The 288,358-nt window shown below is 38.3% G+C and overlaps 4 protein-coding genes across 10 annotated transcripts; 3 read left to right on the forward strand and 1 right to left on the reverse strand.

The window, feature by feature from the left end:
- Positions 1-78,989: 78,989 nt before the first annotated feature.
- Positions 78,990-136,465, forward strand: KIF2A (kinesin family member 2A). Of its 5 annotated transcripts, none has more exons than XM_066339908.1 (21): positions 78,990-79,222; positions 102,392-102,486; positions 103,736-103,855; positions 104,291-104,345; positions 106,382-106,504; positions 107,064-107,164; positions 109,556-109,651; positions 110,411-110,465; positions 113,426-113,588; positions 116,659-116,749; positions 116,890-116,953; positions 117,352-117,443; positions 117,682-117,824; positions 118,518-118,722; positions 121,653-121,763; positions 125,904-125,971; positions 127,643-127,756; positions 128,922-129,072; positions 130,658-130,759; positions 132,788-132,923; positions 134,713-136,465. In XM_066339908.1, exons 1-21 carry the CDS (start codon positions 79,159-79,161, stop codon positions 134,796-134,798), a joined length of 2,235 nt encoding a protein of 744 aa, XP_066196005.1. In that variant the 5' UTR covers positions 78,990-79,158; the 3' UTR covers positions 134,799-136,465. The 5 variants fall into 5 exon arrangements, with proteins under 5 accessions (XP_066196005.1, XP_066196006.1, XP_066196008.1 ...); XM_066339909.1 differs by having other exon boundaries at positions 106,382-106,447; XM_066339910.1 differs by lacking the exon at positions 78,990-79,222 and adding an exon at positions 79,773-79,834.
- On the reverse strand, positions 136,422-143,979 carry DIMT1 (DIM1 rRNA methyltransferase and ribosome maturation factor). 2 transcript variants are annotated; one of them, XM_066339915.1, is made up of 12 exons: positions 143,788-143,979; positions 143,583-143,656; positions 142,686-142,772; positions 142,243-142,304; positions 142,040-142,133; positions 141,895-141,944; positions 140,974-141,097; positions 140,764-140,856; positions 140,001-140,065; positions 139,729-139,792; positions 139,129-139,235; positions 136,422-138,397 (listed from the first exon to the last, which is right to left on the reverse strand). In XM_066339915.1, the coding sequence occupies exons 1-12, from the start codon at positions 143,840-143,842 to the stop codon at positions 138,355-138,357; spliced, it is 918 nt and encodes a 305-aa protein (XP_066196012.1). In that variant the 5' UTR covers positions 143,843-143,979; the 3' UTR covers positions 136,422-138,354. The 2 variants fall into 2 exon arrangements, with proteins under 2 accessions (XP_066196012.1, XP_066196013.1); XM_066339916.1 differs by lacking the exon at positions 143,583-143,656 and having other exon boundaries at positions 143,788-143,909.
- Positions 143,980-145,338: 1,359 nt separating this feature from the next.
- On the forward strand, positions 145,339-228,074 carry IPO11 (importin 11). 2 transcript variants are annotated; one of them, XM_066339603.1, is made up of 32 exons: positions 145,339-145,450; positions 145,938-146,007; positions 153,709-153,793; positions 154,078-154,221; positions 157,549-157,649; positions 162,391-162,463; positions 165,775-165,978; positions 167,635-167,767; positions 168,567-168,625; positions 169,353-169,401; positions 170,695-170,765; positions 172,125-172,317; positions 173,118-173,270; positions 173,536-173,579; positions 174,466-174,556; positions 176,010-176,057; positions 176,687-176,792; positions 180,395-180,521; positions 182,601-182,634; positions 183,408-183,448; positions 184,485-184,601; positions 185,938-186,051; positions 187,300-187,415; positions 188,953-189,029; positions 194,022-194,101; positions 194,680-194,760; positions 197,090-197,185; positions 198,727-198,840; positions 199,843-199,964; positions 219,197-219,292; positions 222,766-222,850; positions 227,760-228,074. In XM_066339603.1, exons 4-32 carry the CDS (start codon positions 154,084-154,086, stop codon positions 227,922-227,924), a joined length of 2,928 nt encoding a protein of 975 aa, XP_066195700.1. In that variant the 5' UTR covers positions 145,339-145,450; positions 145,938-146,007; positions 153,709-153,793; positions 154,078-154,083; the 3' UTR covers positions 227,925-228,074. The 2 variants fall into 2 exon arrangements, with proteins under 2 accessions (XP_066195700.1, XP_066195701.1); XM_066339604.1 differs by lacking the exon at positions 153,709-153,793.
- Positions 209,456-212,845, forward strand: LRRC70 (leucine rich repeat containing 70). The gene is made up of 2 exons (XM_066339605.1): positions 209,456-209,799; positions 210,295-212,845. Exon 2 carries the CDS (start codon positions 210,306-210,308, stop codon positions 212,229-212,231), a length of 1,926 nt encoding a protein of 641 aa, XP_066195702.1. The 5' UTR covers positions 209,456-209,799; positions 210,295-210,305; the 3' UTR covers positions 212,232-212,845.
- Positions 228,075-288,358: the final 60,284 nt, after the last annotated feature.

Consider the following 288,358-nt stretch of genomic DNA (forward strand, 5'->3'; position numbering starts at 1 on the left):
AAACCAGTTAGCAAGCTTTGAAATTACATTCAGAGCCAATTGCATTGGCAATAGCATTCCTGGACTCAAGTCAGTATCTAGTTCCTGAATTGTGTGTAGTGCCACATGTATCAGGAATTCAAACATGGATTAAAAAGCTTGGGGTATTATGTTACCCAGGAGCACACTCTGTACATGGCAAGGTGAACCTCACCTATGTCCCAAGGAAACTCTTCATCCTTGCATTTTCTTCCCACAGATCATGGGGAAGGGGAGGTAGTGGGCTCAGAATCAGAATACATATTTTGTGAAATATTGTGGATGTCCCTTCAAGGACCAGGGGTAAGGGCAATAATCCTTTGATTAGTCTCTCCCAAATACCCAACATAAAAACAAAAAAAAAAAAAAACAAAAAACAACAAGCAAAAAACCCAAAACCAAAAAAAAAAACAAACAAACAAAAAACCCCAAACTAACAAAACAAAACAAAAAAAAAAACCACAAACACTACTCTCTGGGATTTATTTCAGTTTCTGCATTCTGAAGGTTATTTTACCTTTTCTACCTGACCTTTTCATCTACTGTGAGCAGTCAAAATTTTAGCAAACATTTCAGACATCCTGTGACAAGTGATAAACTTCAGACCAGTTGCCATTAATGCTTCCAACAGCACTACTTCCAAGACAAGCTTTGCCAGGCTCTGGGCCAGGAGTGGAGTCAGATCAAGAAACCACACAGCCACAGACTGCATGCAGCACAATGTTCTTCCAGGACAATCCTTGTCATCTATCCTAATCTTCCTGCTAGAGACCCATGGAGTTTGTTGATGCTCTCCATGATGTCTAAAATAAAATGGCCTAAGACAACTAAGGCTAGAGGATCTCTGTGCTGTGCCCACTTCACTGGGAAACTTGTTCCAGTGCCTAACCACCCTCTGGGAGAAGAACCTTTTCCTCATATCCAAGTTGAACCTCTCCTGATTCAGTTTCATGCCATTTTTTTGGGGTCCTGTCACTGATCATAAGAGTGATCAGTGCCTGCCCCTCCTCTTCCTCTCATGAGGAAGTTATCATTTGCAATAATGTCTCCCCTCAGTCTGCTCTTCTCCAGGCTGAAGTGACCTCAGCCACTCCTCATACATCTTCATCTCTTCACCATATTTTTGGGCCCTCTTTGGACAATTTCTAACAGTTTTATATCCTTTTTACTTTGAGGTCTCCGAAATCCCACACAGGACTTGAGGTGAGGCCCTACTAGATGCACTCTGACCACATCCACAGCTTTGGTAAGGTCTGTAGATTTTTCCGGGGAAGGTATGGTCTCCATTATCAAATGAAATTTATATGATCCATCCATTCTGTTCAAAGGATTGTCTCTGTCTTTCCCTCACTGTGCATATAATGTGGAAAGAGTGACCATGGATTCACCCTTCAGATCTTCTTTCCTGAATGAAGTTATTATATTGTAATGAGAGGTCTCAAAGTCCCCTGAAGGAAAGAAAATGTAGCATAAAAAAGTATAAATCGAGTCCATCCTCAAGAATCTGAGTCCTACACGTGCAATGCTAGCAAATTTTCCACTGGAAGCAGTCAGACCTCTAGCTCTGTTCTGAACAAGGGAAATCCTACTGCAGTGGCTGAGGAGGGACCACCTGGCACCTCCTGGGGACACTTGTCTTTGTCTTGTAGGGATAAGTGGCCAGGCACCTCCTTAATTGTCTTACACTTCCCCATTATCTCTTCCAGCCTTTCAGGGCTAATATGCACTTACAAATGTGAATCACTCCTTCCTGCTGCAGGTCATCAGCCTTTTTTCACTATGTTTATTTTCTTTCAAATGAGCAAGTTTCTTCCTCACCGAAAGGGCAATGGTTATTCTTTGCTCCAGAAACAATTATATGTTTTGTTTCTTTCATGTGGTTATTAAAACCTCAGATTATTTCCATGCCATTAATTCAGCAAGATTTAACACATGTCCTTCCTAGTGAGAGCATACTCAACTTTGCTTTTACTAGTTAATTTTCTAGAGTAACTGGCCAACTCACTTCAGACACTGGTATTTCCTCTTTCTTTTCCCCTCTCTCCTCTACCTCCAGGTTTCTAGGCACCAACTTTTACACTTTCCCCTTCTCTGCAAAAGGGCAAGATACCAAATTCATTGACATCAGTAGGTGCAGCTTCTAATTTAGTCAATGAGGTTACACCTGCCTATGTCAGCAGTGAGTTTGGCTCAACATCCCTAGTGAGCAAAATGTCACATTACCTTTGCTGAGCATGACATTTCAAATAAAACATTAGCAAAAACAATTAACTTTAAGCCATTAATCACACCAAAGCTACATTCAACTTCCTAAGGATTGAAGTCAATTCTCAATAAATGTCTTTGGCTTAATTGATTGTGAAGCTTTGGCATGAAATATATTGTTAAATTACACTAAATTTCGCATAATCATATTGTATTTCTCCCTATAAATTATATTCTAGAACACGTCTGACACCTTTTAACTATAATACTTAAGGAACTATTAGCAATGGACAGATAATGCAGATCTTTCATTTGCAAAAATCCATGAATTTTTACAGAAATATATAAGACATTTATAAATGTATATGTATAGTTCTCACATATAGCACACTTTTGTATTACATTAGCATCTCATTTTACATCAACAGAGATGGAAGATTTATAATAATACTGTTTCGTAAATAGTTTTATTTTGCACGGAACAGGTAGTAACAAATTTGCATGAGTGAGAGGTAAGAGTGAAGTCTTGCTGCCAACACCTTCATTGCAGCTACAGAAGAGGTCAGCATGTTATCTACAGAGATTTAAAGCCCAAGTTCAGCTCTGTGCTAGATTTCCCTGAACAGCTCATGGCAGCTCACAGCCAGGTACATATGGACCAGCGTCTCCACTCTTTGTACTCTTGGATGCCTTTTTGCTTTGCATAAAACCCAGTGCTCATAAAACCCAGATAGGGAACACTGCCTCCCACTTCAGAAAAAGGATAGGATTACCAATTCTTGCAGGCCTAAGACACTACAGGCAGACAGAAGGAAAAGCTGGAGACAGAGATGGCAGTCCCTGGGTATGAGGACAAAAAAATTTTTGCAGGAACACAGTGTTTACAACAAGACTTCCAAAAATACAAGGTACCAGTTATATTTGGCCATCAGGTGAAAATATTGATCCAAACTTGAAGCATAAAAACTGTCGCGGTCGGCTGGAGAAATTGCCACAATCGATACAATTGAATCAGCAAGACTCAGTTTATTAGAAGTGTTTAGAGAATTTATAGCACACCTAATAAGCTCATGCATAAAACTAAAAGTAAGCATACTACTGGTTAAATGAAGAAGTGCGAATCTGACTCCCACCTCTGCATTCCTATGGCTCCTGCTACACATTTGATATTGTCCAGAAGCACCCTCAAGGACACAGTCTCTATCTAAGGATAAGGGCTGTTTGTAAAGATAAGAGCTGCTAGCATCCTGTTGCTATCCAGCTGCAGATTGTTTATGTGACCTCTCCCAGCCAGCCATCTCCTACAAAGAGCAATGACATTGAATGTTTGCCTCATTCATTTTTAGTCAAAATTTTCCCAAGGAGAGAAGACGTTGGTTGCATTGATGTCCTTTTCCATGTACTCAGAGAAGTCTATGGACAAAGGAGGCTTGTACACACCAGACAGAAAGCCAGGCAGGAGAACAGTCTGACTAACTTCTGTGTTACAGGACACAATTATCTTTCTCCCTTAAATATAACTGAATATGATAATACCTGATCTTGAATATTGACCTATAGATTCCTCAGCCATGACCTGAGTTTGGCTTTATATCAGATCAGCTGAAGTCAAAGTCAGGTTTATCATCAAAACCTAAATCCCATAGCACAATAGCACAAAATATATGTTTCAGCAACTCTTCCCAGCTGAGAAACAGCTGTCATTGCTGATTCTTGCAATGACAGTTCAACACACCAAGTGTGAGTGCAGGTGAGTGATTTGACCTCACAGTACACCTTCTACTGAAACACACTACTCAGCTCTCCTGCTAGAAATCCAGGACTATTACAATTTTCAACAGCTCTGTGTGTTCTGCAGGGATACAAACAAGTTTTGTTTTAATAATTATTTCCGACATGTTACTTAAAAGATTTCATACTTACTTAGAGTATAGATTAAAAAATCAATCTCTGCTAGAATTACAGTAGGGCAATGAAAACCTTCAAACCCTGAGCACTGCTCTGGGCTCACCCCAAGATGTTTTCACAGCTGAAAATTCATTATGATTTTAGAGAAGTCTTGCTGGCATAAAGGATTTGGGGCCAGATACAGAAGCTGACTCTTAAGTTCAGGGCCAGCATGCTTCATCTGAGCTCCTGAGTCCCTGAAGTGGCTGGGGTGAGCCCCCAGGAACCTGTGCAGCACCACTGCCCAGGTGCCAGGGTGAGAAGGTAACAGAAGAGAGAGAGGAGGGTGTGCTCTCAGTTTGATCCAGGGGGGCATGGCCAGAGAGACACTCCAGGATGCTGTGATTTCAGTGCAGACTGGCAGCACAGCTCTGCCTGGTTAAATCAGTGAACATTTTGTAACTGGTTTCTGGGGTAGCTGCGATAGGTTGTATGGTTTCATCCCTCAAGTGCTTTAGCACTCACCTCATTTTAAGCACATTAGCTGCTTGATTGAAGTCAATGGTACAGTTCAGATATTTAAAATGAGTTATGTTCCTGAGAATTTTGTGGAACTGAGGCCCTAATGAAGGTAATGAAGGAATAGGTAATGAAGGTGGGACCCTCTGAGATTTGGACCATCTTTAATCTCACAGTTCACAGTACAGATTCAGTTGAATTCAGCAGAAGTCCTTGTTGTCACCAGAAGAAATGTCACTTCCCTCTTTCCTGGAAGATGGTCTTCACAACATTCCTGGTACTGGGATCTGCAATCATATGGTTGTGCAGTGTGCCAGTTTGGATCTGTTCCCTGCACATGGCTGGGTGGGCAGCAGGCAGAAACAGGGTGCTAAGGGTGGAGATAGAGGTGGCAGGTGGTACCACCCCATCAGGCAGCAGAACTGGAATCCTCTAGTTTGAAAGGATCATACTACCCCAGCACCACCAAGTAAAGGAAAAAAACTCTTGTCAAACCACTGGAGTGATTATCTGATAACTAAGAATTCCACAATTCAACTTCTTTTGTAGGAATAAAGAGTCTGGTTTGATTAGCAGTGTATTAAGAAAACATGAGTTTTGCCTGAGACTTGGAATTACTGAAAACTGCCAAGTTTCATAAAATTCAGCGGGTAAGGCTGCCTTTCAACCATATGATTAGAGGCATTTCTGCATTGTTTTTGTCCAAGTTGATTTTCCTAAGCTGGATCACTGTACAAAGATTTCTGTCTTGTTTCTATCTTATAGGAAGAACCTCTTCTTGCTTAGCCCTGCCACCTCCCATCAAGGGACAGTGGATTGAGTTTGCTCTGAAAAAGGGCTTGGTTAACACTTGCACAAGCCCACAAAAGTGATCCCACTGCCGACTTCTATGTCACATGCACATTCCTCCACATCCTGAAATAAACTGCAGTCAGGTCTCTGTCCTTTTCTACACATTCACTTTGGTGTCTCCCTTTTCTGGTATTAGAAATATGGTGAGTTCAGGCCAAATGGCATAAAACACCTTAATGTCAGACTGAAAAACAGCACCAATTATGCTATTCATGTAAAGAGGCACAACCAAAGTATGTATTCATTTGAAAATATAACCACAAAACAGCCATGCAGACTATAGTGTTTTTCTGAGTAAAAAAATACTATATGAATGTACTTTACTTCAGCTGCCCCTGCAAGTCTCAGTAATGATAGGAAATAGCTGGGTTGATAAGTGTGATATCTGAACTGCTCCCTTCAAGTACAGGAAAAAATTTCCATAGGAATTCCACCACCCACCTCATATTCCTGTCCTGGAAAATAAAATTCTTCCAGCAGAAAATGATTGCCTGTTTTGTCTGAACAAGCACCCTGAAGTGCCAGACCATAAGGTGTCTTCCTACAAGTTACCTCCAGCTCATAGAAGCTTAGAAGCATTTCTCAAGTCAAATGTCAATACTGTCACTTGGCTCTGTCAGTTCAGCAACATGTGCCTTTCCAAATATAAATAAGCATTTTATAAAGTTTTGCATTTCTCAATTACATTAGTACATTTATTTTGTTTATAACTGATAGATTGCTAATACTCTTGTCTTGCATGAAGAGCTTGCTCTAGCTGGTTAGATTTTCACACAAAGATGTGAATCGAAAACTCAGACAAAACAAGAACTGTCTGTCATACCTTTTACTGATTAACAAATAGTTCTTGACCTGCTAATGCCATTCTTAATTGGACTACACTGTGAGTAGCAATTAAGACTAAATGGCCACTTGCTGAGAGCTGGTGAAAAAGAAACTGCAGCTTTAGGCATTCATGTTCTCCAGATAAAGTGCCTTACTTTGCTGTTAAAGAAAGAAGTTTAGTTTTTTAAATGGCTTAGTATATTTTAAAAAGAATTATTCCATTCACAGCAGAGAAATAGATTTTGGGTGGAAATGATATTTTTTAAAGTCTCTCTTTTCTAGGACCACTTTGTATATTTAAAGGCTCCTGACTGGCAGCACTGGAGGTGGGACTTTCCAGTCCTAGAGCAAAGCAGTGACAGCTATAGCAATAGCCTTGCCACACTGACTCACCTGTAGCTTGACAAAATCATCCCAGGACTAGAAAGAGATTTTCTGATGCAGTCCATGCACTGCTAGTCTGTCAGATAAATACTGGATGCATGACTTAGCAGTGTAAATGAAGTCTATGTAACTATCCAGATCTCTAAATAATCCTGAAGCCCCTAACAGCCTATGTAAGATTTTCCCTCTTCAGAAACAGACCAGTGTAAGCCTCATGCCCACCTCTATAGTGGTTTAAATAAATGCTTGCAGTGAACTGAAATTGTCTTTGGAGGATCACAGGTCCTTACCTGAGAGAAATGTCACATTCACTCCCTTAAGGCACCAAAGGAAAGAATTTGCTGCAGCTAAAAGACAATATTATATTCCTGAATGGCTAAGCCTGAGGAGGACCACTGACTCTCACAGGTGCCAGTCTGCTGCCTTTCACTCAAGCTAAAGTTGGGATCCTGACAGAGTTTTGCAGACTGTTTCCTCTTCTAACCTCAGCCCCACCCTGCCAGCATGAATCCTTCCAAGTCTGATGCTAAGCCAGCTGCCTCTCACTCAGCTGCTCCCATTCCCAGGGCAGTGCTGGAAAGCTGGTGCCTGGACACCTTCTCTGTGGTTCAGCCACAACAGCACTTAGCAGAGCCTTCAGCCGCCGAGTTCTCAGCCTGCCTGAAGGGATTTTGTCACTGGAAGCCTTCTGCAGAACTATCCCACTGGGAATAAATCCCCTTGTGGGAGACAGACTCAGTGCAAACTGCCTCGATGGAAACTGTGAAAAAGGCAGCTGTGGTCTCAGCAGCTTGGTCTAACCCCAGACAGAAAATCTGTCTGAAGAATCAATCAGGAAGACATCAAGTTTTATGGGAGGGAAGCCTATATTTTATAGTGGTGGATCAAGAGTTCAATCAAGGTATTAACTATAACCTCTAAATGTGTTTCTGAGCTCTGAATGACAAGATTTGCACATTGGCTTGAACATAAGGAGATCTGATAGGTTTTCTAGTAAAGAAAATTGTTTCTCTGACACATCCTTACTGAAAAAAGATCTTTGTGAGTCCCAGTGCTCACATCATGTCCACATGGACTTTAAAAGCCTGAATGCCTAAGGATTTGCCTTAACCATACCACATGTCAGGAATTTCAGCATGAGTTTTTCTTTGTATAAAACATTTAGAAATGGGCAACATATCAGTTCACAATGTTACCTCTATATACATTTACATAGTTTTAACTTTCTAAATCCATTCTCTTCCTCCACTGAAACCAAGACCTGGAAGTGCCTTATCCACCATAGCAGGAAGTCTCAGTATCATTAGCAGCATTTAATCACAGAGTATTATCTAGCACCATCATTAGAATGACTTAGCCTAAAGAGATATTACTAGCAACAATGTTATTTCATTATTCCATTCCCCAGAAGGTATTTCTTTACAATTTAGCTACTACTTGGCAAAAATACTGCTGAACACCTGCAGGAAATAAAATAAACTTAATCAGTTTTATTTTGCAGATGCTGAGTGCCAAGGTCCTCTGCTACTCATGCAGTTTAGAGATCAGACTTCCACATATTTTAAATAAGAAGCAAGCTGTTTGCCTTGGTTGTGGTAGTGGTACAAACAAACATAGTCTGCCTTTCAATGATGCTGTGTGCCTGGGACAGATCAGAGCCTGTGTGAGGGAGGTGGAAACACAAATGTCTTGAAGAAGCCAGCCATAAATCGGTTACAATGGAAAAAGAAGTTGCTTCACTGTCTGTTCCTCTGTCCATGTGTGCACCTGAGGCCAGTCAAGGTGAAACAGAAGACATCAAACAGAAAGCCACTTCTTACACCACATGATGCACACTGGGAACTAGGCTCTGAAACACACTCTATAATCTACTCTGACTCAGAGACCAGATGCAGCTAATTGGCACAGTTCCTTAATTAGCACAGAGCTGCCATCTCTGCAGACCATGCAGGAATGTGTGCAGTGTGCTGCAGTGGAGTACAACATCTGTATCAATTGGGAGCCCTATCCTCCCATAATGATGCCCTGGCTGGGAAGGTTGCCCTTGGATAAAGTCTTGGAGGCCAGCAGGGAAACTATGAAATGGTTCTTCCATGAGTGCAGGGGCTCACGCAGCTGAGCAGCTGTCATGGTTCTCTCCATGCTATTACGATAAGGAGGCTGTCCTTAGCAAAATGTGCAAATGTGCAGATGGTTTCTTATACTTGCTAACTCCTCACTACAAAGGAAAAAAGTTAGTGCTTCCTTTGACATGTTTTCACATACATTCTCTAAATGCATTCAGCAGTGCAAACCTTTCATGTCTTGGAGTGGGTTGCTGTTTTCACCTCTAACCCACAAATTTGATTGTCACTTCAGTACTGCCATATGCAAACAGTTACTCTGACCACAGATCAAGCATATTTGACTAAAAGTTTTTACTAAACAATACATAAAGTAGTGAGCTACTTGTATCTTGGGTTGCAATTCAAGATGCAACCAAAAGTGTGTATTCCATTACCATCTGTTGAAATGGTTGAGGAGGTGTTTTTCTTTTCTATGACCCATTCCTTGTGACTCTGGGGGGAAGAGGGTGCAGATGCCTTCTGTTAATGGCCAGCTGTTAAAACCTGCTGGGGCAGTGTTCTTATCTCTTCCATGGCCCATCCTCCCTCCAGGGGATATCTGCTGTTAATGGGCCATCAAGGCTCACTGCATGGCTGATACAATTACATCATCCCATTGTGAGATGTCACACCCAGTGGGAGGAGCTAACTGTTCCTACCTGGTTAAAACCTGAGATTCAGGACACCAGGACAGCCAGTTTCCACTGGATTCTCAGAGGAAGACTGGACCCATCCCACCACCACTGGACTTTCAAAGGAAGACTACACTCTTCTACAGGATCATCTCTGCTCCAAGAGAACCACATCTGTCACTTCAGGAGGACTTAATTGGACTGCTGCCAACACCATGACCAACAAGGTGTCAGGTTATGTTCCGACTCTGTCCATGTTTTCTTTTTTCTTTCTTTTTTTCACTACATTTTTATTTTTAATATTCTTGCTGATGAACTGTTATTCTTATTCACAAATCTTCACCTGAAAGCCCCTTAATTTCAAAATTTAAATAATTTGGAGGGAGGGAGTTTACATTTTCCATTCCAAGGAAGGCTCTGGATTTTCCCTGGCAGACACCTGTCTTTTTCAAATGAAGACTGATTTTGGGCCCGAAAAAACACTTCCCCACCTCATTTCAACAGATAGTAATAGAATACATACTTTTGGCTAAATCTTGCATTGCAACCCAAGACATCTACCTCTTCTAAGAATAGCATAATATAAATAAGGCAGCATTTTTTTTTCTTAGCTACCAAAACAGCCTTAACAGGCAAAACAGCATTTTTTTTGATTTTTTGGTTTCTTGGGAATAGGAGACATTTTGCATTCTGAGATTACATTTGCAGGAGCAGTTATATGTTCTCTTGTCCAAAGGGTCCATCCAAAGTGTCCTCTGCCACCCATCCTTTTCACACTTACTACTCATGCTACTACTTCAGCTACTGAAGTAAGAGAATCTCCTGACATTTATGGGAATGGGTAGGGATGCAGAACAGTGATGCTTCCAGGGCCTTAATCAGAGCCCTGTTGCACTGTGGGAAGGCTATGGGGATAACTCAAGTCCAGTTAGGTTATCCCAGGCATCTCTCCCTCCCCAGAAACAAGGCAAAGAGATGCAGAGGCATAACATATATCTTGCCGGCCAAATTCTTTACACTGATACCACTTTTCATATCTGCAACAAGGCCAGTAGAGCCAACTTGCAACATCAAATCACATTTCTCTGCTGGATTATTCTGGGTTGATGTTGCTGCACAAAACCAGAATTTGACCCTGATTTTAAGCATATTTTTATATAGAGGATGAGATGTATCAAAAAAAATGGAAATGGCTATATTGTCCTTGAAGATGCTAGGAAGACCTCAGGAATGCTTCATGCTAAAATAAAATTTAAAATTGTATGAAACCTTCTCCTGGGGAGAAACTGGGAAGAGTCACTACATATACTTACAGTTCCACATTTTTGGCCCAAATAGCTTCCCTTATTTACAAATTTATGTGCCATCATTGTAGAAAGTTTTTATGCATAAAGTGCCAGGGTTTTTAGCTTGTGCTTGTCTTTCTAAACCGAGGCATAGAGCTATGCTTTACTAGCTTTTATCCAGAAGAGATAATGCTGCCAAGTAAACAATGTGGCTTTAAACTTTTCATTAATTTTACAGTGCTCTTTGTCTTAGTGGGTAATGTAAATCTGAAGTTCAAATTTTCATGGAAAGAAAAAGCCTATTAGGAAGTCAGCAACTAATGACATAGAACAACACAGTTAGCTCCAAATTTTACAGTAATCACATGAGCTGTGTGCAAATATATGTGCACAATAAATCCCAATGAATGGAGATGAGGTAAATTGTGTTTTGGGTATTTCAAAAATTTGGAACATCCTTGGTGGAAAAAAATTCCTCTCCCTCTCTTGCTGCAGTCCTTTACACACATACAACTCCCAGACCTTATGTGCTTCATCCCATTTAGGCCACTGAAGTTGCCTACACTCCTCGGAATGGAAGGGCATTTGTGCAAGAATCTCTGCAAATGTAACCTGAGCAAGCAGGTTTGGTTTGGTTTCCAGCTCCTCCTACTTGTGGGCTGGAATGGTAGGTACTGAGAAAATGACCTGAGGCTGCATGAGGGTGTGCACAAGAAAATTCAACAGGAATTTTCCATAATTCAAACAGCTTCGGATGCTTTCCCTCATCTTGAAAGGTTGGTGTGATTCTGATGATATCCAGGGAAGGAAAACAAGGCTTTAGGAATAAGAAGAGCCTGGCTTGTGATGAGATCCAGCAGCAGGCTGGTTGTTTCAACATCTCCTGAGTACCCAATTGCAAGCTGTGAGCCAGTTTTTAGACATGTTTTTTCGTAGTCTCCTGAAAAGTTCACTGTACTTATACACCCTGGACTGTATGGGATTTATTAAACTCTGTAATAAGTATACGAAGTTCTGAGTTATGTCACTCAAAAAGCAGTGTCTCTCAATTCTGACATCAGTCACCTTGTGACAAAAACAACCTGATGAAAGTGAGAATAATATATTCTTCACTGGTATGTTGTTGAGGATTGTGAAGATTGTTTCAGCGTGATGATAATATGGCAAAACTAGAGATGCTATTTTCTGCTTGTTTGAGAAAAAAAAAAAAACATGGCACAGTTATGGTAATTGCTTGAGTATGACAACAAACCTTTTTTTTTTTTTTTTTTTTTTTTTTTTTTTTTTTTTATTTCTCCAAGGAATGACACTCAAGGACTCCTTAATTTATGGTGAAGCAAAGAAAAAAGGCATCTATTGATAAATCAGTTTGTATCTTTCATACACTGTTTGAGAACAGTGGAAAATTTAGATTGCCCAGGGAAAAGATGAAGTTTCTCATATAGATTAAGTGGAATCACCTCTTTGGGGTCCATTATATCTTCCTTCTTAATGTTTTGTGGTTTTCATTCTGCATTTAAAAAAAATTAATGTCCTGGGGTGGACTAACTTCCTGGGTGGACTTGTCCTTATGCAATTAAAAATAAAGTACAGAACATCCATAACAGGAGGAACTTCAACACAGAACAAAATCTCCTTTAATCTTACTTTATCCCCCCAAATTCTGTTTCCCACAGAAGAGATTTATGTATGGAATCAAATCAGAACTAATTAATCATAGCATTTTGTAATTAATAAGAAGGCCAGATCCCATATGGAATGATGGAGTTTGACAACCTAGTGCCAATCTTGTAGCTTTTTCACATTTTTCTGGGTCAAACTCTGTTTTCCATGGAAGAAGGATAAGTGATGAGTAACTCCACTGAAAGGCATGGGGTTACTCCATATTTATATAATACAGAAATGAGTCCAGAGTCATTGTTTTGAGGACAGATGCAGATTGAAGACAATTCAGTACCGTGACAGCCCATTACAATGGACTGTTGGAGGGGCTTTACACTGAGCTTCAGGCTGTGCCTCCTCTGAGTGCTCCCACTGATGTCACTACATCATTCCAGCATCATTACTCCTGCTGGCCTTGGTCTATGCAGGAACAGAAGAGTTGAGGTTGTGGTAACTCCCTTTGCAAAAGCAAGATCTCTCTGAAACTCTAGGAAGAAGCATAAAAAACACAGGAGCTCCCCTTACTCCATGTGAGAAGTACTCAGTCTCACTTCCCTCCCAGCATCTACAGAGAATTCTGCTGCAGCCCTGAGGCAGGGTTGTTTGTCCCAAAACAACACCAGCTGTACCCTGCATCAAGAAACAACACTACCTGTACCCTGCATCAAGGCCTCCTTTGTTAAAAATAAAAGAAGGATAGTCGTAATAGGAATCTCTTCTAAGGGGAATGGAGACCCAACTCACAAGAAAGTCTTCTGTCCCCCAGGAGCTGGGGCAAGGGATATTACTGACAAGCCTTCCAGTCTAGTAGGGCCTTCTGATTACTGTCTGTTATTGTTTAAACTGGCAGCAATGAAATAACAAAGAGAAGTCGAAGGGCAATCAGAAGAGACCTCAGGGCCCTGGGATGATTGCTAGAGGAATCAAGAGCACCATTATTGATTTCAGAGATGGCCGTGAAAAGTATCTGAGAAGAGATTAAAAAACCTTTGAGAAATATTAAGGCAGAATCCATCTGATAAATCTCCAGACAGCTGAGTATTCAAGTAGCTTCCACTTTGTTAATCTTTTTACCTTGCATTGTCCAGACCACCATTTTCTGGATGCATACCATGCCACTGTATTGCAGTGATTTTATTCTGATGCTTTACTGGATTTTGACGGTCTTCTAAACAGAAGCAGATTAGTGGAGATATCACAATGTTTATTTTAAAGCAATTTGTTCTTTTATGTAAAACACTTGGGAATTTCATAAATTTGCATTACTTACGTGCTATCTTAATATTTCCCCCAAGGCTGATCACTCTAAAATGTTCTACCTGAGTTGTTTCATGGCACAGTTATGGTAATTGCTTGAGTATGACAACAAACCTTTTTTTTTTTTTTTTTTTTTTTAATTTCTCCAAGGAATGGCACTCAAGGACTCCTTGATTTATGGTGAAGCAAAGAAAAAAGGCATCTATTGATAAATCAGTTTGTATCTTTCATACAGGATGCACAAACGGCTTCATTAGTGATGGAATTATTGAACAGTTAAACCAAATAGTGAATGAGACCAGTGCTGCAGAAGGTTTTGTCCCTCACTTATTTCTAAGTCTTTAGCTTACTTAAAGAATTACTCTCTCTAATGAACATGATTTCTAATAGCAAGCTGGTGTGTGTTCTGTTAGCTCAAAGCAAACAATTAAAAAAAAAGCCCTATCACACTGGTTTATATTTAAAATGCAACACACAATAAATAAATATGTACAGAGTCAACAAAGCAGTTGCTTTTTGTGCAAAAGACATGAGAGATGTTCCTTGAGAATTATTGTTCTGAGGTACTAAATTTCTCGATAGCTTCAGAGTACTTTTGAAATGGATAGAGATATTCCCTTTAATTACTAAAATACTGTAAAAATCTATTTAGTGTCCATAATTTTCAGGAATTGTCTTACTGAATTAAATGTGAATGTTAATGGAAGCACAAGTCTTAAAATACTTCTAGGGTATCTTTGTTTTTAAAAGACAACATGATTTTTAAACCAAATTTGTTGTTTCTCCTGACGTGTTATGCAGATTTCAGCTGTGTCTACCACCCAGCCGCTGTGAAAAGCCCTGTCACTCTCAAGGATGTGCCTGGAATCCCAATGCAGAAGGTAAATGCAACCCAACTGTCAGTTGTATTCATTTTTGCAAAGCCCTTGCCAGAATACAAATCTGTTTATTTGGAGTGAAACACACTACTGTGCTCCTTAAATTCTAGGGTGGGTCATTTTTCTGACTGTAATTCTACAGTTTTTATACTGCGGTAACTGTTGCTCCTTGTGTGGGTGGTTTTCAGCCATTTCAGAAAGGTCAGAGGAACCAAGTAATGTCCAGCTATTCCTCCAGTGAGGCTCTCCTGCACAGGCACCCCCACCCCCCTTCAGTATCTCCATCACCGAGCAAGAAGTCAGAAACTGAAAGGGAGGTTTAATCACAGAATATCCTGAGGTGAAAAGGACCCACAAGGATCATTAAGTCCAGCTCCTGGCACTACACAGCACAATCCCAGAAATCACACCATGCTCCTGAGAGCATTGTTCAAACTCTCCCTGAACTTTGTCAGGCTGCTGCTGAGACCTCTTCCCTGGGGAGGCTGTTACAGTGCTCAGCCACTCTCTGGAAGAAGAACCTTTTCCTAACAGCCAACACACACCTACCCTGACACAGCTTCATGCTGTTTCCCTGGGTTCTGTCTCTGGTCATGACAGAGAAGAGAGCCTCTTTCCCTCTCAAGGAAGTTGTCCACTGCAATGAGGTCTTCCCTGAATCTCCTCTCCCCTAGGCTGCACATACTGGGTGTTCCTTGAAAGGCTTCACCTCAGGGTCCTTCTCCATCTTCCTGCCCTCCTTTGGACACTTTCTAACAGATTTTTTGTCCTTCTTATATTGCACTGCTCAGACCTGTCTCCAGCCCCGGAGGTGAGGCTGCCCCAGCTCAGAGCAGAGGGGACAATCCCCTCCCTTGCCCAGCTGGCCGTGCTGTCCCTGATGTCCCCAGGACACGCCTGGCCCTCCTGGCTGCCAGGGCACTGCTGGCTCATGTTCAACTTGCCCTGGACCAGGCTTCAGGAGAGATTTTAACATAAAACTGAATATCCCTGGTTTAGACAAATAAAACTGGAGATAAGGTGGGCTGTTAAAACATATCAGTATTAACTCTAGGGAAAACACAGCTGAACCAGAATAAAACTTAGAGATCAAGAAGTTCTGGGCTTTATGTGGATATTTTAGTGCTTTCTCTAAGATGATTTGTTTTAGCTAGGAAAGGTTAGACTTTGGTCCTCTGAGAGACATTGACCCTTGTCTCCTGCTCCAATGACCAGAATTTTGTTATTTCCCCCAAGTAGACATTGCATAAAAAATAACATGAAGAAAGACAAAACATAGACAGAAACTGTTTCTAGATCGAGTAAAGAGCTTTTCTTTTGAGAAAAGGGAAAGTCTTAGAAACAGTTATCTTTATTTTTGTCAGTACGACTCATGGGTCAGTAACTATCACCAAAACCACAAAGTGGTATTCCCGGAACTTTGTGTTTAATTTGGGTCTCTTAGGGATTGGAGATAAGTTCCTACTCTTCCCATTCAAGACCAGCTCTGCTGAAGACTACAGTCATTATTTCTAACTGAACCTTCATAGTTTTTTACAGCACTGACACACAGCTGAATTTTTGTTACAGCTTGTGACTGCAAGGGAGGCAGCTGCCATGAAGAAGGAATTCAGCTTATAAGAACACCACTAGTGGTCTTGCACAGGCATCCAGCATTCAGGCAGAGTCCTGTGACACAGTTTAACATGTGGACAGAGTGTTAGGAGCCCCGTGTGGATGTATCAATCTCTAAGGGTCCAGCCCTTGCAGATTGGCTTAAAATAATTTTGGCGAGACTGCTCTTCAGAGGTGTTTTGTAAAGTAAAAGCTTTAATAAATGATACATAAATGTCACAGAAAACAAAAGAAAAGCCACACACAGGTGTCTGAGAAACCTCTGTCACCCAGCTAGAAACACTCTAAAAAGCCCCTTAATTCCTTTGTGCTTCTTCCTAAATACAGAATGTTTTAGGAGGGACAATTTGGTTTGCTGCCAACAGGGAGAGGTACAGGATTTGAAGAACAGTGAAAAGGTTCAACAGGTGCTTCTCTCTTGACACTGAGCCAATTACTGTCAGGACAGCTGAGACATTTCCGGGTCTTCTACCTTCTAAGAAATGCAAAGGGTGAGTATCAAATCTTTCTCTATATGGAAAACACTTGCTCAGGTGTGGAGCAATTTACTACAGTCCTGCAGCTATTTGCACACTTAAACAAATTTTCCATGGAAATTTAACTCAGAAAACACTCAACAGCAGAACTGAGGTAAGTGTAAAGATAATGGCAATTATCCAAATATAAACAGAAACTGTTAAAGAAATATCCAGTATTATAGCTGTTTAGTGACAAGTAAAGTCCAGTTTTTCAAATTTTATGCTAGCATTATTCCAGAAAAAAATTACACAAATTAGAGTAATTTTTCCAACCTATTATTCCGAAAGGGTGAAGTAACTACACAACAATCTAAGCTAAATTTCTCCTCTTCAAAAACTGAAAACATGTGTAAGACATGGGTTTTCTATAGTGTGCAGGGAAATGAGAGAGAATGAAATGAAGAAAGGGTCTGACTAAATTAAAAGAAGGGAAAGGAATGATATGGAGAGAAGGGGCTGAGACCAGAAGGGAAGACCACAGAAAAACAGAAAGGGCACTAAGAGGGAAGAGGTGAAGATAAGCAAGGGGTAAAGCATATCCTTGATCTCTAAAAATTCTGATGAAGATATTTCCTTGGAAAGAATATGATCTTAGCATGGGACATCAAGAACTATGTCGAATCAGGATAGTTGTAGATTCGCAGGAAGAAATTAATACCTGGTGTGTTTCCCTGAAATCTCTACACCTCATAAACTCAAGGTGTCTCAGACTGGTCATTTTTGTGGTGCTCATGGAGGATAAACAAGCTCTTTCAAAACAGACTACCTCACTAGCATCTCATATCATCAGGCATTTATACCATTGACACTTATAAACCTTCTGTTATACAGAATATCCCCAAATCCTATTTGACAGAAACTATTTCTAAACTGAAATGGAGTTGAGGAAGGAGTACAAATGGGAATGTGAAGGTAGTGTTCTTGACTTTCAGTCAAGAAACTGAAAGTCTTCAATTAACGTCATTGAAGAAAACAAAATTTCTCCAGATCTCTACTGGTGTAATTGAGGGCAGCACCTGAGCCTGTGCTGTACTCACCTAATATTTAAGAGGGCAGCATGCTCTTCTCCAGCTATAACTTGCATGATCTTCAAGTCTAACAGAAGTGGCTCAATAACTTTGAAGGATATTTTCTGGTCCAGATGAAATTGAAGCAAAGAGAAGGGAGGCAGCCTTGCATTGGAGGTTAAGGTCACCCAATTAATTAGCTCAGTTCCACTAAACTTCTGAAGCTGGCTTAAAAGTTCATACGTAACCTGAAAGAAAGTTAAAATAGCTACTCATTATTACAGAGAGGAAAAAAATATTTCTGTATTATGCTGACTAGCTGCAGCTGGCAGAGGTCAAAGACAGCAAAACCATGATACTATTGCTCTCTTCTGAATCTGGAATGAAATCTGTTGTATACACTGCAATGCAGTCAACAGTAAAATTACTTCCATTTGGGTTGTTGCTATTTTTGCCAATCTCAGCTAGAGTTTAGCTGGCTGTTTTCTCCTGAAGAATCAGTGTAAACAGGGGGAAGATAATACACTGATGAAAATTACTGTATCTGTTCATCATCCTATACTCAATCATATTTGCTGGGCTCCTCTAAATATAGCATTACATGTCTGGTGGTAGATCCTGCATACAGTTCAGATTCACAGTGCTGTGTGGGAGCAGTGACCTTCCCAAATGCCTTGTGTGCGAACCTCTCCCACAGTCTTCCTCATCATCAGCTGCATCAGTTACTTCTTCAACAGTGAAACAAAATTGCAACAGGAAATTAATTTCCACTGGCTATGTTCTTCTTCACTGAAGTATTTTTCAATTTCAAGCGCACAAGTAAATTAGGACTCAGACAGACTTTTAGTTAAGATGACTGAAGATCCAAGGAGTAATCAGATGTGTACTGATGAACACAATTTCCACCAAAAATGCCAGTTAACTAAACCTAGATAGCTTCCCTCAAAACATCCCAGCTTGATACTTTTGCTGAAACAGACTTGTTCCTAACAGCTCCTGTGAGGATACCTGGAGCAGTGTAGGTGTCCCCATGCAAGAGCCAGGCTCCAAATCCTGCAGCAGGTGCTGCTGGTCTGCTCATCCCCTCCATTGGCTGCTGGATATCTCCAATGCCTCCCAGCAACAATTCCCAGCTTTGCTCCATAGCCACAGGTGATTTTCAGAGCCCCTGTCCACGGCAAAGCTGACAGTGACAGTCATTCCAGTGGCAGGCTGATGGGTTGAAGAAGCCTCTGCCTCGTGTGAAATTTGGGCCAGAGAAAGATTTCCTTTCAAAATACCTAAAACAGTTACAAATCCATAAAACTGCACACCTGGTTGCAGGGCAGTTCTAGTATTCTTCCAAGGTATGAAAATCACTGTCTCTATCAGCCACAAGCTTTGATTAAGAGACTAAGGGGAATCTTATATGCACATGCAAATCCTCACAGCCCCACTCCTGCAGTTTATAGTGCTCAGGCAGACCACTCATATTCCAGCTGGTGGATGGGGTCTGCCGCTTGGGACCCAGAGAGCCACAGACACCTCAAAGGATGTCTCGCTAGAAACTGCTCCTTGGGGGGTCAGGGTGCTCCTCAGCTGGCAGAGGGGCTTCTCAGCAGGAAGGCAGAGCAGTGATTTTTCAGCTCAGTAATTTCAGCCCAGTGCTCTTAGCTCATGCCCTTGTGAGTTAGCCCCTCTTTTAGCCGGCCGTGGTGAGAGAGAGAGAGGTCTCGTATGGAATTTCCGCAGGTGGTACTTTATTGAGAGGGTACCAGCGAAAGGCTCCAGGGACAAGGAACCTCTCCCGACCAGAGGAAACCCAGGGGTTTTTATAGGACACCAGGGTGGGAGAAAAAGGGTACAGAACCAATCAATTGTAACAGATCTACATAAAATCCCGAGGGGTCTTGTGGGTCTCCGGACAGGTCGCCGTGACTAGAAAGTTTGTCTTTGTCTTAGGGGCTCTGGATGAAGTTGCGGAATTCTTCCTTAACTCCTCAGCTTGGCTCCCTCCAGGGCAAAGCAGCTGGGGCTCCACCCACCCCCACACACTCAGGTGGAGTACTAACAACTTTAATGTGGATTCCAGCTGTGCATTTTAAATTCAGCCAGATCAGAGGCTGAAATTATATGCACACAGGAGCAGATATTGTCTACTGTGTCTTCTACAGTGTGGAGCACATTGTAATCATTTCACAAACGATAATAAAAGTATCATAATAGTAACAATACCAGTAGTAATAATAACAAAAAATAGATAATACTGCCTATAATATTCAGCTTTTATTTTCTTTGAGTAAAACAAATACCAGTTTTTATTGGAAGAAACTAAGATTTGTGACTGATTATGCAGCAAGATGAGCCTAGTTTGAGAAAATTCATCCGGGAATATTGAATTATTTTGCTGAATAGGAAACATCTTCATACAGAGTTGTTTAAATAAGAAAATTTTTATATCTTGTGCAGCTTTCAAATTTCAGATCATAGCCTAGTGATGGACTTTTTCAGGATTGGAGGGACTCAGGTCAGATTCAGCAGACTCCTCAGCACCTAGGCCTGGTCCATTCACCCTCCCCAAGACCTCTGGATCACCTTTCCCTAAACTCTAGAGGTATGTGGGCAGCCCTTGGTCAAATCTCTCCTCTGAACCTCCTGGTTTGCTCAGCCTGGAGAAGAGGAGACTGAGGGGAGACCTCCTTGCTGTCATAGCTTCCTTGCGAGGGTGACACAGTTTAACATGTGGACAGAGTGTTAGGAGCCCCGTGTGGATGTATCAATCTCTAAGGGTCCAGCCCTTGCAGATTGGCTTAAAATAATTTTGGCGAGACTGCTCTTCAGAGGTGTTTTGTAAAGTAAAAGCTTTAATAAATCACAAGTAACAAACATTACAGAAAACAAAAGAAAAGCCACACACAGGTGTCTGAGAAACCTCTGACACCCAGCTAGTAACACTCTAAAAAGCCCCTTAATTCCTTTGTGCTTCTTCCTAAATACAGAATGTTTTAGGAGGGACAATTTGGTTCGCTGCCAACAGGGAGAGGTATAGGATTTGAAGAACAGCGAAAAGGTTCAACAGGTGCTTCTCTCTTGACACTGAGACAATTGCAATGAGACAGGCACAGAACTTTCCAGTTAGACTTCCTAAAATGTCTAAAGGTAAACTGAAATTTCTTCCTTGCACAGAGATGTCAGCTCAGGGGTAGGGGATGCTTTACTATGAGGGGAAGAGGAGGGGCAGACACTGATCTTTTATCTCTGGTGAGCAGTGACAGAACATGAAAAAACAGTCTGAAGTTGTATCAAGAGAGGTTTAGGTTGGAAATCAGAAAAAGGTTTTTAACCCAGAGTGAGGCTGGGCACTGGCACAGGCTCCCCAGGAAAGTGGTCACAGCACCCAGCCTGACAGAACTCAAGAAGTGTCTTGACAACACTCTTGGTTAAAAGGTGTAATTTATGGGGCTGTCCTGTGCAGGGTCAGCAGCTGGACTTTGGTGATCCTCAAGGGTCTCTTCCAACCCACAATATTCTGTGATTCTAGAAAATGTAGAGAAGCAACAGTTTGCAGCTATCCCACTCCGTTGTTAATTATTAAAATCTGAAAGTAATTCAAAAATAGAAAGTAATTCAGTTGTTTTCAAGATAACTATATCTTTTAACTGGCTCTGTCTCTGGGAAAGGGGCCTATCATGTTTTATATTTTCTCCCCTGTAGGCACCTATATGTCAAATAATGTTTATTATTAATTTTGATAAGACAAATAGCTCAAGCTCCTGAAATTTTCTCTTTTACAGCATTTTCTCTGTGCATTTGTTGGACCTGTTTCTGAATCCAGACTGCTAATGGTTTTCACAGAGGAATGCAACCAGCCCCGGCAGTGCAACACTGCCAGTTTGGTCAATCCTCTTGCTCTTATCTGATACTTCTATGCTTGCATATAAGGACAGGTCAGGATGACACCTCCTTTTGTGTCTGTCATGGACACAGTTTTATCATTTCTTATTTTGCCTTTCACAGATTTTAGATTGTTGTAATGCTAGACTTATCTACAGCTGGCCGAGAAAAACATTCAATAAATCAAGCATAATCCTGATTCCTGCATAGTTACCCCAGGAAATTCCATGATGTAAAGATACAAAAACTTGTTAAAATCTGCTTGTTTCTGAAATGGCCATGTCCTTAAGAAAAGAACAGTTTTTCTAAGTTGATGTTAAACTAAAAATCTTAGAAATTACTTGTGTTTTCGACCTCGGTTCTGGATAGATTCAATTTGGGCATTTTTGGGCTTCAGGAGAATATTGTTTAGAAATACAAAGTGAGATAAAATGGAGAAATTCCCTTTGGTGTGATTTAGACTTCAAATCTAGTGAAATCTTCTCTATCTACACATTTTAGTTTACATATTTACTGGAATTCCTAAAAGAGATTATATCTAGCCTTGTAGACCAATAAAAATTTGAAATCCTGGAAGAATCCTAACTACATCCTATCACAGCACATTGTGACACATTACAAGAGAGTCTATATATTAATTCATCATGTCTTTCTCAAACATGAGATATAAAAGCCTTCATAAATCAGTATTAAATACTATAAGTTACTTATATCTTTGTCACTAGATTATTCATATTACTTCATATTGGACCTGGATTTTCTACTTCCCACCTGAGCCCTTGGGGGTGGTCATAAGGTCTTGCATGGAAATGAATAAAGAAATTGAACAGTGATATAATTAAAAATAAACAAACAAAAAAACCCAAATAACCAATCAACCAAAGTAAAGTAAAATCAGATAAACCAGCAGCCCAAAACTAAACAAATAGGAAATGCTCTTAAGCCTTTACACTCTTGGCAAAGGCAATGACTGAAAAGGCCATTCCCCTCGAATGTGAGTAATGTTGGTACTGCTGGCTCCTGAGCAGTCCTCTCCATACACTCAAATTTTGCTTTAGACAGCTCTAGATTTGTTTTATTCTTGCTGAAGGCTTTAATCTCAGTTTGCCCACCAGTGTCTGTTTTTGTAGCTTTCAGAAAAGCCAGGTATATTCTGTGAAGCTGTTAATTGCTGACTCATTAGTATCATCAACGTGTTCACTACAAATCGCTTGTTATAAATGTGAGAAAGAGCAAAATTTTTTTTCTAACCTATCTCTAACCAGAGAAAGATTGTTCTTCATAAACTATCTATAAAATTGAATTTCTTGCAGACTATTACTTCTTTAGGAACATGTTGCCCATTACAAGTCTTTCTTAAAAGGCAATAATGTAACTAAGTGAAGAATACCAGCCTAATTTCAGCATATGTCCTAACCTTTGAGAAGAGCAGCATGACCTTAGAGGATTGAAATAATCTGTCTTCCATTAAAGAGACTTCCATTAAGAAAGCACATTTGATAATGGCAAGCCACAAAGAAGAGTTCATTTCTGTAAACACAAAAGCAGCACAATACATAAAAGAATTTCCAAAACAGTGAGGGAGTTGAAGGAGAAGAGAGTAAGCCATTCAGTCCATCTGGTAAGTACTATAGATTTATATTCATCCCAGTGTTTACTGCATAACTTCAATATGAGTATAGTTAGCTCTAAGTTTTCCCCCTTTACTTAATAGTAGCACTCATATACAGAATGCAGGTCTGTAATAGGATTACTCCTTCAAACTTTTAGAATGTCTTATTCTTTGAAATAGACTCTTCCTTTCTCTCTACAGGCTACATGTTCTTTCCTCTCCATTAGTAATGTAAAAGAAAACAGAATACATACTCTCATAGTGATGTAATAGTTGTTCACTAGTAGCATCCAACCACATTATCATTTTCTTACTATTTAAAATATTTTTACATTTTCTGTCTTAAATAACTGTTTGTTCTGGTTTGTAGCCATACTCCCCTGCAATGTGTTGACCTGACGAAGTAATATATGTTTCATATTGGGAAAGAGATATCAGTTGCTTCCTCTTAAATGGCTGGCAAATATCTAGTGAAGGCTCCTGCTCTGTTCAGATTTTTATCCTCAATACAGTGCCAGTGCACCATCTAGGAACTGATGATGGAATGGAGCTAACTGTCCAATGTCCGAGGGTTCTTCTTGCATTCTTGACTGGGTTGATGTTAATTAGCAAAACCATGAGTTGTTTGATCTACTGCTGTGATTGTCTGGATTGACTCTAATGTTCTGGCTCCCTGACTATATTATTCAATTTATCTATTCATTACCTTCAATAATTTCCTGTTTCTGAGCCATTTACACTGTTACAGGCATCATATTATTGACTGGGGAGAAAGCCCTGGGTTACACAGACCATCTACTTCACCCCAGGAGATCTGTTTAGGTTTTGATACAATACAGACTGTCAGAAGTCACAATTTCCCTCTTCTCAATCATTTGGCTCAGGAAAGCCTCGACAGCCTGCTGAGCTGAAGTGGAAGCAGAAACACAGTAAAATAGAAGGAAATGAGACTGAGCTACCATGATCAGCTCATGGAGCAAGCACATGTTCCCAGCAGCCAGTAATCTCCTTAAGGTAACAGCCATCAGCTGGAAACAAAATCTGTTTGTTCTCTAGAGGGCCAGGAACTCTCTGCTAAAAGCTTGTGGTCCAAGACACAGTGAAAGTGAGTGTCAGTGTCAGTGTCAGTATACATAATAGAATTTTTTCCCAACCTCTTAAATAAAAAGGAATCATAGACAAAGGGAGTATTATTTAAACTTGTGAAGTCAAGAGGTTTTTAACATCACGAAACACCTGATTGAAGGTACTCATGCAGTGCTATCCTTTGAGACAGATGTCACAGGGAGGGCAGACAGCATGGCAAAAACGTGCTGGGAGCAGCATGTGGTGTGTTCAGCACAGGTGTGCACTGTGTGGTGCATGGTATGTGCTTTCCAGTGTGCAATGCCCTTTCCAGTAAACTAATTTTATACCAACCCATGATTTTTATTTTTTGTGCCTCCAATTCTAATCTCCAGCCCTCCACAGAGAGGGGAGAGGAGGAGAAGGGGGAAGCAAATGGCACATGGTTTGGAGAGTCTCAGTAGGAGCACTAAACTGGGAGTACCGTTCCTCAAACACAACAGGGTGCAGTGGTGCCAATATGAAGGTTTAGATGCATGACCTATAAGGTCAATATACAAGTATTAAATCTGTCTGAGTTACTAAAGAACCTTTGTCTTGTTCATCTTTTATGTCCAGATACAACATTTCTGTCAGTTTCTTCCCCACTCATCATGCATGAGGGATATACAGACAGGAGTTGAATGTTTTTATTTCTTCTTAAACTTTGTGAGCAAAACAAAGGACACAGAAATGCAGAATAGGTGTGATGGTGGTTTTCCTAGTAACCATGGGATGTACCTTACTTAGGCCTCCCTTGTTTTAAGGACTGTGCAGACATGAGGAGAGATGCAGCCTCTGCTTATGAGAAATTCATAATATAACAATCTCAGAGGAAAGAGGATATGTGAATGTGATAAAAGGTATGTGAGGAGAAAGGGTCTGAGATAGCATTTCAAAAAGCAGTTTTACCCAAATCCGTGGTGATATTCCTTCAAATCTCCTATGATTCATATAGCATGATGACCTTTAAACACAGCTTCCTTATTCTGAATTGGGCAGTGATAAAGTGAAATAGCTATGTTTAGCATCTTCCTTTTTTCCTGCTAACAACATCATAAAAGCCCTTTAATAATACCCATCTGGTATAATCATCAGCCTTTTCAAAAACTGGCTGTGTGACTACTGAAGACCTCTGGCTATCCCTTACCTCCTGAGCCTCTTTTTGTTTGTTTGAACTGCCATATCTTTTCTTACCTTAAGGGTATAAACCCTTTAAAGAAGGGATCATATTTCCCTTTTTTTTTCCTGCTTGTTGCTTCAGTCTATTAGAAACCAGAAGAGACTGTATTAGAGACTAGAAGAGACTGTATTAATGAGAATGAGAATCCTTATTTATGTGAATGTATTTATTCAGAAAACACTCCAAATACTCTTGACATATTTTAACTGTACAGCAACAGCAGGGATACAACCTAAAACTTTAATAAAGCAGCATTATTTCATCCTCAGCCCCTATCACTTTCTTATTATCACAGTTTTAACAGTAAGAGACAAATTATGCCACCCCGTTTTAACTCAAAACCCACTTTCAGTAAAATTAACTTTATCAATAGGCAGTGACTCAGCTGGGTGTGTTATGAAATGTTTGGAAGTCAACCATGTGAGGGCACATCAGAGAGTGGGAGAATACATGGCCTTTGAAAGGAAGTAATAAAACCTTGACTACAAACTCATCACTCTGAAAATTTGAAACCTCTAAAATAAATAAACCTTATATCCCTTGGTAAATAAAATAAATAATCCTTATAACCCATGCAGCCATTACAGGTGACTTTGTTATTTTGTTCTTTTTCCTGGATTTTTTTATTTGACTGAACTAGATCTTGATCCATGTATCTGCTATGCTTTCCTCTTTAATTTAAGGCAGCAGTTTGAGTGCAAGGAGCAGTAGGGGACAAGAAAGTAAAGGTATTAGTGTATTATTGGGAAATGGGATTTCCAAAGAAATCACCAATAACATAATGAATATAAGGCAGATGTAAAAAAGAAACTTTAAATAAGAACTTCCATATGATGGTGAACAAGAGGATAATAAAAAGATTTACTGCAGCTGCTGAAAATGATTTTGTCTGTTCTTTGAGTGCTGAAGCATTATGCCACAAGTTTGGGAAAGGCCAGAAGAAGAGTAATATATGATGCATGCAGCTAATGATCTGACTGAAAATGTTGAATAAGACGAGCAGACAGGCAGGACTAGAGTCTAGAAAGGGCTGGCAGGATAAACATGCCTGAAGGTAGTATGCAGAGAAAGTGAGAAAGATGTGTTAAAATTGCAGTTCAGCTGTAAACCAGTGTAGCAGAAAACAATAATATTGATGTGACTGGTGCTAAAGAAAAGCATGGAAGTTGGTAAAAGATTAAAAATAACTCTATTTTGGCCAAGTTAATTTTAAGCTAATCATCAGATATCTGAAGAAAAAAGAGAGAGATATTTTATTTGATCAAAGGATCACTTATGGGTGACAGAATAGTTTAAAATAGTCACTTGTTTTTTAAGGTTAAATATAGTAGTTCAAGCATGTTAGGCAGAGGATATAATCAAAGGAAAGGTCATAGAGTAGACAGGAACCAAGAAATGTTCTTCAAAGGAGAAAAAGGAGGGAATTACCTAAGAGAAATTTTGAACTGGTGTTAGGGAGGATGAATAGACACAAGAGAAGACAGCAGCACAGCAAGGAAGGTCAGCAAGAGCTTCAGGTGCAGAGTGTACTCAGAAACATTAGAAAGAATAGAAAGATAAAGGTAGTGTATAAGCTGTTTCTCTGTGAGGTGATTGGTACAGGCCTTAGTCAGAGGCAGGAAGGACAGAATGAGGGCTAAAGCTGAACATAAGAGCAGAATCTTCACAATGCTAGGCAGGGTACACTCTTTCACTAAGGTGTCAGCTAGTGGCAGGGAGACTGTGAAGCACTGAACAGGCACTTTGTAAAGCTTGCTTTCTGCTGACATTGTACACTTTATGCTTGTCCATTTTTAAGCACAAAGTGCTGCACTCATACTTTCAAAAAGCCTTTATAAAAGCATTTGTTGCATCACTACCTGTACACTTCATGTTTTTGTTTCTGCTGGCAGAACAGTAGACTGGACCTGCCAGGGCCAGCACCTTCATGTCCTGATGGATCCCCCATTGTTCCCCATGGTAGTGTAGCAGTTTTGCTTTCTGTTAAAGTCATTTGGGGACTGACATGTTTCACTGGTAGCCTGGCCATATTTTGAAGCTTTTTGTGACTCTCACATAATGACATAATTTAGTTACTGTACATAATTTGACAACTTCAATAAGAAATACTATAGTCTACATTGTTTGAATTCACTCTTTGCAGAAAGTGCTCATATACTTCCAGCTTCTGCAATATTTTTTCAACAGTATGGATGTCCTGGGTTGTAGTTTAGGGTGTATTCTATCACCATCTTCAGTTAATGACCCATCAATGCCTTTTGCATGACTCAGAGATAACTCCCTCCGGGCGTTATCTCTCTCTTTAATGGGCCATTAAGGCTCTCTTCCATGACTCATCATCCCATTGAGAGATGCTCCGCCCATGGGGAAGAGCCAAGCATTCTCACCTGGATATAAGCTGGGATTTGGGACAGTAGAAGCAGCCCTCACCCACTGGATTCCCAGAGAACCGGAGCTACCAGACCTTTCTACAAGATTTCTGTTTCAAGAAAACCACCTCGTCTGGACTGTTTCCATCACCCTGATCAGGTTGTATTCTGACTCTGCCAGTGGTTTTTCTTTTTGTATTTATTTTATTTTATTCTATTTTATTTTCCTTTTCTTCTCATTAAATTTTATTTCTGACTTAGAGCCTCTTACTTGGTTTGTTTTTAAACCACAACATATTTTTGGCGCCCAACGTGGGGCACTATCTGCCGGCCTTAATACTCCTGCGTAGACCAGGATATGGTACTAAAATTGCTTTACTGGTCTATTATGTCCATTGCTTGATAAAATCTGAGGCAATGAACATTATTCAGAATATATACCCAGTTTTGTATTCTTGTTCTAGTCTAGGATGCTACGTCTGGAGCCTCAACAATCTCACCCAGCCCCTGTGGGGAGGAGTAAAGAATGATTTTTTCCAGCTTTTCAGGAAGGACACAGCAGTTTTTGAAAACATTGAGTACCCTCTGGATGCCAAGGACAACATAATGTTCTTGTTAGTCCTGCTTTGTTTTCTCTGCACCATGCTTAGAATCAAAACACTACATGGTGTGTTAGAGCATGTTCTTAAAGAAGTAGAAGAGGTAAAAAGAAGCAAAGCAATAGCATCGACGACTACACAGACTGTTACAGAAGAGAAAGGAACCAAAAGTGCTGTCAGCATCTCCACACAAACTGTCACTGAACCGGAACAGCCTAAACCAGTAGCAGTTGCCACCACTCAGAAGAAGAAATCAAGGAGCAAATCAATCCGCATAGCGACTGACGAGAATGGAGCAGGACCTTCGCACTCAGCTGAAGAGACAAAGACAGAGATCATCACCCGCTCTCTATCTCTGGGTGAGCTGCGTGACCTGCGAAGAGAATTCACCCGTCAGACCAACGAGTCCATCCTCACCTGGCTGCTCCGCATCTGGGATGCTGCAGCCAATGACACCATTCTGGATGGAACTGAGGCCAGGCAACTGGGATCACTGTCCCGGGATGTGGTCATTGACCAGAGAATTGGAAAAACCCAAGAAACTCTCAGCCTCTGGCAGCGACTGCTAACAAGTGTGAAAGACAGATACCTTTGTAAAGAAAACCTCCTAGTGCACCAAGAAAAATGGAACACAATAGAACAAAGTATCCGATGCCTAAGGGAATTGGCTGTGCTGGAGATCATTTTTGCAGAAGATGAGAGATTTCCTAAGAGCCCAGATGATGTCCAGTGCACATCACGGATGTGGTTGAGATTTGCACGGCTTGGACCAGAGATGTACTCACGTTACCTGGCAACACTGCAATGGAGAGAAGGTGAGGACAAGGTGGGTATCCTGGCTAATAAACTAAGGATTTACGAGGACACTGTCACCACCCCAGTTCGTGCCCATGTCTCATCTGTGGAAACAAGACTGGCTGAGCAAGTCAGGAACTTAATTGAAGAAGGCCATCAAAAACTGAAAAAAGAACTTAAGGAAGAAATTGATGATATTTCACCAGAGCCGACGAGAGTCTCTGCGATTAAGAGCAGGCGTCCCCCAGCCAAGGAGAGAGGATACACACCCCGAGGCAACCTTTGGTCTTTTCTTCGGGAGCATGGAGAAGATATGAAGAAGTGGGATGGAAAACCTACCTCCTCCTTAGCAGCCCGGGTACGTGAACTGAAAAGAGAAATGCCTACCATAAAAAGCTCATCTAAAATCAGTGTTGCTCCGGTCTCTCGTGCACAGAACTCCAGACGTTACAAGAATGATGATATGACTGATCCTCTTGAAGGAACCTCAGCAACTCATTTACAGGAAGAGAACAACATATGCGATAACCAGGAATAGGGGGGCCCTGCCTCTAGCCAGAAAGAGAAAAGGGACAATCGGATCTACTGGACTGTGTGGATCCGATGGCCTGGCACATCTGACCCACAAAAATATACGGCATTGGTTGACACTGGGGCCCAATGTACCATGATGCCATCAAGGTATGTAGGAACAGAATCCATTTCTATTACAGGAGTAACAGGAGGATCCCAGGAACTGTCTGTATTAGAGGCCGAAGTGAGTTTAACTGGGAACGAGTGGCAGAAACACCCTATCGCAACTGGCCCAGAGGCCCCATGCATCCTCGGCATAGACTATCTCAGGAATGAATATTTCAAAGATCCAAAAGGATATCGTTGGGCTTTTGGGATAGCCGCAGTGATGAAAGAAGACATCAGACAATTGAATACCTTGCCTGGTCTCTCAGATAACCCCTCTGCTGTGGGACTACTGAAAGTAGAAGAACAACAAGTACCAATTGCCACAGCAACAGTACACCGTCGGCAATACCGCACAGACAGAGACTCTGTGATCCCCATACATGAGATGATCCGTAAACTGGAAAGCCAAGAGGTGGTCAATAAAACCCGTTCACCTTTCAACAGCCCGATTTGGCCGGTGCGTAAGTCCAGTAGAGAATGGAGGCTGACGGTGGATTATCGTAGTCTGAATGAAGTCACGCCACCACTGAGCGCTGCTGTGCCAGACATGTTAAAGCTTCAGTACGAGCTGGAGTCCAAAGCAGCAAAGTGGTATGCAACCATTGATATCGCCAATGCCTTCTTCTCCATTCCTTTGGCAGCGGAGTGCAGACCTCAGTTTGCCTTCACCTGGAGGGGCGTGCAGTACACCTGAAACCGACTGCCCCAGAGGTGGAAACACAACCCCACCATCTGCCATGGACTGATCCAGGCTGCACTGGAAAAGGGTGAGGCTCCAGAGCATCTGCAGTACATTGACGACATCATCATATGGGAGAATACACCAGAGGAGGTCTTCAAGAAAAGAAAAGAAATCATCCAAATTCTGCTGAAAGCTGGTTTTGCCATTAAAAGAAGCAAGGTTAAGGAACCAGCTCAAAAAATCCAGTTCTTGGGGGTCAAATGGCAAGATGGTCGTCGCCAAATCCCCACAGAGATAATCAACAAGATCACAGCCATGTCCGCACCTACCAACAAAAAGAAAACACAAGCTTTCCTAGGTGCCATAGGCTTTTGGAGGATGCACATTCCTGAGTACAGTCAGATCGTGAGCCCTCTCTACTTAGTGACCCGCAAGAAGAACGATTTCCACTGGGGGCCTGAACAGCAACAAGCTTTTGTTCAGATCAAGCAAGAGATTGCTCATGCAGTAGCCCTGGGCCCAGTCAGGACAGGACCAGATGTGAGGAATGTGCTTTACTCCGCAGCTGGAAACAATGGTTTGTCTTGGAGCCTTTGGCAAAAGGTGCCTGGGAAGACTCGAGGCCGACCATTGGGATTCTGGAGCAGAAGTTACAGAGGCTCCGAGGCCAACTACACTCCCACAGAGAAGGAGATCTTGGCCGCCTATGAAGGAGTTCAAGCCGCCTCAGAAGTGATTGGCACTGAAACACAGCTGCTTTTGGCACCCCGACTGCCAGTGCTGGGGTGGATGTTTAAGGGAAAGGTTCCTTCCACACATCATGCCACCGATACCACATGGAGCAAATGGATTGCCCTCATTACACAGCGCGCCCGCATTGGAAACCCAAATCGCCCTGGGATTCTAGAAGTTATAACAAACTGGCCGGAAAGTGAAACTTTTGGATTATCGTCTGAAGAAGAAAAAAAGCAAGTAACACGCGCTGAGGAGGCCCCACCATATAATGAGCTACCGGAGACTGAAAGACAATATGCTCTGTTCACTGATGGCTCCTGCCGAATTGTAGGAGCTAACCGGAAATGAAAAGCTGCAGCATAAAGCCCCACACAACAAGTTGCACAAGCTACCGAGAGACAAGGTGGATCGAGTCAAGTTGCAGAGCTTAAAGCTGTCCAGCTAGCTTTGGAAATTGCTGAACGAGAAAAGTGGCCGAGGCTTTATCTCTACACTGACTCATGAATGGTAGCTAATGCTCTGTGGGGATGGCTGAATCGCTAGAAAAAAGCCAATTGGCAGCGCAGAGAAAAACCCATCTGGGCCGCTGACATTTGGCAAGACATCGCCGCCCGAGTAGAGAGGCTGACCGTGAAGGTTCGACATGTAAATGCGCATATACCCAAAAGCCGAGCTAATGAAGAGCATCGCAACAACGAGCAGGTAGACAAAGCTGCCAAGGTGAAAGTATCACAAGTGGATCTAGATTGGCAGCACAAGGGAGAATTATTCCTAGCTCGTTGGGCCCACGATGCCTCTGGTCATCAGGGAAGAGATGCAACATATCGATGGGCCCGTGACCGAGGGGTGAACCTCACTATGAACAGCATCTCACAGGTCATCCACAACTGTGAAACCTGCGCTGCAATCAAACAGGCCAAGCAAATGAAACCTCTGTGGTATGGTGGACGATGGCTGAAGTACAGGTACGGGGAAACCTGGCAAATTGACTATATCACCCTTCCCCAAACACGCCAAGGAAAGCGGTACGTGCTGACCATGGTGGAAGTCACCACTGGATGGCTGGAAACCCATCCTGTGCCTCATGCCACTGCCCGGAACACCATCCTGGGCCTTGAAAAACAAATCCTGTGAAGACACGGCACCCCTGAAAAAATTGAGTCGGACAATGGGACCCATTTCAAAAACAACCTTATAAACACCTGGGCTAGAGAACATGGTATTGAATGGATATACCACATTCCTTATCATGCACCAGCTGCTGGGAAAGTTGAACAGTGCAACGGACTATTAAAGACTGCCCTGAAGGCACTTGGTGGGGGAACCCTCAAGAATTAAGAACTAAACTTAGCCAAAGCCACATGGATAGTTAACACCCGAGGGTCTATCAATCGAGGTGGTCCTACCCAGTCTGAACCCTTACACACAGTGGATGGAGACAAAGTACCTGTGGTACACATGAAGGGCATTTTAGGAAAGAGTGTTTGGATTAATCCCACTTCAGGCAAAGGCAAACCCGTCCATGGGATTGTCTTTGCTCAAGGACCTGGCTACACTTGGTAGGTAATGCAAAAAGATAGAGAAACCCATTGTGTACCACAGGGAGACTTAATTTTAAGTGAGAGCAGTGTGTAAGGTTTCATTCTGTATATATATATACATTCATCTGTAAGAATGTATTGATTTAGGCATGTTGTAAATGGTAATAGAATAAGGGGTGGATTGTCCTGGGTTGTAGTTTAGGGTGTATTCTATCACCATCTTCAGTTAATGACCCATCAATGCCTTTTGCATGACTCAGAGATAACTCCCTCCGGGAGTTATCTCTCTCTTTAATGGGCCATCAAGGCCCTCTTCCATGACTCATCATCCCATTGTGAGATGCTCCGCCCATGGGGAAGAGCCAAGCATTCTCACCTGGATATAAGCTGGGATTTGGGACAGTAGAAGCAGCCCTCACCCACTGGATTCCCAGAGAACCGGAGCTACCAGACCTTTCTACAAGATTTCTGTTTCAAGAAAACCACCTCGTCTGGACTGTTTCCATCACCCTAATCAGGTTGTATTCTGACTCTGCCAGTGGTTTTTCTTTTTGTATTTATTTTATTTTATTCTATTTTATTTTCCTTTTCTTCTCATTAAATTTTATTTCTGACTTAGAGCCTCTTACTTGGTTTGTTTTTAAACCACAACAATGGAACAATTTTGGGTACCATATTTATGTATTAAAGAGTGTTCACAGATAGTCGACTTGAAGATGTCAACACATTGAGCATTTGGAGGGTGTTCTACTGAGCTGTAGGATTGTAAATTAATGGTTAATTTGCTTAATACTTAAACTCCTGTTGTCTTACAGTACCCTTTTTGTCCTTACTGCCTTTGTAATTGTGTTTGTGTTCTTGTGTTCTTCCTTACATTCCCCAAAATTTGCCCGGTTGTAAAAGGAACTGTCAAGTGAATCAGATGTGTCACCTTGTAACCCAACATCTTTGAGAAGAGATTAATGATGCAAAGAGCACCTAATATGCAAGATGCTGTGTTTACCCATGGCTACAGAATCAGTGTGTGAAGAGCTAAAGCTGATAATGAAGAGATCCAGCCCTGCCACGAAAGGGACTAAGACTAAGCTCAGACCAAAAAGTGTTCCTGAAACTGACACTGGGAGGCTTGAACTTTGATATTTCATAAAGAGCTTTATTAGAGAAGGAGGTTCCCTAGTCATGTACACATGGTTCTGCTGTTTTAGTAATCCACTGTTCAGAGTAATAATTTGGAATATGAGACATGGAAAAGACAGAGCTGGGCAATGGATATTGCTGAACTCAACAGCAAATCACCTGTTTGTTTATAGAGAAAAAAAGCTTCATTTCCAGGCAAATTTATTGCTGACAGTGTCAGTGGCATAAGGGAGAAAATATGGGTCTTGGAAACTTTTTTCCACTAATTTGCTGTTCTATGCATGGGAGGACTTGTGTGTTGTTTTACAGGAAAAAAAACAACAAACAAAACAAAACCAAAAAAGAGGTAGTAACCTAGAAAGAAATTAGCAGGAAAAAGTAGGATGTAGGAGAGTTTGTTTTACTCTTAATTACTACTTTCCTGTATTTTCTCGTGTTCAGTCAACAAAGAAATTGCAAAATGACAATAGTGTATTTGAGATAAAAATTAACCTGAAGAAGCATTATATGATAGGAGAAAGGCAAATGTGCCTCACAGCGGAATAAGATTGGAAAAACTGGAAAAAAATCAGAAAAGACAAATATTTCAAAGCCTAAATTTTGCCAACAGACATTATAATAATAAATACATCATACAAATATTTTCTAAAAAAAGTAATTTACTAACATATTGTTCCAAATTTAATTCTTGAATGTTTATAATGTTTCTATGGAAACACATTGAAAGGACATATATGGATTGAGCCTATATCTGAGCATTCACATGCATAAAAAATTTATTACTTCAAAATTGCTTCCTCTGTTACATAAAAGCCATTACTATTGGCCAATTAACAGAATAATAATCAGGGAGATGGTATCTAATTGGTTTAATTAGATGCATTTCAATACGTATATTTATCTGAATTCAAGCTCTGAGTTTTATAGAACAGAGACTATGACAAGTTACTACAATGATTCTCTCATTCATTTCAAAACATGAACATTCTAAAATAATGTTGTGCAAGCTTTCATGAAGCATCAAAATCACACAAAATCATACTCATAAATAAGCACTGATTTTTCTACTACCAAGATGCTTAGTCATGCAAGGGCATGATTCTAAGGGCAAAATTCTTATTCCTTAGAAGACATTGAAAAATTCAAATGGATTGGCAAAACACTCTACTTTAACTCTGCTGTTTCCTTCACTACAGACATTTAGTTACCTGAAGGATTTACATTGTCACTCACCACCTTTGTTTCTCCGTGCCTTCCAAATTAAATTTTGAACAACAGTGAAATACCTAAAGGAACCTCCGTTTCAGTAAGACAAGAAAAAATCAAGTGTCTGTCTCCAAATGACTCATCTTGTGGCAGAACTGCTGTGACACAGGAATACTTTTGTCCATGACTGTTACTCTGCTGTGAGGCCCCTGGTAAAGTTTAGTAGAATGGCTTCCTGTTCTCAGTTCCACATGAGGAAGAAAATAAGCTTGCTCTCTCATTTTCTTCTCTGTTGAGCTCTCTGGCCTTTGAAAAAGAAACATACGGAATTAAATTCTCATTGGGTAAAATATGGTGCATCCAAATAGCGTTATTTCTGGTTGCTGTATTAGGCAGAGACAGCTGGATGAGATGTCTGTGTCCCTCATCTGGAATTCAGCAACAGCATTTCAATCAGTGCAACCAGCTTCCTTCCAACCTCTGCCTTGGAGGTCACTGCAGATGCCTTAAAAATAAAGCTGGTCATTACTATCCAACATAAAATATTTATAGCAAGAAATTCCTTGACCAAAGGTATTTCGTATAGCACAGGGCATTTAATCTTAGTTCAGACACCAGCCTGTGAAGTTACTGAGGCCTTCAGTGGTTTTTGTCTCTTACATTTATCTCCTATTATACTCCTTGATAATATTTTTTGCTTATATTCTGAAAAATATTCTGTTGACACAACTGTGCACTAGAATCCACAAAACTACAAATACTGTAATTTTGTATCTCACTGCTGATCTTTATTACTTAATCTTACAGGAATACCATGGTTTTATAGCTTATATTTTTGCTGAATCAAATTAATGAAATATTGCACTGCAGAATATCTGGAAACAGCACTGGAGAAATTTCATTTTCTCAGCATTTCATTTCTAGTAAAACTGGTGTGGTTGCACAATTCTGCAGCAGTGATTTGTGAAGGAAATGATGAGACTAAATGCACTGAAAATCTGACATGTTCCCTGAGCAACAAAGGAACTCAAGGCAAATGTTAGAGTATTATTGACAACACCAGCAGTGCTTGTTTAAGCATTTGCTTCATAAACATTAAAATGGAGTATTAAAAAAGAAGAAAAATCACACAGGCCTCTCTGCCTGGGTCAGCTTTCTTATGCTGTTTCTCTTTATTCCCTTTTAAAATAAAAGCCTGTCTGCAATAGCTGCTTATCAACCCTGGTGTTCTCTTCAGTATTCTCTCCTGCCAGAAGCCCTTGTCCTTGAAGGCTTTCTCCTTGACATGAGGGAGATTTCTGTTATTATTTGCCCTCCAATATCACCTCCTGCCCTCAGTAACTGCTCAATGGACCATAGGGAAGTTTCTTACCTGAAGACAGTATATTCTGTCCTGTAGCACTGCAGAAAAGGCACATTACCAGCAGGTGAGAGTGTTGGGTTTGTTCATTCATGGGGGTTTTGCATTTTATGCATTTCACTGGCAAACTCAAGCTAAGGGATTTGAAGTTCCATGGCCAGAGACTGGATATACTGTTTGCCTGGTGTCAGAAAGTCTGTGAGGGAGCTCAGACACTGTAAGAGGCTGGACTGCTGGTGGTTGATGACTCAAGTATCTGATCACTCATAGTAATCACACAGGTGCTGCAAGAGATTGGACTGCTGGTGCTAATGGTTCAAACAGCTGGCTGGGTGCTTTACCAGAGACTCACAGAGTGGCCTCCCAGGTGCAGAAAGGCCTGAGGCTACAAACTGGGTTTCCAGATAAGGGGAAAAGCTGATAAGAGGCAAATGCTTCCAGGCGAGATAAATCCTTCCTATCATGCCAATGTCCTCTCTCACACGATGTCTCAGCTGTGAAAACTCCCCTCCCAAGTACTGGGACATACCGGTAGAATGAATGATTCACCTTGACTGATGAGCCATAATTGACTCAACTACACTAACTTCAGAGACAGCAACAGCATCTAGGAAGATACAAAAGACGTGGGAAGTGTCCAGTGATCCGGTATTACCTCATCCACGGGAGGCACCGGGGGCATTCCCACCTAGCCTCAACATAATAAACCCCATGGACAAGGTGTTTTTGCAGACTTTTTCCCTCACGACTTGATAGATACAGTCTACAACCATCTCGACATGACTGCGATCACTGAGAAGACTGGAAGACAACTAACAAGATGTTGGAATCTACAGTCATGATATTTTTTTCTACTTCCTGTGTTTCTCTGTCACTCTTTTTCTTTCCCCCTCACCATTTACTCTCCATCTTTCTACCTCTTGTCTGCTGTCTTGCCTGCAATCCTTAATGGCAGCTGAATCAACAAAAGCTATAATTATAACTTGGATCCAGCATAAAAAATACCTTCATATTTGTCTGTTGTTCTGGTTACGTCTGCTTGCAGAGGCCAGGTGAAATCCTCAGGTTTCATGCTGTGATTTTGTAACCGTTTCACACCAAGTGTTGTGTTACAAGATTACACTAAAGTGAGAGACAGAGCTGTCTAAAGCATCCTTTCTCAGAATCTGATTTTGCTTTTATTTCCCATCAGTCGTGTCAATATTCTGTCTTCAGTAACCTCATAGATTTTATCCAGCTGGGATTCATGGAAAAAACGTGGAGGAAAGCCTGCTCTCTCTTAAAGAGATGTCAGCTTGGAAAAATCTGGGGAGTTTTCCAAAGAAAACTGGCAGGAGAATTTAGGTCACTATTTGAAGTGACAGGAGGTAGACATACTCATTACAAAGTAGCTGCAGTGGCTAAAGCTCTGACTGTCAACACTTTCAAAAGAAAGAATGACTACTTTTCCTCATGTGAGTTTTTGAATTTAATAACCAAGAAAAAGCAATGGCAGCCAAGCACCATTGGTGGCAACTGTGTAGCTGCCTATTGATACCCACAGGAATAATTAGAGTAAACTGGAATGCTAAACGTCAAGACTAGGGAGACATGTACAGAGTTTTAGCTGAAAAGCTTCAGAAAAAATTGTGTTACCATGAAATATATTTTTAGTGCTCTGAAAGGTTCATAATCACAATGCACATTTGAGCACATTAAAAGTGGCTGAAATAAAAAAGAAATGAAACCTTATGTTCTCAAGTGCCCAGAAAATAAGCTGAAGGATAAGATATATAAGCCTTGAGGTGCACTGAGTCTCCAGGCTGTAAAGCTGCACAAAGAAATAGCAACTCTGGTTGTGGTTGGAGCTATAGTTTCACAGAGGAACCATCCAGGGGACACCCAGTGTCAGCACAGCTCAACCCAGACCACACTCAGTGCCAGAGAAACCTGCAACAGCTCACAGCTGGCAGGAAGTCAATTTTTGTTCTTTTTATAATTTTTTTTAAGGATGAAAGTGAGGGCTTCTTTTCTGGACACCGAGAGCATGTTTGAAGAAAAGGTTTGAAGAGCCGTATTAAAAAAGATAAGAGGAAGAAAAAGGCAAAATACTGACTTCTCCAACACTGGAATGCCCTTTCAAAACATCTTTCTTATATCTCTCTGGCACTGAAGAAGTGGCTAGGCACTAAGGCCAACAGTAATTGGAGTTATAAAGAGAGCATAAGTCAGACTAAACTATGTATTATCCTCAAAAGTTAAACCCTTGAAAATAAGATATCCCACATCTATAAAAGGGTTAAATCTCAACAGCAAATGACTACCAAGCATGTTCTGTACAGAGGGTGTTAGCAAGTAGCAAAGGATGGAATAGCTTCCGGCACTCCCAACTGCAGAACTGAAGAGCAAAATCAGGAAGAAGAGGGAGAAAACAGATGGAAAAGCATCAGTGTACCTCTAGGCACGCAGTGCAAGACCTCCCTGGCCTATCTCAGTTGTTTGACAAAATTAGGGTTCAGACACACCAAAGCTATTCTGCTTTTGATAGAAGTGACCCTGTCTTCACCTCCAAAGAGGTGTCTGGAATGATGTTCTGAATGACACACTGTCGACTCAGCAACCACAGCACTACCTCTGGTGTGAGAGGAACTGTTGAATACTGATAGCAGTAACATGTCCCATCAGCTTCTACATCCTATGGGCACAGCTTGCCTTCTGACCTGTGATGTTTGTGTGCACGGTCTCCTCCCTTCAAAAAGCAGCCCTACATTCTTTTTCAACAATGAACTAGAAATGCCAGAAATCATGAGAAAGGAGTGGGGACTAAATCAGAGAAATTAGGTCGTTTGTATCTATTTAAAGATGCATGTATCAATTCAGGCTAACAAGTAAAAAACCTAGTGGGTATTACAGAGTTTTTAAACAATGTGATTACAAAAGAAACAAACAGGTTTGTGTTAGGGCTTTTTCTGTTTATTTTCGATTTTTTTTTCATAATATTCTTAAACTAGAGAAAGATAGACATAAGTATTATCTTTCTCGCCGACCATGAAAACAAGATTGTTCCCTTCTGAGACACTGAAGGGTGGCAGTAACAGACTTGTGTACATTGGACATCTAGTACATCATGGTGGACACTGCTGAATAATATTGCATATTCACGAGTGCAGGAGTCTTTCTACTATTACCTTGGCTTCCAGTTCTGATTGTCACCACCACTTTCCTATTTACATAAGTGTGACATTTCCAAAAGACCATACGTTTCACAGGTTTTTAATCATTTCACAGGTTTGTAATCACTGAATAAACAAACTAAACACGTTTACCTCCACTAATCTTGCTGGAAAATCTCTAACACTTTTGTCTCCATTTCTTCTCAAGTCAGCCCTATTGATTTTCAACTATTCTAAAGCATGCAGTAATATTCTACAACACATTTCTGACTGTGGGAGTCCTACTAATGTAAAATCTCTGTCCTGCTTCTGTTTTTGCATTTGGTTTTGCAGATTGAGAAATACTTGTCACAATCTATATATTTATGTGAATCTTGTAGAAGTTGCTCCAGCTGCTTGGCAGAGAGCAAGGATTCAAGTGCTCTACAGCATGACATGCTTAATTTGTGTTTGTTTTTTTCACCTGTTAAAAGCTGATGATTCTTATCTGTGCTACTGCTGCTTGTTTCACTGCCCAGCCCCCTCACAACACTGCAGTTCATTTTTTCAGTCAATGGGCACAGATTTTAATTTATCCTCATTGAATCATAGCATATTTATTTCAGTTCATTTAAACTCATTTAGTTCTCATTTTCATTGAGATCCTTTCGGATGCCACCCCTGCTATCTAAAACATTTTTAATCTTTCCCAGCTTAGACTTATAAGAAAATATGTTAGGCATCCTCTTTCATTTTTCAGCCAAGTCTTTATCCAATGGTAGGCAACACAAGACTGAAGGCCATAACATGCCACTCAATATATGTGACCAAGCTGGAGGTAAATCAGTGATAGGTGTTCCCTGTGGTTGCTTTTTTCAAGATCTGTGTCATGGGTTTTGGTAATTTTCCCTGGACAGCATTGCACCAGTTTGCCTATAGCATGCCACAGGGACAATGCAAATAAAACCACCAAAGCTAAATATTACATCTCTACTTTACCCCTGTACCACTAAAGCTATTTACACTGTCATTGAAGGAAATTAGACTGGTCCAATATGATCTATTCTTGGCCAGTCCATGTTGCCAGTTACTTACCATTTTATGAACTTCTTGGCATTGTTCCAGAATGTGTACATTGTCAAAATGCTGATAGCACAATTTGGTTGTATCTCAATGGCAGCAAGTCAAGAGAGGACCTCCAGCACCCTTTTGTTTTTCTGTATTTGTCATCTTTATCCATATCATCACTCAAAAAAACCCGTGACTGCACTCCCTCCCCTCCGTTTGAAGAAGAGCAGAAAAAGAGACATGGCCAAAAGTTTTAGTGTTATTCCTCGCTTCTCTTGGCTGAATGTGCTCACCCACACATGGGTCACTTGTGCCACTAAGGACATTGCTGCTAAGAGAGACCTTTGTGTGTCACTGCTTCAGAAAAATTGCAGCTATGCTCTGATGTTTTATAAAGGTTAATGGTTTGACTGGAAACCTAATTTCACTTCGTGTTGGTTGAACCAGCTGTGCAAACTCTTTTCTGATGGTCTGGGGATAAAGATGGGAGAGAGGGAGCATGAGGAGAAAGGACAGGATAATAAAATGTTTAGGCACAGGAATGTGCAAAACACATGAGTAATGTGTCATTAACAGGGATATAACAAATGCTTATGGAGGGCACATGAGAAGACAAAAATCTCTGTGTGAATCACAGAAGTGCAGTGAACACCATCATAATTCATACTGATGTTCATTTCTTTGTTAATTTAAAAAATATTGAACCTTTTATCTTTGTTGTACCTTTTACCTTTGCTGGCTTTTACCTTTCTGAAGAGAGGAGAAAATATTCTACCTGAATCCATGTGGCCTTGTTGTTTAACAGTAATGGCAGACAAACCAAAGTGGGTCTGGAAATGCTTGATCTGTCTTCTCCATCAAAGAGAGCTAATCCCACCAGCATAAATGCCAACATGGGAACAGTGAGTTCCATTTATGCTCCTTCTAGTCAGTGAAAAGCCATGGGCACAGCTTGTGGGGTTCTGAACTTCTCAGGTACCTGAGCCACTGTGGTTACCAGCACACCAACAAGAATAAAATCAGTACTGCATTCTCCTCACTGTTATTCCCCTCTGTAAAAATTTTGAAAGGGAAAGTTGAAACATGATCCTACTCTCTTACGTGAACATTCTGCCTCTTCTCTTCATTTTTTTTTTCATACTACAGTGTTTTGCATTTCTTCCCATCATTAAGCCATTTGCGTGAAATACTGAACTAATTAATATGGCATTTTCCACTAAACTGTTTTAGGAAATCCTGCACCTTACCAGTGGGATGCTTTTGAATAATTTAATCTCCTTAGTATAATTAAAATTACATTCTGAAGTTAGTACTTATTTTCCCTGGAGACACTCATCAAAATGTCAAGTATTTCTTCTAGTGGAACAGCAGTCCTACACTACAAATAAATATATTTATCCCCTGTTGCTTTCAAGTAGGAGACCTTTGCCTCTATTCTTTGTCACTTCATTTTTTAACATGAGCAAATACTGCATGAAATGCTAAACAGTCTTAATGCATTGAATGACAGAATACTTAAAAAAAGCTTGAAGAAAAGAAATTAAGCACCATAGTTAACAATGATTAGAAGTATTTTTTTGTATTTTAATAACGGTTTAAGTGTGGCTCTTAAAAACAAGATTAAAATTCTGCTTATTTAAAAACAGAACAAACATTATTAGTTTTTGCTAATTTGCTTCCCACTATTTTGCCTTAGAGAAAAGCGGGGTTGTGGTGCCACCACCTGGAGAACTGCAGCAATTTTGTCCATAGATCAAGTTTCTGACAGTTGTAGGGAATGAATCCACAAATTTACAGCTGAGTCTTGGGCAAAACTCTATTTAAAATGACAAGGACTGGCCTTTTCCTGCAACCTTCAGCTCTGGGCCACATGACAACAATTACCTATTCTGAAATCCAAAAGTACCAGTTAGAATGTATGTTCACAACCATATTACTTTTTACCATTTTATAGAAGTGTGTATAATTTATACACAGAATTTATAGAATGTATTTGAGCTTCTTTTATTTTCTTTTATTAATTTAATGGAAAACCCAGCTAGAAATTATGGTATGCATTTAGGGAACTGAAAAAATTTCAGCTAGAACCCACAATATATGTGAAGGACTTACATCTGTTCAGCATGTTATTATTATATATAATTGTTCTTCTTGTTCAATTTGGATGTAAAGTACAGTACAGTGGACTTTGATATTTAAGTGTCTTATCTGGAGATAAAGATAAGACAGTTAAATATCTGTTGATCATTAGCTTTCTCCTCCTAAACCATTGAAGTTATTATAGGAAACAGTGTATGTTTGTGCAGTAAGCAACACAAGATCAAAGTTTAATATTGTCCTATCTAACCAAGGCTACTGAGAAGCATGCATCTAGTCTAAGTTCATCAGGTAAGATCCTCCCTAAACACTTGGGACAGAGACACTGCTTGAATTCTTTCTCCTGCAACATTTTACTAAATCTCATGCAACAAACCACCATGTAGAAAAGCCCACCTGCCCTCACCAACCCAAGACACATCCTGCATACCCCTCACACAGTAGATAACTCGACTTGCAGATGGCCAGATGCCTGGTGTTTGTAACTCATCCTCTTTCTAACAACACAGAAGGATCATATAAGCCTATTGGAAGCAATTTCTCTATGTTGTACAACAGAATTTGAGTGAATGTGAGCTTTCAGGTACATCTTTGGAGGAAAACAGTTCTCTAACCAAACCTGTAAAGATGTTGCCTTTATTCCCAGGGGTGGCATTTACATACATAGGTATTAGTCATAACTACTCCACACTTTCCACAGCTAATCCTCCTGTTTATTGCTTTGCTTGCAATGCTCCTATTATAAGATCACAGACATGGGGGGAATGACTCTGTGACAACACTGATTAGTTTAATGCATAACATAATTTCATTAGTATCTTGTAAGTACACTTGACGTTAAAACAGTCCCATTTCATAGTTTGCAAACATCTCAACCCTGGCACATCAATGCCATGCAAGGTTAGTCACCCTTACTAATCCACTAAAGGAAGCCTATTGCATTTGTATGTAACGGAAAAACACAACAAATTTCTTTCATTTATTAGTCTACTGTATCAAGCATGTATAGTCTTTAATCTGTTAACAAAATTTTAAGCTGAGCCTCCTAAAACCATACATGGTTTTGTTTTTTATGCGTCTCTTTTCTATTAACTCTAAACCCCACAGCACTCAACAGTTGCCTATGCACAAGCAAACAGCAATGCAGCCACCCAATCACCCCAAGAATGCCTTTGGGAGATTATGCCACCAACATCCATGAGCTTTCTATTTTCTGATAAACCAAAATTGTCAAAGATCAGTTTGGTGGGTCTTTTTAACCCTTTATCAAGAAAATAACCCCCTAAGGTTTTAGTCATTTAAATAATCTTGAGAGTATCATGTACAATTATGGTGTCCAAATGCCTGTGTATGGGGTGATTTTAAAGGATGAGTTACATGGTATGGTTTTGGATTCAGAAGCACCACAAAACATGTTTATCACAGCAGTTATTAGCTGTTACAGGAGCCCCAGCAGTGCTTCTGACATGGACCAGCCTAGACTCTCCTAAAAGGTTCCTGGAGCAGGTTCAGCCATCCCTACTGCCACCCTGCTGAGTATCTCAATTGGTCCCTCCCACCTGCACCTGGTCTGGGCATTGCTGTCTCACTTCTCTTCCAACCCAGAGTGTAAGAGGTGTCTTGACTGGCACAGCCCAGAACCAGGCAGGCCAGCCTGCCTTCATGGGCAGATCATAAGAGAACAGCCCAAAGTCCACTGAGAACAGGCTCTTAATAGTGATTTTTTTCATTCCTCAGCTTCATCAGAGAGGTAATTTATTTATTTGCTAGCATTTTTTTATCTGTAGAATGAGGATTACAGTATGTCCTACTTGTACAGCTCATGTGGAAAGCCAAGATGATTAAATAGTGGATATTTGTAAAGGGATGTGTTGTGATTTAACCCCAGCCAGCAACTAAAACACTACATTTAGACCCCCTGATGGGAAGGAGAAGGGAATCAGAAGAGTAAAAAGCATGAACTTGTGTATTGAGATAAAGACTGTTTATATAAAGCAAAAGCCATGCATGTCAGCAAAGTAAAACAGGACATTAATTCAGCATTTTGCTTGGGCAGGCAGGTGTTCAGCCTTCACTGGGAAGGCAGGGCCCCATTGCATATACTGATGACTAGGGAAGACAAACAGCACCCCTCTGAATGTCTGCTTATTCTTGCCCCAGCTTTGTATGCTGAGAATGATACAAATTGGTAAGGGATATCCTTGTGGTCAACTGTCCCTGCTGTGTCACCTCCCAGCTTCCCATGCATCCCCAGGAAATGATGGGGGAAAGTGTTTTTAAGATTTATTACACTTCACATTATCCTACTTTGATTTAATTGGTAATAAATTCAACTAATTTTGTCAAGTTAATTTTGCCAAACATCTCTGTTTTCCACATGAGAGTGATCACTGAGTGACCTCTCCCTGTCCTTCCTCAACTCATGAGACATTTATTATAGTTTCTCTGCCCTGTCCACTAGAGGAAGGCAGTGACAGAGTGTCTTTGGTGGACACACCAGCCAGGGTCAAATCACCACAAGCACAAACCCAGAACATAGTCATATGCTACCCATTGTGAAGAAAATTAACTCTAGCACAGCTAAAACCAGCACAGTATGGTATGGAGATGATGGATTTGGACTCTGGTGCAGGGAACTAGCTATGAAGTGGAATATTTTCCTCTTTTCATCTTTTAGAATACCACGTCCTCCCTTAATATGAAATAAATCTTAAATATATAAAAGCCCAAATAGCATCACTATTGTCCAAATTCATAAGGATGTCACTGAATGTGGTATTTCAACAGTGATGGAAAATTATCTTTCTCAGAAGGTACAAATGGAAGCATCAATAGTTACAACATAGTAACAATATAGTTACTGAAACAGTTGCACTAGCAGAAGAAACTTGGTCATTTTAGATACACCTACCATACTAATGTGATTTTATTTTGTCCTTGTGTTTCTGGTGGAGTATGTAACACTTAATTCTGTCTAGTTTGTTTTACACAAGCTGTTAGACTTCTCAGTGTCAGACATACAGGATCATAGTATGAAGGCAAATGGCTTAAAATTGCTAAATATAACACGAAAAGGTCTAGAGAGAGACAACATACCAGAATAAACTCTCATTGATTTAATAAATGGACTACATATAAAGTACTCTTGGATATTCTTAGAACTACTACTAATACATATTCATAATCTCTCAATTTACAATATGGAACTAAGATTAATGTAGAAATAGAAGAAATTGTATTCTAATGAAAAAAAATATTCTAGGTAAAAATTGTTGAAGGCACTGTAACCAATATACTTTTAGTTATTGTGTTTTCATCAAGAAATACAATATGATAATGTTCCTCAAAAAGGACACAGAGAAAGAGCTAGTCTTGACCATTTAATTTGAGAGAAAGAATAAAAGAAGTATCAATATTTTTTATTTGGAATACTGATACGTATTTCCTCTAGAATGAGGTGAATGCATTCTCAGCTTGATGAAAAATTAAATTTCAACATTTTAAAAGATGTTATAGCTTAGCTTGCGTCAGGGTAACAGCCTGGTGATGGCAGTGCTCTTGCAGCTCAGAAAGAAGAATGTCAGGATGGACATAATCTCACCCATTTCCAGAGAGAGAATCTGGATTATAACAAAATGTCTACTGGCCAGTTAATGAGTCACTTTTTATAGGTCCTTCTTCACCACTTTGGCACTCTGCAGCTGGTGTGTGGTTTGGAGAATGAGTATTTATATCTCATCCAGATCTGAGACCTGCCTAATGGAGCAAAAGAGGTTCCCATCTCAGGAAAGACTGAATGCTTCTTAACTATCATATTACTTTCATCAGTGCAGTGGATGTCTGTTTTAAATTGAGATCTTTTAAGCTGGAGAGAGGGAAGTAAAGACTTTTACCTCAAAAAAGTTCGTACATTTAATCTGAAATAGCATTTTACTTTTTCAGCACTTTTTTTTCCCTGGTTCCTATCCTGACTGCTTTGTAAAGATGTTTCACATCACATCAGTGTCTGCCACACTGTTTTTATAACCCCAAAACATGTGCCTTGGCTTACTGCTGAGCATGGACAAAAGGTTCAGTGTCCCCTGTGCAGAGGATGCCAATCCAGCCTGGCTGGACCCCTCTCCACACTCACAGGTTGCTCAGTGTGCCCAGACCTCTTCACACTCTCCCCAGCCTTGGCTGCTTCCACCTGCTCTGAGTCACCCACACAATCAGACACCCACACAATTAGACTTCTACCTTTGTTGAATCATTACTCAGAGTCCTTTAATTTAAACTGTCTGCACTTTGCACTGCCAGGCACAGATTTATGTGGGCACAGCACACAGTCACTGCCAAGCAGCTGAGCTCCTGCACTGCACACGGGCAGGATTGCTTGCCAGTCTCTCTTTCAGTCAGTATTGTATGTTCATTATGTACATGTAAATAACAGTTTTCCTGTACTGTCTTGCTCCCCAGGGAGGACCACAGCCTTCCTATGATATTAGCTTCTGCCCAAGGTTGGTGGTAAAGCTTTGGTTTGTGCAGAAAAACAAAAATCTTGTGAAGTTTCATGTGGTATAAATAATGGGCTTAGATACTGCAAGGGTGAATGCCATGAAAACATACCCAAATCAGCATTTAATTTGACCATTATTTTTTTTCTTCCACATGGTCTGTTGGAGACTCAAAGCTTAAATCTATTCCTTCACTAAAGTAAGCATCTGCAGCCTGTTAAAGGGATGATTTATTATAATAATGCTCATGAACATTTTAATTATTAACATCTAAATATATTTTAAATTTATTTTAGGAAAAATTACTAAATTTGAGAAATGAACCTCTGAAAATGAGAATGATTTCGCATAAATATATTTACATAAATGATGTTTCTGACTTCAATAAATAAGGACATTTATGAATTTGTCATATATCAACAAAAGAAATCCAAATTACTTAACTGGGCTCTAAAACTCAGCAAATTGTATGATCTTGAAATATTTGAGTTCCCACTCAAATCTTTTCAAACATTGAATTCAACTGTGAAAAATGCCTTATCCAAAAAAAATATGGAACAGTTTTTGAGAGCTGAAATCAGTACTTCTCTCAGCTCCAGTGTAGTATATCACAAGCAAGCACACGCTTAACAACAGCCACCTCTTTCCAAATATAAAACTGAAGCAAGAGAGGTCTGACATCTACTTTGACACCAGTCTGTACAAAGCAATTGAAATGGCTCTGAAACACACCCATTTCCACTCACAGTTTTCAGTGTTTTGCCATGGCTGTGCACCAACATAGCAAAAAATAGATCTTACCTCCTAAACTCAGTTTTGATTGCAAGTACCTGCCTGTAAGAGGAAACAATTTAGAGAACCTTTGAACCAAAACTTTTACTCTACTTTTGAAAAGGTTGTCACATCTAGAGTTTAACTGGTATCATTCTGTGTCACTTCGGCCCTATAACGCTTTGGCTTGGAATAAATTCACTTGGGGGAAAATGACCAAAAGGTTTATGCAACTACTTCCTGAAGAATTTATTTTAAAAAAACACAAAAATACTTACCAAGCTTGAACTTGCAGGATGGGTTTGAACTGGGAAGTAATATGTGATCATAGAAATAGAAAGGTTTATCTGAGTGTATTTTCTTCCTAAGGATAAATAGTGATTACACTAATAAAGACTAAAGACTAAAATAAGGTTAAAAATAAGATGTACAGGTGAATTCTGACATAGTGTCTAATTTTAGTCTGGGGCAGATATTTTCTTCCTCACAGAGTCATACATGGTGGGTGACACTACAAACCCAGTGTCAGTCCATCCTTGTGCTCCTGCTCACCTGCCACCAGCCCTCATCCAGAACCCACCCAGCTGCTGCAGGGTGTGTATGGAGCATATCTCCAGGCACACACCAGAGCCAGAGGGTGTCTGCCTGCTGTCACCATCCCCTAAGAACTGTGGCATTACAACAGCCTGTCATGTGCTGCATGATTTATCTGAGGCTGGTGAGAACCCCTGTCACCAGGACAGAATACTCGGGTTCTCATGAATCCAACTTGAAACCGTCAGAGTTTCTATGAAGATGAGAGAAGACTATACCTGGAACTAGCTGCATTTCCAGAGCACAGCAGCACAGTGCATGATTTCTGAGTCTACCTGGCATTAATGTTGTTCCTCCGAATGGGTCTGCTCAAGGCCCTGTATGAATCCTTTTTCAAAATCCATCCTTCTCCCTGACCTATGAGGTGGTGTGCTTCCCCCAGCCCCAGCTGAAGCCACAGTCTCCAGCGGGGGCTGTGATGGCTGCATCCAGCTTACCCTGGACTTTGGGGCATGGAAGAGACCTGGCAGCCAAGGGCTGTCTGGACCAGTGACCTGCACATCTTGCTGCTGTGCAATCATGACTGTGAGCCATAAACAGTGGGCAGCCCAGGGCCTGGGGGCTGTCCTGCACACCAGCACCTCCTCCTGAGCAGGAATGTCTGTCCAGGTGACACCTCGAGGGTGAGGGATTCCTTGCAGCAGCACATTCTCAGTAAATGATTAACTGGTTGCTAAACTTTGACATCTCAGCTGAGTGACACAAAGCATTGATTGTGTACACGTAATCCTTCAGACATAAACCACTGTCCAAGTCTGTGCTGCCAGGATTGGATCCAGCCCCTCCTAAACTCCTCTCTAAGAAGTTTGGAAAGCAAGGGAGCCCTGTCTGAAACTCACGGCTCAAGGAATGGATCTCCCTGACAGCTTTGTCTTACTCTGCCCTCTATGCTGTAAATAGTTGAGTGCACCTTGCCATCAAATCTTGTTAAAACACAGCCACATCTACAGCTGAAATTTGCTACATAAATAAATCATATTGTGTCTTCTCTCTTGCAAGTGAAGTGCATCACTCCACCTGCAACAGTTTCACAAATCCACCAGCATTTTCTCTTCTTTCCCATATTTCATGTTACCTGTGGACTTTCCTCCTGTATGTCCTACCTCTGAAGCTCCTCAGGAGGTAAGATTGACAGTGGAGGGAAAAGGCCCCAGTAATGTCTTGAGGGCCATGAGGTGACAGAAGTGTCTGACAGCACGAATTCATTAATTCCTTCAAGAACATTACAACCATTTTATGGTTGTACATTTACAACATACAACCATTTTCTGGTCTGCACCAAGAGACAAAAATAAAGACATTTTGAGGTAACATGCACATTACAAGCCATCCTGGCAAAATATTTGCAAAAAGATAAGGTCAGATGATCATAAGATGACAATGACACCTTCTAAGGAAGCCAGAAAACAAATATTTTCTAGGTCAATAAGCAATATCCCTTCCTATGAGGAGCCCAGGCAACAAACGGTATGTTTTCAGGATTGGAGAGGCCACATATTATCTACTACAGCAGAACAAGTCAATAACCTGAACTAACCTGAAAAGTGTGAACTTGGCTTTAATGGGTCAGGTAAGTTCCAACAGAAGCTCTTCATTTTACCCAAGACCAAACAAAATCAAATAAAGGGCTGTTGTCTTTTGTTTAAACCCAAAGGTCTTAAACGGACAAGTTTCTGGTTTTTTGCAGTTTGCTGGTTCTTTCCTTGCAGTTTACAAGTTTCCCATGGCGCTGTATGCCAATGTAAGATGCCTGGCAACAGCACTTACCTGCCAAAGACATACAAAAATTACTCTGAGACTTTGTCGTTGAAGGTCTCATCTCTGTTCTGGTCCAGAAAAATCAAATAGAGGAGTCTCTAGACCAGGCTTCTCCTTCAAGTAACAATAGCTTCATCTGGCACAAAAATTCACTTTTCCGGCGTTGGAACAAGGCACAGTGGATTGATGCGATGTCCGGCGAGACCCATTTTCCTTTATGGTGCACCATCAGCCAGTTCCCTCTGCCTTAGATGTCAGAAATGTCCATAATACATCAGAAAAAGGCCTGTAGCTGGGGAGTGATGATTCAACTCTTCATCTCAAAGTGTGTACTTTCATGCTTTCCTAATGTCTTCTAGCATCTTAGTCAGCCAAACTGCTGAACCCTTCAAGAGCTAAACAGACAAGGCTGAAGGAACTCTCCGTTCACCAGGGAGGGTGCCAGAATTTCACTCTTAAGAAAAGACTGTTCTGTATAATGATAATGTTTTGAGCCCTGAAGCATCATCAGTATAGGGGCATATGGAAAGAAAAAAAATCTAAAAAGCCAAGTTTCTACAGTGAGGTAGTCAGCTGGCTCACACTGGATGAACTACAATTGCCAGCATAAAAAAATCAGTGATGATGGACTAAAGCTGGAGTTTAATGCAAGTAAAGATGTGTTAATTAAAGAATCTGACTAATACTGTGACTTCTTCTAGAAGTAGCTCTGCATACCAGACACAGCACCAGAAGCATCTCCCAAACCCGAGAGGGTGATTACACAGTTTAACATTGAAGAAGTGTTGTCTTGGGCTCTGAGTGCTCAGCCATGGACCCCTGGCTCACAGATAGAAAAGGATACAGCTTTTATTTTCTTGTTCAGAAGGAGAATAATTAATTTATTTCTCCTGAAAAGATCTACCACTGTAAATCATAGAATCACAGAATGGGTAAGGCTGGAAGGGACAGCAGTGGGTCCACACCATTTTACTCATAAGCCATAGATGTGTAGGAAAAGAAAGCAATGATTTGTTGTCATAGTCAGAAAAGACATGTCACATGATAGGTTCTCCAAGCAGAAGCAATTTATAAATGGTGAAGCTGCCTTTAAGTATCCATTAGTGACCTAGCTCCTTTTTCACTCAATTGTACTATTCACTCTAATTCACAACTGATTTTTCCTCAGCAGCATTAGGATTTAAAGCACTAATGCTTCTATTCATAGCAAAAGAATACATTTGAAGGATGTGATACACATTATTTAGAAGTTTAAATGAAAGCAGAATAATAGTACATTTAATTTTGAAGTGAATGACTTGAAGAAATCTTATTCTAGGGGGCAATTTTATTTTACTTTTTGTCTCATACAGAATGCATATATTTTGGAAATGTCCACAGTTCCATTAAAATACAGACATCCCAGAGTCAAGCTCTCTTGTTCCAGAACTGCTATGGTCTGTGCTCACCATGGGATGGGAGTAGATTGTGCCTGTCACAGCAACAATCTGGGAAGCTTATGTACTGCCTGCTTAAATGTTTCTTCCCAAATCATTTTCTAATCTGTGTCTGATAAGACTGAGCAGTAAAAACTCTAATTTTACCTGTCCAGACTTACAGATATTTTCTTGATGCTGAGCACAAGACATTTCTAGGAATTAACTTCCTCATGTGTCCTTTATTTAAGCAAATTCCTATAAAACCAGTTTAGCTGACAAGTGTAAATTCACTGATAAGCCAAATACATTTCAATGGTTTTCTTTTCGCCAGTGTTTTTCTGAAGAAAAGAACTTTCCTTATTAATTTAAAAACCTTTGCATGAATCAAAAGACAAGTGAATTCAGGATTTTTAGATACCAACAATAACCACTACATGTCCCACCAAAACAACTTAAAAAACAATGGCAAATGACAACAGGGATGGTGGCTGAATTAACAGTTCCATGAAATTATTGTTTCCTTGTGAGAATTAAGACAAACCTAGTCATAGAACCAGTTACTTCCTGGAAGTATGATTGTTCAAAAACCATAAACCTGGAATTATGATCTCCTTCAAAAGTTAGTTTTACGTAAGAGACTATGAGCTAGAACTAACCAAGCTACCTATACATGGACATAGAAAGAGAACAAAGCCTTAGGTTCTTGATTTTTCTGAGTTTAAATCCTTCAGATCATTGATTTCCAATCTCTTTCAAGTTACGGAGAATTACCAACACTCAAGATCCCTCAGGGAGATTCAAGATATTGACAGTATCGTGGACTTGAAACTGAAATTCTGTTCATCTGTTTTCTATGGCCTCCTGCCTATCACCCTGCAGCAACCCACAGAGCCCTCACAGGAGTGGTAGAGAGAAGGGAACTGTTGGTTTTCTGTCAAGCTAGCCAAAATGACATCTGTCTCTGTAAGGATTCACAAAAGAACAAAGCATGCAACTAAACAAAAGCATTCTCATAGATGTATGAAAGGATAATATATGCAGGCTGAAATTGAAGTCCTGGTAAGCTAAGCTAGTATTTTCTGATAAACTTCTTGCTCGCATTAATCCAGACACATCTGGCCCTCAATAAGAGTAGCACAACAGTTCACTTATTTTAAAAAAAAAGAGTGTGATTATTAAAATAAATTTATATGGGTCTATTTGCACCAGTGAGTGCATTGGGAAAATGGTGGGCACTTTAGAAATCAGTGAAAAGTAAACTGGGCTTCCACTATTTTCCTGTTAGTCGCACATCTGTTTTTATCCCACGATGTTTCCAGGTGTTTGGCTGAGTTACTTGCTTGGCAACACAGACACCAAGCATATGTCAAGTGACCTGATTATTTTTCTTTAAGGAATTCTGCCTGCAGAGCCACAGCTCCTCATATGCCTTTCTGCTGCTGTGTGGGATTACAGACAGCTCTTTATTACCCATGACTCACGTCACGATGGGCTAATTGTGCAAACGAAGCCAGTGTATTGTGCAGTGCCTTTGGATCCAGCTCAACACTCCTTTGTTCTGTGCTCACTCTCTGGGCTGTCGTCCCATCTCAGCGTTGCATACAAATACCTTTTTTTTTTTTTTTTTTTGCCACTAACTCTGAAGCTGAATTGCTAAACATGAATTTTAAAACCTCCGTTTGCTACAAGTCAGTGGGGTTTTGTTTCCACTTCCAATTGGTTCAGGTGTGTGCACACTCCCGGATGCTTATTCCCTAACAGGCCAGTGCTGTTTGTAGTGGTTTGACACTGGCCAAGTGCCAGGCACCCACAAAAGTCATTCACTCACCCTCCCCTGCCACAGCTGGGCAGAGGATAGAAAAATTAATGAAGACATCATGAGAAAACACTCCAGAGGTAAAACAGGCTCAGCTTGCTGGTGCAAAGTGAGTTTATGTGGTGGTTACAGGTTGAAACCAGGTGGAAACACCAATTTTTGAATTTCCCAGTCAAAGCACCAATTAATGTGGTGGGTTGAGTACCCACTAGAATTATTTATTATTTTTCTGCTGTGAGATTAGAAATAATAGGAGACCAAAAGAGGCTTAAATTTTAAAGAGTTAATTAAACTTTATTTAAATACAACTGAAAGGAAAGAAAAAACATTTAAAAGAATCAGAATAAAACTTTCAGAATACCTTTCCTCCTCCCACAATCTCCTCCTTTTCCCACTGACAGTGTATAGATACAAAACCTGAAACTTAGGTCAGTTTACCACTTCTAAAATAGTTTCTCATCAGTTCTTCTAGGGAGAGGAGTGTCTCTTACCATGCAATGGAGACTTTTTACAAGAAAAACATTCTCTCGTGGTTTTAATGTCACAGCAAACCAGCTGCCCAGGAAAGAAAAATCTGTTCATGATGTGAAAAGTCCCTCCCATGCTTTGCAGCTTTCCCAAAGCTGCTTTCAACTTATTGGAGTGCTATTTTAAGGATGAGCTGTTTTAACATAACAGAATAAGTTCTTTTTATCCATCTCTGGGAACAGAGGTCTCCTCCTTTAATTCCTGGGGCAAGGTTTCTCATCTCATTTGTCTCATCTCTCTCTTTTCTGTTCAAGTTTCTCATTGAATTATTGCTACTTTAACATTTGCTCACTGCAACTCTGCTCATGACTGTAGGTAGAACCCTACATCCTCCCAATGCATTACATGTATTTACAGGGAAAAAAAACCCAAAGCCTGATATATCCAAAATACATCTTCACCATAGCTTTATAAAAGAACTTCAGCCCAAGAATAAGGCATCTCCTCAATCCCCTCCTATCCTAAGAAGGAATTTGACTCCTTCTTTACTGATCTCGGTGTCTCATGTTGTTCTCCCCACGTCCTCACTCCTTCTGTTTTCTGATTCGGGGGAGAACTGGTGTTTGCAAATCCATCTCCTCTCAAGCTTTACCCGTTGAAACAGTCTTTTATGGAGTTCTCCAATGCTGAAAGGTTGATGTCATCCAGGCTCTGAGCAGAGAGATCCCTGGATCGCCGTGTCTCTGCTGCTGGCCACACCGTCTCTGCTGACTCTGTGTGAGCCGTGCTGGCTGCTGGCTTTCCTTAGTGCTCTCCTTCATGAGGAGCACTGAAGACAAGAAAAGCTGCTGCTGCTGCTGGTTTTGCCTTCCATCCATGGCATAGGTGGCCAGAAATGGCTAAGCAAACAAAGCCCATTGCGAGTCACGCTGAGGCAGTCCCGGCCGCACAGTCCTGGCCACGTGGCTGCCCCTGGCCTGGGGTGGCAGTGGCCTTTCTCGGCCCTGGCCGCACCTCTCAGCACTGGTCCTGGCCGCACCTCTCAGCACTGGTCCTGGCCGCACCTCTCAGCACTGGTCCTGGCCGCACCTCTCAGCACTGGTCCTGGCCGCACGATGGCTCCTGGTGCTGGTGCATTCCCCCGGCGGGCAGGGACCAGCGGGCTCCGCCGGGAAGGGCCCGGCAGCACAGAGGAGCCCGGGCCTGGCCGCGGGAGCCATGGAGGCCCAGCCCAGGCCGGCCTCTTTAAAGACCAGCAGCTAAGAAGGCTTTCCTGGGGTTTGTTCAATTTTTAACATGTGCATTCACAGGGGTGTGTTCATCTCTGTAATTGCTTTAACAAGTTGTCAGTATTCAGAACAGCCACTGATTGGTTTTGTCAGGCATGACGAAGTTGTTAGCAGCTGTTTCTCTGCTTACTAAATGTCAATCAATGCAAAACTAGCACAGTTCATCACTAACTAAATCAGAGGAGGACAATGAGAAGTAAAATAAGCCCTTAAAAATGCTTTTTTCCCCCACCCCCTCCTTCCTGCTTTACAACAGCATGGAGAGACAGGGCATGAGGGTTTTGGTCAGTTCATCATCCAAGGATTTCCTCCCCTGCTCAGAGAGAGGAGTTCTTTCCCTGTGAGGCCGTGGGGTCTCACATGTCTCCCACAGGAGAGAGTTCTCTGTGAACTTCCCCAGCACGGTTCCAATCTCATAAGCAGCATCCTCTAATCTCAAGGGCAGCAGTCCTCCCAAAACTGCTGCAAGGTGGATCACTCTTTTATGGGATACAGTCCTCCAAGGACAGGCTGCTCCAGCCTGGAAGCTGGGCCCCCTCTCCCTGCCAGGTGTCCCACGGGATCACAGCCTCCTGCAGACATCCACCTGCTCCAGCATGGGCACCTCCTCCATGGGCTGTGGGTGATCTCTGCATCCCCCGTGGATCCCCACAGGCTGGGGATGGATCTCTACATCCCCTGTGGATCCCCAGGGGCTGTGGGTGATCTCTACATCCCCTGTGGATCCCCAGGGGCTGTGGGTGATCTCTACATCCCCTGTGAATCCCCAGGGGCTGTGGGTGATCTCTGCATCCCCCGTGAATCCCCACAGGCTGGGGATGGATCTCTGCATCCCCCGTGGATCCCCACAGGCTGGGGATGGATCTCTGCATCCCCCGTGGATCCCCAGGGCCTGCAGGGGCACAGCTGCTCCACCATGGTCTCACCACAGCCTGCAGAGCAATCTTGGCTCCAGTGCCTGGAGCAGCTCCTCCCCTCCTTCTCCACTGACCTTGGTGTCTCTGTGGTGTTTTCCTCACATGTTTCACCTCCTCTTTTCTGGCTATTAAAAAAACTCTGCATGCCCCAACTTGTTTTGCTTTCTTCATAATTCTGCTATCACAGAGGCATTACCATCACCTGTAATTGGTAGAGGCTAGACCCAGTTTCTAGCAGCATGCCCATCTTCAGAGACATCAAGGACATGGCTCTGCTGGACATGGTGGAAGTTTCTAGCAGCTTCTCACAGATGCCATCTCTGTTAACGTCCTGCTACCAAAACCGGGCCACACAAAACCAACCCAGTGCTGTTAGTCAGATCTTGGGTTTTGGAATTATCAGGTTTTGCATTTTCTGTTATTATCACACTAAGCATAATTCCTCTATTTCAGAGAGTTGCAGGTTGGTCACTGGGGCTTCAGAGCCTTTGAGAGAATAAGAATGAATTCTTACCAGCTGCAGAACTCCTGAGTGGCTTGGGAGAGAATATGTGGTCACAGGGAAAGGGAACAGACTTGATTTATTAATGCACAGTGTGCTTTGTCCATGGCCTGGTGGTCTATAACAGAATCTCTGAAGTCACAGACAATCCTTGGAGTAAGTTATTTTTCAAAAAGGAACAGTTTACTTTCAGTAAAAGCTACAAAAGTGTTGCTGTCGGGCCTCTGCATCCTTCTTTCCCTGTGACAGTCATGGTGATGTCCAGCAAAAATGGGCAAGTAGCACACAAAATTCAACAGAGTCTTTTTACTTTCAAATAATGCATGTGAAGTATGTGCTTTATATACATCAAACCACAGCAACCCCCTGTGGATACCAACCCATCCCCAGTAAGATGCCCTAGGTCCAGGGAGAGAGCTGCCTTATTGCCCCCTAATCCTGCTTAGCTCTTTGGCTGTGAAATTGTAGTTAAGGGTCAGAATTGTACAGTTTTGCTTTATGACAGAGAAATGATGAGACTGATCAGGAAAACATGAGCTGGAATGCCTCATTTATCTTGCACCTGGCTTGAGCAAGGACTATCAACCGAATTATGTCCGGACTGCACCTGAGGTCTCACAGCCCAAGGTTGTTCCACCTGTACCATTCAATGGCCACACTCCCCACACCACGAAAAACAAGCCTTGTTGGAAATCTAGTTCATTAAGAAGAAAATGATAGGTGCAATGACCTTCTGATGGGAAGGCCTTTATTGCCACTTCAGAATATGGAGTAGGGCCAAAGTGTGTGTTCTACTTTTTTTGTTAACTATAAGTCCTGACTGGAAGTAACTGAGACACTCATTAATCCCCATTCAGATGTTAATTTACATACCCCTCAGGATGCAGCTGAAGGACAACATGGGGCATGTAAAGAAAGCACATCATATATATCTCCAAACTCCACCTACATGTGGTTGTTCCATTCCTATGGGACAGGCCAGAATCTATGGTGTAAAAGAAGAAAGCAGAATGTGTTCCAGGGAGAAAATACCTCTGGAGGAAAACATATCTGCCTGCTTGGGATCTGTCAATGGGCTGTGTCTCTCCTCCACTCCTGAAGAGGCTCTTTTAGGTGAGCTTTTTGCCTCCAACTGCGTTCATGTAGATCCACGAACATTCATTTGTGCATAAATATATATAGTGCAAACAAGTCTCCCTCACTATACTTTCTGTTGTGCCACATGTTAAGACTCTTTAATTAGTGTGTCACCATATATCAACTGCAATCCTGAACTTGCTTTCCTGTTACTTCAGTAAACCACACTATTCATTAATCTGGATTGTGCAAATCCATAGTGAATGTGACCATATCTCTAGTACTAAACTGGTAAATTGGATTATTTGCACATCTGTGGTCATGCAATTTTTTCTTTTGAGCTCAACCAGACTTACAGTTTTAAACTGCCTATGACCAGAAATTTAGCCCAGCCATACCCAGCTCTTCTGATATCTGAAGACCAGCTGGAACACAAGGAGGTTTATTTTCTGCTGAATTCTTATACCCTTAATGCATCAGGAGTGAGACAGCCCTGGCTGTGAATCCCGTCTTGCTGCCCTGCGAAATTCCCATGATCCTGGCCCTGGGAAACTGCTAACCCCTACTGTGCCCTGCCATATGTAGGGCACAAGAAATAAAGCCCTTCTGAAATGCAGCTGTCCATCACTGGACAATGGTCTGAGTCCAGTATCCCCACACTAGCTTTCTATCAGCTGAGGTATGCCAAGACCCATGGGGGGCTTGGTGAATCAAATAAAACACACTGAAAGGAGAGGGCATCACAGGGTCACAGGTGTCACTGTTAGGGACACGAAAGAATGACCAGACAGCAGAAAGGTCAGCAGCAAAGCTCTGAACTTTATTTTTCTGACTCCATCTTATTTATACTTCGACAAGCAGGCCAAAGATTGGCTACACAGGTAGCCAGCTCTTCCACCTCATTGCTAAACATCACCATTAATCATCTTTCTCCTCTCAGAGGAGAAATATGTAAACAAAGAGATAAATTCTAAAAACATACATGGTTTACTTGAAGCTGACTGGGAGAAATATGTAAACAAGAGATAAATTCTAAAAACATACATAGTTTACTTGAAGCTGCATGAGAACAAAATGCAAACAGTGATAAGCACGCAAACTTGAGGCAACACACAGGTTTTTAACATTGTTTTAAATTGCTCTAACACTCTGACATAGCACTCTGTGAATATCATAAAAAATGTATTTTTAGTCAGGGGAAAAAAATATCTAGAATTCTGTTAGTTCTACTATGACATGGCAAGAAAACCCCAAGCACTCTACAGACTTCTATTATCAAAGCTCAGAGAGAAATAAACCTCCATGAGAAAATTTCAGAAAATTTCAAAAATATTCCACCCAGGGCATTAAATAATCTGAAAACTTACCAGTGCACTTTTTTTTAAAATGTACTATCTCTGAAGTGGTGTTTCACAACACACCAGTGAGACCAAGGTTTGACATCAGTACAAAGGATTAAAAGGAGACTGATTCCAGTCACTGGCTTCACAAGACATATTTTACAGTGTGACAATTTACAATTTGCAAAACAACAGCATATCTCACTATGGCTTCTCACATGGAATCAGGTCTGTGGAGTTTAATGTAGGGGAACATCCTTCTCATTCAACTTCTCATGGCAGTTCAAGGAAAAGGGATGGGATTCATCCTACAGCTGCCAAACTCTGGTGCTGACCAGCGGGAATAAGGCATGGCTCTGCTCTCAAATCTTTCCTCATTAGGAAAAAGAGAGGTACACTAATAGACAGTGCTGTTCTGCCATTTCCAGTGACCCTCACAAGAAGGCATAAGCCAGCAGGTAAAGCTTTTTTCCCTGGATACCCCAATCCAAAAGTCACTTCAGTTAAGGGAGAGACTTCTGCTAAATATAGTGAGGGCTGAACCACAGACAAGTGATTCAGCACCTAGTGCCTGTTCTCAGGTCCTCGGACTTCAGCTCTTCTGGCTAGGGCTGAAACTGGGAAAGGGAAGCTGAACAGAACCTTTTTAATGACTTGTTCTCTCCCAATCAAAGTACAGAATCTTGCAGCATACTTATGCTGTTACTGCCAACAGAGGGAAAATGCAGCAATGATCTGGAAGGAACTTCAATCATTTTAACCACATACGACTAGAAAGTAAGTTGGTAGATTCACAGCTTAATCCTCTCTCTACTGTCTGTCAGCATCAGTTTTGGAGTCCTTTTACTTTTGTTATGAAACAGCAGTTGTATATTTTGGCATTTACCAAAAGTGTATTGCAATGCTCTATCTCTTCTTCAAAAATTAAATCTTGATTTCCAAAAAAGTATTATGACTCTGCCTGTGGTAATATATTATGTTCCTGCATCATTAATGTCTTCTTCTAGCAGATTGCCTCAGCTATGAGGTAACTGCACAGTCTAAGAGAGGCAACAGTAACATAGTACTCAAATAGATTAAGCATCATAGATTTCTTCTTCATTTCCTTATATTTATTCATGACTGTGGATTTTTTCCATATTAATACCAAATCTGTCCATATTTCTCATTTTAAAAAAATAACCTGAAATACATAGGCAAACAATCAACCCCATTAAATGCATAAAAAAAATAAAAAGAGAATGGAGGCAAGCTGGAAATAAAATTGTGCACTGGACCATGTTGTTTTAAAAGTCTCAAGAGAGCAAAAGCTGTTAATTTGGCAGCAAATTTAAGTGAATTTAAATAGTAAATAAGCTGAAGATAACACTAATTACGAAGATGCTTCAAATGTTACTGCTGCAGCTGCCGAAACATTCTTTATAGCTCTATTTTGTGACAATGTTTTTATGAAGAATTCGAAAGAAGTAACATCATTTCAGCAGGCTGACTTACATGTTTATATGGCTATATTTAAACAGATACTGTCAAGCTTCATTCCTACAAAGCCTCAAGAATATTACAGACTTCTGAGTGAAAAAAGTGGAACACCTAAAAAAAGTCACAATAACTGCAGAAAATAAAGACCTTTTAATTAAAAGATTCTTACTCAAAAAAATCCACTGAGATATGTGCACATAGGCATATTTTTGTGATTCTTGGCCTGAAAAATGTCTGCCAGGTTTAAGTATTCTAACTGAGTCCACGCAAAACAGAAAAGTCCTTGCGAAAATCCATCTGCGTGATCAGGGCCAATTGTATACTTCATGCATGCAGAAGTTACATCACCTTCCTTCCTGCCCCAGCAGTATTTCAGCAGCTACAGTGTGGTCCTACTTCTTTTGTGCATAAGATTTGAAGGTTTTATAACTGGTATTTGTGAATAACAAATGATGTTTTTCAAAGTTGAAAGAGAGACAGTAGTTCATTTTTCAAAAAATGAAGGCATTCTCAAAAGTGACACATTCCTGACATTAATCTGTCACTGTAGCTTCTTTCGTTAAGCTGTTACTTGTAAGAAAATGCATTAGAATAGCGCAGTGGCCTCTACCATTTACTGCATGGATTCTTGCCATGGTCTAAAGAGAACACTCTCGTCCCAAAAGGCTCCAGAGTTTTGAAGCAAGTCCATCTTTTTTCAGACATTTACTTCTAGATATTTCAAAATCTATGAACTGACATTGTGTAATTCCTGATTAGCTCTGACAAGGGTAAATGTTAGGTTTTTCTTCCTACAAAAAGATTGGGTTTTAACTAATATTAAACCTATTGTAACACAGGAAAATCCAAGTCAATCACAGTGATGGTTTTATTACACTTGATACTTGTTTCGAGTATTTCATTCATTTGTTATAAAATTGTGTCCACTGAGCAATTATCTACAGAGTTTTAGAAAAGAAGAGATGGGGAAACTTTCAAAGTGTTCTACTGCTGCTTTATAGGCTCCTTGTTTACTTTTCCTCATTTACTCTAAGCGAAGAATGTGATAGAAGCAAGCCTCTCGGAAAATTATTTATTACACTTCAACAAGATATAATTAATGAAAACTACATTCATGGTATATTAAGGAGATATTTATTCACAAGTATTGTTACTTATCATCATGGGATATCTAACCAAGGGTAGAAACCAGAAAATGGAACTTTCCAGGCTCCACTCTATAGATTAGTTTCTTTATATTGTAAAAAACAAAGTGGATTCATTCTAACAGATGCAAAAATACCCTCTTGACTATAGCAGCCTCATTGTGTTGTGTTTTCAGGGGAGCTTGTCAGCAGCTGACTGATCAACTCTGATCTTGATTCCCACTGTAAACATCAAAGATGCTTTTTGTGGTTTACCATAAAAAAAAGTGTCAGACTTCAACAAGAACTCTTTTGGGTTCTAGTTTTCTGGAGACAACAAAATGCAGAAATCCTGTCTGCAGAAATGCTAGAAGATATCCAAACAGTTTCTGCAGCTTCTAATTCCCTGTTTCAACAACCTTTGGTTAATCCTCTTGTTTCTCTTACCAAAGTTGCACCATTTAGTCTTTTACACAGACCTATCTCAAAACCTGTATAGTGGCTTAAGGGCCAAACTTGAAACACTTAATATTAGACACATAAACATCTGTCCAACTCTCCTTTCACATACAGTAGGCCAGACCTTCAGTAGATCCTAACAATACAATGGTTCTATGGATTTTGTCTAAGATTATGTACTTGGTTACGCAGATAATGCTCTCAGTGTTAACCTACCAACACAATAGAGTGGGATTTGTACTGATGAGAACGGAACATGAACCTGCATTTTTAGAATTTCTGAAACCACCACAGCTTCCTTGAATGTCTCTTTAGCAAAGAATAATCTTAAAGCTGTGCTTGATTTAGGTAATACTGACAGTCCCTACTGTTGTCATCAATTCATTCCTCAGAGCATACAATTAGAAATCCACTTTAGCTAGAGTGGAATTGTATCTCTGTTGAAGGGTGTACTGCAAAAAAAATTGTCAAGGATGTGACATGCCCTCTCTGTGGTCACCATGAAGACACAAAGACCAATGAACTATGTACAGGGCTGTTAGAATATCACATATCTTAGTATCATTAGGCTGTTCACAAAGCAATAAGAAAGCTCTCAACATCACAGAACATCAAAAGCTTTCCTAAAATGTTAATGGTATGCATACTCCAAAGACTTGCTCCAAATCTGTCAAAGGTCAGGAAAAAAAGGAATTTAGGAAGAGATTACCTTTTTCTTCTAATGAATGCTTCTGTGTAATCCATTCATTATTGTGATATAATTGTCACTTGGGTAAAGAATCACATCCTGTGTTAAACAAACAAAACTCTTGCTTAATATATTATATATTTTTATGCACTTTTGCTGGAAAACAGGGACTGGCACCTGGCTTGTGTCTGGTGAGTTGTGACACTGGCATACAAATATGACTGCATTTTATATGTGTAATGCCTTGGTCAAGTTTGTTTGTGTTTTTATAAAACAATTAAAAAGTAAGATCCATAAATAAATGGCATGGATTTTAGGTAGTAGTAAGAATAAAGGCCTGTAAAATAGACATCATTTATACATAAAGTGGACAGGCTAGTTAGTGCTGGTTTGCATGGATTAAAAGTCAATACGCCTTTTCTGGCACAGTGATCATTTTATATAACATAATCCCCACAGCGTCACAAAAATGTGGATGTCCTGAGGGACTTTCTGAGTAAGTGCCTCCATGAAACAGCTTGCCTTGGGAGAAGTCTTGCCCTGCAGCGGGGAAGATGTCTAAACACAGTCCCTCTGCCTCAGAGAGGATGGCTGTGATCCGGGTTCACTGCTAAACCCTGAAGTACTGGGGTTTGCTCTCCAGGTGCTCACCAGGACACTCTCCAATGTTCCTGCTGGAAATACTGCTGGAAACACTGCTTCACCCAGTCCAGAAGGCTCCCTGAGTTGAAAACCTTATGACAGCTTTCATAAAAATAGATGAGATAGCACAGGATTATAGGTGTCACTGCTGGAACAAGTCCCATGAAGACTCTTACAGCAATAAGTAATTTCCAGGTACCATTAATTGTGCTTTGTATAGACATACCATTCCTGTAGGGAAGTAAACAAAATTAAGCTTATACAGCTAGTTATCAGGCAAAATGCAAAGGAAAGAAAGGAATCTTTGTCTATACCTTTCTTTTGTGGTGTTTTTTCCTATGCCTTTCAATTGTTTTTGTGTTTGGAGTGCCAGAGTACTGTTGAAACTCATAGAATTGCACTGTATAAAGTTTTTGCAGATATATTGATTATTTCTGATTATCAGAAAGAACAACTTGAATCTCAAAACATATACTGAGTGTTGAAAAATCTAGGGCACAAGAGTGTTCACAGTAACTTTAAGCTACAAGGCAATGACAGCTTCTTCTCCATCTATAAAAGAGGATTTCTTTTTATATATCCAAGATCATACTCCACTTTTCAGCTTTAAAATTCAACTTATTTTTCTTATAAAAAAGAATAAACCTCTCAAATCCTTTTCTAAAATATTAACTAATAAGTGGGTTGTCTTCAGGTTCTCTGAATCATCTCTTGGGAGATGCCATGTCTTCATGGCAAGTTACACTGTTGCCAAATATTCTTGCCAAATGAAAGGAGAACTAGCATTCAGTATTAGGAGTGGCATTTCGACAAACTTTATCATTGCTGTGGTAAATGTTATCACTTTGGTCAATCCAGTATACTGCAATTTAAGTACCTTAAACTTTTAAAATACCAAAGATGCACAATTTTTGAAGCTGCAGATTTTTTATTTCCTTAAACTCTTTAGAAATACCTTCTGTAAACTCTTATACATCTTTCATCTATTTATGCCTTTTATAGTAAAGTCATAACTCTATCACCTCTCTACTAAACAAAATTACTATCATAGATTGTGTGAACAAGGACCCTAGTTCTGCCATAGTCCTTCTTTAAAGAGGAATTATTTTTCTTCCTCTTCCAGCCCGTCACCCTCCTTTCATTATTCTTGCCTTTTAGTAACAGAAAAATGGTATGTAACACAAGAAATAAATTATCCTCAATTACTGCAATTTCAGATTTAATAGTATTCTCAAGTCAAATCTGATCTAACTAATCTAAACAATTCCTTTGTGTGTAAGGAATATTATGCTTATTTGTGAATATATTACTGTTTTAACCTGGGCAAATGAAGAATAGAAATAATTCATCTTTCATCTCTCCTTATGCCTGGAATTCACTGTTGGTTTCAAATATGAAACTGTTGGTATGTACTGAGTGTAACTCTATACTGGAGTAAAAAGTTTCTATTCAGTTTGCCATAATTCCATTTATTTTTATATTAGGGATCTATTTTCTTTTTTTTTTCTTTTCCTTAATTCTGGTAGTTTTTAGCTTTAGTAGTCCTTAGAGTTTGCCTTGCAAGTGCTATCAAATTCTTAAAAAGACAGAATTAGCACACTTCAAGGATTAAGTTTGAATTTAAATATTTAGCACTTTGCATAAAAGTGACCCAGTTTCAAAAATATTATCAGGAAAATTCCACATATGGCTGCAAAGCTGGCATTGCTTTCTATGTATGGTTACTAATGCCATGAGCAATTTCCAATCTAATTCAAGAGTATCTATGAGAAATATTAGAAATATGTTTCTCCGCATGCATCTTCTAGGAACAAATTTAGGGTATTTCAGAAACATGCAGTCATACAAGAAATCTGACTTTAAAATTTTTATTGATCCTAGGGACTAGACATCTTCATTTTGAATGGGATATGTGGCTGATGTATCACTTGCATCACCATGTTAGTGATTAACCGGGAAGACTCCCATTCCAAAAAAACATCTTTGATGGTGGCCTAGCTGAAGGTAATAAAAATTCTTTTCTCTTTAAGTAGCTAGGTTTGAGATAGAAAAATTCTGAAATGACAGGAAATATTAATCATTGCTCAGGTCTTTAGAAATTAAATTACTCAAGAACATTATGACACTGGAGTTTCAGGAAAGTATTGCATTTATTTCAACAGATTTTGACACTCTAGCACTACCACCAGGATTTTCAAAGGGACTTGTCTGGGCAATAGCTGGAGCTGGGTCACAGAAAATGCAACATGACACCATTCAGAGTGACTTGGAAGAGCTTGAGAAGTGTAGCCAGGTGAGCCTCATGAGGTCCAGTAAGACCAAGTGCAAGGTGCTGCACCTGGGCTGGGGCAAGTCCTGCTATCAACACAGACTGGGGATGAACAGAGCCAGAGCAGCCCTGCCATGAAGTACTCAGTTGTACTAGTGAATGAGAGGCTGGACATGCCCCAGCCATGGGCACTGACAGCCCAGAGAGCCAAACGTGTCCTGGGCTGCATCCAGAGCAGTGTGGGCAGCAGGGCCAGGGAGGGGATTGTGCCCCTCTGCTCTGCTCTGCTGAGAGCCCACCTGCAGTGCTGCATCAGCTCTGGGCTCCCAGCACAGGAAGGACACAGACCTGCTGAAGTAGTTACAGAGGAGGGCTATGAGGGTGACAAGAAGGATGGAGCACATCTCCTGTGAAGAAAAGTTGAGAGACTTGGGGTTGCTCAGTCTCAAGAGCAGAAGGTTCTGGGGAGATCTTCTGTCTCAGTACATGAAACAGGCAGATTCAGACTAGATATAAGGATGGAATTTTTTACCATGAGTGCTGTGAAACACTGGAACAGATTTCGCAGACAGGTGGAAGATACCCAGTCCTTCAGGCTTATACAAGATCAAGCGGGACCAGGTTCTGAGCAACCTGGTCTAATTGAAGATCTCCCTGCTAATTGAAGGGATTAACTGACCTTTAAAGGTCCTTCACAACTCAAATATTGTATGATTCTATGAAGAGAGGACATACACACAGTGTTGCAGCTCCCTGCATCTTTGAATCCCAGGATTCAAAGCCACTCAGTAAGTGCTGGAAAGGGGAGTTCTGCAACTGAGGTGGAAAACTCTGAGCCCACAGCAACATGCATGTTATGCACACTAGTCACCCCAGTGGGGTTCCTGGATAATGCATGATTAGTAAGTGACTGGATTTCCTTAACTAAGGGAGAATTGCCTGGAGAGCTGATAAGGTGATATAGTAAACTTTTAAAAGGCCAGGTTGCCATATCTCAGTTACAGTTTTTCAGGGAAGAGAGAAGGATCTAAATGCATGTGGAATAATTACAGGCTATAAGGAGGGTACAATGAATATGCAGAGTTGGTCCTGATGGGCATCATAGAAAAGGACTGGGTTGGCTTCTGGATAGGGCTTTTCAGGACACCAGGATGAGCGTGAGCCTGCTGCACTTCACACTGCAAGGGCCTTGCGAGGTGACAGACAAGAAAGAGTACATATGAGAATTCATATGTGCTGAATTTCTGATCATATGTTTTCATCTGTTAGAAGTATATAATTAATCTTTAATAATAATTTTATTTTTGGTATTCCATAAAACATTTATTCTCCTGTCCAATACCAATGGCTTTGTATGGGTTGATAAATGTTTGCACTTTACTTTTGATAGATATGGTCATAAGATCATATCTATCTAAATACTAAAATATATATATTATATATATACTATATACATCTATAGAATAGAATAGAACAGAATTTAATACTAAAAATACTATGTACAGACCTAAAAGCTGGGGAGTAACATGTCAAAGAATCATATATATCTTGGGCAAGACCAGAGAGTTTCTTACTAGGGAGAAATCACATTATTTTTCTATGTCGTTGAAATCTACATCATCTGCAGAAAAGTGCTATCATTTGGAAATGCATTCCTGTTGATGTAACCTAGGAGCAGAGAGAAAAATGAAAGCCACAAAGAAAAAGCTCACATGAAAACCAAACTGAATATTTAAATCCACAAAGGGGCTAAGAAAGAATGTCAGAAATTGTAATCTAACAGAAATATATTTTCCAGAGAAATCTTTGAAATGTTGATGGAGTTGCATTAAAAGGAAGGATCTTATCTTACCTAACTGATATAATATAACTCAATGCAAACTGCTGAGCTTTGTAAATGGCAAAAGAAGAGATAAAAAAGTGGGAAAGCTCTCAGGTAATAAATCACATCCTTGAGCCAAGAAAGGTACTATGTTTGTTCACTTGGACTAGTGAGATTCCTTAGTAAAGCACTCAACTGTGATCTGTGAATATTTATCTCAGCAAATAATACTGCACTGTATATTATAATAATAATACTAACTAATACATTTCTATTATTTATTATGTTGTCATTAGGCTGACTGGTCTTTAACATACAGCTTCACATGTAACACCAATTTCACACCAAAAGACATATCAACAGTTAGGTGAATTCCTGTGGTTGTTCAGCCCTCAGAACAAACCCCCATAGAATGGGGAATATGTGAAATGCTGGCCTTCTACATGTACTTGTAATTTTTTCTTACTCAGTGTATTTGGATTGGAGGACTCCTCATGCCTCTGGTTTCCTGGGATACATGAATCAAATCTGGACCACAGAAAAAAATTCAATAATTAACTTTATTTTCTTACATACCAGCTTAGGTTGGAAAGACAAGATTTTGTAGCAGAAATAGGACAGCAGAGATAACACTGGGGTTAATGGTCTTGTGTTTGCCTTCATGGAGGTCTACTGGATGTTGATGGTCTTGTTTGGGGAGGACTTAACTCTGCACATTCCTGGTGTTCTAACACTAGCTGGAGTATCTAAGTGTCTTTGGTCTAAAGTAAAAATCAATGTATAGAGGATGTCTTAATCCAAATAATGTACTGATTTTAATTAAATTAATAATTAAATTAATAACATATTTTAGGCAGGCCTTGGGAGAACTCTTTTTCTACACAGCAGCAATACTTAAAACTTATCTCCCTGGCAGCCTCCTGGATAAGATATTACTGAGCCATCCTCTTGACACAACTTGCTCCAATATGCCATTTTGTGCTTATTCAAAGTAAGCCTTTCCCACATTCTTACACAATTATCAGTCTTTCAGCACGGCAGGTATTTTGAAGTGATGCAACTTTTCTTTACCAATTATTATGATATGAATCCTTTACACTTATGTGTGTAACTGATCACTGTTAAGGATTATTACAAATTAAAGAGATTTCTGTGAACACAGTAAAACTTCATGCAAAAAAATCTGTACATTGTTCACCATGGGTCTGCCAAGTGCCATTATCACCCGGAGTGATTTTGTTTGCCTCTTATTTGGTGAACACTGGAAAATCATGGAAATCTGGCTTAACAAATATGTGCCAAGTTATGAGATGATCTTTTGTCTCTGGGGCATATAAATTGAGTCTCTAACTACAATATCTCATTTACAGAGTGCTTAGTACCCACCCTTGTCTCCATAAGGCTATGAAATCAAATTCTTCAAAGCTTTTAATTACAATAAGAAATCACAGCTGAGAGGGAAAAGTTACAGTTTCTATAAATTAGCCACTGTAAATTAAACACCATTCTCTAAAATCTGTGGCAACTTCATGGGTAGATTATAATCTGTAGAATGGAAACCTGTATGTCCCCCATTTCAGAGTTTCTCAATATGTTGGGATATTTCACTAAATTATTTTACTTTAAGGATGAACAATTTGTGTAAAAATCATCTATTTATCTAAACCTCTTTTTGTTTCAGAAGAAAATTAATATAAAAATTTTTAAGTTATGAAGACAAAGAAGTTACAGGACAGGGATTTATTCTCATCATAACTAGGACTTGTTACTTTTCTGTTTGGTTTGTATTGATGGCTGTTGACATCCAAGCAAAGAAAACAACTTGTCTGGGAAATTTCTGATAGACATGTCCATGTATTGCATATCTGGAATTGTCTGGGTTAGCCTAGTTTTGTCTGTTGTTTCAGATTTCCTTAGAGGAGGTTATAACCTCAGAATCAGAAATGAAAAATGCTAGTAACTCTAACAACCTCAGTAATTACTAAGTCAGTTCATTTTAATGCCACTGAAGGGCACTTAGATGTTTTTTCTATATAATTATGTAGAAAAAAACTCCTCTAGCTCTTCTGCCAGCATATTGAAAGGCAGGGATTCTTTCTTCAAATTCCTTAGCTGCATGCTTAAGCTACCAGGTAAATTGTTTGGGCAGTGGTTGAACACACAGCATCAAACTTGTTGCTAAAATTATAGCAGCTATGAAGCTCAAATGAAATCTGTTAATCCTGGTGAGGGAGAAGGTTTAAGCAGGAGAAAAAGGATTTGTCATGATTACAATAGAAATGTAAGGTTGCAAGGATCTGAAAGAGGTCATCTAGCCCATCCTCCTTCTCAGAGGTATACACCATCTCTAAGAGATAACTTAATCTCTTCTTGAATCACCTTCACTGGAGAATTATGACAAACACTTCATATAATCTGATCCAGGGTTTACCTGCACTTAATCCTTAGAAAGGATTTTTTTTGATCTACAGTGTACCCCATGCTGTTCTTCAAGAATACATACAGCCTAAACTCACCTCTGTTTGACAGTAGGCTGTATTAAGTGCAATTGTTGTATATATTTTGAGAATTTTCAAGACACATCACACGTCAATATTTTACTTCTCATTTGTGAGTTTAATATTCCAAGTATGACATATTGACATATATATTGACATCTATAAATGTTGATATATTTATTTTTGGTAATTGTAACTTTCTTCTACATGCCCAGTATATCTTTCAGTAAGAGGAAGGGAAATTGTCTCTTTTAAAATGAAACTTCGAAAAAAAGACCCTGTGAATAAGCCTTTGAGAGCACTCTACAGGGTATCTCATTGTTAGAAAGTCCAAAGGAGATAAAATGAAACTTGCTTATCTTTCAGAAGGTTTTCTGCCATTTGTCTGGATGGCAATGCTGCACTAAACAGGAGAAAATCAGTTATACCTTTGCCAGAGGAAATAAGAAAAAAAAAAGAAAAAAAGAAAGGATCTTTCTTAGGGTAAGATCTGTGACTTGGCTGGTACTTTATAGCAATTTACAAGTATGTCTTGGAAGTTTAGTTACTGGAAATTAATACAAACACATTTGTTTAAGCTGACAAAAACAGCACAAGTTCAAAACATTTCTTACCCACCTTCAGAGCTAAACATTGAAAAGCAGTTTTCTCTCAGTATATTTTTACTGTCTGTATACAATTTAGTAAAGTATAAAAAGCTTAAATATATTTAAATATGTTTCTCTGGGTGGGCCCAAAAATATTCTAGTTCCTTCCTTCATGCACTTTATGTAGTGAACTTGGAAACATCACACTCAAATACAAATATTCAGGGGAAAACTTTACACTATATTCGCACTGTATTGAGGCATACTGATATTTTCAAATAACTGCCCTCCCCTGCCACCTCCAGTTGTCTGTGTCTGTAGCCATGCCAGGCCTTTCAGCCAGCCAGTGCATCTTCATCAAAGGTGCCTCTGTCAATATGACAGATTTTATGCCTCCAGCTTGAGAGAGATGGAGACCTCTCACCATCTCCTCCACAAGAAAAGGACTTGCCGAAACACTAATGCCTGCTGAAGTCCTTCCACACAAAAGTGCAGCTTCTCATCATTTGTACTTTGATCCTAAGAGATGTCTGTGACACAGAATCAAATCTGGTACAGTTTATTTCTTAAAAATGGGAAGGATTTCACTGCCGTAAAATGCCTGTTCTTTCAGAGCTGCCCTTCTATACCCTGAATCTAAAGGAATTCTTAATTTCAATTGATCTCAAAGTAGTGGTTCAGCTGCAACTGTGCTGAGGTAAACATCTGCTTTGACTGGGAAGTTACTGCAATAAGTTCTTCAAATCATAGCACTTCGTTCTCATTGCTTTGGCAAAGTAAGAAGTGGTAAGACATTTGCCTAGGGACTGGAAGACAGTAGGGTTTTCAATTTTAAAAGTTTCACCATATCTGAAACCCAGGAAAAAGGAACCCAATTTGACCATAATCCTTTAATACAGAAAAAAAAAATGGGTTGTTTTACAAAACAAGCAGGGTATAAATAACTTTCATCTATAGTGGTTGTTACAATAAGTTGTTACAATGTCTAAGATTCTTTTTTAACTTTAAAGACAAAAACATTATGCTTCCTGTGCTTATAAACTATAAGAGCTCTCTAAACAGAAATTTGTTACAATATTCCTAAAAGTCTTCATTTTGATAAGATAAGTAACTTAATTTTTCAAATGTACAGTTGATCAGAATATTTTGCATGTATCATTTCTCTCTAGCTTCCAAGATGAATGAATAGGAAATGCAGTGAGATTTGGATTAGTATATAGAAGCTGATAAATCTTTTCAAATTTATTTTTTTCTCTGACATTAACAAAGACAAAACTATACATGAATCCATTTGCATGCAAATTTATTAATTATCCAATGAATCCATCACATTATTACGCAACAAATGCATTTTAAGAAAATAATTTTATGTAGCATATTTTATTTATGCATATTTTATTTTCTATAAAACAACTTCTGCTGTTTTTTTCTTTTTAGAAGACTTGATGAAAGTTTGTTTTTTGCAAAAACACAGGGAATAAAAATGCACTTGACTGCTTTGTAGGAGGGAATGAATGAAAAGTGCTGTTATAATTACTTTGATTTTAAAAAAAGTTTTCCCACAATTTATACTTCATAAAATTATGCATCACTATATTTAAAAGTGTGGTCCAGTTGCAAAATCAAGTAGAATGATATCTACTATCAGAGGTCTGTGCTTAGAAGAAACCTTGGGATTGCTGTGCCATCATACTCTTTTCACTGTTTCTGTCTTCCAGAATTTGTGTAAATAAATCCACTACCTGTCTTCCTTTAGAATAAATATGCTTTTAGCTTGAATTTAGGCCCTGACTATTGTATGATTGAGGAACTGCAAATAGCTCTTTTTTTTTTTTTTTTTTTTTTTTTTTTTTTTTTTTTTTTCTCCCCACTTGTATGTTGAGGAGCAGGCATTTTCAGGATAGAACTCCATGTCCTCTGGGCATATTACCAAGCCTGGTGTCTGTTTGGATGTTGACACAGTATGATGCCATGCAGTTCTAGCTAGTTACTCAAATGTTACACTGGATGTATGAAAGGGCATCAAAAAGGGGTGAAACCACAAAACAAGCACATTGGGATTCTACATTAATTCAAATTTCAACATAATAATGTGCTTAAGTGCTGTGTGTAAACAAAAAATATCTTATGCATGAATACCTGTTTTTGCTAACACTGTGTGCTACTAGTGCAGAAACCTACAGATAGCTATAGAATAAGCTTTCAGGACAATTAACAAAACACCTTAAGGTTTCTTTTCCACAAGGTGGAATAGTTCTACATGATTTGTTGCAGAAGCCTTAGTGGTGGTGCAAATATGGGATGAAAATATTAGATTAAGCTCTAAAAGAGATGCATACATGCTAAAGCTACTTTAATGGGTAATATGTCACTGGATATTTCCTTCTAACAGAAAAGCGAAATTAGGTAGTAAGAAATGTGTTCTTATCACTCAGTCAATTTGCCTAACTGAAACACTGTTTTACCATAATCCCTCTGAGATTTTCCATGAAGACTTGGAGAGGAATGCAAAGAGAAAAAAAAAGAATCAAGAGTAGGGTGAAGGTTAAATATAAATATCCACAGTATAGTTCTTCTGGGCTAACCTGTATAGAGCAAGAAGCTTGGACAGAGGTTCACCTTCTCCTAAGTTTTTCTTCAAAGCATTTTGCAATCTAATCGGAATTCTGCCTGTCTTTAGTACAATCAATAACGAAGCATAATGAAACATGACCCCAGATACATAGCTGCCCTGGGCCAGACACTCAGCAGCAGCATATGGAATGAGTAAGAGAATATGTAATGTATATGCCAGAGCTATAATGACCACATTACTGTCTACTGCAATAAGCACACCCAGCTTTATTATTCTTCACTGCTTCCCCTATTATTCCGTGACTTTTGAATCAGTGCATTTTTCTTGGACTGCCATTTTCACCCTAAGGACATATTATAACTAATTCCAGCGAGTGCAGAAGTAGCTATGAATACAGGGAAGAGCAAAAGATGTTGCCACCACTACTACAAATGCAGAGCTGGAGTAAAGAGCATGGTAAGAGAGGAGGTATGATTTGTCCAAAAGCACTTTGTTTCTCTCATGTCTCCTGACTGAAATACATTCATATTCTTTTCACTTCTTGACTCCTTTATCCACCCAGCAATGCTCTAATTTTATGCATACAGAAGCTCTTTAGAATGTAGCTCAGTCTGGAATAATAATGCAGTAAGAGAAATAATGATTTTATTTCTGTACTCGCATTTGCTTTGGGAACAACTTTTCTTCACATTTTTGGCTGATCATTCAAACCAGTAGATGTGTACAAAAGCTTGTGGGGTGTTGTTCTTTGCACATGTGGAGTGATGGTGCCTGCAGAGCAAAGGTAAGTGATCCTGAGTAGCTCACTGACAGAATGTCCTGGGATGACTATGAGGCCTGTATCCCCAGTCATCTGTTCTGTGTGTGCTGCAGGTTGTGTTCTGTACCTTTAACAGTGGTTCTGAGGGTGAGTAGGGAAAGAAGACGCGCACAGTTTGTTTTGAAAAGTGTTCACTCCTCCATATTCCTTTTTTTTTTTCCTTCCTCGGGATGGTGTGTTCATCAGATACATGGAGAGTGGCCAGGGAGAAGTTTTATTTCCTTTTAGTTAGTTTAGCTAGCTGAGGCAAAGAAGCTTCCTGGACTGTTTTTTGCCTTTTTCTTGGGATTGTTTAAATCTGCTCTGGACTGAAAACCCAGAGAAGGACTGGGATTTGGCTTCCGTGGCCCACTGGAGCCTGCACCTTGGCATTTTCCAGCACTGAAAAACTGAGACTGATAAAAGACTGAGAGAGCTGAGCCAACTCCTGGGGAGAACTTCCTCAGTTTTGCCATCTCTCTTTGGAGTAGCGATTTTTTTTTTTCATTCCTCATGCTTGTGGGCATTTTGTTTGTTAAATAAATAGTTTTTTCCACTCTTCTCTGAGGAAATTCTTTCCCGGACTGGCTGGGGGAAGGGACAGTTTGGGTTTGCTCTCCAGAAGAACCCCATTCAGAGGTTTCCTCCCAAATTTGCCATCTACCAGGACACAGCTCTATTAAATTAGACATATGACAAGCATGTTTGAGCTTTACAACAATGGTTTCAGCATCTACATTTTCTATACAGAGAAAGATATTATGGTTAGACACACTTGTTTAAATCTGAAAATCTAATAATGTATGTTGTTTCTAATACATAACTAGTTAATTGTAATCCCCCAAGCATTGTTACTCAAATTTGTTAACTTGTTGAGGATTACAAGCAGATTTGTAAATATTTAAAACAATGGAATCTAGAATGTGTGTGTGTAAGATAAAAGGTTAGTTATTAAACTTTGAGTGCCCAGTTGAAAAAAATTTGACTCTCAGATAAGGCAGCTATGCAAAATTCTGAATAGTTCATTATTCAGAGGTAGTCACATCAAAATCATATTTTTATATATAGTAATGCAGTAGGAAATACATTAAAGTACTTTAATTTCAAATAAGACAGTTCTCTTTTTATTACTTTCTTGCACTTTTGTATAGTACAATTACTCAGGAAGTGCTGTGTCCATCAGGGGCAGCTTTAAACAGTGATACAATGCAAATGAAGAGATGCTTAAAAGGAAAAAAGAACAGGAAGGGATCTGAGACACAGCTCAGTGCTGTGAGCTCCAGGTACTGAACCGGACAGGATGAGTGTATCAGTCTAAGTGGGAAAAGGTGGATGTCGGTCTAGTTCAGGCTCTTCTTGCATATTTTCTTATCCTTAAGTGAAAAAAAAATTCCATTACTATTATTTTTTTTGGCAACAGGTTCTCATAATGACCTGAGAAGATACAGTTGTAAATGCCTCCTTTAAAAATTTGTTTCTATATAATAAATATGTTGACCTATTTTTTTAATCTTACAAGTGACCACAGGTTCCTTTAACCTGACTGCTGGCTGCCCTGTTTATACATTTGATATCAGATGCATTCATGGAAACAGAAATATACTTTCAGATTTGAGCTTTAAAAAGAAATAATTCCATATCAGTATGATTATAAATGTGTACTGTGATTAATCATATTTGTTCACTAGTGCTGTGAAATAGTTAAAATACTTAATAATAAATTACTTCTAAGTCACCTTTTACTTTTATAACTTAGAAGTAATTTATTATTGGTAGACTCATACCAATAACTCAATTTTTGTATTGAAATACAGTAAACTGAATTTTTTAATTAACATGATTGTGGCTGTGTGAGATGCAAGCAGATGCTAGTGTTTGTTAAAGACTAAAGAATTCCTGCTCATAATTGGAACATAACTGGTGCACAATCATTTTCCAGTTTATTGGATGACTAATCCAACAGCAGTCAAAATTTTGAACTGAATGCCAAAGCTTCAGTAATTGTATTATTTTTCTGTATTGGCAAGAGCAATACATACTGATGCTCTTGATGCATAGAAAGTAGACACATACAGCTCTTGGAATTTTGTAAACATCACTTTAGAAGCCATGAATACGCTTTCTAAAAAATGATCAGAGTAATTCTATGTTGGGAGCCTATAAAATGCTATATTATATAATAAAATTTTCCTATACCTCAAAATGTGTGACTAGATTTTGGAACTCAAACCACTATTCTTCCCTTTAAAATTGGATTGAATATATACTGATATTAATGAAAAATTTGAAGATATATATATATTTAGAATAGTAGGTAAGACCAGGTATTCAAGAGTAAGTTTTGCAAGCTTTTTCTTTAAAAAAATAAAAATAATACATTCTTAAAACACCCCAGCTTTTTTAAAACCAGTTAGGAATCTTCAATTTCATATGGAAACTCACTATAGTGGTTGGTCATATATTTAAAATATTCTTAATTTATTTACTATTTGCACTGTTCATTTTCTAGGCACAAACAAGCAGTTTTCTGGGCATTGCTCACTTTCTTTATGAATGCTTCTGTGTGTATTTCATGACAAGAACAAAAAATTTCAGTTATCACAGCATATATAGCAAAATGATAATTGTGGGTCTTATTTTCAACTTCAAATATGTGTTTAAAGTTTATAATATTTTAAAAGTATTTGCTGGACTAAGGTTAAACTCCTTCAGAGCTTTCAGGGTTATATCCAGATCTATTTGTGCTTAAGACCTATTTTATTTTAGAGTAGAACCTGATTTTGTAAACACTTAAGGTTGTGTATATTTTTCTCAGATACACCTTTGTTTACCTCAATGGGATGATTCGTTTGTAAAAGTAGTCATCTTTCTGCAATGACAGGAGTCAAAATAATTTTCCAGAAAAGCATATATAGTTTATGTCTCATATGTTAATATTTATGGATTACACAGAGCAAATAATATGAAAAAAATAGTATCTTGTTTCTTATTCTACTTTTTCAAATGAGGCACTTTTCCATCACCCTGCATCTGACCTGAGAACTTGAATTTTCACATTATACAAAATGTGAAAATTTTCAAATTATGTATAAACATCAGGTAAGGTTAAAATAAACTTATCATAAATAAAATAGTGCAGATGAGCACAAAGGGTCTCATGACCACTGTGCATTGGGTCACAAGAAAGTGGCCCTTAGACACAGGAATTTTCCATCTTGGCCACAATTCAGGTCTGTAACTGTCCTTGAAGGTTTAATGAGAGAAGTGCTTTTCGACTACGGTTGTTTTTCAGGCAATAAAAATGAGTTTCCAAGCTTATTGATTAAAACACATGAGCTCATTAGACAAAACAAGTTCTTGAGAACAGACAGTGTTTCTGATAAGCTTGAGCAGCTTAGCTGAGGTGCTGTTCATCAAGGCCTAAAGGGTATTTCTGAGATCATAGTGTGGAGGGGGGAAGCTGTTCCACCACAGCTGCTACTCTACATGTACAAAGGTTCTAGGGGTTGCGAGCCATGCTTTCTTGACTCTGACTTTCCAGGTATCATACTGATTTTGGTATGAAACTGACAGTAGAGGCGGGGAGAAGAGGTGAGGCAAGGAGAGTGACAGGCTGGCTGGGAGGACACAGCTCTCACAGTGCTGTGACAGGGTGTCAGCTGTCATTCCGTATAACCAGTTGATGTGTGGACTGGGGAATTATTTTTACTAGACCAGCTTTTGCTTGGTTGCTTGGCAAATAATTAGAGAGTTTATTGTGAAGCTGCTTAAGGTCACCAGAAGCTGTGCAGGAAAGGCAATTTTAAACCAATGGTGGATTCATCATGTCAGGAACTGCCTTCAGAGGAGAAACCCAAGGGGCAATGTGTAACACAGTGGCCTGCTTGGGATATAGAACTCACAAAAGGGAAATACAGAACAAGAATCATGTTTTATTTAAGCTGTATAAAGATACAGGGCATGAGGTAAAGGTCATAGGATGTTAAGGGGTTGGAATGAACCTTAAAGAACATCTGGTTCCAAACTCTTCCATGGGGCAGAGATAGACCTCACAAGACCAGGTTGCTCAACGCCTTATTCAATGCGGCCTTGACCACTGCCTGGGTTGGGATATCACTACAGGCTCCCTGGGCAGCTGCTCCAGTGTTTCCAGAATTTCTTTTGAACATCTAACCTTAATTTCCCCTCTTTCAATTTGTATCTATTTTTCCTTGTCCTATCACTACAGTTCCTGACAAAGAGCTCCTCTCCGGCTTCCCTGTGGGCTCCTGAGATGGATGGATGCAGTTGATGGGGTGACCTTCATAGATTACCGAAATATTCTGAGTTGGAAGAGATCCACAAGGATTATCTAGTCCAACTGCTAGCGCTGCACAGCACATCCCCAGGAACCACACAATGTCCCTTCCTTGGGACACAAAAGCTGCCGGCAGGCTGGGGACTGCTCCTAAGCTGCTCCACTGTGCACATGGGAGCCGCATGAGCAGGCAGCAGGTAGATAAAGCTATTACACTAACGCTCCAGAGCGGCTCGGCCACCATCTGGCGCCGCAGGGCCTCCTGCGCGTGTCCGTGTGCGCGCGCCCGCGGCAGGCGGGCGCGGGGCCCGAGGCGAGGCCGGCGCTGCCCGGGCCCGGCCCCGCCCGCGCCCCCTGCGCGCGCCCGCGGAGAGGGGCGGGGCCGCGGGGCGCGCGGGCTGCGGCCGCGCGGCGCCCCCGCCCCCTCCCGCGAGCCCGTGCCGCCGTGACGCCGCGGCGGCCGCGCAGGCGCAGCAGCGCCCACAGCGCCTGTTGTATCCGGCCGGCGCCTTTTCTCCGCTCCCCGCCTCCGGCCGCGGGTCTCGCCCGCCCAGAGCCGCCGCCGCTTCTGCCGCGCGCGGCCTCCCCTGCCTCCCCGCGGTGCGCCCGGCCGGCAACGCCTCCGATCTCCCCCGTACGCCTCATGAAGCGATGGCAGCGGCGAACTTCGGCAAGATCCAGATAGGGATCTACGTGGAGATCAAGCGCAGCGATGGTGAGCGAGCCGGGGTGGGGGTGCGGCGGCCGCGGACGCCCTCCCCCCTCCCCGCATCCCGGCCGGGCGGGGCCGCGCGCGCGGGGCGCGGGGGGCGGGGGGGCCGCGCGCTCCGGGGCCCATTGTGTGCGCGGGGCCGGGGCGGGGCCACGCCCGGCGCGCGCTGCGGTTGTCAGGGGAGCGCGGGCGGCGCCGGGGGGGCACGGCCGGGAGCCGAGAGCCACCCGCGGGTGGGGCCGGCGCCCAGACACCCGCGGGGTGGCCTCGGGTGCGCGACTGGGGTGGGGTTTCGGGCGTGGGTCGGTGGGAGGGGAGCCGGGGAGGTTTTGGCAGGGAGGTAGGAGGGCCTTCGGGGAGGGGATGAGGTGATGGAGAGAGAGAGAGAGAGAGAGACAGAGACAGAGACAGAGACAGAGAGAGACAGAGAGAGAGGGAGAGAGAGGGAGAGGGAGAGCGAGAGGGAGAGGGAGAGAGACAGAGACAGAGGGAGAGAGAGAGAGGGAGAGGGAGAGAGAGAGAGAGGGAGAGGGAGAGGGAGGGAGGGAGGGAGGGCCTTTCGTTTCAAAGAGGTAACTTCTTGTCTGCTCTGGTGCTCTGCAAAATGACACAACGGTAATGCCCTGACAGGAATGCCTTTGGACATTTCCATCGCTTGGCAGAAAGCGTGATGTTGTTATTTCAGATGTTCTTTGTGATTAAAATGTAGCAAGAGCACTTGCTATTTATGCCCGTGAGTTGTAATTTCTCCGTTGGGGATCCAGCGTTTCTCGTCTTGCCCAGCTTCTCCTGGTGGGAGGATGTGTGATGCTGTCTGGAAATACATGTGAATCAAGGAGGCGTGTGTGACAGGTTTAGGGTGCTAACTCTTCATATTTGTCTCTGGAGATATTCAAAACCCACCAGGATGTGTTCTTGTGTAACCTGCTCTTGGTGACCCTGCTTTGGTAGGAGGGTTGGACTAGATGATCTGCAGAGGTCCCTTCCAATATCAACAGTTCAGTGGTTCTGTCTGTTCGGAGACAACTGATATGGGAAGTTGACTGAATTAATGCCAGGTCACTCATGACTTCAGCTCTTGGATTTGGGTGGGAATATGTAATCTGTTCTCAGCCTCTGTGAGGTCTGTGAAACCTGCTGAACTGGGGTGGGATTTTCTGGAAAGTGGTTGTTATTTTTGTTTGTTTGTTTTTTCCCTGGGATCCAGAAGCTTTCTTAAGAATAAGCAGATGTCTCTAAGGGAAGAGAGATATGGAAGTCCAGTGTTGCTGTTAGGGACACAAAAGAATGAGGCAGGCAGCATGAGTCAAGCAAGAAAGTTCTATTTTTAATTTCTCTGACTCCATATATGTATATACACTTTATCAAAAGGCAAAAGACTATCTACACAGGTCTCTTTGACCTCGTAGGTGAACATCACCATCAATCACAAGACTCCTCCTAGAGGAGAAATATGAAAACAATACATAGTTTACATGAAGCTGCGTGGGGATCTCCACTACAAAAATGCAAGAAAGCTTAGGGTGACAGTCCAAGACTCTGAAGCTAGCATGGTTCTGTCATGAGGCAGGAAAAAAGCAGCCTTCTTGTCTTTCTTGTGTTCCATGCTGCAATTCAGCCCTACAACAAAATAATGGTTGGTGTTGGCTGGACACTGGATTACACCCAACCCCTCAATTTGTGCCAGATGCCTTGTCTGCCACGTGAAGAATCTGATCGGTCTGGCAATTAGTCGCATAACTCCTGTGGATCTCTGTCTGAGGTTTCAGGAAGCCTCACAGTAGCACCTTTTTCTGATGTCTTTATGAACTGAGAAACATGACTGTTTGGTTTGTATTCCTTTGGAAATTAGGCATGAAAATGCTTTGCTGCTCTTGTTTTCCCATCTGTAGGGTTCTACACACTTTTTAATATCAGAAATGATTTTGGCAACTCTCAAATATAACAATACTTGTTTTCATTACTATTAGTAGTTTATGTATTTTGCTGTATTACTGAAAAAGGTGATGCAGCACATTAAGTATATTACTCATCAGTAATATGTACTAGGGGGATGTCTTCACAGCAGTTGCTCAAACTGTAAGGTTTATGGTATTTGTTTTAAGTAGGTCCATGTATGAGCAAGACTGAATGGTCGTAATTAAATGGTGGGTCCTGGTTATTGTGAGGTGTTCTTGGTTTTTTGGAACTTGAAGAGATACCCTGTTCTGGCTCAGGCTACTGCAGCTAAGTGTCATTCTCTTCCCATTAAACTGTAGGAGAAACTGTCCTAGGTATGTGGAAGGAAACATTTTGAGGGATATATGGAAGGACGGCAGCACTAGATGCCTCGTAGAAGGTAGCTCTCTAACCTCAGCTGCAGTTCCACAGCAGTGGAAATTAGTCTTGTTGCTGCTGACAAGGCAAGGATCTTGCTGCTCGTCTGTCTGTCAACTGGGTTGTTCCTACAGACTCTCTCCATCCAGTGTGTCTAATGATTTTTTCTTCTGGTTATTTAATATGTTAATTGATAATTTGATTAACTAAACACAGTAGAAAACTTTGGGATGTGCTAGTTTTCTGCACAATTAGGGTGTTCCAACAGCTTGCAGAGGATCTGTGACTCCAACAGTATCAGTATGTAGGAGATACACATAGTCATATCAGGATAACATGGAAGTCTTTACATGTGATCTTCTGGATCTGCTCTCCCTAGAGCTGTATCCTAGGAAGAATCAGGGCTGTTGGCTGAGAAATCATCTGCTGTTGGCTGAGAAAGCACCATTAAAACTGTTTAGGAAACTTTTGGATAGAGGAATGCATTCATATGGGCTTTTCTTTTTACATATTGTCTTGTCTGTAGTGAGTCCTTTCTTAAAACTAAATATTGTTTTGAGAGGTAGACATAATAATTTTTAATTTTTTTCTTACTTACTTTTTATTTGCTGAATCCAGAGAAGAATAGTTTCACTTAGTGGGGTCAGTGAAAAAGTGTGTGGGTTTTTTCATCTATCTGCCAGTAATCTTAAACGTTTTTTCTGAATACAGAGTTTTATTGATTCCAGAGAACTATTTTTCTTTAAGCTATAAGGAAAGCTAAAAGAAATGCATTCTTTTGGTGAGATGCGATGATTATAAGTAAGACCAGAACATTCTGGGAAAAAAAAGTCACATATTCTCTCATTTTGACAAGTTCTAATTTGCCTGAAGTGAGAGATTTATTGTAGGACTGAATTGAAAATGAATGTTGTACAAAAGAAAGGCATTGTTAGAAATTATGGCCAAAACCACATGAAAACCAGTTTGGATAAACGCGTTTTCAAGCGCTGATGTTGCAGAGCTGCTTACTGTTTTTTTTAGTGGGTAAATATCCTTATAGCTGTTACCTACAAATGCAGATAATATTTCCAGTTACAACTGGCATAACTAGTTATGTTCATGAATCATAAGAGGTACTAAGTGGTCACCTAGTTCAGGTTTTTTAATAACTTCTGAAATTTACTGCTTGCTTTAATTTATACATATCGCTTGAAATATGACTTAGTAGTCTGTCTTGGAAATGGGAAAGAACTGCATTGTTTCAAGGTGTAAACTGCTAAGAATGGACTGCATTTCCACATTTGAAAAATGTGCCTTATCTCATGGAAGCTTAGGGCATTTAGTAGGAAACCAGAAGGTACCCTGCCTTTTTTGTGTTTGAAGATCCTGCCAGATTCATGGTAATGATCCTGTCCAGAAGGTGTTTCTTGTTGAGGTCTAAATACAGGCATTTTTTTGTTGATGAATTCTCTTAATAATAATAATAACAATAATAACAATAATAACAATAATAACAATAATAATAATAGCCTGCTGCTTTATGTGTGAACTTACACCTGAGTCTACACTTCCTGTGCATTATCCCAATAATGATTACAAAGACCTGTACAAGTACTTGTAGAAAGAATCTTTCACATTTTTTCTTCGTTAATGCAGTCTTTTGCTGAAGCAAGATAAATCGCTTCTGCCCTGCAGCCCTTTAGTAGGCTGATTAATTTTTTCTTTTTCTGTCCATTTCCTCTTCAGACTGTTCCCGTTCTCTCTGTCTTTACATATCTGAAAAACTACTAGAAAGGCAGATAAATTAATTCTATATTTGCTCATTTTGAAAGTGGGATGGGAGGGAGGGACAGGCAAATACAATTCTGACCTCACTGTGTCAGGAATAATGTACAGACACTGGAAAAGGGACACTCTTGCAGTTAGGGGACTGACTTAAAATTTGACTGAACTTTCAATAAAGGAAAAATGCTGAATTTTTAAGGATTGGGCATCAAATGGTGTAAAAATGAATGACCATGACTTGATGCTCATGTTTTTTGTAATGCAAGAGTTTGAAAAGGAAAACTTGAAATTGTCAGTGTTTGAAAAGGAAAACTTGAAATCGTTAGAAGAAGAAAGGACTAGGTACAGTTATCACATGGAGCTTGTAACCAGAGGAGACTGAATATAGAAGCATAGCAGAATTTTAAGAAGGATGGTAAGAATATCCAGTTTTACAATAAAAACTAAAAAAAAAAATCACCAGCAACTGTAAGCAGTTTTTGTTCTTCCTGCATCTGTAGTTTAAATAACCTCTTACTGATGTGAAGTAGGAAGACATCTTGCCCATGGCTGTGATGTTTTTGACTACCTACTTAAGAATTTTCTTCGTTTGTATCTGGTACCAGATACACGAGCTAGGACGGGTCATCGTAGAGGATAATCCATCCAGTCCAAAAACGTACCGGGAGCTCCTCTTTCCTTAGTCGTGCTGAAACATCCTGGTAACTGTTTTCACCTTCAGACACAAATGAGACTACATTTTAGCAACAGTCAGGGCTATACTTTGTTTCTTTAAAACCCAACTTCTGTGGAACTCCTGTTTCTCAGCGTTGAGAGGTCGATAGCATCCACTGTATTCTGATTAGTCCTGTATCTTCATGTACTGCTCTCAGCAGCAAGAATGATTTTATAGCAGGAGAGAAGGTTTAATGATGCAATAAAATTTCTGTTCAGGTTTGGGTAGTCACCCTATTTTACAAGCTCTTGAGGATAGATTTAAATGGTAATGTGTTTTTACTCTTTCCTTTGGTGACATACATCTATTTGTTCCCTGTGATTAAGGTTTTTGTTGCCACATTTAAATCATTTGACTCAATTACCTAATCCCTGTGTAAGCTGTACAGACACAATGTGTCTTTGTGCTTCCATAATAGCCAGAACACACCCATGGTTTCAAGTCTGCTGTTGCTGGTCCAGTTAATGGGTCCATCATTTAGGTTTATTCGGTGTGGGTTCTCATTGTTACATCCAAAGTTTCTGGGGATTGTTCCGTAAGAGAAATTGACCAGGAGGATATGTTAAATTTTCTGTCTCCTTTTTGAAGTCACTTCTAATGCACTCAGCTTTCATTAAGCTGTGAATTTTCATTGTAACTCACAGATTCTGAGATATTTATGTAGGCCTTCTGTATTTAATGGAAATAGCTTTTTGCAAGATGAATAACAAAAGCTGAGTCCTATTTTTCAGGGAATCTTCTCATCTCTGTTCCATAAGTGTGTTTAATACCGCATTATTTACTGTCACTAATGTCTTTAGAGCTGTACATGGCAAATATGATCACACAGCTTGTATTGCATGGTTTTCCCCCAGTAATCATGTTATGGGGGAATCTGTTCTTTGTTTCTATTTAATAGGTAAAATTATAGTTCTTTGCACCCATGCTCTGTGATGTCCTGTTGCCTGGGCCTAGTATTGCTCCTTGTTTCTTCTTATGGCTTTGTGAATGGAGGACTTCACTGTGTTGCTATGTCACCAAGCATCACTTTTCCCCTTGTTAAGGTGGGACAAGACAATAAATCAAGGGGATGAAGTCATGCTTGACCAAAGAGTAATGTCATTGCAAAAGAAGCTCTTTCTGTTTGCCATAGGAGATAAACTAGCCTTCTGAGTTTTTTTTTTTTTTTATACACCCACTTACTGTGGAACAAGATGGAGAAATGAGTGTGAAGTATTAACTGGGTGATCTCTTTTCTCAGAGCACAAAATCCGTAGCATATTTATTGTGTTGACTTGTGAAGTGTGCTAGTAAGATTTTTTTTTTTGTACTTGAGGAATAACTAGTAATAACTTCATTGCTCCATTGCTATTTAGGTTCTTCCTTTGTAAACATTTACTGCTTATATCATAAAGGGGAATTTTTTTTCTCAGCTTTTCTTCCTGTCTTATATTTTGTTGGGTTTTCTTGTCTTCCTCACCATATTTTATGACAGCATCTGAGATCAGTAGGAGAATGCTCCTAGTGGTGCATTCTCCTAGTGGTGCATTCTCCTAGTGGTGCACCAACCTATGGTGACCTCTAAAGTGTGTTCTTTGCAGTTGTTCACATTATGTGTATTCTGTGGAGGAAAAGAATTCAGTTACTTTTGATACATTAAAGGTTTATGTTAACCTCAGAATTAAGTTAAATTTCTAATATGGTACAAGAAGTAGGATATGGAAGTTCACAAGTAAGGACTATTAAGCAGTCTTTACATTGTCCCTGAGTGAGATTGTATACAAAATATAATACATGGTCAGGCCATGATGGTGTTTGTGATGTAAAATTGAAGAGTTTTTAAGGAGATATTGGATTTTAATGGTCAGTTTTTCATTATGCCTCTGTAGCATAGATAAAACTGTTTGGATGTGTATATGTTTTCAGTGTGTGTTTCCAGATGTAGGATAGAAGATTTTTGTGTAGCTGCAATACTTTGTTATATCTCTTAATCTATTTCAAAAACACAAAACTTTCAGGTATATGAACAGTTCTTTTTCATTGCTTGAAATCTTGTGTGTGTTTTCCAGATTTACGACTCATGTCTTTTTGGAAGTCTTTTTATGTTTTTGAAGATCCTTTTAACAACCTTTAAAGCATTTGTATGTAATTGTATATTCCAAACCTTTAGGTTTTACTGTGACTTGGTATTTGGGGTTTTATTTAAATTATTCTCAGTAATGGGCTGAATATACACATAAAACCAGATATTTCTAGCTATGGGTTTTTTGAGCAGTTTTTCTTGTGTTTGAGCAGTCCCTACTTAGGTAAGACTGTTAGACACTTTTCGTAATTAAGTTAGCTACAGTTAGTTTTGACTACAACAATGTTTAACTTTAAACTGCTTTTCTCTGCCTGCTGCATTGAGGTTAGCTTTTAGTTATATGTCTTAGAGAGAAATGAGGAAGGGAGGGCAGGGAATTAAAACTATGGTTTAGGTAGGTTGTTTAGATAGAGATTGTCTAAAACTGCTGGTATTAGCTATATCCTCAAACCTTTTCATATTGTGTATCAATGGGCACATGTGCTGTTTTCATTTTCTGCCCTAGTTCCTTTCCCAAAAACATTTACAGTTTTGTATTGCTTGTGGGTACAATTTTTTTAAAATTTTCATTTAAAGAATTAAATAGTCTGTATTTTCTGTAGTGTTCCATATATATATATATAGATGAGTGATTGACATGATTTTCCTACACCTTTAACTTCTGTAAAGGGAACATTTGAATCTATGTTAACTGTTTAACCATCAGACAGTGTTGCCTGTATCTGATAATTGGAAACACGCTTTGTTCATATCCCCAAAAGGTATCATGATAAGGTCAATTTTGACCTTAGAAAATTCACATACCATTAATTTTCTAGAAGTCAGTGAATTCACCTACCATTGTTAAATGTTTTCCTGACATGGAGCCCCCTGTGGAGGTAGAACAGGGTGTGATGTTGGTCTCTTGTGCCACGCTTCTCCATCCCTGGTAATTGCTCCAGGGAAATGGTGCAGCCACAGGTGGTTGTTCTCAGAGAAGGTGTTACAAGGATGGCATTGCCATTTCCCTCATTAAAGAGTGTTCTGCAGAACTAATTTTCCTGCATTTGAAATTGGTCATTGCTAAATATGTAAAACTAGGTTTTACATTTGTTAGACAAAAGGCAATGAAGCTGTGTGTAAAAATGCATTGGATTTACCGTTTCTGTATAAGGAAGCATATCAGGCTATGCTTATGTGTTTTTATTAATGTATATAGTGCACTGAACCGTTTACATGAACAGCACATGCCTAGATGACTTCTGATAACTCTACTATTACTGTCTAAATTCAGCTATTTCTTGTTGCTAGAAACCCTGGTTAGGTTTAGAATTGCTTAAAAGAATTAGATAGTGCGTCTTGAAGACAACTGTGTAAAACTGTGTTCTAACTAAAACTTTTAATAATGGTTTTCAGAAATGTGGGTTATCAATTAGGTTAAAGTAAGCTACTTGATCAGTTTTTTCCTTGTGTTTTATTTTTTTTAATTGGATCTTGTTTAGCAGCACTGGATCTGATACTGTATTTTGACTCTTGAAAGATGAATGAATTGTTGCTTTAAAGGCTTGAATGTGGTAGTAGAGTTTTTTATTTTGCTTTGTTCAAATAAATACGCTTTCAGAGTAGCTTGGTTTTTATTAGGTGGCAGCTCTTGTTCCATCATGCATAAGCTGCTTTTGAGTTTCCCAGGGTTGTAAAGGGAGCAGTCTGCTGCAATTTCTGCCGCTGATAAAACACCAGCACCCAGTAAACTAATTGGCTTGTCCCAATCAGTAACAGTGACTTGTAGATAACAAAACATCTTTTACTTTGTTTTCATTTTTAGCCATCTGCGGTAATTCTCTCACGTACTCGAATGTTATTTACTTTCAAGTCATCAGAAATCTTGTTGAAGTTTCGAAGTTTACTAAGTTTGTTGTTCTCTTGGCTCTCAGGCACTCACTGATTTGCATAACCATAGGTATCAGAAGTGTTTTTTTAGTCTTTCCTGTTAATTACAGAATTGTGTATTTAGGAATTGCCTTCCAGTGGATGAGCATACTGGATGTGTGGGTGGAGAGAGATGGGCAGAGGACTTTGAATAAAACTGCATAAAAATTCTCCTTAGAAGCACTGCATACTTATGCCCTTGCAGAGTTTGTCTCTAGGAATTTTATTGCACATGGCTGCATAGTTTGGATTACTTTTATTCTGTAGATAAACTACATACAGAGTTTGAGGAGTATTTCCAACTGATCCATAGAAGTGTTTGCACAACTGATCTATAGAAAATGCAAGAATATATAGTGATGTGCTAATGAGGATCTCTGGCTCTAGGAGGAGCGCAGTGGAAGTAAATTCCGCTGAAAAGCGTGTGGATACTTAGGGTTTTGAATACTCAAAATTTCTATTTCCCCTTTGGGTTTTCTTGTACTTCTGCATTTTTTATTATTTGAAGTTCAGTGTAAACTTTGGTATTTTAGTACAATAGGCATTCAGGTGATGATGAATAATGTCAATATTTTAATCACGACCAGATGATTTTTAAGTTATGATAGGCTTTCATCAAACACAGGAGAATTAAAATACTACTTAAAGTTTTCTTGTTGGTTTGAACTTTTAGAACCTTCTAAAGCTAAAATACAAGCTTTAAATTTGCATGAGAATGAAGTCTTCCCACTTTTAAACTGGAGCAACAGTTGGCAGCATTGTGATGAATTAAGTAACGGTACATGTTCTTACTAAATATGGTTTTGTGAAGTAAAGGAAAAAAGCTCCAATAAACAACAAACAACTATTTGACAGGATAGGTCATGAAAAGCAAGGGGTACCATTTGAAAATACCTGTAGAAGGTGCTGTTAGAAATTTCCTATGTGATGCAAGAAGCTATTGTTTTTAGGCAGGTATGGTTCGCTTCAGAGAAAGTAGAGAAAACCATCAAAAGAAGGTCTCTACCACTTATTCAGACATCAAACAAAATGAAAAAGGAGGAAAGAGAGGGAAAAGACTAGCAAAGTCATGTCAATCTTTTGTAGATGATACTCATTAAACTATTTTAATCCACCACAATCCTAAATCCTGTTACTAAACAGATTTCAACAACCACTAAACCCAAATGCTGTTTGAAAAACTGTTTAGGTTTAATACCAGCCAGCAACTGAATATGACTGAGCTGTTTACTCAGTCCACACACTTCCACCCCTGGTAGGATGGGGAGGAGAATTAGGAAGAAAAAAAACCCTAAAACATGTAGGTTGAAAAAAGAACACTTTATTGATTGAAGAATAATAACAATAATGGTAGTAGTAGTAGTGGTGGTGGTAAAAACAGTAATGTAATTGTAATGAAAGCAGAGACAACAATAGGAGACAGAAATAAAATGCCAAAAAAGGCAAGTGATGCACAGAACAAGGCCTCACCATATGCTGACCGATATCCAGCCTGTCCCCATGCAGCAAATTGGACCCTCCCAGCCAACTCGCCGCAGTTTATAAACTGGGCATGACATTCTAGGTGTGGAATGACAGGATCTCACTCCTAGAATGATTTGGTTTGATCCACTACCACCACCTCATCACCTCTGTCACTAGACTTGGTTGCTCAGAACACTTACTTGATCTGGCCTTGAAAGATTCCAGGGATGGGACATTCCCAGCTTCTCTAAACAACCACTTCCAGTGCCTCACCACCCTCACTACTTAGAATTTTTTCAGAATATCCATTCTAAACCTACTCTCTATGAGTTAAAGGCTGTCACCCTAGTCCTACCTCTACATGCTGTTGTAAAAATATAGACTGTCCCTTTAGCTAGTTCAAATCAACTTTCCTGATTGTGCTTCCTCCCAGGCTCTTGTGCACCTACTCACTGGCAGACCATGTGACACCAATATGTCCTTGATTTGGGATAAGCAGTAACTAGCAACAACCAAAGCATAAGTATGTTAGCAACATTATTGTCTTACTGTTTCAAAAACTCAGCAGTATACTGGCTGCTAGGAAGAAGATAACTTTCCCAGTCAGTGCTTTACCAGGACATACTTGAGCTGAATCTAAGTTTGCTTACACATCAGAAATGTAATGAAATTTATACTGAACGCAGAGAGCTTTGATCTGCAAAAATATATGTAGAAGTATTTTGAGAGTAACTTTGAGAAGTAGTTTTAGAAATTTACAGAAGCTGCCTGCAAAATTGTTCTAAAGGTCTCCAAAGAACTGCTGACTATATGCACAAAAATATGTCAAATTATATTCAGTTTTACAAAACTATGAAAAAAATACAAGATACCAAACTATTCCTGCAACATGTTTACAAATTATAAAATCATGGGACAGGTAGAAATGTTCTTACCAGAAATTGATTAGAAATCTTCACTTATGCAGCATCAGTAAGAAAAATTTGCCAGAGGACAGCAAATATGATCCTATTATACACTGATGTTTTGTTCTCATTTGAATAAAGTTTGCATCCCTGATTGCTTAATCTTTCTTAAATTTGAGAACTGTAGGGGGTTGGTATGGACTATGAAAGGGACCAACAGGTGCTGGAAAACCTCGGAGGAATTTTGGAAATGCGTAAATTATTACTGTTTTATTTTGGTTGTTTACACTTTAAAAGGAATATTGCTGTGTGAATATGTGACAAAATTTTTACTTTATGAAAGGTGAATGAAAACATATTCCTTCTCTCCATATAAGACTTATTGAAATTGGAGAAAGTTGTTTTTTTTTTAAATCTTCTGAAGTATTTTTGCTTTCTAGGGGATTCTTCAGTCTCGTTACTATTTCCAGTATTTCCAATAAGCTCACCACTTCTGTATGACGTCCACTAGTGAATCAGATGGGTGGTTCATCTAGCCCAGTTACTAGAGGCATTTTAGGTGAAGCACATCAGCTTTGTCTCTTTCCAAAGTCTTTGTCTGCTTTCACTTTTCCAGATTTATATCTAGAATGTTAGAAGTACAACTTTGCTTAGTCCTAGCCATTTATGGATCAGTTGTCTGTGGATTTATTGACTACCTTTGTGACCAGACTTACACTGCGTGCCTCTTGCAGGCATAAGATTGAAAAGTTTCCTGCTTTCTGCATACAAAAGTGCATTACCACTTCTGTCTGTCTGTAAGCTATGCCTTTAGACACCAGTCCCAGCTTTAGTGTTGCAGAATTTGGTCAGTAATAGTTCTCACTCATTTTGTCTTTTATGGTTGTAAAGTGTAACCACGTCCACCCTCAGTGTTCTCCTTAAAAGTGAGCAGTTTTTACCTGCTTAATATCCTTATTCTTTTCATTTTCTTAGTGGTCCTTCTCTTAACCTCCTCTAATTCTGCTACACCTTTTTTGAGGTGTGCCATAATACTTGAGCTGTGAGTGTAATAAGTTTTATTTATAGTTTGAAAAGGATACTTGCTTTTAAGATTCAACAGTCTTTTTTGTCAGTGCAGATGCATGTTTAGGCAGTGATGTTTTGAGAGAGCTGTGTCAACTAAAGGATTTCTAGAGCTGTAAATTCCAGTTCCAGATTTAGCATTATAAAGCTGTAATTAAGATTTGCTTTCTCTGGATGTGTTATCTTTCTTTTAACGTTTGTCTCAGATTAAAAGACAGATTTCTGCTAAGGAAAGCTGGACCCTTTCTTGGAATGAAAATTATAAACCATTTCCCTCTGAATTATTATAACTTTGAAATTAAGGGGCTTTTAGGCAAACATATGAGAAGAGGAATAACAGTTCTTTACTAGTAAGTGTATGTCTAACAAGGCAAAATGATCTACAACAATGGCAGCAACAACAAACAAGAACAGGAAACTCCATGAAGTCTCTTCCCCCTGGGTGCAGTTCCGGTCACTGCCAGCAGGGGCGCTGCTGGCTCCCAGCCGGGCAGGGGGTGCCATGACTCCCCCGCGCCTGCAGGGGGCGCTGTGCCACGGAGTCCGGCGTGTGGTGATGGTGGGTGCAGCCGGTGGAAGGGTTGGGAAGGGGCTTCCTTTACCAACTCCCAGTGCATCCAATCCTGGTGTCCCTCTGCAACAGGAGCTGCAGCAGGAATCTTGGAGCGGAATAGTAGGGCAGGCTCACTCGGGGCAGCAGGCAAGAGGCTACAGAAACTATGCAGTTGTAGCTGGATCCACAGGGCATCCCAGGTGTGTCTACAGTGTAGTGAAAAATCCAGAGCAGGGGCAGGGGAAGTGGGCAGAGGCAGCCCAGCTCCTAAAGAGCAGGGAGAGGTTCGCTGGCAGAGGGTAGGGGCCCAGGGATCCCAGTATTTCCCCTGAGGCACCCCAGCAGATGGTGAAGGAACCTTTTTTTTGACAGTGCGGCAGGGTTCTGATAAGGTCCCAGTTCAGTGGCTGCTCTCACAAGCAGAGGCTCAACCACAGCACAAGAAGCGGGGCAGGGCTGGGCTCTGGCAGCGGCAGCGAGTTCCTGCCCCAAGCAGCGGCTCTGCTGTTCCCCTGCAAAACTGAGAGAGCAAGAGGCCTGGGAGCTGTGCCTAGCCGCTTTTTCCCCAGCCCAATTCTTGTGTATCTCTGCCCCCACAGTAAACCCGGCTGCACTCCTCCTTCTTCTGCGTAGTTACTTCTTTTGTCTCTCCTAAGTTCAGATCATTATTGTTCCTTAGCAACAAAAATGGGAGAAAATTCCGTAAGAGAAAGAAAACAAAATGAAGAAATACCAAACCCCAACAATGTTGAAGCTCATCTGCCATTTTTTCTGTACTCCTTTGTTTTTGGGATGACTCTTCTGGAGTCATCTAACTACCCAAAAAGCTGTCTTGACAAAGGGTCAAGTGACAAATTCAGTGTAATATAGAGTGTTAGTGAACACCAGGCTCAAGATGTTCTGTGAGTTTGTAACTAATGTTTTGAAAGGCCTGTATAATAAAAGAAAACATGCTTCTCTTTCCCAATGCCCTACTTCATTAGAACTTGTTTGCATGCAATCATCTTGTACAGAGGATTAAAATTTCACAATTTGCACTGTTTGACTGTGAGTTTATCCTGCACCTCATTTTAACTTAGTGTCCTTGGTACCATGATAATTTCCCATGGCTCCCATTTGGAGTGAACCAGATGACCTGACTCCTACAGAAAGCCTGAACTCCTCCGTCTGGTTCTTGGAGAGAGGCCTGAATTGCATAATTTTGTCTGTGACTGGACAATCCTTTATTTTAGTAAGCATTGTACTTTCATGCTTGTGCTTGGGCGTGCAGCACATGCACCTATTCATGCTCTTAAAGGCATCATAGTGGGAGATTGCAATGCAGTTTTCTCATTTTTGTGTAGGTCAAGGTGAATTAAGAGGTCTTGATACTCTAGATGTGCCATTTGGGACCACAGGTGCATTTGTAACAAGGATTCAGTTCATATAGAAGGTGGACTTTGTACACATACCTTCTGATCATTGTTTACTTCCTTTTGCTGTGCTTTAGTTGACACAAAATTCGTTTTGAATGAAACATAGCTGGAGGGTACATTCAAGATAGTTGCATGATGCCCTCTGGCAAAGGGTCTTCAGACTGTGGTGCTAGATCCAGTCCTGTGCACACAGTATGAGTGGGTGATCCCAAGCATCACCAGGTTCGTGCTGCAGACCTCTCTGCACCTGCTGCAGCAGTGTGCTGCTTGCTACCGTAGCCACAGCTGAGGGACCTGAGCTGAGCACCAAAGTGCTGTACATCTGAGCAATGTGCCATGAATGATGCTATTCTGGGCAGTTGGGAACGTTAACCAGCCCCATACCAGTTGTCTTGGGGTTTCTGTCCATAGTGTGGTCTGAAAGAAAGACATAGAAGGGATTTCCAGGACGTTTTCTCTTACATCCTAGTACTGTCTGGTGCCAGAATGAAGATGTTGGCCATGGGTTATGCCATGGTTTAGTAAGAGCATAGCACTATCTACCTTGACAGCAAATGCTAGGTCCTCGTCTGAGTTCCTTTGCCTCTTCATCACAAAGAGAAAGACTGTTGTGGTACCTCAACAACAAAACCAGCATAAGTGAATAGAAAGATTTTAGACTATGGAGCAACTGGCCATCGCATTAGTATCAATTTCAGAGGAGATTAAGAGTTCATCCTGCTTGATCTTGCACTAAATTATATGGAAAAATTACAAATCTAATGAAATCTTTCTAGGAATATACAGTATCTTGACGAAAAGTAGGAGCAAACAGTGGAGGAGAGATACTGAAGTGCTTCTGCTCTCGGTGTTGTAAACTAATGTGATGGAGATGATGCAGGTTAGCATGATGTTGAATCCTGGAACTGAGTGTGGGATGACCTGAATTTGGCCCTCTCAAGGTAGGAGAGACTTTGTGCAGCATTGCCCATTTTGTGAAGGTAAGCCATAAGTTTCTCTGAATTTAATAAACTGTTTAGTAAAGTATGGAAAATTATTCAGATGAAGTTTAACACAAGACAGGTAACCTGCTTAAGACAGCTAATGATAGTATACCTAGTAGTTTTTAACTAACAACATACCTTCTGGGATCAGTCTTGGGATTGGCTGGCTGCTTTTTCCCATCCATTAAAGTTATTAATTCCTGGTCATAACACAGAAAGTAACACTGCTTTTGGGAAGCTTCGTTACTTTGTTAGAATGTGATTGCCATCTGTCTGGAGGTATATGTTTTACTGGAAGATTGAGAGGTGTGGAGCAAACAATTGGAGTAAAAGTGGCACAAAGTGAACCTGCTGTTGCTATTGATTAGGAGATCATAAACTGTAAAGGACAGGTATAAAACCTTCATGTTCTAGCTAGTCACAAAGTAAGTGTGGGCAGAGTGAAGTGCCAGGAGGAAAAGTAAGTGCCATTTCAGAGTTACTGTTATTTCGCAATGAGTGCTCCTATAGAAAGTGATCTGGAGCTTCTCTTAGATATTTCATCTCTTCGTTGATGGTGTTGGAAAAGCAGATACTCTGAAAAGTCTGAAACAGGTAGAGATAGTGCTTGCACGGGTGTGTTTATACAAGACATTAAAGAGAACGTAAAGTACTACATGACTGTGGACACATGGAATCTTTTTAAAAGTTTGTATATATTGACATCAAAGTGCTAGTTTTGAAACATTTCAAAGTGAAATGTTTTCAATTTATTGAAAATTTTCTAGGGGACTTAAAACAGCATATATTAGATATGATTCAAAGGCACTTCCAAATACCTTTTTCTGTGGGTAAGTTAGTAAGTTGAGAGCTCACCCACTCAAATATAATAGGATGACTGGCATGGTACAGCTGAGACAACTTGACGGTAAATATCAAAACATCAGTGCATCTGTTGGCACCATAATGGGACACTTTGTTGTGAATTCAGCTGCTTTAGTTACATGTATCCTCTTCCTCTTTGACACTGGCGCCTCCAGAGACAACATGTAGTGTAAACTTCCCTATGCTACCATGGTGAGATGCTATTGAAAACCTTTTGCGATGGTATGACTGCCACTGATTTCACTGGCAGTTGAAGCTTCTGAAAGCAAATAAAGACAAGATGTTTTAAGCAGAACTTTTTAGTGTAAAATAACACCCTTTGAAATCTGCTTGAAGAGATATTAACACCCCAAAAGAGACCGGACCTGCCTTGAAGGGAAATAAAGAACAAAGTGTTCCTCTAACTGAGGAAACCACAGAGAACTTGTATTGAATGTAAAGGGTAATTTTAGACATCAGCCTGGAGAAAAAAAAAAAAAAAAGGCAGAAAACCCCACCAAATCCCTACATGACAAGACTGGAGATAAAAAATTATTAGAGTAACGAAAACCATGACAGCAACGTGGGGATGTAGCTTTTGGTAACTCCTTTAGAAAAGGTGTTTCAGTATAGACAGCTAATGAGTTATGCTAGGCTGAGCATGATGAGTTGTGCGTTAGTGGTTTAGAGTGGTGGGGGTGGAGGGGCATGTTGGTGTTGGATGGATGAGGAACCAAAAAGTCACGTCTTGTTTTTTCTATGAGGAACTGTAGCATTTCACCATGGCAGGATGAAATGCTCCTCCAGAAACTGCTCAGAGCAGGCCACAGGAACAGCCATTTCAAGTCCATGCACACACACACACATGCCTCAGTGGAGGAAAGACAGGAAGGTCCTCCTGTATGATATGTTCCAGCAGGGTTTATTTCAGCATGCCAAAGGAATCAGGGACAGAAGATGGACCATGCGGTGCTCAGTAGTTAAGGAGGGGTCAGGAACCAATGTTCTCAGGGCACAGGGGCAGTACAAAGGCAGGGCAAGGGGCAGCAAACCTATAAGGGGAGACGAGGGATGAGCATTTGGTGTGGGCAGGGTTAAGTGACCAATGAGGAAAGCAATCCAGGGTAGATTGGCAGTGGTTCTGCAAGATACCATGAAGGAAGTCTTTCCTTTCAGCATAGGCAGGGAACCCTATGGTAAATCTTTCCAGGGCAAAGCCTGGAAGTTTCTCTGAAGGGATTTTTAGGGTTCCTACAAGGCACATTAAATGTACTATTTGTACTTTGAAGCTAAATTTTATACACAGCTCAGTGACAGGTCTGTGTGTTATTTCTCCCCTCCTCATTTCTTTGTGGACTGTCAGTAATATTTGTGAACTCTGTTTTTCTAAAGTGCTATGTTTGATTGGTCCTTCCATGGAAGTCACCTACATATCTAACTTGGAATATTTCTGAATTCGGTAGCTTTTTATGTAGGGGCAAGAGTAGATTATAGTTGAATTTTAATTCAAAACTGGAACATAGAGGCAGAAGTGGGAAAGTTGATTTGGGTAATATTACTTTCTGTTCTCAAAATCCCTGTCTGTTACATTGTAGATGTTTACAGAGGTCAGATGTGGCTGTAACAGATGTATCATATGAAGGACTTGAGTATTGCTGTGATTATTTAGACAATACAACAGAATGAGTTGGTAGTAGCTATGAATCATTCACAAAAATAAATATTAAGATATGTATTTAATTAAATTACATATTATTTTTAGTACTTAAGAACTTGCTTTAGAAATACTGTAGGGACTGGGCTTGTTTAATGTCCATTTGATGCTGTGGTAACACTCTAAGGTAACAGACAAGACAATAGGGAAGGCTGGCAAAGCTGAAATAAATTTGTCTAATTAAGTAAAACAAAAGTGCTAAAAGTAATAGTTACAATGAAAATAAAATACTATATCCACTGATTTGTGGATAAATGAAACTTTGAAGAAAAATAAAGTCAAATACATTTGGTTTTGTGGAAAAAGTAACATAAGTCAGCAGTAACTGCTAGTTTTTCCTTGAGGGATGAACAGCAGGACTGTATAGTGAGGGGAGGACTAGGACAAGTGTGAATAGGGATGGCTCCATAGTTGACACTGATGGAGACACCAAGCCAGGAACTCTCTTTTTCCTTGAGATTCTTTCTTTAAAGTTTTCTACAGTTTTTTTTTTTTTGTTTTTTTGTTTTTGCCTCCTTGAGCTCTGTGAGAGCAGCAAAACTCTTCCACCAGAGTTGCCAGGACTGGAACTAGTAGCACAGAGGATAATTTTCTGGACTACAGTAGTTCTGTCTGGTATGTGCTGCTTCTGTATTTGCAGCCTCATGCTTCTCTTAAACTTTTTTTTTTTTTTTTTTAATATATGTAACTTGGAGTTTATATTACTTAAAAGAGAATGAAGAAAATTGTACTTTTCACAATTTTAAATTTTGACTATCAGTTGACAGAGGGTGAAGGTCAGTCATATCCAGGTGTCTCTAGGTGAGGTAACATTCACGTTAGTCACTCATGAGCATGAATAGGAAAATCATGGCTGTTTCACTAATGTGTATTATAATCTTTTAAGATATGAGTAGCTTCTGTTGCAGTGGTCATCCTACTACATCAAGACTGTAGTAGGTGTGAAATTGTAGTATATTTTTGCATTCAGCTAATCTGTTGATGCCCTTTAAAAAGCTGTGCTTGGTTGATGGTCCACTGCCACAGCTAATATAACGCATTTGTGCTCCTGAAGATGTGACAAGTACAAGGGGATGTAATGTGAGCAAGCCATGAGCCAAGGTGCGTCTGTTAACATTGCCACAGCCTGGTCCTGCTAAAAATAGTTTCCTGTGTTTGGGCTTCCAAGACTTAAATGTACGATGGTCATAATGTAGCACTGTGGGGTAGGGTTTCTCCTGCTGTTTTGGGGGTGGAATGGGAGGATCATCGTGGAAGTTATGAACCTCTCTTCTCCATAACCAGTCTTCTCCATAACCCAATCCAGAGCCTGAGTGTAAATTTTTAATTATTATGGCTCAAAGCTATTTCTAAGATTTCATAAAGCTTGTGCACGAGATGTGTGAGTACAACGTTTTTTGGGGCAGACACTCTTCAATTATGTGGAAGGGTGGGGAAGAATGTGGTCCAGCTCTATTTCTTGAGTCACTTGGAAAAATACAGAGGAGTTTGTCACATGTCAGCCACTGCTGTAGTCCAGACTGTAATTTAGACACCAACCCATATTTCACACTGATAACTTATGTTTCTGAAAAGTAGTAGGAAGATGAAAGGGCCATGGATTTTTTACTCTGATTGATCCCTGCTTCAAAATCGTGGTGGTTTGGAGAAGCTTGGCAGGTAGAAAATGTTCTCTTTGCTTAGAGGTAAGGATCTGAGTATACTTGGTATTTGCAATGAGTTGGCACTGCCTACCTAGGCTAAGGGTTAATTAAAATGTTTGATTTAATCTTGGTTATTTGCTTTCACTGCTCTTCCTGAACCTTTTTGCCCACCACTAGCTGTCCTAAGAACTTTTACGATAGGAGATATTTATATCATATGTCTGCAGGTCAGATCAGTATGCTTGCTTCCTTCTGTTTGTCAAATGTTTATCAGATGACTATGAAGAAAGGGAATGGGGAGTTGACATTTTTCACTTGATTGGAATGAGAATATTGTAATGTCTGTGTATTTAAGGTAATTGTAATGTGTTGGCCTCACACATTTTTCTGTTGTACTGCTGTACTGGCAGCAGTGTTTTTTAACACAGCAGTATTTTCTGGTCTCTAGAGATAAGCCAGATGTCACATGCTGTATAAGAGAGCATATCCAAATAATTGCTTTTTCAAGTAACTTCTTCATTAGTTTTGAGCCCCATAGGAACAATAGAATATCCTGAATTGGAAGGGAGCTGTCAGGATTATCAAGTCCGACTCCTGGCCTTGAGCAGGACAAGAGTCATAGCATGTGCCAGAGAGCGTTGTCCAAATGAATCTTAAACTCAGACAGTCTTGGTGCTGTGATGGGGAGCCCTACAGAAATGGAACAACTTCTCAGAAAAAATCTGTTGCTTGTGATCTGAATTCTAATCATGTGAGGAAAAGCACTAGAAATTAAGGAAATGCCAAGGGAAGAGTTGTTGTATCCGCTCTCCTTCTCTTGGTTTTAATGTGTGTGTCTTCTTAAATTACTTGTTACTTCTTCAGCTTAAGATGCTGGTTCATGTTTACATGGACATGCTTACATGTCAAATTTTGATACCAGCTCTAGAAAGTTGCACCAGAAATTAGAGTCTTTGTATTGAAACACTCGCTGCAGATTGGCTCTTACACTTTAGTATTTGTAGCTTGGTCTTGCATTATATGCTAGCCTAATTGGTTGCTGGCATTCCTGAATTTCCCAGCTGCTGTATTCAGCTGTGTACTAGAAAAATATAATGGAATACTGTTTCCAGAGAGCAAGAGGCAATTGTAAAGATGTAAATGCTTTATCTGGCACTTCAATAGCATGTAAACTTTCAGTAACAAAAAGAATTTTTAGGAACAAATTGTATGAGTACATTGCCAGTTTAAACAGTGTAGTGAATATTTTCTGTTTAAGCTCAGAGTATTTGGAAGATGGACATTACTTTTATTTTTGTTAGTATGTGGGTTTTTGTGGTTTTTATTCAGCCCTGACTTTCTTGGCCAGGGAAGGGATGAAATCTGGCACAGAGATGGAAGATTTACTGTGATTCTTTTGTTACAGCATGCTGGCTTACTGTGTTTGTTAGATGTGGGGTATTTTCTGTTGATTCATCAGCCTGCTTTGATCTCTTTTCACTTGTTATGGCAAAGATGAAACCTTTTTTAAATATTGTTTGTTCTCTGTCAAAAGTAACAGAGCACAGAAACATGTAGTAGGACTTATATGATGGCTCTGTGACTATTTGCAGTTACAGTGTCACAGGTTTCAGCTGCGAATAGTGCTTTTCTTAAAAATTTTAAAATTGGGTAGCAGACTAAATATTATTGTAATATTGTATGGAATATGTTTTACTAAACATGTGTTTTTCATACATTGTTTTTCTCTTGATCCTGAATTGACGGCTGGGCCAGGCCTTAAAAAAGCAGCAGAAGATTATACCAATGCAAGCTTAAATTCCCAATTTCCAGAGTTTTTGTGTCCTTGCAGCCTGGTCTCAGCACACTCTTTGCAGAAGAGGCAGGAGTGGCATTTCTATGGGAAGACAGCAGCTTCTGGTGCTACTTTGCTGAAGGACCAGATAGCTCATTGAAGCAGTTTTACAACAGAGTTCTTGCACAGAATTAAGTCGCTAGAGGTTATTAAATGCTGAAATATTAGTGGACAGATGTATTCAGGATGGTGAGGATGGTGGTCGGGAAGCACAAATGGAAAGGTTTGTTCAGAAAAAGCATGGGTCATGGAAATAAAAATGAGAATGCCAGAGGCCAGAAACAATGTGAAGCAAAAAGGCATGGGGGCAGGGGAGCGGGAGGCTTTTTATTTATAATGTTAAGAAACTACTTAACCTGCTGTAGCATGGGAGTGACAGTTGTGCTTTGGGCCAGGAGAAGCATGGAGGTTGTAAGTGCATGTGTAATGTGTGTTGCTGGCAAGGCAAGTGCTGCAGATGTGGAAGCGATGCTGCCCAGGGCTGCTCTGCGAGTTCCCTGAGGGCTGCACCTCGCCTGAGCTGCAGCTGGTCTCTCCTCCACACACTGTGTGACTGCACAGGGATTTGCTGTTACCTTCTGTGGTGCCTCCTTGTATTCTCCCTCCTCACTTGATCTTGGCTAGATGAGGATGTTTAGGCTGCCTTTGTAATAAAAGAAACATTAAAGGTATACATTTGTTACTCTCACCATTAGCTGAGGTAACTTGGGATATCACTCGGGGTTTTTCTTTCTTTCTGTTCCCTCTGCAGGCCCTAGAATGCTTAGACTGTAAAAAGGTTTTCTTTTTATGTGTTTTTTGTAAAAGTGTCAAATTGTGACTGAACTGGCTAAAACAAAAAGTTGAAACAATCGATGGAGCAGAAAACTAAAGAGGATTTGTGGGGCCAATAGCTTTAGAAAAGAAGAGAAAGTGTAAGGCAGAGAATGCCCAGACTGAAGTGTGTGCTGATTGTACTGTGTTTTACCCTGAGCAGGTGCCCAGCAACAGCAGCATATGCACAACTGCTCCAGGATGATCACTGATACTTTGGGAGCTGCACGTAGTCCTAGGGAGTGGCTCGTGGCAGGTGGAGCAAAGGATTGCTTCTTCATAGTATGGACCCTTGTTTTAGGAGGGTGTGTGAGGAGCAGTTCCTTTGGATTCATGCTCTTTAGAAACTTCAATTCTTGGTACTTTAGGGCAGAGCATGGGTGTGAAATCAATGTGAAATTTGGGTCTTGATCCTTTTGTGTCAGTGCATTGTTGTCCTGCTCTTCCAGTTGCTCTTCTGTACCGTGCAAAGGAAAGAGGACATAAAAAATTGCAGTGTACTATATATTTTAGAAGAAAAATCCTTATTCCTGCGGAAAATTTACTAGTTTTATCTTACTCTATGGAGGCTTGCTTCCTTTGGGTCTTGCACTGGAGAAGTCAATTCAAAAGCACCTTAACTCAAGCTCTGCAGTCTGTGTAAGAAGTGTTTTCTAAAAGAATGGTTTGTGTTGTTCCAGGCAGTTTAGTTTTTGTTGGACTACCACCTGATTGGTGCCTATAAAAATGAGTTTCAGAACACAATTTTAAAGGGCTTAGTTACAAGTTGAGATGTGTAATGTTGTACTAGCCTAGAATGGGGAACAAACAAGCCTTTGTTAAGTGCACCTTAGGTGTCTTTAGCACCTGTGGCAATCTGGTATTGGAGTTTTCTGTTCTTAAGGAGAGAAAACCTAAGCGGTGTGGCTTTCCTGAGAGGTTCTGGTTACTTACCACTCGATTTGCTGTTCATTGTGCTTTTCACTTGGATGCTGACTGTCCCATTAGAGCCTCCACTGGTGGGTCAGATCTGAGCCACTTCACACGGTGTGGCCTGCAATCACCTGTTTATCACCCTCATTTTTTTCAACCATCTTCTTCCTACCTCTCTCTGTATATCTTAGTGCAGGGATGAAAATAGGTTCAGGAAATTTTTCCCAGTTAATAAATGATCACTTGTATTTTCTTTCTAGGCCGAATTCACCAAGCTATGGTAACATCTCTAAATGAAGATAATGAAAGTGTAACTGTTGAATGGATTGAAAATGGGGATACTAAAGGGAAAGAGGTAAACTTATTTATTTACAACTTTAAAAAAATGTAACTATTACTTGGAATTTGCACTGGAAACAAAAATGAGACATAAATCTTAATTAACTTCACGATTCTTTGGTTACAGACTGTTTTGTACATAAAGTGTTAAGCAAATTCTGTTTTCTGTTGTAAATTTGAATTTCTGTGTCATAGCTTTTCGGCAGTTGTTTTCATCAGTTGATTTTGAACCAGATTACAAAGGCTGACTTTGTTATCCAATTTTTACAAGTAGAAAAATCAAATTTCTAAGAGGGAGAGTGACACACAGTTCAGACAGGAAATTTTCTTGTGTTTGTATTCTTGAGGAATTTAACTGCCAGTTTGTTTGCTTATTCACTTATTCTTGGCAGCCATTTTCCAGCCTTGCTTTCCTTAAGAAACTGTGTCTGTTTGTGTAACACGTTCCTACCACATCTTCCTTTAAATTTTGGACCATGTTAGCCAGTTTCAGTTTGGAGAAGCATAACACAAATAATTGCGCTTTACACTTTACTGGTTTTGCGAAAACACGGGAAGAAGAAAAAAAGACAACCATGAAAAAGTCCTGGAAAGACTTTCATCAGCTGAAGGCAGACAGAATCTATACAGCACTGAGGTCTTTGAAAGCTTCAGCCAAGAGAAATAGAAGTCCATAGAGACCAAAGCTCTTCAACATTTTTAGAAAATCATATTTTTAAGATTCTGCCCCTCTTTCCTTACATTTTACAGCAATTTGAATAACACTCAGTTATACTTTAAAAGAAAACAAGTGATCAATTTAACATGGTTTCAGCTGTGGTTTGATTTTTTTGGGTCTTTGCAGTTTGTTTCTTTTGCACTGTCTGGCAAATGTAAGATAACTGAGATCTTATTTTTATTTTACAGAATGTCTTACATATTTTGCAGTAATTGCCAAATTGCCATAATAATACTAACTACTTCTCTTTCAGTTTCATCATCTTACAAAATTATACTATCTATTGGTCATTTTTAATTCATCACTTTATGGAATGATGTATTTTCAAATAATGCTAAGACCAAAGGTTAGTCTATCTTTAGTGAACAGAAAATAATTCAGATCTTAGATCTGTTCATTCTTTAGAAACAAAATGATTTGTTCATTCTAAGGAATGAACAAATTCTGGGATAAAAACACTAAATATATTTATTGTTTATTGTCAAACATAACAGGACACAGAGGATTTATGTCAAGTGTCATTAATGTGTTTTTTGCTTTTTCACAGATTGATTTAGAGAGCATATTTTCACTTAACCCAGATCTTGCACCTGATGAAGATATTGAACCTAGCACAGAAACACTACCACCACCTGCTTCATCAGCCAAAGTGAACAAAATTGTGAAGGTTGGTAATATCTATGCACCATGTTCATGGGAACTTTACAGTAGCTCTATACCTGATGTTATGCTAGAATTTTTAACTCAACTTTTGTGTCTGTGGTGCAATTTCATAACTGTGTTATTTTGTTTTTCCTGTAGGGAATAGAAATTTCTAGATTTTTTTAAGAACAGGTTTGGCAGAGAGGGAGTTGGGAACTAATATTTATATAAATAAATGTCTTAATGAAGGATAAAGAAAAGGTTTTGGAGTTTTCTGAAACATTTCATACAGTTCAATCAGCCTTCACCCCTTCCCTTTTCATGGTGGGATTTGGCAGTAGTAAGATCTCTTTTGTTCGTGTCATGTTATTTTCATTGACTGGAAAGAAGCAAAAGTGGGGCTGCGGTTTATGCTTTATATAATATGGTGATCAAACAAGAGAGACTTCTTTCTTTATAGACTCGACGAACTTTGGTGAGTTCTAAGAATGACCCTCCTGCCAGAGATAATAGAGGTAAATCTTATCTCTTTCCATTTCAATGAAGTAAAATGTGCAGTAACATTTTAACTTCCTGTGTATCTAGTATTCCTTAGTAGTTTTGCATTTCTTATTTGGTATTTATGCCTGTGAGATGTAAAAGATATGGTTTATAATTCCTAGAATTATTCCTGTGTATACTTAGGAAATCATACTGTACATATAGTATTTATATTCAGGTTTAAGCAATATATCGTTATAGAAGTTAAGCTGAATTAACTTACAGTGCCGAAATTTGAAGATAATTAATTATGCAATGTTAAATCATCAGGGACTTTTCATATATAAGTGTCCTCAGCTTATTTAGATGTTTCAATATACACTAACTAGTGCACAATGAATTCTTAACGTTTTCAATTTTTTAGCTTTTTTGTCAACGGTCTGTTGTTTTGTAACATTCTATGTGTGAACAGTCATAAGAATATACGAATTCTTAAGTCCTACAGGTTTTTTAGTCATTCTGCAGTTAATAGTGAAGAAAACTGAAAAAAATTGCTGAAATACCACAAAAGAATAGATGAAAAGTATGTATTGAATGAATACAGATGTAACGCATCTGTAACGTGTGAAAGAATAGATACTGCTTATTGTTTTCATTTTCTCTCCTATGTTCAGCTTAACTAATGAGTACTGATGATGGTGATGATGATAATGATGATGATAATGATGATGATGATTCTTCTTCCAAACATTATCTACTAACATTTCTTCAGACTAGATTCCAGTCCATATGTTTAAACTTGGAAAACAAATGGACTTGCATATCTTTGCAAGTGATCAGACTCTTCTGATTGGGACCACTTTTGCCCCTCTGCCATTTTTCTCTGAGGGTATTAAACAGATGGAAAATACAAGAGTGTTTTGGGGTTTTTTTCCTACCTAGTGTTTAAATATGGGATGTCTTACTGATGGACTACACTCACATCCGTACATTTTGTCATTTGTAGTAAATTATCTATTTGGTATGAAATAACCCTGTAACTTGTATTTTAAAGAGTATCATGCCTCTTATTATTCCCTGTTGGCCTAGATATTTTTCTTTTTTGCCTTATAATTCAGGTTTTCTCAGCACGGTGTCTTATTTTGTAAGCTAGATCTCCTATGATATTTGGAATGATGTGAGCATTTGTCTGTCCTGTTCAAAACCTGTTTCTGTAGTTCTTTCCATGTTATATAGTGAGCTGACCTTTACTTGGAGTCTGGCAACTGATCAAAGCTGATGCCTTCACTTTAGTACTCTTCTGACACACTCTGTCAGAAGTGTGTGCAGGAAATGGGGCAGTTGAAGCAGAGCTGATCGAAGCAACTATTTGAAAAACAATTTAAAGCATTCAGCTCTATCACACAGGCAGGCATGCTCACCACTCCCACTCCATTCACTGGAAAAAGACATCACAGCATCTTCAGAAGCTGGCATTCTTAGCACATATAGAATCAATGCATAAGTTAAGACATATTGGTTGTATCTGTATCCCTTCTAGTATAGAGGCAAAAAGACTTGTTTCTTCCACTTACAGACTCTGCTGCACTTCACTGGCCTTAATTTCTACTGCATTTCTCCTCCAGTGACCATAGGCTCAGTGGGCTTGGAGCATTTTGTAGAATCTAGAGAAACAGTGGGGCTTTTTTTCTTACTAGTTTTTTGGGGTATAATTGCAATATAAATAAAATTGAAGCACTTTATTCTTCAGGATTGCATGTGTATTTCCAAGTAAACACTTCATTCTGTGCACATAGTAAGTTGTACTAATTCTGTGGTATTTAAAAATATGCACATGCACATTGGTACTTAATAATCATGTTGTGGTAATGTACAGCACTAGAATAAAAAAGTCTGCATACCAGATATTTTTATTGATAGACTTTGCATGAGTATGGCTCCTCCTCATCCACAGTAAATTGTTGTGCTTAGAACGGGGCCTCATTTTATCTCATCTTAACAAAGCATTTCAGAAATGGGTAGAAAGATTGCTCTTCCATGTCTAGATGAGCTTTTTGCTTTTCCTTTGCAGTGGTTGGTTCTGCACGTGCACGACCTACTCAGCTTCCTGAGCAGTCTTCCTCCTCTCAACAGAATGGTAGTGTTTCAGATATATCTCCAGTTCAAGCTGCAAAAAAGGAATTTGGACCCCCTTGTATGTAAACCGTGTATCAAGGACTCATTCATTCTGGGCATTACATGTACATTCTCTTGGATTATGTTGTTATCCATAAATGACAAATGGTCTACACACTCAGTTATCTGTGAGCTTTCTTGAGGAGCTTTTCAGAAAGCCATGGCTAAACATATGTTCATTTTCGTTGTAATTGTACTAGTATTTGGATTTTGATTTTCCTTTATTTTCTTTTAACCATGGTGGCATTGTTTCGCTTCTGTTTCCAATTTTTTTTTTGTTTTGTTTTTTTTGTCTGGGCTTACTTTTGATTCAAACCAAGAGATCACATGTATCTGTCCAAATACTTTTCAAGGTCATATTTTTTGGTTTGTGTTATTATTGTTCCATTCTCATGGCATTTTTCTAGTAAATTTTATGTATTTTAGAAATTTAAATGCTGTGATGATTCTATACTAATCAGATTTGCTTGAAAATATGGTTGATAGTTGATGCATTCTAATTATTGATACATTCATTTAATTGAAGTTTGCAGTATAAATATAGAAAGTATTTTAAAATTGCATCTTTTTTCTTTAAGCACGGAGAAAATCAAACTGTGTAAAAGAGGTTGAAAAATTGCAAGAGAAGCGTGAAAAAAGAAGGTTACAGCAGCAGGAACTTAGAGAAAAGAGAGCTCAGGTTAGTATTTTTAGCTCAACTGGAAATCATATGTCAGCAAGAGAAATTTGCAAATTGTGCTTTTTTCAGTCTTTAATAATTTTTATGAACTGTGATAATCTTGAAATTAAGTGTTTTCAATCAATATACAGATTTGACAAATATTTTGGTGTTTGGTAGGATTGCTCTCTTATTACTTTAGATGGTGTTCCTCCTCTTTTTCTTCCTAAAGAAATCATTGCTTTCAATTGCTGTCTTGCTGCATGTTCTTCAGAGAACAGGTACTGATGACAGCTATTTCTTAGGGAAAATGTATTTTTGACAATAACCAACCTTTTGACTTTTAGAGAGGTATATTATTCTACAGGAAGTAATACAACATTATGATAAATTGATCATTATGATCTGTGATGTTTTAAAGGTATTTTTGAGGCTCAGATTTTAACAGTGACTTCTAATGCTTCTTTCTTTAAAGTAGTCTGTACATTCGTAATTTCATCATGGAAGCAGGTTGGCAACCAGTTGTTAAAAACCTCAGTGAAAGAAATGAATTTGCTAATCCTTTGAGAAAAATCTCCTAATATTAAATGACTTTCTGTCACAATGGTGTAAAAGCTTTAGCAAAGCTGGGAGTGTAATCTTGTTGGCAGCTGTGTGGGTATGTGTTAGTCTCTAAAGAGATAGTACCAGTCTGCTGCTGACATGAGAATTACCACTATCAAGTAAATCATTCATACAATTTACTTTTCCTGGTTTAATGATGTTTCCAAGTTGACCTAAAATCACCTGTGTTAAATTTGTGTTTTATAATTTACATCCATTTACACAAAACATTAATATGTCTTTATGTGTGAGGAATGACCATTTATGGTTTTACGTATTAAAATACTATGAAGTGCTGCTACTTGTAAAATTTTCTTTTTATTGCTTCTGTGAACACTTCTCTTGCATCTGAGTTTTAAATTTCTGTATGAGGAAGTTGTTGTGAAATATAGCAGATTCACCAAGCACTGACTTCTAGTATGCAAGACCTTTAAACAGGTCTTGATGAATATTAGATAAATAGTTTCTCCATGATAAACAATACTCTTTTCTGAATGTTATAAAAAAGCATTTTGTGAAGGCTTACTGTCAGCAGTTTTTAGTTCAGTGTGGTCAGTGTGAATGACATCATGGTACGATCAGCTTCTGATCACCAGGACATTTTTTTCTGTCGTGAGGACTGGCTGTGTCACAACTGCAAAGAATAGGATGACTCCTTTTCAGCAAATTTTCAGTGCATTTTGAGAGTGCCTACACTGTGTCCACAGCCAGATGAGATTCAGAAATTTTATATCACGTGAGAGTAGCCATGCAAAACTTAGTAGAGTCTGAGCACCAGAGCTGGCTATGTTTGGCATCAGTTGCATGTCCTGAAGTGTTGTAAAACAGATACTTGCAGGGAGAAGTGATGGGAAGTTGTTTCGTCAGTTCTGCAGAAAACAGAGTAGGCTCAGGCTCAGCTTATTGGTGCTCCATGCATAGCCTCTTGCATATCCATTCACTCTGGTACCTGAGATGGCTCTAGGTTTAAGTTATCTTCTGTTATTTCTTGTTGTCATGGGCTCAGCTGTCCTGCATATGTTGACTGCCTTGCTGGTAGGGTGAGGATGAAAAAAGGACTTTGCTGTGTAAGTGCTGCACAGGAGGAGCGAAAACATCAATGCATTATTAACCCTGTTTACAGCACAAATTCAAAGCAGAGCTGCATACCACATTCTTCTGTGGAGAAAATTAACTCTATCCCAGCCAAAACCATAGCAGCCTGGATGTAGCCTATTGAGTATCCTTGGGATTGCTTCTGCTTTGCTGGGGGTTTGGGACCCTTGAAAGAGTTTTGCAATGCCTCCAAATATATATAAATTAACACAGGACCAATAGTTAGGACAAGCTACTTTATCTGATTTGTATCCAGCAGGATTGTGTTTAGAGCTGCTGGGGGTCCTGCTCTTTCCTCTGGTGTGTGTTGTACCTCTGTAGTGGAGTATCTGTGCCTCTGTCAGAGTGCCATATTTGCGATAAGGAAGTGTTGACTGTATGTTTTTTCAGTGAGAATGTGCTGGCAAAAGCAGGAGTAATTTCTCTTTCTTGAGTAGACTACTAATGAGTCCTCAATTAATAAGTATTTTCTATTATATTCCAACCAAAATGACATGGGAAGCATATAATTGCTTCTTTTATGATCAGTAAATTAGCTTCATCAGAGTGGAAAAAGGCATTAAACTTAAATTAAACTTGCAAGAGACATTTCTAGTGTTTTGCTGAAAAAAAAAAGATTTCAGTTAAAGTGCATTTTTTAATGGACAATTAATTTAAGCCTTTTCTGGAAACAAAAAAGCTATAATAAAAATTCTGTTGCTTACTTTTTCCTAGGATGTTGATGCTACAAACCCAAATTATGAAATTATGTGTATGATAAGAGATTTCAGGGGAAGTTTGGATTATAGACCACTAACAACTGCAGATCCTGTAAGTATGCCAGCAACATGGAAATGTGTTATCGTTCTATGTTTTTGCTGTGTGGGTTTTTTTTCAATGTATGCTTCTATCTGTTAATGAAAAAAATAGGTATTTTAATATATATTAGTTTTCAGTATAACATATGTTTATTTTCCTGGTAATTTGTTGATACTGAAATGAGTAGGTTTTGGAAGTCCTAGTTTACTAAACCATTATTAAGTTATTTAAATATCTTTTTACTCTTAAATAATGCCAATATGTACTAAGTAGTCACTCAGCCCTTGTATGGTAAATTTTCCTGGGATGCTAAGGGACGTGCACACAAAACCATGGAACTTATTTGAAAAAACTTCTTCAACATATTGATTACTACTTGATTTTTGAAGGGGATGTGGTCTTTTGGTTTGCAGACGTGTCAGAGGAGTGGAATCCTTAAATGATCAATATTGTCAAATTCTATGGAAATCAGAGATTTCTGTCAGTAGCATATCTACCCTGTTAAAGCTGGATTTGCTTGCATAGTCCAATAGTACCTGTTGGCTCTGTTGGATTACATCACTGTCTTCAGGAAATTTTGTTAATGTATGGTACTCCCTTTGGGTTATTGGCTACTGTGCAGGCACAAGGGGTTTTTATATGACTCACTGTCTTGGGAATTTCTCTTTGTTTAAATGATTGGTTATTTAATTAAAAAAGAGAAGTCAAATAAAGTTAGATATTTTGTAACTGGAATTGGGGTATAGTTCACTGAAAGACTCTCCTTTGCAGATTGATGAGCACAGGATTTGTGTTTGTGTACGAAAACGACCACTCAATAAAAAAGGTATGATTGTTGATGATTTTTTAATTTATTTATCTGAACAACTGCTTCTGATAGTAACATTATTTGTGTTAAACAATTCTATAATTACTCATCAAAGTTGAAACTCTTAGATTAGACAATATGTGTGATGAACCTAGAAAATTCATAGACTTGTCAATACCTGGCGAGAAAAGTAGTTTACCTGCCACAGTTTTATATATTAGGAGTTGAGGCACAGGAAGAGTGCATTTTTTTCCCCAAGGTCATCTAGGATGTAGTTAGCTCTTCTGGAAATGAATTCTACTCTAATCTCTTCAGTATCCTTACATTAGGATCCTAATACAATGTAAGGATACTGAAGAGATGTTATTTGGAAGAGAATGTTATTTGGAAGTATCCTCCAAGTGATCTCCTGAGCAGAGAGTTGCACAGTGAAAACTTTCACACGTGTTTTTGTACATATATTTTTCTACTTCCAAGTGGTCTTGAATCAAGGAAGTATCTTATGAGACGGCTGGTGCCTAAACATTCTCACAGGGCTAGTGGATTACAGGCAACGAGAAGACTTGTACACCCTGGAGTTGTTGCTTGGAGTTACCATAGAGCATTTCAAATGCCACTAACAAACTGTTAGGTACTAAAAGAACTCCTTAATCACTTTTTATTTTATGAGTGTTTTTCTTACTATCTGCTCATCAGACTAGAGTCTGTATTCAAAAAAACCAAAACAAAACAGCAAAAAACTGTTCAGCTTTCAATTCCAGTTAAATCACAGTCTTCCTAGGAAGTTGTTTTACTTTCAGTGGGAATTTAAGAATACAAATGCCTACTGGATTGCAGCCTGTCTGAATCCAGTGCTGCAGGGTGTTTCTTTCCTTCTCTTATATTCTGTTCAGCTGAAGGATTCAAAAGACCGTCACTCTGATGCTGAGGCAACATGGGATGACATTGTTTTTGTACTGTCAGAAGTACACATTTAGGATTATCTGAAGCACACCCAGAGGAATATGGGAGAAATGTTTTCCCTTTCCTGTACATATGTTGATAACAATATATAGTTAAGTTTTGTCTTACTTTTTTCCTTCACATTGCTGCTTCTATTTCTTCTTTTCATTTTTACTTTTACTGTTGGGAAAAATGTCACTTTCTACCTGTGCTGGAAGTGGACAAATTCAAGTTGCAGTAAATGAAAACAAGTTGTTATGGGACATGAGTTCGGATTCAGAAGTAGGAATCGATTTTGTGAAAGTTGCATATCTTTGGTATTAGTTATTGGGAACCACTAAAAAAGCAGAGGTGTTTGTAGAAAGATGAATGTCTAAGTAAAAATGAGGTTGATACTTGAAGCTGTTTTGCATTTTTTAAAGAATAAACTGTAGTATAAAGATGTTAACTAAATAATCAGTGTGGGGGATGATAATCTGATACCCAAATGATAAAATCTCCTGAAAACACTCAGTTCATAAGATGCAGTATTAATCATAAAATCATAGAAAAGTATAAAAGAATTAAAGATGCTAGACTGTAACCCTGTGATTAGAAAAAAAAATTAATTTGTTTTGTCATCTTGAAAATGCAGAATTATCACCAAAAGCATTAGGTGTTCTTAGCATCAATTTTTCTGTGGACTGACTTTGCAGGAAGTAGATGTTCAGAGTAACACATTGAAATTTTAGTTCAATGACTTATATTTATAATTGTGAAATGTATGGTGGGTTTCAGAGACACTATTCCTAATTTTTGTGAGCAAAGAATGCAGGTTCTCATACCAAGTAGCTGGGAGGAACTAAATGTCTTACTCCAAACAATTTTTTAAGAAAAATCCTCTTCTGACTGGTTAAAGTAAAAAAATTTTTCTGCAAAGAATTGTCTATCATACATTTCTTTTTGTCAGTGTTCCTTACTTTTTATCTGCAATTGCTGCAGAATAATTGCATTTCATTTTATTGCAGTGCAGGTGAAAAATTGATATATTTTGACTGGAATGTATGTTTCCATTGGTGTGTAATATAATGCAATGGTATAACCATTGTATGGTTTGATCAGGATGTTAACTCATGAAAAGTTTTCTATCTGGTTGTATAAACCCATCAAATTCTCAAACTTGCATGCCTTAAGAAATTTTACATAGAAATGCAAGTAGGACACATTAGTGAATCCTGACTGTACACACAAAGGGTCTTTATTTTTGTGCATATTATGGATCACTGGGTTCTCTGTTTTGCTGACTCATATACCATACAACAATTAGTAGTAAATTGCAGTGCTGTATAGTAATAATAATCTAGGATCTCACTGTTGAAGTCACAGTGATCGGAAGGATCATTAAATTTTTCAGCTTATTCTGCTTACAAGATAATCTTTAGAAAATATTTTACTTTAGGGGAATTATATATTAAAGATGTATATGCTATAGGTTCCAGGAGGAATACACAAATGAAAATGTCTGTGAGGAATGAAAGCAAAATTTAAAGAAAATATCAAGATAAAATTTTAAAATAAAATGAATTATCATAAGGATGTTAATTTCTTTGTGTTTTCAAGTTTGACAGTCTAAGCAGAATAGTAGGAGAATCTAGTTTCTCTACTAGAGAAGATATTTATAAAGATTCAAAGGATATGGCAGTGAGCTGTTGAAGACTATATAATCGCTGAGGAATAAGACCTCAAATCCATGAAAAGTGTTACAGAAGACATGACAAGTTACAATGAAAGTGCTGTAATTAATGATCATAGTTTTTCTAAACAGTTTTCTATCTCTCTTCAATTTCTAGCAATTGGTAGGATAAGATGGCTAAATTTCCAAAATGAAATCTCTTGCTTAGCAGATTACTGTCTAGGCATCAGAAGCCCAAATTCATTGCAGTGTTGTTACTTGGAGGAGCTGTGTTATCTGAGATATTATAAGAGTATAAACAATGGGAAAATGTAAAAAATAATGATGTGTTGTTAGTTAAATATATATTTCACTTATTTTATAGAAACTTTAATGAAAGACCTTGATGTAATAACAATTCCTAGTAAAGATGTTGTGATGGTACATGAACCAAAACAAAAGGTGGATTTAACAAGGTACCTAGAAAACCAAACTTTTCGTTTTGATTATGCCTTTGATGACACGGCTCCTAATGAAATGGTTTACAGGTATGTGTATATGCTTTCTTTTGGTGAATCTTTTTTCTCATGTTTCTTCCATAGTAATAACTGTTACACTTACGTTGGTCTTAGACTTTATTCCTATTCTGTGTTACCAGATGGTATATGCTACCTCCATTCTTTCACCTGTTTACTTTTGTTTTAACTCTTTATCCCTAATTATTCACCTGCAATGTCATTTCCATCTCTGTTGGCCTCAGTCCTACTCCCAGTCCTCCTCCAAGCCCTGCTGCATTCCAGGCTCTAGCAAGTATTGCCTTCCTCCGCTAATTACTTGAGCCACATAATCAGTTCTCCTTTTGCTTCCAGGTTATTGTCTTATTATTAGTGTGTGTGCAGCACCTGAGAAATGTGAGTCATGGCTTTTGGTCATCAAGAAACCTGGAAGAAGAGGAGAGCCCTAGCACCAAAGAGCTTGCAGTCTGAATATAGGATAATTGAGAGATAGAAACAGATCAGTTTCTATCAGGCTGAGAAAAGAGTACCAGTAAAGTGAGAGAGTGTATATTGCAGTATTGCTGAGATACCTGGGCTAACTTGTCTTCTGGAATCTGATATAATGTGGAATTGTATGGAGTTAAGTTACCTTAAAACACCAAATCTTTCTAAATTCAAAAAAAAAAAAAAAAGGGCAACAAATACACATAGCCTCTTTTAGGCCCAACATGTTTGGATTTCCATTTTGTTCTTTGTTCTTCTGTTTCAATTCCACTGTTGGTACAGAATAATTCACAGCACTTTAAAAAGCATGTTTAGAAGTAGCTATTTCCCTTGAACAGGTAACTAAATGAAGTACATACAATAGTGGGCAAGGTTAGACCCCATGACATAATCTTGGTCAGAATCTTATATGCATGTAAATACTGTGGAGCTTTTTGCAAGAAATATTGATACTAAAAAGGAATTCAGTGAAGATTATTTTTCTTAAGCTTGGGAAGTGTCTCCTATAGTCTTAAAGAGGATTGAGAGATAAATATTTTATTTTCTGTTTATAAACCACAGCTAGAAAGTGAAAATGAGTATCATATCCTGATTGATAGTGGATAACAAAAAAAGTAATAGTAAAAGAATTCTTAAAAGGTTTTGAAAATAAAAAGTTCTGTCTTCTGCTTGTTATAATTAGAGAAGGGGGTGAAAGGAAAATCTTATAAAACTAACAAAGGAGTTATAAACAGCAAAGCTGTGTCCTTGGAGATTTCTGTCTTTGTTGGTTGTCTGCTGGTAGCATCTCTCCTTTCCTTGATACTGAAGAGCTGTGGGAGAGCCAGCTGCTTGATGATGCATGAAATAATTCTCTTGCTTGACAATCCATTTTTCTAATCTCCCTCCTTTCTTTATTTATCTCCGTGAACATAATGTTTAATGTGAGGGGTGGTTTTGGTATACAATGTTGTGTTTTTGTACTGAGTTTTTAAAAGTTATGTAATACATTAATGGCAATACAGGAATATATTTTAAGATTGTTGTATTCATACTGAAACAGTATATCTCTAGTCTTTCTCCTTCTCCCTCATGTGGCACAATAATGATCATTACTTGAAGGGCAATCTGTTTTAAGGCCTTCCATAGTAACAGAAGTAAGAACAAAATAGGTGTCACTATGTGCTCTCGTTAGAGCCTCAGGGTCATACTGCGGAAAAAAATATTGTGTCAATATGCTCCAGTTTTCTCCAATATGCTAAATCTACCATATATCTATACTGAAAAAATGTTCAGTCCAAGGTAGAAAAGTACTACTCTATTACTATTATTACTACTACCATTATTATTACCATTATTATTACTGCTGTTATTATTTTGCTTAACCTGTATTTTAAATTTTTTTAATCCATGAACCACAACACAGAGTTGCAAATTTTTTTGTTAATATTAAGAAACACTCACTGTTTGGAATAGATATGCCTTGTGAGTTCTTTTTAAAGGAGAACCAGTTTACATTTCTGAAAGACTAAAATTGCAAATAACAGTTCTAGTCAAAGTTGGACTCCTTTAACATAGTATCATTTGGAGTTGTGTAATCCTTTATGAAAATGTTTTAAGATATATTTGTATTTTGTCTTACTTTAAAATAGATGCATTTAAGTCCCTTTTTAATTAAATCAGCAAAGTAAACATTTTCAAATTCAATCAGACAGAACTAATGGAGTGTGCTTCTAAGGTGGATAGATTCTGTGAATTTTTTAACTTTTATATATAGAAAGAACAAACATCAAAATATGAGAATATCCTCTTGGAAAGACAGAAGGTGTATACTTAGAAGAAGCAAAGAAAAAAGACTAAGGCTGTTCAGGAATCATCTGGTGTATTCTTGATGAAAATTCATGATTCAGCTAGACGTAGATTCTTTACATAACCCTGGTTTGCTGCTGAATGCAGTCTTGCCCATACCATTTTTGTAAGTGATCTTGTGTTTGAAAGCAGAATGAAAGAACGTTGTGGCATATTAGTGTTTCTGTAATTAATTTTTTCCTTTATTGGTTGCTTACCAGTTATTTATGTTCTAAACAACCGGAAAAGTTTAAAAAGAGTTTTGCAGAGAGAATCATCTCTGTATGTAACTCTCCATTAGTTTACTCTTTGCTTTTGGAGTTTACAATAGAATAATGGTCATAAACAGCTGAAGTAGGAACAATAGCTCTGTGTTTCTTAAAATAAAATTAATTATCTAAAAAAAGAAATGATAAGTCAGATAGTACTTTTGACACGGCAAATAGTTACCTTAGGGATAAGTAGATGTTTTCATTCTTGAGAGCTTGAGGGTATCCATTATCTTGGGCTCTTTCTTAATGTATGCATGTTCTCAAAGATTTGCAATGTTGATTTAGCCTCTTGTTTTTCAAATTTAATCTTGGAAATTGATTTGGGGAGGAAAAAAAAAAAACTGCAGCAGAATTTTAGTATTAATGAGACTCCTATCTGCTACGCTGTCCTACTTCAGTATCTTCTTATTCTGGCATCTTGAGTGTGCTCCAGAGTCCATTTAGTAAACTGTGGGATGTTGGATCATTAACACAAGGAAATCATTGTTTTTAAGTACAGATTTTTTTTTCTATTTAAGGTTTACAGCTCGACCACTAGTGGAGACCATATTTGAAAGGGGGATGGCCACTTGTTTTGCGTATGGACAAACAGGCAGTGGGAAAACCCATGTAAGTAGTTCTACAAGTCAGCAATACTCTTTCCTTACATGACACACTTAGATGAGTTCTAATAAATAAGAAATATGTAAATTACAGTTCTGTGATTTTTATGTTGCTTTTTTCTTTCTTTGCCTTTTTTTTTTTTTTAGACTATGGGTGGTGACTTTTCGGGAAAGAACCAAGATTGTTCTAAAGGCATATATGCACTTGCAGGTGAGACTTCATTGATCAGTTGGCTTTGGGCAGATCAGTTGAGATCAATAAATTTTCTACTCTTTGTCATACAAATATAAACAGTTTACAGACTTTGCACTGCATTTGGTAACATCAGAAGTTGTCCCTAGATGTGTACCCCTTACACAGCAATGTAAATGTAGACTACTTGAGAAATGCTGTAACAAATTATTCAAGTTTATCATTTTATTATCTTCTGCATCTTCCAGTGTAATGTGGCAGTTTAGATTGCACTGTTTTAGGCTTCGTTGACTGACCCTATCTGTCATTTTTGCAAAATATGAGGTGCTGTAAAATAGACTGTTACACATGAATGAATCTTCACTAAATGAAAACACATGACAAGACTTCTTTTTATTTTGGAAATGTATTTACAGCTCGAGATGTCTTTTTAATGCTAAAGAAGCCAAACTATAAGAAGTTAGAACTTCAAGTATATGCAACATTTTTTGAGATCTACAGTGGTAAGGTAGGTACCAGGTCCTTCTTCTGAGAAAGAAGGAGTTTCTCATACGCAAAATTTTGAGCTTGTCACATAAAATATTTTTTCCCTCTTTGCATTAAAAGCTGTATTTCAAAGAATTCTTTACATTTCCCTTCCAATCATATATTTCCATGGAATGTTTTGCATTATTTGAAATGGAATTCAAAGCAGGAATTTTTTTAAAGCTCTTCCTTTAACTGTTCTATTTTCCTCCTTCCTTAAGGTTTTTGACTTGTTGAACAGGAAAACTAAACTAAGAGTGTTAGAAGATGGTAAACAGCAAGTCCAGGTGGTGGGATTGCAGGAGCGGGAAGTCAAATGTGTTGAAGATGTTCTTAAGCTTATTGAAGTAGGCAACAGCTGCAGGTATCTTAAATGGCTTACACTGGTTGTTCACTGTATGTTAAAAAAATAATACAAGATTTTTTTTTAGTATCTTTGTAGTGATGCGTCTTTCAATATGCAAGGGACTTTTGTTGTCTGTGAGTAAGGAATCTACCTATGTTTAGAGTTTCTGTCTCCTAGAGAGCAGTAACTGATTTTTCAAGAGGATGTGAATTGCATGCATTATGTAAGCAGCTTACTGACTTAAATTCATGTAATTTAAAAACTGGAATGCTGCCAGATTCTTCATCTCTAAAAGGCCTTGATGCATACTGGCAGAGGTTAGCACAAATTTTTTTCCCTTTTTTTTAAGACTTCAGCTTCATTATTTTAACAAAATTAGCCTTGAGCATGGACTGCTGCATGATCAGATAAAAGTGTCATCAGCATTTTTTGTGTAAGATCTCTGATAATCTGAAAAATGTGAAGATCTGATTTTAAAAGGGAGGCAAAATGTTACTAATCTTCCGTTTCCATTCAAAGAGATAGAAAAAGAGGCATAATTGTACTATGTATATCCAATTATTAGTGTTCTATGTGTAGTGTTCACAAGAGTGTTAGACATGCTGTCAACATGTAAGAAAATACAGGAATCTGCCCTGAGAACCTATCATTGTGAGGTGTTGTGTATGGTCCTCCACCGGTTAATGTCTTTCTCTGCTCTTCTGCTTAAAGGACATCTGGCCAGACATCTGCAAATGCACACTCATCTCGAAGCCATGCTGTGTTTCAGATTATTCTCAGAAGGAAAGGGAAATTGCATGGTAAATTTTCTCTGATTGATTTGGCTGGCAATGAAAGAGGAGCAGATACTTCGAGTGCCGATAGGCAGACGCGACTGGAAGGTGCAGAAATTAACAAGAGCCTTTTGGCACTCAAGGTAACTGATGTGTTTCTATTGCCTTGGAGTAGGTGGAAGTCTACATGTAATAGCAGTGGCAGGTAAAATTAGTGTTTTTGCACACTTGTTAACATTGTCTGTTGATATGACAGGTAAAACAGTGTATTGATTTTTTTCCTCTGAAATGCATGAGAGAACACCTAGTAAGTTCCAAGCAGAAACAATATAGAAACACTGTGCTATTAACTTACATGTAGTTTTAGTAAAATAAAATCAGAACATCCCAGCAAAACCACCAACCAACTGACCAACTGAAAACAAAACAAAACTCTCAAACAAACAAGAAAACACCCCAAAAAACCAAGTTCACAAAAAGTTCCCAGTGGTCGAATTTGCAGATATTTCTGATATATATGTAAAATAGGAAGGCAGATGACTTACTGTGGCAGTCAAGGTATGAAATACTAACAGGAAATATTCTTACTGATATCACTGTTTATTTCTTTTTTGAAATGAAAAATAAACCTCTGCTGACAACATATTTACTGCTGTTAATATATTTGACTAAAGCAAAACAACAGCAAGCATGTCCAGAAAAAAACTAGCAAATAATTGAAATAAACCTTGAAAGGTGAAATTCATTTTTGTCAACTCTTCTTCATAGCAAATTGTCTGATACAATCCCTTTACAGATTTTCGTACATCCAATCCAGGACATGTGAACAGAGCTAAGAAATACTGTTTAAATATTTATCTTCCATTTTGGTTTGTTGTTTTATAGTGATTAAAAGAGGTTCAGTCTAAAAACGGGAAGTAATTTTTGATTTCAAACTGAAGGAACAATAGTTTTGAATGTCTTAAAACTTCTTTCTGGTTTTGGTTAGTCTTGATTAGGTTTACTTCTCTCAGCACCAGCACTGGTTTTATATAAAAAATCTGAACCCCAAGATCTATGTGGTTACTTTTTTATTCTCGGTATGAACTTGAGAGGAGACTGGCATCTGACTAAACAGATCTCACAGCACACCATAAAATTGTGATGTATAATGTGTCATTACAAAATTCTATGGCATGTTGAAAAATTGGAAGCAGCAGTTCCAAAACTTAGGCCTATTCTGATTTAACATCAAAAATTGGATTGAAGTTACCACTCATTTCCAAATGTAATTGAATAAAGCTATTTTGTTTTGGGGGGTTGGTTTGGGTTTTTTTTTTTTTTTCAGTTTATCTTTTTTGTACTGGATAGCGTACATACAACATACGTGGTTAATTTTTACACAACTTGTCTTTTTAATTATAGCAAAAGATTCTTCTGCTGCTCTACTAGTGATTTTCATCCAAATTATATGGGAAAGTGGGAAATAAAAATAAATGGAGGTCTTGCAGAGGTCAAAAAGGTGGTACAAAAAGAGAGAAGTTTCTCAGTGACGTTTGCCACTTTTCATCTAACCCAAAAACTTTACACTGCCTTTTCCACTGGTATTCAGGAGCCATGAAGTTATTTTCAAGTTCCAATTAAACTAGTATATTATGACAAAGTGGTCTTTGTTGCTAATCCAAGATTTGCTCTTTCCATCTGGATATCAGTCCTATCTTAACCTGTTCATGATTTTGACACAGGAGGTTATTTCTGTAATGTCTCTACGTGGAAGTAGTGTTGTCATTTTGTTACCTGGTTTTCAGTGATGTGATGAAAACCAAACATAGTTTAAAACTCTATTATAAATTTAGAAGCTGGTGGTATCCTTCTGTAATCTTTTACTAACAAGAAGATAATCCAATTCTAAATTTTCAGGAGCAAGTAAACTAAAAATCATTATAGTAAATTACAATATCAATTAAAAACTTGCTGACTGCCACATCAGTAATTCAGTATAGGATATATCTGCAGCTGGAGGCGTAGTTGAACTTCTGTAGAATTATTCATGTAACACAAAGGCCATTTCATCCATTAGTGCAGCTAAAAGCAAAGCTCTAATTTGAAATACATTTGGAGTATGGCTGGTTGTAGAAGTTCTGTGTGTAGGTACTTTAAAAGTGCACCAAGGAAGCTTTGCATATGAAGAGATGTCTGTTAAGGCAAGGGCAGACTCTGGAATTAACCGTCAAAATATTATGACAACAATGCAAAAATTTAAAATTAAAATTTCTTTGCATAAGAATGATTTATTAGGCAGTATTGGAATGCTAAGTGGACAGAAGTGATGATTAGATTAATGATATCTTGGTGTCACTGTTGTACTTAGTAGCTGCTGTAACTTCTGTAGTATTTATATCTATACAGTATTGCTTATACTGTAATAACCCAGGAACCCAGTCAGTTGCAAATATTAGTGTAGCCCCCTTGCCTCTGGGAATGGAAGAGAAGATCTTATCCGTGTTTCTTCACATAAACAGATTTTACAACAGGGAGTGACATAATGTTTTCAAGTGTCTTCCAATGCTAAGTAGGGAGCTTGCGTCCAGTAGAGAGCTATGCCTACTTGGTTTGTGACCTGAGGAAGCTTTCAGAAAGGTTTTTTTTTTTTTCCTAAGCTGTGGAGAAAGACAGTGGTAAAATCAGAATCAAAGCCACTGCTTTTATCTACTACAGTTAATGCATGTTCCTACCCATACTGCTGCAGCTGGCAGAGGTTGCAGCTCATTCAGGCTTTTGTAGCTGATAATCAGGAGTAATTGTTAGCCTGAACATTTCACATCAACACTGTTTAGTTTTGTTGGACACAATAGATGTAAACAATCTGGATGACATTGGGATAGTTTTCAGACTTCTAATATTTTTTAAATTCTTTCTTCTCTACTTAGCTTAATGAAAAGTAAAAGCCTAATGCTTACTGAATCCAAGCTTTAGCAGTAAATTTTAATGACACTTTTGGGGGAGTGCATCAAATATAAGGCATGTGTTTTCTGATTCTTGAGTTTTTATTATGTTTATTTAACCATGATAAAGAATCTCTTTGTTCTTTCAGGAGTGCATTAGAGCCTTAGGCCGAAATAAACCTCACACACCCTTCAGAGCAAGTAAACTTACTCAGGTGTTAAGAGATTCATTCATTGGAGAAAACTCACGTACCTGTATGGTAAGTTGATTTGGTTAACTGTTCTAACAATCACAAAGAGAAAAGACACTGCAAATTTAGGCTTTTATTTGCTTGCTACTGTAGTGTGTTCAACTTAAATTTGTTCACTAATTGACATTATATGTAGAGGAGGATTTCAAAAGACATTTCTCAATTATTTAGATTAAACATTAGGAGAAATTTCTTCACCAAAGGAGTTGTCAAGTATTATAAGTGGCTGCTCAGAGAAGTGGTCTAATCACAATCCTTAGAGATATTTAAAATATGTGTAGATGTAGTTAGGGACATGGTGGTAGGCTTGGCTGGGTTAATGGTTGGGCTAAATGATTTTAGATGTCTTTTCCAACCCAAGTCGTTCTATGATTCTGTGGTTATGTGATTTTAGAAAACTTGTTCGCTTCTCACTTTTTTACTATTGCTTGTTCTAGTGTTCTAGCTAGGCTGGAAGCTATAAACACTTCTAGCTTGAGAAGTTTGTTTGTTTATAACAGTGTCTTAATTATAAAAAAGTCTTGTTTGTTTTGCAGAATTTTGGAAAAGAGGGTGTAGACTGGAAATACAGTGATGACTTGTGATTTTTAAGTGGCAAAGATTAAGCTAAAAGTTGATATCAAAGTCATCAGAATACGCTTCAGGCTGTTGAGGAGGAAGTTGTTGGGATAGATGTGATGAATAGCTGTTGTAAATACATAAAATGTATATAAGAATATATAAATATGTAAAATAGAACATAAATTAGAATTATTGTAAATATTATAAATTATTAACTATTACAAATATATAAGGACATGTAAATATATAAATAATTGTTGAATAGCTGTAAATGTGCATTTGCACCAGTTTGAAAAACACAATTCTTCTGATAGATGAGTGAAAGGACAGATAAAAGTCCTGATGTCCAGTCATTTTATTTGTGCATCCTTAACATTTCTCTTTATAAGACTGCAAACTCTCAGCAGTGGGTACTGATTACTAGGCTTGTTTGTGTTGGTTACTTTTCACAAGTTCCTTTGAATTAATTAATCTAGAAGCCAGAGAAGTATACAGACCACAGTGTAAAAACCATGGTCTTAGGACAGCTTACTCTTCTTTAGCTGTTAGGTATGGTTCTAATTTTCAAAAATAGTGGTAAAATAGCATTTTTATTAACCCTTTTTTTCCCTTCAGTTTTCTAATGAAACATCAGGATAGTTTTTTTCCCACTGAGAAATACCTGACCAATCTGAAGGTGTCCCTGTTCACTGCATGGGTGTTGAACTAAATAACCTTTAGAGGTCTCTTCCAACTCAAGTCATTGTGTGACTCTATAACTTCATGAATCCTGTGCAGGATTAGATAGCTACATGGTGCAATTCTAGCAGGTGTATCCACACTGCTGAAGGAGGTTTGAAAAATTAGCCTGTTGGAGGTTACTCTCTGCACATCAAATAATAATTATTTGTGAATATTTCATGGAAGTTTTTAATTCATGAAAAGAATCCCCTCTGAAAGTGGAAGTGTGCTTGAATTATTGTTTTTATTTTCTCATCCACATAACTACAGTCTCTTCACAATTAAGCTTAAGAACCCTGTTTGAGGATAAGATACTGCTTTCAAATTTATTCTTCTGCTATTTTTCTTAGTAGTAGGACCACTTATGACATTCTGGTTTAAAAAACGTAATCAGCAGAGTTTCATCTTAAGATACTGTCATGGTTCAACCCCAGCCAGCAATGGGGGTTATTACCAAGGACTTTCTCAACAAGACAGATTTGATCCACTGTTGAAACGTGCTGTTTGAATAAAACATTTTTGGAGCTATGTCGTGCTTTCCAATATGGAATATGTATAAAATGATGTAGTAAAATTTGTGATTTTTAACTTAACAAAGGATTCCTGAAATAATAAAATACCTGCTGTATGTTTTCCTCTTGCTTTCTGATATACAAATCTGTAAGGAGGATATTTGAGTAAAACTTGCTCGGTAGTTTCTACACTTCATTTTTATGTGACTTTTCCTTTTATTGTTTATGGATATGTTGTAGCTGTAAGAGTTACATTTTTAGGGATGAATTCTCTCTATAACATTAAACTATGATTTGGAAACACTTTGTTTTTTCAAATTTCAGAAAAATATTTTGAAAATAGCTTTATAACATTGACAGTTATGACTAGGATTTCCTTCCTTAAGAAGAAATTCAGAGACTTACAGTCAGCATATTTTTTTTTTTATTTTATCAGTCGTTGCACTTTTACTGTTCTTGTTATTAAATAGTTTGAGCAACCATTTAAAATTTTTGAAGAGTTTCATTGTAGGATAATGAATCACCATTTGAAAGTTGCAGTGTGACTACATAAATAGTCTCAGTTTTTTAACCAGTGCTGCTCCTTGACATGTTGCATCTTTCATGTGCTGCAGTCTTAGCTGAAGTGGTCAGACCCTTCAGCCCTTCTGGGTGGGAGTAGGAACATGCAGACTTTCATGTACAGACAGGGCCATTGATGGCATTGTGATGACTTACAAGCAGTGTAGATAGATTCAAAATAGGAAGAATGATTATTACAGGTCTTAAAGATACTCCTGTTCGTAAGTGGTGCAGCTTTTGCATCCTCATTTGGAATTAGGAACAAGAAAGTGAGCAACAGAGAGGTCTGAGTCCTCCTGTCCTGCCTGGACTGGACTTGTTGGAGCCTGAGACTTGTGCACAAGTTCCTGTGTCCTGAACAGGGTATTCACACAGACCAGGGCACCTACAATCACACTTGCCTAGAACAGCTGTACCTTACACTCTTTAAAATGTTGGAGCAATCTCCTAGTATTACAGCAGTGGTAGTAAATAGGTGAAGCAAAAGCCACACACACAAAGTAAAGGAAAACATGGAATTCATCCACAACTTCTAATTATCAGGATAGTTCAGCTGTCCCTAGGCTCTATCACATATAATGACGGCTTGGGAGGACAAATGCCATCAATCTAAACATGACTGTCTGTGGCATGCTCTGAATGTTAAACTGCTGGAAGAGATATATGCATTTTTCATGTTATTTGAGTTTGTAAGGGCTTTAGGAACTTTTAGATTTTTTAAAATTAGATTTTGTTTATTGTTGTTACCTAGAGCATGAGATATGCGGTTGTGTGATCTCAAATATAAGCTTGTTGTTTTCCTTAGTAATTGATGTGTACCAGTATTAGAGGTTTGAACTTAGGTTTGTATGGTCACTTCCACCACATATTTTTCCTTTCTCCCCAGAAGGAGAAATTCCTCTTGGTATGACTACCCCTGCTTTTATACAGGAATGTCAGCAGCAGGATGAAAGAGAAGACTGGGATTATTTAATCACCATCAGTTTCAGTCTCCTGAGTTTGTAACGCCACAAAAATGTTAGTGTGTAGAATCATAGAGGTGTTTGTTATTGGCAGAGCCTTTATGACTCTTTAGGAAAGAGCACAGGTAGAAAAATTGGACTACTGAGAGAAACTAGGACAAATGATGATCCTGCTTTTCCAAATCACTGTTTTAACTTTTTCTGATTTTAGGAAAGGTGGTGCTATCTTCAGGGTAGTTAATTTAGCTGGGAAAATAAAGACCTTTAGATTCCAGATAGGTCTTTTGAAAGGTTTGCCATGAAGCATTGTTTATAGATAATCGGTAATTGAGAAAAAATATATCTCAACTTAGGAAAATAGTTAAACTCAAGCTTATCTTTACTACTGTTAAGTTTAGTTTCTGATGTGGGCAAAATCAGCATAGAATCTCCTTGAACAAAAGAGAGTCTCAAAAGATGCATAAAAAATAATGTGGTAATTGTTCATAGGATATATTAAACTTAGGATCTACTGGGTTGCATATTTCCTTTTTTGAGGAGTGTATTTTTTAAGTTACAATTTCACATTTGGACAGTATGTTACCGAGATGGTTGGGAAAATTGAATTTTTATGAATTCTTGATGTTCATTGTAGGGTTAAAAGAATTTAATTGAAGCTTGGACAAGACATCTGTGTCCCTGAGATGTCATTGTATAAGGACAACTGTCCATAGCGGACATTTTTTGTAGAAGATCAGAAATGTAAATGGAGATTTAAAAATATATACGTTTAAATTCATCTACCCTTTAATTTGTACAAAGTGGTTTACTAACGTGTGGCCTGTTTTCTCCAGATTGCTACAATTTCTCCAGGGATGGCATCATGTGAAAACACTCTAAATACATTGAGATACGCAAATAGGTATGAGAAATGTTATTTCTTAAAGTTATACTGACTGTTGATGACTGACAGTTGAAATAGTGTTGGTCCATGATGTATGATTATTTTAGCTACGTGAATAATTCAATGGTAGTTGTGTTTCTTAATAAGATTAAAACCAAATTATTGATTCAGGCTCACATTTAATTTAAATTGTCACTTTGTACAACCATTACAAAAGAATATATTAAAACTGTATCTATGCCATTATCCAGAGATGGGTAATGTGGATTGCAAGGTATGTTGGACATGCTACTATTAGTTTTGTCCTTGCTTTGAAAGGACCATCTCTTTCATTAAGGATAGTTGGTGCTCATGATGATTCCCTGGGGTGTTGGCTAAAATACCTTTCTGTGGTGTGATTTTTTTTTTCATCCTTTTGGTGGAATAGTGTGCAGTTGCCAGTCTGTATTATATATACATATAAATTTCATGCTTCCCAAATTCAGGCAAATATTTGAGGACCCTAAGTAAATAAATAAGGCAGAAAATCCAACAGGCTTTATGATCACTGTAGAGAAGTTAGCACCTTCAGAGGCAGATGCATCACTTGAGATGTCCTCTAAGAAAGTGTTGAACTCTTTCCAGTGAGTGCAAAAGGAGCCCTCACCTGCTGCAGTTCTTCTGTGTTTAAAATCTGTGGAGATGGTGCAGTCAGGTCCTGTGTGTCCCTGCATCCAGACCTGTGACTCAGAGACGCCCCACATCTGGCTGCAAAGGACAAAGGTGGCAGACAGCCTCTGGGCCATCGAAGCCCTGGCTTTGCCAGAAGGGACCACTGTCTGAGGGTCTTTTCGCCCCAGTGAGAGGTCAGGCAGAATTGCAACTGCTTCTCTTTGGCCTGCTAGGAAGGCTTACTGCCTGCTTCTCTCAACCTCCAAATGTACCTGTGTCTGGATTAATGGAGTAGTGGTATACTTGCCTGGCTTGGACCAGTCTCTGTCATTTTCTCCCTGAAGAGAATGAGGCATCTGCTTCTCTGCATAGAGTAACATGATGTAGGACCTTGCACATTCAAGACTTGTTGGAACTTCTACCCATTATAGAACTTACATTGCTTACATTGAAGTGAGTCCATAAAAAGTATCTTCAAAACGAATTCAGTGCCTCTTCTAGTGTGCTAAATAGTTGTACTGAAACTATTTCCTCCCCTTACTGTTAAAATTGTATGTTGTTATGGAGCCTGTCACTGTGATGTTGCTTCATGTGTTTTGTACAGTTCATTGTTTTCTAACAATACATCATTTTCATAGTAGTTAGTTTTAGGTGCTGGTACTAGTGCTTGGGCAGTGACAACAGGAGGTGAAATAGAATTTACCCTTTTGTAGCTGTAATGATTTGATGTTTTTGCAGGAGTCATTCAGTGGGATATTGAAGGTAGACCAAATCATGTTCTATACAAACTGAAATCTGGAATTACTCTTTTCAAAACCCTGCTGTTATAGGACTATACTATAACACGGGTTTTTTTTGTTCAGTTTTGTTAGTGATCTGAACTATTTGCAGAGAGTTTAAATATGTCAAAACACTTGTGCTGTAAAAATAATTTTGTGATTATACTATTGAAGAAGTATGCTAAACAAAGAGTTGTCATTTTAACTGTATTTATGAGAACATTTTCTTTTAATTTGCCACTGTATTTTGCTGCTGCAGAGTAAAGGAATTTGGAATTAGTCCTTCGGACATTCCCTTCTCACAGGGTAGTGGCAGTCGCTCTGATCTCTCTCCTTCCTATGAGTATGACGACTTTTCTCCTTCAAACACCAGGTCTACTTCATTCTATACATGGAACTTTATTTTTAAGTTTTCTTTTTGGCTATGTAATTTTACAGACCAACCTTTCATTAGTCCCCTTGCCTTGAGTCACACATACTTTGTTTTAATTTTGGTTTGGCAGGTGATGGTTCTGCATGATATGCAATCATCTTCCCAGTATTTTGTTTACCCTCCTTAAGCATCCACATTCTCTATCCAGGCTTGCTAGTTTCCTTCATACATTTTAAAAAAGTAGAAATGGTGATGTCACCTTTGTACATTTAGTGGACCAAATCTGACAATTCTGTGTTTAGGGTAATTTGAATATATTTGAAAAAGAAAATTTTCTTTTATATATATATATATGTGTATACATATATGTGTGTGTATATATATATTTTTTATGTTATTAAAGCTTTTCAGCACTCTGAATATAAATGAAAAATATTTTCCATTGTAGCAAATAAGTGCTACTTGAAAGAACGTTTTTCCCATTAAAGAAATTAGGAATATGTTCTAAAACTTCCTTTCAGACTTTCATGCATCTTTCATAAACTTGCTTTTAAACAGGCTTTTTTTTTACAGAATCATGATCAATCTTTAAATTACTTACATGCTGCTAGAGCCTGCCATTTTATTAAAATATTTTCACCTTTAAAGTTAATGAAAGGATCTTTTTGTTCTCTGAAATATTTGGTTGCAAGTTATTATTTTCTCCAGAATTTCTTGGTTGATTTGCTTATAACAGCTAGTGCAGAGCTGATTAAATAACTTGTTTAAAGCGCAACTGTCGATGTGGAGAAAGAAACATTGTGATGTGTAGGGTGCTAAATGACCTTTTCTTTGAAATATCACCCACTGTCAAAGAGTTAATGTTGAGGGGTTTGAAATTTTTGCCCTCCTAACTTAACAAATAGTAAGATTTCAATCAGAAAATAGTTTTTGCTAGATTACTTTAATCCACATGCAAGTAGTAAAAATACAAGGGTCCATGCCTTTTAGGAACTGGACTAATATCTTTTTGTCACTGAAAGTCCATTAAATTTGTAAAGCTGACATCATCATCTTCCTCATTAAATGAATTGATTGCACATAAACCCATAGAACTTTATTTTTGGTTGCGACTCTTTTGCACAGGAGGTTACTAATTTTCCAATGAAACATTTTCTGCCTATAGGGTGAAGGAGCTGACAGTCGATCCTAGTGCTGCAGGAGAGATCCGTTCCATTATACACCATACTCCCAGTCAGATGGACGACTTGGAGACGCAGTGGGGTGTGGGAAGCTCTCCTCAGAGAGATGATCTCAAGCTGCTTTGTGAACAAAATGTGAGTGGTTTACAGAATTACATGATGATGACATACAGTGGGCAGGACAAATCCAGATGAATAGCCTGTTAGTAAGGCCTTAAATACATACAGTGTACCTCTTCACCTTTTCTCTTTATGGTATTATGCTTGCTTCCATACAAAAGGAAAGCCAAATCCAAAAATGTTTCTTGAAGGGTTTCTTTATCTTCCTTGCTGATTAAGGCTTTTAATGTCTAGGCAGCCTGTGGTGATGATCTATAATATGTGTTTTTTCCATGATAGCATCACATTCTTTTAGGCAGGGGGAAGTATCCTAAAACTCATCTGTTTTACTTAACACCCTTTGTGGTTTTCAGCATTATTTTCCCTACATGAAAACCCTGTTTCAGTTGAGTTTGCTTTTCCCTGCATGTGGAAATCTGGTTACCTGTCATTCCTCCTCCTAGCATTCTGGTTTTTCTAGGGTGAAACCCCAGTGCAGTCTTCGGGAAGACAGCCAAATGATGTTCCCAGTATGTCTCTCTGGGCTGGAGTAGAGAGCTGAGAGATGCCTTGTAAAGGGCATTCTCCCTCATTGATGATTATCAGCTTTTGTCTTGGTCCTTAAATATTCAAAAGGGATTAAAACTCTATTTGTGAAAAAGCCCATGAAAAATAGAAAGGAAAAATCCTTACAATCCTAACAATCTAATTTTTCTCAGTCTCGTCAGACATCTCTTCGTGATATCCACAGTATATCTTACTTAAGTAACTGACTTTTTTCCCAGGATTCTGTTTCATAAGAACATGGTAGTGATTCCTAGAGCTTCCCATTGGATGTTCCTTCCAACCAGATATCCTATCATATCACTTGTTCATTGTTCATGTTGAATGATTTCAAGCCTTACTTAGTGTTCTAAAAAAATATTTCAAAGACATTGTATAAGGAACTACATTATCTTGCTAAACATTAATTACAGCCTACAGTACTTTCCTCTTCTATTGTTGGCTGTTGATTTTTAAGGAAGCTTTCTTTGTCCCAGTGTGTAAATCCATGTGTGCATTCTTCTAATTTATCGATGACTTATGTACATTCTAGATTACTCCCTTCACATGTATTTAACTTATTTTTTTCAAAGGTTTAATTTAATTTTGATTTCCTGGAATGTATTGAATGTAATTGCTCTTCTCTTTTTTTGAATTTTTTTTTCCTGTCGGTTGCAGCACGACAACAAAAAGCCCTGACAGAACCCCAAAGTTTTCTGTGGGCATTAAAATCTATTAGAAATTATAATTATTCCCTTGAGACTTCCTCTTCCCATTATTTTAACTTGTTATTTTTGTGTGGAATATTCTTATTTCCTGTATTTGCTAGGATTAGTGACTGGAATTTTTTGGTGAATATTAATTAAATTTAACTCTGTAAATATTTTTAATTTATTGCCCCTTCTATTCATTCCTGGAGATTTTCTTAATACTTCTTAGAAGTATTGAATTCTATTTTTGACAGGCTTTGTCTTCTGCATAATTTTTTTCCGTGTTCTGTGATCATATGGTTCATGTTCAATTTTTTTTCTGTAATCACAGTTCTTTTCAGGCTAACAAGGTTAACTATTGCTTTTAGGAAGAAGAAGTTTCTCCACAGTTGTTTAGTTTCCATGAAGCTGTGTCTCAAATGGTAGAAATGGAAGAGCAAGTAGTAGAAGACCACAGGACTGTCTTCCAGGTAAAAGATGGAGCTCCACTTTGGTTTATCCTAATTCAGGAATTCACATTTTTCCCATGAAAGTGCATACTCTTGAAGATGGAGGAGCATCTGATCTGTAGCCTTTCTGTCTGTCAAAGATTCCTAAACTGATTTATTATGTTAAGCTGATTAGATAAAGAAATAGGAACAGAATCCGTAACACCTGATCTTAGTCCCCATGATTAAAGAGAAGTGTATTTCTTGGTCATGGCAGAAATTTAGTAAAATTTTCCTTTGCTGGGCTGGTCATTAATAGTTACGTTTCTGTCAGCACCGTTTCTGTTTGGTCGTCTTCCTGCAAGTATTGTGTCTGAATTTGTGTATTCTTTTATGACATCTCCCTCTCCAGAAGAAACACATGTATTTCAGACTGCCTATTTGCTTCCAGTCTTTACAGCTATGTGAAGATTTCACTTGCTTTTAGTCAGAGCTTTTGGAAGGAATACTGCCCATGTAGTGCTGGTCAGTGCTATGGAACCTTTTCCACTCACAAAATCGTGGCAATAAGTAAGAGTTACTTGTTTTCAGAAGGAAATGTAGACTGCTTCTGTTCATAGCCTTAAAGCCTTCAGGCAAGCTGTCTGTTTGGCACATCTGTTCCTAGAGGACAGCAGACCATCAAACCTGTAGAGAATACACATTATCAGCTTAGGTATCTAGCTTAATGGAACATTGATGTTTCATAATAAAGCAAGATGCTAAATGAAATATCTTACAGTGGATGTAGAGATTTAGTTATTATGGAACATTAGCCCTGAAGTAAAACACACAGAAGTGTGAAAGTCATGTGCCACGTGCTGTGGCTATGTCCTAATGTGGCTTCTGGAGAGACAAGCTGTATTGGTTTAAGATCTAATTGCCTCTGTCTGTCCATCTGTCCTTCTGCTGGAGATTACTGCTCCTTCTGGCAGTCCCTGGGAGGAGCTGTGTCCAGGCCTCCAGTCCTTTGGTTCAGAGAATGGCTTTTTAGTTTATGCTGTGTGTGTGGGTGGGCTGCACTGATATAAATTCTGACAGCTGTACCAATCATCTTCTGGCAGTGTTCTCCTGAAAGCAGCTGATACACAACATTCTTTCCTGACAAAATGGCTAAAATACATCAATGCAACTAACTGTGCTCTACATGTTCAGGAGTCTTTGTCTTCAATGTACAAGGTTATGCTAAATGAGATGAATCTTACCCCAGTGTAAGCTCAGTCTCTCCTGAAAGCCAAAAAACAGACAAGGAGATTGGACTACGTTTTCAGTTTTGCTTGGGCTGTGGAGCACAGAGGGAAAAACTTCATCTTTATAGGTCAAGCCAAGCTTTCTAGTGTGCCTAGAACTCTCAGCTGCTTTCTTTTCTTTAAACTAAAGCATTTCCAATGGGCTCGGTTCCTCTGAGCATAATTTTGCATGGTTCTGTAACATCTAAACTCCTGGCTACATTCTTCTTTGCTACAAGCTTTTTCTTTCCCTCTTACTTTTTTTGTAATGTTCAGAGTGCCAAGATGAGCTTCTTTACCCAACCTTTGTTGTATTCCCGTGTATGGATTTAGATCATATAATAGTGAGCTTAAAATAGGTATCCGTGTATACAGCTTCTCTCAAAGCAGGGCAGAATTATCTTGGCTCTTTAAATGTAATAATGTCTGGGTGACTATAGAGTGGTAAAGCAGCCCATACTTAAAGCCTGACTTCAAAGTTTGACTCTTGCCTAAGGGGGCACAAGCACGACAAAGTTCTGTTCCGTAAATTTCTCACAACCGTCTAATGTTCTGAATTTGAAGAGAACTGGGTAGCTGGGGCTTACCTGTGATGATGTGGCCACTGAAATTAAAAAATACTGTAGAAAAAATGCAGCTTTGCTGAACTAGGAATAAAGTTTCATTTTTGGGTTGAAATTTATCTTATTGGGGTGACTAGGCAGCAAAATGTGTGGTCATTGTGCAGAAAAGTCTTAATCAGCTCTTGGTCGTGATACTTCGCTGATGTGTTCTGTTTTTTTATATTTAAACTTTTATCTAGGAATCCATTAGATGGTTGGAAGTTGAAAAACTGCTTCTTGAAATGACAGAAGAAGTAGACTATGATGTGGATTCATACGCTACCCAACTTGAAGCAATTCTAGAGCAAAAAATTGACATTCTGACCGAACTTAGAGGTAAGGTGCTTTTAATCACTTCTCTGTGCATTATTAGCATATGCCATGGAGACTTGCAGTAAAAACAAGGAAGAAAGAAAAAGTGGGTGTATTTGGTCTTTTTTCCCTGCTTATGGTGGCCATCAGTGGAATGAACATTTATTCTGAAGTCTAAGAACAAGTTCACATCTATGATCAGTTCATCCTAACATAAAGGAAGAGTCTGTGCTTTACCTCCAGGAAGTACAAACTCAGTCTTGCAACTTTTCTTTTTTACCAAAACACTAAAGGAAGGTAAGAAAATCCAAAACAAACTGTATGAAAAAGAAGAGAAGGCCATGCAATGAGGAAAAAGCAGTAGGAACTCCCAGTCCCTCCTGTTGTATTGTGTAGTGGAGCAGGGAGCTTGCTGTGATTTTTAAGACTATGCTTAAGAGTGCCATCAGACTCTGAATATTTTAGTTATTAGTTTACTTTTTTCCAAAAGCCTCTTTTTGAATTTTGTCAGCCTGTCTTTGTTGAAAAACAAACTGCAGCTAATTCTTAGTGCCCAAAATTAACTCTTTCACTTGTCTTCTAAAATCAGCTTGTCGGTTGAGTATGTCCTGGAGATAAATTTTTCTTTTCATTTTTTTTTAACTGTTTAGACTCCAGGAAACATACTGTTATACTGGCAAAAGCTCACGGGTTGGTTTGGGGGTTGTTGAAAAAGTTTTCTTGATCTGTGTCAAAAAAATGTAAGTTAAAATCTCATTTTTGACTCAGTTTGAGTATCTGCTTGGAATACAACAAGCAGATCAGATGTGGTCTGCTTGTTGTCCTGAGCATGCCAGTTACACTTTTGCTGGAGTTGGAGTTTCCTTTTGTTTTTATGGATGATGGCTTTCTCTTCAGAAGACAACAATTTGAGACACCAGCAGTGAAAAAATTGCAGTTTAGGTGACTACCTGTTCTTCAAAAACTTAGTAAATTCTGTTTTTCAAAAGGCTACTGAGGTAAAATGGTAAGAGATCTTGCATCTTTACAGCCAGCTTAATGTAACTGTAGTTTTACAGGACATAACTCGTATAAAGTCAAAAATGCTGTCTTGTTATCATCTGTGTTCTGCTCATGGTCACTGAATCATTCAGCCTTTACTTCTGTTACTGTGGGACTGACATATTTTTGCCATCATTTTGTTTTCTTCTTCCTGTTCTTGGGCATATTACTGGGGAATAGAAGGGACAAGAATAGAAAAACGAGGATGCCACACTCCCATCCTTACTGAATTACAATGTGAATGATGCATTTAACTATTTACAGTGAGAAAATTCCAAAACTTATTCACAAATGTTTTTCACATTCATAAGAAAACAGAGGGACTAGAATTTTACTCTTCCGCCTTTTAGAATGTACAGAAATGGCAGACTGTACACTAAATATAAATATGATTTTATATATTCCTAAGAGTAGTTTGGAAGGTGCTGGGAAGGAAATGATACAGGCAGTGTGTATCTCCCTAGACTCTCTAAGACAGGGGAATGGAAGTGTGAACACTTTACATGCTGGGAATACAACTGTGCAGTTTACAAACCTATCCTGGCTAGGGACAGGGGTAGTATCCAAGAAGAGTCTAAGATGCTAAGCAACTTGTTTGTATGGTTTTGAATGCTAACTTTGCTCAATCCTCTTGTTTGTAGAGTCAGCTATTTTTGTGGAGGAATGTTCCTTGTTATTTGTTAGGGCTGGGATGTGGAGGATCAGGGCCTAGTTTCAAGATCTGTTGAGCACAGGCACATCAGTCCTTATTCTTTTGTTTTTTTTCTTAAAGACAAAGTGAAATCTTTCCGGGCAGCTCTACAAGAAGAGGAACAGGCCAGTAAACAGATCAACCCGAAAAGACCACGTGCCCTTTGAAAAGGGCCTCTGCTGCTAAAGGAAATGACAAACCTGTACTGCTGTAGCACACATTTGTTACAAAACCTAGTGACCGAGAGAACTCAACTACTTGAAAGTAAAAATGTTAGAAATGTTTGTGGAAATGTCCCGTTTCTTATTCACCTGAATGACATTTTCAGTTTTACGTGAAATGCTCCTATGATGTCTACAAAATGCTTCTAGACCAGACAGCACAACCATGCAGGGTTCAGATCTGTGAAGCACTTTGTTCTAAGTATTTCATTTATTCAAATGGTGAAATGTTTGGAAATACTTGCCATATTTTTAATAAAGTAAAACTGTGGCCATTAAAAAGCCACAGCACTTCCTTCTGATCCTGTTCAGTTTTATGACAAAGACCAGCTGTGCAGTTTAAAATTGTGGCATGCATGCACACCTCACTAGTGGTTTTACGTAACTTCTCTTCCACAGACAGCTGTGCTTAACTCTTCCCATTCTGTGCCTTGAGGAAGGCTACTTACCCCTAAACATCCTTTTTCTGAAGCACAGCCTTAAGAAATACATTCCTTACTTGTCAATATAAATTACTTTAGTGTGTGTACATTCTTGATGTGTTTCAAGAAGACTTACTTTTTGGTGGCTAGTTTCATTTCACAGGATGTGCCATATCATTTTAAGAGGAACTGCAGGCTGTTAAGAGTGGATGAACAGCTGGACATTCCATTTTTCTTGTAAAAATCTGGAATCTTGATTTATTAGAATACCATCGAATGGTTATATAATTTTAACATTTCATCTGTAACAATTAAAAAAACCAAAAAAACCAACAAATCAAGAAAAACCCACAAAAATATAAATTAGTTGATGTATATTAAAAGGTAATGTTTAAGTACTGAGGAGAGTTGTATCTTAGAATAATGCAGATAATGATTATGTGGTATGGTGTGATAATGCTATGTATGGATAAGTTAACTATCAAACTTTGGGGATAAATATGTCCATACTGGCCTTTCACATACTGTTTTAAAAACTTGGATTTTAATGCATGACAAAGTTACATGTACATTAACCGTAGTTTGCAGGTAGCTTGAATAGTTCTGTTGCTTTAAGAAGTAGCTAATACCTATTTTTCCCTTTGTACAGTGCCAGCAGCTGAAAAGTGGGGTAAAATTGCATCATTTGACGATTTTGCACAATACCTCTACCTAGTGCTAATAGAAATCCCACAAGTACCTGAATTCTCACAAATGGCGCCATGTGTATCAGCACTTTTTAGGTGGTGGCACTCAAGTTACTTTTGCAAGTCAGTATCCAAAAAAGATTGACCTTTCATGTAAGAACTTCTTGTCAAATGAAGAACGTAGACCTCTGTAGTTCTCCCTCTTTGCCGGAGTTTGTATCAGCAGACTTTCGCTTGCGAATGTTTAAAAATTACTTCTGGAATACAGGCCTGTTGATTGTGCCAGGCCTGGTGGGGGAGAATAAAGGGAAGGCAATGGAAAAGAGTAAAATGAGCCAGAACTTCTTGTAGTGTTTAATGTTTGTATCTCCCATAGAAAAGTAGGCTATGGGAAGCTCTTGTCGCATCATGGTTAAAAATAAAAACTCCTCCTGTGTGTCAACATGAAAACTGAAACAATGTAGATTTTGCATAATGTGTTTAATAAATTAAGCTATTAAATGAATTACATCTGAGAATTTCTGTTATGCTTTGGGAAGGGTTTCGATTTGTAAGCACATCAGTTACATTTTTGAAAAGGCATTTCTGGTTTCAAAATAAAGCCAACTCTTCTGTACAAATTTGCCATATAGAAAAAACTTCCCCAGACCACTGTCCTGACTTTAGTTTTGCAGCAGATCTTAAAAAAATCATACCTCTTTCTGAAATTTTTTTAAGATCATCACCCATCACAGCTAAAAGAAAAAAACCCAGTGGAATGGAAGGCAATAGCTTCTGTTAGCAGGTGATAGTACACGTTACATAATATCAGAGGTTTTCTCTGAAACTGCTCTAGACATTTCTTACTTTGTAAAAAAGCTTCTGAAGACTGAGGCATCCTACAGGTGTAACAGTGGCTTCCATACAATTTGTCCATGCAAGTCTTGCACCACAACCTGTGGTGGTGTGGCTTACTGTGGGTCTGAAATGCACAGTCAGCTTTCAGCATCTTTCTACAAAGCACTGTAAATTACACATGCAAAGTAGCACATGCAAGTGGAAACTGTGTCTACTGCCAGTCTTTGTGTCAGAGCCTGCTTTATGTCAGATTTACACTGATACTGAAGCACTTAGAATCAAAAAAAAAAAAAAAAAAATTGATACGGCTGGTTGTGGCACTTGAGTTTCTGCAGCTCGTTGCCATAAAATGCACTGAAATTACTTGAACAGGATTCAAACAAGCCTATTCTCGATTCCTCTCCAGTAAAACAAAAGGATTAAGGAAGTAGACACATATCTTCAGCACTTTTTCCTTCTGTATTAGTCCAACCAATATTCCTTGTGGCTATTTACCTAACTCATAATTTGGTTCTGCATGAAGTGAAGCAGCACTACAATTACTAAATTATTAAATTGTGAAATCATTGTGCAATTCAATGCTTCAGGATGCCTATAAATGTGACTGGCTATTCTTATAAATGCCTCTGAATAAATGACTTTTAAAAAATAGACAGGATATCAATGCGGCTGCTAGCTGGACTCAGGACATCTTTTCCAACCTTAATGATTCAATGATGTGTATAAATTAAGTTTTTCTTAGAGGCGGTTTTGGTAATTTACATGCATTGCTCTAGATCTCACTGAAAGCTATGATCTGTGCTCAAACTTTTCCTTGCTTTAACAGTGGTTACCTTAAAAAAATAGCTGCTTGAATTTAGTAAACCAAAAACCCAGCCCTGCTGTCTCTGTTTATGAGCCCTGGCCCACTGGCAGTTTTTTTCCAGTTCCACCAGTGGAGTAGAGGGTAAAGGCAATTCTGTAAATGTTATCAAGCCCACAAGGTAAATTCTTTTGTTTTCTGAGAAACACTCACTGGGATTCTTTAAGAGAAGCAGATGACTAACAGGCTTGGAGTGCTGGTAGTTACCAGAGGGATGAGAGGATACAGGCATCTCAAATCAAAAGGAAGCGTTTAAATATACTTCAAACAAACACACGAATGACTGATATAAAAAAAAAGGAATTACCAAAACTTTCTTTTTGTTGTCCAGACCCCTTACTTGTTCTACTGCTGAGTATTGTGCATGAATACACTGAGGTGAAGTCCATGATCGGAGAACACAGAAGTGAATTATCATCAATCCATGTTTTGGATAGATATAGAAAAACACAGTCATGAGGTAGCTCAGCACCTCACGTCAGCAGTGAGAGAATTTACTGCTTTTAAAATACTGAGCAGCAGCTTCTTGCCTACTGTATGTGATAAAACCATGTCCAACATTTTATTCTGAGTCCAAGCATATATGCTGTATTCTGTTCATTGCTTTTATGAGGAGCTTGTTCCACTGCATTCACCCTGACTTGGGTAAAAACTTTGGTGAAAAAATACAGCACCTTTCATTCTTCTGGCAGTATCTATGAAAAATGGATGCCTTCTGAATTGAAGCCATGTAGCAATCTGAAAGAGTGAAATATGTATATTACAGTTCTAGCAATTTAAACTTCAGCTTAAGGCATTTCTAAGATGTGCAAAGAAAATAGCATGAAAGCAGCCATCACTGATCAACTGCAAAGAAAGAAATTTTACAAATATTAAACTAGAAGTTATTAGCAAATTTGCCATTTTAGAGACAGAGGTTTATTTTCAATGCAGTTACTTATGCTGGATCCTATCAGGTTCACTGTGTTTCTTCAGAGAGCATTACCTGTCTTAGTTCTCCAAATGACAAGCAGCTGGGAACTTTTACTTGAATTACGAGAGGATTCATGATGCCATCAGAAGTAAGAGTGGAAAATAGCAGGTAATTATTAATATTTAAAATTATGCTATAGACTATGGCCTAATCCTCAAGGTAGAGAAAGGCTGCGTAAGACTACAGGGAAATTTTAATAATCAATTTACACTATGGCTATTTTTTAAGGAGACACAGAAGGCCTAGTACACAAACACCTGAAATAGGGATCCTTAGCTAGTTGGTCCTCAATGTTATAAACAGCATTTAAAATATGTAAGTGTAAGCCTTGAGTGTTTGGTCATGTTCAAGACTGGAAAAAAGAAGTGTCTGGTACTTAGAGGGAAACCCTCCTATTCCTGTGCAATCCAATACCAACCTGCACTACACAGGTACAGATGCAGACAGAATTAAAGAAGCTTAAAAGGAAGGCATAAAGAGAAAAAAAAAAAAATACCGGATGAAATCATCTATATCCATTGAACGGGCTCGTTTTTCAGAGTAACCTGTGTCTTTTAGAACTGTCTGTATTTTCTCCGAAATTTTGAAGTTTTCAGGGATTTCCTGTCAATGAAAAATGGGATAGAAATTATTTTCTACTCATAGCACAGAAAAGGGTTCATTTAAATAATCAAACTCCTTCTTACTTTTAAAACAGTACTTGTTTTGAGTCTTAAAAAATAAGTTATACTTTTTCTATTATGAATTATGGCATTATTCTATTGTATCTGAATTTTTGTATCTCAGCTAATTCATTATAGATGAATCAACAGTATTGAAAAGCAAACATGAAATGTTTTATTAAGTTAGTAAAAGACCTTGAGACATACATATATGGACAATATTGTAATAATATAGTTGATTTTAAGCATTTTCACTATGATTTAGTGACCCTTGTAGATTTTTCTCTAAGAAAAGAGGCAAGTTCCTCCCACCTTCAAGCTTTTTTGGAAAACCTTTGGTGCGTTAAGCTTTTCAATGTTAATTTTTTTACTCCTATAAAAGTCAGTATGTAGGTCACAGTACATAGAATGTAACAGATTAAGATGGAACTTACTGTATTATGTAAGGAACAATGAATTCGGTAATTATGATCCAGCAACTGCTCTACAGCACTTGATCTGGAAGGGAAAAAAAAAAAAAAAAAAAAAAAAAAAAAAAAAAAACAAAAAAAAAAAAACAAAAAAAAAAGCTTGTGACATCAGTATAAATCTTCCTCTGTGGTTTATCACTGACTACATAACACTGCTATGCATTTGGACAAAAGAAATGGTTAACTGGATAGGCTTTCAAACTTCAAAAATATTTCCTTTGATAGAAGTTACTTACTTAAATGCTGCAGAGAGTGTCTTGTTTTTCCTAACAAAGGCTATCCTTACCAGACCATCCCATTCCTGAAATTAAAAATTTCAAAATTTTTGAAAATAACATATAGCTGCTACAAACAAGAACAGTCTACTGGCAACTACAGAACAATACTGAACACGAAGGTAAATCCTTCATGGACATGTCCTAAATAACACAAAACCAGCTGTGTCTGGGACAAAGCAATACAAATGGAGGAGAAAATACTTCACCTCAAAAACCCTTTGAATTGTACTTTTATGTGTCTAGGTGCTATTATGCGCAGAAAAAGCAAATACTTGAAGAAAATTTGGCTAGCCGTTAGCAAGGCTGAAATGGTCTTCAAGTGGTCTAAAAATTAAGAATACTCTTCTGTAACTTCTGTCTTCTGAGATTACATACACTCATCCCAAGATAAATCTCATATATTCCTTTGATCAAAACCTGCAAAATCATCAGCTAGAAACATCTCTGGGAGATGTAAACCATGATGAAAGGGACATTATTACAAGCAGTTCTCCAACTGCTCTTGATCTTATGAGAAATACTGTACAAAAAGTTGCACCCAGTTGATGGTGGCAGGTTAATGTCCTAACACAAGCCTGATCAACACAGAAATATGCATTTTGGAAACTCTAATGAATAGCTGGTAGTTTGTACTAGAATCAGCACATGGAACTGAGTAGTAAGGGGAAAGAAAAGTTAAATTAATATCACTAGCATGTTATGCTGAGTGTACACTGCTCACCTGGAAGTTGATAGGCGGTGGTGGGTTCTTAGGCTCTATTCTGACAACACTGGATTCTACTTTGGGAGGAGGCCTGAAGTTGTTCTTTCCAACCTGTTAGTTAAGAGCAGTAAGGCAGCTGTGTGAATAAGCAGCAAATTCCTCACATCCCTTGCAAAACTCTTCTCTTCTGTGTTTGACAGCTGAGTTACCCAGTGCAGAATAACATACCTTCATCAGATGGTCCACTCGAGCCAACAACTGAGTGTTAATGGAGAGTCTGCAGTACAGTTTACTTCCTGGTTTTGCAACCAAACGAAGTGCAAATTCCCTTTGAAACATAAGGATTGCACACCTGAGAGTAACAGAAATGAGAAAATCAATTCTAAGTAATCAATTTTTATGTCAGAAGCTAACTAACACACTTGGAAAACAAACAATTTGCCTCAGCACTCAGAAGAGTAAAAGTTCGTAATGAACAACTCTGCCTTAATAAGTGTGTTGAAAAAAAACCCAAAACCCATCCAGAACCTGGTGAAGCCATCTAAGTCTCCTTAAAGCTTTTACATAATTTGATTATTTATATTCTAAATGGATCAAGATCAAAGAGACAGTCTACTCTCAGAGTTCCCTGACTGTAATAAATCATTTTGAATAACTCTGCTGAGTCCTTCAAGTCCAAGCTTTCCAAAAATTGACTGGTAGCATTACCAATGTTCTTCTGAGAGAAATCAAGAGCTGCTGACAAACTGATGTCTGACACAGACAAGGCAGTTACATTTTTAGATCAGACAACAAGAAAGTGATTTGGCATTGATTCTACCCTTTCCAGCCCAACTTTGGTAGGAAGGTATCTGGAATGCTCTGCTTATCCCTGGAATAATGTTTAGCTGTATTACTAAGTAGGTGTAACTCCTGGTTTTATCTGCTGGGCACTCATTATAGCCAACTTTAAATTTTCTTTGCATGCTCAATACATCAACATAAACTTAATTTGCAGGCACTGTCAGGCTATGCATTAGAGAAAATTTTAATGCAGCTCTGATCCATCAAACTGCTATTTTAGGAACTAAAAAAATACTGGATTTGAAAGTTTTTTAAATACTATTTTCCTTCCTACTAGATAATACAGAACTCTATTGTTTCACATACCTGAAAAAAGGTCTATGAAGTAGTAACTTGAAAACGAAAGGTGAAGAAATCTGAGAAAAAAATTACTAGTTAGTATAATTTCTGGGAAATTAGCATTTTAAAAGAAATTTTTATGTTGTTGTATGCTATATTGTTTGGCCCATACCTGGTAAGGCAAGTTAGCTACACATGCATCAAAAAATGGTAAGTCTGTTTTCAAAATATCTCCAACCTTGATTTCAAGTTTGTTCGCTAGACACCTGGGGGAAAAGATACATTGTGGTTATGCTCAGATAAGCAGGTTGTGAAATTTGTACCAAAGTAGCTCCCCTGCTTTAAGTGCTCCCTGTTTCCATAATTGATACTTACGTGCCTTGGACTCTTTTCTGAAGCTCACCAACAAGTCTAGGGTCAATTTCACATGCAATAACCTGAAAAAAAAAAAGTATATACTTGCAACTCCTAACTGGAATTTTATTAATAAAAACTCCAACTCTGTATCTGTTGCTACGGGTTTAAAGAATCCTTTAAAAATCCCTACGAGGCTATGCACTCTCCTCCTTCTCCAAACACAGGCAAGCTTTACCACATAAATAGTTAACAGCACTCCAGTTTTATAAAACTACACAAAATTTACATGATCAGCTAAAAACCCTAAATCAGCTAAATTGTTCAAATGCAAAGAAAAATATCGATGGAGTAATTTTACTTACGTGCATCACGCCAATAAAGATCCTTCTGTTTGCCACAGTCTCAGCCAAAGTGTAGTCAGAACTTGGAAAGGGGGTGTATGTGAGGGAATTTGCACTTACTTTTTTGACTTTCTCCAGCATTTTTACTGTCAGGTTTCCAGTTCCCGGACCCACTTCCAGAATGACATCCGTGCGGCGCAGGGCAGCCTAAGGACGGATAGCTTTTTGAGTGCCTCCCTAGCACCGACTTCGTGCAATCATTTGACTTTAGAATGAAACTAAGCGCTTTTTACACACTAAAAAGCTGGAACCGGGTATCATGGGAGGGTGAGAGTAGTTTACCAAGGAACGAGTGGGAAACGGGAGAACAAGAATGTCCTGTCGCTGGTTTATTCCGCAGCGCTGGCCACGCGTCAAGAACCAGCGAGCAGCCACGTTACGAGGAAAACCAGCACCAAGGGCACTGCACACACGGACAGGCGGCCTGACGGCACCAGCCGCGGCTCAGCAGCGGGTCCCGAGAAGGTCTGGGTTCCCGGGAAGGTCTGGGTTCCCGGGAAGGTCTGGGCTCCCGGGAAGGTCTGGGTTCCCGGGAAGGTCTGGGTTCCCGGGAGGGTCTGGGTTCCCGGGAAGGTCTGGGTTCCCGGGAAGGTCTGGGTTCCCGGGAAGGTCTGGGTTCCCGGGAAGGTCTGGGTTCCCGGGAAGGTCTGGGTTCCCGGGAAGGTCTGGGTTCCCGGGTAGGTCTGGGTTCCCGGGAAGGTCTGGGTTCCCGGGAAGGTCTGGGTTCCCGGGTAGGTCTGGATCCCGGGAAGGTCTGGATTCCCGGGAAGGTCTGGGTTCCCGGGACGGTCTGGGTTCCCGGGAAGGTCTGGGTTCCCGGGAGGGTCTGGATCCCGGGAAGGTCTGGTCCCGGGAAGGTCTGGTCCCGGAAGGCCTCAGCCGGGGCGGCGGATCCACGCCGGCCGCGCTCTCCCGGCACACACGTCCCGCCGGGCCCGGGCCCGCCGCCGTTCCCACCTTATCGATGATGCTGTTCACCACGAGGGGGTTCTTCAGGATGTGCTGCCCGGCCCCGGTGTTGAAGAGGACGCCTGAGGCAGAGACCAGCGTGTTACCGTGGGCAGCCGCGATCCGCCACACCCTGCCAGCCCCCGCTCGGGTGCGAGCACCGGCCCGGCTTCGGCTCCCGGGATCCTGCCCACCCGGTCCGGTCCACACTCACCGCCGGCGCGGCCCTCCCGGCGCTCCGGCCGCTTCCCGGCCCGCGCCTTGGGCATAGCGGCGCCTCCGCTTGGATCCCTTCAGGCCCGCTCGGTCAGCCTCGGCTCGGCCCCGCTCGGCTGGGCTCGGCCCCGCTCGGCTGGGCTCGGCCCCGCTCGGCCGGACTCGGCTCGGCCCCGCTCGGCTCGGCCCCGCTCGGCTGGGCTCGGCCCCGCTCGGCCGGGCTCGGCCCCGCTCGGCCGGGCTCGGCCCCGCTCGGCCGGACTCGGCTCGGCCCCGCTCGGCTCGGCCCCGCTCGGCTCGGCCCCGCTCGGCTGGGCTCGGCTCGGCCCCGCTCGGCCGGACTCGGCTCGGCTGGGCTCGGCTCGGCCCCGCTCGGCTGGGCTCGGCCCCGCTCGGCTGGACTCGGCTCGCCCCGGCCCTGTGCCGCACGTGCTCCGCGGTACTGCAGCCGGCGAGCGGCCTCGAGTGCGGCGGGCGGTGCAGCGCCCCCTGGCGGGCTGGCGGACCCGCGGCGTACCGAAGGGCGCGTGTCCCGGCCCTCGCGCGCGCTCGATCCCGCCGGGAACAGCGGGTCCGTCCCGACGGCAGCGAGCCCCGCGGCCCGCCCCACCCTTCGGGAGATGGAAGCCGTCGCTAGTCTTAAGCGACAGTGGCCAACAGGGACGGCAGAGGTCAGCGGGTTCACCAAAGCTTTCCAAGGTTTGTTAGTACACACGGCGTAGAAACAGGTGTGTTTAGTACTCTGGCTGGCCCGTAAGCACACGGCACTGGGCGTTGGATAGAGGGGCAGGGTGGAAAGGGAAAATGATAGATGAATAAAAGGGAGAGAGAGGAAGAAAGGGAGAGAGAGAAAGTAAGGAAGAAAGGGAGAGAAAGAAAGAGAGGGAGAGAGGGGGAGAGAAAGAGAGAGGGAGAGAAAGGATGGAGAGAGATAAAGAGAAAGAAAGCAAGCGAGAGAGAGAGAGAAAGAAGAAAAGAAAGAAAAGGATTTTGCAGGGCGACCCTCATAAATTTCTGCCAATAAGGTAACGCGGCGCTTTAACCCCGACTGTGCAGAAAGCGCTGTCCGCTCATGGCCCGGAATCGCAGGGCCGATGCAGTCATTCCCAGCCGCTGGCACTCCAATAAAATATACTCTTTTTTTTTTTTACATACTTTCTGTACTTTTTGCTTTACTTTCTCATATCTATTTTTAGCGTTATGGTCTGACAAAAACACCACGCATGTCCGCCGTGGTGCCCTGTCCCGGCTGCAGCCACCCAGAACTCCCCGAGAGCACGCCAGCGAAACGCAGCACAATTCCCGGTTCCCGGCACCCATCCCGACGTCATCGGGCAGCGCGCCCGGGGCCCCGCCCCTGCCGCCGCAGGCCCCGCCCCCGCCCCTGGTCCCGCCCCTGCCGCCGCAGGCCCCGCCCCCGCCCCTGGTCCCGCCCCTGCCGCCGCAGGCCCCGCCCCCGCCCCTGGTCCCGCCCCTGCCGCCGCAGGCCCCGCCCCCGCCCCTGGTCCCGCCCCTGCCGCTGCAGGCCCCGCCCCCGCCCCGGCCCCGCCCCCGCCTCCGCCGGAGAAGAGGCGCGGGCTCCGCTCTGGGGTCGCGGGGCAGTGACGTCAGGGCCCCGCGCCGGGAAGGCGGTGGTGCCGCCGCGGAGTTCCGTGGTCTCGGTTCGTGGGAGGCCGGGAGGGGACGGGGAGAGGGGGGTAGGCGCCTTCGGCCTCCAGCGAGGCAGCGCTCGGGGCATAGATCCCCGGGGCTGTGTCGCCGCGGGCGGCGCTGCTCCTACGCACTCGCTTCGGCTGCTGCTCCGCCGGCTGTACCCTCGTCTGCGCTGCCCGAGCCGGCGCGGCTCCGGCGTGGAGTGCCCGCCACGGGCTGCCGGCTCCGGGGCACCGCGCCCGGGGTTGAGGCTGCGAGGCCTTCCTTACCTACTATACTGACAGCTAAAATGGGCCCGCTCGGAGCTGGGGGGAAATGACCGTTACCTAATTCCAGGGAACAATTTCCCGCTTTCTCCTTGAATCAGTTTTTAGTCAGAGTAGAATTAACGGGAAGGCATGGGAGGAAGATGAGGCGTTAACCTGACAGAGCTTGTTTTTTGCGGGAAGGGGCGCGTACTGGCCTTTATTCTAGGTGGTTGTTTTCTTCCTGCAGGCTGAAGAGCAGCAGTTTTTCTGCAGAGCAGAGTCTTCCCTTAATCCGAGGCAGGCTCAGTGCAGCAGTGGTGAGTTATTTCTCCAGTTTGTTACCGTAGAGGATAGTAGTGTGTGTAAAATACAAGAACGAGGCTCTAAGTGCAGTAGTGATACTGCTTCCCACTTATGCTTCCATATGCCTGGCTTCCCGTGTATGCAGTCATCTCTAACATGTTTGACATGGCTTTTAAATCAGCCCACAGAGCATATCAGCATATCACCAAATTCAAATTATATTCGTGGTATATGAGGTATACCTGAGCTTTTGCAAATGGCATGTTCCTTATGGAGTTCGGTTTCTTGAAACTTCAGTGGCAACACGAAATTTGTCACTACTCTGTTTTTCTTCTCTCTTTCATCTTGTTTTTCTTCTCTCATTCTTTCATTGTACTGTACTCATCAAGGGCACTTACTATGATAATGATAAAATAAAGATTTTTGTCACCCATGCTTTACATATAACATTTCAAAACTGTATCACCAAAAGTGGGATTTAATTGTAATTAAAATGAAAGGTTTAAACCCATTCCAAAGCTTGAGGGCTGACTGAAGCTTGCATTTCCATCTCAGCTGTTTGGCAGTAGTGTGTTCTTATGTGGTCTGTCAAGTCTTTTTGAAAATCTATTACATTAGGTAAATTAAGAGGAAGGCTGGAATGAGATTGACCTTGTAGTATTGGTCATGATGCCTTAGGAAGGCTGACCTGAAACAGAGACTGAACAGCACTAGAGAATAAAGTAGGTATTTATTGAAAGACCTTTAAGAAACCCCCTGGGCAAGACAGGGCCTGACCAGGGCTACACCCAAGGTGGATTTAGAATGGTCACAAGATGGCTACTGGTCACAAGGTCTTTTGTAAGTTTGGTCCATTTACGTATATGGGTTTAATTGTCCAATTACAGCTTCAGGTTGTGAGATTTTGTCATTGTTTTTCTCTTCAATCCAGGGTTGTTAATGCTTTTGAGCCTGAAAGTTGTACTCATTGTCCTTGGTCTCCATCTGGAAAGTGATTTGTTTTGTTTACCCACTCTGTGAAGAGAGCTGACTGACGCTTGATATGATGTTCAGAACCACACCTCTAGGCAGCACAGAATTTGAAATACATGAAAGCTAAAACTTAAGATGACAGTCATCCTAGAAGTTTATTATTAAACGTTAAAAATATATTGTCACGGCAAATACATTGTATCCCTTTGGCTTTTCCTGTATGTCATCAGTACACAAACCAATGGCAGAGTAATTTTTGAGTTAATCCTTGGAATTGTGTCGCTCATTTCTTTACTCCCTGTTTTTTCTGTTGGGAATTTTTGGTCACTTTGGTGGTTTCTGTTTAATGTGAAAGGCCATTCTTCTCGTATGAGTTTTTAATATAATCTGATTCACTTGCCTTAACGTTGTTGTTAGCCTTGTTCGTTGCTGTCCTTTATTACTGTGGTCCTCATTGTTCTTAGTTCTTGTATCCTTCCTGTCTTCTGCATGCTTTTTTCAGATATAGGTTTTAGTTTCAATGTTAAATTTTTGTAAAAATGAAATTTTGGAAATTCTACTCCTGTATTTCTGTCACCAGCAGTATTGTTATAAATGGGCCGGGAGACCTGCTCCTTTGAAAAGCCTTTATTAGTCAGCTCTTTCAAGGGGGAACTCGAGGGGTCGCCTGCGCCGCCGCTGCTCCTGTCGTTGTTCCTGCTCCTGTCGCCGTTCTCGTTCAGGCCGCTGCTGAGGAGGTGTCAGGCGAATCTGCTGCTCTCGCCGCAGCAGAGTCGGGAGTTCCTGCCTTGCGGGAATCCCCAGGAACTCCACTGGGCTCGTGTGGTCTAGGGGCGTCACTTCTTCCCAGTCTCTTTGTGGTTATGGCGAGGCGGCAGAAGCAGAATTCGGTCTCTAGGTAGCTGAGGGTCTTCTCGGTGTTGTAGTGTCTCTCTTTTATCTGGATTTTGTGCTGGGTCCCGGCTTTTGGGTCCGCTTGCCGGCAACTGCACTTCGGTTTGGAGCGGTGCACCATGGAAGCCCTTGGATTTTCCTATTAGGCGGGGCCGGCAGTTCGAGGAGCTGGTGGGGAATGGGGACAGCCTAGCCCGACGGAAGGGGAAGGGAACCCGGGGTTTTAGAGGGGGTATACAACTTGGAATAAGATTTTTGAGGGTACAAACGTTGGTACAAACAGAATAATTTTCTTAACAGACAGGTTACAACTGGCATAACATTTGAAATAGTACAACCTTTTTAACAAATGACAGACTGTGTAAGAAAATGGGAATCTCTTACATTTTATTCATTTCAAGTATGGGAAAAAAACCCCACCTCTGAGTCTTTCCTGCTTTTTGTCTTCTTTACTGTGGCTTAAACTGGGCAACCTATAGATAGCTTAGTTCAGGTACATTAAAGAAATATTAATATGTAGGTTTTGAAAAATCTTAGTAATGCTTAAAACATTATGTTGGTTTTGGTGGTTGCTGTGCACTTCTTATTAGGACTACAAGCATGTGACGTGATTGATAGAAATACTGCAGTGCTAGAAAAGAGATTCATGGAAAAGTTTGCAGAAGGGTGGAGAGACAACTACCGACTTTTCCTGAAGGTGACAGTATCCTTGCTAATGTATCATATCTACAATTGAATGCCAGCATTCCTGTTACTTTTTTCAGGAGTTCTTGCGGCTTTTCAGCATGGAAACTTTGTTTTTCCTTTTTTCCTTGCAACAAATGTGCTGTGAAAGACTGTCTTAAGTTTCCACTTGAACCTTCTGATCTGCAGGGTGTAGCTTTATAGTTGTTCATTAGTTGTATGATCTGCTGATGAGAAACAGCAAGTCCTCTTTGTAAAAGCACTCTTCAGGGAGTTAGTTTTAAGTTTCTGCAAAGTCTTCCTTAGGTTCCACTGTCTTAAACAAGTCCTCAAACTCTTCTCACAGATAATCGGTTTTTGACCGCTCTGTCCTAGTAGCTCTGGCCTCTCTCCAGTTTGTTCCTTCTTGAACTGGGGAAAGGGAGAGCTGTGAGAACCAAACTGGAAATGACGTCCTAGAAGCCATCTTAGGCACTGTGTAAAGAAGGATAACAGCATCCACAGATCCACTTGTGCTCATGAAGTAGTCCAGAATGTGTTTGCACTATGATCAGTAAGAGCACACTGTGGTTTGTGTCATAGGTTTATGGCTTTGTCGTCTTCTGATTTCATAAAATCTGGACTGAATTTATTCTTGCACCTTCTTACAGAGGGAAAGAGTTAATTTAACTCTTAACAAAAGAGAACAGAAATACTCTAAATTAATTGTCTGGATATGAGTGAGTTGTTGCACTGCATTCTCTTGGAGAAGGTGAAGTAGGGAGATGTTTTAGTGATGAAATCCTTTGTTTTGTACCCCTTCAGATGTTTGGCAGTCACCAGTTTCTTTCCATTGCTGATGTGATTTTAAAATCAGGATGTATTTTAGTGATAGGAAAAGTACCTAGATACTTTTTTGTCTGTATCAGAAGCATTTTTTGTTCAGGAAAAAGATTAAACTGGCATGGCTAGTATAAAACTAGAAAGTTTAAGACACTTGGAATAATCTTGAAAGGTAAAATGTGTTTGTAGATACCCTCATAGAAAGGGCATTAAAGAGTAAAGAACAGAACAGAAATGAGGCTTGGATGTTTGCCACTTAAGGGAGATAAAGGAGTTTGAAAGTGGGAATGGAAATATAGGGCATTGGATGATAATGATGAGGAACTGATACTGGTATTTGTGGTCTCTGGAGACACTAACTCGTTGTGCTAAGGGGTGGCATTTGAATGTGTTGTTTTTATTACAGATGTAACTGCACTTGTTTTTTTTCCTGCCAACTGAGACTTGAGAATATGCTATTGTCAATTTCAATATTGTCATATCCAGTGGCATCTTGGAGAGTAGCTTTTTTTTTGGTGGGTTGTGTATAGTCTCTTTTTCCTTGTACAAGACAGAATTCTGGCATGGCAGTAAGAGTCACACTTGAGTTTGCAGCTGTCTAGAACACTTTCTAGAACACTTTCTAGTGAAAGGAGTTTCTTTTCCTTCTTCAAAAATGTTTGTGTGCAGTTTGATTGTTATAGCAATGGATGTGGACCACAGAAAAGCAGGAGAAAGCAATGAATGTTCCTGTTACTGCTCAGTGTTTATTGTGAAGGCACAGATTGACACTAGTAAGTAAAAAAGGGAAATTTCACCCTTACTCGGTAATCATACCTGGAAATTCTGGTTGTTGTGGGGCAAATACAGATCTTGCCTTCCTTCTAGGAATGTGTTGCTTATCAAATTAAGAGACTGCCAGAATTTCTATATGAGCCTCATGTTTCTGAAAGTACCCAAAAGACAATATTTAATACTTACCTCCTGAGTTTCATCTTTAGGACCGTCTTTTAGAAAAAGCTCAGTAGTGAGCAAATCTGTAGAAGTCCCATCAACTGTGGAGAAAGCCCTTGCCCCCTGTGTTTAAGCAATCTGTGAGATAACTTGTGTCCCTTTTTGCCTTTCCCATGCAATAGTGAAGTCAGATGTGTAAGACGTGAAGATTGTCTCCATCCCATAGTATTAGAGCCAATGTTCATAGCCTTTGCAGTTCTGTGAGGCTGTGGGGATAAGAACATCTATATATCCACTGTGTAAATTAGGGTCTGAAGAGCCCTGGTTCATCAATGAAAAAAGGAGGGAAAAAAAAAAAAGATCAGTGTGAGGGCACCACAAAAAACTAAGGTTGGAGAGATCTATCTGGGTTTAACCTCCTGAAGTACAGCTGTGTCTGTCTGCAGGAGTAACTTTCACATGTGCATCTGTACATGGCAGTAATTAAAACTGTATTTTGATCAGATCCCACTAAGATAGAAGCTGGTGCCCTCCATGAGTCAATTTTCTTTACACGGGGCATGCAGAGAATAAGTTTCTTATGGAAATCCTGTTGGTGAGAAGGGAAGGTAAGGACTTTGTCAAGGTCGAAATTACATGCTAGGACCTGAGCCTGTAATGGCTTGACATTGCTGGAAGTCACATATTCCTCCTTACACCTGTAGTGTCCTCTGATGTCTGTGGGATGGTGTGCTTAAGTGGCTTGACTTTTTGGCTTGTTTGAGTTTTTTTGTTATGTGTGCCCACAGTATCCCACCCCTGCCTTTTGGTGGGCAGTTATGGCTCAGTCACAGTTTGTAAGTTTGTTCAAAGTTTACATCACATTTTGACAAGAGTGTGAAATAAAAGCTGCTTTCTAGTCTGTCTTCTTTTTTATGCCTGGCACATTTACCTGTCTAGCAATGTGGTGTGAAAATGATTGGAAAACTTGATCCAAACCAAAACCTGCATTTTTCCCACTGCATCCATCTTTGGGTATTTATGGGGCTCAGGGAGAAGCAGAGGGTTATACTGTTCATTTTGGTAACTGTAGCTCTTTGTTTTAGCTTAACTTACTTGTAGCTAGCTTAAACTGCAAATTCGAGTTTTGTGCAGTAAGGATTGATTCAAAATAGCTTGTTGAAAATTTTTCATTTCCTTTTCTTTCTGCTTTTTTTAAAGATAGAAATTAATGCGAGTAAGACTAGTCACTCACTAGAGGAAAACAGAAACTGTTCAGAGGAATTTTTAGAAAGTAGTAGGAATAAACAGCTTTTTTGTGTCGTTGCCATTTGTATTTGCTATGCATTTAATAGATGCTTTTCCAGTTAATTTTTTGATATCAAAATCTTACAGAATATACCGCTTCCTTAAATATTTTACAGTATTTATAAACCTTATCTAAAAGGTGACATATCTTCAGGGAGAAAATATATTTTAATTCAGTTTTGCTATTCAGCTTCATCCTATTATTGACAGTATTGTGTGAGGACTGTTCTTTACATGTAATCAAAAAGCTACTGTGCAGATTCATTGAAGACTAAATCTTGAGGGCTGTTAAATTCCCTGCCTCTTAATAGAAAATCCTTGAACCAGGGTTTTCTGGGTGATGGGCCAACATTATGTAGAAGTGTGCTGACTTGGGTATCTGCTGTGGTTTTGACAGAGAAAGAACATTGTGTTAAATAAATTTTTGTTTTAACCCATTAAGCTTAGTTTGATTTTTCTTGTAGGCTGTGGTTTTTTGTTTTTTTTTTTTTTGAGCAGTTACTCAGACAGTAGCTGCTCCAGTTTTTATATGGAAATACAAGCCTTTTCAGGAATGAGAAACATTATAAAAAAATAAGCGAGGATTTCACTTTGATTTTTGTTCTTTTTTGTTGTATTTAGAGCTGCCAGCTAACTGTTTTAAAATAAGAAACTGAAAACTGTTTTTTGTGCTTCCATTTTACTGAGTTAAATAAGTATATCTTCTAGTGAGTATAGTTCTAGATGAAGTATATAAATTTCCAGTAGAAGCAGAAGCCATCAGGTTTTTCCTCCCCCTTCTTAAACATGTTGCCCTAGAGGAGCTGCCACTGTTGGGGTGGATTCAGCCTTGGCCGGTGGTAGGTGTGTCTTGGAGCCATCTGGCACTGCCTGTGTCAGACACCAGGAAAGCTTCTTGCAGCTTTTTACAGAAGACACCCGTGTAGTAACCCTCCTTCTGGACAACTGTTTAGAGCACAGAGATTGGAATATTCCTCTCATGGGAAGTATAAAGCAGGGATGGAGTCACCTGTTCTATTAGAGATGTGATTTTGTGCTTCATGGGTTTGAGAGCAGACTTTCTTTAACCTTAGGACCTTCAAATTTCAGTCAGCTTTTGTTGAGGATGATTGGAAATTTAGAGATGAAGATCTCTTTTTAGGGGTTTAATTTTTTTTCCATTTGTGCAATCCTGTTACTGGTATAAAAGGTCTTCAGTATTGTGGCTTGTTTTGTTGTTAAGGTGATTTTTCTAAAAAAAAAAATCAAAATTTTATACCTATGTCAGAATAAATTTCATTTCTCCCACTTTCTCACCATTACTGCAACAATTTTAATCTTGATTTTTTTCCTGAATGTGGGAAAATAATCATTTTTTTCCCATTAAACAAAAGCAAATCAGAGTCATTACAGCTGGAAAAGACCTCCAAGACTGAGTTGAGCATTTGACCAATTGCCACCTTGTCAGCCACACCACTGCACTAAATGCCACATGCAGTCATTTCTTGGCCACCTCCAGGACTGACAATTCCATGGCTTCCCTGGGCAGCCCATTCCAGTGTTTTAACAATCTTTCCATGAGGAAATTCCTCCTGATGCCCCACCTGAACCTCCTTCTCTCAAGAGAAGCTGTTATTTGTTGTTTATTTAGAAAACTAAGTATATGAATATTTAACTGTGTATGTGTTATTAAAAGTTGACATAGGCTTTAAACACTCTTTTTTTATAAGCAGTAAACAGACTTCATAGTTCCTTTCACATATGTGTCTTTTTCTTCTTGTAATGTTGTTTCTGTGGTCATTATAAGTGTAATCTCTGTCATCTGGAGAGCAGTTTTGTTTTGCCTTCATAGAATGCAAAGGTGCATAAGGATGTATATACATTGAAAATTTGGCAATACACATTCATAGTTCAGCTGGTTATGCATTTAGCATTTGTGTGCTAAATAAGAAGGAAATCAAATACATTGAGGAAAACTTTCATATGGGACTAATTGTGAGACTTATTGTTTTCTTTTTTAATTAATATGAATTGTTTTGATGAATTTGAATTATGGAATTTAACTATATGAATGTGTAATTTTCTCTCCTGAAGGAAAAATAAAATGAAAAAATGTTAATAATCTGCATCTTTGCCTCTTTCAGACAACCCCATGGTTTACTCTGCTTACAGCTGAGTAATCATCTCTAGCTGCAGTTTTGCTCTTAGCTGCTCTGCTTGACGAGAGAGGCAACTGTTTTGCAATCAAAATATTTCCTGCAATTTCTCATATCTAGCAAATGTGCTTCTGTTGATAAATTTAATGCTTGCTCTTTCTGCTAAGAGATTCCTGAAAGCAAGTAATTCTATCTGTTTACCAAAACTGCCTGTGAGTGGGTGTCATGCTATCTTTACACTGTGTAGTATAATGAGAAATGAGTGTGGGTTGTTTGGATAATATGAATGGAAAATACCTGTCTATATTTGCTGTCTTTTTCTCTTCAAGTGTATTTTCTCCTTTTTAATGTTTTCAGGTTTTCATGGATCTCAACAGTGCTAGCACTGTTGTTTTGCAAGTCTTGACACAAGCCACTAGTCAAGATGCTGCGGTGCTGAAGCCAGCTGAGGAACAACTGAAGCAGTGGGAGACACAGCCAGGCTTTTATTCAGTCTTGTTGGTAAGATACAGTGGAAAAGTACTATTAAGTAAACTCTGAATAATTATGAGTACTGGTCTCTAGAACACAGTTGAACCATGACCTCTGGCTGAGAGAAGCCCTGAGCTGTGGTCTAGCCACCAGGATCCTTCTGCTGAAGAATATGCAGGCATGATGTGGCAGTGATAGGCACTGTCATCACTGTGTCCCAAGTGAGCTCTTTTCCCAGCCATTCAGAAGGTGGAAATCCAGCCTCTAGCAGTATGAGCGGGTGGTATTGCTGAATCTTTTACTGGCCTGTTGTGAATTGTGGATGGTAGAAGGCCAAGAGGGCCCTTGTGAGAGGAATTGCCTTTACTACCTCAAGAGGCAAGAATCCTTTTATACACCAAGGGAGTAATAACCTTTTCTTTTTTGTGGAGGTGATGCTTAAGAACATTTTAATAGAAGTTCCCTCATGCTTTCCATTGCATTGTGTGATGCCTTTCTGGGCCTGCTTTCCTTTTTGTTAGTGGAGGGAGACTCTCAGGGAGATTATCTGACCTCGATGTTGTAGTAAGATCCTGGAATGGGGAAGGTGAATGCTTCTAAAAGTACTATGACCATTGGTGAAATGGATGCCTTAATGGGGTCAAAGTGATGACAGCACAGTCAAAAAGGAAATTAATCTATTTCAGCAAAGACACTTGAAAGTTAACACTGTTATTATTCTCCAACATCTGTGCATATGTTTATAATAGTCTTTAAAAAACAGGTAAAATGTTTTTTCTACAAATATTTGTCCACAGTCCATAGATTAAATGACTCAGATTTGTGGGTGACATGTTTTGGTTTCTGTAGACCTCTCCTTTGTTTGGAAAATTGAAGGTGAACCCGAGGATTTAGGGAAAGGAGTAGAAGATGATATTTGCAGCTGTCAGATTTCCTGTTATGCACTGCCTTTGCCATAATGTAGCTGTGGTGGTAAATGATCTTGATAGAAAACAGCAGAAATTGCCACTACTGGCATTTTTTTTCCTCTGGATGTTTGCTTTGAGATCTTACACCTCAGAGTGTAGACAAGTTGAGCACTCACAAGTGTAACTGGAGCAGATATGAGTTAATTTTAAATATAAGGGCTAAAAATTCAGGAGTTTAGATTCTTATCAAAGAGGATCAAATTCTGATAATTCCTTTTACATGGTTAGGTGGATTTGTTGGGACCACATCAGCCTTTTTTTTAAGTGTGAAATATCAACATAGTCATCCAAACGAAACAAGTGAAAGTGTCTACCTCTTGGTTTAACATGATCATGACAGATGGGCTGTCTGGGAGGGAAAATAGTTAGCACCTTCATGGTGGAGCAGAAAAGGGTGCTGGGTAACAGGTAAATGTAAATGGAGAGTGGGTAAGACAGCTGATATCTGTGGGATGTGGCAGTATAATTACTTACTATAAGATACAATTGCTTCTGTGACAGTCAGAGTAGAGAAAATCATAAAGAAGTGTGAGACATGCATCCTTGATCCTACCATTTTTAGTACCTATTGGAGTTGCTATCATTACTTTTCTGTGTTTCTCTTTTGAAGGTATTACATATCTCTTTTGATTCAGTGATAAATTGGATGGTTTTGAAAAGAACCTCTGTACAAGTTATATCAGTTTGTATATTGGCTTCACTCCTGTTATTTCTATGACAGCACTACTGTGTTATATTAAATACTTCATGTTTTAGGAAGTTGATATGAAGATATACATTATAAAGAGAAGTTCTACTTGTTTTTGTGTAGATTCTTCGGTCTTTTTTTAAATTTTTTTTGTCTAGGCCCGGTCTTGTTTTAAGGTGTTTTTTATCTGTGTTAAGAAGTTTTTCTTCTGATAAATATTTTAGCAAGGAGAGGAATAGTTGTTTGTAAGATCAATGTAAGTTTCAATATGAGTAGTTTGGGTTTTCCATGTTTCATTTATTTTGAAATATTTTTTTATGATATGGAAGTGATGTTTAAAGTTACCTGTTCATATTTTAATGTGCTTAAGTTGCATTTGGGAAAGGTGAGGTCTTTTAGAGATTCAGTCTGTTATCCTAAATGAGCTTTGGGGAAGGATGGCATATTACATACGGATGATTTCCATGTTATGTGGTCTTTATTGGTGGGCTACCACCTCTCTGATATTTTTCTACAGTTTGCTAATTTTGAAGTCGTTATCTTTGTTGGCATGTAAATCATTTTACTTCCTAGTAATTGGAGTGTGCTAGGGTTTTTTGGGGGGCTGGCCATTACCTCTAGAAAGATGTTCCTATTAATAGAAATAGATTTTGAGAGAAAATACGTTTTGAATCCATAGTGAAAATGAGGTCCTAGGTTTCTGTAGTTGAGTTATTTGAAAGGTTTGTTTATACATCTGCAGGTGTGGAGCCCAAAAGTAGCAGATGCTTTTGACCAGAATCCCTGCATTTTTCAGGTCCCTTCAGACTGGATTTCTAAAAGCAATGAATACAAGTGGTGCACTCTTTCTGCAGTGCACTGTATAGTGAGAATGCTCAGCTCACACATGCTTGGTCTCTAAAGGAGGCAGTAATGTCTCACTCCTTGGGGAGGATCCATCTGATGCAGTAAAAACGAGAGGAGAGCTGCTGTTCAGAGTAGTACCTGTATTGAGATTCAATAGCCCACCTTTATTTTAGTTTCTCATGGTTGATTTTACAATATTACTGTACAAAATAAAATATCTGTATGTACACACAAATATATAAGTGTATACAGATAGATACATATGTATGTATCTATCTATCTATATATAGGTTTTTATTGGTAAAAACTGTTTTCCTAGAATAAGCATAGTCAAATTTTAGAATTGCAGACCTACCAGGTCACTGTTTACAGTGTTGGTAGACAGGATGGTTCTTGGCATATGACAATATAATAAATCTGAAAACTGCCTTCTGACTAGAATAAGGAATTTTCCTGTATTCTGCAATGACACAAAATTCTGACATTGTCATTAAAGATGTAATTATGTCAAGATGTAATTATACTATGTAATTTAATATGTCATTAAAGAACGTAAAAATCGTTGGATTCTAGTAACCACCCTTACATTTCCTTTTCTGGCAGACAAGATTAGCAATACATTTGCCTTATATGTTGGGGTTTTTTTAAATTAATCAAAATTTGGGCTAGTGATAAACATCTTTTCAATCTTTAAAAATTTTTGTTTAGCACAGTGTTTCCACATTTCTGTCAAATGGTGATTAAGGCTTTTTGTTTATGTACACCCATGTCACAGAGGGCATGTGTTGATACAATTTCTGTCTTGCTTGTGGTGTCTTGAGCAATTTTTAATTTTTTTTTTTTTTTTGTAAACAGAACATCTTTACAAATCATAGCCTGGATGTGAATGTGAGATGGTTAGCTGTGTTGTACTTTAAAAATGGAATCGATCGGTACTGGAGACGAGTTGCACCGCAGTAAGTTTTGAGTTCTTCCACTTAACTGTCATAAAGTTGGCTTTGCTATGGTTGCCAGGCTGGAAAAACAGCAGATCCTTATTTCATAGAAGTTACTTTAGAATTTATGATGAAACTGACAGCATGCTTCAAACTTCAGGAGTTGCTGATGAAACATTATGGCTTTATATTACTTCTTATGACTGTGTTCATGATTTACTTTTGAGAACTGAGTTAGAAAGCTGTTTCATAAATTATAGGTTTTGAAGTGATGCAGTAAGTGTCACAACATTGACACCTTGATTTACTGATAGTGACAGAAGTGAAAGGAGAGTGGGAGAGACATTTCATTTTGTTTAACGTGATTTGAATTGAATGCGTACATGGGAAAGAGGCAGTAGGTATCATAAACTAAAAATTTCAGGTCATTTTTTTGTTGTTCTGATATGTGGGCTCTGATAATGCATGACAAAGAGTTCTCCAAAGAAGATAAGTACTTTCTGTGAGCTCCATGTAATTTACTTAAAAATTGCAAAAAGTGCCATTTTAATATGTAACCTGTAGAATTTTGTACTTCCCAGTCTTTTGTGTGAAGTGCATATTTTTCCTTTAAAAACAGGTGTGATTTCACAAAAAGTTTCAATACTAGAACTCATAAAGGCTGGCAAGTGTTGAGTCTCTCTTAAAGCTAGTAATAGGTGGGACTGTCACTGTCAGATGTAGGGTATTAGATGGGATTCTAGGTACATTAGATGGTATTCTAGTTTTTCTGAGTCACAAATATAAAGTAAGTGTTATATATAAGTGTTACAATACAAAGTGCCATTTTCATTGTTCATTGTTTGAGATAGTTCAATGTATTTTGCCTTGCATTGTAAGCTTTTCCGAGGACCTACCAAAAGAGGGAAAAATTACAAAATTCTGTATCCACAGCACATTTTAAGTAGTGTAGTACTCCTTCATTATTGCATAGAGCAGTTGAGTATTTGTATGTGTAAAATAGTACATAATTACAAAATGTCCACAAGCATTTGGGTTCCTTTTTATATGAAAGGAAAATACTATCTTTTTCATGAAAATTGGGATGTATCTTTGACATTCCTGGTTAATGGGATTCTGCTTACAATACTGGTACTTGTCAGGAACTGTTGGAAGGAGTTGAACATTGTTTCAATCTGTTTATTTTTTTAGACACTAGTAGCGTTTCTAGTAAAAAAGCATGGTTTATTTCTTGCAGAACTAAGTACTAGAATTTTACTGTTTGACATAAAAATTAAATAAAAATATTTTAATGTAGTTTTCTTGTAGTTTTAAATTAAATATAATTTTAAAAGTAAATTTTTCTTGGCCTTAAAGATTCCATGGGTTAAATGTATATTGAATTTCCAGTGCAACCCTATTTTTCTCCATTTCTAATTTTTCTGCCAGTGACTGAATGCAATTAAAGTATAAAATTAATTTGAAAAATCATTGGCTGCTGTTAAGGACTCAAAGGAGTAATGCATACTAGATTTTTAGCCTGTGTCCAACTGTTTTTCTTTCTAAATTTTTTTAGATGTGACATTTTGTCAGCATTCCCTCAGATCACGTTTCTCTAGTATATGTTGAGGTCACTTTGAGAAATCCAGATTTAAACTAAATTCTCGGTGGATTATTTTGCAAATCAATCATACTTTGAATGTCATGATTTTTTGAAGGCTTCATTGTAGAGGCTGCATTTTTGTTGTCTTTGTAAAATTCTTGTCTTTTGTCTTGTGCTTCACTTCAGCAGCTGTCCACTCTCTATCCATAGTAGTGCTGCAGAGCATATTTTGAAGTACAGATGAGGCTTAAAACTGCATTTTCCAGTGAGAGTGATTTTGAAGATGAGCCCATGAACTTCCTCCCTCCTGCTTTTTCAGGCAGCATTTTGTATAACTGTGGTGAAGGTCCAGAGTTGTCATATCCTCTTTTCACACACAGTTTGGCATCTTTTTTTGAAATTCTTTTGTCAGCCTCCTCAAAAGCTGATGTTAGAGGATGATTTTGTATGTGTTTTTATTTTCTTCAGAAATTATTTGTCTTCAACTCAAGAGTTGAACATGTTTTTGATTTTACAATTACTTTTGTATCCTGTCTCTTGTAGACTTTGTTTTCTTATTTGAGTACCGTATTAGTGACTTTAACAATACTTTTCAAATATATGTTTTTACTTGTGTGATAACGCCTCATAAGTCAGAAATCCAAAATATCAGACATTTTTTAAAAAAGCTCCAAAATAAGTATTTGAATGTATATTTCTCCATACCACAGACCCAGAGAAAGATCAAAGTAATGTTGAACTTGAAAATTGTGAACTACTATGGCATAGTAGATAGAAGTTCATGTGTAGGTGAAGCTGTTTTAATTTTTTGGGCGCATATAATTCAACGCTGAAGGGAAATAGCTGGCTCAGTGAGGCACATTCTTCCTAACTTCTCGCCTGCCTATAACTTTTTCGGATGGAGTAGTGGGACTGTCTTTCTTGCGAGGGGCTGGTGCCGGTGTGTCCCTGTTTTCCGGCAGATGTCAGCCTGGTGCTGCTCAAACTGCCAATTCCTCCGCCCAGCAGGAATTCCAGGCTCGGGCAAACCCTGGGAGGGCTCTGTCACACAGTGCTCTGTGGCACTTGCATCGGCACTGATTTATTAGATTTTTTTTTCATTACTGTTTTCCAGTTTTGCTCATCACAAGCTTGTGTATTTGAGGCGTTTGTCCTCATGAATCTGTGACTTTCCTTTCCTTTGTCTGCAATGGCAAATGCTTTATTATAGCGTTTTTGTTTACAGTAAGTGGTGAGCTACATTCTTGCTGCTCTTAGAATGTGTGTGTGATAAGTTTAGTATAATTATGAAAAAGTGTTTAAAGCCAGGGGTCTTGTGAGCTCACAAACAAAGTAAACGAAGTAATATAGTAAAACAGGTCTTTTTTTTTATAGACCAGGTTTTAGGTGCTTTCTGTTGTCTCTGAAAGTGAAGTAGTATACAATCTACATTTAATTGAGAATGGATTTTTGAATTTTATTAATAAGAGCTTTTAAGTTTTAGAAACCACTTAGAGGATGCCTGTATGTGTGGAAACTATATATTGCATTTTCATATTATAGAAGAAACCCACAAAAATTTTTTTTTTTATGGAATGTAATCTCATGGCTTTAGATTAATAAATTAAAATAGTTACATGCAGAAAATCTTTTACTATTGCAGAAATCTCTGTAAATTTTTCACCAAAAAGTTTTTAGGCCTAATTTAATTTTATGCAAAAAAAAAAAAAATCTTTAAGTCTACATCTTGATTTAAAAATTAAAACAAAATTGTGGCTCCCAAATGCTGTAACTACTTTGGAAAATAAGACTTAGTGTAGAGTTTTGAGTCACCAGGGAAACAATGAATTGCTCCCCCTCCTTTTGTACTGTACTTCAAATGATGAATCTTTAAACTAGGACAGGGCAAGTACTTGATTTTTGTGCAGGGGTGAAGGGAAAGTGAAAACTAGAATATTTTTGCAGATGTTTCCTCTTATGGCTATTCCTGCTTCTATTTTGTTATTATTTTGAGATTGATATTTAGTATTTGTCTAGATTAGTGTAAAACCTATGCTTTAGGGAACTTTAGACATCATTTTAAACCTCAGTATGTAGAACTAGCTGGTTAATTTCTGTGTCTGAGGTCAGACAAGAGGAAGTGGTTGTGTTGGTGTGTTTAATCTTCTTAATTTCCAGCCACTAGTCTTCCCTGAGATATGATGTTTGCATGCATGCTTCTAACTCATTGCAATGTTAGGTAAAAATTTCATTTGAGCAATCTTCAGTGATAACTTACAGGTTTTTTATGTAGAAGAAACAGCTTTCTAGATGCTATCAGTAAATGAGTATGTGTTGGAATTTTTGGTTTGGTTTGGTTTTGGTTTTCTCTTTCCCCAGTAATATAATCTATAAATATCAACAAAACCTTTTTTAAAGCACTGTGTTGTGTTTCCTGACTAGAAATTGTAAGAAAATTGCATGAATCATATAAAGTCTAAAGTAATACAGGAATGATATCATACTGTAACTTGTAGTCTTAAACTGATAGAGGTTGCTTAAAATGAAATATTAAGATGCCACAGTGCTGCACTTGAACAAAAATTAACCTTTGTGGCTTAGAATTTGCCCTGCTCACTATTTCCCCCTGCATTTTAATAACCTTTGTGTGAAAAGTATGTATTAACATACATTTCACACAAAGGTATAATTTTCAAAGGATTTGTACTTTTAAGTGTAAATATATTACTTGCTTGTAGAAAAAGGACTTCTAATAGAAAAGACTTAACTGCTTTTACCAAAAGACATATCATCTGATATGGTGATTGGCTTATTCTGGACATTGTCCATTAGTATACATGAGCAAATTCATGTTCAAATCCTTAATTCTGACAGTAATAAGTGTATAACAATTGTTTATGAGCAATTAATTTGTGTTTTGTACAGTTTTGCATTTTTTCAGTATGTATCTGTTTATCTCACTCTGTCATTCTTTTGCCATGTATCTTTAAAAAGGTCACTTCAGGTCTCAAAATGTGAGACTCAGATGCCTTTTAAGTATTTTTTCACTATTCCCTCTCTTTTTTGAAGATACTTGAGATAGTGAAAGAACAGAGGATGTTCTTTTGTTAGTTTTGATAGTGTTTTTGATACTTTACATATGAATTGATAGTAGTTTTTTAATTGAAAATAAATAATATTTTAATAAATATATCCTGCCAGTGCTCTTTCTGAAGAAGAAAAATCTACATTGCGTGCTGGACTTATCACCAACTTTAATGAGCCAGTGAATCAGGTTAGTGGTGACTGTTTATTACTCTTCCAATAAATGCTTTTACTGATAGATAGCTTGGTTTCTTTCTTTACAAAGTAGTTAATTATAATAATGAAGTTGCAGTTTACATATTGCTTTTCAGACAGATCCTGAAGTGAGATCTTTTACAATAGGTCATAATTTATTGAATTGTGGAAACGCTTTGGCTGGAATCAACCTGTTTTGTCTCTCTCATTTGTTTCTTTTGGTGTTGCAGTGTTGTTAGTTTGTTGGCATTTGGTGAAATGGTTCAGGAATGAATGTAGCTCAAAAACAACCTTTCCTTGAGGGATTTTCTACTTTTTCAGCTGTGTCCGTTCTCTTACCTGACTCCCAGTGTGGCCATACAAGGAAGTGTGCCAGTGGCATAGCAGGAATGAGCTGTTGAGATTGCTGCTGTATAAACCCACCTAAGCTGTATTGCAGTCACATGTCCAGTTACAGTGTAGTGAATTTAAATAAGCTTAATAAAGCTTCAGTGTGATACTGTCTTTTCTTACATAAAATGACCAATTGTAAGCCATGATTTTGATCAAAATAAGAATTCATTATTGTGTTGAGTACGGAACTAATGTTAGGGGCACAGAGTATGTCCATACTAGATGAATCAATCTTATTTGTGCTAACTTACTTATCAGGCAAGTGTAAGATTCTGCAAGGAAGTATTTGCTAATAATTTGAGCTAGATCTTAAATAACTTTGTCAAGAAAATACAGAAATGATAAGCATAAGGTAAAGATTAAAAAGAAAAAGCATTGGAAATAAACTTCTGTTCTGCAGACAGTTCAGTTTTAACTTTTTGGGATTTCTTGACAGGATTAATGTAAATTCTAGGATTAGAGCAATTTATCAAAATTAGGGTAATATAGTATTTATAGAAGCCTGTTGTGAAATGACAATTTTGACTAGAGTTAAAAAATTTCATTGCAAATACAATTTTTAAAAAAGCATATAAAGTATGGGAGGTACAGTTTCAATGTAAACGATATGACCAAATATTACTTGTTTCTGTATTTTAACCAAAAAGAACTATGAAGTATCTCAAGCTGAACCACAGTGCATGTTATTTATGCATCTACTAGGTAGCATATAATTTATCAAATGTTTAATTTTGAAGTTTATAAGTTTTTTGCACATAGAAATGGGCAAATTAATTATAAAAGTCTAATATTAACTGCATTGTTTGTTAAAAAAAGTAAAACTTTTTATCAATACTTTTTTCATACATTTATTGGTATTTCATCAGGTTTCTTGCTAAGATGATAGCATAGCATGTTTTGTATTTAAAAATGCCACTTCTGATGAACAGTTCTGGAGTTCTCTGACTGTAATTGCAGTTGAGATTGGAACCTTTTAAACTGACATTTTAAAGGCTAGTTGTCTTCATCTTTTGATTTATGTGTCCTTGTGACATTTTTTGGGATGTCATTTTTTAAGAAGTGGAAACCTTTGTTTGTTTTTATGGCAGCAGTCTAAATAATTGCCTGAACAATTATATGCGATACTGGAATATGTTTACAGAGGCCATATCCCTTTCTTTCCCCTTGTTCCCCAATCTGTGTTGTAGGTATCCTGAGGTGTCCTTTCAGAGGAATCTTGTTTAGCTCCCAGCCTGCTTGATATGTCTGAGTTTTGATATCCTGTGTTCCTGATAACTGCACTTTTCCAGTCACAGATAGCTCATAACACAGTTGCTATCTGCTTGTGCTTTTTGCATCACTGAAGGCAGAAAAAGTTATAACTCTTTTATAGAAAGAAAAACAACACAGAAAAGTGAGAAATAGGCATACTATGGAGATGTGATGATACAACTTGACTTCCAGGGGAGGTGGAGAGGAAAAAGAGAACATACCATCTGCAGAGAGCATAATTTCCATGCCCTCTGAAGATATTTACCATATGGAGGGAACACTGGAACAAAGTACTTCTTCAAATGTATGACAGCAAGTTCTTTTTCTTCTTTCTCCCCATTTAAAAAGCCAGTCCACAAGATAAAAGTACTTTTGGCCTTCCTTGGAGGTTGCCTGTGTATCACATGGGGAGAAGAATTTATTTGCTCCTCCTCTCCCCAGTTTGATCTGGTATTAAGTAGGACTTCCAGCTCTTCTTTGTGAATGCTGACATCATTTTCCTGAAGCAAGTCTTCTCACTACACAGCATGGTAGGAATAAATATTGCAGAAGACTTGGTGGAGTTGTCAGACTCCAGATGAAACAGCTGAGGAAGCAGTAAAGAAGGAGAAGGGCATAGCTCTATCCTTCTTAGGCCTGTAGATTGCTTGGATTCCTTCTGGTAGCCTAAGAACATGGCTTCTTCCCCAGGCTGGAAGTGTGGTTATTCTACTGTGTTGAAGGAGAGGGTGTCTGCTTCACTAATTCAGTCAAGAACCTTTTCAATTAGAATGTGATAAGAACTGGGAAAATAAGAATGTGAAATTTTTGGACGTCTGAGGTAGGGTTTTGAGAGGCCATACAAAAGATGTTAAGGAATGTTTAGGGGAAGGGAGTTGCACAGCTGCCGAGTGTGGAATGGACAGAAAGACAGGATGAGAAGGGCCAGTCATGTATAAAGCATGGGTTGTCTGTACATATGCCTAAACAGACCCTGTGCCTGATGGCTACTGCCTGTCCTGTGTTCTGATTGCATGCCTTACCTGTATTCCTGTGTAACCTCACTCTGTTCATCGTGCATGTGTGCTGCAAAGGTTCGAGCTGCTGGCAAGACTGGTGTGAGTGGGATTTGGGCCCAGCAATCAAAGTCAGGTGGTATGAGTGGTGCAGGTGCCCCTAGCCTGTGCTTCTGAAAATCTGGAGCAAGAGAGTCTCAGTTCCAGTTACTGGAATGGGGCTTCGGCTTACACATATGTGTGCCAGGGGCTGGGAATGGCTCCATCTGAAAGTCAGATAGAGCAGAATTAAGGATAATTTGTACTCAGCAGTGTATGGTCATAGAAAGTGATAGAAAAGATCAGTAAGTAAAAAGTGATTCCCAAATATTTGTATCTTCATGTATGTGATTTCTAGAATAAACATAGTTACTGGTCTTCATGCAAAATTTAAACAAGATATTGAGGTTTTTTTATTTTATGTAAATACTTGCTGCAAACATAAAACAGAATACTTTTTCTTCACGTTTATTTGCATTCAGCAAATTTAAAAATAGCTTGAAGAAAAGCACACAAAAATCTAGCAATCCCAGTCTTTTTTGGTTCAGGTTTTATTTGGCTGTGGAGCTTGTCATTATTCATTTCCTGGGTGCCCTTTGACTTAATGGTGTCTGTGCTTTTTTTGCAGATAGCAACTCAGATCTCTGTACTGATTGCTAAAGTTGCCAGAGTGGACTGCCCAAGGCAATGGCCAGAACTTATACCCACTCTTGTAGAATCTGTGAAGGTGCAGGATGACCTTCAGCAGCACAGGGCGCTACTTACATTTTACCATGTTACAAAGACCTTGGCATCCAAATGTCTTGCTGCGGATAGGAAGCTTTTCTATGATGTAAGTAGTATGATGCAGTATTTTAGAGCATGCAAACTTTGTACGTGCTTGCTTCTTCCAGAGTTAAACTGGCAGGGCATTAATAGCATGTCTATGGACTTTGTCTGCCCTTGGAACAGAAGTGCTCTTATGTTGTGGGTATCTGTACACTACAGAATAACTGGAAGTCAGTTGCTGGGTGAGATGTTTGAGGTCTTTATTAATTTTGCATACAACTTGAATGTTATCTTAATTTGTCTAAAGAAGCAGAGCTTCATCTGCAGAACAGTATCTGCATTTCAGCCTTATGATATACCTGATCATACTTTCCTAGGAATTTATGAATTTTTTTTGGAAGTGTGTTCTGAGTTCGTTTGTCAGTATAGTCTTTGAAAAATACTGGGGTTTAGACTTCCATACTACCATATTTTATTTTTTTGTCATCAGCAGAAATGTGTTTGAGGTTTTTCCCGGCCATCTCTTCAGGTTTAATTAAAAGTCAAGGTGTGAATGCAAATGCCAGATCTCATGTAATTCAGCTTGCATTCTGTGTTGTAAAAATCCACTGATTAGAACACAGATGTAACTTTGGCTGTAGCCATGCATCTCCAAACCCATTTGGAGTTGGCCAACAGTGTAGTACAGCTAACTGAATTTAGTGAGTTAAACACTTTTTCCAAACATGTTACTTTTGAATTTTTTAAATTTTTATTTATTCCTTTATTTCAAAGGAAAGAGTGAGCACTGAAAATGAAAACTATTTATTAAGGTTTACCTTTTTATCTATGTAGAAATTTCTGTCTGTGTAATCAATAAGATGAAATTTTAACCATCAGGAGTCTGAGGCATTGAAGACTGACTTATAAATAGTACCTTTACTAACCTTTACTCAGTTAAAGCAACTAAATAAACAATCATGTGCTTTTGACTCCATTGATAAAGGATGTAGCAGACTTAAGTGCAGATTTCCATCATCATGAAGGTGTCAAGTGCTACAATAACTGTGTGAGAAAACCTTTATCGTCTGTTTGTAATTCAGATATCTTTATCAGTTAAGCACTGTCTGTGAACTGTAATGTGGATTAAGGTTTAGATTTATTCAGTTCTACTTGATTAGATACTTTTCATTCGTGTTTTAAAAAAATTGAGGGAAAAAGTCAGTGTTTGTAGCTATTAACAAAGTTAGTTTTGTAGTAGGCATTGTTCAGTATTATTGGATCTGTAACAGTTGAATATGTCCCAGAGTAAGCTGATTCCAACCTCAATTTAACTGTAATGTGGACAGCTTGTCTTTGTGGGAGAAGAGGTGAATGAGGAAAGCTGATAATTTTTTGAAGTGTCATACCATATTATACACCAGCAGCTGTATTTACTGAAAATCAGCTAAGAAAAGAGTCCTAAATAATTTTCTTTAAGGTGACAGTCATAGAGCCAGGTAGTCAGGGAAACCAGTGAGTTTGTATCTTCAAATAAAGGCCAGATATTTTTCTGGAAAATATCTTTAGATTAATGCAACTCATTACAACAATGAAGCAAATTGAACATTGTGGCCTGTGATACATACAAAAAGCTGGATTAAATATTTTAAGAGTCCAAAGCAGCCTTTAAAATTTAGGGATTTATTATGGTATAGCAAAATTCTGGAAAGAAAATATATTCTTCATTTTCCTTTTGCAGCTTACATCAAGTATTTATGGCTTTGCTTGTTCCTTGTGGAATCATCATACAGATACATTCTTACAGCAAATTTGTACAGGGGATGAAGCTGCAGCTGCAAATTCGCTTGAAAGGACCTTGCTGTCATTGAAAGGTAGTAATGTAGAATGATGTTAAGGGTAAGGAATAAAATAACTTTCTTTGTGGGAAATATGTAGAACTTCTTTGGTAGATAGTTCCCATTCTCTAACAAAGCCATGCCCATTGGGAATAACTTTATTCTTGGTTTATTTTATCTGTAGTGTTAGCAAGGCAGAAGGAGGGTTGCTCATGCAGAAGGGAGATAGAGTAGTCTTGTTTCTCAGCATGTGAGAAATTGTGCATGTTGTCAGAAGTCATTGTCTAGGAGGTTGGAAAGTGCGTCGCATAACAGGGTATTTTCTAATGTGTGTTGTTATTTAGGCTTGCATGTCTTTAGTGGTTAATTGAGGAAGCTGAGCTACAAGTTTCATTCCATTAAGTTCACCCTGTGTACAGTGAAAAGCTGTAGTTAGTTTGGTTAGCTTAGCAGTTAGTTTTAGGTTGAAGCTCAAAGGCTTGTGAATGGAGTAAATGCATATTCTGACTATTTGCTGCTTTGAACAACTGATATTTTTGTAGTTACTGCAGGATCTTTCAGGAGTTGAGTACTCAGAGTTTTGGCAGAATTCTTCCAGATAGTGTTTGATAGAGTAATTATTGGAGTTCTCTTCATCATTTTACAAAAGATGAATTTTAAAGTAATTTCAGTAAGGTGAATGTTAGGTATGGATGAAGCATCTGGGAACCAAAATTGTGTGTTTTTCAAAGCGTTGAGTTGAAAGAAAGGCATGGCAGGTAGAATTGTAATTGTGTTATGAAATTTGTTGAAACAACGTCTAATGAATAGCTACACAAGTAATTTTTGTTCCTAGTGCTTCGGAAACTAACGGTCTATGGCTTTGTGGAACCTCATTGTAATGCAGAGGTGATGGTAAGTTCAAGTAAATCTGGTTCATGATTAGTAATCTTTTTTGATGATTTCAGGTGTTGTTAGAGCTGTTTTTTAAAGTCATTGAAAGACACACATTTGTATTATACAAAGGATGATAAAACAACATTCTCTCCAAGTTGTCGTCCCAGCAGTCAAGAACTCTCAAATCCTAGATGGATTCTAAACACTATGACACTAATGGCATCATGTTTAAAAAAAGACAAGACACCCTTTCCAATTTATGCACCTCATGATGGTGACACTTGTTACTGTACTGAAAGATATATCTTACATGCACTCTCCTCCCCTAAGTTAAAAGTATTTTATTCAGTGAGGAATGTGATGCCATGCTTGTCCTATCACATTTGTGTGATTGAGATAGCAGTCTGTGGTCTGCAGCCCATGGAGAGGGTAGTGTCAGACAAAGAAACCCAAGCACCTTCCTCAACCTCCAGTGCTGCCTGTTTTGCTGGAGAAATTGAGTACCTGTGACCTACAGGCTACACTAGGAAGTTGAGAACAGGGTAGAACTGGATGAGCATATCATCTATGCAGTCTGCTTTCTAGCTATTTGTTAATTTCTTGAGGAAATTGTTCAAAATAATCAAAGAGCTCAGTTAAAAGTTATGAGGTCATGTCTGAGCTGGTAACACATGACTTCAGTCTGATGTTCTTATAATACAATGCAGAATAGGCTTCATCTTTCAGAGACCTGTTTGTTTTTCAGGGTTTTCTACATGCTATATTTGAACGGCTGAAACAGTTTCTTCAGTGTAGTAAGTATCTGAGTATTTTTCTTTGTATTCATTGTTAAACATTAGAAGCTGCATGAAAATATACAGACTAGTGTATCAACAGTTATCATTTAGGTGCAAGGAATTTTTGTATAAGTCAAAATATTTCTTTAAATACTGCTGAAACTATCAAAGAAGAATTCAGTAAAAATGTCTTTGTATCAAGGGACTAAAATCACACTAAAATTGTATTTGGTGTTGTCTTTTAACAGCACTTTATACAAGATTAGATGTCCTAACTGAATAGAAAGAATTTTTAAAAAATAGGTTACATGCAATTTTGATATTTTGATGAGGTTTCTGGATTCAGGCAGGCACCTGTACTTTAGTAAGAGGGCTGATATGGGCTTTGAGCCTCATTTTTAGAAGAGATGGAAAGTGCCCCCATTTGCCATTTCCACTGTACTACAGTCAGGTTCCTTCTAACTCTTCTTTGCTTTTTGACAAGAAAGGTGCAGAGTTTAATAGGAAGGAATTGGAAACCTTCCCATACTGAAGTTTGGTGTTTATTGTAGTCCCCTAGAATATGTGGACTTCAGTATTTCTGCGTTCTAAGACAAGAACTGAGCCGAACCTTCCCATTTCCACTTTTCTGATCAGTAAATTGTTTTGCAAAAGCAGGATTAGTGTTTACATTTATTTTATCATGTTTCTGCCTGTAATCCTCAATATGGCCCTTTCTGGTTTTTCTTTTTGTTAATAAAAGTTTTGTCTGCTTTTTTTTCCTATTTGAGAATGTTTTCTAATGTCTCTAATAAATTATTCTTTAAGGTGGAATTTCTAAAAAAGCATGTAATAGGATGTGGTAATAGTTTTGTTAAAAGGACATCTTTATATTTTCAATGCATAATTGTTTTTTGTCTATACTACCATTTGCTTGCATTATTTTCATTGCCTTTTGAATTTTCTGTAATGATGTCACAATTATTATAGCCTGACCAAGTGCAGTGAATTTCACTGCAATTGAGAGAAACTGTTTAAGATTGCTTTTTTCCAGTACTCATTACCTTGAATTAGATTTGGAATTTATTTTGCAAAATTATATTTGGAATTTATTTATTTATATAAAATAAAATATATTTTATTAAAATTTTGGCATTTTAATTTTGATTTAAAATTTATTTATTTGGATGTATAACTTTTTTCAGGCTCAACTTAATCTCTTAAGTACAGTAAAAATAAGTTCTTCTTCAGTGTTAATTATTTATAACTTACCTATCCAGAAAGAAAATGAAAGTCTAAAAGATGATAGTCATGAAATGTCTGATTTACTAGGTAGAAATATAAGACCAGAAAGCATATGCAGAGATCGTCTAGAAAAGACCATAATTCTGTTCACTAAAGTGGTAAGTAAAATTTTCTTTCAGTTACTGTGTAGTTTATAGTTTCTGCAGGAGCAGTCTCTGTCCAGACACATATGTGCCTTAAAGTGAATCCATGTTAGGTCTTTCAAAGAAATGGAAGGTACTGCAACTTTAAAAAAAAACCACCTTAAAAAACCTCTAAAACTTCGGTTATGAGATACCCTTTTCTTCAGAAATATCTGTTTACTCATGCTGTTGTAAGTTGCAGCAGCAAATAATATGTTTTCTCAGCTCAAACAAAATCAAGTGCATTCTGTAAGTAAATTATTTAGCTAGGGATTGTTTGTAGAGCAATTCTGGAAGCATTGGTAGAACAATGGTAATAGTATAAAGGAATAAAGCTTTCCATCTTATCTTTTATATAGTTAGATCACTGTTTCTATGGCTTTGTTAGTTCTGTGGAATTACTGGCCACATTAATTAATCAAAAGAAAATGAACAGCAAACTCTTGCCCTCTGAGGCTTGTATTGTATGATACACTTGGACTTGTCAGCTGATCCCGTGTAAATGTTAAATGCATATTGTGTGGAAGATAATTTTAACATAGACAGTTGGTCTAGTTTTTTTTTTTTTTTTTTTTTTTTTTTTTTTTTTTTTTTTTTTTTTTTTTTTTAAGTTGCACAACCTACAGAGTTCCCAGAGTTTTCAGATTCTTTTTAGAGGCCATGGGTCTCTTAAATATTCAACCTAGTTATCAGAAGTAAAAGACTTCACACAGATTGAGATGAAGATGCTCTGACACATTATTTTTGGTCTTTGTCATAGTACTTTTGCAATGTGCATGTCTTTTCACAGACCTGTAGACAAAGTTAATTTGATTAATAATTAATCTACTGCTTGTAGAAATTCACATGCAAGAATATAGGTTTAGGCATTTTAAATGCAGTACTAAAAGAGAGGAAAGGAATCCACCAGTTTATTTTAGATCAGTAACTGGAAAAGCTTAGTGCTTGTACTGTAGTGGTGGTATTGGGGGGGGGAAGTTAGATATCCCTCCTAGCTCTTTTGCTTAAACTGATTCTAACAGGGATGAATAATCTGCCAAAATACTGTTTTAAGTACAGCTGATATATTTTATTTACTATTAGCAAATTGATGCATTTGAAAATGGGTATTGTCCTTCATACTTAAAAAAAAAAAAAAAGTAGTTTTGAACCCAAATCAAGAATAATGCTTCATTAACAATTGATACTGATCTCTTTCTGATTTCCTGTCCATGTTCAGTTTTCTATAATTTTATATAAGTTGGCACCTGTTTTTGGTAACTAGTTTACTAAAGCATTTACTAAGACTTCACTAAAAGTGTTTTGATTTCTCTATTTCTCTACTTTTTTTTTAAGCTCTTGGACTTCCTGGATCAGCATCCTTTCTCATTCACTGCTTTGATTCAGAGATCACTGGAGTTCTCTGTAACCTATGTTTTCACAGAAGCTGGAGAAGGAGTTGTATTTGAGCAGTTTATTGTACATTGCATGAATCTCATTAAGATGATTGTAAAAAATTATGCATACAAGCCATCCAAAAATATTGAAGGTACCGTTACTATTTACTAAAATAATTTTTTTATGTGTTGACAAACATTTTGCTAGCTATTCTCAACAGTTAACCCCTTTATTAATGTTTTAATAATTATTGAACTATATAGGGTTCTGTCTCTATGTTGATAATTGTTATTTTAACTTTTAGGGTATTAATGTATATGGATAATGACATTCCAAAGCAATTTTAAATGCAAAATGAGCACAAATATATTTTCTTCTTTGACTTTTTTTAGTTTCCATTGAACTAATTTTAAAAAGTACTGAGATACAGAATTTGATTTATTTCCATTAACTGGTCTGTTGCATCTTTCCCATGAGATATGTTTGATAAAATGGTGTATTTTCTGTAATTAACTAATACCGCTAATACCAGTACAATGAAATACAGTGGGCTGGAGATGCGGTTTAATATAAAGAAGTTCATATGTTTTGCTTTGTGGGACTGGGTTTCATTTTGAAACTTCATACACTCCTGTATGTGTGAATTAAAAAATAACTCAACCTCTAACATGAGTTTTATATGTGGTAGTGACTAGATAACAATTAGTATTCTCTATGAATTTGAAAAAAAGTTTTATATACTGGTGCTGGTGTGTGTCAGAGTAGATTACTTGCTTCAAAACCTGTCTTACCAGCTGAAAGTCTGATGAAGTCTGCCATGAAAATACATTTTTTCTCATTTTCTCTGAGGATAAGAGTTTTTTATTTTTAATTTCCTTCTAATTTTACTGGACTAGTCTTTGATCATTAAGCCACTTAATTGTAACCTGAAATCTTCATGTTTTATTTCAGACAGCAGCCCTGAAACTCTTGAAGCACATAAGATAAAGACAGCTTTTTTCACATACCCAACACTAACAGAAATATGTAGGAGATTAGTCACTCACTATTTTCTGCTGACAAAGGAAGAATTGACCATGTGGGAAGAGGATCCAGAAAGCTTCAGTAAGAAACATGCTGTATAGTTGCTTGTAGTGTAATTAGATATTTGTGTAAATGCTTCATGTCCACATTTTGTCTACAAATTGTCTACTGCTATATTGGCTATTTTATTTCCTGCAGTCTTCTTACATGGACAGATACTTCCTCTAGATATTCTTCTTGCTATAAAAGATTTCTTAGTAGTCATGATATAATCTTATCCTAACACTAAACTTTGTTTGTACCATAGTTGAAATAATACTTTTTTTCTTTTCTTCTGAAATAATAGCTGTAGAAGAGACGGGAGGAGATTCTTGGAAGTACAGTCTCAGAGTGAGTTTTGAAATTGAAGTAAAACCATTAAAAATTCCTGAATGCAATTCATGGTAGTTTTATAACTGAGATAATATTTGAAAATAATCCATATGTTTCTTCAGATTTAGTAAAGTTTAATTTTGTTCTTTTTTTCGGTGCTCAAACTTGCTGGAATACACAGGAATCTATGCACTTCATATTTTAAGAGGGGGAAAAGGAGTTTGCTTCAGCATTTGAATTATATAGCATCTGGTTTAAGCCAGCAGAAGTTGTCTCTATTTTAAACTGATAACTGATGTGACCACATATGACTTTGTTAGTAGACATGATGAGTGAAGCAAGTTCCAGATTAGTTAACTAATATAATAACTAATTAATAAATGTAATTGGTTTAGTTCAGATCAGAAATATGCTGTTGTAGTATATCTCCCAGTTGTAACTGTCATGGTTTGCTTTCCAGAGAGATCTCAAAGTTTATTTGCTGGATTACTTCTATTATTAAACTAAAATAACGCACCATGGTGCATATAGTATGTTCTGGTTGTAAAAGGGTGTTCAGTCCAAGTCCCTGATCTAGAGCAAATTAGCCAATGCACAAACAGCCTGTGACATACCTACAGTGTGGTCACTGGTGGTGCAGCACCAGCTGTTTCACTCCAAATATTCATTGTTTTTCTGCCACAGAACTGGTTGATGTAAATGCAGCCATCAAACCCTTGCTAGAGTTAAGCACAATGTATAGTAGGAGGAGTGGTATTTCTTACAATATTAATTTTGCTACTATATGCTGTGGTTTAAGATGTGACCTTCAGTGTGAGGTATTCAGCACTTAAAATTTTAGCATAAAATGTATATTAATTGCCTTTGTTTTCATAGATTTTAACCAGATCTTTTAATTTTTCAGCCGTGCACAGAAGTTCTTTTTATTGATATTTTTCATGAATACAATCAGACTCTTACTCCAGTTCTTTTAGAAATGGTTCACAGTCTGCAAGGTAAATTCTTTAAAAAAATCAGCAAAGTAAAAAATGTAGGATTGTTTACATTTGTAACATACTCTTGTCAACTATTAAACTATTTTACCTTGTAACATCTAATTTTATGTAGTGTCTTCTCTCTGTATTTGTGAAAGGACATGTTAATATTCTAAAATTATTTCTAAACCTGCCATAATGGAGTGCGTTGTGTATCTAGGAGGAGGACGTCCTAAAGGCTCTTTGGTTTTCATCATAACTATTCTAGATGATTAACAAATGTTGTAGCATTTCTAATTTCATGAGGTTTCAGGCTTTTTGGGAGTGAGCCACAAGCTTAATGAATTCTTTGGGTTGTTTTTAGTTGGGAGCTTCCTGTTCAAATGTTGCAAGGCCACGTTCATGCTGTGTCTCTGACAAAATCTTCGGGGGAGAAAAATCTTTAAAAGAAAAAGTTAAGGTTATGCTGTTGTTTTGGAGAGTTTAGATGACTTCCCAAATCTGAAGAATTGTGTTAAAAATTTATGGGGTTTCTCTATGAAGACTGAATTATTCATAAGTTGAGGAGTGATTAATATTTTCTTTGTTTTACTTTTTGATTCTTTGCCCCCAAACTAAGTTTTATAATGGCCAGGAAAGATGATAAATGGGAGTGGCTTTTTTTCCCATATCGTTTCAGCTCAGGTTGTTTCTCCCAGTGTCATAGTTCAGTTACAATATTTTGTATTCGGGCTTATCAGAAAGAATCATTACATTATATTAAAATAAAAATAGATAGTAATTTTCTGAGAGTGATTTCTGAGTTCACAAAATCTGTGCATAAAGTACTTTATGTATGTAGGTTTTGGGGTGACTTGTACTGTAATATGGGGAGGAGAAATGATTCCTTATAACAGCGTTTACTGTTAATGTGTTTGTTTTCTAAAAATTACATAAGTTCATGCTACCGTGATAAAAGGTATACTTTCTCTTGTCTAATTCTCCTGGGGTCCATAGCAGTTTTCTTCTAAGCTTCATGTTTTCAATTTGAGATTCACTGTTGAAGTACTAGATGATAGGAACAATTCTTAAAACTTCAGAAAGTATTTATTTTTAGGTACACATATATAAAAAATCAGAGAACTAGGTCTAGGGCTCTTTTGGATATGGTACTAAGTGGTTGACAGTTGTCTGCAATTGGCAAGTTTTGAGCCTGTTCATTTATAAGACTTGCTTCTGACGTATGTATATGTTGGTCTTAAAAATGTTCATATCAAAATAAGTAGGTCAGAAATAGGGTGTTAAAGCAGAGATTTGATTTTGATATATTCACTGAACGAAGTATCAAAATTGAAATGACTGAACTTGTAAATTGAGTAAAGGCAGTGAAGGCAGTCTTAATTGATGTCTTCTTTTCTTAAAGCATTTAATTGCAAAGTTGCTGGCATTCCTTATTTTAGTGACACTTTTTTTTTTTTTTAACTTTGGCTTGTAGGATCTACCGATATGGAAAATACCAATGCTATACTGATTAAAGATGCTGGTAAATTAAGTTTTACTTTATTTTTGAAATAACAGAGCCACTTTTGTGTATGTATTTTACTTCTTAAACATTGCATGAAGAATTTGGAAGTTTTTTTAGGTCATATGTAAAGTGGGACCTAAATGCTAATTCTTCTCTCATTGATGTTGGCCTTCACTTTTGAAAATGTCTCTGTAAAAATACACTGCTTTTTGGCTTTTTTCTGAAACAAGCAATGTTCTTTACTGTCCTGTTTCTTCTGCTGTGCCAAGTAAATGACCTTCAGTATTCACATGGATATCCTCTGTTCATTTTAGAAGTGGGAGATTTTATGGCAAAAGAAAATAATTGTTTCTTATGGAACCATCCTTGATGATAGAATAAGATCCTCATTGTTCCTTTGGCTTCTAGCTATTTTCAAGAATCTAACATTTCTTCTGTAATGTCTTTGTTATACTAATAATTTCCACACAAGTTCTTTTCATCATGATCTGATAAAACTTTCTCAAGAAAGATATGCTTTAGTTTTGTTTTCTTTATTCTGTTCAGGTTACCAAAATATGGTTTGAATATTGAGTTAATCTGATTATTTAGTATTAAAAAAAATTAACATTTAAGCAAACAGTAAGCATAACTATTTTTTTCCCCAGTGTATAATGCGGTTGGACTGGCTGCTTATGAACTGTTTGATAGTGTGGATTTTGATCAATGGTTTAAAAATCAGCTCTTAGCAGAACTACAGGTTTCTCATGACAGGTAAACACTTTGGTTTGTTATGCTTTCATCATTTAAATACAAACGTTTGATAAAAATCTGATAAGATATAATGCCTAATAATTACCGAGTTGAAAAATACTCAACCTTGTAATATATCCACTAAATGAGGAGAGGTATGAAATGCCTACAGATAATGATAGCAGTCTTCTTGACAGATCATATTTAAATTCCTGTGTGGTGAATACTTCCAGGGTTATGTAAAAGTACATTGTCTGTCTTCTTGCGTACGTTAGAGTTGACTAAACCTTCTCAGGATAACCAGCTTTGCTCATTTAAGGAAAGATATTTAGGTCTCCAGACACCCTGGAGTCCTCTAGCAGCAAAATCCAACTGAAATCTGTGGAAATCATCCCTGTAAAACTGTAGTTTAGCCAAGATAGTGATTTGTTCTACTCTTTGAGTTTAAATACAAGCCCTCTGTAATTCTGTTCAGTACATTTTGCTGCAATAAAGGGGAAATAAGGGTTTGGGTTGTGTTGTAAAGTATGAATGAGTGCAGCTTGTTCTACTTGAAGTGTTTTATGCAGTCCATCAGCACCAAGGTCCCCCTCACTTTGGATGGCCTTCACACAAGTACCTCCTGTTGTTTAGTGGATCTCATGGGGTATTTTGAAAGATCATTTTTGGTATCTTAGTACAGACTGAGCTGTCACTCTTCATAACTGTCTGGAAGACACTGTTCCTCCCTTTCCCTCAAGCTCACTCTTTCCCCAGGGGAGGGACAAGTGACCACTATTGTGCATGCTAATTCTTATCAGACAAGTTCAAATCAGCAGTTGACTCTAAATAAGTATGTCCAGTTTTTCTCAACACAGTTGTTAGCAGTGACCTGAATGTCCTTTGAAGACTGTTACTATGTTTTTCTTCTACATTTACAATTCATCTTACCAGTGGCAATTTTTATGGGAAACACAAAGTAATTTGTTTCCTTATACCCTTAGGAGCTACTATAAATTGTAAATTATTTTCCATAGCGGGTCACTAGTCAGCTCTTTTATTTCCAAAAGCTATATTTAAAAGAGAGTTCAGTTTCCTGTAAAGTGGAACTTAAAATGTTTAAATGCTTTTTTCCAGAACAATGAACTTTGAAAAAATTACTTACTTACTTTCGGATGTATAAGCTTATGTTAGTGTGAAAGAATGATTGCCACAGTTGTTTACCTGCTGTCTCCCAATGTTTCCATTCTTCTCATTAGACTATTTTTTAAATTAAGATTTCACTTACTATTTACAAGTGGCCAAGTACTACTCTAATGATTAAGCTAAATGTCAGAAGAGCAGGAAAAAGTGCAAGATCTTGTATAAGATTGTTAATTTGCTGTTGTGCTCCACCAGCGGCAGTCTCTAAATAAAGCTGCCATGATCTTGGCAGCACATGCTGGCTATGGCTTTTTTTATGCTATTTACCAATATAGCTTAAGTAAAACTGACAGGTTTTGTGTAGCTGATACAGTTGTACTACAGTCAGGAAGACACCTGATCTAACCATTTGGTTGGCATTTGTGATAGCCCAGGATGAAATTCCTGTGGGGACAGAAGCTTGCAGTAGAAGTTGTCTGGAATTTTGAAACTCTGTTTTGTCTCATCTGTTTCTCCTGCCTTCATCATTGGAGACCATCATGGCAATAAGGGAAGGTAGTGTTAGTGGCTTGAATGGAGTACTGCTTTAACAGCAGCTTTGGGAATATGTATGCAATTCAGATAAAGTGGGTTGGACTTCTGTAAATTAAGCATATAAATCAATAATCAGTACAAAATTAAGCATCATGGCAAGTGATGAATTCGGCAATGCCCTCTTTCTAAAAGTCTTTCAGAACTTTTTTAATTAATTCCATATTTATTCTGTTGCTGTGGTCATGGTTGATGGGTTTACTATCAACAGGTAAAGAAACATTCAGAGAAAACAAAAGACTGCAAACCCCACACTTGCTGCTGACAACACGTAGGTTTGTGTGCCCAAACAGCAACCAGTGCTGAACAAGCATTTTAGTCAGCCTGGGACACTTGCCATGATGCTTAATTTTGTACTGATTATTGAGATTCTTTTCCATATTGAGAAAGTAGTTTACTGAAATTTTTTTTTTCAGTAACTCATTTGTAAAGTAACATTTCCTGCTGAGAGAAAAAGTGAAGTACTTTTGGCTTGAATATCTGATGCAGTCCAGACTGCTTAAGGGTACTGTCTTATGACTAATGCAGCAGAGGATGCCTTATTTTGGAATATGCTCACTTACCCCATGTGAGATTTAGGTCCACCAGGCTCAGTCACTCTGTGCTCTTTTTTTAAAAGCTAGTCTTCTGAGGTGAGCTTTTCCCAGAAGTAATGAATGTAGAATAAGTAGGACCTCAAAAATAAGCACCTGTGAGAAACTTCAGTATTAAAAAAAAACACCAAAAAACCCCAAACAAAAAAACTCAACCAAGACAAAACCCAACCAAACACACACCTACCCCAAAAAATCTCAGTAACATGCTGTACTTTCTCTACCATGGAGAGAGAGAGAAATGATATGGAGATGCATAGATAATATGTATGTATTGAATAATCGGTAGCACCAGACCTGAAAATCTGTTTCAGCAGACAGTTATGCAGTTACATCATGTAATTTAGAACTTTTCTTTATGTGATAGTGGTTTGAAAACTGCCCAACTCGGGTTTCAAGAAAATCACTTAGTTTTTTAAATTCTCTGATGTTTACCAGATTAATTGTTGGATACTTTCTAAGAGTAGAAAAAGTAGTATCTTCACAGCTTCTTGAACAAATCAAAGGGTGCGTTAATAAGGCAATGTTTTGTGTAAGTCATGCTTCAGCATACATTATTCATTGCCACTCAGTAAGCATCAAGAAATACTGGACTGTTATTCCTCGTTAGATACATGTTCCAGTCTAAGGAATTGCTTTATTATCTTTCTTAACTTTATACTTCTGTAAATTAAGCATATAAATCCAAGTTGTTTTCTCAATGGAGAAAAATAGCAGCTATGTCAAATGCTTTTCTCAATCATTGTTCTGGTTTGTTCTTTCTATCAAGTCTAAAGCTGTTTGATTTGTACCCTTGTAATGGCATTAGTGCAAGATTAGTTAATGTCTGTTTTAGAATAGTTTTGGACTGATGAAGTGAACTATTCTGACAGTTGCTGTAGTGCAGTCCTTAAATTTGCATTTTTAAATTGTATCTGACTTAAAATTTTTGAGCATAAACAGAATGTGAAGGGAATTGCTGGGAGCTCTAATGAAAACAGTAGATACATTTATTACTGCAATCATGGTAACTTTTTTTTTTTTAGTTGGTGTTCTTATGCAGAATGACCTGTATCTCTTGGGAGACATTCAAGATTCAGTCATTTAGGGTGAAAGTTATCTTTTTCAGACTAAGGTGGTTTTTCCTGAGCCGCCTTGTAATGAATTTTAATGGAAGAGGTTTTTGCTCTGAAGTTGATCTTGACAAACTAAATATTTTAAATTTTGGGGGGCAAAAACATTTTCATCGTGATTCTTGGCTTTTTTTTCATCAAAGTATTCTATAAAAAACAGTGTAGTGGGTTAACAAGTGCAATTTTTTTCCTCCTATTTTTCAAGGTTTAAACCAATACGCCGACGAGTAATATGGCTGATTGGACAGTGGATTTCTGTAAAATTTAAATCAGACTTGAGACCTGTTTTATATGAAGCAATTTGTAACTTGCTTCAAGATCGTGACTTGGTGGTAAGTATAAATAACTAGTCTTTTGGACTACACGTTTGTTGTAATCACAGATGAAACAGAAATACCTCAGTTTGTGTAAAAACTTGATAGAGAATTTTGTAACATCACACTTTAAAAAGGTCTGTTGTGTCTTGCAAAAGATAGACCATTGGGAAGATGTGATGATGTTTAATTGTGCAGATACTGAACAGTAGTGTCATTACTGTACTGTAAGACATTAAATGAGGCATGAAAATGTTCAATAAGTGATGACTTTGGGAAAATGCATTCCAAGGGCAACAATCTGTTTTTATAGGAATAAAATTATGAAATGTCTTACAGTAATTTATAAATTAATGGATACTTTGTGTAGATAGAACAGAGTTACTCTTTGACTAGTCCCTTTATTAGATAGCATTGATCAAGTGAGTTTGCAGGTGACACTGAAGCTGGGTGGAGTGCTGACCTGCTGGAGGGCAGGAGGGCTCTGCAGAGGGATCTGGACAGACTGGATCATGGGCTGAGGCCAGTGGTGTGAGGGTCAACAAGGGCCAGGGCTGGGTCCTGCCCTTGGCTCACAACAGCCCCAGGCAGGGCCACAGGCTGGGACAGAGGGGCTGGAAAGGACCTGGGGGTGCTGGTGACAGTGACTGAACATGAGCCAGGCTGTGCCCAGGGGGCCAAGAAGGCCAATGGCATCCTGGCCTGGGTCAGCAATGGTGTGGGCAGCAGGAGCAGGGCAGGGATTGTCCCCCTGTGCTGGGCACTGCTGAGGCCACACCTCGAGTGCTGTGTCCAGTTCTGGGCCCTCACTGCAAGACAGACACTGAGGGGCTGGAGACAGTCCAGAGAAGGGCAATGGAGCTGGGGAAGGGTCTGGAGCAGCAGTGCTGTGAGGAGCAGCTGAGGGAGCTGGGGGTGTTTATCCTGGAGAAATGGAGGCTCAGGGGAGACCTTGTCACTCTGTACCCCTGCCTGGATAGAGGCTGTGGCCAGCCAGGTGTGGTCAGTCTCTTTTCCTAGGCAGCCAGTGATGAGACAAGAATTGCCCTCGAGCTGCACCAGGTGAGGTTCCGGTTGGACATTAGGAAAAATTTCTTCATACAAAGAGTTGTTAAGCGTTGGAACAGGTGGAGTCACCTGAAATGTTTCAGTAATGTGTGGATATGGCAGCTGGGGACATGATTTAGTGATGGTGGTGCTGGTTTGTCAGTTGGACTAGATGATCTGAAAGGCCTTTTACGTCCATAATGATTCTGTGATTTTGTGGTTATTTAGGCATTAAAGTTATCTGCTGAAAACAACCGATCTGTTGATAGGATAAATGGCATTTGTTGCTAAATTGCTTGAGTACAGATCTGTCATTTTAAGCTACAACTTCAGTTTACCAGCAGGTGGGATGAAGTGGAGATGCTGGTTTTACTGTTGTTTATTTTGCTTTTATTTTTGAGCAAACTGGGTTATCGGCCAACAAAAAAAAAAAAAAAAAAAAAAAAAGACCCCAAAAAAACCCAAAACCCAAAAAATACCAAAAAAAAAACCACAAAACCCCAAAACAACTCAAAAACCAAATAAACACACTTTGCTAATTTGGTTGTTAGTAATTTCCAGTCATAACAATAATTTTTGTGATTCCAGACAGCTTTAGCAGAGCAGGGTACATTTCCCTGACAGCTGTTTTTATTTAATGCTTTCTAAGGCATTTCTAAGCATCTACAGGAAGAACAGTCTAACTTGTTGAGTCTGATTCTGATCTTGTTGACAGTAAACTGTGAGATAATTCTAAGTAAAACTCCTCCCTATTGCAAGAGTTTTTATCACAGTCTAGATAGATATTTTCTTGTTTAATTATTTCTTATGCTTGGTTTTGCCTGAGTAGCCTTTTCAATTTCTACCACTTCAGCAATGACAAATAAAATGTAAAGGATACTAAAACGAAGGTGAAAGAAAATGAACTAACTACTTTTCTTAGAGGATTATAGAACACAGACAATGACTCAATTTCCAAAACATCAAGTGATTTGATATTGTCAGATACTCTGTGGATAATCAAAATGTTTAATGGATGTTGCATGATGCTTCTTGACTTTTGTCTTTCAGGTCCGTATTGAGACAGCCACGACACTGAAGTTAAATATCCTTATTTGCAAAGCTGTTTGAATAGTTCTTAATTCTGAGTTATTGGAAAACAATCAATTTTAAACTTACTATCAAATTCTTCATGTTATATTTTTTGAATATCCATGAAAAATTTGCTCATTTGATGTGGGGGTGGGTGGAGCCCCGGCTGCTTTGCCCTGGAGGGAGCTAAGCTGAGGAGTTAAGGAAGAATTTCGCAACTTCATTCAGAGCCCCTAAGACAAAGACAAACCTCTTAGCCAAAGCGACCTGTCCACCTGTCCGGAGACCCACAAGCCCCCTTGGGATTTTATGTAGATCTGTTACAATTGATTGGTTCTGTACCCTTTTTCTCCCACCCTGGTGTCCTATAAAAACCCCTGAGTTTCCTCTGGTTAGCAGAGGTTCCTCGTCCCTGGATCCCTTTCGCTGGTACCCTCTCAATATCGTACCACCTGTGGAAATTCCACACGAGACCTCTCTCTCTCTCACCACGGCCGGCTAAAAGAGGGGCAAACTCACAAGGGCATGAGCTAAGAGCACTGGGCTGAAATTACTGAAAGCTGAAAATTACTGAGCTGAAAAATCACTACTCTGCCTTCCTTCTGAGAAGCCCCTCTGCCAGTTGAGGAGCGTCTGACTTCCCAAGGAGCTGTTTCTAGCGAGACATCTTTTGGGGTGGCTGTGGCTCTCTGAGTCCCAAGCGGCAGACCTCATCCACCAGCTGGAATAATTTGAGTCTTGGTATCTGTCTGCAGTCTGTATTATTTTTCCTTAATGTTTATTTACCTGTAGATGATTTTGAGTTCAGAACTGAGCAATTCTTACCAGTAAGCGCATTTATATATTCTGAGATGTAGATAAATGCATAGCGAAAAGCAGGAAAAAATATTTTCCAATTTCATTTTGAACTACATTGTTTAGTAATTGATGTGTGTGCATGTTTGTATTGTGTGTTCAGTCTTCACAGACCAAAATATATACTCATACTGCTGCTCTTAAGGTTGCTAGTGTGTAGATATATTTTAGTATTATGCTATTACAACTTCATGGCAGTGTGTTTAGTGCTGTATAACTCTGTAACCCAGAGTTCTGGCTCTGTGTGTTGCCAGATAATAAGTTTCTTTATGATAAGAAAATATTAAAACTTTATCTAACAAATACATCTCCACCAGTGTGACTTTCCCACATGCCTGTTTCATGCAGTACTTTCCAACCTGCTGCTTCTTGAAAGTATTGCATACAAGTGTGTGGTTATTGTAGTGCCTTAAAGAGCACTACTTTCTGATTCCCCTATATTTGTGTTCTTTACCATGGTCATTACTATTGTCATTAAGTAAAATACAGTAGAAAGAGATAAGTACACCAAAGTTATATTTTGGCCATTCAAATTTAGCAGGTCATTTTGATGTCCATATTAATTTCAACTAATTTGGAAACAAACAGACCAAAAATGCAGAGTGCATCTAGACTGTAAACACTGGAATTTTCTAAGATATCTTTTTCAGTTCAATATTTAACCTTTATATACTGACCCAAAAGCTGGGAGACTGTACCTTTGGTTTGACTTTAACACAAAGTGCTCCTTCTGGAGAGACAGCCTATTTTGTATGTGAAATCATTTACACTTACCAAAACTTGAAAATGGCATACATTCAAACTGATCATGTTTGAACTGGCACGTAGGAGTATATCCGATTTTTTTTACCTTGCTTAGGCAATGATTGGGTAATGTGCTTTTTTTCCAAGTCAAAGAGTAACATTTTGCACACTTTAAGTGTTTTTCAAAGTTTATGGATGTCTTAGAGTTTTAAGTATACAGGAAGCATACCACTTCATGTGACCAGCTATTTTTTTTTCTTTCAGTACCTGGAGTCCATGTTTACACTGCTCTTTCAGCTGCTTCAGGAAGTAACACAATGTGACACCAAGATGCATGTTCTTCATGTTCTTTCCTGTGTGATTGAGAGAGTCGATATGCAGGTATTTTTTAAATATATGTTTCAGTTTTAGCTTTGTCCTAAGAACACAGAGAAGGGCTTGTAGAAGGAAAATGTCATCAGTTAATAGACTGGTTGTTGTCAGAGATGCCTGCACTGTTGGTATTACTTGGTCCTCTTTCCAATTCTCATTTTTCTTTTGTGTAAAATGTTATCTTACTTTTCTTAAGTTCCTATTTATTTTTTCTATTGAGTCAACTTTTAGTGTACTGAAGGATTTCTACGTCTTGTGATATTTCTTGCAATTTTATTTTTTATTTGTGATTTGTTCTAATTGTCTTGAATCTGAACTAGTATTTTAATCTATATTACATATTAAAAATAGACATTTTTGGGGAAAAATGCTTTGCACTCATAGGGAGTGTGCAGATAAATTTGTGATTTCTTCTTGGAGTTGCCTCTACAGCACGCTCCTTAACTACATGACAGGTTTCAAATTCACATTATGAATTCTCAGTACTTTAGTGTTAAAGTATATGCTTCAGATTTTACATAAAGAATTTGAAGATGGTTTTGCACAATTAAACAATGAATAGTTGACTGCTTTTGTCTCAGGTTTTTCTGTGGTGGGTTTGGTTTGTTATTTTTTATTTCAGTATTACTCTATTGAGGACAGAGGTAATTCATGTTTCTGAGCTTATCTCGTCTTTCTACAAATAATCCTGTCTGAGATCCAGATGAAGCTTTCATAATTTTCCCTTGTGGATAAAGTCAACCTGACAGTAGATTTCCCTGCAGTTTAGAGAAGCAGCATTAAAAACAAGTTGAGAAAGAACCCTTGAATATTTGTAGGTTAATTATTAATTAAATATTTTTAAAGACAAATAGATTAACCTTTTTGTATTGAAGACCATAATAGAAAAAAAATATAGGCTAGTACAAATCTCTGGAAGTTTCATAGTCTTAATTTGTGCTCAAAGGCTAGGTGACTCCAGAGGTTATTCAGCACCATTTTTTTTCCCCTGGGACTGTTTCTAGTTTTAAAGTATGCTGTTGTTTAGGAATCCTGTCTAAGTGAAGAATATACTAATATGAAAATATCTGTGTATCAAGTTTTAAATATTTTTATGTCCTATTTACTACATAAGCTTGATTGCCATACACAGATTTCACCATCAGTAATATGTTCTTTTCAAACTGCTCTGAGTCAGAAGTTACTTCAGTCACAGAGTAAAGAGTATGGTGTTTTAGAAAGACTTACACAAACTGTATTTCTACTGAGACAAAAGCAGCTCCTGTATTTTTCAGAAACTATGCTTGGGATAAATTATTAGTCTTGTTTCTCATATTGAGAAACCAATTTGTGTTCTGAACTTTAGATACGACCATATGTAGGATGCTTGGTTCAGTATTTACCACTCCTTTGGAAGCAGAGTGAGGAGCACAATATGCTACGATGTGCTATTCTAACCACCCTCATCCATCTTGTCCAGGTAAGGAATCTGAGTCACATAAGCATTGTCAGTACCTCCCACAGTTCTTTCTTGATGATAAAAAAGTATGTGGTTATGTTGCCTGCAGAACCTGTGGTATTAACTACTTCTGTAATACAGACTATGTGCCACACTACCTTCTCCAACCCCTGTTGCATCTCAAAGAAAATGTAGTAAGACTAGCAGAGACCAAGAGAAGTGGTCCTAGCCGTCTGTAGAGGAACAGACTTAATATTCAGGTAGTCTTGAACCTGTGGAAATACATGACTTAAAAGGATGGTGTTGTAGAGGTTAACAGTGGAGAGAAATTGAAAACAAAATGACAAGTATTATTATAGAAGGAGAACTTGCAAGTTCTTTCCAAAGGTGAGTAACATCATATGAAGAGGAAACAGATTTTTACCATTAACAGATTGTGGAAATTCTTCTTTCTGTCCCATGTGGAGGCTAAAATATGAGTACTTTTTTTAAAAAAGGTGTATCTCTTGGTGTAGATAGACACAAAAATGTGAGACAGATTTGTAGAAGAATCTTCTTATTTTAAGGTGTGTTTAAGTAAGTAGATAAAGCACAAAGAAGCTGCAACTTACAAATATCAAATAATTTTAAATTTTCTATTACCAGAATGCAGGAGTTATGGAATATCAGCATTCCACTAGCCTCAGTTCTCTTAAGTAGTAATATTACAATATTTTGTAATGCTGTTCAGTAATTGGCAGTTGTTCCCAATTTATTCTTCACTGTTCAAAAGTCTCATGGATCATTTAAAAACTGAATCACTGTCATCAGTCTGTGAATATTTGTGTAGCTATAAAAACAAACTCTTCTCCTGAATATTAGATTATGTCAAATGATTTTGTAAATGATAAAAACCAAAGAACAGTTTTTTTCTTGACCTGTAAAACATTCAGCTTTTAGTCATTTGGTATTTATTAAGACTCGTGACTTGTCCAAGGAAAGAATGACCAGTAAATGTTTTGAGGAATGTATGTTTTTTCATTTTTCTAGCAGACTGTTGATAAGTGGATTGTTTTCAAAAAACACAACCTTTTAAAGACATGTTGAGAGAAAGCTTAGGAATATCAGACTATTTTATTGTTGTATGAAATGGAAGCAAATTTAACCTTTGATTTCTTGAATGCATGTTTCCATGTGAACATAACAGCCATATAGATATCTTCCATGCTATTTTTGAAATGCTTGATTTAAGGCTTTTGACATATTGTACATTTCTTACTTATTTTGTAGGGACTGGGAGCAGACAGCAAAAATCTCTACCCTTTTCTACTTCCAGTTATCCAGCTAAGTACAGATGTTTCTCAGCCTCCACATGTCTATCTTCTGGAAGATGGTTTAGAGCTGTGGTAAGAATATTTTCTTTTTTTTTCCTAATTTTAAAACAGTTATTTTTGTATCCCTAGAAGAAAAAAGTTGTAAAAAGCTTTGAATATTAAAATTGCTATGTTCTTGTTACCTTACCTTGACATAACCTATATCACACCTTTTCTCAGAAGACAGTTAGGAAATTTATATACTCAACTATTTTTAGTTGTGTTTCTTCTATTATTCATTTTCAGGTGGTTGATACTGAAGATATCATTCTGTAGTGGTAATGAACAGCAAGACAAAAAGTCTAGACTCACTGTAATGTGTGTGCTATTTTGGTGTGCTTGACTTTGGGGGAACAGTGAGCCAACAGCTCAGAGCTGGCTACAGGAAGAGATGTCATAATTACAGGGATAAAATGTAGACATTATTTTCTATATCTCAGACGATTTGGTGACTAAACATAAAACAAGAGGTGACACAGTGCCATGAGCCTGATTTGTTTCTGGTGCGGCTGATGCTGTAAGGGAGAATGGTTACCTGGACAAAATTCTGAAGAATAGGAAATACATAGAGTTTGTCTTAAAATGAGTGATTCCTTTGATCTAAATTGTAAATGAGTCTTTCAAGTACAAATATTTAATCTACAAACAACATACACAGCAATATATACAATATAATATACAATATAGACATACAGTATGCATAACATACCATATCAACAATATATACAACATATACGGCAAAACTGAGATTTATAATGGATGGCAGCAAGTCAAAGTGCAAGAGCTTCTCAAAATCTAGCATAGGGGCCTTTTACATGTATCAGTTCAGAACTTTTATATCTTCTTAATAATACTGATCTTGTGGCTACTCTTCTGATGTCTGTGCAGAAGAATGATATTTTGAGATCCTAGGGCATCAGAGAAATCTGGAGAGCTGGCAGAGAGTTAAGACTCCAAGGGCTTCTTGAACCAAGAGCAGGAAAACAACTAAGATATTTCACATAACCAGACATATTATTTAAATGTGGTAATCCTCTGCCTACGACCTAGGAAAAAAAATTGAATTTGTTGCTGTGGCTTTAAATACAAGCTTAATTTATAACTACTGTTTTCAAATCTCAGGAATTCTAAATTGTTATAAACAATATATGATAATCAATGTATCATTTCAGATATTAAATAAAAGTAAACATGTGAGCTGGGCCATCACAGCTTCTTCCTTGAGGTTTATAACACGTGTTGTCCTTGCTCTGTAAATATCCCTCTCTACCTTGTCCAGGTTCCCTGGCTGGCTACTTAGACATCCTCAGTGTTGCATTTCAGAGCTTGTTGTCTTTTTATAAAGACAGTAGCATGTTTTCCTTTGTTTTCCTACCTTGGCAAGACCTGTGCCTATACTGATGAGTGTGTTGTAAGGACTATTGCTCGCTTTGAAGTATGCTTCTGGTAATTGTTACACATCGTTGATAATATGGATGGTTACTGGAAGTTAAAATGTTTACATCTGTCAAAATGATTGCTCAGTGTTACTCATGCACCATCTGAAATATTTTGCTTAATCTGTTCTTAGGTTAGTGACCTTGGAAAACAGTCCATGTCTTACACCAGAACTCCTGAGAATATTCCAGAATATGTCTGCCCTTCTTGGTAAGTCTTTTACTAATAAAATTACAGGGCTTTTTCCTGCTGCTTTTTTCATGCACTAAGCAATGCTACTGTGGCTGCAAGTACTAAGGGAGCTTGAAAAATTGTAACAAAAATTGAGGAACAGGTTTTTATTGTCTGACTTTCTCATCTTTTTTAATATTTATGATCTACTTACTCTTTTTTAATAAATTAGAGCTGCTGTACATAAAAGATAAGACAAGTTTCAGTTTATCATTTCAGAGGTTATTTTAAGAAGTTTCTGAAATTTAACACCGAATGTGCCAAGTTTGATATTGCTATAATTGCTATAATTGATTTTTGATTAATTTATATATATTGATTTAATTGATATTGATTGTATGGAATACTTGCCTGTTCTACTTACAACCAGAACTAAGTTACTAGCTTTCCCCTTTTTCAGTTAGTAACAATGTAGGATGTTTTCAAGCTACCTAAATACATCTATAAACATTTGGGCCAAGCACTGAAATTAAAAACAGGAGTTTGTTGGCAAAATATAAACTTTATAATGACAATTGGGATTCAATGCTCAGGAAATACTGATATTTCAAGTGCTTTTGCTTCATAATTAAAGGGAGGATAAAACTTCTGTGGTTTTATTTTATGTTAATGTGTTTGTGTTTAGATCTTTAGCTGTGCTATTGAGGTTTCAACATTATTATAGGAAATAGGTTAATTTTTTTTAGAGATACGTGTTCACAGAATTACAAAAGTTAGCTTTTTAATTGATAATTGTTTTCAGGATTTAATATTTTATTCTGTTTCTACTGGTCAGTAGAAAATCACATCATGGCAGGTAGGTAGGTGCAAGGTGATGTCTTCTGTTATTTCTCCTTGTATACAAGATCTCTAATGACAAAACTGTTCTGTTTACTAGTGACTTTATGATTAAATACTCCACAGCTACTGCTAAAATTCTGTAGCAACTGAGTCCTTACTGTTGTCATCATCCATAACTACACACCTACCCTTCTGCCTTCCTGTTCTGTGTCAGTCAGAGGTAATATATGCTGCAAGAAGCCTGCACTGAAATGAATGGCTGGGATTTTCATGGTTTGTCACACTGCTAATCTGCTGGAGTTAAATTCAGAAATACCCTGTATTTGTGGCTTGTTTGTTTGCTACTGATAATTTCTCAGTAGCAGAAAGTGAGTCCAGTCCTCATTCTAAGCCCTGTCCTCATGTCATGCTTTTCAGAGTAGAGATGAGTAGAAGTGGAAACCTTGGCAAACTCTTCTTAGAAAAGGTGGAGGTATTCTGGAATATTCTATACTTGTAATGATTTCCTTGTTCTGTGAATGAATCCTGGAAAAGAGTGATGCTCTCTTTTGGAAAAAAACAAAAACAAAACATTCTCAAGTGAAATTGAAAAATGAAAGCTGAATGATGCTGGTAAAGTAAGTAGTACAGTTAAGCTGGATAGGGTTTCCTAAGGACAAGCCTTCAAACATGCTTATGTCAAACTCTTTTTTTTATCAAGGTTGGGAGTGAGTGGCAAAAACACAGCAGCTGATGTGTAATCACAGAGTGATTTTGTCCCACAGGCTTCTGTACTACTTTACTTCCTGAGCATTTTTCTGAGAAACTTTTTTTGGGTGTCATGTTCGTCAAAAATTTTGATTGCTGCAAAATGATGCATATTTTGCCAGGAAGTGGAAACCATTCTGGTAGGCTCTTTCCCTACAAATTCTATCTGTTTATGTCAGAAGAATCTGAATAGACAGCCTCCACATGACACAGCCATGGTATTATGATGCTTAAATGGAGCTGGAATTTTGTATTAGTGCTAACCTTATTTTAAAGCATGGTAGTTAAAAAACCAGTACAATACTGCCGTTCTCTACTCCTCTGGGAGCTACTTCATTCAGGACACTTGTAAAAGAGATTCTTCACTTAAATCAAGTGCAGCAGTAGAGTTTAAGGTGCAGCATATTGCAAAAGAAAACATATTGATCAGGGATGATCAGCTGTGCTAGTTAGTGAAATAACTGTTCAGTCTTAAACCTGTGTGTAAGTTTTTCCAGTACACCAGTAGCTGAAACTTCCAGCACTTAAAGTCAGACTCTTCTGTCCTTTTTATCATGGTGATATAGTTGTCAGAAAAAGGTGTTTTAACTGAGAAGTCAAAATTGCAGTCTTACATGCCTTAACTATCTGAGATAAGACAAAAGAAGATAATTTCTCCAAGACTGGCTTTCAATTCAGTCTGAAGTCATCAAAGTAAAAGTCAAAGGCAGATGAGGTGAAGAGAAGTTCTGAATAGGTGACTACCATGTTTGCATTTTTTGGAGTAGAGTGGTGAACTAGAAACAAGATGCTCCAGAAAATCAGTTCTTGAAAATACAATGTAAGGAGTATTAATCTCCTGGACCATTTTTTCTGAGGTTTTTTACTGAATGGAATTAGTGTAATATATAGGTAATGTAACTATTTTCTTGGTGTGTTTACCTTCTACATCAGCATTTAAGTCATTAAGAAAATGTCAAAGGTCAACATGGATGAGCTAGAAGACCTGGAGGGCAGGGGGAAAAGAATTCATATGTGAGATTTTTGAACTTGAAAGGGAAAGATACATATATATATATATATATGGATATGTTTTTTATTTTACTTTTTTAACTAATCTGAAAAGAATATGTAGTTGTTCACTTCCAGATATAATTGTCCTTATGAAAAGATCTTTTTGTACCCATTTCAGGATACTGCTGTTTGTTGGAAGTGGATGTCAGAGGAGTTATACAAGTCAGTTAGATTTGCCTTCAGGAACAGAATGTTGCATTTGATATGAAGTCTTGATTTCACTTGCATAAGTGACTGACCTTCAAAGATTATTGTGCTATCACTGATGTACAATAATTATTCACAGCATAATTGTCATTCTTGATTTTCAGTTCAGCACTGCTGCTACTATTTAAACTCTGTTGAAATGTAATTGCCCTGTAGAGGGATTGCACAATCTCTTTAATATGTGTCTTGGAATGTATTGAATAATGTGGAATGGAGAAATAATTAATTGCTGGAGAATGGAAGCATCTCTGCAGTGAGGTTGCCTAAAATGACAGTTGAATCTGATACAACTTCAGGTTGGGAATATGGTTAAAATCTAGACATACCTGTTCCAAGAGTTTAATGTGCATGTGCTGTTTTTTTAAAGGTACAGGCGAAAAACAGGTTACTGGAACAGGACTAACTCCTCTGATCCAAACAAAACTCGAAGGAGCACATTAATGAATTTAGAGAAATATGTTTGATTCAGGAAAACCTAGCAGGAGAACTGATATATAATTAGCTTCTAAATGTAGTTAGAAGATCTAAAATGAGATCTTTCTAGAAAATTTTGCTAGACAGAGCTACAGATGAGTGAGAAGTTCTGTCATTTCCATTGCATTTGTCATATGTGTTTTCATTTTGACCTGAAGTACAATTTTTCTACACACGTTTTATTACCTTTTGTCAGTTATCACAGAATCACAGAATGTAAAGTTATGGAAAACTTAGTAATACTTCATATGTATATGACCATTTATTTAGAATTTGTCTATTCGCTTCAATGTCTGAAATTTCAAATATGATTCTATCTAGTAAAGAATAAAACACAAATGCAGACCTCTGAGGAGAACTCAATGTGTAACTTAGTAGTAAGCTACTAAAGCTAAACTAACAGATGTCTTGCAATCTTTTGATATCAAAAGATTGGATTGATCTCTTTTCAAGTCAAGAGACAAAAACACTCATAATGATTACAAGATATGACCTATGGACATACGAATGCAGTTATAAGTGCAAAGCTGTCATATGGCCATATCAAATGGAGGAACATTAATGTTCTACCTAATGGGTGGGGAAAAAAATAAAATCTCTGCTGTACCTCCCCAGAACTATACAGGTGTTGTAATGGAAAAGCAACCATGGTCATGGTGATAACTATTTTGGATAGAAGGTTTTGTATATAAATATCACTAGTGTAAGCCACAATTCTGTATGGCTGCTTTCACCTAAGCCATGGGAAACATATGAAGTCTTAGCCAGATGCTTGTTCCATCTGGTAAAGAAATTTAAAATTCATGAAAAAGTATTTTCCTGTTGCTTCTCCATGATGGTTTTATTAGATATTTTAAAGGCGGTGGAGCTGAGGTCCATTTCTTTTACCAAGAATAGTTTGTCTCCCAAATTAGTTCTAAGGAAATTTATCCCTTTGTGGTTTTTTTGTTCTTTTGTGTTGTTTTTATACAATGTGGACTTTCTGCACTAGTATCAACATCCATGTGAAACTTTGAAACTTTTAGTTTTGCTTTGAGTTGTGCTTATAGAGAGTGATTTTTTTTTTTCTTAAGCAGTCTTACAGGTAATGCCTGAGGATATATCTTTTTTTCTCTCTTCAAGCTGCTGCAGTATATCATCCTCTGTGTGTATCTATCTCTTAGATGGATATGCTCTCTTTACTGAAGTATCCAAGCTATGCCCTACAGGTCAGTGTAGCCCAGTGCCATTTGATATGGCAGCACAATGCCATTTGATATGGCATCTGGGTCAGAAGAGCAGAACTGCAATTTTTATTTCATTCTTTCTGCTCAGCATTTACTGACTCAGTGTGAGAGAGACCATTTATCAGTAACTGTAAGTCTCTAAAGTACATGTTTCTTTCATTCTGTCTTTAATACCTTCTTAATCCAATATTACATCCAAAACCTGACATCTGTTTGTTTGGTTTTCATTTTTAGTTAGCACTGGCTTTTGAGGTTGTAGGATTTCTTGTGCTTCCATTTGAGCACAAGAGCTGTCATCCCACTTCTGTAATTGCCTCTGCAGAGAGAGAGAACCTGATTGGCACTGGAGCAAAGATCTTTGTTCTACTTGTTGGCATCTGGCACTACAAGCCGTGAGAGAAAAAAGACTTCCAGAAGCAAATCATCTTGGTTTTACTTCAGTTTGGTGATCAGGTTCTGAATTGTGATTTCTTTTTTTTTCCAGAGCTGAGTTCAGAAAACCTCAAAAATTGCTTTAAGATCATCAATGCTTATATTTTCTTATCGTCATCTGAATTTTTGCAGGTATGTTACCATTATATAAAGATCCATATTACCACCTCAGTTCCTTACTGGCAAACTGGTTTTTCTCTCATCTTGGAACATAACATACACACGAACATTTATACTCTTACTCATTTATGTGTATACAAGCATACAGTTCTGATGCTCTTTATAGTTCAAAATAGGCACTCTGATTTGAGAAATATTTTTTAGAATTAATGCTTTTTGGATTGATTTACTAGTTTGATATCTGAAAAGGTCCTATATTGGGTAATAATAGTTACTCTAATTATCCTACCAGATTAAAATTCTGAATGTACATTCTAGCAGGAGTTGACCTTGAGATATTGTGCCTTGTTGTCACAGTTTCTTCATTAGAAAATTCTTTGAGATTGATTGTTTAAACATCCTGTAATGTCAAAAGAGCAACAAAATGCTTAATTTAGATTTTAGTTAGTATAGAATGATCAACATTTTAGCAGATATGTTTTTTGAAGAGAAACTGGATTTTTAGGCATATATAAACCCTAAGGAACTGAATTTTGAAATATATACATATATATAAAATGCGTTGCATAATACCTTCTTTTTTATTTCAGATGTATGCTGCCGACTTATGTCGGTCATTTTGTGAGCTTCTGAAGGACATAACTACTGAAGGTCAAGTTCAAGTTTTAAAGGTGGAGTATAATGAAAAAAATATCCAGAGTCTCACCTCTGTATAAGTAATGTTGTCAAGTAGAATTTAAAACATGTAGAAAAAAACAGTGTATTTATTTAGCAGAATTTGACATGAGAATTAAACCATCAGTGGTGGTTTAAATTCTTGTTTGGAGTCTGTGCATATGTGTAGAGACCTAGAGTGTGTAGAGCAAACTTTTCCAATGTTTATTGGATGTTTTATGTACATGGTCTCCATGAAATTCCTTTGTGTACCATAATTCCATTTATACCAGACCCAGAGTTCAAACAGTTTTTGTTTGCCTTTGGTATAGTTGCTGTTGTAATGGCCATAACTGCTTAAATAAAGTTGCCAAAAGTTTTTCAAAGCACCAGAAAATTATATTTTCACACAGCCTTCAAATGGTGTTGTGGGACTCACAAGCTTTTGAAATATTAATGGCAATAACTTAAATATGTTGTTTGAAGAATTTCAGGAAATGAAGTTGGAATATATGTTGAAAGATAACTGAGTAGTAGCTCTAGTGTACTACTACTAACATTTTCAGTGGTTGCACTAATAGAGGGCTCTGTGTTGCTTATGAAAACTTGGACCTGAATTCAACTTATTGTAAATGTGATGAGGATATAAATTAGATTAGGATATAAATGTGATTAGGATATAAATTAATAATCCCACCTATTTGTCTGGTGGGTCACACAACTGCTTCCAGAATCTAAGAGAGAAAACAATTGGTGATCTATCAGTGGTATTGAAAGTCATAGTTGGGCAAATGTTTTATGCAGCAGCTTTTAATCAGATTTCTAAAATGGAATTATAATGCTAGTACAGCATTTATTCACTTGGGTCCCTTTGTGGCCTTGCATTAACTGCAAGATTTGTCTGGTGTACTTGGAACACTTTCCTAGTACACCCTCTTGATTCCAGAGGGATAGCTGAGCTATCATCATATGTAAATATTTTTAGAAAAAGCTGAAGTTTTGTCAGGGTTCACTATGCTGACCTGTTAAACAAAAAAAACCACCAAAATCTAGATAAGCATTGGGAACAGAAGCACCCAGGGATGTTCTCTGAAATAGTTTCCTGCAAACAGCTTTGACTGGATTGTAAATAGACATTAGAACATTAAATAAATAAGATTGAAAAATACTAATTTGGACTGATAAGACAATTTGTTGGAAGATTGCTGAGGCTTGATGTGACTTGATTTTCTAATTATCTGACACAGACAATAAAAGGTTTAAAAAGACTGTGCAAGGAACAAAGGAGTTGGCCAGAACTTCCAGTACTCAGAAAGATATGTTTACCTCTGTACATAATAAGCCACTTTTATACCTCTGCATATTAAATGTCTACAAATTTGAGAGGTATTGAAAAAGGTCGACTGCCTAACACTTTTCTCAATGCAAAAAATAGAGTATTAAATGAAACTATTGGGAACAAAGTTCAAAAAGGATAAAAAATATTTAGGGGAGATTACTCAAGAGCACAGAAGAGTTGATCCTTGTTGCAATTCCTCTGAGGTGGAAGTAAATGGAGACTGAGTGTTTAAGTGAGGTATCTTTATGATACCTTAATGTGCTTTATAAACACAGTATGTTATATATCAGTATGTTCATGCATGTGGCGTCACTGTCTTTACCTGGCAGTGAGGACCCTCAGCCCATTATTCTCACAGCCTCTTCCCACCTCTCCTGGTACAAGGGTAGAGCACAAACACCTGGGCAAAAATAAAACTGAAGAAGGCAGAAAAACAAGTTGTTTCAGGGAGCAGCACATGGTGGGAAAAAGGAGCTGAAAAATGAAGGGTAAAGAGTTCAAATATTGGCAGCCAGAGCAAGGTACCCAGAATAGCACCTCTGAGAGCACACCTGCAAAAAGCTGGTAGATCCTAATCAGTGGTTTCTCAAAAAAGTGACTTGTCCATAGACAAAGCTATGGAAGTATACCCTGAACTGCTGGTACTTTGCCCTACCAACCACCTCAGCCTGCCGCTTTTCCTGGAACAGGTTGAATGCTTCAACCTGTCCAGGTCTCTTTTTCCAAACCAGCTCATCAGTTTTGCCTGGGCTGTGCGGAGGCTTGTGAGGTGCTTGGCTGGGTGGGTTTTGGCCTGTCAGCTTTTTCCAGGAGCATTTATGCAGATCACGTTTGCAGAATATTTTACTAGAATATAGTTTCAGCAATCTGGTATGAGTGTGTTGGTGTTTAGTAGTCAGCATCCTATGAGCACTTTATATGTGTACACCAGTACACATTGTTTTAAAGCTTTGGTTAAGATTTATGAATATGCTTTAATAATGGTGCAATTTGCTTTTTTCCTTAAGGTTGTAGAAAATGTCCTGAAAGTCAACCCTGTGTTGGGTCCTCAAATGTTTCAACCTCTGCTGCCATCAGTATTCAGGGGGATTATAGATGGGGAGGTAAGAGTTACTTTAACTACTCTCTACTTTGGCTTTGGAAAAGTAGAAAAGGTAGAAAAGTACCTTCCATTATCTTGAGTTTTTTCATATTGATGTTGTATTTCCTCTTGTTTTAAGAGCATCTGATGAATTTTTGACATCTAGTTTAAAAGTCTGTAAAAGTAACACAGTAGCACAAGAAAAAACAATCTATCCATCACTTGTTTTATTATAAATAAATTTAATAGAACAGGACAAATTTTAGTCTTCTGTTCCACTATTCCTTCACTATTAACACTTCTAAGAAGTATAACATTAGGCCTAGTTTAATCCTTAATCAGTGTTGGCATATTTTTTTTTTGTTTATTTGTGGGGGTTTTTTTGGTTTTGTTTTTGTGGTTTTTTGGGGGGTTTTTTTTGTTTGTTTTTGTTTTGTTTTGTTTGGGGTTTTTTTTTTGTGTGTTTTTGTTGCTGTTGGGGTTTTTTGTGTGTGTGCTTTTGGTTTTTTTTTAATTGTACCTTGACTAGAGAAAAGAAAATGGAATCAGGAGAAGGTGTTCTTGACCTTCTTTTCCTTATTGGCATATCTAATATGAAGAGCTCTGAAGGTGTGAGAATGGTTTGTGTATTATGGAGTCTTTAAGATTTTGCTGGCTTGTGTGTCTTAACTTACTGCTTTTCTCTCTTTGTATTCAACAGCATTCTGTGTTAGATGAAAATGAGTAAAATCAAATATGCTTTAACTGTGTTGAACCTTTCAGTTCCAGTAAGAATCAGTGGGTGGAATTCTTCAAGCTTTTTGACTTCTTTGTTCAAAAGCTTTGCTTTTTTTCAGTTGAAGACTTTAAAATATCAGTATGTGGCTCTAATGACCGAGTTGAGTAAGATTTCTGAATTTAAACCAAGTAATACTATATAGCAAAATACTTTTTGCTATTCGAAGCACAAAGAGTGCATTATTAAATGTCTTCTGATTTAAGACTAATAAATTCATTATACCCTATTCAGAATGCATTCATCTGGGTTAGCATTTTAAAGGTAAATGTTGGCATGTTGTTTTTCAAGTAGGCTGTTTTACAAAATACAGTTATATTGTTACATGCTGAATCTAATGTGAAAAAGTCTATAGCTTCTTTTAAAAGTCCTTTTAACACCAAGGATAATAATGAACTTACTGTTGTATCTAGTTAATTTTGAGACACCTACAGATTAGTTATTGGTAGATGTATTACAGTTTCTATCTAAAAAAAGTAGAAGCTTCAGAAATACTAAGTGTTCTTACTGCTTACCATTTCAGTAACATTAACTTGGAACCATAATCAATTTCAAAAGTAATTTTTGAACAGTACAATTAACTGTCTGTTCCTTAAAATACAGATTTTAAAATTGAAAGTAAAATCACCTTGCAAGTTGTCTTGGTTAATTTAAGAGCCTAGAGGCTCTTAATTTAGTAAAAGACATAAGGGATGTGTACAAGTATTTTGCAAGTATTGCAGCTTAACTGTCAAATTTTTCTTTTACTTAAACTAAGCACCTTTTGTTTTGGTTTATTTTTGTTTCAGAGATACCCAGTCGTGATGTCTACTTATCTGGGGATCATGGGTAGAGTTCTACTACAAAATGCAAGGTTTTTTTCATTACTTTTGAGCCAGATGGCATGTGAATTGGGTCAGGAGGTAAGGTTTATTGTCCTTTTTTGTCCATTGGGTTTTTTATGGTTTTGTATTACATAGGGAAGTCTTGCTTTCTTTTGACCTAAAGAAACTTTTCCCTCTATTATGCATGTTTGTTCTGCCCAGTTCATCTTGAAGAGGGGCTCTTTCCCCCTTCTTCTCCTTTGCCTGAACATCCTGTAACAACTTTTACATATTCTCAAAATTACTTAAAACACTCCATTTAGATATTTATGTAGTCCCTATATTCTCTTTCTGCTGAATCTCACAATTAGCCATGTAAACTTCCTTAGTTCACATGCAATTGTAGGGTGAGAATTTCTTTCTCTGTGCTGTCTTGATGGGTCTTGCAGGATGGAGAATGATCAGACCATTCTCCCCTGAGTTTCTGGAGTGTCAGGTTCAGTGTGCTTCAGTTCCACTGGTGAAGTTACTGAGGGTCTTTTGCTACAAATACTCTATTCTGTGTTTAAGTGAAATTTTAGTAATTTGTTTTTCTGGAGTAAAATACAGTTTTCAAACAGATAATGACAATTCTTTTTTCTTTTCTTCTTTTTCTTTTTGTTTTGGTTTTTTTTTTTTTTGTTTGCTTGTTTGTTTGGTTTTTTTGGAGGGGTGGGGGTTTTGTTGGTTTGGTTTGGTTTTGTTGTTTTTATTTGTCACTGTGTAAATAAAACTGAGTAAATTCATGTGCTTTGTTTCTATGAGACTGTTAGGGGAAAACTGAATAATTTGCTGTCCTGAGTTAGTTCCCTGTCCAGAAAAGAAATGCATTTCAAACATCTGGGTTACAACTAATGGTATGGAGTGTTCAGGGCCTGGAAGCATTGTCACAGAACATTTTAAAAGTACCTGTTGCTTGTTACTTCTGTTGGATATACAACTGTATAGTGTTTTTCCAAGACTAAATAATGTATTCAGTTGCTAGAAAAATTAAAATAAGGTTTTTTCTAAACACTCTGATGCACTCATAACTGAAAAGTAATGTTGTGTTTCCCCATGCAGTTGGACCAAATTCTTGGTAACATGATTGAAATGTGGGTTGATAGGATGGATAACATCACTCAGCCAGAAAGAAGAAAACTTTCTGCTTTGGCATTGCTTTCTCTTCTACCATCATTGAATAGGTAAGCAAACATACAATGCCGTAAATAAGAATGCTTCAAAGACCCTTGGAAATGTTTCTGAAGTGTTTCACAGTTCTGCAGCTAAACATTCTAATATAAGTATTTTATTTATGTAATACAAAAAATATATATATTTTATATATATATATATATACGTATATATGTATATATGTGTGTGTATATTTATAAATATAATATATCATATTTTATTTACTTGTTTTTCTCTCCCAAGAGAAACTTTAAAGAGGTAGAAATTCGATGCTACATCGTATTAACTTCTTATTTGGCTTCATAACATTACAGTAACCTTTCTTCCATTTTATAGGAAATGTCATTTAGTAAAAGTGAGGAACCAGCACTGCAGGTTTTGTTTATTCTCATATTAACTTAGAACTCTCTGCTTAACTCATCTGTGATTTAGTAGTTGCTTTAGTTGACCTGTTACTATTTTGATATCTCTTCCAGGGAGCAGTGTTCAGTTTTCTTTCCTGTTGTAGGTGATCTGAACTTTCATCCTGGTTTTCTCCTTTATGACATTAAATGGAAGAAAGAGTTGCTGTGAAAGACTGTGTTGTTGCTGTGAAACAGTTTTTGCACTATAAATTTTATAGCAAGCAGATTTTACTATTATCCTTTCAGTAGCCATCATCATTGCTGGATATACATAGGAAATGAAAGTTTTAAATGAAAATTCTGAATAAGGGTATTGACGTCTAAGTTGTCAATACCAGAAGTCATGTATAACATGTTTAGGTGAGGGTCTGTAGTTACCTTCATATTATTTTTATCTGTTTGAGATTCAGGAAGACAAGACTCTGAGAGTTTATATTTAGTCTGCTGAGTTTCCTGTTCAGTCTTTAAGGATTGTCTTTCGGGAATTTAGATGTTGCTCCCAAATCCTGTAAGCTGTGTTAGTATCTGTAGAATGTGTAGTATCTGTTGAAGCTGTAGAGTATTTAGTCACTATCTAAAAAAAATCAGGGAACACTTATGTGTAATTTAGAGGTTTCATTGTTTTTTATTTGCACAGAAATATTCCTTTTTTTCTTTTTTTTTTTTTTTTTGTCTGGTGGATAATCAGGATACCATCTAGCTAAAGGTGAATCAAGCAGCTGCTTTATAAGAGTTTTTTTCCCAGTAAATGTAACAGTATTGTATTGTTTATAAGTATATGTGAAATGCTTTTAAAGAGGTGTTAGCTAAAATTTAAGGTGCTGAACTACATCTGTCTTCCTGTGAAGTTTCTGTTAAAGAGAGGAAGGAAAAAAATTCCTTTAGATAACCATGTTATTTTGAACTATGTTCAGCTGCTCCAGATTTCCTGCTGTAAAAGCCAATTATTTCTGGCAGTCCTTAACACAATAAAACCTTCTGCAAATGACAGCTTTATTTTTCAGTTACTCATATAATTTAAGAAAGCTGCTTCTCAAATAAATAGCCCCTCTTCAGTGGACGTATTTATGTCAAAGCTATGAAAATTTCATTTATACAGTTGATAGACTGCCAAATTTACCTTCAGATAGAGTGTGTGAAATGGATTCTGTCAATTGATTGTTTCTTTTACTAGAACAATGTAAGTCACTCTGATTCTGCTATATCTCAGGGATTATACTACACATACTTGCTTCATCCTGTATCTGTAGGCTTCTTGTACAAGTCTATTTGCATAGTTGAAGCAAAAAAAAAGTTTTAAATATGATACAGTATTTAAACACAATGTTTTGATTCATATAAGTGTTTTCAAGAAAAGCTGAAGTAATTTTTCCTGTTGAAATGCCTCACTAACCAGTTTCCTGATTAGATTTTACTTTGGATCTCCAAGGTAAGTTCAAGATTTCTCAACTGCAGAGGCAGAAAAGATTTTTTTTCTTCTGTGGATGGTTGATGGGCTGTCTTGGTAATGCCAAGGTGAGGATGAGGTTCTTCCCTCATCTTGCTATTCTGTGGTGGTCAGACTTGGTGCCAGAAGCAAGCTCAGATTTTCAAGGTTCTGCTACAAGGAAAACAGGCGTCTGTGCTGTGTCTAACACTTTCTGAGAATTTTTTCCTTCTGCTTTCTCTAGCCTATAGCTGGAAAGTGGTTTATTTTAGAGAGGAAAGAGAAGGAGGAGACAAAAATAGAGGGGGAAAATGAAGATAGCATATATTCTCATTCTTCCCTCAGAGTTTTATGGATAAAATGTCAGGGAAAGTATTTAACAATGACCTTTTTTATTCTCCCTGTAAACTCTACAGTATTTATAGATTTAAGTGCTTTTCTAGTTAGTGATCAGGTTTATAATTACAAATATGTGGAACTCTGGACTTTCTCAGTTTTAGGGGAAGGTAAAATTTCCACCATTATTAATAAAAAATCAGTTTGACACAAATAATTTTCTGTTTCAAGTACAGCACATTTGTAAGTGTCATGAGTGAAGGATTTTAGAGCAGGTAAGACAGGATTCACTGCAGAGCAGTTGTTCACAGTGGCTCTTGGGTTGACTAGGGTGAATAAGCAGGTTATAAAGTGACAAATGTTTAGCCACACTTTAATTTTCTCATCTAGGGAGTACCATCCACAGATAGACATAAAGCCATGCTTCTGGTATCAACAGTAGTGCTGCATTTTAATCATGTATGCATGTCCTTCGATCCAGCTTCCTGTTTGTCTTCCCACAGCTGCACATCGTGTTACTGGTTAGAAATTCATGTCAAAAAAAGAACAATAACTGCTGCTTTCCTGATTAGTGTGTTGCACCACTTTTTCACAGAAGAGTAATTTCCTGGTATTACTTAGTGGTTTGTCCAAATTAAATGCTATATAATTGTCTGCTTTTGCTATCCAAGTGCGGTCAATTCATGTTAGCATTTTTTTGTGTTTGACAGATACATGCATTGGCAATATTTTCTGTATTTTGTATTCTTACTGCCTGTTTATCACTCATCCATCCACGTGCACTTTCTTCATTTATTAACAAAATCTTACTATTTCATAAAATAGGTTAAAAACTTCTGTCTTTAAACTGTTGTATGACAGTGGGGACTACTACCTTTCAGGCAATAAGGATGCACTTGTGGACTTACAGTGTCTCCAAGTTCAGTACATGAGGAAAGTTTGGATAGACACACAGCATATCTAACAGGAATGGCTTTTTCAAAAACATGCAAGGACTTAAAGTTTTTTTGGAGGAAAGTTTTATCTGAGCTAGAGTGCGAGACATAAGATGCAAGAGCAATCTGGATGAGTAAATTCACACGTCATGATTTTCCTACTGTTCCACATTTGCACTTGTCTACAACCTTAATGTCTTGTTTATGAACATACGGCGCAAAAGTACTCTTTAAGATTGAGTTGAGTTTTATTAGGTGTGACCTTGGTCCCTAAAATAGAGCCTACTGAATATCGTCAGTTGCAGCACCCTACCTCTTATTTGTTGTGGAAAATGTGTAGCCCTCCACCACTATCTAAGGTTCTGCATTTTGAGCTCTTCGGCACTTTTGTAGTTCCTGATGCCAAAGTGGCTAAAATAGTACTATGTCGCCTTCTACCCATATCTATCTATCTGTCTATCTATCTGGAAATAATTAGTTTGCTTACTGCAGTATAATGTCAGTATTACAATGTTTTGGAATGGCTTTCTTTGGTGATATTGAAAACTTTCAATTATTTATTTAGCAGTGTAGATATCTTTTTTATTCCTACAGTTGTGTGTATTTTACTAGAACACAAACAACACTGAAAGACGCTAAAGAGTGATAGGAGCATTTGTTCTCTAATAAGCAAATGGAAGCAGATTTTGGAAATATTACAGTGTCAATGATCAACCTAGTTTTGGGGTGGTACCTAACTGTACCCACAGGTAGCATGTGACACCATGTTGGAAGCTGAGCATTCCCCTTCTGCAGGTGAGTTTTATTTCTGCTTTATCTGTCACTCTTGAATGGGAGATTGCCAAGTTTACTTTTATTCAAAGTCAGTGCTTTCCAAAACAAGCTACTAACTGTGGTCCTTGAGGATAGGCTCGTTTTTGGTTGACCTACCTGTGTAGAGTGGCGCCATTCTAAAGTAGAGAAGACTTAGGCTGATCTTAAAATACGAAGAATTTTAATTTATCTTTCTTAATTTTGGTTGCTGGTACTTGAGTAGGTTTCATTTTACTCCTTTGAGTCAAAATGTTTATGTATTGTGGGGAAAGGGTGAAGAGGTTCTCCATGTTTCTAGTCATTATGTAAATGAATGTCTGCTTTTTCTCACTGTGTATCAAGTCTGATATATCAGCCATTATGAGTTCTGCCAGTTTCATAATTGGCATTTTGTACTGTAACTACCTACAGTATGCAATTATAAATCTTCATTAGGTTGTTACAGAGTTTTGGTTCTGTCATTTCTTAAAATTACTTAGCTAGAAATTTTAATTTTCCTCTCCAAAACTTGTCTATATGTAAGTTAGTAAATGGCAAGAAAGTGCCTAATAAAATGTCATGTTCTCCTCAGCATAGTTATGTCCTAATTTATAAAGTCAAAATTTCCTACATAATTACTTGTACATCCTCCTTTCTTTATAGGGATGATACTCTGAAACTATTTTTTCTTCCCTTCCATTTTTCTAATCCTTCTAGTTGAAGATATGCTCACCCACGCCTCTAATAGACTATTAGCATTTAAAGGAGCTCTTTAAATTATGATTTGCAGTTGTCATCAGTGTTTGGCCTTGGATTTATTTAGCTTGCCTGACAAGTAACAGTGCAGTTTTAATGATAAGAATGAAAAATGTGGCTTTGGTCTTAGTCTGACTATCAGAGTCTGCATAATTCAGAAGGTTACACAGAGCACTGCCAACTTCTTTAATTGCATGTCACATTATGGTATTGGCAGAAGGATGCACTCATTAGACTTTCCTTGTTCGCTATCTCCATCAATTTTTCTCCTACACTTGATTGCTAGTATGGACTGGTCAGGAGCATATTATCTTTTCCCCTAAGATGCTTAAGCCTTGATTTCAAGGAAAAATGTACCAAGTGATAGCAAGGAATTATGTCACTAATTGCAGGTAAACTGCTGCAAAAAAAAGAGCCCCTGCAGTCACAAGGGTTTGGTTGGTGATATCTTGTTTTTGTTCATGGCCTATTTAAAATATTTCAGAAGTCTTTCTTAAAACTATTCTAATTACAATTTACTGTAAAATTTAAGATTTTAGTTATATAAAAGACAGCAAAAGCTAACAGTCTTAACTAGCTTCCTTCAAACTCTTTTGCAATGGATGGTTTACATGTTTGCAAATGAGATACTGGGTAAGTAAGTAGTGACTGAAGTATACTGTATTAATAAAAATGTGTGAAAATCACAAGATTGTAATAAAAGTAAAACAAAACAAAACAAAAACCCTAAACCCGAAACATAGATTTACAGTTGTTTTTGCACCTGGGTTTGTTTGAGCCATTTTGGTACATCTGCTTATCTCTCTGTGCTATACTCTGTGAAATTTGAGACTGCCAGAGAGTAGCTCAGATTTTTCAGTGACTTTCCTGAAAAGTGCCAGACTATTATGATAAGATACCAGAACTGATAAGCACCACAACCCATGTCACTGCAAGACCTTCTTCAAATAAGTACTGTTTTGAAAAACAATGTTTCATATTCAAACAATTTAATGAGAAAGTGAGTGTTTAAAACAAATCATTGGCTTTTGGTATTTAAAAAATGCTTAAGTATAAAGAAAGCTTGTATTTTTAAGAAACAAATTTTGCAATTTTTTTTGTGGGTATTCCCTGTAGTATTTGTTAGGAACTGCCTGAGTTTTCTTTCTGTTAAATGTTTGGAGCTATCAGTTGCTAATGCCAAGTGTATGCCCATCCTGTCTCCTAAACTATCAGGCAGACTGGTTTTGCAATTGAGTTTTGATTAAATTTCTAGAAGTTGAAATTTGGGAAATTAATTTGAGTTCTTTGGACCTTTTGGTTTGAATTGCATTCATATTGCATACATTAATACGTTTATAATTTGAACAGAATTGCTAAATATTGCAGTGAAAAGAAAAGTCTAAAGCTATAGTGTTATTGTCAGCATATCACATCTGTGCCTTACATTCATGGCCAAGTTTTTTTATGTTACTGTTTTGTTCCCAAACATAGTGGTTGCTCCATAGAAGACTTAGATTTCTAAATAAATAGAAGAAACTATTTCTAACAGTTTCTCAAAGTGATCTTCTAGTTTCATGAGAGCTTTCTATCATATTATTTTACTGGAGTCTAAGGTCAAATTTGGTTTATAGAATGAAAACTAATTTTCATATCCACAGTGGGAAAAATAATTTTGTAGTTTTCATGCTGTGGAAGAGAGAAATTTTCGGTAAATGGAGCATTAAGTCAGGATTCTTACTGGAGCAGAAATACTAAGTACTAGAATTGTGACAGTCAGAAATGTTTAGGTAAACTAGATAATGAGAAAAACAGAACAGTGTTTTGGGATCTGTTAAGTTAATAAGGTGCAAACAGTTCACCTGCCTACTGGGTGTTAATTAAATGTTTATGTCTGGGCTACCTAAACAGTAGTTTAGTTCCTGAATTGCTTTGATTTGTGGCCATTTCTAGAGATAGCGTGGGCAGAAGGAAGGTAGATATTTGAAAGAGTTAGGTTGTACAATAGCCTACCTGTGGAGAATAAAAGTAGAAGGAAGCCCTGAAAGAGCAGATAGTTGCTAAATATACAATGGGAGGGCAAGAAATAGTTTCAGTCTTATAAGTTTAAAAGAGTAATTACAGTGCTGAAAATTGGTTGTCTTCTTTTGTGAGCTTTATCATAATTCTGTAGTGATTATGAGAATGAAATTCCTTCTCAAAAATTGACTTTAAACCCTGTTTTTGAACTTGCTGTATGTTTTCTGCTGTACATAAGTGGCATTTGGATTACTACTTTGTGCCACCTAATACTCGTTATTTTGGCTTTCATAAAACATGGGCAAAGTGCTTCTGTGTTCTTTCAATTACTTTGATCTCTCATTTTATGCACAATTTGATGAATTGCTGTTACTTCAGGCTTAACTCAGTTACTTGTTAACAACAGTAACTGCTGTTACTCAGTACAAATACTCCTTGTATTTACAAGGAGTCACTATTGAACTAGATTTTAATGGTAAAAAATGGGTAGCATTAGTAACTTCATCAATATTAGTATATTAATATAAAATTCACCTGTAGATTCAAAAATAATTTTCTCAGTGGCCACATGAAGCTGTATTCAGGTACAAACCTAGTAGGTGTCTCACTGCAGAAGAAAATATGCAGTGAATAAAATCTGAGAGCTGCCTAAGCTTGTTGGTATTTCCTGGGGTTTTTTTGTACAGTTTTCAAAAAGTAATGAATTTTATTGTTTAGGTACACGCTAGTTTGAGAGATGCTGATCCAAGGATCCAAGTTATGCATGTGTCCCGGCCAGTCTCTTTTATGATTTTCCTGAAAATGGTATCAGTTATATGGCACATAATAAATCTGCATCTTGTTCTTAACAGATACTGCTTTCAGATACTTCAACAATATTTAGTATTAATGAAATAATAACTCTAAATTACATTCCAATCAGATCTGCATGCCTTTAGATAATTTGACAAAGTGTAAAATAGGACTTTTATCTAGATTTCCTAGTGCAGAATGGAAGGAACCATGATCTGGATTAACACTTTTTTTCCCCATTTTGGGCATGGGATTCATCTATCAGGAGAGTCCTCAGTGTGCTCAGAACCACAGTGGAGCTAGGGTTCAAGTAAAAATTTTGTGAATATTCATAAGGTACTTTCAGTGCAAGACCACAGAGACATTCAGCCAATTTGCTGGTCATCAGCATTCTTTTATCTGATCACTGTTCTACTGGTTCCCCTAAATTTTCATGCTATGTGATAAACTGTAGAGCTTCATTAATTTGTCTAGTTTATCAAAATGTTTTGCTTCTGACATTTTGCAAAAAGAGAGCTCTATGAACATTTACCTTTTAAAACTTTTTTTTAAAAAATTTTGTCTTACTTTATGTAGCTATAAAGGGCTGTTTCATACAGCACACCCTGGAAGAAAAGTTTCCTGGGGTTTTAGGTTTTTTTACACATACAGGTTTCAATACAAAGAGACTATAGCTAGTGATGTTTAGGTGGAAGATAATTTCTTGCTTGAAGTCACTTTCCATTCTTGGCCAGTCTCTGATTTTCCCTTCATCTGACTCTATTGATAATTTTTTTCCATTCTGTCCCTCACATCCAGGATACTTCACCAATCTTCTTGTGAACTATACAATGTTTTTCCCTTAAGAATGTGACATTTTATTTTACTTTTCTCTACATCAACAATTATGTTAAATACTGTGAAAATAAATACTCAAATCTGAAGAAGAATTTGTTTTCTATTTTTCTGAGACCAATTGATCTACTGGTCTCAGAAAAAAAAGAAGCAAATGCAGTTCTAATTCTGTGTTGTAACTGATACAGGCTTTGTCTAAAATGGGCCACAGACCAATTTTACTTGCTTGATTTCTTTTTTTTAGACTAGATATTTGGAAAAAAAAAAGCTTCTTTAAAAGCATGGCCTTGTCTATGCTGCATCCCTTTCTCATATGTGTCCTGCATTTCATATTGGATTATATAGAGAGAGGTATTTGGCTGACCTTTCACCCCTTTTGTGAACTCCTGCTTCTTGTATGAGATCACTGTAGCTGAAGGGACTTGGTTCCCTTGCTCTTCCACCTCTTTTTTTTTTTCCTATAGCTACTGATAGCAAATCGCCATCTTTCGCCATCTTTCTTTTGCTGAGCATGAGGTCTGGTTGCAGTAAAACCATAGGGGTTTAGTTACGTTGCTATTTGTAGGCTTAATCTCCCCTTTCCCCCTTTGATGATGTGACTGAGCTTTAAAAGTATTTCTTCCCTGTGATGGAATAACTGAGGGTGTAATCTCCTGTCCTTAAGCAAGAGGGATATTTATAGCCCATGTAGTTTTTTTCTGCACAGGGGACACTATAGGAAACGAAAGCTGTGCATGAAAGGTGTGGCTCTCAGAACCTGAAACCAACTCCTAGTTCTCTGTAGATAAATTTGCTTTAAAAAGAGTGGCTTAAGAATGTGCTTGGCTCAGGTCAGGAATACAAGTACATAGCAGCTTAGTGCCACGTTATGTGGTTCTCATGTCCTAAGATTCCATAGGTTTCTCTGGGACTGCTGGCAAGCTGCAGAGGGCAGGAGACACTGGGCTCTTCCCTCCAGAGCATGTGTCTTTTCCCTCTCAGATCACTGAAATGTTTGTGCATGTGGCAGCAGTTTAGCTCTCTGTTTGGAGACAGAGAGCAGTGTTAAGTGTTGTTACCAATTTAATAAGGCATTTCAAGTTCTGGCTGAAAGATAAGGGATTTACAGGTAATGCAATAGTGCTGTTACAAATAGTTGTGCTTTATTCTGAAAATTGTATCAAATTAAGATAAAACTCTTGTGAGCTCTCCTACTTAAATTAGTAGATTAAAAAGAAAAAAACAAAAAAAACGAGCAAACAAAAAAAACCCCAGCAGTTACAGACTAAGATAGTTCTTGGTTTTCTAGAAACAAATCACTGAGATTTCCTTTCCAGCAATACTTCTGAAGCACAGATAAAATGGCTTCCTGTCCCAGGGTTTCCTGTATCCATGGCAACATGCCTTTAGGCACTTCTTTCCTAGTTTCCTGAACAAACTGTTGCAAATCCTGGGGCAAAAATCTGAGTGTTGTAGTACACAGCAATACTGCCTTTACAAAAGTTTCACAGATGAGTGTAGTTGGTCAGCTTATAACATAGTCCAGTGTGCTGCAAGCAGCAAAATAACAGAAATAATGAACTTTAGATTTGGGGTAAGTAAATGCTTTTATTTATTTTAAATGTAACTCAACTTCATAAAAGTGAAATTCAATGTGTTAGTGAGCTGCCAGTAAAAGGTAACTTGTTTACAGTTGGCTTTTTTACTTGAATGCTTTTAAAACATTTCTTAGTGATGGTTAACTATAAGAAGTAGTTAATATATAGTATTTTTAATTTAATAGAAGCTGTTATTTTTGCAGCTTAGATGCTTTTATGCTACAACGAATTAAATATTTTCTGGCTATGTTAGCACTATATTTATTTGATTGTCTATTTACTTTGAAAAATTTTTTGCAGTGTAGTCGAGTTAGTAAGAGTTTTAAACTGCTTGTTTGGCATGAAAGAATAATATGTAAAAAACAATCTTGAGAGCAATACTAGTATTTTTTAGACTGTACACATAGATTCAAATAATTATTAACAGTTAATATATATAAATGAACATACTTGAATTATTAATATTTATATACTTTTTTTATCTCTACTAGTGAAGTCAGAGATGAGTAAGAAGGCCAAAAACAGGGATATGTGTGTTCTGCAAAGTTCTACACCCTGCCCAGGAGCATTCCTGTATATATTTAATTGTTTTCTTTTGTTGCTGCTCCAGAAGGAGGCTTTTGGCTGTCCATCTGCTTGTCAGCTCTGCACAGGGCGACAAGTTAGCTGCCGTAATGCAGGGCTTTCGAGCATCCCTTGGAACCTTCCAAAAACAACAATTCTTGTTTACCTCAGTGGAAATAATATATCACATGTCACTCCAAATGATCTAAGAGGCCTTCAGAAGCTTGCTGCACTCTACATGGATAACTCCAGTATTTTGCATGTACACCCAAAAGCTTTTGTGGAACTCCCCAAACTGTACTACTTGCATCTAAGTAGCAATAATATTAAACGCCTGGATCCAGGAATCTTTGAAGGCCTTTCCAATCTTCATTGTTTATACCTTCAGAATAATCAAATAGCTTTTCTTCCCAGAGGATTATTTAGTGATCTTCTTTCTGTTAGATATTTAACACTTCAAAGAAATCGTCTCAGTGTCCTTGGAAGTGGGACTTTCTGGGGAATGATAAGTCTCCAAACACTAAACCTAGCAAATAATAAGATTTCACGGATATCAGATTCAGCATTTCATCATCTTGAAAATCTTGCATATTTGTTTCTTGAAGGTAACAACTTAACACTTGTGCCATCAAAAGCTATTGGAAAGCTCAAAAATCTTGAAAGACTTTCTTTGTCTCACAATCCCATTGGATCAATTCAGCCTTTTGCATTTAAAGGACTTAACAAGCTTAGATATCTGTCTTTGAAAAATGTCAAGCTAAAATGTGTTGCTGTAAATGGATTTTTTGGATTAAACAACCTTAGCCAGCTAATCTTAAGTTATAATGATTTGGAAAATATAAATTCCAGCACTTTTTCTCTGTTGAACAGTTTAATGAATCTACAGCTAGACAGAAATAAAATAGCCAGTATTGACAGTAGTACCTTTGAAAAAATGGGACAGTCACTTAAAGTACTCAATTTAGCATTTAATAATATCACAGAGTTACGACCTGAAGTGGTCAAACCCTTAGTATCTTTAACTCATCTGCAGGTGCATTCTAATCCTTGGAACTGCAGCTGCAAAATGCTTGCGTTACTTAATTGGCTAGCATCATCTTCTGTTTCTGCAAAAATCCACTGTCAGGATCCCCAGAGTTTGCGTGGTAGACCTTTGCATTTCATGAAGTGGGCTTTGTTTTCAAACTGCGTTGGCCCCAGTGCCAGCCTGGGCCCTGCCCTGAGTCTGGGATCCTTCGGGGTGCGTCACGGCGCTACCACTGTGCTGATGGCCTGGCATAAAGGGAGCAGGCACAACACACTGCAGCACTTCGTCACTGCAGAAACTAAAAATACTGCTTTCTGGGAAGGAGCTACAGCTAAGTCTTCTACCCCCTTGCCTTATGAGGAATATGCTGTTGAAATGCCATCACAGGCACCTACAGTGTTACCAACACTACCAGCGCAAATACCAGCAGAAACTGCATCTACTAACAGAAGTGTAGAAGAAGAATGGTTGTTTACAACAGATCCTGCTCCTGTATCCTTAAAAACAACCCTGATTTTTACACAACAGGTTGAAAAGCTGAATCAAGCTTTTGACATTTTACTAGCCTTTTTCATTCTGGCTTGTGTTGTTATCCTGTTCTTAACCTGTAAAATTATTCAGTTTAGGCAGAAACTAAAGGCGCTGGAAAACTCAGGGGAAAAGAGTATAGAATATTATGGCTTTTATCAGCCTGGCAGATACAACATAACTGACTCAGTACAGTCTCTAACTTGGAAATCAGTGGAACATTCAGAACTGGACCAAATAAGGCTGCTCAAACGAACAGCATCAGAAAGTCAGGCACAGGTCATCCTGTTTGAACATTCATCATTGTAACTTACCTCATTTGATTTGGTGTTAATTGTGACATAAAAGGTCAAGAAATCAAGAACTCAATTCTCTAAAATACCCCCACCAATTAAAACCAACTGCTTAATAGAACTGTGGAAAATGGCTCAGTTTGGGTTCTGCATCACCGTGTGCTTACTGAATGTTTTGAAATTTATTATTTCATTATATCATTTCAATCTAACATGAATAGGTTTATTAACCTCAGTCTCTATTTGTATTAATCACTCACCTAAACTCAAGTATACATGCAGTATGAAGTACACTTTATTTTGCAGTACTTAATGATATAAGTTCCTGTAGAAATTCCATAGCTGTTGTGAAGCAAGCAAAACATCAGTTCTCAGTAGAATCATGAAGCCAAGAAATCTTGGGGAATCAGAAAACAGTGTTTCATATGTTTATTGTAATAGAGTTTCTATTCTTCCTCTATTAAAGGAAGCACAGTGGAAAAAGCACATTTACAGCTAGCATTTTCAAACTCTTGAGTAAGAGAAAAAATTCAAACCATACAAATTATATTCATGCCTATAGCATATTGTAATATACAAAGCTATGTGTTCAGTTTGTATAAAGAATATATTAAAGTGACTTTTTCATTAGTGTGTATCTGTATCATTTCATTAAATGCCCCAAATTGGAGTTCAGAAAAACTAAATTTGCCGAAGTTTAATGATCAAATTTATTATGTCTAAGGTAACAGAGCTGGTTAACTATTGTCAATAAAAGATCATCACCTATGTCATTTATGTAGTAATATTTTGAGGGACTTTTTAGCTAGATAAGAGATATAAATTGAAGAAATACACTACACCATACATACACAATGCTAAATTAATGGCTAAAAACGCTTACATATTTGATTTACATTTGAAGGTGTCAGGTCAAGATATATGTGTTCTTAGTGAAGGCTTCATCTTCAAAATAGGGATATTTTCCTGTATAGTTCACATTTAACTTTTTATTTCTATTTCAAATGTTGGTGTTCTGTTGTTGTCAGGTTATGTCTAGTATGCTGTAGTTCTATTTTCAACCTGAATTTCTGTGATTTTTGTGTTTCTGTTTGTTACTTCAGAAATTCAAACTTTATTCAGGAATTCAAAGTCATAAAAACTGTCTTCCAAATAGTCCAATACTGTAAGATTTTCAACCAGTGAGACTTAGTCTTGTACTGTTTGTCTTCTACAGACCTGTGCCCTAGAGATTTCAGCTGTGTTGTTTGTAAATTATACAGTTTACCGTTAGACCATTTTCCTCAAGGAAAAGTGGGGAACAATGCTTTATTAAACTTTCCTCCATGGTGTTGATTTAAATTGTGTAGAAGTATGTCGCTGTTCTAGGCTCCAGCGTGGAGCCTGTGGCATTCTCCAGCGGAGACAGAACTGCCCTCAGCATTCTTGTTCTATCCCCTCTCTTTCCTGCTGGTGTAGCTCCCGTGAGTATCCGACCTGTGCAGGTCCCAGTCATCCTCTTTGTCCATCTGCAGTTCTTTTCCAGAAGGGAAAAATCTATTATCTGCTACCAGAACATATATAAATCTTGACTGCACTGAGTGGGTGTGAATGTGAAAGTGTGAATTGATTGTTATCTCTTATTAGTGTAATGAAATAATACTGTATTTTACTGTAATTTACTGTATCATAGATCAAATACTTTTAGGGAACACACAATTCAGCTTCTTGGACAAAAGCTTAAACTGTTTAGTATTGCTTGAGTAGAAGCTATTTTTAAAAATAATTTTCTAACTTAAGATCAGGTGTTAAATATAATGGGCAAATGCTTTTAAGAAGGGAAAACACAGGCTGTAATTTATGCACTTTTTTTTCAGAGGCTAATTCACTGCAGTCTCTTCCTGTTTAATCCATTTTTGTTATTCTCTCTCCTACGTAATTCCATGTGATAAATATTAATTTTGTTTTCAGTTAGTAACAGCTGCACAACTAATGATTGCACTGTCGTAGGTTCAGCAATTTTATGTGCTGTATTTCTGAATTTTTAATTTTACATAGACACCTTCAGAAATAATGGATTTCAAATGCGGTAAAAACTAGTAAAGTTTTTCTTTCTAGAAATGCTGCTATGCCTTTGTTATAGAGGAGTTTTGGTAGTGCACAAGGGTTAAAACCTGAATAAACCTAATTCTCAATTCTCTAAGAAATCTGGCAGGGAGCAGCTCTTGTTATTTTAGGCTCTGGTTTCCACAGCTGCTCTTTACAGAAAGGCATGAGAGGTTCTCTCTCTATCTTTTTCACTGACAAGCTGCTGTGGGAGTTGTTTGCCAGGTATGAGTCTCGCCATCTGTAGTGGTGGAACATGAAAGGAAACTGGTGTCGCAGCTGTTTGTGCAGCAGAGAGTTAGAGCAGTTGAAAGCTGTCCTTTGGAGTGGAGACATCCTCTAGTATCCACCTTGCCAACACAGGGATTAGACTAACAAGGCACTGAGAGATTTATTATGCAGTTGTGAGGGAAGTGCCTTTCTTTAGCAGTCAGTATCTTTTGTATTTAAATGTTCACTCCAGGAAACCAAGCCTTTCATGTACACATGTGGTTCATGTTTCTATTAAAATCCATTACGGAATACATTAGAAACCTTAGTTAAGTCTGTCCTCATGAAGCAGAGTGGTGCTTCACGAAGATCAGGTTTATGGTCAGTCATAAGACTCCTCTAGAAAGATTGTCTTAGCTGTTTCTTCACTGTTTTTGGAGCTCCCTACAGCTGTGCAGCTCCTAAGGGGTGCGTGTGTGTAATAATCATTTACGTCACTTACAGCATGTGCGGAGTAATCTCTATTTGTCCCACTCACCTCTTTCCTTGGCTAATGAGATAAGAATAAAGAGTTAATTAAGCTTTCTCAGTACGTACACTAGTAAAGATATGAAATCAAACTATTCTTGGTGTTTATTGCTTCATCCTGGTAAATGTAGGTAGGCAGAAAATGTTTTATCTTTCTTTTAATCTCTGAAGAACTATTTTTTCTCATATAATTTTTTTTCTCCTTCTCTGAAGGATATGCAGAGTAGATATGGGGTCCATTTTATTTAAGCACCACTAAAAATATGTCAAGACATGTTTTAACATAATGACAGAGCTTTGTCTGCAGTAGTTGGCTATATAATTGAAGTAAATATTAGGAATTTTCACTTAATAAGTTGTATAGATAGCTTTGTGCATTAGAAATTATAGACAAAATTTAAAAACCCCTACCTTTTTATTTTCAGAACAGATATGGTCTTTTTTGTCCTTTTCAAAGCTTTTATTCTTTTATCTAAAAGCTTAGGGGAACTTCAAAATAGAAGTTTAGAGATTATTCATATGGAAGCTGCCCTGAATGCTAAATTTTGTTTTCTTTATTGGTAAGGTGAATTTTATTAACAGGCAGCATAAAATATTATTTCTATAATAAAAAAAAAAAGTCATTTTATCTTTAAAACTGGGTTATGAAGTGTTTTAGGTCCTAGTTGTGCACCTTTTACTTTTGCTGCATGCCAAAAGAGGTTTTGTCCCAATAATTTAGAAAGACTGGGTAGATATAAAACCAGTTATAGCTTGATGGTTTTGTTTTATTGCTAACCTGGATTGTACGCAATTCATGTTTAAATGATGCCTTCCTCCAGGTTTAAGATTTTAGAATGAAATATATTAAGTGTTCTGTTTTGAAAATTCATCTGAATACAGCATTTGTCTTCTTTGAATCTGCTCATACGCCTTCTCTAATTATTTCTTAAAATAAGCAGGCTAATTTTAGTGTCTTTGAAAAGGTATTACATTGAGTGGCATGGCTTGTTTTCTCATCTATGAAAATAAGGCCTGATGCATTTTAAATTGCCACAGAACTTTGAGGTTTCTTTTTTAAAAGCATGAGTCTGGTATATCTTTATTTTTCACCAGCATGTGTCTTGTGTTCAAGAAATAGTTGCACTGTTTAATGACTCCATACTTGGTAAAATTTTAGTGGGTCTTTGGTAGAAAGAAACTGTTCCATTTAAAAGGAAAAAAAAAGGGGGGGGGAAGAATAAGAGACATTATATTTACTGAAGGCTTCAGGAAAATTACATTTTGAAAGGTATTCTACATTCTTTGTTTTCCTTAAAAAAAACCCCAAAAAACAAAAACTCTGATGAATCTTTCACCAAAGAAAGAAGTGAAATACTATTTCTCATTTATGTCATAAAGTAAAAATATCTTTTCCAAGAAAATAATGATTTCTTTATGTGCTTTTGCAGTAACTGTCAAGAGCAATGTTTTTGCTGCTCTGTGCTTGATGAGACCCCAGCTGGAGTGCTGCATCCAGCTCTGGGGCCCTCAATGTAAGAAGAACCTGATACTTCTGGAACGATTCCAGAGGCCACAAGGTTGATCAAAGGAATGGAGCACCTCCACTGTGAAGACAGACTGAGAAAGTTGTGGCTGTTTAGCCTGGAGAGCAGAATGTTGTGCGGAGACTTGACTTCAGCCTTCCAATATCTGAAAGGGCTGGCAGGGAAGCCAAAGAGGGACTGTTCATCAGGAACTGTACTGATGGAACAAGGGGGAATGGCTTAAAACTGAGAGGAGGTTTTGATTAGATGTTAGGAAGAAATTTTTTGCTGTGAGGGTGGTGAGGCACTGGGTTGGCCAGAGGAGCTGTGGATGCTCCATCCCTGGAAGTGTTTTAAGTGTTTTAAGGTTGGATGGGGCTTTGTGCAGCCTGGTCCATTGGAAGGTGACCTGCCTATGGCAGGAGGGTCAGAACTAGGTGACCTTTGAGGTTCCTTTCAACCCAAACCATTCTGGGATTTGTGCTACTTGGAAGGAATGAATAATATAGGTATTGGATGGCATCCTGTATTATTAATTAAATAGTGTGCATGAACAGGACATAGTTTACTTCTCCAGGGCTCAAAATGTTGACATTTGTTCTCTCTTGAATGCCCCATGTCTGCTATTGACATGAATCTGAGGGCAACTTGTTGTAAAGTACTAACCTTACTCGTGTTGGAAAATATTAACTGTGTTAATGGCATTTTCCTAGGGATGTGTTTCAAAAACAAGGTTGAGGCAAGAGAGTCTTAATGGAGGTGTGCTAGGCAGCACCTCTGACTTGGTGAAGAAACCTGCTCTCAGAGGGCTCACTGTGCAGGTGACTGAGGCACTGTTCACTTTCTCAGCTGTGATGTGAGGTCAGAAGGTTGTTTGCTTGCTGTCTGCAAAATCTCACAGAGATTCAGAGATTCTGTCCAGTAATGCTTTGCTGTTCTGAATGTGATGGGAAAGCCTTTTGGCAAAGGAATGAGTGTCTCCTTAAATACACAGCTGGCAATCAGACAGTGAAAGTTATGTCAGTTTTCATTTTGTGGAATTTGGGAGTTTCTAGTCTGGTGATACAAAATACACTTTAGATTCTGGCATACAACAGTAGTGAAATTTTAGAAAGGGAACAAAAATTAATCCCTTTGAAACAAAGGATCATGAATGAAATTATGATTTTATCAAAATAAATACAAAGGAAATATTTTCTGTGCTTTGTGGTCTAACTTGATAAGCTTTTTTTCCAAGGCATCTATTGCTATTTAACTGTTTGTTATATGTGTAAAATTTTGTTGTGTGTCTGACAAGAAGTTTTTCAAAAGCAGTTGCTACTGTATAAGGAGCTACAGTTCATCTGTGTCTTCAGTTTTCATCCCAAATAAGAAAAGGACATGAAAGAATATTAGGAAATAGATGTGTCTGTGTTAAAGCAATGATCAACTACAATCAAAGTACAATATATGAACTTCATGTTTGGTGCCTGTGGAGTGTGTCTGCCTCTGCCTCTTAGGGAGCAGCACCAGCAGCTTTTTTTTCGGGAAAATTAAGACTGAAATTCCAAACAGGGAAAAATAAACTGCTTAAGTCAGTGGCAGTCCGAGGAAAAGGGTTGTAGTTTATCATCACAAGTTAGGTCCTTTATCTTTCTTTGCTGCATGTAGCTAGAGGTATTCCTGAGATGAACACCTTTTCCCTTCCAGTTTGTCTTCACACTTCGACAGAGTAGGAGTCTGTGAGCTCAGATTCTACAGTAGCATGTGTGGCATTAGATCCACAGGAAATGGAGCAGAAGCAGCAGTTGGCTGCTCTCCATTAACTAGGACCTGGTGGCACCTACTTTATCTGTCACAGGGAGATTGTGTTTCTATGCCCTTGCCCTATAGGCACATCCTTTGTCAAGGCAGGGGCAAGATGTGTTCAGTGTAATTTTGGGCCTATCTGGTCAAGCCTTCAGGTCATGCTGAGTAAAGGTACTCTTGCTTTTTAACTCCAAAGTGATACCTAGGAGCCCTTTGCATTAGCCTTAAATAGCCTTATGTGTCAAATAGCAGAAGGTGCTCATGTTTAAACAGCTACATCCTGCTGCCCTTTCTCTGTACAGTCAGGAAAATCACATTCTTGCAGAACTGGGTGCAGGGTTTTTCCACGTACTCTGGGGAGTTAGCTACCTAGGAGGGTGAAGAAATACCGGTAAGTAGGGGAGTGTACCTTCTTTACAATCAGCCATAGCTCAAGGGATTGTGTAGGTTTATGCATTGAATAGTGGTGGTAGAAAAGGTGTAAACATGTTGGGAATAGAAGCCACTACTTAGCATGCATGCTCCATGCTTGGCAGGAGCATGCCCTTCCCACTCCGTTCTTGACTCCTAATGTGCTAATGTGTATTTTCTTCTGTTCCATTTTCGGTTACTTCTAGGTCTTCAGTGGCACATGAAGTTTTGTAATGTTTAAAAATAATCTTTCTTGTATGTTTTCGAGCCTTCTTGTAATTTAAAAATACTGTATTAGATGATTGATAGCATGCTCAACTAATCAGTAAGCAAAGAAAATACCTCTCAGTAAATGTACTCTATAACTGAGCAAATTTCCTGTGCAGTTCCTTTAGCTAAGTCACTTTCCTGTTCTTTTCCAGTGTTATCCAAAATAAATTTTGTTCTCTTACAGTGTTATCCAAGATAAATTTTGTGGTATCATCACCATTTCAGTGGAAGGACTGCACGATGTTATGACTGAAGATTCTGAAACGGGAACATACAAAGAGTAAGTGGAAAATCTAATTTAAACTGGGTTTAACAGTAGCAGTACTGTCTTACATGAAGTGTTTTCATTTGAAAAATCTGTAGGCAGTTAAGACATGCTTGTTACAGTTCTGTTTTCTCAAGAGTGAGTGTTTTAGGAAGACAGGAAACTTCTGGTCTTAAAATATTTGCAGTGGAGAAAGAGGGCTTAAAATGACAGTATAATTTTATATCGTTCATTAAATTTTATCTACTAAATGATGTCTTAAAACATCCATATGGTTAGATTTGCTTTTTGCTTGCTTGACTGTTATATCTAAACTTTCAATACAAGCTTGTGTGTTGATAGGGACCACCCTAGCTCAGAAGTAGCTTAGAGTTTCTTTGAGTGTGACATGAACCTCATGTGAGTTTACGTAGTGTGCAATATTTCACAGCCTGGAGAACTGGAAAGCATGTCCCACAGGGACAGTTCTCCAATTGTTCCATGTAACACTCCTGCAGGATATAGCTCAAAAGAGATAGGAGCTAGAGAGTTTCCAGAGCTAGGAGCAAGAGCTTGCTTGTGGCAGGAATGTGGGTGCTGGAGGTGTCCAGAGTGCCCTGCCACCCAGCACCACACTCATTCATCTCCTGATGGCTTCCAGGTTACTGGTTGTAGTCCATGAAAGCTGAGGAGGAAAAAAAAAAGGCAACCTAATGAACAGTAAGATATTTTTTGGACAGAGATCTTAATGTCATTTTTATCTCTGTAATGTTTACTTTTAAAATGGAGAGTTGTAAGACATTAAAAACAGGTGCTCTGCAGGATGTTTTTACAGACACTATATGCTAATTACAGAATTTACTGATGCTCTGATGCTAAGAATCAAACGTTTTCTTTCAGATCACTACATGGTGATGGAACAGACTGTATCTGAGCTAATTAAGTAACTGCTTAAGGGGGTGTTTGCTGCTACTGAAACTAGGTGGCACAGAGCAACCAGAATGCTATCCATTAAGTTCTTCTCCACTTTAAACAGGTGGTAGGCGCACAACTGTACATTTACAACAGTCCACACTCACACTGAGCCTGAGCTATGCCAAAGAATTGCTTGCCAAAGTACTTCCCACCAAACTCTTAATAAAGAAGATATAGCTCCAGAGTCTGGGAATATGCACAATGTCTGGCACTGTGTTTTGTTTACTGTTGGAGACAAGTTTGCAGAGCCCTTCTATTTCTGAACATGTTGCTTTATGAGCACTTGTTGAAAAGAGTTCTCAGTGAGAAGTAAATAAACTTTATCCTAGTTCATTTTGTATTTTAAGCCTGAAGGCTTGTAGAATTTGTCACTTGTTTTCTAAACTCTGGGCATTGCTTTTACTTCATAAAATATAGCCACACTGAACCAAAGACATATTTATGTTGACAGGTTCTGAAAGAGATGTTTGACAGATTTTGACATTTGCATAATATATTTTGACATCATTTGGAAATAAAGTGAGAGCAGTCATCTGAAATCATGTGCATTCTTGTGGCTCTCCAGACTGAAGAACGGCTTAAGCTCAAACTGGTTCAGAAAAAAGATAATGTGTAGTCCACTGATTATCATATTAACTAATTATGGTAGCGCAGGAAATAAAGTTATGTGTATGTCTAACGCAGGAAAATCAAAGCTGAACCACTATAAAATTTCAGCCACTGAAGGATGAAGAGAGGGTAAACATGTACAGGGAAAATGATAAAGGTTAAACATTGCAATGGCTTAAGTGGCTTAACCACTTTAAATGAATACATTTAAACTGGAATTTTGAAGAAACTGTTACAGTTAGAGCACTGAGATTTTAGAAGTGGTAAAAGCCATATCATTTTTTAAATTTATATTGGATTTTATTCAGGTTGTGGAAATGTTAATACTGTCTTATAATACAAAGGGATTACACTCAGCCAGATTTCCTAGAGTTCATATTTCACATTGTAGTGACAATTATGAGAGAGCTTTACAAACCTCAAATTTTCTGGAAAGGGGAGCATTCCATTGCTCTAGACTTGTTTCACCAATACTCAGATTTTTCAAATTTATCACCATCTCTTCTTTTTTCTCTCCTCTCCATGTGGTTACAATTTTGTGGTACCTAAAATTTATAAAGGCCTGAAAAAGTTAATTCAATCTTGTATGTTTTGACAATTGATGTTTTTGTCTCCTTTTCCTTTAATAAACTGAGATGCAAGCAGCCATTTGTGAGCAGATGAGAGATGCAATTTTTGCTGTATTATTTTGTAATAACTAATCCCTTTATTAAAAATAGCTTCTGTGTTAGTATTTGACCCTGCTTGCAACAGGTGTTTCATACAGCTCTAAACACATGTTAATAGAAAATTAAATATGTAAACAGAATTTCTAAGTCTGAACATTTTCATATAAAATCATATAAAACACATAAAATCAAATCATTTTTTTTTTCATTTTAACATTAAAAACAGTAACATTAAAGTGGGTTTTTCACCTTAGCTGATGGAGCATTTCACATGCTAGCGGAATGCAGCATTTTAAAATGCCCAGTAGTGTAGGACTGAAAATGAACAATAATCTGCATCTGTCTTGGTGCTTTGTAATACGTGAATTGTGTCTTTTTATATCTTAAATCATACTTGATACATGGTGGCAAGTTGTCATCACCTGAGTGTTTTTAAAATTGTTTTGGTTTTTAAGGCAGAAATTCCAGCAAAATATTTGATAAAGTGGGGGAATATTTGTCTACTGTTTCAGCATAGAGTATGTAAAGTGAAAGAAACACCAATTTTCTAAGGGATAGCTTTCATCAATGCTTTTGTAAAGACCATTCAAACCATTTCAGCAGACAGGAAAACCTCTAACTTTTAAACTGTTTTTTTTCTTCGTGTTTTCTGGTTTTATAGTTACTTCAAAAATAGAAATTAAAATATAGCTGTTATTTGCACATAGGGGTACCTGCCAGTTGAGCGTTTCAGCAAAACAATAAATGAGTTTAAAACCTTTGTTCAGTATCTTGCAGAATTTATTGCAGAGCCAATAACACTGTTCTTACTAGTTTTCAGGTCCTTTTGTCAAAGATCTCACAGAAAAACATGAATGCCATGAGACCTCTTTGCACTCTTTGTATGTGTGCCACTTTGACTTAGTATATAGTGCTTGTATTGCACTTGCTTGAAGAGTGGAAATTTTTCTAAGGAACAGTTGACTTTTCTGTATTATTTTTTAAGGCCATGTAGTCTGTTTTCTATGTGCACAGATGCATTTTAACCCACAACTTCAGCTAAAATATGGAGGATATCTGAGATGGTTACATGGGTGGAGGTGAGAGAGGACATGCATTAAGGCTACATTAGATCCACCGTTGTCAGAAATAAATTACTTGTGATTAGATTACCTGACTTTCAGCAAGCTGCATATCTGTTCTGTGTTTTCACAAGTGCTTTAAAATAAATATTTTAGTGATAATGTATGGTAAAACTGTTCTTATTCCCATTTTTAGCTGCATGGTAATGTTTAATTTTGAAGAGTCCAGTGCTACAGAAGATGAGGAACCTCACACAGAACAAGATAAAAGGAAAAAAATGGTAAGTTTTAGATCTGTTATTCAGTCATAGACTTGATTATGTGCTTCACTTCTGTCACACTAAATTCTTTTTAGGCTTGGTTAATCTGTTATTCTTGGAAAATTCATGTTTTGAATCAAAAAAAGAAAATGTAATGCCAAACCTTGCAACCATAACACTTAGGTTTCTGCTTGACTTTTGCATCTTGGTAACTGTTATCAAAATAACCATCATCTGTTCACAAAATCTGGGCATTGCAATACTAACATAATACAGAAGGAATTTCCTGAAAAAAGCAGAGAGTTGAACTTCGTTGAAATGTCATGGCAGGCCGAATTTCTCATATTTCAAAAAATTAATGTGCCTGAATAGAACCTTTTTCTAGTGTAAAGATTAACTCTTACAAAGAAGCCACTGTATACTTGTGTAACTTTTCTTTTAAAGGCTAATAAATATATAGGAATATATTTATAAAAGCAATATAATATGTCTTTTATAAAAATGCAAAAACCTTTCCATATTCATCTGCTATTAGAAATGCCTTAAGAGAAATTCTTATTGTCTTGCAATTTCAGATTTAAACAAAATGCTGAAATATTGTTTTCTGTGGTTCTTAAAAATTTATTACAGAGTTCTATAATTGTTACTCTTAAAAACATCTCTAGACTGTTAAATTTCCTTCTTGCTTGTGGGCTTAAATTCTAGCTGTTTGTTGCAGAATGATAGTATTTATTCTTAGTGGTTTTGTGTGACCTCTCAATATCGATATGTATGTATATATTATTATCAATAGGGATTGATATGCCTGTAGATCAACAGGGAGAAGGACGTTTTGTTTGTCAATCAGATTTAAAAAGCAAATTTAAATCTACAATGATTTATGTTCTTAGCTTTGAGTATACTCAGACAACATTGCTGTCTGGATAAAGTTTTAATAGCTTTGTGTCAGACCTTAATTTTTCTGTTACAGGTTAACTTCAATAGTTTGGATATATGTTGAGGAATTTAGCCTTTTTAGATTTGTAATGGACTACATTCATTGTGGATATGTCAGGCAAAATGAAAAGCAGGGCAGATGGAGTTATCCTATATCATTAAATGACACAGTGTTGCTGACAAACACAGTTACAGTGAGGGAACTGTTCTGGGGTAACATGCAATACAGAATCAATGGTCATTTGAGTAAAGATAAATGTGCTTTGATAAGGAAAAGATGCGCCAAACTAATAACACCACATCAAAAGTCTTGGTTTACTTCCCCTGTGTATATCTTCCCTTACTTGTATCTTCCTTTGTATATCACTTTCCTTTTTTCTCTAAGGAGTTGCTTGAGATTTGTTCCTTGTCTCCTCTTTAACATTAAGCTTAAATATGTTTTCAGCCTTTGTTTTCTTGGAAAGTTTACAGAGAATAAATTATCATGCATGAACGTCAAAGCTTAATTTTCATTTTGAATCTCATAGTCTAAATTTAACTATTTCCGTGGTTTTCTAGATTCCTAAGTATTATGGAAATCCTTTGTTTTTCTCCTTTCAAGCCTTCTTTGTAAGAGTAGCTGTCTTAGTCTTATTCTTATATTTAGTTAATTCTTCCTGATATGTTTCCAACTTAAACCTTCTACGCTGTCATTTCTTCAGCTAACTTTAGTGTGTTTAGTGTGTGCTGTACTCTTTTTAATGTAATTTCTTGCAGCTGTGAAAGCAAGTGAACTTTACTTTTTATGAATGTTTGCTATAAATTCATTCTCCATCCCAACTGAAATAGCTTGATATATTACTTTGCAGATGGTGCAGAAATTGAGACCTGACACTTGGCTATTTATTTCAAAGTTGCACAGGTCCATCGGATAGGTCACTAGTAGCAGAAGTGTCAGATAATCAGAATTCTTAATCATGGCTTCTAAAGCAGAGCTAGCATTTTATTTTAGAAACTGGAATAAAAATAAACATTACCTGGGCCAATTCCTACCTATGTGTGATGGAATTTTCTTCCTCTTTGTAGGAGTGCCAGTGCACACACTCACATGAAACTATCTGATACCACTGGTAAAGTAAAAGAGGGAATAAATACATAATGTGATAGGAAAATCAGGAACAATCTAAAGGGAATCAGCAAAACCTCTGAACTGTTTGTCTGCTTTAAGCCAGTGTTTACAGCCATTGAGGTGGAAGATTAGTTTCTTCAGTCCAGGCCCAAGGTAGGCAGGTGTCTCCAATTTCAAGATCAATTTGTAAAGTAATGAAATTGAAAAAACTAGTCAAATCCAGGTTTGCACTGGGTAGCATTAAAGCACATTTCAATAATGTGCCAAATTTTTGTTTCCTCTCTATAGCTGTTTTGACTAAAAAGCTGTTGAAATTCACTAGTTATTTTTTTTTAACTAGAAAATAGATTTGTTTTGCCTAATCAGAATCAGGCACATTTTAATAAAACAGCTATGGCCACACACTTAGGACCTCAGCATGCATATTTAATATATAGTCCTTTGCCAGCTATGCTTACTGTTCTTCTGAACTTCTGGTTTTGTTTGCTTAGTCAGTGAAGACTGCAGCTGTCTGTTGAATATTGTTGACAAACTCATTATATCAAATAATTTTATTTGTTCTGTTAGTTGTGAATACAAGTTCCAAAAAAGTTGAGCAAAAGAAAATCAACTTCTTGTTGCAGAAAACTCTAACAGTTACTTGAAATACTTTTGATGTGACTATCTGAATGAAAGCAAATTAGTATATTAACTCCTTAATTAAATCTGAAGACTCTTAAGTTTCATTTGACTTACAGATGGTAGATGATGCTTCTAGCAGCAAGCATTAATCATACTGCAGAAGTCTCTAAATGGCTTTGAGTGCTACTGCTTTGAATGGTGGGGCAGCCAGGGAGCAGTGAGATATGTCAGGGAAACAAATCTGCAGACACCAAGGTCAGTGAAAAAGGAAGGGGAGAAGGTGCTGCAGGCACCAGAGCTGGAGTTCCCCTGCAGCCCCTGGTGCAGACATGGTGAGGCAGCTGTGCCCTGCAGCCCATGGAGATCCCTGGGGATGCAGAGATCCATCTGCAGCCCATGTTGGAGCAGGTGGATGCCCAAAGGAGTCTGACCTTGTGGATGCCCACACTGGAGCAGGCTCCTGTCATTTCATGTGGCCAGCCACACACTGGAACTGCTTGTTTCTGAAGGACTGTACCCTGTGGAAAAAAAGGGATCCACACTGGAAGAGTTAGTGGAGGACTGCAGCCCATGGATGCACTCATGGGAGAAGTTCATGGAGTATTCTCTCCTGTGGGTGGGGCCCCATGATGGAGCAGGGTAAGAGTGTGAGGAGGGAGAGCCACAGACAACATGTGATAAACTGACTGCAATCCCCATTTCCCTGTCCCTAAACCTGCTCCAGAGGAGGTAGAGAATTTAGGGTTAAAGTTGAGCCCAGGAATAAGGAAGAGGTTGAGGGAAGGTTTCATTTCTCATTACCTTACTCTGGTCTGGTTGGTGATAAAATATCTCTGAGTCAAATCTGTTTTGATCATATGAGAAACTGGTGAGTGATCTCTCCCTGTTCTTACCTCAGGTCATAAGCCTTTCTTTATATTTTCTCTCTCCTGTCCCAGTTGTGGAGGGTATGATTGACTGGCTTTGGTCAGGGTCACAAGGATGAGAGCACTTATATTTAAATACCTGTTTTTCTGTGCAAAATTCCCTAGAGTAATTTTATGCATGACTATTCAGAGCTATAAACTTACAGAAACTAACTATAAATGCATTATATGTCCCAAATTACAGTTTTAGGTGAACAAATGCAAATCATTCAGAAACTGGTAGGTCCTCTGCTTGGCAAGGCAGGAAAAGAATGCCACTACCTTTGGCAAATATTGATTAGAAATTGTGATTTAGAAATTGCATTAGAAGAGTCTATTCTAGAGATTCAAATTACATTTACTGAAAAAAATACACCTGCTACAGAGTACCAAACTGTTACTGCAATTACTTCCCCTTTCTAAAGAGTGTAAGGGTAATAATAGGTAATAAAATGATCAAGTCTTAACTTGAAATAGCCAAATAGCTTCATGACCTTCCAGCATAAACAGTAGTGTTGTTTGGGTTTCACACTAAGATGAACAGATCACAGGTCTGCGTTAATTGCTATTGATTTCAACATGCTACTTCTTTATGATGCAGCAAGTGCCAGGTGTCCCCATCTCCCATCCCCTTATTTCCCACCTGGTGGATTGAGGGACAAGTGTGGCATAACTGTCAATGCCCTGAGCCTGCCCAAGTGTCTGCTGACACTGAAAGTAGCAATACATCCTCTGTCAATGTAGCCTCTTCTTTTATCTATTTTTGCTTTCATTAAAAGGCAGCTAATGTGGGGAAAATAGTGACAAATATCCTGTCCTTCCCTGGCCAAAAGAAAATTGTATAATCCAGCTGGATTTATGAGGTTTACAGGTATCAGTAATTAGGTGTGTCTATTTTTATACATATGGACAGTTCATTTTGTTTTTATATAGTCTAAACAAGTTCAGCTTTTTGGGTGTTTTGTTTTCTTACTAATAAACTGAAACTGACCATAGTGCATGCCAACACTCAAGTCCTTAGTAGGATCTGACCTGTTTTTTAGGAGTTACAGGAACCTCATTCAGCAGTAACTAGTAAAGCAGCTTTGAAATTGTTTTATCTTGTAGAAGCATGAAACCTTATGGCAAAGTGTAAGATTCATGATTTGCACTGTTTCAAATAGCTTTAAACTGATATTTGCCTTGATAATAATTAAATTGATCTTTGTCTTGCACAAGTGTTTCCTCTTGTTTCTCAAGTATGTACAAAGAAAATAACAGCAGATTTCTTTTTTGAGCTGAGGTTATAATTAAAATGTGTAAGTCATAGAGCATTTTTTATTGCATTGTTATATATTTTTCTTTTACATGTTTTCCACAGCTTGCACTGAAGGACCCAGTACACACTGTGTCACTGCAGCAGTTCATCTATGAGAAGTTAAAGGCACAGCAGGAATTACTGGGAGAACAAGGCTTTCATGCCCTTATGGAAACTGTGGATACAGAAATAGTTGCTCAGCTACAAGAATTTTTACAAGGCTTCTAAATACGCAGACAAAAAATTTTCTATGTTTAATTTTAATTTCAAAAATATGAAATAACTCTTACCTTCTGTCTTGTATGGATGAGTCTAATGAAAGGTGAAAAACAACTTGTCACAAAGGAATAAAAATAAGTTTCTGCTGTTGCTCTTAAACTATGCTCTTTTTGGTTTTTTTAATAATGAAGGGTTAATTAAGGGTTTATCATTAAGCTGATATTTCCATGGTAGATGCTGCCCTAGGGGTAGTACCATTTTTTGGTACCCTTGACCATGGTTTTGGTTCACAAAAATATGTCATAGAGTCAGAGATCTGAAGGAACTTACTAATGTATATTAATGGGAGGCATCTATTAATTCAGCACTATATAATTCAGTATCAGGAGCTGTTTCCTTTAATACTGTAGATCTGTAATTTAAGATCTGTAGATCTTTAATACTGTAGATCTGTAATTTTCTCCCTTTCTGTTGCACTTTTTAGACTGTATATTCAACCTTACAGACAAGGACTTAGGAATGCAATAAGACTGAACAGAAATATTTCTTCATGAGAGAAAAATAATTCTCATTTGAATTGTCTCAGAGAAAAAGAAACTTCGATGTAACACTTGTGTTTGAATTGTTAGAGAACGTAAGTGTATATTTCTGTATACACTGTAAGATGTTAGATTTTCAATTTATCACCAAGTTTTCTTTATTTTTGTTACCCAAAAATTAGTTTGAGCTCTTTCTATTTCACTTTTAGCTGTCATAACACAGAGAAACTCACCAGAAGTAGATGAGTAATTAATTCCAATTAATTTTTGGCCATACCTAGACTACTTAAAAGTACCATGTACAGTATCTCAATTCTTTGTGTTTTTTCATCAAAGACATGTCATGGAGATACTTCAGAATTGTTGCTAAAATGTTTAAGCCCAAATGGTCACATTTAGTTAAATAAATAGTTAAAACAATTATTTACAAACATGGGGCTTAGTTTTAATTATTTATTAGTTACTTGAAGGGTAAAGCTGCTCCTTTCTACATGCCTTTGTCTTTTGTACCTTACAGCTGGAAGTGGGAAGAAAATGCTGATTTCCATTTTCAGATTTTTACTTTTAAATATTGATCTTCTACCTTCAAAGTTGAAATTAACTTTGCTTCACTAAGGGATGATTCAGCTATGAAATCAGATTTTTTTTTCCCAGAAAGGATTAGCTGTTTAAAGACACCTACAAGTTTTTTACAATCTTACCAGATGCTTTTAAAAATGAGGCTTTTTAAACAGCTCTTTTGGGGAGTAATCTTTTTTAAGAAACCTTCCCCCTGTTTGCAGAGGAAGGCTCATCTTTCTCTGCTCCTTTGGCATTAGTGTCAAAGACTGTTGGGCCTCTCACAGTTGTGAATGCAAAACCTTCCCTGTCTTCTGCTGCCAGCATCTGTCAGGAGAAGTTGTGTGAGAACTCAGCTCAGTGTTTCCTTCATTTTACCTTGGCATAGGGAGGATTGCTAGAAGAATTGCTACTATTGTAACACAACATACATAATATACTGTATATGTTATGTGTATGTAATTTCCTCAATCATCCTCCATCATCATCTCATAATTAAGAGGTTTGTTTATCTGATTACATTTGGGACTTGTGAGAGAGGAGAATCAGTGTGCTGATGGTCCCATTCAGCTGTGAACCAAAATGACCAGAACCTGTCAGCTTTTGGCTAGGTTGGACTCATTGCACAGTTCATCTGCAGACACCCTTAGCTTTTAGCTCAGTATAAAATCTGCAGATCTGGTCACCCTTGCTAGCTTTGACCCCACCTGTGTCAGGGTCCGCAAACATATGCAGCAAACCTGATGGTTCATTTTAGGGATCTCAGAGCGCAAAAGACACAGCGGGGGACAACTCAGTTTATTCAACAAAAAATGCACCTTTATTTAGTGCCACCAAAATGCGATAGTGGGGAGAGAAAATAGAGAATAGTAAGAAAGATAGAAAAGAGGGTAAGGGGATTATAGCTACCAACGTGGAGGGACGAGTCCTCGAGGCCGAGATGCCCATAGACACGAACTTCTCCAGTGGGGTGATCACGAAGGTGAGCAGGGGTCTCCAGGGTTTTATAGGTTGGTCAAGGCAGGGACCAAAGCAAGTGGCACAAAGCCAAAGCAGGAGCCACGTGTGTTAAGGCAAATTGTGCGGCACAGAGCCAGAGCAGGAACCACCTGTGTTGAGGTTGGATGCTCAGGAACAGGCTGCACACCGTACATGTCCATACTCTGGTATGGACAGACCAATTTGAGCAAGTAGCCTTGGCTCAGTCCACTGTGACCAGTTCCATTGTTCTTGCACTCCGTTCTCATGGAGATGCATAGCAGTCCTCCAAGACTTGGCAAATGTTCCACCTCAGCCAGGCCAGGGGCTCCTTTCAGAGTCTGGGGTCTCAGTCCTCAATCACTGGAGACAGTCGTGAGGCATATCACATCCTCGGACAGACTCTGACAACCTGGCATACAGAAACGCATCCTGGCAGGAAGCAGCACTGTCTTTCCATTGTTCTGCACCATCTCTTGCGCAGTGCCGAGTGGTGCTCCCTGAAGTTTCAGAGGGAGGCAGGTCCAACTTGCTGTGTTCCAGTCCTGGCCAAAAAACTGCTCTGCTGTGTGCCCAAGACACCTGTGCAGCACCTCACAGGTCAGATCTGTCATCGTGGCTAAGGCAGACCTGCCTACCATTCAGAGCAGCTCCAGCCCCGTTACCTCATGTGGTGGAGTGTTAGCTGCAGGTTGTGTTAATGGATGATGGTGGCACAGACCCTGTCAAGAATGATGGGCATACTTTCAGCTAATAACAGCACAATAAGTTGTGATTAACTTTGAGTAATGTCTCTGAATAACTGCATGTGTTCATTTTCATATGCATTAGGGAACAAGTTAAATCTGTTACTAGGTGTTTGGCTTGTGGTCTTGGAAGATTTACTCTGAGGCTTGGACTGTAATTGAAAACAGCCATCATTATCATAACTGTTTATATGGCAACCACTGTCAATGAACACAATGCCAAACAAGTGCCCATCTGCAGCCAGCAACAATCTGGTACTCAAAGAGAAGAAATTTCAGCATGAAATGGCAGAAAAACTGTTACATACTATCATTATATATTAAACTCTTATACATACGATTAAATTTTCACTGGAAAAGTATGGATTAGGACTGCAGTAAGCTATAGCCCTTTCTGAATTTGATGGTGGAATTTTTAACTTTTGTCTGTAGGGAAAGAATGGAAACCAAATGCAGCAATTAGACTCACACCAAAGCAGTAAAATACAGTTTGTGAAATTCTCGTGAGGAAGGATTTTGGATTCTCTTGTTCTCTAGAATTTGATTTCCAAGACACAAGTAATTTAAATTGGTGAGGTGTTTTTGTTTTTTTTTTTTTCCCAATGGCACAGCTGAATACTTAAAAATACTTTCAGTTTACTTTTCAGAAAAAGCAGTGATTAAGGTGAAGACAAACTTTCTGCTTCTGATAAGGGCTAAATGAGAGGACTAATTCTGCTGCTTCCATCTTCAAAACATTAGCTTTGGTACATCAATGATTACCATTTTTAGGTCCTGGCCTAATCAAAATGGTAATAATTCACGTGATCTCTGCAATCTGTTAAATCTTTTTCAGCTTTAGAAACTAAATCTATCCAAGCTATAACTTATTTCTATTTAGTAGTTGAAGTGTTTGTCTCATAAAAAAATGCAACTAGAATAACTTCTAAGGATGTTTTCAGGTTAGATAACCTGTAGGCAGGTTGTTCTCACAGTGCTCTTTGCCTTGCCAGCAGTGAGGCTGTGGCCTCCCACCCTCCCTGCAGTGAAGTGGTGGGGGATTTTGGATCATTTGAGAGCAAGTGCCAGGATCAGGCTGTGTGGTGGAGACCTCAGCCATGGTTGTGTCCCAGGAGAGGTGCAGAGGGAGTGTAGGGTGCCTGTCCCAGCAACCCTCATGGCAGGGCTCCTCTCTTTGCCAGAAAAGCCACTGCTTGTGGCATAGCTGGCAGTTTGGCAGGGGATGTTCTGGCCACTCTGCCTTCACTGAGAAGGGGTTCCACAATTCCAGGGATGAACACAACATGGAAGCCATTCACGTCTACCTCCTTCTCCGCAGGATCTTTGCATACACAAATAACTCATCAGTTTTTTCCGCTGTATTTTCCCTAAATTACTGAGACTATTTCAGATGGGACTCTGAGCACCCTGGTCTAGTGGAAGGTGTCAAGTCATAGCAGAGGTGTTAGGTTTTAAGGACCCTCCCAACCCAAACCATTCTATGATTCCATGATTCTAAGCCTAGGAGGATTTGCTGGAGGGAAACTCAGCAGTTCAGACGTGTTCTCCCAGGTATCTGGAGTGATGGGCAAAGTCCTAAGCAGAATCACAGCTTGTAGCTGCAAACTGTAACAGACAAAGTCTTTCCTCTGAAGATTCAGTAATGATAAAGTCACTTCTTCACATCTTATTAACACAGATACTAGGTTTGCAGTTAATATTCAATACTGTTTAGTCTGCTTAACATTTTTCCATAGTTTTTGTTCAATTCCAAACTCTAGTAATGCTCCTAAATTGCAGCTCACAGTGTTAGAACAGTGAACATGCCACATCTTCATTTAGCAGAAGCAGCACCTTTGTAACTAAGAGACACATTTTGAAGGGTCTTCAGACTCATTTACTTGTCTTGCTTCAATGCTGCTGCTTCAAAAAATAAGTGAGTACTAATTTTAAAACATTCAGTTTCCATCTTACTGCTGTGAATAATAATGATGACTAATCACTAGGTAGTTAGATGTGACTACTTCTGTAAAAACATTTCATAAGGTTTAATAGCTTGTTCATAACATATTTTGCTGACTCTTGGGAAAATGAAATCAAATTAATAGGAGACAACCCCCTTAAAAATATAATTGGTTGTGCTTATAAATATTACATCCTCTGCTCCTCACAGTGGCCAGGCAGCAAGCAGATTGTTAGGCTGTGAGTACTACTGCACTAACTAGTACATGCAGCATGCCTGGAAATACTGATTATAAAGGAGTTAGTTTTCAAACTTACATAGAATGGGTGATCAGTTTTGGTCTAAAATGAAGTGAAAAGGTGTCGCTGATGTTGGAGACAGGCACACAACAAAACACACCAAAGCTCCTGTGACAACAGCCAAAGTTGATTTTTGGGTGCCCTCTTTTTATAGGGGCTTCAAATTTCCTGTGCTTACACACGTGATTGGTTGGAGTCCTAGCACCGCCCAGCCCACTGGCCAATGATATGTCAGCATTCATGTTGAATGGGATTGGCTGGGGTCCTGTGTTTGAGTTTGAATTCAACCCATCATCATCATACCCGGGCATTTGTTTATTTCTCCAACGAGCTTAGGCTGCCCCAGCTGGAGTCTGTTATGGCCAATTTATCGGTGCAGCTACAGACCAGCTGTAGCTGTCATGAAAAGGATTAAAAGAATGTGCTGCAAATATGAAAATTTCACCAACAGTACATAAATGCAACTAGAGCATGCCTCTTGGAAGTTGATTATAGGGAATGAAATCACAGCCCACATCAATGTGTGTGTAATTTCTGAAGTAAGCTGTGGATGTTGGCAGGTGGCAAAGAAGTTTACCTGGGCTGGAGTTGTGCATGCAGTTGGCTTTTCATTCCCTTTCTGAAGAAGGGGAAATGCTCAATAGAAGTGTGTTACTTGACCTAAGCTTTAATGCTGTATTTCTCTCTTTTTTTGACTTCTTAATCTGCTTTGAATAAAATACAAGCCAATTTCAAAGTTAAGCTATCACTTCTAAACCTGTGTGAAGCCCAAAATATTCACAATAAATAGATAAAGCAATTTGCTGAATGGGCATATTGGTTCAGGTAGTATGAAAATTTTCAGTTTTCAGTTGTTACATAAATATCTTGAAAGCTTATACAATTCTTTAATGGTGTGTAGTGCTAATAGAGATACTCCTTGAAACAATGACAAAAAAATCAGTCATGTTGACTGTGATTGCAGGTTTTCATCCCCTCCAACTGGAATTTTAACCAGCAAAAATTAGTATTAAAGCACCATTTAAAAATAGATGGAAAATGTTTAGGTGACATGAATATTTGACCCAGAAGTTACATTTGTTTTTCTAATATTTGTACCAGCACAATCTTTGGTGTTATTTAGGGAAAGTAACAGAACATTGAGGGCCTGTCAGATAGATGGTAGTTGTGGTTTAAACTAAGAATGTTTCATTAGTTATTCAGGAAACAATTGAATCAGTCACATAATATAGACAAATATCCAGTAACTTACCACCTTGAGAAAATGGAAATTGCTGATAGGTAAATTCTGAGCAGAGAAAGTGTACACTTTGTTATTTGTTGCATGGCAGCAATTGAAAATATACCATGAGTCATTTAAAAAATATTTTAAATCAAGTAGCTTTTATTTTAATGGCAAATAATCTATTTAGTAATTGTTACAATTTGATTTTTTTTTTTTTTCGCTAAAATGACAAAGATATTTTTATAGGATACTGAGAAAAACTAGTAATTCTTATACATCTGGATTGTGGGAATGACTCCTGACTCCTATCTTAGTTTTCAAGGCAATAGATACTTAAAAACTACCTTCACCCTGATGCTTCCCCTACCCAACTTTAAACATCAGGCAGGTATGCAAGGAAGCTTACAGGCATGAAACTACATTCACAAACAGCTTTTCACCTTGTTCAGCTGTTGAAATGTTCTGCCCTGTATTCTACACGTTACACTGCCAGGTGCAGCTTTTTTAGTTTGCTACATCTATAACAAGTGCCTGCTGTTTCACAGTGTTTTTCAGTTCTTAAATACAGAAATGAAATCTTTGTATGCTGGCCATCAAGCACTCTGGAGAGGAATAAAAGATGTAGATTGGTTTGTCCAACTGCTGTGGGTGAAGGAAGTTGTGAGTCCTGTATTCTCCTATCTGGCTTTAAAGATATTTAAGCATTTTATTCAGTGATACTGTAATGCCTCAGGTATGCATGGACCCCTGGTCCCAGGAGTCCTCATCTTGGTTTTTGCTGCTAGCTGTACTCATTTGTTGAAGCATTTTGATGTATTACTGTCTCTCTCCTGAGAATCCATCCGAGAGCCCTGCAAGCAGAATTGTTCTGCTCTGCAGAAATTCCTTTACATCCTCCCCCTCCTGAAGTACTTGTGAAGAAATCAACAAATTTATCTCAGCCTCTTTCTTGAGGTTCTGCAAGCATGGTGTCAGATGCATGGCTGAATGAGAGGAGTTGGAATGTTGGAAGGCTGCAGAGCACAGAGGCTCCTCGGGAGGCTGAAATGTGAAATGCTAACATCTAACTAAACAGGCAGAAGTCAAGAGGGTGAGTAAGCAGTTTTCAACCTGGCAGAAGAAAGATTCCACAAAGCTTCTGTATTAGGGCTGAGTTTTATCAAACTTTATGAAAGGTTTGGGAGCACTGATGAAAAAAATGTGAAATAGTGGAATAAAAATGGCAAAGAATGTAACTGGGCAGTCGATGGAGTAGTGTTGTGGTTTAACTCTGGTCAAACTGCCACAGCTGGGCAGAGGAGAGGAAAATTTAGTGAAGGTTTAATGAGTTGTGATAAGGACCAGAAGAAAATACTCCAAGGGCAACACAGGCTAAACGTAGAGGTACAAAGTGATTTTATTGTAACAAAATCAGAGGAAGATGATGAGAAATAAACTAAGCCCTTAAAAACAACTTTACTTCCCTCAACCACTCCCTCCTTCCCACCAGCAGCATAGAGAAACAGGGCATGGGGGTTTTGGTCAGTTCATTACCCAAGGTTTTCTTTTTCTGCTCAGAGAGAGGAGTCCTTTCCCTGTGAGACCATGGGGTCCCTCCCATGGGAGACACTTCTCTGTGAACTTCTCCAGTGTGGTTCCAACATCATGAGCACCAGTCCTCCCAAAACTGCTGCAACATGAGTCCCTCCCACAGGCAGACAATTCACCCAAAACTGCTACAGCATGGGTTACTCTTTTATGGGATACAGTCCTCCAAGGACAGGCTGCTCCAGCCTGAAAGCTGGGCCTCCTCTCTCCATCGAGTCATCCACAGGACCACAGCCTCCTCTTCCAGGCATCCACCTGCTTCAGCATGGGCACCTTCCCCAGGGGCTGTGGGTGGATCTCTGCATCCCCCTGGATCCCCAAGGGCTGTGGGTGGATCTCTGCTGGAGGCACCTGTGTCGCCTGTCTGGCCAGCCCTGGCACCACAGCAACACAGTGGTTCTTGGCTTGTCGGGAGTGCAGCGTGCCTATGGCAAAGGAAATGAAAGGAGGGACTCTCCAGTGCTGTAGCCAATCGAGTTTATTGGAGGCTCCGGATGTGAAGTCCTCACCTCGGGACACCAGCCTCAGTGAGACCAAGAACCCCTCTGTGCTGTAACATTTAACAGGGGGTGTGACACAGGGGAGGGTTCAGTCAGGGACCAATGGGGTACAGTAAGGGTGTGGCTCTAACATAATAGACATGTGCAACAACCATACAAAACACAATAGGAGGGGAAGTCTGGATCCTGCCCAATCACTCGACGCCTTCTCTGGAACTTTCTGGACACAGGGAGAGGCCCCAGAGTGACAGACAGGACCAGAAGGTTATATAACCAATGACTGACATAAAACTGAACATGGGGTAAACCATACAGGGGGAAACATAGAGGATTACAGAACAAACCATTGTGTAAAATCTTATCGAACAAATCATACAGAAACATGAGCAAAATACACCACCACAGATCTCTACATCCCCCGTGGATCCCCAGGGGCTGTGGGTGATCTCTACATCCCCCGTGAATCCCCAGGGGCTGTGGGTGGATCTCTGCATCCCCCATGAATCCCCAGGGGCTGTGTTTGATCTCTGCATCCCCCTGGATCCCCACAGGCTGGGGATGGATCTCTGCATCCCCCGTGGATCCCCAGGGGCTGTGGGTGATCTCTGCATCCCCCGTGGATCCCCAGGGGCTGTGGGTGGATCTCTCCATTCCCCGTGGATCCCCACAGGCTGGGGATGGATCTCTGCATCCCCGTGGATCCCCACAGGCTGGGGATGGATCTCTGCATCCCCCGTGGATCCCCAGGGCCTGCAGGGGCACAGCTGCTCCACCATGGTCCCACCACAGCCTGCAGAGGAATCTTGGCTCCAGTGCCTGGAGCAGCTCCTGCCCTCCTCCTCCACTGACCTTGGTGTCTCCATGGTGTTTCCCTCACATGTTCTCACCTCCTTCTCTGTCAGGAACTAAGACTGTGCCGTTCCTTTGTTTTGCTTTCTTCATAAATGTTATCACATTTAAGGTGTTGCCATCATCTCTAACTGGCCCAGGGTTGGCCAGTGGCATGTCTATCTTCAGAGCCATCAGGGATTTGCTCTGCTGGAGATGGTGGAAGCTTCTGGTAGTTTCTCACAGAAGCCACTTTCGTGGCCCCTCTGCTACAAAAAACCAGGCCATGCAAAACCAACACAAGTATCCAAAAGATGGATGAAGCTCTAGAGCTAGAAAATGCTGATCTTCCTTGTGACAGATGGTTCAGAGCCAGCCCTTGTGTGTCACGTTTTGCTTGGGGCTTGTGAAATGGGTGTCTAGAAGATCCCATTGTTGAGGGAGAGAATTTAAACAAGCTCACACAGCTGGAAAAGAGATCCCAGAGAATCATCCAGGTTGGAATATTCTCTTGAGATCATCTAGTTTACCCTCCTGCTCAAGACAGTCCACTGCAGCAGGTTGGCCAGAGCCATGTCCAGTTGGTTCTTGAATATGTCCACAGAGGAGGACTGCACAGCCTTCTGAGCAGCTCCTTTGACCATCTTGTGTTCAGACGCATTTCACTTGCTGTCCATTGCTTCTTGTGCTGTCAGTGAGCATCCCTGAGAGGAATTCAGCTCCCTTTCCTTCATCTCTTGTTGGATTTGCTAAGATCCCTTGAGATTTGACTGTCTCTTTCTGTGGAGAGGGTTTGGGGGAAAATTTTCTCTCAAGGAAGACAAATTATGAAACTTAGTGGATCCTAATGCCAATTGCTGTGGAAAAGAAACAGGATTGTTCATGGGCTAGAGCAGAGTACTAGTCAGTGTTTGGGTTGGAGACTGGATGGACCCAAAATGAGAAGAGGATATTAATTTCTGCAGATTGGAAGGGTCTTACAGGTACTCTGTCATGAGAAAATAGAAATACCTGAACCTTCACAAAGAGGATATGTCAGGAGCAAGACCAGAAGGAGGTGAGGACCTCTTTAGGAGAGATGAGGTCATGTTTTAGTTTGATTTTTTTGTAAAGTAAGGACTAATCTGGGGAAAGGCAGAATTTGGAATTACTTTCTACCTTGACACCTACAGCTGGCAAGTTAATTGTGGAAGGAGTGATCCAACCTTGTAATGTCTAATGTTGAATTTGCTCACAAAATCTGCCCTTAAATTGAAGAATGAAGAAGAGAATCAATTAGTCCCATTTCTTGAGGTGAACTTGCACAGCTTGTGACAAATGAACCCTGAATTTATTTGCAGGTATCTCATATGCCCAGCCATGAGACTATTTCATCACAGTAAAAACCAGCAATGTTGGCTTGACTCATTTGTAAAACAGCAAGGAAGAATTTACCTTAATTTGAGATGGGAATGTTAGCTGTTTTTTATGACAGCATGATCTCCAGAGTTCAAGACTCTTGTTTTGATATAAGCATATAAGTGGGAGTTAAGCACCAGAGACATAGTGAAGTTTTTAATGTCTTATTGCCCACAGGCATTGAGTGGAATTATCCTGATTTGCACTTTATGTAAAATCAGTTTGTAAATAGAAAAATAATGACAGAAACTGGCTTTAGAAACTTTCTGGCTTTACATTGTTGAGTCACTTCTTCACAGTTTTGAAATAACATTAGAGTAGTACAGAACCCTTAGACCTAGCAGACCATATCAGAAACTGTTCTATCTCTCTATTTTATTTTTAACTCTCTTTTACTCTTTATTGTGAGGGATTCTAGAACGCTGCTCTTAATTTACCACTATGTTAGGCATTTTCCTATTCTATTTACCAGATTCAAAACAATTTTTTCTTAAACAGAGTTACCTTTACTGTATATTTCTTAGGCCATTGTTAATATGCTGCATTACTTTGACAGACATACAGAATACACAAGTTAGCCACAAGCTGCATCTAAATAAAACTCGCTGGCATTAGAGAATTCTGCTGACCCTAAATCTTGAGAGATTTTGAACTGGTAGATAAGTTTTTCTCAGGCTTTCAGAAATATTCTGAGTTTGCTTCAACCGGCACTTCAGGAAGATAGTGATGGCAGTCAGGTGTAATTCCAGGTGACTGGAAAAAGGAAAATATGATATTAATCTTAGAAAAAGGTAGAAAGGAAGACCCTGGGACCTGCCAACCTGTCAGCCTCATTTATGTGCCTGGGAAGATCATGAAACTCATCCTCCTGGAAGCTGTGCTAAAGCATGTGGGGAGCAGAAAGGTGATTCAGGACATTCAGCTTATCTTTACCAAGGGCAAGGCCTCCCTGACCAGCCCAGTGCCCTTCTATGATGGAGTGACTTTTCCACATCAGTGGAAAAGGGAAAGTCTATGGATGTAATTTATCTGGACTTCTGTAAAGCCTCTGACACAGTCCCCACAACACCTTTCTCTCCAAGTTGGAGAGAGAGGAATTCCATAGGAGGGGTGTTTGGTGGATATGGAAGTGGTTGGATGGTCACATCCAGTGGGTAGTGGTCAGCTGCTCAGTCCCAATGGAGATCAGTGAAAAGTGGTGACCATTAGAGGTTCATACTGGGACAAGAGATACTTAATGTCTTCTTTAATGGCATAGAGGGCTCAAGTGCACCCTCAGCAGATCTGCAGCTGACCCCAAGCTGAGATGTGCTGTTGATGCTCCTGAAGGATGGGAGGCTGTCCAGAGGGATCTGGACAAGCTGGAGAAGTGGCCCCTGGGAACCTCATAAGGATTAATAGGACCACGTGCTGGTGCTGCAACTGGGTCAGAACAAACTCCAGCATCAATCCAGGCTGGGGATGGACAGATCACAGCAGCCCTGCCCAGAAGGACCTGGGGGTGCTGCTGGCTGAGAGGCTGGACATGACCCAGCCACGGCACTGACAGCCCAGAGAGCCAAACGCGTCCTGGGCTGCATCCAGAGCAGTGTGGGCAGCAGGGCCAGGGAGGGGATTGTGCCCCTCTGCTCTGCTCTGCTGAGAGCCCACCTGCAGGGCTGCATCAGCTCTGGGCTCCCAGCACAGGAAGGACGTGGACCTGCTGGAACACATCCAGAGGAGGCCATCAAGTTGATGAGAAGAATGGAGAACCTCTCCTGTGAGGAAATGATTTGGATTGTTCAGCCAGGAAAAGAGAAGTCTTCAGGATGACCTAACTGGAGATCTCCAGAATCTGAAGGAAGCCTACAGGAGAGATTAAGAGAGACATTTTACATGGACATGTAGTCAAAAGACAAGGCAAAGGATATTTAAATTAAACAGGGTAGGTTCAGATTAGATATTAGAAAGAAATTCCTCCCTGTGAGCATGGTGAAAGGGGTTGTTCAGAGGAGCCGTGGATACCTCACCCATGGGAATATTCAAGGCCAGTCTGGATGGGGCTTTGAGTAACCAGGTCTAGTGGTCTCTTTGCCCGTGGAAGGAGGTTGGAACTAGACGGTTTTTAATGTCCCTTCCAACCCAAGCCATTCTATGATTCTATGGTTCTAAGACTTCAGGTGCACTTTTGTGTTTAATGCATTTTTAAACTAACTTTTCCTGGCCTGTCTTACCATCCCAAAGCTACAAAGAATTTTGACCACAACCAGTTTTTGTCTGCTGTGTGATTTCTCTTTGTAGCTTTAGGGTAGGGTAGGACAATTTTAACAGCCTGCTTACAGAAAACAGGTGAGTGCAAGATTTCCTCAGCAGGAACCAAAAAGAAATGGACTGCCTTAGGGAGGGAGAGGATAGAAAAAGTGTGTTTAGGAAAAAAATGTAGTGGAAAAGAAAATGAAGGGGGAAGGTGATGAGGGTCAACATGAGAACAAACATAAGTGAATGATACTAAATTATGAAAAAGATAAACACAGAAGGATGGAAAGCATGAAAAAGATAGTAGTGTCAGGTTAATGATGTTCAGTTCAGTACGTATGCACTGACCTGTGTTTCTGCCACTGTTACCAGGATTATTTTATTTCTCAGAGCTTGCCTAGTGAAATAGGCTCTTGAAGCTTGCATCTGGGGCATTTGAGTTTGCTAGAATTCCTGTTTTGGTACAAGAAGTTATTTGTTGCTTGTAGCCATATTTTAGAGTAGCAATGGAAATAATGTCAGAGTTGGTATGGTGTTGGTGTAAGTTGTCCTCCTGCTTTAAATAAGAAACACAATGCATTTGCTTAAAACATCATGAACTCATAGTAAAGGTGTGTAGGACTGAAGCTTTGGAGCCTAATAGCAGCAGATCGATGGAAAGTCACCAAGTGGCAAAAACACAGTTATTCCTGCACATCCCAAATATAGTTGTAAAGCCTCATTGTAGGCATCACCAATGAAAAATGTGACTTTGAAGTTATGATTAAGAAAAGACAAATAAACAAACCCCAGAAGTACATTTGCCTCCCCTTCAGAGAGTGGGGTTTTTTGTGTAATCTTACCTCTGGAGTTGTCAGTCTACCAAATACTAAATTTGCTCAAAGTTATTGCTTTAGCACTTCTTTCAGTAGAAATTATATTAAAATCTATATTATTTCCCTTTGCCCACAGTGATGTTTGCACTTCAAAGTCTATAAAATCTTACAGCAATAAAATCTTAAGCAATCTGAAGTTCAGGCAAGTACAAAGGACTCCGTGTGCAGCTTCAGGTTAAATTGAAGTTCTAACTCAACTTCATTTTGCAGTAAATTTGGATAAAGTAACTAATATAAGCTTTAGTGCCCATAAATGTGATACATTTTAGTTGAGGCTCTAGAGACACAATTTAAAGTGAAAAGACTGTGACATTAATAAGCTAACATACACTCTTACTGTAAGAGATTTTTAAGTACTGTAGTAGAGGCAGATTATACCTAGCTAGGACATCCATTCCTCTCCAGTCTTTCGTGATATGAAATTACAAAGCATAGGTCAAGAATAGACAAATTGTGTGTTCTTGGGGTAAGAGATGGGAGGATTTGATTTTTTCCCTATTAAGTTGTTAAGGGGCCCCATACAGCAGAATAATTGTAATTTACTGCTTGGATAATTTTACTATTAGAGAACATAGTGAGAAATGGAGCAGAGATGTTGTTTATACCACGTGGAGCTTTAGCAGGGTGTTAAGGCTCCAAGTAAAAGCTGGCTGTTCTTTCTTCTGCAGAACTGCTTATCTTGTTGTCCTTCTAGGGCTTGATTTCTGGAGTTCTGCTCTCTCTGTGTCCATGTTGGACAGTCTCCCCTGCTCTGTGCTTTCCTAGAACCTTGCTCATATTAGCAGACTCTTCAAGTATTAACTCAGCTCTAGCTGAGTTACCAAATACCAAAATTCATGGTATTTGATGCACCAGAGCTGTCTTTGCTATGAATACCCTTGTGTTGAATACCTTGTGTTCTTAGTGAGGAAAGAGGGCCAGAAACATCTCATTTGGATCTGCCTGCAGAGGTTGAGACAAGCCCTGATGGTTCTGGCTCCTCATAGCAGTGATGCAGCAGCCACACTTATCTGTCCAAATTGGCCTGTAATTTATAAATTCTGCTCGAATTTGAACTAATAAACCTTTATTAGCTCCATATTTGAGCTAATAAACCTTTGCCAAAAGAAATGCAGTCAACAGCATGGCAATTAAGGTGTTTCTATACCTGTTGCCTTCCTAACCTATAGCCTGAATGTCTCAGTGGTGGCTCAACAACTCTAAAGCCCAGATAAAAGCACCTTGAGGAGTCTAACTTGTCCACAATTGACCTTCACTTGTAGGGCACAGGGGTCCAGATAATATGTAGTGTGATCCTTTCAGCTGTAGTCTGCCCACTTCTGTTGGGATTTATATATTTTTTTCCCAGAAAGCACACTGAAACTTAGAAGACTAGCTCTGTACTGTGGCTGCTTGAAGATGCGAGCTGAGCAGGAGGTTCATGGAGGGCAACCAGGACTCAGCTCCTACTGGTGCTGTGTGCAGATTTTTTTTAAAATTATTTTACTCATTGGTGCTGCTCTCAGGAAAGGCGTGTGTTAGGCACTGCTGTCTGAGGCCAGGCAGCTGCAGGGCCTTGGAATAATGCACCCTGTGGTTTATCCTCACTGTGGTGACAGAGGTGGTGGTTAAGGCACAGCAGACAGAAATTCTTCTCTCCTCCTCCTCTTACTTGGCTTCAGATTTTTCTTGGACCTCATAACTATTCCTGGGAATAGTAAGAGTTTTTCTCTGTGTCATACTTCATAGTAAGGGTTGCTAGTCTTCCAGAAAAATAGCTTAACCAAAACTCTTATTTCATGATGCTTCTTGCTTTCATAGCATCATAGAATCCTTAAGATTGGAAAATGCCTTTAAGATCATCAAGTCCAACCATGTCATCATTGTGTTACCACCAAACTATATCCCCATGTGCCACATCCACATGTTTTTTGAACACTTCCAGGGACCAATTCCTTGTGCAATGCTTGACAATCCTTCCTGTGAAGAAAAATTTCCAAGTAGCCAGTCTAAACGTCCCCTGGTGCAACTTGAGGCTATTTCCTTTTTTTTCTGGCTCTTGTTACTTGGGAGAAGAGTCCCACCTGGCTACACCCTCCTTTCAGCCAGTTGTAGAGGGCAATAAGCCTTCCTGAGCCTTCTGTTCTACAGGATAAGCAACACCAGATAACTCAGTTGCTTCACATAAGAAATTTGCTTATTATCACATTAAACTAACGAGCAAAAATTAACCAGAATGTGCTAACTTGAACTATTAAATTATTTGGCCCTAATTATGTCTACCAAAACCTCCACAAGTATTAAGGCAAACTCCTGTTTCGGTTGAATTGCTATAATTTGGAGCAGACTGTAAATTACAGAGAGAGTGTTTGATTTAGGGGGTGACATATGCATTTCTCCTGGATTTAGCTAGATGCTGTAGAATTTGCTGAAAGCATATGTTTGACTACTGACACGGTGCATAAGCAGAGAACAACCTCTCTTTTTGCCTCACTTGAGCAAAGCTTTCTGCTAAGGGACCTGAAGAAAGGAAGGAAAAAAAGCAGTATAAATGGGATAATGTTAGTTTTTAACAGTAGTACACAGGAGGAGAAGGTATAATCCTGTACTAAATATAATTATCATAGCAGATGAATGTACACCCTAACAGCATGATATGATTTTCTGTCTATGTAACTGATAACTTTCTCAGGTGGATTCTTTCCAAATACAAAATAACAATTCTACCAGAGAGGTTATTGCTTTGGTGTTCAGGAAGGAGGGAAAAAGATAAATTTTATGGATTTGCTTACCTTAGCAGGCTTTACCAGGCCTTGTAATTCAACTCTGCAGCTGAATATGGTCAATTCCATTAACCTCAGGAATCACTAATCCATCATATCTTGTGTTCCACTGCACTACTGCTGTGAGGTTTCTGCAGAGCTGTTGGCAGAGCTGAAGTTCTGCTAATTAAACAAACACACCACCAATATCAATATCAGAAACGTATACATACTTTCCTCTATCTAATATTTCGTGTCATAAATTTGTAATTTATTCATATATGGGAAAAATCCATGATGAAAAATTGTCTAATGAAGATTTCATGGGTAGGGATTTGGTTTGGCTCTATAAGTATCAAAACAACTGCTTTTTCTGGAATTAATATCTGAAATAGGCAAGTAGTATGCAAATTATATTGCAGAACATATGTAACCAGTTTTTTAGGGGTTTTTTTAGAAGGTCAGATATATTATGTGATATCCCTTCAACTGTTCAAGTATTTCACCTGGGGTTTTTGTTTTTCTTTTCTTTCTGTAGCAAAGTAATGACCTTAGAAATTGATATTTTGGGACAAAAAGCAAGCTCCATGTTTCACATGAAGTATCATAATTTAGGTTTTTAATTTCTAACAAATGGCATGACACTCAATTTTAAATTTGTTACTTTTGCAAGACTGAATTGTGTGAGTTCCATGTATATCCTTGAACTGGAGTTATTTGCATTAACAAGCATCTGCTGTTAGCAGTGAGAGAAGGATTGCAGAGATATAACTATACATACCTGCTATAGCATATATATGTTTGTAACACCATTGTATTGCCTGAGGCAGGATGAGTCATGTAATCAGAGAAAAAACAAAGGCTCTGGGGAAAACTTCTGGCAGTCTTTCTGTACCTAAGGTGGCCTACAAAAAGCTGGAAAGAGACTTTTAATATGGGCAGGCAGTGACAGGACCAGACACAATGGCTTTCAACTAAAAAAGGATAGACTTAGATTAGATATTAGGAGTAAATTCTTTACTGTGAGAGCAGTGGGGCACTGGAACAGACTGCCCAGAGAAGCTGTGGATGCCCCATCCCTAGCAGGGCTCAGAGCCAGGTTGGATGGGGCTTGGAGCAACCTGGTCTAGTGGAAGGTGTCCCTGCCCATGGGAGGGGGATTGAAAATAGATGATCTTCAAAGCCTATTCCAACCCAGAACATCCTATGATTCTATGAAATGCATCTTAAAAATTTAACACCACCTTTGCTTCAGATCTCCTCCAGTGCCTGAGATACCGCAGGGCCATTGTTTTTCCCAGAACTTTGGACAGAATATACAAAGAACATACAGTTGTTCCTGATAGTAACTTTTAAAATCCTTGGTACATTTACAGATCTCATTTTTAATCTTTTGCTCCTGTCATCAAGGATTCCCCATCTCACTGAGTTGCATGGCCTATTTGCACACAGTGTGTAAAAATAAACTGTGAAAACCAAGTTAAAGAGACTGAGCTATCTTCTGTAATGGTAGAAAATGTTTCTACACACAATGAGAGTGCATCTCTGAGTTTTTGAAAATAAGATTTCAGCAGGTTGCTTAGTCTGCTTGCAAATGTCAGTCCTCTGAGCATTAATGAGGCAGTAACTAGGTTGAGAACTTGGGTAATTCTGGTGATAAATTTGAGATAAATGTAAGGGGCTGTCTTGGGTGGAAGTAGGAGATATTTTTTCTGGGGAAAATATTTGTGTCAGAGAAACCATTAGGCAGTGTGAACTAAGCTTTTTACCACCTGCATGTGCTTTTGAACAATGTGCTTAAAAACAATAACCGAAAAATTATAAGACAGCATCCCACAGAATACAGGGGCCACTCAGGAGTCTCTGCACTGTTCAGAAGGAATCTATTTTGTACAGCCTTGTTGACAAACCCTGGATGAAGGCTGGATGCCTGTTAAGCCTTTAGCTGTCACAGATCAAAGAGATGGTGTTTATTAGGCAAAGCACTTTAGACCAAGATGTCAGCTGTTCTGTTCCCCTGACACTTGATTCACCCAGGAGTTCATAACAACTGGGGAGAAGAAAAGGTTGCTGCAAAGGACAGTGAGTTGATTTTGATTTTTTGAGACTTAGAATCCTGGGACTACATGTGTGTCTTTCTACAGCTTTAGTGCCAATACGTGGCATGTCAGAAGAGTTTTACATTCCACAGTATTTTTTCCATCATAAGTTTAAGAGTATTAAAACAAGAATTGTCTTAGTTTACTTGATTTTTGGTTATGACTTACCTGGCCAGCGTTTTCAAACATGTGAATAGTTTCCGTGTGTGCAATTACCTGTGAAGTTGCAAAATCCTTATAAGAGGCACAAAGAGTGAGGTGAGCCTTGTGAGCCTGTAGAGTAGATGTGCATACATCAGAATTGGTCATTTTAGGTCCCCAGAAAAGGACAGTTTGAAATAATTCAAATAAATCAGATGCAAAGGTGATAGTTTCTTTTCATTCAGGTTTTGAATTGACCTAAGGCTCTTTCATGCAGAAACTGGAATTTCCTGGGGCATCCCTGAAACCTGTGAAAACCTTAAGGCATTCACCTCCCACTGACGAAATGCATTTGACTGCTGAGCCAAACCTGAGGCTTAAAACCCCCCAGTATCTGTTAGCATAGAGAGATTTCTGGAACAACTTGAGTATACTTTGTCTGCTTCACATTATTTTCTTTTTCTCTTCTCTTTCCTTTCCCTTGAATCCTCTTCTTTGCAAAGCACTGTACTATAAAAATGAGAAAAGTTATCTGTATGCAGGTCTTATGGCATGAAGGGTTTCAGGGGTTTCAAAAGAGTTTTAATGTTTTTCAGTGAACAAAAGCTGATCTTCATGTGTAATAACTGGGATGTTTTTTATGGGCTTTTGGTGAGAATACTGTAGTGTTACAGAAGAACTATGTAATGATAACAAAGCTGAATACAAAGTATTCATGAATATACAATGATGATGCAGCGTTTTGTTGAGAATGTTGGAGCTTGAATGCGCTTATGAACAAAGAAAAACAGAAATAAAATGTGTTTTTTAAAGGCAAAAAAATTAAATATCAATGGAAAATTACACTTGAGATGGTGGAATTCAGCATCAGTTATTTATTTGGGCCAGTATATTAACATAATTCTTTAAAAATGGATAAACAAGACAGGTTTTAGACATTTGGAAGTCCAGTCCTTGTGGTGCTCTGTTCGTATGATGATTCTTCTCAAGGGTCAATCCTTTAAGAAACTTTGTAAACACTTTAGTCTTTTTACCGCTTGCAGCTTTTCTATAATAATTACAGTGTCTGTTTGTGCATATGTTGAGTGGGAGGTTCACAGCTGTTCCTCAATTACCTATCATGAATGCTCCTATTTTTATAATACAACATTTATTTGCTAGAGGTAGTTCTGAAAGTTTCTAAACCATTTTCTGTGCCTTTGCTTTGTTCTGAATGTTTTTATGTTATGCAGGTAAGAGCAGGAGGCGTAGAGCCTTAATAAATTGGGTCTTGGTCTTATTTTTGGTCATCAAACCTCAGGATAGTCCTATTCATCATCTGCAGTGTCTAGGGAATGGCATTAATGACTGCACAGTTTATATCATATTCTGAGATTAATTTAGTTACTGCTGATGGTGCTGTTTTAAAATAGCCTCCTTTTGACTAAAGGATTTCAGGGATCACTAAATTTCAAAAGGCAATGCAAGGTCTGAAGGAACCAGAATCAGCATTGTTGTTGTTGGATTTTATGTTCACATTGAGCAAAAATTGAGCTGGGCTGATAAAATAGTAAAAGATAAATACAAGTAAAAGAAGTTATGATGCAATTCTGTATTTTATCTGTAGGGCAGGGTTTCTAAAGGGAGAAAGAGGATATTAAAATGGAGATAAAAATTATACATATCCTATTGCCCTAGGTAACATGCAATAGGAGGAGGCAGAAAATTTTTAGTTGTGTCTGAGTGAAGACAGGGAAAAAAAGAATTTTTCTCCTAGCAAATTGTATTGGGATTTGGGTCCTGCTTTTCCAGGCAGTATGGTTGCATCAAATTTTAAGTAATCATGCAAAATTTTTAATCTGCGTCTGGGTTCATTTCCTAAGCTACTTAAAACTCACTAAGTAAAAGCTTGTGCTTTTTTGAAATATGGAAGCTGAGTGATGAACATTTTTCTCTGTGACAAACCACTTTAGGTCAGTAGGACTCAGGATTTAGCACCAAAACTTTCCAAAGAAGCCACAAAATATGAAAAAGTGTGGTTTCTCCTAATTTTTTTTTCCAAATAGAAATTACTCTCACTGCCTCTTACGATGTGGGGTAACTTTCATTCATGGTTACTTCTCCACTCTGTAATACTTTTGCTTGGATAAAATTTTATTTTCTTACAGTGCCTTCACATTCCAAATAATGCCTCAAAGGTTAAAGCTAAAGAAATTGTTTTCATGCTCCCTAGAGTCAGAGCAAGAAGCACTTTAGTTGGTTGAATTATATATAGAGAAACATATATATATTTCTCTCTCTCTCAAATTGTCTTGATTTTAAAAACAATGTTCTATGAGTCAAAGGTGTATTAAAAAATATTTACAGAGATTGAATGTTTTTCTACTATCTAGTATATTTGATGACACAACGTGATATAGGAGCAATATTAGGAACAAGAATTGTACAAGCCACTACTGGGTCCTCTGTTTTCCACTGTATTCATTTGTGCTGCTGAGTCCTGGTTGTATTTTGCCAAACTCAGTTTGCAGCTGGAAAGGAATGGTTAGGTGTGAGACTGCCAAACTAAATCTAGATATTGCAGAAACTAGCACTGCAGATGGTGCACCTCCTCACAAACACTTCGGCTTCTTTATATTGAGGAGGGGCTGTGCACGGAGGTCGAAAGTGTGAAGGCGACGATGCAGTTGTCTAGGAAACAGATTGTAAAGCTGGAAAGCAGGGGAAAAGTGTCGGGGTGATCCTGTCACAGTATCCGTCCCTCCATACTGCCACCCTGGTTCAGCTGAAAGCTCATTTAATTCTTCTGTGTCTTGCGAGGAGCATTTTACAGACCGCTTTGCTCCTACAGCGCTGCTGGTGCCAGGGAGGGAGCAGGAGGAGTGGGGTGGGACAGAACTCAGCTGTGGTTTGTTGCCCCTGTGCTTTTAATATCCCTGCTAAATTTTCCTCCGTGGATTGGCATGGCTAAGGAACACTCCCAAGCTGTGGAGGGTTTCCTGCTGCTGCTGAGACAGCTGATACCCCAGACTGACTTCCCTTCTTCCAGGTGCTATGTTCCTGTCCATGGAGCAGTGAAGACTGGTGGCTTTGGTGCCAGGGAGAGCTCCCAGAGCAGCAGGTTCAGAATTGAATGAGGGCAACTTCATCAATTTCAGCTGTGATCAGCAGAGGAGCTTCCTCTGGCGCTGAAACCATACCTGGGAGGCAGTGCTTGCCCTAAAATACGGACTGAAGAGGACTTTTCCTGCCTTACTAGTACCCTGCACAGTTTTGCCATCACCACGAGGTGGCTGGGGGGTCACTATGCTGGATACACAGAGAGAGAAAAATACTGCTTACAGCTAGTATTCCTATTCACTTCTCAAAGTTTTTAGAATTTCTCTTTTACACCTGAAACTGTCTCTGCTCCTATATCCAGGAATAGCCATTTGCTCTCCTTGTCCCCAATTTTGCTTCCAAATACAGTCAGAAAAGTTGTCTGTTGCAAAGATTGGTTCATCTTCCATGCATCTGACTATTGACACATCTGAAATTCATGCTTTGCTTGAAAAATTTAGGTGCAACAAATCTTGACTTCTGTTCCCCTAGAGAGCGACAGCTTTCATTCCTTTGTACCATTGCTTTTGGAGAGAAGTAACAAGCAGCCCTTGTTAGAGACAAATGTTTTTGGTTGTTAATGTGAAATTTAACATGTTTCAGACACACTGAGTGACTCTGAGAGCCATTTTTTTGGGCTAATTGAGCCTATATTTCAACTCACGGAGAGGTGGTTCTTCATTGTGCCCTCACATACTAGTTCTAAGTCTCTCTCAGAAATGAAACATCTGCATTCATTAAGCATTTCAAATGTTATGCTGACTTCAAAGAAGATTCTTTTGAAATGCAAAATTAGGCTTAGAATTTTGTCATTTGTTTCGTTTTTGAGAATTGAATTTTGTTCCTATGAGGATTGATTCAGATCGAAGCTAGAAATTTCCCACCAGGGAATTCTTAATATTGTGATACCTGCCTTAACAGCCTGTACATTCAGTTTAGTTTTCTATCATTTTAAGGTGTCTGCATTGTCTGAATAACAGATTTCTTAGGTATTTAAGGTCACCAGGCTCTTCAGTTTTGAAGGTACATTTTGGCTGATGTAACTAACCATCATTTTTCTTTATCATTTATATGCAGGGTAAGATTTTTATAAATGAAAATAAAATTAAATAGATAAATAGATCTGAACAGCTTACAGAAGGAACTGTCTGGAGACGCACCTTATCTTTTTTCCAAATTATTACTTGAAAGGTCAGAAAGCATCAGCACAGTTCACTCAAAAGAACTTTGATTTTTCTTTGTTGTTCAGCTTGAAATGTAAACAATATAAATAATATAAACAATAGTAATAATTTTAAAAAATTAAAATGTTCTGAGTCAATTGCCTGTACTTTCCTTAACATTTTTATGATAAACTGAGGTTATGATTATAAGGGAAAGGAGATAGTTCTTTACAGATAAAGTACAAATAGTTTTCACTAGTCCAAGTCATTTCTCCTCAGCATGCCTCTCACCTCAGAGTGAAGAAAAAACCTGAACAATAAAAGCAATGAGAGGTAATGGTGCAGAGTGCTAGCAAGGATATTGAGTTTTCAGGGGAATTAGCTGGAATGAGTGAATAGGGCATTATAACTCTAATCTCTGTGACTGGACTTTTGGCTGCTGTTGCTTTGCTACCAGAATCTGAATGAGATATTTGGTTCAGAGGTCTGGCATTTCTTGAGCCCTGTCTGCTTACAAACATGCTCTTCACTCATCTGTCTCAGCAGGATGAATAAGTAATTGCTGCCTACAAGCACTGCTGTTAGATCACCCATTAGTGGTAACCCTGGGCTGTGCTTGAAAAAACAGTATGTTTGAAAGGTATGTCTGCAGTAATATTTGTTTTTTATCCAGCTGTGAGCATCAAATCTTAAACTTTTCATCCGTTTTTCAGATAGGCTCATGAATATGCATTTTGCTTTGTGATGATCAGTTTTCAGTTGTGAGAACTAGGCTAAATGAATTTTATATTTAGTTAAACATGATTTAATCACATCAATATCTAACTTGTTCCATGTGCTAACTGGAATCAAATTATCATTTCATGTATTTTACTGGAAAGATACATACATATACATATATATACATTTACAATGTTGTTTGTGTCCATGTATGCACATACAAGTTTCTCAGATTTCCCTGAATTTTTCCACTTTTTGCCAAGGTTGATTTCATACTGATGATACAACCAGGGGGTGGCTGATACAGCTGAAGGCTCTGCTGCCTTTCAGCCAGACCTTGGTAGGCTGGAGAGTTGGACCCTGGTGAGGTTCAACAGGGGCAAGTGCAGGGTCCTGCACCTGGGGAGGAACAACCCCAAGCAGCAGCACAGGCTGGGGCTGCCCCACTGAAGGGCAGCTCTGCAGAGAAGGACCTGGGGGTCCTGGTGGGTCCCAAGGTGACAATGAGCCAGCAGTGTGTCCTTGTGGCCAGGAGGCCCAGGGGGATCCTGGGCTGCACTGGGAAGAGTGTGGCCAGCAGATCAAGGGAGCTGATCCTCCCCCTCTGCTGGGCCCTGGTGAGGCCACATCTGGACTGCTGTGTCCAGTTCTGGGCTCCTCAGTGCCAGAGAGACAAGGAGCTCCTGGAGAGTGTCCAGCAAAGGGCCACAAAGATGATGAGGGGTCTGGAGCATCTCTCTTATGACGAGAGACTGAGAGAGCTGGGTCTGTTTAGAGGAGAGAAGACTGAGAGCTGATCTCATCAATGGATATAAATATCCCAAAGGTGGGTGCCAAGGGGATGGTGCCAGACTCTTTTCAGTGGTGCTCAGACACTGGACGAGGAGCAATGGTCATAAAATAAAACACAGAAAGTTCCACCTCGACATAGGGAAGAAATTCTCTGTGTTGAGGATGGCAGAGCACTGGAGGAGGCTGCCAAGGCAGGTTGTGGAGTCTCCTTCTCTTGAGAAATTCAAAACTCAGCTAGATGTATTTCTGTTGTCACCTGCTTGAGGTGTCCTTGCCTTGGCAGTAGTTTGAATGAAATGATCTTCAGAGATCCATTAAAACCCCAAATATTCTGTGATTCATCATGGCTGAAGGCAATGACTACATGGTTTTGAAAGGGTGACTTGGCTTAGTTTGGAGAGGAAAGAATTGTTCACACATTTGTGATGAGATTTTGTTTTAATGAGTCAGTCCATCAACTGTCCATCATATTACCCTCTACAAAAGTGTCATGACTCTACTTCCTTGACATGATGCCTTTCTCTCCACTGATGAACTTGAGGTGAACTTCTTAGTCTGTGCTTTTAATAGTGTTCTTAAATTCAGAGTCCACCTTGCACACCCCTGAGCAGCTCTACTGGGGTCCTTGCTTTGTGGTAAGGAACACGTTTTCCCAGACCATCCTACTGTGTGTTGTGAGTGTAAATACAGAGATATATGCCACTAGACAGCCCTTACTGGCATAATTTCATGTGCATTAGCAGGATTGACTGAATGTTCAACACTGCAAAACACAAATACAAATAAGACTTCATGCAAGTGAATTAAGTGATTAATTAGGCTGATGTTACATTATGGTATGTTCTGATGGATGTCACAGTAAAACATAACCTAAACATATTTTAGATTAGAAATCTTTTGTTTGGTATTTTTGTTTGGTTGGTTGAGCTTTTTTCTTTTTGTTCTTAATTTTTTGTTTGTTTTGGCGTTTATTTATTGAGTTTTTTGTATTGTTTTTTGGTTGAGTATTTTTTGCTTGCCTGGATTTTGTTTGTTTGGGGGTTTTTGGGTTTTGTTGTTGTTGTTCTTGGGGTTTTTTGGTTTTCTTTTTTAGTTTTTCGATTTTTTTTTATTTGTAGCTATACAATCAATTTTGCTCATATGGGAAAAGCTTGTAACTTAAGAAAATAGATAAGGTACCTGAGAGGTAGTCCATACTATGTATCTAAGGAAATAAATCTGTCCCGACAACCATCAGCAGTTCTTTAGCTGTGATGAAGGCACAGTTATTTAAAAGTTCTCTCCTCATTTACTAAAATTATTGATTGATATTACTGTCATAATTCTGGGATTTTAGTGATAAAACTTCATTATGATCTACAAGTTGTGCTTGGGGTGTTTTTGTCCAAGGATTGATCCAACACTGTTAGTTTCCTGCTTTAAAGCAGGACCCAGCTTAGCTTTGCTCTGTTGGGAAAGAGGAACGAAAAAAGGGAGGAGGCGTTGGTTGGGAAAAGGTGGCATTGGGAACTAGGCCACTGCCTTGATAGAAGGCAGAGAGAGATAGAAGGATTCAGGGCCTGCAGCCAGAGAGGATGGTATTACTTCCACTCTGGATCCTGCTACTCTTGAATCATAGAATAGAATCATTTTGAAAAGATCATCAGGTCCAATCATTAATGCAGCATCATCATATTCCCCTCTAAACCATGTCCCTAAGTGACATATCTACACATCTTTTAAAACCCTCCAGGGAAAGTGGCTTTTCAGACCTTCCCCTAAAATCTGTCTCAAATGAATAACGGCATATCCTACACTATGCACTTATATCCTCAGTATTACCAAAATATAAATATTTTCCTTTGAGATTTTATATCCAAAGTCTATGGCATCTGTGAATTGAATGAGCTTATATCAGGAAGAGAGAAAAAACCAAATATCTAATATGACACAACGAGGAATTATTCAGCTGCAAGACGTTAAGCCCATTTTTGACACCATTTCTTAAAGATACATAGAACAAGGTCTGGAGGTATATAAACTGGAAAACAGTATTATCTTAGATTTTGAAACCCTTTTTTTTTCTCCATCCTTTGCAAATATTTTTTCATCTTCAGTGACCATTGTTAAAGTCTGCTATCTCTTCTCCTTCAGCTGATATCAAACCTATCAGAACCTTTCTTCCTATTTATAGGCTTTTTAAACTTAAAGATATAGAAGAAATACTTGGAAATATCAGAGTTTCAACATCAAGAGAAAAAATTATTTCACTTAAAATAACACAATACAAAAGTTAAAAAATAACTCTTCCAGATAGGAAGAGCATGAATTTTTCAACTCCTCAACCAATACTATGGTACTATTCTATGACGTTTAGAATTTATTAAGAAAAAATTAAATTCAAAACAGGACAAAACTATTTGTGCAGAAAAGATAAGTGAAAACAATGCTATCACTGTGGACTACATGCTGCCCTGGTAGTTTGACAGGGATTCTGGTAGTTGGACAGGATTTCTTTGGGTGCTTCAAAATATTGAAGTACCCAAAGAAAATTTGGCCAAGCAATCTTCTGATTTTCATAGTGCGAGATTTCATCTTCCAGGTTTTTTCTACAGCCATTGAGGGAACTGCAGATCGTTGTTTCTCTTATAAAACTACATGCTCATACACCTTTCTGTTTGTCTTGATTTGAAAAAAAACAGGTGTCTGCCAGGGAAAATGCTGGAGCCTCCCTTGGAATGGAAAATGTAAACCCCTCTCTCCAAATTATTATAATTTTGAAATTCAGGAGCTTCCAGGTAAAGATATGGGGGTAGGAATAACAGTTCTTTACTAGGAATATTAAACATAAAAATGTAGTAGTACAAAGAAAGCAAACAACAAAAAAAAACACTGACAGTCAGAATAGGACCTGACACCCTGTTGGTCAGGGTGTTGGCAGCAATCCAGTTAGGTCCTCCTGGAGTGACAGATGTGGTTCTGTTGGAGCAGAGATGATCCTGTAGAAGAGTGTAGCTTTCCTCTGAAGGTCCAGTGGTGATGGGATGGGTCCAGTCTTCTTCTGGGAATCCAGTGGAAACTGGCTGTCCTGGTGTTCTGAATCTCAGGTTTTAACCAAGTAGGAATGTTTGGCTCCTCCCAGTGGGTGGAGCATCTCACAATGGGATGATGTAATTGTATCAGTCATGCAGTGAGCCTTGATGGCCCATTAACAGCAGATATCCCCTGGAGGGAGGATGGGCCATGGAAGAGATAAGAACACTGCCCCAGCAGGTTTTAACAGCTGGCCATTAACAGAAGACACCTGCACCCTCTTCCCCCCAGAGTCACAAGGAATGGGTCATAGAAGAGAAAAACACCTCCCCAACCATTTCAACAGATGGTAATGGAATACACACTTTTGGTTACATCATGCATTGCAACCCAAGACACTGTTGTGCAACACCTACATATTATGTCCCTCTGTTATTGACCCCTTGCAATTGTAGATCATATGAGAGGGGTTGGTCAAGACTGAGCTTGACATCTCACTACATACAGCCAGCACAGGTCTTCCTCTCCTCTGTCCAACAGCTGCCAGAGCCATGTGTGGCCATCAGCACAGCAGATTTTGTGAGGGACAGAAGCTGGAGTCTCTCCTTGCAATGGATAACCTGCCCGAGGGGGTCAAAGGGACTGTGTTTGTAGTGACTGTGTTTAGGAAAAATGGTAAAGAGTTTTGTACGTCCATTTGTCTTGATTTACTCTGCATAGGTGTCTTCATTGCAAGTTCTTCTAATACAGAACACATTTCAAAATTGAGCCTAATGGACACTGGTTAAAAATGCCACTGCTTCATGCATTTAATTTGGTGTTTTTTTGAATCACTCTGGACCTTCATTACATAGGGAGTTTTTGAAATGTAACACTTGTCTTTGTTGTTTGGAACCTTAAAACACACAATCTCTGGTTTTAAGCAGATTTCTTAGCACTGGCTGAGACTTCACCTTTAAAAGAGATAAAATTATCAGTAGGTAAATTAATTTTTATCACTTCTACTTGATTTATTAATAGCAAGACCCATTGGCTTGGCAGAGGTTGCGAGACCATCTGTCTTTTTGTGAACATCTTCAACTAAATGCTTTTCTGTGCTAAGAAATCAGGCTTGGTGAACTGATCCAGCTCTGCCAACATGTACCATAAACTTTGTTTGAATGCTGAATAGGATGTCAATTGTGGATAGAGGTGATGTTCACCTACACTTACACAATGATTGGTTGAGAAGAAGGGGTGATGTTTGAGCTGTCCTTGGACATCATTCACTGGCTGTGTGCTTGCTTTGTCTATATCTAGGCCAGCTTGGCCCTTCTGAATAGTGGTCCAAAGGCTGAAGCTCTGAAGATGTAGAAAGAAAAGGGCTTTCTCTAACTCATTTTGGTTTCACTGTGGGTGTATCTTTCAACTATTGCTATCTATTCTTTTAGTAGTAGTTTTTAAAGAGCGTGGACCTACATGTAGATTTATGACATTACAAATCCCAGTTACAGACATAAGTTGACTGAATGTATCAACAAAATATTGTAGAATCATTTCTGAAAAATTCAGTGTAGTAACTACTGGTAGATCATCTGCACAGCAGATTTGAAGATGAATTAGTGCTACAAGTAATTCAGGAAGCAGCAACTTAGAATATTTTGTGAAGTGATCAAGACCATCAGAGTTTGGAAGGGACCTACCAGACTCATTGAGTCCAGCTTCTGGATCTGCTCATAATGCCATAAAAATCACACCATGTGCCCAGGAGCATTGTCCAAATGCTCCTTGAGCTCTGCCAGCTGTCACTATTGCCTGGGGAGCCTGTCTCAGTACTCAACCACCCTCTGGGTAAAGAACTTGCTCTTAACATGCTTCAAAGCAGTTCAAATGAGAGAGCTATTTTTCTGTGTTTATGTGCACACCAGCTGAAGAATAAAAATCAGAATGGAAAATACTACCAAAGTGCTAGTATTTTTTAATTAACTTCTAAGAATTAGAAACTACAGATGCTATAAAATTCTCAAAAGGTGAAACTTCTGGACCTCTGTGGGAGGGGATCAACGTAGGGAACTTTAACTTCTCTGAAAAGACTCATGCTGTTTTAAAGTCAGGTGTTTTAAGGAATTAGTACATTAGAAACCATCTTTAAATGGGAACTTTTCTTGTAGCCCAGGTATGTATTGCTGTACATATTCCTCAATCATTCCGGAGGAAGAGCAAGCCTTTGCAAGTCTTTTTAGCTTAGCTGCTTGTGGATTAGCTGTTTGTAATTTTAAATGATTCCAGCTTGGTATTTGGGTTTTTTAAAGAGCTATACTTCTTCTATAATGTACAAGAGATTCACGTTTTAGTTTTGAAAAACACATTTGCATAGGGAAAGTTGCATTTTGGAGTTTCCTTCCAAGGAAAACTTCCTTGAAGTTTCCTTAAGGCCTTTCTTACTGGAAGGTGTTATGATAGGAAATTTATATCAAATAATTCTTCATCATGTGTTATTGTATTCAGTAATATTTTTGACCTTACAGCCCCCTAGTTGCTGCACAGCAGTGGTATAAACAGGAGTAATCCCCAGAGGCTCGTGTTTTCAGAATATGCTGTCTTTTGTAAGAAAATTTGCATTTGAGATGTCAGAAGTTACTAATGGTTCATCAGAAATCTTCTGACCTCTCCTTTTAAGAAACTTTGTCAAATTTTCCCTTTGTACAGCTTTTTATTTCTCCTAGACTGTGCTAAAAGGTTGTTTCTGGAAGAGAGTGCTCTGGGCTCACTTTACACCTGGTTATTCCAGCACCTGATGAGTGGGTGGCAGGCAGCTGGAAGCACAGCTGCAAAGTGTAGCTGGCTGAGGCACAACAAAGACAGATTTTAACAGAAGGAACCCCAAACCCAACCTGCCTCACTGAAATACTGAGATGAGGTCTTTTACAAAGGGAAAGACTGAAGGGAAAACTGACAAGGAGAGAATTCTTGTTCATATTGTTATTACCAATTTCACAAAGGTTATTAAAAAAATCCAAACCAGCAGAAAACCAAATCAAGGGAAAACCTGACAACCACTGATAATACCAATACAAAATTACCATTACATAACCAAGCCAAACCAACCAACCAAACCCACCCCCCCAGCTGAAACCAACCCAAACCAAACCAACCAAAAGAATCCCCCAGAACAGCAAAAAACAAATAAATCAAAACAAGGTGTAGAGCTATTACCTAGCATAAGTCCTCTTACACCAATGGGTTACTTTCATAATTTAAACAGAGATATTTTTGACTTCGGAGATTTAAAATGTGCAGCTATTAAAAACTGAACAGCACAAAGGAAGAGTGTTTTCAGTTGAAAAGTTTCTATTTAATTAAAAAAAACCTCACATGCATAATTTTAAATACAAGAGCATTTTTTCCTAAGGCTCCTTTCCTGAATCCCCTTTACTTTAGCTTTACTGGCACCCTGGATGATCACAACTGCTGCTCCCTCCAAATCTGTTTTGGTGTCCATGTTCTGAAAGCCTACTTTCCTGTTCCCAGTTTCTTCAGCCCTAAAGACTTGTGCATTATAGATAATTATATTTTCCTTATGTAAAACTTATGTAAGAAAAGCAAAGGATTATATGGAATTTCTGGTCTTCTTGGAACCTGGAACGTTATAAGGGAGAATAAGCTGTTAACTGGGTGTTTGATGCAGTACTTTAGTCTACAAGACTGAGTAATACAGGGGGATTATGGATTTTATTCTTAAGGCTAAATATACTTTTTTCTTTAATGCTAATGCAAAGACAAAGTCCCTGGGCTCAAAGGCTACCACCAGAAAGATGCATGCAGATTTAACATGTAATTTCCATTTGCTGTTGCCCCAATGCACTCTTATTCAAAGAATATTCTTCACATTCCCAAGAGAGGAATGAATCACAGACATTTCATTTTGTATGCTGGCTACTACATAATTTATTCCCACTTAGCCATTCATTCTCAGCATCAAACTATCCATTTCAGACATTGTAGTGGGACATATCATTTTTATAACTGATTTCTATACCATATGTCCAGGGAGTCAGCTGAAGGTGGTTATATTTTTATTGGAAATGAAATAAAATTACACAGCTACACTATTTATAAAGGGTCCTAAAAGTTTGGTCTCAACAGAGGCTGTTCAGAAGAAGTATAGACCTACAGAGATGTTTAAATAGTAATCAGAGATTGATGGCTGTTGAGATTGTGAACAAAGAAAAAGCTTTATTGCTTCTGGTTTTGTGTTTTGCCAGAAATATAGATGCCTTTTCAGAGAGATATTTCTCTAGATACTTGACCTCTCTGATTTTAAAGAAAAAAATAGACAAAGTAAGAAATCTTACAGTCCTGAAGAACTGAAATAAACACTTGAAATTAGAAAGGAACATTAAGTAATGCCAGGATTCATGATTAGTAAATTATGCCAATGCTATGGTACTCAGTTAAGGCAGAACTGCCTTCATCATTGCTTAAATCCCAAATTGCAAGTGCTCTAAATTAGCAAATGGAAGTACACACCAAAGTGGGTCCCATCTTGATTCTTGTTATTCCAATTCTTTCTGCTCAGTCAGGTCATAATTTTGATTCTTGCTCTAGTCTTTTTTATTATTGGAAAATAAAAGGTTTTGTGCCATCGTATTCACTTCAACTGCATCAGATTATAAAATGTACAATACTTGTTTGTGATTCCACTTTGTTTTCAAAGATATTTTTTTATAATTTAGAATAGCTCTTTTATTCCACTTTTGAATTATTTTTTTATAATAAAAGCAAAGAAGCTTAACAAATCATTAGTTACTTGAAAGAAAAATATGAGGGTAAAAATAAATAAATGTGGGGTTTTTTGTTTGGTTGGTTGGTTGATTTGTTGTTTTTGGTTTTGTTTGTTTGTGGGTTTTTTTTTTTTTTTTTTTCCTGTGGGAATATTGTTTTGTTCAGAAACTTCCATTTCCATTTCAGTTAAGAAACCTGATTTGTAGAAACAGGCTGCTGATGCTGGATGGCTAAACCAATAGATTATCATTGAGAAAATGATGACATTTTCTGAGATGTTTGACTCTCCAATAACAACCATTGAGTGCTTAGGACTCTGACAATGAATGAGTCTTATTTCAATTACTAAACACCACGTTTTAATGCGGAATCAGTGTGTGATAATGGGTAATAAAGTTTTTTGTGGTGTCCTGTGACTGGAGCATTTGGCAAATATCAGCTTTCCTGTACAAATGCTTTCAGAGGAACACTGCAAGATGACTTATTTGAGTAAGTAGTTCTCTCAATATAAGCACAAACCCATTCTAAATACTTAAGCATCTGTGTACCTTGTCAGTTCTTTACTAAAAATGTTAGGAAAATTTGGGTTTGTACCATTGCTTGAGCTGTGAGAGCGACCATGTAACACTGCAGCTTGGCACAGAATCTGACTGCAATTCTTGATCTCTGAGAGCACCACTGAGGCTGTTTGTGGTTATTGAGCTTCTTCCTTCCAGCAGCACCCTAAGACATTTACCCATGTCCCGAGGAACAAGCCAGTGCCTGAATATTGTCTAAATCCCATTTCAGCCTTGCAGAATGGATGTATTAGTAGCAATGTTATGTGGACTGGTGCTCTGAACTTTCCTGCTGCCAGACTTTGTATTGGGCTGAACAAAATCGACTTTGTCTGAGTGCATAATTGCGTTGAAGCCTAATCTAATCTAACCTAAGCCTGCCTGGGACTGAGCCAGGTGGCAAAACTACTACAGAGAGTATAATCCAGGCTACTCCCCTCCCATTTATGTAAATTGTGTAAGGAGTTAGTGTATTTAAGAGATGAAAGCCATTTATCCCAAAGGGAAACAAAAAATATGTTAATATTTAGTTTGAATGCCAAGCCTTCAAAGGTAGATCATCATATTTTGTGCGTAAAGTGTACTCTGGCAAAGGTCCACAGCAAGCTTGAGACATTTTATAGCAAGTGGTATTGCCATGGTGACGCGTCCTGTGCTGCCCAGTGCCATGTCTTTCTGCTTATTCTTTTGCTACTGAAAAAAAATTGCAAATAAGAAACATGCTGCATGTTTGAAATCATGTTTTTTCTCCATAGCTCCTCTTCAACAGCTTTTCAGTAGCCTGATCTTCTGGCTTCCTTTTGAATAAAATGTGAAATATTCCTGCCACAGTCCACAGCATGTGCCTGGTCTAAATTGATGTAGGCAGCATGCATTCAGTAGAACATTTTTTTTTATTATTTGTTCATATGCTCCCCATGCTGGTATATTAAAATCTTTACAGTTTTGCTTAATGTACATGAAAAAAAGAGAATTACTTGCATGAAGGGCTTGTTTAAAAAGCTAAGTATTAATTGTAATGTGACCAACTCAATAATCCATCCATATTTATTATTCATAGACTTCTGTTAAACGCATCATGACCACATTTCTAGACTTTCTCATACTTTGAAGATCAATCTATTTTAAAACATTTGCTTTTGTATAACAGGTATGGAATTCCAAATATCTTTCATGTGAGTTTTTTGATGGAGGCCTCAAGAAACCAAGTTGTGTCTACTCTGTAGATGGGGCCAGTAACAATATTAAAAAAACCCAAACATAAAATTACCTATTTTGGGTTTTCTTTGTATAGGAGATTAAATAAATTATTTTCCAAGAAACTTGCTACCCTATCTTATAGAAAGAGAATGGAGTGGTTAACTTTATTCCCCCTTGCAAGAATTTTCAGAAGAAACTCCTACAAGGATGCAACCTACTCCCCTGCAGTTTCCACATAAATTGAGGCCAGAGAGGTTTCTCTCCCAGAAAGTATTATGGTTGAGTAATTCCTTTGGTCTCTGTGAGAGGCTAAAAGCTCTGCCCTGGTCTCTCTGGGTTTCTGTCTTTGATCACACAAAAAAGGATAAACTTTTATCATACTACTCTTATGAAAAAATAGATTTTCTGTGGCTGGGGCTTTTTCCATGTTCCTGAAAAAATGTTTCCCTTATTTTTTTTTGTACAGCCTCTTGATATGGCTTGGTTTTTGCCTGTGTATTATACTATAGGGGAATATTTTTGATTGTATTCTCATCAGTGCAAAAATTTTAAGTTTCATGCCTAGTTAGTTCAAAATCGGCAGTGTAATAGTATATCAGAATTTAGGAAACTGATTCTCAGTTGTGATTGACTACCTACACTTTGTATCTCTTTTTGCAAACTAAGCCTCTAAGTGAGAGAGCAAGTTTGGGTCCTGAGGAACCAAGGTACCCCTTGGGACCTGTGTTCAAACACCAAATAGTTCAGTTATTGCCAAGTTGATCCTATGGTAATTAAAATGATCAAGATGAGCCTTCTCAGTAAGAGTCTCTGATAAATGACTGTACAGAATATACAGTACTTGTACAACAAAAATACACAACACTTCATCTTAAAAATAAATCTGAAACAGGCAGTGACTCTGAAAACTACAGTTAATAGATATATATATATACAATATAGATAATACATGCAGTAAATCTGCAAACTGTCTAACAGTGAGTGTATTTCTTTGTTAATGAATACCCTTTTTGCATAAAAAGAGTTCTCCACATCCAATTCATCTATGAGCATCAATGTTTTTACTTCATTACTGCTGCACTACGAAAGCTGTTAGCAGGAAGTGGATGAGTATGGAAACAGATTAGCTGAGAAGAATGCTCATTGTTTCTAAAGACAATATGTACAGCTTATAAAGTAAAATAATTTTGTTTATAGTTTTATTTATTTGTTTGCTTTACTTGAATCATGCTCTATATGTACAGCTTATAAAGTGAAATTATTTTATTTATAGTTTTATTTATTTTTTTGCTTTACTTGAATCATGCTCTACTCTTCTTTATTTCAAGGAAGACCTGCAAGGAAAAACGCGATTGATGTGACATAATTTTCATCTCCTTTTAAATTTTTTACAGGAAAGACAAATATTATTGATAGTACAATTTTTGGGCTATTAATTGTTTGGACTGATATTCAGATTTTCCTTGGCTGGGGGATGCACATCTTGAGGAATGCTTGAAATTATGACAATAATGAAACAAAACTTGAACAATTTCTAGGGTAAAAGCAGATTAAACTATTCGGTTCTCTCTGATAAAGTAAGAAAGATTCAACAAAAAAAATAATAAAACCTTCCTCAAAAAAAATCGAAATGTCATTCTGGGAAGTCTTCTAAGATTTAGAGATTTTATTGAAATCAGTGGCGTCTGATGCAAGTGCAAGACAAGTGGGCACAAATGAAAAGTTTCTTTCAGATCACTTGAACATCTAAATGTTTAGTTGTGAAAAAAAGAAATGCATAACAAGTTATTTCCAGAAGTAAAAACAAGAAAATAAAAATCAATTTATTAATACACAGTTATTATTTGTGGTAGAGACTCTTCAGAAAACGATGTGTAATAATTTTCACCCTTTTAGGGATTGCTTCTGACCTCACATTCAAACATGAATCTCTCAAGAAAGGGCAAATTACCTCCATTCTTCCAAATCAGGGTTTGACCCCAAGTGCAGAGGACATTTCAGCTGGCTCATTGACTTTGAGTGAGATTATTTGCATATATAAATATAATACGTTGTTCAATTATGCCAAATTGAGCACAAGCCAAAAGCACTCACAGAACAGAACTTCAAAGTACATGCTTCATCAAAGCAAGAATATATGAAGGAGAGTTTTCAGAATCTTTTGGTGTCAGGATTCATGTCACTGAGAAAAATGAGAAGATGTCAGTGTCCTTCATACAAAGATAACGAAAAGATTATTCTAGTGTATATAGAGCATTGTTTGGCTGTATTATTAAAGACCTTGGCTTGCTTTGAAAATGATCTCTGATGTTTCATTTTCTTATGATCTATGCACTGAATAGAAATCTCTTCATGGACTAGTACTCTTAATGAAGGTGCTAAATATACGGTAGCTGAATATATTAAAGCAGATTATTGTAATAATGGGGCATGAAAAAAAGGAACAAGAACTTTTTGAAACCTGAACTGATACATGGCTTCTTGATGGGAAAAAAACACTTGGTGGGAAAAAAAGTGATCTGCCACCACTGCAATATACTAAAGCAAAATTAAAGGAATAAAGTTTCAGTATTTTTTTATCCTCGAAATCTGTGTGATTAAGTCCTCAAAGACCTGATCCTCTGTGACCTCACTTTTTTGGTGAAAATTGAGTCAGTTCTCTTTTCCTCGAGAGAATTCCTTTGCACTAGGTAGACTCAAAAATTTAAAGCCTGAGGGTGTTTACGCCTCCATCACTAAACCCTAATTTGTCTTGGTAATGGTCTGGTAGGGCCAGGAGCATAGAGGTTAACTATTTCCTAAAGGACATTTACAGAACTGCTGGAGTAGCATTATCCCCATTAAAAACAAATACAACAGAGAAGCAACAACCCCAAACCAAAAAAACCTCAAAATCCATCTCAAACAAAAAACCTCTCACTAACAAAAACCCCATGGGCCTGATATGATAGCATCCTAGCTGGGACCTTTCCAGAACTTTGTATTGGTGCAGAGTGACTCAGAATTTAGTTCTCCACACTTCTGAATACCATGACTGCCATGTGGCATGTGACTACATTTACAGAGGAAAAATGACTTTTTGCCAAATCTTAGTTGTATTTGAGGGGAAAGGAAATATTTCCTGTTTACAAGTGGAAATATTCTTACAGCTGTTTTTTCATATTCATCAGCTTACCAATAACTCTTTTTCTCATCATCTTCTAGGGTAAAGGAATTCTTCCCTTGCTTTCTGGCTTTCATGCACTTGCAGCCCAGCAGTGCTGTGGAACTAATGGATTGCCAGGATTCTGATGGAACCATGCTTGGAGGAAGTTTAAGCTCCCTTCCCCCAGATGTTTTCAACCTGCAAGAAAAGTTTTTAAAATCTAGTTTTGTGGTGGCTAAGTGAGCAACTTTGCTTTCCAAGGTCCATAAAATCATTATCCCGGAAAGTACTTTGTAAAGAACAAAAATCATGACACAGGATTAAATTAATGCTCTGTTTTCTGTAATTTACTACATATTAGGTGTAATCATATTCCTCTAGGCTTGACTTGTAAAGAAGATTAAATCTTACGTGACTGTTGTCCAGCAAAAGGTACAGCCAGGTTGAGAAAATGGAGAAAATTTTAAGAAATGGCTTTGTAATTTTCTTTCCAACTTTGGAATTTTGTTTATACATGATTTAATTCACTTATTTTAATTTTAAATAATTGCTAAATGAGACACTTTCTGCAGAACATAATATGGTAGCAAACCAGGTAATCACATCTCTTTTGTAGAGCAGTGGAGCAGTCATCGGTCTGTCCAGGCTTTTTAAAAGGTAAACCAAAGGCACATTTAATTTCATTTAATGCAGTAGCTGCACATACAGTCTCTAATGTTAAACCCAAGACACTGAACTGTGCTAAGATGAGATGCTGCCCAGTGGAGCTCACCTCTGAGCCCTAGTTTGGGGTGTGCATAACTCAGTCATTGATTTTTGGGGATTTTTAAAAAGCTTATTATTCATTTAAAAGCATTTATCTTCTAAAGGAGATTTTCCAAATCCATTTTTCAAGGATAGAATTTCTTTAACTCCATTTTTCATTTCTCAGGTACCTGAGAAATTTGGGTAAGGAGAGGGGATGAGCTCTGTTAAGAGCAAACAAGGGAGTTGTTTCCATAGTGAACACCAGGCACTGGTAACTAAAAGGCTGCTGAGATCAGTAGACAGCTGAAGTGGTCAGCACTCCAGAAGATGATTTGCACTTCAGAAAGTAATTTGGCTTTCTTAAATTTTCTGAAGAAGTTAAGGAGCCTTATTATCATATCATAAGTGATTAAAATACATAGAATTGTTAAAGAAACTACTTTTCCATGGATCTCCTTGTGTTTGCTTTTAAAATAAATTATTACTGTATCTTTCAGTGAACATCTTCAGGAGAAAAGCAATTACATTCCAAAATTTTTATCAAAGTTCATATATAAATTAAAAAAAGTTTCCTTGGAACTTCACTTGTAAGTGCTGAATATGGTCTAGTTGCTCCTGTCATAATGATACTCAATGAATTCTTCAAGGTACAGAAAGCATATCTTTGGTGGATATATATGCAGAAAGATTCAGTAAAAGTCTCAGAATGCAAGTTGTCCTCAAAAGAACATGGATATGAGTCAGCATACAGAAAAAAGCTGTATTTAATGACAAGGAAAATCTGTGTGAAATCTAATGGCCTTTCACAGTGATGCCATCCCTTAGTACAGACATTCCACTGTCTATTCAGAAGTGCTTAGGTGTTCTCTTATTTTTCTAACTTTCATCTTTTCTTCATTCCTCTAGAACTTCATTGCACCTCACCATGGATCAGACTGTTAGATTATGAACTTTGTTTTGGAGACTGTGTGCCATTGTACATGTGCATGGTATTTAACACACTAGGACACTAGGAGTTAAACCCACATACTTTCGTGGAGAGCTGAAAATTTTTCACATTATTTCAGCCATACGAATATGTGTAATAAACTTGGCTTTCTTTTCAAGAATTAGGAATCACTGTGCATAAACATGTGCAAATGTTTCATGCACATCTCGCACGCTTCAATTTGCACAGTGGTTTGGAAAGGGTCTGATCAGAAACAGCTTATAAGGGTGGTTATTCGTTATTCCTCTGTACCTACTAAAGCCGTATGTCCCTATAAACTGTAACTTCTGAAATTAGGTAAGATCAATTTGGGTTACAGTTTACACAGAGTGTTTCTTCTAAATTTTGTATCAAAATTCATTTAAAATTCTTTCAGCTGATCTTTAAATTCATGGAAATGCTAATGGACAGTTTTTAGGACAGTGTGGGTGTTGCCTTACTTATGTTGATGTCAAGATTGCATTACATGCCCATGCTCAGGCATTACAGCCCTGAAATAGTTGATACTAAATGTGCAATTGTCAGCAATAGTCCTGTCTAACCAAAAAGAGCACGTGGAATGATGGCTAATATTTTGAACGGGCACAGTGTGAGAATAGTAACAGACCCACTTTAAAAAACACTTCTGGTCCTGTGACAAGTCATGCTGGAGGTTCTGACATCCTCTAAGCTGTTGTTTTGGTACATGATCACTATTCATTTTTATCTGGTATGGCATGGCATGAGCAGTGAGTGTATGGTATATATTTGCAAATACAGCACAGCACAGAAGAAGGAGGTGCAATCTCTACTTCACTGTCCAGTCCTAGGGCTCATTTCTTTTCAGGGCATTAAAATAGTTACTCTTAAGGGTACATCACAAAACCTGTTTTTTTGTGAAAAAAAGCTGGGCATAAGGAATAGCTGAAGTTGCTCTTGGTGCAGACTGGGAGTTTTTCAAGTGGTTTTTTTTTTGAGTTAACCTGTCTTGTGATGCCTGTTCTAGCTCTGTTTTAAGGTGGAAGAAGGGTAAAAGCTATCAGAAGGCAGTAGGTTATCACTATTCTGGTCTTGTATTCCAAGTGAAATCTAAAAAAAGTATTATTATTTATCACATATTATAAGTTATTCTACTACATAAATTCCTGCTAAATTGAGATATTTTGACTTGATCCAGCTACAGCTCAGCTGATGTATGCCAGAGAAAACAACTTAAATGTTTCTGTGTTCTGCATAAATATGGTTTAGAATTTTAAAATGAGATTAAAGATTTGAGAGCAAGCTTTAGGAAGCTGCTGGGAATTAAGATCACTATTTCATCCATGTTCTTCTTTTAATGGGGGGAATTATAAGCCATTTTTAAAAAGATCAGTTAGTGATAGATGAATTAAATGCTGGCACCTTAGAGAACTTCTCAATTTCTTGTCTTGTTTTCTTCACAAATATCTTCTTGTATATATATAACAAAACTATTTATGATTTGAAGTGTTTGGGCTTTTTTTCCTGCTGTTGCCAGAAAAGTATCCCACTGAGAAAAAAGGTTTGATGCTTGTGCTGTATCCATCTGGGACTGGCAAAATGACTGGAAATGTAATCACAGTGAAGGGAAGGCTCTGGGCACACTTGAATCTCATTGCTGCTGGAGCCTTTACTCAGTAGAGATCCCAGGGCAATGGAAAATGGTGGAGAGAGCCTGGGGGACAGTGTTCTGATTGTCAGGAGTCCTGGAATCTTCCTGCTCCTCCTCTTTGTATTGTCTTCCACTGAAATCCTTCTCACTGTGGTCCCTGGGCACTCTGGTACTGGTTGCCTTCCCCAGCTGTGGTCTCCTGGGAAAGGGGCAGTTTTATTAATAGAAAACATTTTACATGCTTGGCTTTCCACATGAGGAAGAGATACGTATATGTGGAATCTTTCTTGATCAGATCCTGATGTCTCATTAATTTTGTTTCACTCCAAAGCATGGTATTTGCTTTGTGCTGATCACCAGGAAATTAGTAGAAATATGAGTCTGAATGAAAGCCACAGTCATTATTTTAAGTGTGTTTTTGTGTTTAATTTATAAACACCAGTGAAAGTCAGGTAATGAAGTGATCAATCATTTTCAAATAAAAATATTATCTTGTAAAAATGTCTAATCAGTGAAATCAGAACACTAGAGAATGCTTTTTGCCAATAAAACTAGAGGCCCAAAAAGCTATGACAGCCTTAATGATGGTAAAAATGCCACAACCACCCAAACCCATCTACCTCTCTTTTAGTTACTGTTTTGGTATTAAATTTGTAATTAGAATTCTTGATTACCAAGGCAAGAAATAGCCATAAAAATTCCTTGATTGAGTAACAGTAATTTAATATAAATTTTCTAAATGTGTTATTAAGAGCTTTTGTTCTTGTTTTATAAGCTTTGGAATTTGTTTTTTTTTATTGGGGAAAATGGCAAAGGAATGAAATTAGAAATTGATTTTTAATATCTACCTATATAAAACTTGTCACAATTGAACAAATACAGGAACTGAAACAGGAGGTGTGGCATGTGGCAAATTGAAAGTTGATTAACCTACCGTTAATGATGACTTCATATGAGAGACACACAATCTTTCCAGGACTGACATTAAATAATATGGGAAACATCAAACACTTGCTATGAAATAGTCATGTATACTTTTTAAAAAATCCTGAGCAAACAGAAATTTTATTCTGAATTTTTGTGGTATGACAGAATGAAATAGTTACACAATTTTGCAGGAATTATGTTGTGTTCTCACAGATGTTTTGGAGGAAGGAAAGATAGGAAATGTGCAGGTTTTTCAAGTGGGACCATGGACACATACAGTTATGTCTGGGTGGAAAGCTGCCTCTTGAATTTCTTCATTTGTGACAATGCCCACATAGAGCTGTGTTTATCATTGTAGGAATTTCATTATTCAGATGAAGGTATTTTAATGGTCTGCTGTAGATATTACTGGATTTAGTGATGATTTTCCAGATAAGTATACAGGCAAAGAGAACCAAGAAAATTAATGACATCAATATTATAATAAAACTTTAGGTAAAGTGTTTTGTAGAAAACCATAGCATCCTCCACATTTTTTTCCCCTGCACTGTGGATAGTCTTTTTCGTTTGTTACTGTAGGATGGCTTTCAAGACTTAGACTGTCCTTAGAACTTTGTTTTGATCGAAGTTTATGCAAAGAATTCTCAGTCTGTGCTGACATGTTTGCATTGACAAAGCTCCTAGTGAAACCTGTGAGAGTTTTGTCTGTTTTGTTTTGTTTAGGTTTAATTCAGGAAAATGCAGACTGAAATATAGACAAAAGGAAAATCTGCGTATTCAACAGCAGAGAGCTTGACTGGACCTGTCTTCCCACAAACAAGATAGAAGAAATGAATGCCAAGACCATCTGGTCTCATCATCCCCATCCAAAAGTTGTGCATAAGTGTTTCAGAAGTGATCATGATGAAAAACCTGAGTTCTCAGATTTTTCAGTTCATCCTTTCATAACTTGTTTTACCACAATTATAGGAGTATTAGTGCTACAGCGTGCCACATCTTCTGGAAATTTCTTTAAGTTCTGTACAATTTATGGTTTTTTCCCAGTTAGAAAATCATAAAACTGAAATATCTTGAACTACTGTTGTTCATTATTATATACAAATTGCGTATGTATATCATACTATACATGTGAGGCTTTCAGGAAAGAATCACTGCTGTCCATCCCAGCAGCAGCAGAAGAGGTGGACAAAGCAGCCAAAGTGTCCCTCTGCAGAGACAGCATAATGTTTCAGGACTCCCATCTCAGGGGGTCTGGCAGTGCATAGCAAGGAGGGAAATTCTGGGAAATGGCATTTTTGAGATTATGTATTATCTGTGTTGTGTGGACCTTGGAACCATCCCCTGCTCTGTGATGAAAAGATATGCAGGCACATTTGGGATGTATGGACAAGTCTTTTGACCTTAACGTGGGTCTAGGTAGGCTACAGTTATGTGGAACACGCCTCCATTAAAAAAATTTTAAGTGGGCTTGGTCTTACAGAATGTAGGGAACTATAGAGTATCTTCTGTGGAAAATAAACAAGGGTGAAGAAATCTCAAATAGATTTGGATTGCACTTGCCCTTTTCCTTGCACTGGAGAACTCAGCATGCTCTTTGAATGAAGGGGTGAATACAGGAGCTGGAATGTAGTGACTGTTGGAAAGCTTTATATGCAATATTATCTGAAGATGCATGGACTTTTAAATTAACTCCAATGGTAATCCATATCTTTATCTCCTGATTGAGAATATTTACTTGCTCATTTGTCATAAAATATAAATCTAGAAAAGATTGTACTCCTGTTTTGATTCCCCATATTGACAGTATGCAGATCTTTGCAAAAGTTCCTATTTTGTTCAGATGAAGGTATTTTGTATAATACCTATTTTGGTATTTATCACTCCACTATTTTGGAGTGATATGTTCAGAAAACTGGTGATGAAAGATTTTGTTGTTGACAGATTTCACTGCAGCATTTGGTAGATTCTTTGTGATCTTCATCAGATGAAATGAAATAAGGTACTATGGCTTATTTCAAATGTAATTAAATTTATACATGGCTTTATCATCATTGTCCTGTCAGAGTGCAGATGCTGCAGTATTTCACAGAGTAAAAATGGACTTTCTGGTGTTGCTTGGATTTCGTCCCTTAATTTCAGTGGAAATGAGTGTTAAAATCTTGTAATGCCATCAGGATGTCCCTGGGGGGCAACAAGACCTCGAGCATGTTGGACCTGCAGGAGGTTTGAACATGGGGAAGTCAGGCAGCTGCCTTCAATTCCAGATGTTATGACTGCATCATCCTCATGTTCAGCCTTAGGTGTGTGGAGGGTCACAGCAGCCCATGGGGGAGATGGAAATGCACAGACCCCATCTGAGAGGAGGAGGACAAAACCATAGAAATCATGAAAACAAAGGAAACAAAGTAAACCCCAGATATTTGGACACGGACACTACTGCTGCCAGTGTATGGAGAAATCCAGCAGGTGTTCAGGGTTTTGCACAGTGCTGATGTGTAGGGTACCTGCCATCAGCAGATGCTGAGGCAATACACGGACCAGGTCTTCCACAACCAGCAGCTTCAGCTGCTGCTCACAAAGCCTGATCTTCCCCAGGGCATGTAGTTATAGCTGAACCATAGAAAAGGGTATGAGAATCATCATCTGGAAAAACTACCACAACCACAACCACCATTGCTGCCAGAGACTTTGTGCCAGTATTTAAAATAATATCTAGATAGCACTGGTTCCAGCTGGGAACAAAGACAGCAAATGCTTCAACTCACAGTCACCCAGTGCGTCTTTGCTATCCTGAACAATTCTCCGTCAGGTAAGGATGCATCAGACTCTATTGATCCTGAAACATGGTGATCCTCAGCCTTGCTTAATTGCCACATTAGCTTTGTTTTTTCTTCATAATATTTCCTTTATCCTTTTTATGTTGCATTTTACTACTTACTCCATGAGATACTGACTTAGGCTCTGCCTTTGTTTTTTAAAGCATTTAAAAATATTTCATATATTGTCTTGCATTAGCTTTATTATATTCTGTGATAGGTCAATAATTGTTTTTTTAAATAAAGCTAAGACAAGGATGAATAGCTGTGCCCTAGTGGTCACAGTAGCTGAATCTCAGACTAGGGCTTACAATGGCACAACAATGGAGTTATTACTGTCTTGTATTCTTTTTATAAGTACCTCAGGTAAGGCTTCCAAAAACCTGAGAAAATTTATAGCAAGGTGCCTTTCCATGGGTGTTTAGTTGTAGGACATGGTAATGCACATGGAGTAATGTGGTAAAAAAACCCAGATCTCAAAAAAACCAGTGCACAAACAAATATGTTAACTCTCAAAATTTAATTAAAGATTTAGAAAAAGAAATAAACCTTCTCTTCTGGGTTCCATTGTAGGTCTATTTTACTTTATTGATGTGTGTGTTTGGAAGGATTCAGCAGTTCACTACTCAGGTGAAATATGACATTAGTACTTGGGAACAGCATTTTTGAAAATTAGAATTTGAAATTTCAAACCAGAAAAATTAACACTACAATGGGAAAGATGGAATTCAAATAAAATCTCAGCTCTCTCTTTACACTTGATATGATCTCTTGGGGTTTTAGGATTTTAGAAATTGCACACTGAGTCAGATTTTAGCTAGAATAATGAAACTGAGTTTCCATTAGTAATTTTTTTATATTTGCAGAACTAATTCTGGAGTTTTTCGCTGTCCCTATAGTATTTTTGAGCTCTTTTGCTTATTAAGAATATTCACAGATAGAAAATATCAAAATAAATTTTGCTGCAGACAGTGGAAATGATTTTAAGCATGCACAATCAGTCAAATTAAATTATGAAGTAATTGTCCCATGAGCTTTATATCACATGGTAGTGGTAGAATATATAGACCACATAATATAATCATGATCATATGATATAAAAATCATATGATTTAAGAAAAATAAAAGTTTGCTGATAATTAATTTCATCTTTCATACATTTCCAAACAAAGAAGGTAAGGCCTCTGTCTTCAAAAACAGTTTAGGAAGTGTCAACCTTCAGCTAAATGTATGATTCTGTGGGATGAATGTACATGTTTGTCAGATGGGATGCTGAAGGATACACTGCATGTCATAAAGTTGTAGCCAAGGGAAGGAAATCTGCATATTATCTTGAATCTAAGGAGCAGCACAACTGGAGACAGTGCAGGTACATGTCTGTGGAGAAAAATACTGTGACTGATTCTGCAATATGCTGAGTTCCAAAATCAGTGCAGCCATTATAATTTTCTGTAAAGTGACAAATGGAGCAAAATTCAGAATTGCTTCAGCTGGGAAAACATTTCAATCATTGCTGATTTTTTGCCTCAACTATAATCTGTTCAGAGCAGGGCACATCACGTTTCCAGGTTTTGCAGATGAGTGGAATACACCACACTCAGAAGAGAAAGAAACAATGTGTTTTATGAAAATAAAATAATAATTTGATGGAATTAAATAAATTTAATGGAATTGATGACATTTTAACAGTGGTTTGAAAATACTTAATAAGCTTGATGCAAGGTTCATCTTATTAGTTACTGTATGGAAAAAACATAGAAAAAATAGTTAGAATGAAGTTACAATGGTACATGTAATTAGTAATATTTTGGTATTAATTCAAGATAATATCAGTCACTCACTGAGGATCGCTCCACATTGAGCAAAAGTATTTTAGTGTCAGGTAAGGAACCTTGAGAGATATCCCTGCTCAAAGGGTGAGTCTCCTGTTGTGCAGTCCAGCTGCAATTTAGGGAGAGTTCAAATTGGGCCCTTCCTGATGGTAATATTTACAGAGTTGAGGCAAGATAGTTGTCCTCATGTTAGCTCTGGTGTTGTGATCTGTACTTTGGTTATCTTGCTCTTTTGGGTCTGAAAACCACCTTTCAAAATATGTTTCAAGACATTTTCATTCCCCTGCATCATCCCATGTGATCCAGGGTCTTTCCAGCTCAGGGCCAAGAAAGAAGTGTCTATGGGATCTTGTCACTGTTCTTCAAACCCTGTAATTCTCTCCATTGGCTGTTAGCCAAGTTTATCCCTCCCAAAACATTTAGTACTTAAGAAACAACACAAAAGAAAGAGAGAGCTTTTCAAAATGTCTTAGCAAGGTGTCTGAGGTTTCTCAGGCGCCTGTGCGTGGCTTTATTTGCAATTCTTTTTACTTCTTTTATTTTCTCATTATTAAACCTTTTGATTTACAAAACATCCTTGAAGAACAGTCTTGCTCATTATTATAGCCATTTTTCTGCAAGGCTGGACCTTCAGAGTATGGAGTGCAAATCCACAGCATAGCTTTTCCAAAAAGATCGATTAATAGAGGTGCTGTGGCCTTGAGTGCAAAGGACTGCTTTTATGTTGTTCTCAGCCCAGCTCAGACAGGCCTTAATATTCTATCACTGCAAACTGTGCTTGAATCCAGTGGCACCTTGTGTGACAAAACTTGGGATGTGCAGGTAAACATTTGCCTTCTGTTGTCTCTGCACCTTGTTCACAAGGCCAATTCATTATACTGACTCACAAAGCACTCATTAGCTCTGAGATGATACACATGAGCAAGATGCAGGGCGGGAAATGGGGTTCTTCAGCAGAAGTTGATTTCTATCAGCAGAAGCCGATAAAAGCCAAGAGGAGAAGAGAGAGTACAATTCTGAAAAGTGAGACGGAGTTTAATGGTAATTGAAACTGTCTGTGATTTCTTCATACTTCTTCATGATAACCTAGTACAATAATATGTGATCTGATGGGTTTTATCAGCCTTGAAAGAAGACTGATAATGATTTAAAGTAAAAAATCTTGCTATTGGCTTCACAGATGTGTTTCTGAAATAAAGCAGGTATAGGTTTGATAAAATTGCAGTAGGAAATTTCATCATAGGAAATGGTGTTCTTGTTATATTGAAGCCAATTGCTCGGTAATTGTTAAAGCTCATGGTATTAACGCTTAACATTTGAAGAGATTCAGCTTTAAAACAGAGTAAGGTCCAGAGTTTAATGTTCCAATATCAGAAATAATGATAATATTAATAAAGACTTAAAATTTACTCTGTAAGAAACAGATATTGCCTGAATTTTGTCCAAATCTGCCTGAATTCCCAGGAAGATCTAAGTTATTTTAGTATAATCTGAGTGTGGAAGTTTTTAATGCCTAGACTTTCAGGAAAATTTAAGCTTTATTTAATTTTCTAGGTCTCATATCTTTGAACAGGTTTACCTTTTCAAAATTAGCATTTATCCTTCTATTACTTTTATGTTGTTTCCCTCATCACTATTTTTTGTCTAAGGGAGATATTATTATTGAGACTCTCAATTCAATAAATGTTAGATTTTCAACATTTTGGCACATCAATAGAGAGGTTTTGGAAAAACGTCAGGTTCTTGCAGTTTTCATCAGATTTCACCTACAGTAAACTTTTTATAACTCTGTTATTAATATACTTTGTACTTTTTTATTTACTTCATACATTTTTATTTACTAAGAAAACTGTGCATCAATTTTCCATGTGCAGTTACATTTAGTGCAGCTAAACTAAAGCTGATTTGCACTTGTGTATAAAAAACAGGGCCAAACAATATTTGTTATTCTCAGTAATGGAATTAGCTTTGAAGAAAATGTATAATTAGACTATTCTTTTTCAAAAACTCTTTAGAGGTATTTTTGATTTTTGTGTTGTATTCCCTGTTGATTCTTGGTATAGAGTGTAAACTTTCTGCTACATTAAACTCAGCCTAAATTGATCTTAGAAGAAAGATCCTGGCAGAGCTTCTGTGTTTAGAACAAAAAGTTCTAGTTTAAATTTGTCATGGACTTATGTGGGATCCAGAGTACGGCTACAGCAGGTAATAGCTGCGTAATCAGGATAAAAAAAATAGTAACAAAAATATCCTGTGCCAGCAAGGCAGGATTTAACTCTTTGTTTGGGAGATGTTCACAACCCCTAATGTTCATAACACAAGCAGGCTTGATCAGTGAGCATGTTCTGATATTTTAACACACAACATTCTGTTGCTGATGTTATTTAACTTAAAACAAGAAAAAAACACCTTTAAAAAACCCAACAAACAACCACCACCAACAAAAAACCAAAAGCAAACACAGTTGCAAACTGAAACACCAAAAATTAATTAATGCAGCATGGATAATAGAATTTATTCAAGGAAAATGAGCAGGTTTATTTATGCAGTTTCACAGAGACTTGCTGCTCCTTGCACATCACAGTGCAAATGCAGCACTGTCCTCACTGAGCTGTCCTGCTGCAGAGGAGTGTGGCAGGTAACACAGAGGCCTGTAAAGACTTTGTGCTCCACAAGAAAACAGAGTTTGCATGGAACATGGCCCTCTGCCTGCTAGACATGAGAGCTGTGGTTTCCAGAAGTAAAGAAAATAAACGCTTCTGCTTTCTAGGTTTTTGTCCTATATGTAAGTTCAAGATGTTTAACTGCTTTGACTTGTTCATGAGTATGGTTACTGGAATTAACATACAGCTAATGCTGATAGGAAGCAGTTGCAGGCTCAATAAAGGCAATTAGCTACCTTTAAGGCATTTTGTACACTAGTTTCAGCTAAAATTTCAGTTTCGTAAACACTGAAAAATCTATATCCAATACAATATCATTCATGTATTATGCATGAGATATCGAGTACTTCTTTTTGTTTTCAGAGTCCATTTCTGTGGGTGTGGGATAGCATTCAAGAAAAACGCTGAGAATGTAAACAAATCAGAATATGCCAAACATCTTTCATGGCCGTAGGATGTAATTCTAGATGAAATTGTTTTTTGTAGTTAATTCTTGCTGTTCTTAAAGTAAAAAAAAAAAAAAAAAAAAAAAAATCTTAATTAGAGTAACAATATAGTTTCATTTTGTACTGAAAAGCAAAAGGGCCAGCAGAGAATAAAAAGAAGTTGAAACCATAAACAATAAAAAAGGAAAGAAAATTATGTTGAAGCATTGTTGTGTTTATTTATAGTGTGACTACTCAATAATGGTAGCTCTAAGCTGCATTCTTGTACACATTAATGATAATGTAAACATCCAGTACTAATTTGCAAGAGAAAACAGACAGAATGTCTAACAAAGGAATAATGAATTATAAACTTATTCTTATAAGCCAACTGGATTGAATACAAGTGAATCTTTGAAACTTTATTTTACTAAATTGCCACTACAAAAATGTAGTGTGGACGAGAAACACGTAATTTTATTTCCCCAAAGTAAATTCAACATGGAAGGTTTTAATGTAATTCCTAATCCTATCTCCCATCAATTTTGATGCTGTTCCTCTTCAGCTAGTGTTTCTGAAGGAACTGGAAAGAGGAAACTAGGATGTACTGGTTAGGAGTTTGTGTAGAATAACTTGTTTTTCCAGATGTGTGGAGGTTGCTGGTGCTGTGCAATGATGTGCCTGACTAGCCAGCTGCCTTTGGACATTTATGGTCACTGTCCAGTGATGTCTCAAATAGCAATGGGGACTGCTAGCTGGTAAAGAAAGCTGTAACACCTCTGATATTAAGAGGAGTAGGGAAAGTGCTTCAGCTTCACAATTAACAGTTTCCCTTGCATGGATGTGTTCCTTTTAAATCTGATGTACTGGCTCTGGGTTTTATGAGCTCCACAGCACCGAGCAGCTGCTGACATAAGCTGCAGACACAGAGTTGCTCTGAGTGGCTGTGCCAGGGTATATCAAGAAACAGGAGAGGAAATTGAAATGGCAAGGCTTTGGAGGTGGTTGATGAGACTGGCTGATAACTCCCACTCTGGGGGGAACCATACGGTGTGCTTCTGCAGGAGGGGAAAAACAGGCAAGCCACTTGGAGAGAATAATGGCAAACATATTTTCTTGCCTTTTATTAATATGCATTCTGAATGTCTGTGTTCGTGACTGTTAGGCCATTTCAAGGAAATGCAAAAAAACACCTTCTGTTGTAACCAAGGAAACATATCTGAAGTTTAGGGGACACAGTCTGTGAGAGCAGTCCAGCTCTCCTCTCTGCTACCTACCCACAGGCATTGCAGCCTGGGAGGGATGAGCTCTGTAGGTGAGAGCCCTGTTTTGCAAATCCCTTGTTTGTCCAAATGAACTTTGCAGGATGGGGATCCTCATCTCCACAATGCATCAGGTTGCTGCTGGGAAATAGCTGCATCTTTTAGGGAGGAGGAGAACCCTCCTTCAGCCCTGTGGTCTGACTTCTGAAGTGACAGGCAGGACAAACCTCATAGGGCACCTGCCACCAAGAGCTCAGTTGCCACCCCTCTGAGGTCCTGCTTGGGTGGCTTTTATGTTAGAAACTAGGATAAACATTTAATTTCTTTCCCCAAAAGATCTGAGTCCAAGACACACTGTTTCTTAAAGACTTACACTCACAGGTTCCATGACAAGATTTTGAAATGCATAGAGGGAAAAAAAATGTAAGGAAGCAGGCCCACGTGTGGTGGATGGGAGGATCTGAGGAAGGGGCTTCTGCTGGAGCAGGCTGGCTGTGTGAGTCACTTGTGCTGCAAGGCAACAGGGTGTGCTGTGTCCTGGGGTAGGGCAGCTTCTCCTTTCTGAACTTTACTTTGATGAAATGGTCCCGCTCAACTAGCAATGTTTTCTTTCCTTGCTGATAATGTGAAGGCCCACCCTAACCTCTGTGAGAGATGGGACGAAAAACCAGACAAGTGAATTCCTTCTTTTTAAACAGGATCCTCTCCTTATCGTGGTTTTATGCAGTATGTTATATTTCAATTTAATTCCAGTATTTTTTTTTTTAAATTTGAAAATTTATTCAGACTTTTTTTCTTCTGCTAGAGGATGAAAATAACAGAATGGAATCATCAACAGGAAACTTCTTAGTTTGATTTATGAGAAAAACATTTTGGGAAATCTGTTTTTGTCATTCATTTGGAATGGGTAGGATTATTTTACAGCTTTGCATATAAAACACTGGATAATGGATAAATGTACTGGATAAATGTAATATGAAGGTGTCATTAGAGATATAAGTGAAGCTGGAACTGAGCAAGTGTATAACCACCTATTTTAAGCAATTTTTTTCTGATATAAGGAAGAGCATAAATTTTCACATGTAAAATTGAAATAGAAGTTTATAGGTAAGTGTAGCTGAACTGTCAGTCTAAAAAACGATCTTACTACTACCTAAATCTTAATGTAGAAAGACAAAACCTAGGAGAAAAATAGACCATCTCTGAGGGTTTTTCTCAGAAAGTCATGTCTTCTCTCATGCAGCCAACTAAAAAATAGTTCACATACCATAATAATCTTAAAAAATATTATAGGGAGAAGAATAGATGATCTGTCATCAGTACAGTGATCTGGCAAAAAAAAAAAGAAAAAATCATACAAGAATCCAGACTTGTGAGCAACGAGGCTGCAATGTATACTAACAAAAACAGAATTTTAAACTTAATATAAAATTAAGTCATATAGCTAATTAAGTATGATTTTCCCATATATTAAGAATAGTAAGGGGAAAGGTAGATTTGTGTTATGAGGTTGAATAGAAGCAAACTATGACAGAGGAAGCAAGAGTCTGGCATTTTTAGTCAAGAAGTGAAATGGATAGTTATCTCAAATTAGTACAAGATGCCTGCTTTCATGTGTCCCTTCACAAATCATTTTGGTACATCCTGCCACTTGAAAACAGAATTAGCAAATTCTGGTCCTACTGTTACTTTTACAGATTATGGCTGTTATTTCCACTGCCTTAAACTCTGCTGAAATAGAGTTGGAAATATAAATCCTATTTTCAGCTTTTAAAGTCAGAGAAATAGATTCAAGTAGAATGAAGTAATGAATTTAAGTGATATAGATAAGCCAGTATATCTGGAAAAGCACCTTCTTCAATGTTGTCTATTACATCTCATTAAAGGTGAGAACTACTTGCATATATATCTGCTCCCTTACTTTCCAGGTAGGGCTGATGTTGTTTATAAATGTAGATTAAACTACAAGAAAAACTAAGAAAACTTAGCCATTTTCTAAGCTAGAAATGTTTCTGATATGCAATTTTGCAATTAATTAAAATTTTTCTCTTCTCCCTTCTCCTGGACACCTTAGGGTTAATATTTTATGGAAATAAATAATGTGAACTCTTCACTCTAAGGTTTTTACATTTGCTTTGTAAAGCTTTACATGATTTACAAAGAGAGAGTAAAATACTGGAGAAATATGGGTGTTCTTTGATAATATTAGGTTATTTATAAAGGTGGTAACAGGATGGTTGATTTTGGGCAAGTATGTTATTTTGTAGTAGTGTTGGACTGTAGTGTTTTTTGAACTTCTGAGAAATTCACAAAAATTTCCAAGTAAAAGCATTTTGGAAAATAGGAAGAAATTTTGAAGCTTCCTCCATTTTCTATTTTGTGTAGTGTTAATTTTTATTTTTGTAAGTATGCTGAGCCTACAAAAGACTTCTTTCATGATATTACTGTGCTGGCATGTAATCATTACATGCTCTTATTTCAGTCTTGTAAAAGTTACCTAGAGCTGGTGCTACCTATTAATTATATACTTTTTTCATTTGGATCTTCATTCCTCCCATGTTTGCTGTAATGTCTCAAAATTTTATAGAAATTAGCCTTACAATGAAAAACAGATAGCAAACACTCACAAAAAAAAAAAAAAAAAAAAAAAAAAAAAAAAAAAAAAAAAAAAAAAGTTTCTAATCATAACGTCATAATAGGGTAGGCAAAGAAATGATGAAAACTGATAAAGATGGAAACTCTCTAAAGAAATTTTAATTTCAAACTGGGCACTATAGATTTATAATTTCAAGTTTTTCAACAAATCTTTTTCAGATCAATACAAATGATTTTATTTCATCAGCCAATATTAAACATTTTCTTTGCATTTCATTCAAAGAAGCTTTTTAACATTTAATTTGCTAACACTGTCAGTGGAGAACTGATATATGAACAGTTTAAAGGGCCAGACTTTCCTAACACTTAATTTTACAAGATTTGTAGAAACCTGCCCTAAGATGCCTGGCTGTTCTGTTCTAGTAGATCTGCTGGAGTTGAAGCAGGTGAAATATCAGAAGTCATGATTTTGCATCTAGTATGACAATTTTTCAAGATGTGAGTCTTGTCCTTTACTACTAGGAGCAAATTAAGAACGTGCTTTTCTGCTTATCTTAGAATTTTCACTTTTTTTGGCCTTCATATACCCCAAACAAGTCCTGCTTCCTTGTGGAATACTGGCCTTGTCTCTGAATGAACAGACAGCACTGGAAGCAGTGATGAAGCTTTTCCATTTGACCTCGGATTGCTTATACTGTCCAGTTAGCACTGCTCTCTTCATCTGCAGGACTTGGGTTGTTGTATTCTGAGCAGCTCTGCCATATTCTTCATCTGCAAACTATCTTGCAACATCCCATGTTTCTTCTGCATTGCCTGACAACTGTTTGGCTGGGGTACTTTGCTCCTCACTGTGAGAATGCAAACCTTTCGGCCTTATAATTAATTTTCTTCTTTTATTTCCTCCCTCTTTTTCAGTAAATGAAACTGCTGCTCTAAAAGATATTGGTAAAAATTTAATATAGATTGGGGTTCTGATATTGCTGGGCAGAGCTGTCATTTATTCAAACTGGTAAGGGAAAACTGCTTGCTTGTTTAATTTGGGCTGTTCTCTTCCTTTCATTACAGAAAGTGAGGGTTCAGCAGACATGAGGAGGAGACAAACACTGTGGGAGATGCTTTGTCATAGCAGCTTTCTCTGGATAGGTATCTGACAAATGCACAGGGACACATAATGCCAGAGCTCTGCTGAGGGGTGAATCAACTCTCCTGTCCATTCTTTATTGGTCTCACATGACATTTGCTAGCTTTGACTTACTCTTAATTGAAGGTTAATAGTTTATGTCCCTCTTGCACTTCTTGGCATCTTTGTAAATATCCAGTGTGTCTCCGGGCTGTTTCATTCTCACTTCCTTGTATCTCCTCTACTTTTGCTCATTCCTCATAGCCTGAAAATGGGCTTACTGCTCATCTCCAGGACAGCTTTCAACAATGTAAAACTGGACATTTGGACGGGTTCTTAATGTCTGGGAGAAGCCCTGCATTGAGCAGAGAGGGCGGTTGGGTAGATGTTTAAAATGGACTCTGTGGTGATGCCTTGGGAAGGCTGACCTGAAACAGAGACTGCACAGAGCTAGAGAATAAAGTAGGTATTTATTGAAAGGTCTTTAAGATACACCTTGGGCAGGACAGGGTCTGACTAGGGGTGGACTAAGAATGGTCACTAAATGGCTGACCAGCCATGAGACCTTACACTTTTATAAGTTTTGGTCCATTTGCATATTGGGGTTTAATTGTCCAATTACAGCTTCAAGTTGTGAGGTTTCTTCTTGTTTTCTCTCTTCAGCGCACTGTTGTTTGTGCCTTTGGGCCTGAAAGTTGTCCTTGATCTCTTTGAAGAGAGCTCACTAGCACTTCATAAGAGGCTCAGAACTACACCTAAGCAGCAGCATAGAATCTGAAAACATGAAAGTGAAAACCTAAGTCATCACTGGGAGTTTGCCAAAGCAGGTGAGTGCAGGAATCCAGGCTGTGAGCTGAGTGTACAGGAATGAGATAAGAAAGATGAGGCCTGCTTTTTTTTTTGTCTTGAATTGGCTGGTTCAGCTGCTGCTGCTGGAGGGCACAATGCCTGAACACCTCCTCTGAAAAGGCATATTTTTTCATTACCATGGGACTGAGATGCTATTACCCCATAATCTCTGAATACTCAGGTACCTTGTGACATGCATAGCTTTGACAAAGCTCTTTGTAATTGAGGGATTGGTTGCTATAGACTGCTTTAGATGTCTACTGACATGAGGGAATACAACATTGTTTAGTTAAAGCTCCACAAAAACTTTCAAAATCCTTTTTATATTGAACTTTTAAATTTTATATTTCAGATTTTAAATACCTTTAATGAAGGAAGGATAAAGTTTAAAAATATTTCAGCTGTAAAACGCCTTAAATCTACTGCATAAATCATAGGTATTTAGCTCTCATACATGAGTGTAACTTTGAGGATAGCGTGTACTGTGGAAATGCATATATTCTTTGGAATGTGTTCCTCATGACCTTATTCCTCAGTGTCTTAGTGTGCTTCACGTCTCACTAGTGTATATCCTAGGTGAAATCAGAATTGTTGGTGACCTGTGACAGAAGGGCTAAAAATAAGGGCCAAGCCAGCCTGGGCAAGGTCAAAAGCTTTTTCAGAAGTTACACAATCTCATTTTCCACATTTGCACAATTTGACAAAAGCATGCAGTTTCCAGAAGTGTCACATCTGACCTGCAGCTTGCTACAAAACTTGTCTTTCTTTCTCCCAAAAGGACAAAATATCTCAGAAGAGATTGCTGTGATTCACTTGCCCTGAGGCTGACTGCAGAGGTGGAGAACATACCCCAGGTGGCACAGAAACAATGAATGGGTCTAACATCAGCTTGATAGAAAAAAATAAAATAAAATAGAATGCAGGCCATTGTCACAGGTCAAACAACACAGATCACAGTGCCTCGGGATCAGTATAGGAAATTTATTTGACGTCTGAGGAGTCCTCCTAATAAAATACTACAGGGAATGGAATTTTCATTTTTAGGGGATGTTTCCAAGTCTTCAGTTTGGGTTAACACAAGCAAACAACTAATACCACATTCTATTCAAGAAACTCAGCTATTCAATATGGCAATTAGTCTATCTTAACAGCATTTTAGTATTAAGGAATGTTAGTTACAGTGAGGGATTATGCAATTCAGCATATTTCTATGAATGTACTACAAATATTGTAGCCCTGTGTAAATTATATTTTAATTTACAAAAAGTCCCTTTATGGAACCTGCTGTTCTCTGTGTCCAATCAAAACAGCAGAATGACCTGTTCTGTAGCAAGAACCAGCACTGGCCTTTCAGAAAATCAGGCACACACATGCATCAACATTATCTCTTCCATTTTCTTACATGCCTATAAGAAAAGGGCAGCAAAGTTCATTACTGGTCATTCATTTATAACTGAGTGAACTCCTGACTCTCCTGTATAACTTCAGGCAAAATACCAACTTTTGGTAAAACCAGGTTCTTCAAATATCTGCAGCATGGTTGCTACATAAGGAGTAAGGTGTTTTTTCTTATTCTGCACTGCAGTTTGTGAGACTGCAGCTCTAGAAATGTTATAATCATTATTGCAGTTAACACATTTTTGATTATAAAATGGAAGAAGAAAATAATTGCTGTCCAGTTTCAAATGCTCAACATGTAAAACCACAGAAGCAGAAATAGCAATGTAAAATGCTCATCAGTATCTTGCACCATTTAACTTTGTACTAAAGACAAAAAAGGCACATCTGCTCCTTTTTCTCTCCATCTGTATTGGCTCAGGATGGGAAGATTTTCTTTTCATCATCTACAAGGCTTAGGATGTTTTTCAGTCAATGTTGTGAATTTTCCCAACAAACTTCTCCCCTTCTTTCTGCAGCTACTTTGCAAGGTTTTTTCTTTATTTTGGATAGCTTGCATTTTTTATCTGTTCCTTAGAGAGACTATTCTATCCTTTTATCCTTGTGGCTTGCAGATATTTTATTTCTCACAATTTTGCTAATTCTGTAAAGTTTTAAACAGATTTACATGTATGCTTTTGCTCCTGTAATTCTTTGTTTTACAAATAATTTTTCTTAGTCTTCCTCTTTCAAGATTTTTTTTTGTATAGACAGTCACATAAAATCTCTGATAATTAGTGGCAGCTTGTTATCCATTTTCATTATGCCTCTGTATGAATTTTGTGATTAAAGCTAGGGAAACCATAAAGTTTCTCATCTTATAAACTTGGCATCATGTCTGGTGGTTGTTACATTACTTTTTTATTAATGATCCCTGATGAGGAGGTGTTTGTTTTGTATTAGCACAGTCAGAAAACCAACAGAGCTAACAGGTAGAGATATTTGGGATAATAGCCTGGAAACTTTTCCTGTTTCTTGGTAAAAGCTGAATACTTTATCTATGCTTAACCTAATGCTGCACAAGACAACAAAGTGTCCAGGCCTCATGTGGGGTTCTGGATGGTGAAATTATTTGTATTTCCTGTGTGGTATGGTGTAACTGTGTCAAAATAACAGTTGTGTGAGGCAAGGAGATGTGTGAATGGTGTTACCTTTGAGTCAAGCCTAGAACAGAGAATTTTGCAATCTATTAGTATATTTTAGTTTCTGAATTTGTATCATGAATGTGACTCTTAATATAAAAATAGCCCATGGAAAAGTAAGCCATAAAGGTTCCCTTATGTTGCATTGTAGCTTGATGTAAATCTGTCTCTCTTACACGGCATATACTGGATTCTAACTCAGTAAAATAAGGAATAGTTATCACTTCCATACTATGAAGCACAAAGAGCCAATGTGCATTTCAGGTTTTACCCCTATAATAGTGCAGTTTTTCTGGCTCTCTGTGATCTTCAGTTCAAACAAAAAAAGGGAAAAACCTGGAATTTTTCTCAGGAAAACAAAGCCAGAAGTAGTGCAATATGCAGCCATGAATTCTGGGTACTGGATGGAAACTTGAGCAAGGCCTGAGTCCTCACATTTTCATTGACTTACAAGGAAGATAGTTAAAATTTATCGATGAGAAAATGTTCTTGATCTTTAAATGTGGATGAGGGTAAAATAATTACACTATCTCATCCATCTTATTTCTCTGCTAGAAATAATTTCTAGTGTATGAAAATCTTCAACATGTCCTGAAGGCATGTGTGCGTAAATCCCCCCTAAATGTGTCCTTTATAGCAAGGACAGCAGGAAATCATATCTGGAGTGCCCCAGTATTTTTCATTTCACATGCAATATTATGGAAACTGTATATGTTAAAGATATAGTTTTGGGAAGAGTGTCACCTCAATATTATCCATGTTGGATCCTGTTTGATTTAGCCTCCTAGAAAATAGTCTCCAACTAAACCATAATTTCCAGTGTGTTAGTAAGTAAGACCAAACAAGGCTCATGGCACCATACAGGGTTTGAGTGAGTCCTTGATTGTAAGAGATGAACATATTTACTGCTGTGTTTGTAAGCTGTTGAGTGAGTGTTTTAGTCTGGGCTAGAGTATGCCATGGCTCTGCTCAGGTGGTACTCAGAGATGAGTAGGTTGTATAGGCGTGTTTCTTCTCCCCAGTTCTTTGGAATCCCTGCATTTTTGGAGAAAAGCAGCATGCCTGTATAGGAGCAAATTATTACATGGATTTTGGTCAGTAAATGCAGATAAATTTATAAAAATGCCACAAAGTTCTTAAAGGATCAAGAGCTTCAGTAGTGTTTGCATAAGCAGGTTACAAAGTGTGCATGAGCAGCAAATGTGTTTAGTTTCCAGCTTTACTAAGGAACAGAAAAATGTATGAGGTGTGGTTAGACCTAAAATTCTATGGCAGTAATATTTTAATCTTTTATATATTTTAATTTATTTAATTTTTTTTTTTATTTTTGTACTTAAACTAGTAGTCTTGCAGCAATGTTGTGATAAAAGTAAAAGCAGTACTGTCGAGAGAGGGAGCATCCTTTGGAGATTGATGGCAGTGCTGGAAAAAACTTGCTTAGCTGTTTTCCATGCAGGACCCCTTCAGATCTGAAACAAGAGCAAATTTCAAATGGCTCTGATGGAAGAGTACAAAAATGTGTGGACTTTTCTACAGACTAAACATCATAATGCTGCAAATATTTGTCTTTGAAAATCCGAGTTATTCTATTAGTTCTTTCTGACAAGGGCAATATTTTATTCAGGTCTTGTGCATACCCATGTTTGATTCTAGCAAACACTTTTTCAGATAATTAAACTTCACAGAATGACATTCTGTGATAAAAGTCAACTGAAAAAAATGAGAGGATAAAAAAAGTTTAGAAGTCTAGAACTACTATTACTAGAACCTGAGAAAGTAGCCATGAGCCACTTCATATTGTGACATAGATGAGTGATCCATTATTTATAGTTGGTTTTCTTTTTACAAAATTTTTTTACAAAAATTGCCATACTATATCTTAGAAGAGCAGGCTAGCATTTTCAGGTCTGATTAAGCAAGAGAATTTTGCAGAGGATTTTAAAAGAAGAGAGGATAGAAGATGGCAGGTGGGGTTTCTAAAACAGGGAATTACTTGTTTTAAAGTCTGGAAGAGGTACATGAGTGAAAGAAATGTAAATTGGTTGGCTAAGTTTATAGAATAGCCTTCTATAATAATGTTCTGGCAGATGGCATGTACAGACTAGTTGTTTAAGAAGCCCAATAAGAGCTCAATATTATCTTTAGTTTGGCTTATACAGGAACTTATATTTATGATATGAAAAGCAATCAGGTATGAAAGAAACTTCATAAGCTCCTGCATCATAAAGGGGCTTTTTTCACACAAAAGTTGTCAAATGCATAGAATCTTAGAATGGTTTGGGTTGGAAGGGACTTTAAAGATCACTCGGTTCCAACCCCCGTGCCATGGGCAGGAATATCTCCCACTGGGCCAGATTGCTCAAAGCCTGATCCAACCTGGTCTTGAAAACCTCCAATGATGGGGCATCCACAGCTTCTCTAGGAAACATGTTCCAGTGCCTTACCACCCTCACAAGAAAGAGTTCCTTCTCTATGGTTAATCTAAAGTTAGCCTTCTTCAGCTTAAGGCCATTCTTCCTTGTCCTGTCACTTGCCCCTATACAAGAAGGAGAAGCCTTCTTGTAAGTTTGCTGTAGGCATTAGAAGGAGCTATAATGTCTCTACAAAGCCTTTTCTTCTCCAGGCTGAAAAACCCCAGTTGTCTCAGCCTGTCCTCACAGGAGTGGTGCTTCAGTCCCTAGATAATTTTTGTGGCTTCCTCTGGAGGTGTTCCAGCAGGTCCACGTCCTTCCTGTGCTGGGACCCCAGAGCTGATGCAGCCCTGCAGGTGGGCTCTGAGCAGAGCAGAGCAGAGGGGCACAATCCCCTCCCTCCCCTGCTGCCCACACTGCTCTGGATGCAGCCCAGGACACGTTTGGCTCTCTGGGTTGTCAGTGCCCATGGCTGGGTCAAGTCTATCTTTTCAGCCA

This window comes from Sylvia atricapilla, chromosome Z (genome assembly GCF_009819655.1).
Source record: "Sylvia atricapilla isolate bSylAtr1 chromosome Z, bSylAtr1.pri, whole genome shotgun sequence".
NCBI classification, from domain to species: Eukaryota; Metazoa; Chordata; class Aves; order Passeriformes; family Sylviidae; genus Sylvia; species Sylvia atricapilla.

Coding starts and splice junctions, on each gene's coding strand:
- KIF2A (XM_066339908.1), top strand. CDS start 79,159: ATGGCAGCGGCGAACTTCGGCAAGATCCAGATAGGGATCTACGTGGAG. Junction 117,444..117,681: donor TTGAGATCTACAGTGGTAAG/GTAGGTACCAGG, acceptor TCCTTCCTTAAG/GTTTTTGACTTGTTGAACAG. Junction 125,972..127,642: donor ACATTGAGATACGCAAATAG/GTATGAGAAATG, acceptor TTGCTGCTGCAG/AGTAAAGGAATTTGGAATTA.
- DIMT1 (XM_066339915.1), bottom strand. CDS start 143,842: ATGCCCAAGGCGCGGGCCGGGAAGCGGCCGGAGCGCCGGGAGGGCCGC. Junction 143,657..143,787: donor CCGGGAGGGCCGCGCCGGCG/GTGAGTGTGGAC, acceptor TCTCTGCCTCAG/GCGTCCTCTTCAACACCGGG. Junction 142,773..143,582: donor TGAACAGCATCATCGATAAG/GTGGGAACGGCG, acceptor ATCCGTCCTTAG/GCTGCCCTGCGCCGCACGGA.
- IPO11 (XM_066339603.1), top strand. CDS start 154,084: ATGGATCTCAACAGTGCTAGCACTGTTGTTTTGCAAGTCTTGACACAA. Junction 169,402..170,694: donor GAAACAGTTTCTTCAGTGTA/GTAAGTATCTGA, acceptor CTGATTTACTAG/GTAGAAATATAAGACCAGAA. Junction 219,293..222,765: donor GAAACGGGAACATACAAAGA/GTAAGTGGAAAA, acceptor TCCCATTTTTAG/CTGCATGGTAATGTTTAATT.
- LRRC70 (XM_066339605.1), top strand. CDS start 210,306: ATGAGTAAGAAGGCCAAAAACAGGGATATGTGTGTTCTGCAAAGTTCT.